At 37.2% G+C, this 286888-nt stretch overlaps 3 protein-coding genes across 16 annotated transcripts; all 3 read left to right on the top strand.

Moving 5' to 3' along the window:
- Positions 1–30776: 30776 nt before the first annotated feature.
- PSMD14 (proteasome 26S subunit, non-ATPase 14) lies at positions 30777–77646 on the top strand. The gene is made up of 13 exons (XM_032693166.1): positions 30777–30896; positions 34068–34118; positions 35725–35811; positions 38707–38758; positions 53556–53627; positions 53960–54079; positions 55182–55252; positions 56225–56375; positions 68199–68306; positions 71439–71513; positions 73873–73998; positions 74991–75053; positions 77226–77646. The coding sequence occupies exons 4-13, from the start codon at positions 38711–38713 to the stop codon at positions 77322–77324; spliced, it is 933 nt and encodes a 310-aa protein (XP_032549057.1). The 5' UTR covers positions 30777–30896; positions 34068–34118; positions 35725–35811; positions 38707–38710; the 3' UTR covers positions 77325–77646.
- Positions 77647–81811: 4165 nt separating this feature from the next.
- Positions 81812–88097, top strand: TBR1 (T-box brain transcription factor 1). Of its 2 annotated transcripts, XM_032693886.1 has the most exons (7): positions 81812–82608; positions 83000–83154; positions 83502–83623; positions 83980–84138; positions 84987–85048; positions 87115–87232; positions 87338–88097. In XM_032693886.1, the coding sequence occupies exons 1-7, from the start codon at positions 81917–81919 to the stop codon at positions 87956–87958; spliced, it is 1929 nt and encodes a 642-aa protein (XP_032549777.1). In that variant the 5' UTR covers positions 81812–81916; the 3' UTR covers positions 87959–88097. The 2 variants fall into 2 exon arrangements, with proteins under 2 accessions (XP_032549777.1, XP_032549776.1); XM_032693885.1 differs by having other exon boundaries at positions 87115–88097.
- A 39224-nt stretch (positions 88098–127321) lies between these two features.
- On the top strand, positions 127322–279726 carry SLC4A10 (solute carrier family 4 member 10). 13 transcript variants are annotated; one of them, XR_004358114.1, is made up of 27 exons: positions 161430–161795; positions 183645–183726; positions 194267–194413; positions 203980–204118; positions 210308–210468; positions 223658–223846; positions 234196–234287; positions 238730–238887; positions 240614–240701; positions 241199–241345; positions 241926–242026; positions 243387–243561; positions 243739–243872; positions 244930–245175; positions 256441–256546; positions 259301–259462; positions 259698–259811; positions 260297–260458; positions 263183–263434; positions 264721–264789; positions 266863–267036; positions 267657–267779; positions 271087–271154; positions 272815–272931; positions 273608–273646; positions 276494–276519; positions 277463–279726. XR_004358114.1 is itself a non-coding variant. In XM_032693757.1 (27 exons), exons 2-26 carry the CDS (start codon positions 180887–180889, stop codon positions 276495–276497), a joined length of 3234 nt encoding a protein of 1077 aa, XP_032549648.1. In that variant the 5' UTR covers positions 161502–161795; positions 180724–180886; the 3' UTR covers positions 276498–276519; positions 277463–279689. The 13 variants fall into 13 exon arrangements, 10 of the variants coding, with proteins under 10 accessions (XP_032549643.1, XP_032549641.1, XP_032549649.1 ...); XM_032693757.1 differs by lacking the exon at positions 273608–273646 and adding an exon at positions 180724–180913 and having other exon boundaries at positions 161502–161795; positions 234199–234287; positions 277463–279689; XM_032693756.1 differs by lacking the exon at positions 273608–273646 and adding an exon at positions 180724–180913 and having other exon boundaries at positions 161680–161795; positions 277463–279689.
- Positions 279727–286888: the final 7162 nt, after the last annotated feature.

Below are 286888 nucleotides of genomic sequence, written 5' to 3'. Positions count from 1 at the left end.
GTTGCTGGAGGCAACCTGGGGTCCCCTGCAGCCCGGGACAGAGCGGAGAGGGCGGGAGGAAGTGGGGAGAACACGGTTGACCAAAGTCTCGACAACCAGCAGAACCCAATCCATCTCCCACTGTGAGAGCTCCTGCCTGGTGCGGCGTCTTAGGAAGCTGTTTAATCCTGCGTGCGTAAAACTGTTGCTGCCTGAGGCCATCCAGATAGGCTCACCGATCAGACCACTGCGAGGGCACCAGTCTAGTTTTTAAATAAATAAATAAATAAATCTCCACGCTAAGCAGTTGTGAGCGACTCAAAGTGGGAGACAAGTGCCGTCCCTGAGTGGGCCCCATTTATACAGCTTTCCTGGAGGAGGCTGTTGCTGCCAGCACGGACATCTGCTTTATTACGCTCACCAGAGGAGGCTCAGTATTCCTCTCCTCCGCTCCCTCTTCCACACAAGAGGAGGTTGAATCCAAAGGGGAAGTAGAATTTCATTAAAAATATTAAATATGGTGGAAGGAGCTTGAGAGGAAAGGAAGAGCAGGAAACTCATGCCAAGGTGTACTACCGAATGCCTCCTCTCTCGGGACCAGCGGAGCCCCTATCGGGGCAGCCCCGGGGCTGGAGCAGTTTCAGGGCTCCCGTACGAGTTGACTTCTCACCCCGCCCCGCGCTGACGGTGCGCGACACGTGAACCCCCCCTGCTTACAGCCAGCGTTCGCGCGAGCGCTGGCGAGGAGAAACCGCTCCCGTTTCCTTTCGGGAAGTCTCTGAGGGATGCTGCGGCGGTACGGCTGCCTCAGCCTGCTGCGAGGGCTCGGTGCCGGCGGCCGGGTAGAACACATGTAGCTCCTCTGTCTCTCCGGCTAACTCGACAGCTGCTCGTAGCTCCAGTAATTAGACTGTCAGTGCTTGTTAGAGGAGAGGAAAACGCTCCTATGACAGATTCCACGAGTCCTCTGTTTTGTAAGATCTCGCAGAAATCACCAGAGCATTAATTTGAGATCTCTCATTCTCTAGAATCAAAAGGGAAGAAGTTCCCTCTACCATCTCACACTCCAATCAGATCTCTCTTCCAACTCCCATGAAACAGTGAATTCACTCTAAGAGGCTTAAGAAGTTACCTTCCTTCCCTGCCTAACCGGGAGGAAGAGGGAACTTCCTGGCCTGTGAACCTACTTTTAAAATCTCTTCCTCATATGGCTGTATTTAACCAGATAACAGAAATGCAGTCTTTTCTCCAGCCTGAGTGGAGGAGTCGCTCAACACACGGTCTTTCCCCATCCGAGATAATATTAATTCAGAGGATGCTCAGGAGAGGCTATTCCCCCTTACGAACAAAAGCACTGGAGGATCAGCCGAGATGCTTCTCCCCCCACCCATGGTTCACTCAGCAGATGAGACTCAGAGGAGGCGATTTCTTTCCCTCCCTACCGTACATTCCCCTTTCCCCGCAATCATACAAGGTTAACTCAACAGAGGAGTCTCAATCCAAATGGCAACTGGGATTGCATTTAAAAAAAAAAAAAAAAAAAAAAAAAAAGGAAGGGGGAGAAAAAATCAGAAATAGGGAAAGAAAAGAGAAAAAGCAGCAGGCTGATTACGAGGTGTCAAAACTGCCAGGAGCAAGAAGGTGATAGCAATCAGGGGTGAGAAGAGTGCGCCATTCGTGCGGGGCAGCTAATTATCCGTCTCATTTGAGAAGAGCAGCATTCGAGGCAGCAGCGTTCGCCTGCTGAACGGTGACAGATTGGCGCGGAGGAGAGGGGAGGTGTTAAAACAATGGAGCCGGGCTTGCGAGCGCTGCTGCATGCTAATCAGCCCGGCCTCCTTCCTTCCTTCCCTCCGCCTGCCTGCCTGCCGCGATCCCTCCTTCTCGCTGGCCGCGTGGCAAGCCCTACGCGATCCGGCCCCTCCGCAGCAGGCGGCACCGCACCCGGCATGGGTGGTAACCCAGAGAGAGTTCCAGCGGGACCGCTCAGCGGGGCTGGCGGCACCCGGGGGACCTGGCAGGCTGCTGGGTATCAGTGGCAGATTTCCGACCTCGCCCTCGGCGCCCAGGCTGCCAGGAGCCCGTCAGTATGAGTCCCCGCAACGGGCAGATGCGAGGAGCATTTTGTACAAGTCTTGCGGGTTCTTTGGGCTGCCCTCCTGGCGCCCTGATCCCCGCCAGAGGACAGACGATAGCCGGCAGCGCAGCAGGTTGCCCGGTAAGAGATAATCTATTGCCGCACCCCAGACCAGGCTCACAAAGGTGAGGGAAAGGCAGAGCTGTGCCAGCTGCTGATGGAGTCCAGGCGCTCCGTTGCCATCTTAGCTCTGCACAGGCACATGAGTCCGAAATGCTAAACACGTAGTAAGCAAGTGCTACGGCCTCTCTTCCGCCACTGCCTTTTGCCTCTTGTATTGCTTGACCTTGCAAGCCCGAATGTCTTCACGTACACAGCGTGCACCTTGTGAGGAAGTACAAAAAGGGCTAGCCTTCCCTCAGACCAGGAAAAATCATTCCCTTTCACAAACAGTGCAACAAGGTCTGCAGAGACAGTGGAAATGCTTTGTGTGGGATCATTTTGGCCCTAGTTTCCCAGAAAGTCTATGCTTCGCAGGACTCACAGGGCAACCCTAGGGCTGGAGCATTAGCAGCCCAGCTACAGCAAGTGTTCCACTCTACCAAGAGAAGCAGAGGAATGAGCGTTGGAATGTTTACTCTCCAATATTTCTCAGTTTCCATTCCATCCTGCCCTGAAAGATTTTGATTACTATACACTTCAAAATAGTATTTATTACAGATTTACATAATCTGTATGTTTTATGTTAAGGCAATAACACATTGATGCTGTACTACTGAAAGGAGTTAATCTAAACTATGTAGTGTCTGCTATAACAGAGTTCCAACTGAAACATATCCTTGTTTCCTGGCACTGACAAGTAACACATATCCAGAAGGACATTGCCCAGCACATTAGGTAAGGTGCCAGGTGAAGCCATTGCTCAGCTCTTGAACCTTCACTGGGTTGTGGATCAGCACTGGGCCAAATTAAATTATATGCATCTGTGTGTAACCCCACATTTAATTTAACAAATGTTATTTCAAATAGCATGTGCCTGGTTTATAGCAGGATCACAGGATGAGCAACTGAAAGGAAATAAACTGATTGAGGCCTGAGGTAGGCAGCATGATAACTCAGGTTGAATGTTATTTAAAATAGATTTGAGTGCATGTACGGCTAGGCGGTAGTAATAGCATTTAAATTTTGTTATTCTAAGTCTGTCGTTGAGTGTACTTGATGAGATTGTCCATGAGCATACAGATGGTGAGATTTTCATGCTTCTGTGGCATACTGACATCTCAGGCTGTAAAAATAAATTCCCAGATCGCTGCAATACCTAAGAAATAGAAAAATGTAGTCCACCTTAATGCTTGAAATTTGAGTGCTTTATGTTAAAGAGATTTTATATACTAGATACACAAGTTGGTGCATATCAGGAAGACTGATTTAATGGATTTACAGTATAAAGCAAAATTCGAGAAAAACTCTGTGCCCTTTTTTATGTGCTTCTGAATTAGAGATATGGGGAATGGAGATAAAACTTGCATTTGCTATTAGTCTCTATTTTTTTTAACTGTACATAAGGATGAAAGGAGGAAGTGAGTTTTCATTAGGTCATGTTTACTTTTCATTAAAAGATTCGTGGATTATTTCTTGTTTTCACATCATTTTCCAAACTGACCACAAAGTATTGTATCTATTTTGACGATTTATGCTGCACACTGCAAAGGTATTTGCATCAAAGATGAATGCCGAGATATCTTCTCGCATATAATAACTTTCTTCCTCCCAAGAAGCCCTTGTGTGGACTGATCTGTGCATCAGCCTTTCAGCCTGGAAACCACACTGATATTGCTCATAAATAGCCGGGGTAGGTAGGCCACCACTATTGGTTACTGCCCGGGCCACAGAAAAGGTGCTGTGCTTATAGAGGTCTCTGAGCCGACCAGGATTAAACATTTTAAATAGACACATATAGCAAGGTGATATGGTGAAAACAAGCTAAAAGAAAAACGTTTTGCAGAGACAAGTATATAGTTTAGAAAGGTTTAAAATATTCAATTGGTGAAAAAATAACTACTTGTAAAACGTGTGTATTTCATTATGCTTAATTTGCCATTCAAACAAGTTTTCTTAATAAGCTCTATTGTTTCTATCTGTTTTGTGAAATGTAATACGTGTGAGACAGAAGCGACTCGGAATGTGAATGAGGTCTTGTTTCCTCTTTCTCTCTTTCTTTCTTTTTAAAATACAACTTTATTCATATTCACAGGGATCTTTAAGTTGAGAAAAGGATTAATGGAAGGGGCATGACATTCGTGAGGTTACGAGCTGAAAAGATGAAACATGAAATCTTATCTGCTAGTCTTTTCCTATATCTTATTTCTGTGCAATATAAGAATGTCCATAAGCAAAACACTCTATAGTTAAGTTATGTTTTCACTTTCAGCAATGACATAAGCTTTGTTAGGTTTTCGCTGTTTGTATAGTTCATTAAAATACTTTAATAAATGGCTCGTTGTTTTAAAAAATCGCCATACTATCGCCCGAGTAAAAGCATCTATATCCTCCCAATTCTGCGGTGTCAGAAGTACAGTCTCTCAGGGCAAAAGGTTACGGAGCCTCATAAAGGTTTCCCATCTTCATCAAGCACGACATCAAGCCCTCTAGGTGCGGTGAAAATGATTTTCTCCGGAATTTCTCCAGCCCAAAGATGCCATCCTCTTAATTACGAGCACTTGAGATAAGGAACGCCACTGAATTCCCTGGAGATTCACAGAAGATATGCAAAAATATCTCTTCTCTTGCTTGCCTGCCAGTGCTTCTGTACCTGCCCACAAGCTAGTCGGCTCATTTGCTAGGTAATGACGGATGAAACAAGGCAGCCCGTACAGCTGCACTGCCGCCCCTCCTGACATCGCTGACATGCAGTCATTCAAAATTCCTTTTATAATTGACCACCAGCAAAGGAGTGACAAATAGGGTTGGGGTTGATGTTTTGGGGTTTTTTTTCTGTTTGGGGAGGGGGGGGGGTTGTTGGGTTTTTGTTGCTTGTTGTTTTAATTGATCAACTGCCCTTCTCGCCATCACAAGCCTCCTGTGCACGGGTTACTCCACGCACACGGGATAATGGAACGAAACAAGTCCTTGAGACTGCGGACTGTGAGACTGTTAGAACATCTGCTTATTACAGTTGCCCTGAAAAAACACAGCAACTGCTCCTGGGGTCGGTGCGCATGCAAAAGTGTATACGGACAGACGGAGTGTGGAGTCGAGCCATTGTGTGACAAGCCCGTGCCTGCACAGCAGAAACTGAGCCTCTGGTCGGGTGACAATCCAATCTACAAATGTCCATTAGCACTTTTTCCAGCGGTGACAACCAGGTGAAAGGCCATCCGACCTACCAATTTATCAACAGTTGAGTGCTGGAGGTTTCTATGGGGTTAAAGGGATTACAGTAATTGTAGGAGGAGGTACAGAATGCGAAGTGAGCAGGAAAAAAAATCACTGTAGACTTATGCAAGTTCTCTGCCAGCACGGAACCAGCCCAGTGGAACCAGCTGGTTGGAATGATACCGTTCAGAGTTCGCATAAACCTGGTGATGGATACCTCTGAAAAGGCTTTGATAGTGTTGTAAATCCGAGCAGTGTAGACTACATTTTTAATATGTGGAAACATGTACATAACTCTGGACATAAGGGTGGGGGCGTAGTAAAAGCCACGTCCAAGCTCAATAGGATCACTGGAGAGAAACCTCGGGCTCCATGCCATCAGAGATGTGAAAGCCCACGGAGGCTCAGCAGCCAAAATCACATACACTGATTTTTTAATAGAGTTCTCATCCATGTGTCCATTTAACTGCAGTTAATACAGATCAAATAAGCTTGTTACTTATAGATTCCCAGTTGCCTCAAGTGATACAAGACAGTAGCAACAGGAATATCCCTAATTAGAACAGATTCATCTGATTTCTTTATTCAGGGAGTTTAGTGTCCCTAAGTATTCAAAGAATGATAGAAGTCTTCCAGCATAAAGCCACCAGGTTTAGCCTCCCTTTTGCCCAGGGAAGAGGAACAGCTGGTTTACTTCCACCATTCTTATATATGACTTCCGAAATCTCCTTGACCATACTACTCCCTGAATTTCTCCAAAGTTTTTATTCCATATAATTTTGTGTACACACACATGCATTTCAGGCAAGAAAATCTGCAAAGAATACATAGTTGGAAAGTAATATGAAATGTTATATCAGTTCATTATGAAATATCTTCCTACACCTTAGCAAGGTATTAAGAGTTGTCATTTTGAAATTTACTTTCTGTAGTGATAACTTGGCATTATATGTCATGATTGCAAGTGCAACTCTTTGAAGATGTGTAGTAACCTGTGAATGCCTCTTCTAAGAGAAGAAAATGCTGTATGCTTTACAAATTCTTATAAAGTTAGTTTAGTTTTACTTTTGAAATTATTACTACTTAATTGTGTGCTTGTTCCTTCTTCCGTGTAGAATAGCGGAGATGCCAAGAAATGCCCGCTGACATTCCAAACACAGAAAGAAAAGGCAGTCCCTTCAGTGTTTTTTCAACCTTGCCATCCAGTGGAAAATGGATGCAAGACCTGGAAGGTGATGCAATTCTCAGACTTGTCAGATCTCTTAGGGGATTCAAGGGAATCATATGGCCACCAAATCCAGCTTCACTTTGACTTAGTCACAGCCTATCACAGAGATCACCAGAAAAAGGTATCATCAGAATAGCAGAAGAGCAATTACCTAGCCATTTGCGTGAGGGTAGCAAGATTATATGGATTACAAGACTCTCACAGCATTTCAGAAGATCTGTATTTCCCACTGGGCCTAAGTGACTTTTCATTAAGAGTGAAGAAAATGGTTATCATACGAAAATGCTGGTGAAGAAAATGTTACTATGTAACAGGCTGGTTGTGTCTTTTGCTAAAGACTTTGTAAGAAATAACAGAGTGGACTTGCTAGCTGGCTGTCCTCAAAACCAGTACCTTTGTTTTTGTGACATTTCTGAGACGAAGATAAGAGGGCATTAGCTTTCTTTTAAACTAAGTGTTCGTGGATTGCGTGGGTGTGTTTGTGCTGGGAGGGAAAGTTTCTTTCTTTAAAAATAAAACTGTTCCTTGGATTTTTTTTAACGTAAGGCTAAGGGACACGTCCCCTTTTTTGTATTCAGGAAGAAGTGGCAGAAAGTTCAAATCTTCTCGTTTTCTCTTCACAAAAGAAACACCTTATTAAGATCACATGTGTGATGCCCTGAAAAAATGAGCAACAGCTTCCAGGTCCAAGAATGCACATACACGAAAAAAACCCATTCAAAATATATTTAAGAAACAGACTAATCTCAACCTTTACATTTGCAGTTGCAAAGCTGCAGTAAATACCGTTAAACTGCGGTCTTAAAGTTTATTTCGGTGGCATTTCCTTAGGTTAACTGTTACCAATGATGAGATGCTGTGAGCAATAATGCAACTTCCCATGGGGACCCATGCCTGAGAGCGCTGGTGGCGTAGTTGAACTGCATGTCTGCTATATCAAGGCTGGGATGTACCTGGACTGACTTTACCATCTTATTTAAATGTGATGGTTTTCTCATTTGTTGCATTGTTTGTATAATACGAATATCTTGTTATGTTTGTTTTGTCTCCTGGGAGCCAATAAAGCTGTGAAGTTTTTCTTTACACCAATGCAGCTCTACGGGCGATCAATCAATGGGTAGTTTTTTGGATAATCTGCGAGAGTGAGAAATCTAATAAAGCACGCAACTAAAAAAGGAAAACAAAGTCTATTTTCTGTTAGGTTAGCTACGTCAGGAGTCAGGCTTTCCACCATGCCTTTTTAAGATATTTAAGCAGCTACATTTAACTATCAGGGCAGCATCTCGCTAAATTAACTTTCTGACATATAAGGGAAAAAGTTTAGACATTGTGACCTCGGCAGCAATGTGGGTGACTTACTTGTACAATTAATTTACTTTGACACTTGCATTTCTCCCCACCTCCTCCTCCGCAGTGGTGTATCAAAACACACTAATGGCAAAATAAGGACCAATCATGAGTGAGAAAACAAATAAGTGATATTTTAAAATTGCTATTGCTTTGCTACACCAGGTATAAAGTTGTAGACGAAGACGATATAGTTAGCTTCTAGGTCGCAACAAGGTCCATAGGAAATCATGCCATTTAATTTCAAGGCAGCAGTTCTCTTATCACAACAAAATGAGTTATCAACAGATCAAAATAACAATCTGAATTATCTAGCATTAGTGGCTGAACTGAACAGCCCCAGATTATGTGATGAATTGTTAAATTGCAGTAGCATTGTTTTGGAATTGCTAATTAAAAATAAGTAAACCCCCATGACTCTGGATATGACAACTGAAAATATCCCAAAATTATTAATAAATGAAGCGTCTAACAAACTCTAACACTTCCTGCTCGCCGTTGTTAATAATGTAATTTGAGGTAGTTTTAAAAATCTCCCATCTAAACAGTGAATTCATTACGCGACGTTCAGATCTCCAGATGCCTATGGACTCCTCGGAATTAGGTGTTAAATAGACAAAAGTGAACCAAACTGCCTTTAAAAGCACAGCATGACCATGTAATTCTTTTTGCCAGTTTTGTGGTAAAAAATGATGAAACTTCTTTCCAAGTAGCTATCACCCAGATTTAGTGTGAAAAGTAGTGTAATTGTAATTCACGCCATCAGGGTCTATCACTGATAGACTATCAGCTGTTCTGTAGTTAGGAAGGCTTTCTTTTCAAATAGGAAAGCTGCCAAGTGCTCTGTGATACCTCCAGCAAGCTTATCGGATGGAAGATCGGAGCCAAAACAGCAGCTGCACACATATGCAAATTGGCAATTAATAGTATAACATTCTGGGGAGGGTTTTTTTGGTTTTTGTTTGTTTTTTGGGTTTTTTGGTGGTTTTTTTTTCCCCTTGGTTTGGGTTTTGTTTGGGGTTTTTTTGTGTGTTTTGGTTTTTTGTTTGTTTGTTTGTTTTGTTTGGTGGGTTTTTTGGTGGTTTTTTGGTGTTTTTTTTTTTTTTTTTCCCTTGGTTTGGGTTTGTTTTGGTTTTTTTGTTTGTTTGGTTGGTTTGGTTTTGGTTTTGGTTTTAATATGGGAAAGTATAGCAGATCTACCTTAATGTTAACTTCAACAGTGACAGGGAACTTCTTGCCTGAGCGGCCAAAGAATAATTACCCTCTGGAGAGACTTTCACTCTATTACTACCTTCCTTCACACAAAGATCAAAGCTTTGTTTTCCTGCCGAGTTTGCCTCCATCATGAAAGTTAACTTCAGGGGATTTAAAAAAAAAGGGGGATGCCTTGTAGCTGCAACTCTCGAAAGCAAGGAATCATGGCAATTCGCGCTTCCCTCCACCCCCCACAAAATGTAAAAAAAAAAAAAAAAGTAAAAAGAATTAGGTCATTTTGGGTTTTGTTTAGGACGCTTGTTCTGTTCCTTGAAAAGATGTTCCGTGCTAAATAGGACTCTTAGGACCGCGCATTTGTTATGGATACTCTAATCACCGACAAAGTAATTGAAAGGATTAGGTTTATATATTTTCCCCAGCCTGCCGCAGCAAACCAGCTTGCTTTATTTAGCCCAGCATGTATGAATACAAGAATCCCAATTAATGCAGTTGCTTGCTTTAGTCAGAACATTGCCTTTCAAAGGATCCTCACATGATCCTTTTCTTTAATAGGAGGCTGGAGCTGGAAAGGCTTTGGCAAGGCTGCTGCATTCACACCAGCCCGTCCCCAGCGCTTTCCCCAGTGTCTGTCTGTCTCTTCTAGGGCAGGCGTGGGGTGATTAACTAATGTTTTCGATAATCTGTGAATTCTTAATAGTCTGATTTTCACAATTAAATATCTAATCGTTTTTAGGATTAGGATTCTCCACGAAGGCAGGCCAGAAAGTTTGGTCCTCTCCAGAGGCAGGCGCCTCAGGAAAGGATTTGCGTGGCACGGCTTGTGCTGCGCCTGCCGTGCGGCCGGACCTGTCTCCGACCACCGCCACTTCTGCCGTCTTTTTCCGCGGCCACGTACACTCCGGTACAAATCCCCCTCCATTTTCTGACTCGGTAATTGCGCTCTCAATTGGAACACCGTCGTGTTCCCGCCTGGCCGCTCCACTCCGGCGGCACCAGGCGCTGTTTCCGCGGGCGCTGCGGGCGGACCCGCTCCCGGCGCCGCTCCAGCCCGGAGCGCGGACACGCGACAGCCCCGCGCCCGGCCGGCCCCTCCCTCCCCTCCTCCCCATCCAGTCCAACGGCGGCTTTCCAAACAGCACTCGGGAATTCCGACAAGCAAGGAATGTACGTTTAGATTCAGAGGCTAATTCTGCTCTGTTCTGTTCCATTATCAAATCAATATCGCACACAACTTAGGGGAAAGCGGAGATATAAACATCCATACGTTCTGGTTTTCAGTCGGAACTGGAATATATACACGTTTATTTTCACAGATTCTTAAAAAGTCTTTGAGAGGGACAATTTTTCTTGAAATACCAGGATCCCAAAGGCAGAATGATACAAATCCTCACCTGAAGCTGACTACAGCAAAAGGAAGACTAGTTTGACCAAAGTATCAATTCAACTGGACGCAGACAGGAAAATCTGTTTGTAGGATATTCAACAAGCATATCTACATTCAGATGGGTTTCCATCTCAGTGCTTCTCTGGATTATCATTTGTGATGCCTTTTTCCAGATTGCAACACCTTTGTTGATCCACTCTTTTATTTTCTCCAGTGCCTCACAAACACGTAGAACACAGCCATTATTTAAAAGTGCTGCAGTTCAAGTTTGTTTTAAAGCTTTGTACTTTTGACCCACATCAATATCCCAAAATTTATATAAAATATCATAGGATCTGATCATTTCTCCCATGAAATCATTTGCTTTTCAAGTTTTAGTTTGGACAAAGAATGGCCTCCAAGCCTTCTCATGAATATACATGTGTATATATAAATAAAATATTTTGCATTCATACAACTCGTTTGCTTCTTCTGTTTTAATGATGACATAATTCTCCTTAATCAGCTAAATGTAAAGAACAGGGTTAGATAATATTGAAAATATAATTTCAAATCATGAAAGGCATAACCTAATAAAAATAATTCTGATGTTTACAATTTCATGTAAATCAACTGTATCCACAAAATTCAGAACAAAAATAATGGGATTATTTTCTTCATTAAGGACAACGTGGTTTGGGCCTTCATCCTGAGCTCACTTGATTAAAACTGTGTACTGGAAAGCATGTGGTGCCATACAACTGCATGCACTGCTTGGAGAGTTCAGTGACATCTGGACTTGTAGAACACAACCTCTCTCAACTTTGGGTATGGTTTCCACATAATCGTTATCTGGGAACATTTGCATTAGATATAAGTACACATAGAACTGTGCAAACAGTTTTATTTTCTAAGTACTCTTCTCTTAGACATTTTTATGTGTTCATTTATCTCCCTTTAGGAGATAATGTCATAGTGTTTTTTTTAAATTCTGGTCTGCAGATAAAATAAAGAAAAAGTGGGGTTTATCGCGTATCTCCTCATAATTTTTAAATCTGTTGGCAAAGTTCAATCGATTTGACTGCAAAATACACATTAAGGTACTAACTTCCCCCCCCATTTTTATAAATAAGAATAAGCCTACTAATATTATGTGAAAGGCACAAAGAAGTCAACCATTATTTGCTCTATTTGGCAACAGTTGGTTGATCAAAAAACCTACATGAGCTCCTGGACCAGTCTCACTATGTGATATCTCTTACCTAGCTGGCCAGAATTCAAAACTAAAGGTCAGGGGAAAAGCCAAAAACATCCTGGGGATGTCCCATTAGAGGAACAGAGGATGTCCTGGAGGTTTTAAGATATAGTGGTAACCTCAGATCACTTGGGATACTGAGAAGATGGGAGTAGGTAGGAGGATACAGGAAGGAGAGCTATAACAAATCAATTTTACTGTTGATTGAACTGCTTTTCACTTTGAGTATTCTAATATTTCATTATTGGACTCTTTGCCATAGTCCTGAGACAACAGGTAAGAAAGACAAATCATTCACAGTGAATTTCAGAGTTTTGTCCATCAAACCAGTACCAGATTTGTGTTGCTTTGCAGAAATCAATCCTTCAACTTTTACAGCAGTTCACTGGGGCAGAAGGTAATTGAATGTACTTTTACAAGTACATTCTCCATGCATTACTAAAGAGAAGCTGTGAACAGCAAAGGTTAAAGAAGAAAAGAAATTAGTTAAATGTGATGGTAAAAGAAGATTCACAGTGCCAGTAGGCTCCCTATGTTGGCTATTTCCATTTGATTTGAGAGACCAATGCAAAATACTGTTTTCTTACTTCTGTTTCCTTAAAATGTTTAAGCATTTTAGTAATATAGTGTATCCCAATGTTAAAAGGTGATACTATATTCTTGCATTTGAAGGATGTGATTTGACCACTGTAGACCAAACTACCTATCAAATTTAAAATGAAAATGAAAACCAAAACCAACAACAACAACAACAAAGGGGAATTCCATAAAAGAAGAGCCACAGGAATATTCTTTAGAATATTGACTCCTTGGAGAACAGAATTGCTGCTCAGTGAGAGAGAGTCAACTTTCAAAACTGGATTTTGAGAGAAAGAGGGAGAGAGAGAGAGAAAGAGAGGAAGGAAAAAAGGAAAGAAAAGAAGGAAAGAAAAGAAAAACGGAAAAAGAAAGAAAGAAAGATCAAGAAGGAAAGAAAGAAAGAAAGATCAAGAAAAGAAAGAACGAAAAAGAAAGAAAGGGAGAAAGAAAAGAAAAGAAAGAAAGAGAAAGAAAGAAAGAGAAATTGAGGTGGGACAGAACCAACATTTCTAGATAATATTTGCAAAATATGGCTTAACCTTGGCTATTCCAGCAACTGTAGCCATTTCACTGAAGATGTTTTTGCAGACAGTAAAGAGATCACAGTGGAGATTGATAACTTCCATATTTGAAAGACAAATAAATCACTACAGAATAGTAAACAGATAATATTAAAACATTAAAATTAATTCACTTGGTTTAGATAAGCAATTTACAATATTATTCAATTACACAGAACATTTTCAGGAATAGTTCTAAGAAAATTTTGAGTGTACAATTCAACATATAAAGCCACATCATCCATACAGAACTGGCAATTAATCATCTCTTGAAGAGTAAGTAATGGGAAATTAGGTAAATACAGCATACAGTACTTACTAACTGAAAGGCAAGAACAATACTGTATTAGTTGTAGGACTGCTACTGTATGTCTCTGTCAGATTTAAAGGGGCAGTTCCCTAGATGGTATGAGAAAAAAAGAGTATTATAAACATTTCACCTCAGAGAGACCTGAACTGATTGGGAAAGGTCACAGTAGAAAATATCACGCTTTTGTATGATCTGCAATACTGGAGCTGGTCAGATGTTCACAATATATTGCTCACCAAGAAACTGAGCCCAAGAATTATTAAGTTTTTGGTGAATAACTTTGAATAATTAATCCTTCTGAGAAAATCACAATCTGTTCACCAAGAGTTCATGAAAAAAACAAGGTGAATAATTCATTATGAATTATTTGACCAGTTTTAGCAATGAGATTCTAAATCTGTCTTCTTATGGATATTAACCTCATTAATACTATTTAGATACAATGTTTCAGGATAATTAAAATGATGCAATACTGCACATCTAATATGATACAAATTCAGCTACTGAGCTTCTTTTTGTAAATACTTTGGAAGTAAGTCTTTATATGTTAATTTTTTTAAAGGTTCTGTGTACCACTTTAGAAGTACTGCTCATCTTGGAACAATTGGTGCAATAACAGAACATTTCTAAATAAGAATAAAGTCTGATGGAAGACAGATCTAAATGTTTAAAATCTGCTGGGCTCTCTTACTATAACACATAGCTAAGGGACCAATTTTATAGTAAGACGTCATTGCTCATGAGTTTTAGGGCATTTGTGAGTATGTCTAATACTGCACTGAGAAACAGAACTGTCATGGATGTGAAAGAAATCAAGTTCAGATTCCAATTCTTAAATATTTTTAAAACATTATTAATAATAATTATCAACAGTTATTGTACAATAATTTTAAAAAGTTACAAGATTAATTTTAAATTGTTCTAATGTGCCATCCTAAATTACACCTTTAACCATTACTACACTATTTCTGTTTAATTATAAACATGACATTGTTTTTAATTAAAGGCTAACATATTCTGACAATTCCCAAGCAACATGTAGCCAACTATCCAATTTCATTAAAGCTGCAGTTTCATAACACTTTGAACTGCTCTACATCAGAGCTGCCAGTATGCTTTGTGCTAAATATTTCTGCTTTCACTCTTGCATCAGTAGCAGTGTTTGGACACCACTGTCGCCCCATCACCTTACCACAGAGTTGAGCTGTTCCATGGCAGAATACTGTTCAGGAGGCAGCCTGACAATACAACCGGACTGGTCTAAAATCAAACTCCTGTCAAATGAAATTATCCAGCTTCTGTTTTGTTCCCAAACCTGGTTGCATGCTTCCCTGGCATAGGTATTGATCCCATGGAGGAGACAAAGAGACAGAAAAAAAATCCTATAAAATATACTTCTCTGGACTAGTAATAGGCCATTGAGCCACAAGACATTCAGTTTAAAGTCAGATGAATGAAGGTGCCAGTGAAAATGCTGGAGAAGAGCACAGTAAAGAGAGCTCAAGGAAAAGCAGTGGTAACATATGGCCAAAAGTAGGGTTTGCAGCAATCAACATTTAGATTGGCTTCAGCTTCAGTGGAACCACAGGCTTGGATTTACTGTAAATAAGATCTAATTCTGAAGGAACTTCCTCAAAACAAACATAAGGCAAGTCAATCCATACTCCTCCTCCAAGAAAAAGAAACCCAAGCACATCAGTTACAGTGATAGTAATAGTAATAATAACTTACTTTATCTACTGTATTTTCAGCCACTTGGCATACCTCATGTGAGCCTACCAGCTGATTATACTTGATGCTGAACCGAGTTTTACCTACGCAAGACTTAATCTGATCTTTCAAAGAATAGTTTTAAAACATTAAATTGTAAATGCAAAGCTATGAATTTTAAAAATGCTTTACTGTTTTCTATGTGCAAATATGCATCACATTACCTTGAAATGTCAGTAAAAGCCTTTTAGAAGAATAGCTCTTTTGGAATAAATTTTCCATTTAAATAGTTCTGAAAGTAATCTTCTATTGGGTGTTATGATGTTAAAATCAGTTTATACAGTACAAAAATGTTTACTATATACTATTTATATACTTTGTGAATATTTTCAGTACTGCTGCTAAATTTGAATGTAAAATCTGAAATTATGTAAAGAGATAAAACTTCAAAAGAGTTTTCTTCTTTATATTGCATTAAAACATATGCAACATATACATAGCAAATATGAAAGACAATCCACAGTCTGACAGTTAAAAATTATGTTAATAATTATTTTTTATTAATAAATAGAGCAAAACTGTCATAGCAGCATGTTGGCAGAAGGCAAAAGTTTGTACAGGTGGGATTTGGCTTCGTGATTCCTATTTACACAAATCATTCAATTGCATATCAGATCTAGGAATTTTCTCCCTATTAGTTTAGCATTAGGCTTTGGTGCATCTGAAATTGGAATTAAAGAGTGACTGATCTCTGCCAATTCCCTCAGGTGTGGCGTTCATAAATAGACTCTTCCCAATTTATTTTTTTTCTGCTCTGTGTTAAAGAAGGAATTTATATTAAAAAACAGGACTGCAGCTGTATAATACTAATGATGATACAGTTATAGCTACTACTGTAGCTTTATTATTTTAGTAGTCTAATGTTTTAGTCTAATGTTCACTTATATGACACCATAATAATTGAAGAATTTTGTAAGTAAAATTTATGAAGCCATAAATCAAAATACTATGGATTGGATGGAAAAGATTTCACAGTAATAAAATTTAGAGAAAAATGTAGTAAAAAACCTACTACTGTAAAACATGTGTATGGGAGAAACATTAGCAGTATTTGCAGTCATCACTTCTTGCTAACTAATTTTCTCATAATTTCTGGGAAAAACGCTGAGCAGATTTCTCACAGCTACATCTCCTTGCAGTACTGATGGGTTGCCTGGTGCACCTCTATTGCTCTGCCCTACCTAAGAAGAAACCTCTTTCCCTAGAGGCTAGGTCACTTTTTTCAAAGGTGAGTTCTTTCTTGCTGTCGGATGGGTTCCCTGGCCAGGAATAGAGAGGTCAGAGAGAGATTAAAGGTCCACAGAAATAAGTAGAGAGTCTAGATGCATGGAAGTCACTCCTAAAATGGGGCATACCTTGTTGCCTTCCAGCATGAAAGAGAGGAGATCTAAACTTAAAAAAAAATGACAGAAAAGAAACTTGCTTAAACAAAAAATTATCAACCATTTATTTAGACAAGAGTGTGAGATGAGACCTCCTACAAACTACCAAGTCATTCTAGTACAGCTTTAACTCACTAAGCTTTCATTTGTTTGCTAATTCTCATGATTCTACTGAAAATTTCTCAATATTGTGTGATGGATTTCACTGAGAATCTCAGCTTCTATTAAATCAAATCAAAACATAATTTTTCAAACAAATAACTTAAAACTTACCTGTAAAAAATATCAGTGATTTAATATCGTAAATGTGACAGCCTTAAGAAGGAAAATGTATCCCTTTTTGGCTCTTTCTCTAATACCTCTCTAATGTTCTATGAACTATCTAACGGTGCAGATGAAAATATCTCAGTTTCAGACTTACTTAATTGCATTAAACAGCTTGATATTTTACTTTTTTCAAAGCTTTGTAGTATCTTTTCAGATCTTGTGGTTGAATTACAGTCTTCTGAATATTATTGTTCCAAAAGCATCACATTAATTATAAGGATAAGCAATTATTTTATTTTGTCCCCTCTAGTTAGTAATTTCAAATGCTCAAAATATATACATATCAAATTTCACAAATTTTTAAGTGCAGGTAAACAGTCTTCTTCCACTCTGTTTAACTAGACTTGTACTAAGAACTAAGATGTTTTGTAATTTCTATAAAGTGTAGACAGTTCACAACAAAGCCTATGGTTTGGGTTTTTTTCAGTACTGTGCTCCCCCTAACATACAAAATTCTTTTTAAGGATAGATGAATAGGAACACTGTGTGCTAAGTAATCCAACTTGCAACTAAAAAAATGGATTTATGGCTCTTGAGAAAAAAATATTACATCTGCATTTTATTATTTTAAAGGTTTAAATTTCCAATTAATTTGTAAAAAGGCTATTTTAGTATCTGTGATTGTTATTTATTTAGTAGTGCTTTAAAATGTCTACTAAGTCAGAAAGAACAGCATATAGCGCCTAAAGGAGTGAGCTCAGAAATACTGTTGTAACACAACGTGCTAATATGATAGCAGGACTGAAAACTAAGACATGCTGTTCTCACCGTAGGAAAAGCTATCGGACTAGTTTGATTTTAGAGGGAGACTGTTTTCCTTCTGAAGACGTCAGTCTCCCTTTTGTTCTTATCTCTCTGCCATTCCTTTGGGCCATGGTTTGATCATGCATTCTGGTGTCCTGTTTTCCAAAACAGCAATATAATTTCCCTCTCAGCAATACTCTTCTTCTTGGAGGAGGTGGCAGGATGAAATGGCTACAAAGGGCCAGTCAGGAAGACTTATCAACTTCACATAGTCAAAAATATGAGATTTCCATAAAGCATAATGGCAACAGCTGATCTGCAAGCAGCAAAACCAAGTCTCCTCCAGATAAAAGCTTCGTTCAGGCACTCCAGCTTTAGTTAAATAACACCACTTCATTGACAAAAAAAAGTATAGGGACTTGCAGGCATATTTAAATTAAGCAACATATAGCAGAAAGAAGTTCTTAGAGATGTCTAATTAAACACATTTCATCTCTATACTCCACTCATCAAGTGCTCTATATTTTAAGAGTTTATATTCAAATGTGTATCTTAGATTCTGCAAATTTAAAGGTAGTCACTTTTGTCTCATCATATTATTTTTAACAATGTCTTTAGTGTTTAGCTTAATATTAAGCAAGATGATTCACTAGATAGTTCAGCAAAGAATTCCATAAATGGTAATAACTGTGAGATCATTTTTGCCCACCCTCCACTCATGCAAGCAGAACTCCCTATAATATAGTCTATAATTCATTGTCCACTTTAAGTCTGTCAAGCACTAGTGCTTTCATCCATTATCTTTTGAGTCTGAATGCATAGTTTAAAATTAATGAAACTAGGCCCTAGGCTTACAAAACAACCGAACATTTCATTTTGAAAAGCAGCTACTGTGCAAGCAGCCTGACTTAAAAATACAAGGAAATTCTGGATCCATAATTCACCCTCCACCTTCTGACCCCACCAACCGCCATATTAGTGTGCCCTCACCAAAATACCAGCTTGTGTTTACAGTTTCGTTTCTCCTGATGGTGGATGGGCGCGTGTACACGCACTCGCTCTATGTGCACTCAATAGGATCATGATCTGGAGAGCTGAAAATGTAAACACAAGCTGGTATTGTGGTGTGACTAGCGGTTTGTGGTTTCTTTGTTTGAATATCTCAAAAATGGCACACTGGCCAGAACTAAAGAGGAGAAAAGCAGAGCTGCTACTTATACAAAAATTTGATGGTTCCAATACTCACACTTCAGACAGATAAAAAGGGCTGCACAGCTGGAGGCTATTTTTCAATCCTTATTTTTTACATAGTTGACTACGCTTGAGGGCAGGAATTTTGTTTTCAGGGATAGATAAAATATACTTTTGCCCTTAATTTCACATAATGAGGAATACCTTGCTTGTTTTGATACCCATCAAGCAATTTTTTTCACATTAGGAATGCTCTATATCACATTTTAGGTGACTACAGCTCGTTCTCTTTTCATAAAGAATTTACTGGATTATGGAGCTGGTCATTTTCCATTATTCAGGCTTGAACACAGATTCATATGTGGACCACATACCTCAAGGAGATATGACATATCTTTACAGTTACAAGAGCACATATTTAAATTGGTGTAATTTCAGGGGTTTTTTCCTTTTTGCTTCTTTGGAAGTAAATTAAGCAGAATGATCTTATGAAAAGGCCATGAGTCAAAAAACTCACCTGTTTCTTTCTAAGTATATCAGCCATCCTCAATAAAACCTCATAACATAAACATAGTTTTGCTATGGTTCTGAACGTGGTGGGGAGGAGAAGACTGAAATTCAGCTTATAAAGCACTGGATTATATTCAGCTATACTATATTATTATACTTTTTTTTTAAAAAAATATGCTTATCAGATGTAGATATTTGAAGTAAAATTTTGGGGGGGTTTGTTGGTTTTTTTCCCCCAAATAATTTATTTTCATCAGTTGTAGACTGGTTCTAACACCTATTACACATACTATACAAGCTCATCACTGAAAATGTAAACAATTTCAGTACAATTTTAGAAAAGCTTGAAACAAGCAGTGGTCTTCTCAAAATAGTGAAAAAAGTCCAGAAATTCTACTAGTATTAATGCAACAACTCTTTATTCAAGATAGGAGCAGTTCTGCAACTAGTACCAGTGTTCTCTATAAGAATAGTGGTGTTATTGTTATAGTAACTCACAATTCATGAAAAGAGCATCTAGATTATAAATACTTATCAGTTCATTTGATTGAAAAATATCTGTCACAAAAAAAGCAGGAAATTTCTTCTTAAAGTACATAGTATTACCATACACACAAAACCATACAACAATACTAATCAAATTTCCTCTTCAAATACTTTTCATGTCTTTTTTAGAAATATTTGATTACTTTACACAAACTGCACAACTGCAATGCCATCATAAGGTAGAACATCTTGCTTCTTTTTAATACATTACTCTATATAAGCACCCTCACAAAGACAGCTTGTGAGCATTTCACAAATTATAATAATGGAACCACCTACATGTATATCAGTGCTGACAGATCTGGATCATCTTATTTTCACCTGCAGTAAGTTCAGACTCAGCTAAAAACTAAATTATACAATGAACAGCTTTGTTGTAGGAATATGCATGGCCTTATTTTCCACCAACGTTTGCAGAACAAACACATGCAGCTAGCATAGATATTTAATATAAATGGTAATAAATACTAATGAATTTGCAATCTAACTTTTTTTCATCTGAACCAAAAATAAAGTCCATTGCTTTGGTTTTTTTACATACTGCACTATAGATGGATGATTTTGCTTATTCTGATGCACACCTGTTCAATAGCCATTATCTGCAATAGTCTGATGCACAAAAAGGAAAATGTATCAAAAAAAGACCTTCTTGCTGTTAGTTCATATGAATTATAACATCCCCAATATAATCAACTAGATGAAGAATTAACTAAAGCAGAATTTAGCATTTGGCTATTAACACAAAGTATCATAGAATTGTGATGCCCATTTGTGGCCAAGACCTTTACTATGTGCTGTGCTGAAATGCAGTGGCAGTTCTGGCCTAAAATAAGAGGACTGCCAAATGAGCTGATCATGCCAGTCTGGGTTGTCTATACAGACCAATAAGACCAAACAGTTGTCTCATGATATGCCAGGGGAGGTTTGGATTCAATATTAGGAAAATATTAGGAAAAATGTCTTCACTGAAAGTGTGGTCTAGCATTGAAATAGGATGCCTGAGGTAGTGGTGGAACCACTGTTCAAAAAGTGTGTTGAGGTAGCACTTGAGGACATGGTTTAGTGGTGAAGGTGTTAGGTTAACAGCTGGACTTGATCTTAGGGGTCTTCTCCAACTTAAATGATTCTATGATTCTTGTTCCTTGGGCATCGTAGAACGGTTTACACAACCATGGCTTGAGTCACATTGAACACGTTCGTAACTCAGAAGGGAAAGACAGCATTATTCACAGTGTTTCCTTGTGTTTGAAGAGCTATCTGAATCATTTTTTTCTAAAGAAATATAACTATATACTCCAAGCAAACATGAAATAAGTTTGTGTGCAATACTACATAATAATACATACCTTCCCCTCCTACTGGCATCAGTCAATGTAAAATAAAATAAAACCATTGCTCTTTAGTAAGCTTTATGAAAGAGCATATTTAGCACTCTTAGCTTCTGAAAAAAAAAAGCACCCTGTTTCTTCAACTACTAAAATGACAAAGACCTCAAGAAGCAATATATCCGTATGTTCAAATCTAGGTAGAGTGTATTCTTCCTCCTTAAAAACATAAAAAACATAAGGGATTGCTGCTTTTACTGTCATAAGAAAGACTTGATATTAAGAATTTTTTCTATTTGTATAGTAAAGCGTAATGCTAGAAGCAATAAGGAACAAAACAATTACATTACAACAGCACGTAATTATAGCATCACAGAAGCAGAGTAATATATATATAAACTTTATTGTTTATATTGTTTATATGAATATAATCCATATCAGCCTAGTATATCTGAAATCAAGTTTAAAGTACAACAGAAGTATCAAAAGTAGCTAGAACTTTAATGGTAAGCGGTGAAGAAAGTTTAACAAATGCTCAAGAAATGAAAAAGAGCTGAAAGAAGTATCACAAAATTAAAAGTCCTACACCATGTGAATAATGTAAATAGCTTGCCAACTTAAATGGCTGTTTGAAAACTAACTGCAATATCAAAAGTATTGTCAAAGAATTAGAAGCATGATAGCTTTTCACACACTGAGCAGCCTATTCTTATGCTTCAAGATAGAGTGGTTTGCATTTACAAAATTGTTACTAGAGTATTTCTGTGTATAACAATATCAACCGCATAAAAATACAGATCTAAAATGGACAACTTCTGTAATGTCAGCAAGATAAAAATTACAATAGCTTCAAATTGTTTTCTCAAAAATTAAAACCAGGAAAAATTTCCTTAAAATTTGTGTCCCACGCAGACAAAAAGATGTGGTTTAAAAGTCTTGGGCTTTATATCCAGTTTTTACCTTATTTGAACACATTAACTGGTAGTCTACATGAGATGATTATTATTGATATTTATTTTTCTCTTACATAACTTGAAAAATAAAAACATAAAAGACTGTATGGAGAAAATCTGAATGAACTGGTTTTGAATGTGTTTCAGAGGGATGGAGATCCTTAAGGTTACGGCTTATGTACACAGTTATGAATACATTTTGCTGTCTTCCAACACAAAAGAACAGAGCTAATTTACCAATCACTCATTTAAAGAATATTAACTTTTTATGTATTATTACCACTACAAAATCTCAGCTCCATTGCCAAGAACAAAGTCAATGGGTAGAGTGCAGCACAAAATTTGACCTTTAAAAATATTTGTAAAGTTTTCATCTTTTTTAGAGGGAGAGAGATATTTTACTGAGTGGTTAATGAATTCAGATACTGACCATTTGACCTGGGTTTTTGAAAGTAATTAGCAGCTCCAGTTACCTAAAAGATGGAGCTAAGATGAGCAGGCAGTTTTAAATCAGCACATTTCTAATTAAAAATGATGTTATTTACAGTCACTCAATAGACGTTGTAAGCATCTGTGCTCATAAAGAAATATGCAACAAAGGATTGATTTTTTAGAGGCTATCCACAGTTCCTGAAAATAACAAGTGAAGGATGTTGAATATAAAAGGCAATTGTTAGCTAAAGGATATTATCGCTCTTGCTTAAACATATTTTTCAGGTAAATTGGAAATATGTATTTTAATTAACTTTCATATCCAAGTTTTGTGAAGAAGGGAAATGTTCTCAATACTGAGCATAAAACTAAGCTGAAAGGAGGAAAAAAATGTATTAGCTTGTTGGACAAATACTGAGAAGGGGAATACTGTTTAAGTATATAAACACTAGTCAAAAACTTCAAGCTATTAAAATACACAAAAATACTATTATAAGGCTCTGGTGCCTCTGGTGAGGTAGTTTCTAGGGAGTATAATTGGTGTAAGAAAAAGACTCTTGAGATCAACAATTGCATTTATTCCACCCAAAATTTCCTATTGCCTGTATGTCATATGAATCATCATATTATATTTCAGATATATTAAACTTATATATGAAAACTACTCAATTACTCCAAAGCATTTTTAAAGCATTGATGTTAACTTTGTGACCTGTGGACTGATTCTTTGTCCTTAAACTATGTTTCTAATGCAATTCCTAGTCCACTGAAATTTTTTATGACTTCACAGCTCAAAAGAGATTGAAAACTACTGCCATATACTGCCACAAATAGTTGGAAATAAAACAAGAGCCAAAGTAAACTTTATGGTTTGGGCTAGTATCGAGTTCGAATATGATCAAAAGTAGGTAGCAGACTCTGAAGTATTTTCTTGGACTTCAATAACTGGTCATTTAGATCTGTGCATTAAGTTATCTAGGGTATTAAAACAGTTACATTGGTTTAATCAGGTAGCTAGAAAAATCTGTAGTCTCAAGACAATTTAAGATGTTTCTCTACTATAATAATTCAAATCCATTTTCTTCAAAAGGCTCCAAACCAGAATTAAAGAACGTGTATTGTATCACATTTTAACCACCCAGGAAGTTAAATACCAGCAACACAACAATTTATAAAACCTAATGAATATCCATTTTCCATTATCTGGTTTCTATTTTTTGGTTAATTACAACAAGCTTTGGTATTTATTTTTGCCTTGAATATTCTTCTTACCCGGATTTAGACTCATTTTTATCAGCAAAACAAAATATGATTATTACATGATGCTGTGGAGAATAACACTTAAACAACAAGAATAGACAAGGGAGTAATATTTACTCTTCTTATCAAAATAACTAAATATGAAATAAAATAATAAAGTTTAAATTTAATTAAAATCAATTTAATTGAAAGTCATCATAAACTATTCAAAGAACAGATCAATGATGCCTTAAGTACCTGCTACTGAGGGTTGCCTCATTAGTTCCCAGGAACTCCAAAAAAAAAAAACAAACGCAAATCATTTTATAAAACAATAGCATGTGTAAGTGTAACATTTGCATCTACCTTCTCTGCAAGGATAAAACACCTTAGTGTTTCATTATCTTAGCAAAAAAACCCTGAAATGTATCCCAATTTCTACATCCTACCTTTGCAGAGAAAAGGCTTATGTTCGATTGGTGCTTGTACTGAACTCTGGACATGTAATAAGATAGGAAAAGAAAAAAATGTTTAATAGTCAAGCTAAAAGAATCACAGCTCTGTAAATGAAGAAAAAAAATCTGGAGGTATATGAATTAAAAAAAAAAAAAAGTTGAAATTAGAAATCTGGGCACTACGAAGAGCTTCTTCAGATCCATTCTACAATGGAGACTCAAACTGCTGCCACATGGACCCAAATATTTAGGTCTCCAAACACCAACTGTTACAACATATAATTAAAGTCACTTTATAGCCTTTAATCAACTGAATCAAGATAGCTAGTGAGATAAATTGCTACTGTATTTATTTATGGCACATAGCCAATATAGCTAAAATAAGGATCTTGCTTTACCTGAATAGTTTATCGCCAATTGCAAGTACCCTGCCTACCCAAATCACATTTCTCTCAATGTTTGTAAGAAGCTTGCCTATTCAGGGTAATAACATCCTGAAAAATTATATTTCTGACAATTCAGGTACTACAAGAATGAAACTAACCTTTTCTATGTACTTCTAGTATATTTTCTGTGATCAACACAGAACAAGGTATGATCAAAACTGTAAAGACTGTGTACAGTCAAGAAACTATTATGCTATATTTTAGCTTCCTTTTCCTTCTACCAGTGTCTCACGTTACAAATTGAGCTGACTGAAGCATGATTTACATGTTTAATCGACAAAATAGCTATTGTTCTAAACCAACCATAGAGGATAAATGTCCAGGTTCACCTTTGCTAGCTATTTATAATTTGTATTACCTCAGAAAATTTCCAAACACAACAAGGACATCATGCTTTAATGTTTATAAGTATAGCAGAGACTTCTACAAAAGATGACATGGAAGAAAGAGTCAGGGTAATGAAGAGGAAAAATTGCCATGGAGTGTATCTTGATGGGCCTCAAGAACTGAGACCATCATAAAGAGATGAATCAACATGATCTGATCAATAGCTTGCATAAGTCTGAAGACTATGTGGAAGTCACAAATTTAATGTATGATTTGGATACATTATTTTGTATTCAGCTCCAGCTTCTATTTAATTAGAAACTACAGGTTCTTTCACGTTCTGAGTAACAGGGTAAATCACAAACGATGAACAGAAAGTTGTTTTCTAGAGGCACCAAGAGTGCAAATACTTTATTCACTGCTATATCTCTGTGATTATTAGAGTAATATAATCTCTACAGATTTATTTCATTTATATAGAGCTCCATAGAATGAAGCTATTTAGGAATTTTTCATTACTTCTGTGTCATCAGAGAATTTCCAGAATCTAAAAATTGCATCCCTGTTTGTGAGGTAATTTCAAAGGAAAATGTTCAGGTTGAGCAGAAAATCTGATTTTATAGAATGGTATCATCCCTACCATCCTAAGTCACTGTAGTCGCTGCTGTCATCATCACTATGTCCTCCAGCAGCATATAGTCATGGATAGCTTTTCTTAGGCATATCTTTACAAGTTGAATTGAAAGCAATCTATTTTCTGCAAAATGGCTGCTTTCATTGTATACAGGACACCGATCCTCTTGTGTAGGACCTTTTCACCATGTTGTGATTGATTTTACATCTATTGAAAACAAGTCTGGTCTCTGCCATTTGTTTACCCTAGTATTCTCTCTTTATGCTTTGGTATGCATTTTTAATTAGATACACTCCAGTTCTTTCACCACTAGCTAACACTTTTATTTGGGAAGCAGTCTTTACTAGCCCTGCAAATATCCGCTGTTCTTTGCAATGTCAAGTCCTTTTCTCACCTTGCTTTGACTTGGTTATCACTTATATCACAAGTAATTCATCCATCTGTTAACTGCTCCAATTCACATTACTTGGCTTTATTTTAAAGATCTTAACAATGGTCAATGGTCTCATCTGGCAGCTGGTTTCTTGTAAAAAATGTGTCTTTCCCAAGTGACACTCTTGTGAGGATCAAAATATTCACTGAATGGGTTTTTATCTAGCAGTTTACAGGTCCCTCAGGCCCTCCATAGAACATATTGTATATACCCAGTGCTTTGGGCATGCCATGTGTAGCAGTATGGACAACTTCACCTTCTTCAGTTTCATTTCACTCTTCTCCAGCTTTCTGCCATCTTGTCTTTACGTACTGTTGGTTAATTCCTGTCACAAAAAAAAAATGATGATACATATCACGCATCTACATGATTGTTTAAGTTAGGATCCAGAGTGTGCCTTAAAGGGAAACCATCAAAGCATTTTGGTGTTTTGATTTGCCATTTGTGAGTGCTGGAAGTGTATTCTCTCATATGAAAAATGGCAAACCAGAAACATGCTCAATACAGTTTGGTTGCAAATGGGCATTCACTCTATGAGACTCAATTACAGCTATCCAAAGTAAAAAATGCTGAAATAAATACAGAAAGGTTTCCTGTTTAGCCCTACACATTTGTTCCTACTAGTCTGTACTACTCCCTAACACAGACAAAGCCACAGGAGTAAATTGTCTTTATTTCTTCCCCTTCACTACCCAAAATTGGTGAAAAGCATTATACTGGTTACACAGTGCTTTTAAAAGCAATGTTTCAGTCCAATATCAGAAATATCTTAAGTATTAAAGGAAGTCTAAAATTATTTTTATTGTGTCACAAATAAGGGGAAAATCTCTCACTGAATAAAGAAAAAAAGAAATTAGGTGTAGTAATTAGGCGTTCCATCCCACAGTAATCCAGAAAAAAACCACAGTACGTCCACTTTGCATACCACCTTTCTCTTAATTTACAGTCTTCAATTTACAGTCTTCTACACAGTTATTTAAATAAACTGTCTCTCACAGAGTAGCACCTTTGCAATTGCCAGGGACACAAACCCACTTCTGTTTCCTCATAAAAATTTTCCACAGACACCCCCAACACAAGCATTTCCAGCGAGACTGATTTTTTTTCTTGGCCTTATCTTTTCCAGATGGTTTGTAGATAGTTCTCACAACTCAGACATTACTTTAAATAGAAATAAAAAGACAAAAGTCCGGTTTCCTTTAGGACTGTATGTGAAACTTGTATTGGCTGGTGAATACTGAAACTTCCAATATAAACAAGATCTTTTGGCACCAAGTGGAGGTGGGGTGGGGCTGGGTTTATGGCTCATTGTAGGGAATGTTTGCTTCCTTAATATCCTCTCCCTTCTAAAATGGGATAGATTATATCCAAATATATTGTTACCATTCTTCTCACTCAAATTAAGATGAGTTTTTACTTGTCATACTTTAATGGGCAGGTCTGTGCTCTGGAAGAGATGCAAATAGTTTTGTTTGCAGGTTTTCAATAATCATATGTTTCATGATTAATGAAGCCTCTCTCAAGCCTCTAACAGCCTTCTGCAGCTGATTTGTAGAACTGTTGAGAAGACTAAAAAAAGTAATCTCACTCTTATATACTATCTTTAACTAATCTTGTAAAATTTTATTCATTGTTTGTGACAAGACCTGTTACTACTCTATATGCAGCAAGGAGTTGATCAAGCATTGTACAAGCTGTTGGGAATGTCACAGAGGTTACCATCAGCACTTCTAACTGTGTGAGTGCTTGCCAAGTATAACAGAAGAAAACACTTCCCTATATACAGGTTTGCCAAGACAGAGCTCCAGTCCATTTCTGCAGTGAAAGGCTGCAGTTCAAGAAACTACTAATCCTCCATTACTTTTTCAGTAATAGTTCTAAGCCAAACATAGTTCTAAGCAAAAAAAAAAAAAAAAAACAAAAAACAAAAAAGTGTGCTTCTGACTATTATCCTCTCACAAGAATGACATCAGATCTTGTATTCCCCGATGTATATTCATTCCCTATACTCTGTTCTACATGTTGAAACATAGAAATAAAACTATCTACAACTCTAATATTTTGTCCAATCCACAGTGCATCCTAATACCAGGCTTTCTAAAACTGTATCTTCTGTTGGGTTTGTTGGGGGTTTGGGGTTTTTTCCTTCTTTTTTTTTTTTTAATATATATTTTATCTCAGTCCTGGAGATTTCATCCTGTCCTAGCACAAAGTAGGACTATATTTGTTGATATATATGATTTGCAAGAAAATTGTGGCGAACCTCTCCAGTGATTCTTCTCATTCTATACACAACTCTTAAATTTTGTCACTCAGCTTTGTAAAATTAAATTATTTAATTATGGAGCTTCAGCAATATTGCTGCTTTAATCCAATCACAAACAGAGGGGAAATTATATACCAGGAGTTAGGAAAAAATGGTGTGATCTCTTATCAAGTCTGATCCCTGTTGATCACTTCACTACAAGCAAGGATAGGTTAGCATGGGGAAAACAGAAAGAACGTAAGCGTCCAGCCGAAGGAAGTTTTTATCACTTATGACAGCCATCCAAGTAATAAAAAAGGGAACAGACCTTGAGCATTTTCATTTAGCACTACATTACTGCAAAACAATAAATAAAATCTTCTATCGATTAATGCTGGTTAGACCAAAACAATACGGGATTCAGTAGCATGTGAGCGAGTCAGTGCCCTTCAGATTAAATGACAATTTGGAAGTGTTTAACAACATATGGTCTCTTTCCTTTGACATATACAATTAAGAATATATCTTTTTTATATAAAAATATAAAATACCATCTGTCATAAGTACCAAGCATGATACTGACTTTATATATCCAATTAATTCACTATACTTTCTAATGTAAATATTTCTCCTATTTTCTCCTTTTTTTCCTTCTTCTGTAACTATACTTATTTATAAAATTTCAATAAATGTATATATTAAAAAAGTCAATACTATGATTTGAAACGTAATTAGGAATAACAATGAAAGTCTGTTACACTTTGTATTTCAAAGGAGAAGGGCTAAATTTTCAAATGGGTTGAAATGACATTGCTCATTTAAGTCAGTGGGTATAGGCATAATGCAAAGATGTAACTATGTTGTTTTTCTTTCTTATACATATTAACCCAGAGGAATGCTCACTTTTCATAAATATTTGTGTTTCTTTTTTCAGAAGTGCAGAGTTCCTTAAAGACACATGACTGCAGAGTGAGAACTGAAATATAATGAGTATTTCTCATTAAGGAGTTAGAATTCCAGTGAACATGGAGGAATAATAGGATTGCTCTTAAAATCATGGTACAAACCAGCAAAATATATAAAGCATTTCAGTTCACTAAATTAATTCTTTACCTCAATAATTTAATCTAAAACAAAAATCTTTGACCACATAATTATTATAATGACTTCTGAGAACATTAAGACATGTACAAGTCTCAAAATACAGCCTCAAGACAGGAGCTAAGTTTTGTCAGGTTAAAACAGGAAAGAACTGTTTGAAGCAGGATGCAAGTTTTCTTCTGTTTGAGGCAGACATACATAGATAGACATACACACAGACACACACAGATTTTTTTTTTTACTCTTTGTTTCTGAGTAATTTGGCTGTGGGTGCAGCAATAAACTCCACTAATAGGTTTTGCATTAGTAACGAAAAAGAAATTACTGACCCAAAACATAAACTACATTTTAACCCTTTAGCTTTTTAAGAATCTTTTGGAAACTTTAACTCTTGTGATTCCCTCAGTCCAGTAAAGCAGAAAAGGGATGGAAGAGACCATTATAAGAATATTGCTTTTCAAAAAGGTTGCCCCTCTTAAAAAACAGAATAGCATGTATCGTGGTAATTCCCTTTCTTTTGATTAATTTTATACTTCCTGATATAAAACCATAAAACTTCCACGTCTGCTAAAGTGTCATGGGAATGGTGACTGTATCTGTTTCTGATGTTATTTCTGTATAATTTATAACATAGTGTCTTTTCACCTGCTTCCATATAGCTAGTCTGTGAGCAGAAAATGCTGATCATCTTCTAATATTACATTGTCAGTTCTTAAAGGAGCTGTCAAAAAAACCACAAGGCTCTTCATGGTCATTCATGGCAGAAACTCCATTATAGAGTCCTAATAAATTGCTTTTATAGGTTAAGTTGTTCCAATACTTCCTAAAATATTTGCAATATTTCAGTAACTGGATATCAATCAACTTTTTAAAAAAATTATCGTTTTAGCCTTAAGTTCATAAGAGGCATTGAGATTCACGACTTGCTCACATACTGTCTAGAAATGTATTTCCTTGGCCTTGTATTTTCCTCTTTTAACTTACAAAACACTTTTTGTTCCTCTCTTAACATGAGGATAACAAAAATTCCATTTTGCTTCTCTGTTTGCATCAGAGAAATTTGCATCATTCATCAGCATGCTTTTGTCTATCTCCCAATTGTCTTAGTTTGGCAAAACCTCTCACTCTTTCCCATTTCTGCTTCTGCTAGTTTTATGCATATGGTCACTCTCATTGCTCTTCTCTAAATCCTCCTATTTTCTGTAACACTGTTTTTGAGAGAGTACATGCACTGTTCCCATCCTTTTATTGACTCGATGACACATTCGTTGGTTCTTCTGCCAGCCTATTGTCTCGTTGTTTGAGCACTAGTGACATTCGGCTGCAGCGTGACCCTGAGCTGTGGACGAAGTGACACCCCAGCATCCTAAGCACAGCAGTTCTGGCCGCTTCTGTTCAGCCTGCGCCTCTCCGAGGTCTCCGCTCTCGGAAGCTCCTCCCCGCGGGCCGCGGGGCCGGAAGCCGCCGCCGGGTGCCCTGTGAACCGGGAAGGGCTCGGTTTGAATGAGATCCGGCTGATTCACCGCGGCCCGGGCGGCTCCGGCCCAGGTGAGGGCCCGGCCCGCCGGGGCGGCCGCCCCCGCTCTGCCGTGTTCGGGGAGCCCGCGGCCTGGGCGGGGGGCGGCCCGGGCGCCGGGTGGGGACGCGGGCTGTGCTGAGGGAGCGAGACGGGGCGGGTCTGGCGAGCGGCACCGGCTCGGGGGGGTCGGCGGGGCCCGGTCGTGTTGGTGGGGGCTGAGCCCCGGGGAGGTCCGGGCGCTTTGGGGTAGCGGCGGCCCCAGGGCGGCTGCGAACGGGCGGGGAAGGCGGCGGGAGGGGCCGAGGAGCGGCTCAGGGGGGCCCCGCTGCTGGTCTCGGCCGGGCCTCGGCGGCGCACGGGCCCCGCGGCCGGGCCGCCTCCGCCCCGGCCTGTCGTGGTTCGGCAGCGCCGAGAGCGGTGTTGCTGTGCGCTCTGGGCCCCGACACACACACATCGCGGGCGGCAGCGCTGCTGCTCCCGGAGCGAAGCAGTGCCGCGATCCCCGGCAGTGCTGCAGCTGGAGCCGGAGAGGGAGGGGAAGTTAGGGCAAAGCACTGGTTGGGATACGCGAAGGAGAAAGAAGCAGAATTAAGTAGAAAAGGAGCGATAAACAAAATTTAACAGCGCTGTTTCTAGGATGCAGCCGACTTAAGTATCGGATTTGGAACAACTTTATGTAATATAGTTGGATACTTGTAAAGAGTTGGGCAAATCTGCGTATATGCTGGTGTCATCTCTTGCAGTTGCACTTGTTTTAGGTGTGCTGTGGAAAAACAGAAAACCACAGGGCTTGAGATTTACTTTTTAGAGAGAAGTTTTATTTAAATGTATTTGAAAGCTGTATATAACTGAAATGGTACTAGGCAGGCTGAAAAGTCTGACAGCTTAAAGTCTTAAAGCTTTCAACCTGTGAGTCTGAGGTGTACTGTCTGCCTCTGTTTGTGACCTTAATGAAACAGGGAAAAATATCTGTGTTTGTGAAGAAATTCAGAAACTGGCTTGCATATGAATTGCTTCCGAATCACTTTGTGTGACTTTGAGCAACTGGGTTTAGCCTGTAGCTTGATGGAAAAATCACCTGTTAAAACTTACCATGTCAGTGATATTCATTTGATATCTGTGGTTTAGAAAATTATAAACTAGGGAACGCTTTAAAATTAGCATTAAATAACACCAACATATAAATTAGTTTGTAAGCTTTCTTGGAAGTGATTCACTCCTGACAAGCATTATGGGGTATATACTAATAGTATCTACAACTGTCTTATAACATCTAGGATGATGGAAGAGAATGATTTAGGAAAGGACAGATATTGAGAATACCTTGAATAATAGAGAACTGGTATGATGAGTATTTGTTGGAGTTGGTGATGGGATGGTTCCACAATAGTTGTGTGTTTACTTACCTTTCTGCAGATTTCAGAGAAGTCTGTTACTTTATATGTAGCATAAAATTAAGATTAATTTTGTGGGTTTCTGTCGTGATGCAACTTGTTAATGAATCTTTGCTTACCTGTAAGTTTGGTGTGAATATGCTTTAGTAGCTTTAGAGTAGTTTGTTTCAGTCTGTGTTACTTCAGTAACTCCAGCTCAGCAGTGAACATAGTAGAATTACGTTTGCTGTACTTCTAGAAGTCAGAAAGCAGAGTCCAAAACCTGCAGACCTTCTAGTCCAGTTCGTGTCTACTGAGATTCAGGTCTATGTGATCTTGAAATAGGATCTGGATTTATAGAACTGAGCACATTATAGAAACAAAATAGTTGTGTAATCCTGGACTTGCACTACTGAGACTACACTCATTCATGAAATTAATCTTTAGCTTTAATGAACAGGTGACTGACAGTTGGTAGTAACATCAATATTGTTTTTTCTCTTTTCATACAGAATGTATAGGAAGATAGACTAGCCCCGCCCCCTCTCTACCTTTGCATATGTGAAGTATCTGTTCTGGTTTGATGACTTTACCTGTTCTTTTCTTGGTGAAATGATGTTTTTCTGCAATATGTAATTTCTCAACTGATTTGCCCTTGTAGCTGTTTATCATCCCAAGTGAATCTGAAATGGTTACAGTTGCAGCAAAAACCTTAAACCACTTTTTTAGTTGCTGTTAATAAAATTGTTGATCATCTGCTATGTATAACTTCTCAACAGGAGACCTGGAAGTGCTTGTACAAAGATTATTATGTAGTCTCAGGTGGAGAAACTGAGTTTTCGAAGATGAAATGATTTGCATCAAGTCCCTCAGTGTACAAATTGTGAAGTAAATTGCTGTCACCTGAGACAAGCCTGATACTCTCTCCACTAATACAGCAGTTTAGTAGCCAGTGTTTTCTTTTCTGTGTATGTTGAAGCTGATTTTGATAGTTGTTTTTTTTACTAACTCAAAAGTTGCCAACCCAGGAGAACTGTCTTTCATTGAGGGATCACATCATGGAGTGTTAATGCTAGATAAAAATAGTGCACTGTAGTGTGAAACTCATGTAGCTCATGCAAAGAGATACAGTAATTTAAGATCGTGTTTCAAGTTGATTTCAAAATACATGCTGAAACATGCCAAGTATAAACACAGTAGCTGTTGGTTTATACCTACATGTGTATATACATTTGTGCATAATCCTTTTATATAACTTCATCCCTATGTTACCTAAGGAAAAATGTTTTCATTATCAAGTCACCATTTAAGTAACTTGAAAGTACCAATGAACAACTGACTGATGAACCAGAGTTCTCCAAATGGGCAGCTCTTTCCAATTATTACAGTTACCTAGCAGTAGTATTATGAGCAAATATTAGGCATGGGGTTTAAAATTTCTGTTTTCAGGTCAGTTTTGAGATGCTCTGTGTATACTTTCACTGCATTATTAATACCCACAGACTTTTCCCTTTTGAAGCCAGGGCAGTTAAAACTACAACAAGGGAAGCATGGATTTTTTAAATACTATCCTATGACCAAGATTTTTTAGTGAAGGTGTTTCAATCATAGACATTCATAAGCAGAGAAGCTACTTAACTCGTTTTTTAAAGCCACTAGTTAACATGATAATCTCAGTGATGAGTGTATGTCTGGTTGCACCAAAATGCAAGTTTGTTATAATTATAACTGTCCTTTTGCATTTTCCTGATACGGAACTATTTTGATACGTTTACTCACTTCCTTAAAGCCTTACTTTAAACAGAGACTATTAACTCTTCCTTGCAGATTGAAGGAAACATTATCAAAATACCTTTGCTGACTTTGGAAGGAAAGGAGGTGAGGTTTACTGTAAACTGTTTGTTTACTTTTCTGTCTTTTATTTATATGTGTGTGTATGTGTGTGCAAATGTAGGGGAAAAACAATAGGTAAGTTGCATAATCAAAACTAGCTTTTTGCACTTTGTAGGAGAGAGAGGAAAAATTCTCAGGTATAGGTGACCATGCTGTGTGCTTCTCGGGGGAACAGACCAAGCTCAGAGAGATCTGTTTCTTTAATACCCTTGTAGTAAATGGGGAAGGGAAAGCAAGTCGTCTGGGTGGTCAGCCTGTTAAAAGTGAATTGGGTTATAACTGAAGCCCAATTGAAGAACTGGATCCAGTTCTGTTGTAGCCTCTTCTACTGGCTGTTGTAGTCCTGGCTCATGTGATCTCTCCTGCAAAGGATCATTTCCTTCTGCAAAGCTGTCAGAAGTATATAGTAACTTTTCATTTGAATTGTTAGTGGAATTCCACCCCAGCCTGTCAGCACTGAGAAACTCTGATTTGTTCTTTCTCCTCTAACTTTCCAGGAAGGTGAACACATCTTTCTTTGCTCTTGTACAACTTTGAGATAAGGTTCAGAAGGGTCTCTGTTAAATTACCTCAATTACTAATAAACAAAGCAAAACAGAAAACCCCACCCAAACAAAAACCTCAAAACCAACCCCGAAACCCACATATTTTTCGGGCAGCTTTAGCTTAAAGAATGATTTGACATAAATGTCTTCTGGAGTCTGGATTAGTGTTAGAAGCAATCAGCTCTTCGAAGACCTCTTTTTCTGTTACACCAAGACAACTGTTTCTGGGATGCAGTGTGAATCGTCTCAGAGAAGTGAACAGGGTTAAAACCAACGTTTTTGTTAGCCTATCAGTTTACTGCGAGGCTGCACAAATGGCTGTCCTGGCAGTACTGAGAAAGCAGCATCAAGTTGGTAAGCAGCAGCAGCTTCCCCACTGCTCCTTATGTTAACACTGACATTGAAAAAAATGTCTATCAAATCATGGCCACAGATCATTTCACAGATCTGTTTTAAAACACTGCTCTACAAATGATTGAGTGGATGCAATTAGTGGGCAGTGTTCTCTGAGAGGAGGATAACATGAATTTTAATTCCTAAATTGAGTGTGAAGCAGCCTTTCTCAACCTGAATTCAGGCAAACCCAAAGGACTCTGTGACTTTTCCAGTCACACAAACTGCTCCTGCAGAAATAAACAAAACTATCTGTACCTGCAGACTGCTCTTAACCTTGGTGCTTAGGTCATCTTAGCTAGACAAGGTCTTCTAAATAGTGAAAAAGGACCATGGTTTCACTTTCTAACAACATTTTAAACAATCAATTAGCTTTAAATTGCATAAATGGATTATTATAATACTCTTACATGTCATTTTGAGAGTCTTGGAACTTTCCTTCAGTGTTACGGATACTTGAGCAAGATGTGGCATATACCACTTCAAGGGATTATATGGTAAAAGGAAAAAGAAAACCCAGCAAACATTCTTTGGGCTATTCTTCAATGATGCTTTGTCCTTTTGGGGGTCATCCATGTAACATTTCTTTTTACGTGGGCTACTGTTTCTGAATTTTACTGGTTTTCTCCCCTTCTTTCTATTTCCTTGTGTAGGAAAGAGACTTACTGGTGTCATCTTTACAGTCAAAAAGTGGGAGCTGCTGCCACATTTGATCTGTGATCGCTCCTGCTAAGCACCAGGTTAGAAATGCATATTTGCTTTATTCGTAAAGGCTAAAGTTATCTTAATTAAGGTCTAAAAATTTTGCTTAAACTGTTTTAAGGTTTACAAAAACATTGTTTCGTAAATGGAATTTATGGCTGAAATAATATTTAGATACAGTGGATTGACAAAAATTAAAAGTAGTTTTGATTTGGTTCGCTAACCGAAGTTGTTCAGATATTTATACAGAGTAAACAAATATGTTTAGGTCCAGATACGCTATAACCTACTAAAACATATTCAATTACAAATAGGCAATACAGTGGTGGTTGCCACAACTCTAACCAGAGTCAACTCATGGAGCTAGTGAAACAATTTGCAGTGCATCTAGAACTGTTTTTTGGAGACTTTCTGTTTGTGCCGCTGTCTTAAAAATCTGAATATCTCAGTTCAGTGATTAGTCAGTGATAGTTAGGTGGGATATGTTGCAGCTCTCCAATTGTATAAAGCAATGAGATTTTTTGGTAAGGTTTTGCTGATAAATAATCAGCTTGTTTAACACATTAGTCTAATCCAACTTTAATATGGCAAAATGTGCTTCTATAAATGATGTACTATTCTGTTGAGTTAGAAACTGAAATAAACTGTGTAAATAAAATATTAACTAGTTAGTACTAACTATTGCTTTTCACTTGCATTAAAAGATTTGTTATTCAATCTTATTTCTCGAATGTACATAGGTAATACACCTCATCAGTTTTTGGAAGTTGTGTAGTTGTAGGAACGCCCAGTTTTATGGTTATCAGTTGTAGAGACCAAGAGTTTCTTAAAATAAGTGTACAACCATGATGGATTAAAATAATAATTTTAGTAGTTTAAATTTACTTCTCAGTTACTCTTCAGCCCTCATTAGTGTCACAGAAGATGAATCATTGTGTGTTTCAATGGAGGAGTATCTACCACACGGGGTAAAATGAAATGTAGTTGGCGTTAATTTATGGTAACATTGTGACTGTTTCATTGAAGCCATTTAACATATGCTTACATAATAGCTTTAAACAGCAATTTAACCTTTCCCAGGAAATCCTACAACTTGATTTGGAATTTATTGTAGTTCAGGATAGAAAAGTACATGCACTGTGTGGAGCTTTTGCCTCTAATCAAGAAGCTTGGTTTCAGTGACTGTGAAAAAGAGAAGGATAACCATTGACCCTTTAATAAACTCCTTTTTAATTCATACAGTGCCAGTGGAGCTTTAAGAAAGCACTTACTGTTAGTTGAGGCTGCAGTTGTTGGGTTCACGTGTACCTACAAAATTAAGGGAGTGAATCAAATTAAACTAATAGCTTGGTAATGCATTGGACTGGGAAAGTGAAATTAACAAATAGACCAAGTATTATTGATCCATGTATCTTTGATATTGTTATGAAATTATTAAAGTAGGAATTAAAATGCTACTTCTTTGTGTGCTTAGAAACTTAGATTATTTGTTTTAAACTTATACTGAAATAAAGCCTATTAGTCTTTAGCCAGTAAAAATATTAGCAAATTTCAGAAGAAATAATGAGATTATATTCACCTTTAACATGAAGACTTTTATTTTTAATACACAAAGCAAATTTATTTTTCACGTTCTTTTGCATAATTACTTTTTAAAAGAGGGCTGTTGAATTAGTATTGCTAATGTAGTCTGAAATCATGTATATAATCCTCTTATTTGTAAGGTAACATCCATTTGGAGGATGGATGTATTTCAGAAATCATACTTCCTCTTATCACCTAAACAGGCTTTGTTGTGTTGTATTAAATCTTGTCCAATTAAGATCATAATTTCTGATGCTTTACTTTGTATCTTCTATTTCACGAATAAAATAAACCAGTAACATTTTCTGATTTCTATACGCCTTGGAAATGGCTTGATTTGCTGAAGACAGCTGTTTAAAAAGTAATATTTGGGGTTTGTTTTTTTTTTCATCTCTGAGTTTTGTTGTTGAAACAAAGCTAGGAAGTTGAAAAAGACAAGAAAGCAGGATAAAGTTCTGTGAAAACTGGGACAGAACCTGTACTTAGGTATCCACAATGAAATAGTTGTTGTCGTTTCAACAATAGAAAGTGAAAAAACTGCAGAGAAAGAAGCATCACTGTAATATTTTTAGCTGGGGGACCTTAACAGCTCTTATTCCTGGAGATCACTCCTTTGAAACTTGCAAGACACAAAAACTGCGTTTTCTTTTTTTAAGTAACAAGTTGCATTGATTGGAATAATCTTGTGCTAAAACAATGGCACATGCAACACTGGAAATGTATTAAGTGACTGTACTGTCACTAGTCTTCTAACTATATACACATTAAATGTTTACTTTACAGTATTTCTTTTAGTATAATGAGTTCATTAAAAAAAGCTTTTGATGCTAATTCAGAGATCCATAATCTGCTTAGTGTCTTTCACATGTAGTTTTGATGATAACTGACAAGCTGTAAGTTAATTAGCACAGAACTTACTAATGAGGATGCTAAAATCCTTACTTTAACATTTTTATTCATGATTTTTGAACAAATTGAAGTAAATTTGTTTTAGGAAATTTTAGGAATAAAGTTTTAGGAACTTTTTGGCTGTAGGTGCTGATCATAACCAACAAAAATCCCCCAATTAATTGAATGATAGGAAAGTTTTCAGAAGTTTGACAAGAGTGCTTGTCCTCAGAACTGGGGATAACCCAAAACCAAAGCAATAAAACAAAGTCTGTTAATTAGCATGGAAGACAGCTTCTTGAATTAATATGTGGTGTTAATTAACAGGAAGTCTGATGTTGTGTTGTAATTACCACCAATATTTTTGACATACTCAGTGACTGAAGGTGAATTATATAGATAGCAATTTAGTAAACATTTCAGAGCTTGGGAACATTTTTCCTTTGTTTCTGTTTTTCTAGAAATATGGATAGACTTCTGCGGCTGGGAGGAGGTATGCCTGGGCTCGGACAGGTGAGTATATAGCTTGTCAATCTTTAATATTAATCGATTCTGGAATATTTCTTATATTTAAAAGCAGCATAAAAAAAAAAATGATCTTTGACTCTAGGAATTGTTTATGTATATGCAAATCATTGTTATAGCCTGACATTTTTTTTTTTGTCAGTATGAATTCTTGTTTTGGCACTGAGTTTACATAACATTTATAAACCTTTCATTTGGTGTCTGAACATTTTAAAGTTTGAATTGAAAAGCATTGGAAACACATAAAAATTTTTTAAAAATCAATTTACAATAATACGGAATTTCAGAACATGAAGAGTGTTCTAAATGGCAGAACGTATCCACTGCTCCTTCATAAATTATATAATTCAGTCCTTGGATCACTTTGTGATGGGGCATTATAAGATACTGAAGTATACGTAAATTTCAAGAGGTAATTTGAGCTGAATTTATCACTTGTAGGTACTTGTAGCCACCTGTATATGTGTTTTATTGTGTCGTCTCTTGTTGACTGTTGTCCTCACTGCTGTAACATTACTCACAGGAAAAAAGCTTCCCTGCCAGCTGTCCTGTTTCAGTGAGAGACCTATTCACATTATATGGCTTCTCCTGCCACTACAGCAAGTCCTAGTGCCTATTTTGCCTTGGTCAAGTGGTATGGCCAGCAGTCTTCAAAAATAAAACCAAGCTGATCTTATTCCATTGTGCTGATCACTGCGGATACAGGGGAAAAAAATAATTAGGAACTTCTTTGTTTGAGGTTTGTAGGAAGAGTTATTTCCCTAAGGAACGGGCTCCAGCGTTATTTTCTTTGAGGTCTTGGCTGGCTGCAGTAGCTGGCCTTTCTCTGCCTTCCTCATCTGCCTCCAGGGCTGTTGTAAATCAAGAATTCAGACTCTTGTTCTTCTGGAGAAATCAGTTCTGTGTGTCTTGGACTTCAGGCTGTGTGTGCCAGGTTGCTTCTGGGATGACTGAAATTGCTAAACCCATAGTTTCTTTGTGTGTAGAGCCTTTGTGTCCAGTGTAACTACAAAGAGTGTTTAATACTGAAGCATTTGGTGAAATGTTCTAAGCTGATTTACAAACTCTAGGTGTTTTGCCAAATAAACTGTAACTTTTGGTGCATAATTTTTTTTCCTTTTTATAGCTAAAATTCTATTCACGCTCTCTTAGTGAATCTTCAAACCGCCCTCAGTTATTTTTAGTTTAATTTTCTTAAACAGTTATTTCTCTTGTTCCTCTGAGCTGCCAGCCTGCTTCATGACTCTTCATTTTTTTAACATCTGTGCAGTCTAATCTCTCAAGCTTTCACTTCTTAGTCCTCTCTGAACTTGACGCATATCAAAGCTGTTTTTCAAATTTACAGTTAACTCTCTGCTGTTTTCTGAATTTTTCATCTTTAACTTAAAGTTTGCTAGAAAATTGTGGCAGACAGTAGAATATAACATCCAGAAGAAGCTTTGAACTCCTCTGGTAGCTTTGGCCTGCAAAGCTGCTCTGTGTTTGTTTAAATATGGAATTGTCTCTTAAATGAGTTGATGAGTGTGTTGGATTAAAAAAAAAAAAGGCAGAAAACTGAATTGCTCTTTATACAAGTTGCTACTTGCACTGGATGTCTTGACTACTTTTATAGTCTTTTGGTTTATTGAATCAGTAGGAAAGCTTTTTAAAAAAAATATTTTTATGTCCTTAAAGTACTGTGTTTCAATGGACCTTCAAAGGTCACTTCTGTTCTGAGTATCAATTGATTAGTAATTGAGATTGAGAGATAGTCCAGAGAGAATCAGGTGTCTTTGAATTACAAGAGAGAAGGCGGATACTTCTTGAATAAACTTTGTAGTGCTAGAAAGTAAACAGTTATTACTGTTTGTTTTCACTGAAGTGTTTTAAACGACTGTACAAAGCTTTTTGTTTTTCTTATTGCTGTGTCACAGTTGTTCTGAGCTCTTGCTTTAAAGGTTGAACATAGTAAAAACATCTGAGTGAGTCATTCTTGCTGGCATAAGAATCATCTGTGTGTATAGTCTGGTAGAAGAAGAGGCATTTTCAAAGTAGTTTTATCACATAATTTGGGCATTATTTTTTGCTTGTAGCTAGGGGTCTGCATAGCAAGAGGACTGCATCACATAAGGTATGCTGTCAGTCTGTTTGATTTCTCTGTAACTGATGTTAAAGTAACAGCAGATGCTTGGTCAGCACAGTTCTTTCTTGGTCTCTGCCAAGGCATTCTTTCTCATTGACTTGCTTTAGCTTCTTCAGCAGTACTTTCTCGGCTCTTTCCTCTTGGTAAAAGTACCTCTTCCGATTATTGTATTGTTTCGGGTTTTTTGGTTTTTTTTCTTCATCTCCAAACTCAAAAATATTGTCCCAAATGCTCTTTGAATTAACGTTTTTGCAATATTCTATTCAAGTTTTTTGGTGTACTGTATTCTACTTCAGAACTACTTTCACTGCACTTGTGTTTCTCTTTTCTTACTACTTGCTCCTGCGGATGCTACTGAGTGGCTGATTGGCCTTCACTTGTCCAGAGGTGGTCAGTTCTAAATTGCATCTGTTCTAAGCCTGTCATCATATGGTTAATAAGCAAATCTTTAAGGAAGTAATCTTCAAGTGATATTTCAACAATAAGCTTTCCCTCCAGTGACTTGTGGCTTAGAAATCTTGAGCCATTTCTTCTCTTTTAGTCATAGATGGACTGTCTTTGTGGGGCAGCAGGTGGACAAGAGAGGAAGGGGGAAGAGAACCTTATAGCTTTTGGCATTACATAAGCCATTCATAGTATTTTCTGACAGTGCACTTGGTCATTAACTATATGTTCTTTTTATGGGAAGGTACCTGTATTTAGTTTTGAACTTGATGCCAAAAATATGCCCTTCTTTGGAACACTTTCTTATGCAGAAATTGTTTGTCTTACATGACTGGTGTTGTACACCTGGGAAATAACCTCTTATTGTCTTGAATTTCTGCTCTTGTGGTAAATGCATAAGATGAACCAATCATGGAAGCTTTTTCAAAAAGATGTAGAGGAACTGTAAAAGATTGAAAGTGTTGTGATGTCCTAAAGGAAATGCTTATTACTTCCCTCCCTATAGTTAATGGAAATTAAGATTTTGGCAATGCCTTGTTTTTCTTTGCTTGTATGGTTGTCTCTCTTTCTTCTCCTTCCCCTTATCATGTTGAGGGTTTTTCGAGTTATCTTCTTTTCCTGATTCATTTCCATCTCTCCCTGTTCATCCCCCTGGAATACTGCCTACCAGAGAATTTCACTAGTGATTTAGTACTTTACTTTGCATTGTACATTTGCTGCAGACAAATTAACAGGCTTTGTGGGGTACGTAAAAGCATTCTACTGATGTAGCAGGCAGGAATTTGGAGCAACACTCCTCTTCATTTTGTATGCTGAACTATTGTTTGCTAGTGAAATCAGTTCCACATATGCCTCTATTAGGCAATCCTACTGAGTATTGTTAAAGGGTGTGAGCAAATTAAGTGCATTTTTAGCCGAGCTTTCTCTCCCCAACACTTTCAGAACAATAGTCCAAGCAATACGAGTTCTTGTCCGTGCTAGCACATGTTGAATCCAGATGTGATAGGAAGCAGTGAAACAATGACGCTTCTTAAAAATGCTGTTGAAGTAATTTTTCATTACTTGATGGATTTTTGAAAATATTTATTTACACTGCTCTGTTCATGCAGACAACTGTTCTAGTACAATAAATGAAAAATAAAACTCGTTCTGTATTTTTGAATTAACATATTTGATGACAGAGGGGAAGGGAAAAAGTCCAAATGGGAAGGGAGGGGGAGACAGAGAACTGACCTGTATCTTATAAGGAGTGTTTACACCTTGACTTGGAATATAGAAAATAGAAGTGCAGATAGCTATTTTATTTGAATCATGGACTTGCCAATTAGCCATCAAGTGCTTCCATCTGTGAAATAGTTGATCAGATGGGTTAGCTGGGATGTTTCCAGATTAGGGCATTGTAAATGGCACTTGAAAACTGTCACTTTGATTATGAGGTTTCAAGCATTGCACTGTTTGATGCTGTGGAACCTTTTTCCCCTTGTACGATCATGAGTTTTTTAGAACATGCTTATCCTATTTAGTAAATCTGTGGCACCATAGGAACTTGGGAGACCTGCTGCTAATCTAAAGTTCTGTTTCATCTGCTGATCTAGGCAGGATGGTTATTAAAGAAGAACACAGTGCAGTCTTCTGCAGGACTTCTGCATAGGAATTGGTGCTCTGGCAGACAGAGAAGGGTCAGGCTCAGTGTAAATCATTCCCAATTAAGAATTACATGCAAGTTTCCTTGGATTACTTCATTAAGCTTGATGTGTCTCTTGAAGTACATGACTTGTTCTTGCGTCTTACATCTTCCTTATGTAAACAAAAACCCACCAACAATAAAAAAAACTCAAATCCAAAACAAACCCAGACACCTCCATCCCTCCTCTCCAAAAAAAACCCACACCAAAAACTCAACCAGGAAAAAAAGCATACATCTTATTGAAGATTGTTTTAGTTTATTGATTCTTGAAACAGGTTGCATGTTAATTTGTAGGATGCAAATGTGTTGTCTTTAATGAAGTGCTTTTTTCCTTGAAAAGCTGTAGAGTGCTCTTGTATCTCCGTATCTCTTGCACCTCTACTACTTTCTCCTTTCTGTGTCTCTTGGGTATATATGCTTTGTGTGGTTTGAATTGTAGTGATGCACTATTGTCTGCTTCTCACATGTATTTGACGCTTCAGATACACCTTTTGACACTACTCTGCCAGGGTAATAAATCTGAATTAGAGCTCTTAAAATTGTGCATCATTTCTGTGCCATTGCTTCTGAGACATTTTCCAGCGAAGTTCTCAAGTATGAAGGATGTTACTATTTCTGGAATTCCAATGTAACTCCCAGTAGGTGAGATGGTGTACAATTTGGGCAGTTTATTCCAGTTCTACTTTTTTTCCCTGGAAGCTATCAACCCATTTAAAGAACAAAAAAATGTTCTCAATGACTAACATTTTTCATCCATTAAAAACATCCAACATCAACTTCCATAAGAAGTTAAGAAGACTTAATCGATTGCCTACCTTATCTTCTGTAGAAAGTCTTAGCATCAGTTTATATATCCAAAATATATGATTTTGTTTTAAGGAGATAATAACCACCTTAGATATAGTGAATATGCTGTTTTTCTTTCATAGTCCGGGATGAGTATTTTACTGCATTGATTAGTGTTTTAGTGAAGGGCTGTGCAGTGAAAGCTTCATAGGAACTTTAGGGTACAGGTGTGGCCTGTTTACAGGGTCTGCTTACACTGGAGGCAATAACTCCATGGGTCTAGTTAGGCTTATTTGAAAGTTGTTCGGGACTGCTAAAGGCAGAGTATATTTTGCCTACCTTTGAGCAGAGTTGATTCACTGTAACGTGATCTATATCCTAAAGGGCTCATGGGAGAGGGAGATAGAAATATCATAGAATTGGTTTAGGAGCAGTCATATCATTGTACTTAAACTCTGTGTGTATTTTACGTTATAAAGGCTGTCTTCCAGTAAGATGGCTACACTACATTCACACCTCACATTTTAATCACAAACAAACATAAAACTAAAAAAGCTAGTGGGTTGCATCTGAGCATTATCAATTTCCTCTGTCTACTGTTTTACTCTAGATACCATTTTTAGCTGCCTCCTCTTGCCTTAAGATCTTCAACTTCCGTATTTCTAATAATTAGGCAATTAGCTTCTCTCTCTCCTCGATTTAATTGCCAGTGTAGTTCAACTGACTTTCCCCAGAAGAGGCAAAGGAGCTTGGACAAGGAAATGAGTGTAGCCATAATGAGAAAGAACATGAGTTAAAAAAGACTAAACAAGAAGAGACATCCTTGTGCCTTTTGCATTACACCTGTTCATTTGTAATATTCCTTTCTGTAAGCTGCCTTACAGTGATTGATTTAATTTCTTTCTCTTAGAAGTTGTATCTTCTTTCTGAAATCCCATGCTAAGTTGCAATACTACTATCCAACACCTTTGAACAAGGGCTTCTGTTTCCTTCCTGCCATGTAGAAGAGTCATCTTTAGGCTTTCCCTGGAAGTTTGAAGTGTTCTTGTGTTAATAGTGGTGTGGTTTTGGGCAGGGTTGGTTGGTTGTTTTTCAAGTGCTGCAACCAACCTTCCTATATATTGCTGCTGAATGAGCTCACCTGCTCATATCCACAGGACCAGGTCTTCACAACAGAGAATCTGTAGGCATATAGAACCCAGTGCATTTTTCTACATATTGAGTAAACTGCTTTTCTGCTCAACGTGTACTTTAGGGTGATCTCAGGTAACACCTGCTGATGGGTACTTGCCTTCTTGACAGAACTGTGTCTAGAATAAGGTAATTAAAAATCTGCGTTAGACACTTCTGGAGGCAGACAAAAATCTACAAATGCTGACTCATCATGTACATTGAGGCTTTTGATTCTAAATCCCACTACCTTCTGTAATGCTGATAGGAATAGATAACAGGTTAGTCCTGGTTTTGTTCTGGAGTGAAACTGAGCTCTCGATTTTCTTTTTATTTTCAGTAGATTGAGGTTGTGAAAAATAGTAGTTCTTTTCAAAAGGATGTACAGTGTTACTGAGGATTTTTTGCGTCCCTGATCTTATGGCTTTTTGCTAATTATAACGTTGTCGTACAATCACAGAATGGTTTGGGTTGGAAGGGACCTTTAAAGGTCATCTAGTCCAAATTGTGCTTGTGCTTGATAATAAGGAATATTAACTGCAGTGATGCAGCATACCTTCCCTTGCTGTGATATGTGTCTCAATGAATTTGTAGCTTATATGGGATAAAGACAAAGGAAACACTGAACCAGGAAAGATTACACTTAAGTGGCCATTTCTTGCACCAGTTGTGTTGGGAAAATTGCAGAAAGTCTGACTACTGCAAATTGCATCAAGGTGATATATGTAAATAGTTTTATGTTGTGAATACTTGTTAATATTGGGTAATAATTTTTTTTTTCTAATAAAAATTAGACTAAATAGAATGTCTGTAAAGTAAACTGTAGTAAAATTAAACTTAATGGACCTCAAAATAACTTCAATTAGCATCATTTGATACCAAATCTGGTAAATATTTTTTTTCTTAGTAAGTTTTAAGCCTCTGTCTTTGACAATATTTTCAAAAGGTAGTGCGGGAAAACAGAAGTACTGTCTTTTTTGTAGAAGACCTTTTAAAATTTTGACAATTTTGGGCAATTAGATGAGCGAAACACATTACGTTCTATGAGCACGTGGGAAATCCTGCATATGCTCACACTGGTGAATTACTATACCTCTTCCATTAAACTGTCAGTAGTGCAGTAGAGACTACTAATAGATGGATAGGATAGAAACATAAGATAAACTTTCATGACTTCCTTCTGTTAACTGAAATTCTGACCAGGTTCTCCTAGTGTCCCAGTAAACTGGAAACTATTTATGTTTGAAGTTCTGCTTAATTAAAAGCAATCAAATAATAAAAACAAACAAAAGCACCACAAAAAACTCCAACAACAACAAAACCCCACAACCAAAAAACAAACCAAAAACCACCACACACACACACACACACACACACAAAAGAAAACCTCAAAACCCCACAGAAGCTAAAACCGCAAACAAGCAGAAAAGCTAAGCAGTAACGTCTTGGCTCTGCACCAAAGAGGTGTTGGCAAACTTATGATCCCAACCCGTTAAACCAACTGCTCAAAGCTATACAAAGTTCTGTGTTCTGTAATTTTGGTTTTTGAAGATACAGGGAGATTGGAAATGTTACATATTTCAAGTCCATCTATATTGCTGTTTATGGAGTTCTGTTGTAAATGTGAACCTGGATAAACTTTTTTTAGGAGGCAGAAATCTGTAAAACATACTGATAGAGTTTTTATCTGGCCTGTTAAGGTGGGGTTTTTTTCAGAGGTTTTCAATTTAAAGTAGCAGTTGATGCCACAGTACTTCCCCTAGTATCCCTACTCCATTTTGGAGTCTATGAGACTAAACATGTTACTACAATTTTTATTTCATCTGACATATGGTGTAAGAAGACAATGTGATCCTTTGAGAAATCTAGGCTGTTTGTTGAGGCTTATGGTATTTTGTGGTCTGTTATGTATGCTTGATTATAATTGGTATAAAAATGGACCTAAACATACAAACTGTTTAGGCATAATGCTAGTTTCAAAGTCTAATCCTGTTGATGTGGATATAACTTCAAAATTGCATGTGTACTAGCTTGAAAATAGCAATAAGTTTTCAAATTACTACTAATTAGTGTGTGATTCACAGTGCAAAGTAATGTATTTTTCCTTTTTTATGAACTCTGATTTTTTAATTTTTTTATGACCTCAGTAATTTTCTCTGTCATGACTGATCATGTTAACTTCCTGTACTGCAGAAAATGCAATACGTGGCTTCTGGTGCTTGTCATGGCAAAGTTGCTAGAACCATTGAGATCCAGGAGTATGGTTTACTCCTTTTGCTGCTTCTACTGATGGAACATGAGTTGGTAATTTCTATAAGTGTGTTGTCTCAGTACAGGAAAAAATTATTCCACAATCCAAATTCTGTTTAGATTTTTAGGCTTAGCAATGTGTAAAAAGCACTATGCTGATCTAAGACATCTTTTATTATTTATATCAAAATATAACCAGGTTGTACCATTTAGTGACAAAGGGCAAGTAGAGAAGAGCAGTGGTACTCTGGTGAACTTCTAAGGTCTTATTATCACTAATACCTCTGCACTCATGCTCGTGCTTGTGTCCTCTCTGCAGGTAGTATTCTGGAATGGGGTTTTTTCCCTCATACCAAACTATACACACACAGTTGAATTTACCTCCATAAAATTGTAGTTTTAAGCTTTCTTTGTGTTCTGATCCTTCCATGTATCCTTTAATGAGATAAATTACTATTTTACAATGATTGTCATTGCATTTATACCTCAGTTGCCTTTATCCTCCTTACCTACATAATAAAATGTCATCTTTACCTGAAACACTTGTTCTGGAGGAGGTAGCGAAGGGAAATGAAGAAAAGGTGTGGGATGAATGCTTATTTAAATTCAAAAGTAATGCAAGGGGTTTTTTTTCTTGGTTTTTTTTTTTTTTAGTTAATCTTTCTCAATTGTATTTGGATATAACAGCTGAAAATACGTATTGAAAGGGTTAAGTCGGCATGAAAGAATTCATTTCCACTTTAATGACCTAGCCTTGCTGGGTTAGGACGATGGGGAACATGATTCTGACTTGTACTCCTATTGCCAATTAACACCTCCTATAACAGGTTGCCTCAGCTAGTCATTGAAGCAGAGGCAGTAGAAATAGTTTACATGCAGCTTGTTTTTCACACTAGTTGTTTAATACTCACAAAATTAAAGTATTAAAAGGTTCTTTCTTACCTTACTGGGAAAGAAAGAAAACACTATAGCAGTCGTAGCTTGCTTTTGTGTCCTATGTTCATGTTTAAATTGTTCTGACTGCAAAAATAAATTGGAAAAAAAGTCGTAAAGATTGTGGCAGTTCTTATATTTTACACAGTAATATGTTTTTTGGTGCATTAAAGCTAAGATGTGCTCTACGGTACTTTAGTTCGCTGCCTTTGGGTTTTTATTACAGTTGCCTCTGCAAAACTGAGTTTCTTTGAAACAGCAGTGATGTATTTCAAAATCATCTTTTGTGCTGTTAGCATGACACCAGAGCAGTGTTTAAGATCCATTTAAACAATGGAAAGTGTATCCATTTGTGGACTATTTCTCAGTTGCTTGTGTAATTAATCAAGTCCACCTTCTATACCTATTTGAATAAATGTAAAATAGTACAAATAAAGAGCAGTGCTCTAAAGTGACACTTTAGTTCACATTTAATAATAAAATTGGCTAAATAATTGATATCGGTTCACACTAAGAGAAAGGTGAAGTAATATACCTAAAAGTGTTAACAAATTTGCTAAAAGGCCTGAGTAGATAACACTTCAAGGCGTTAGTTTTTATCCTGTTAGAATGGCAAATGCCTTTAACACTTAGTCAACAAGGGCTGCCCAAGTAAAGGGCTGCTTTTTATATTGGATCATTTCTTTAACTGTTTGAAGCAAAAATAGTATCATGCATAATTTATATTACAGTTTAATTTTCTGCTCATAACTTGCATGTAATTCTTCTTCCATTACAAGTTGTACTGAAAAAAAAAGTAAAAATATATTTGAATAGTGCTAACTTAATTTTATCAATTATTATTGAACTTGGGATTCTGCCATTCTAAACAAAAACAAACCCAGAGTTTGGTTGGGTTTTATGAGATGGCTGGCCATCAGGCAGCTCATTTCACTGGCTGACAGCATGTATAGTTGATTCAGAATAAACATCCATTTTCAGTAAGTAGCACATAACAGTATTTTCTAAGAGCAGTTTTTTAATTTTAATAATTACTGTATCCAGCTTATACAGGCATGCTTGGGAAAAAGAATGTTCAATATTCCTTGCAGTTTCCAAATCTGATTTTTCTCCAGTTCCCCGAGAAATAATCCAATAAACCTGCATTTGCTGTTTTGCAGTGAGATGGACAGTCTTCCAAAACTGTGCTAGTGGGGTAACTTGTCTGTCCTTTGAATACCATAATGTAACCAAAAATACCAGCAGATCTTTTGCATTGTAGATACAAATGCTTTCTTGTTTGGGTTCTTGACACCAGTTAATTTAATTTGGTACTCTGCTTCATAAGGATGGTGCTTCTTTGTTAAAGTTGGCAGGCAGTGAAGTTTATGAACAGTGGTAGTAGCACATGCTGTGGAGGGTCAGTGTAAAATACTTGCCTCCATGTAGAGATTAGCTAATAAAGTCTTTCTTCCTCTTTTCTTGATGAAAGAAATGCATAAACTTCTGTGAAAGACTAGCAGAAACAGGCCAAAGAAGTCTCAAAGCATATAACTCACAGCTAGCTCCCACATACTGTGTAACTAACATGCAGAAGCTTGGGCTGTCACTCCAGGGCTATGTTAGATTATCAGCCATTTGTGGAAAGGAAGGTGAACCGAAATGGAAGTAAATTGGTTCCAGTTTCCAAATATCTGTTTTTTCAAATGGTATCATCTAAAGTAAAGTAAACTACCTGGAAGACCCAAGATCTATTCTGTTGGTTTTATTTATTGAATCTCTAATGTATGTTAAAAATTTGATGAACTTTGCCTTTATCATTTTCTGTAGAAGTACAAATGTGTAATTATAGTATTTTATGTGGCAGTTTATCTTTGGTAGAAAAATAATGTGAAACTTGACATATGGATCATTTCTTCCTCAAAATTCCTGAATTTCAGTATTCTTTTGAGCAGTTCATTCTAATCTGTATTCAAAACAAAGGAAGGAATATTAACATGAAAATTAATACACATAATTGGTGTGGTGCAATGATGAGTTTCCTTTTCCCATAATTTAGCTAGTAATTAAAATCTATAAGGAGAACAGAGCAGACGGAAAGGAGATAGTGAGGTCACACAAAAGAAACATCAGTGACCAAGGACATACTGAGTATGTGCTGTATTTTTATAAGATGACTGAGAATTAATAAACCTGCATTGTATACCACCATTAGCTAATTTTTATAAGTTCAGGTAAAGTGGTTGAACTGCATGATAAGAGTGAAAGCTGATCTTTAATATTTTTACTGTCTCATGGCACATGCTTAAAGTGGAGCAGTGAAGTTTGCAATTGGTACCTCCTAACATGGTCGTTTATATATATATATTTAAACACATTTAGTGTGCAAAATCATTCTCAGTGAATACTGTGGCTTAAAAAACAACCAAAACAACCTAGCAAAAGCTAAGCAAGTTGATTTACACCAATGAAACATTCCTTTATGAATTAGCAACACTTCCTATGCTGAAAATAAATAGTTGACTATCAGTGCTGGCAACTGGCAAGAGGACTTCTAACATAAATTTTGAATACAGAAATTGATGAAGTCCCTCTTCTGGACCATCACCAAGATAAATGAGCATTTGGAATCTCCAAGGAATATAGAAATCATAAGGAAATATTAGGAATTAATACAATAGGGTTATACCCTGCTTTAGTTCCTACCTTCACTTAAACTAAAGGTGATTTATTTGCCATGTTACAGAAACAAAATGCATTAATGTTTGTCTTTGTTTCCTCCCCATAAGTGGTGAATCTCCTGACCGATTTTAAAATCAGAAAAGTTATGAAGAATAAGCTCTTACAGGTTGTGACATGGGCATCTGTACAGGGGACAGAGACGTGATTAATGCCTCAGCTGCTAGGTGGGTGTCAGTGTGATCTTAACACACACTAGAGATTCCATGGAGGAGAACCTATTCAAGAACCATAGTCTGTAGAGTAAACTTCAGTTCAACGTCCTGATTTTTGAGAAGCTAGTCTCAATGAAACAGCAACATTAGCCTTCCAGGAATCATAAAATTACTTATACTAGTTTGGGGGATTTTTTCTATTATGCTATTCTCTATTTAAAAAAATACTGAATGGTGTAATGGGATAGTTGCTTACAGTGAAATGTTAAACAAAATCTGGAACAAATGTAGAATGTGTGTGGTGATCACAGCATGGGTATTATTGTTCTTCCTAAAGCAGAAGGTTACTGAGTTTGTATTTTTACTCTCACTTCAGACCATCTCTGGTCTAGAACTGGTAGAAAATTTGGAGAGCTTTATGTATGAAAAAAGGAGTTGTTAACAAACTGGAAAGTTACTTTTAAAATTAAAACTCAGTTTATCTGGGCTTTATTCTTAGCAGCGATTGTGGAAACTTGAGTCTTCGTGCTTTCCAAATTCTAAGTGAACGTTTCAAAGTGAATCATTAGAATAGACTTAAAGCAGGAGAGAGATCGTTAAAAAAGTAATCTGACATTCTTATGGAGGAAAAAACATAGGAACAGCATCAGAAAATGGTTGGGCATTTGAAGCTTTGCCAGTCAAACAATTTAATTGTAGAAAGTTTGGTATAAGTGATTCAGATGCTCTGTGCATCTGGTTCTGTGAAATGTTCTGAGGAACTGCTCGTAGAGTTTTTCAGCATGAGTGCTAGAGGAGCACTTCTCCACTGGAGCATCTCACTGTTGGCCTAGGGCTATACCAGGCCTTTGATGAAGGGGTGGGGTTGATGCAAAATAGACCTTTGGTGAGAATACTAAAGAAGGTGAAAAGTTAAAATTGCTGGAAGATTGCTGAAAAGGCCAAAATGACAGAGGAATTAGCAATGAGTAGTAAGAAGTGAGGAAGAGCACATATCAAGAGGTGATGATCAGCAATATCCAAGTTGGAAATAAAGGTTTGAAGCTATTATGAAGCAGTTACGGTTGACACAGATCCATGCATGTATGTAAGTTTCAAAATACAAAGACTAGATTCAAAATATAAAAGTTGGATCTGGAATTAATAGAGAAGGTATTCGTTGACGTTGGGGGGGGGGGAAACCCCAAACTGAATTTTCTTATTGTCTGTATTCTGAAGACTAGATGTCGTTTTTCTGTGTGTGAAAAAATGAAAGTATGCAGAAAAGGCAGTTACTGTACAAATGTAATGTTTTGATTACTTAAGTACCTGGTTTTATCTTCAGAAGGTAATGGCATGCGTTGATTGCTTTCTTCTATTTGATGTCATGTGGATGCACATTGTACTGAATTTCCTCTTACAGGGAAAAATCTAGAATTTATTTGAAACTTTTCCTTTTTTTCCCCAATTTTGCTTATAACTCTGGAATCAAAGTTCTAAATCTGTAAAATGTTTGTGTAAAAGCACCAGTTTTCCTCTTTTAGCTTAATGTGGAGTATCTTTTTTATTTACCGTACTCCTTAGTGTTGTTTTGTTGCCTTTCTAAGTTTACATCACTTCATCCAGGAGTAACCTGTGTCTTTTCAGCAGAAATTTGTTGTACACAATTTCATAATAAATTAATGAATGTGCTCTTAATTGACTGTAATGAGGTATGCTGATATGGAATTCTGTATATAAGAGCAGCAGCATTTCTTTTGCTCCTTGAGAAAGGGACATTTAAACTGCTGCCTCCTGTGTTTTTCATTTTCAGCAGTACACAGAACCTGTTTCAACCAATCATTCACACCTGGGACAGTTGTGCTAATTTTTGAATAACTACTCATAAGGCAAAGAGCAAAGTATTTTGTTCACAGCTTTTCCACCTAGGGATCAGAGGTCCATTTTTTCTCTCACTGTACCGGTGTATCTGCAAAGTACTCCCATAGCCTTTATCTGCAAGTCCTCTTTAGCTGAAAGCTGATGAAGCAAAGGGAAATTGCTGTTTGTGTTGCTGCCAGTTAATCATGCTAGCCCAGCAGCATTTACATTCACACCACTGTAAGAAACACATAGTTAATTGGAGAAGTGGCCATATTTTACAGCTGACGAAGGTTTGCATTGCAGCAAGGCTGACTAATGGAAACTTATCTGACTCAACCTGAATGGCTTGTAACAGGTTTGTACCCACTGCAATACTTGCCAGTTTTATATTTGACTGATTGTGATAAGATTGCTCTTTAGAAGTACTTTGGGGTGGGGGAGATGAGATGATGGCTAGGTGACCTTTTACAAAATATGTTAGTGAAGAAAGGTGCTGTAAAGAAGTGTTTGGGGTTTGGGTGTGCTTTTTTTTTTGTTTGTAACAACTGCATCTAACCCACAAAGTCACAATTATACGTGCATTTTTCTGTAAGTTTTGTAATATGGAGGACAAAAGAAAATGTTTTGAAACTGCAGAATAACAATGGTGGAGAAAATAATTATTTATTCTTTTCATAGGGGCCACCAACAGATGCTCCTGCAGTTGATACAGCAGAACAGGTTTATATCTCTTCCCTTGCACTGCTGAAAGTAAGTGTTCTGTGCATACCGTGCATACTGTGTCTGAGTATAGTGCTGGAGATAGAGCACCTGGCAGCTGTCCAAAGTTTATGGACTTGTGTTCCCTAGATGCTGGTCAGACTAATTTTAAAAATAAATTAATGCTGATTGGAACACTCAGAAACTTACTTTAATTAGTTCTGCTTTATTGGCTTTGCTTTTAGTATTTTATAGTTCATTACAGTTTCCAAATGCGCTACAAGTTGTGGATTAACTATAGATCAACAAAGGCTGAAAGAACTACCTCAAATCAAACTTGAATCTCCTGTTAAACATATAGTGTCGTTTGGTCTTGATTCCAGATGTTGAAGCATGGTCGTGCTGGTGTCCCTATGGAAGTCATGGGTCTGATGCTTGGAGAATTTGTTGATGATTATACTGTGAGAGTGATTGATGTTTTTGCAATGCCACAGTCTGGAACGGTGAGTTATTTGCATCTAGACCTTGATAGTTTTGTTTGCTTGTTTAGTTTTTTCCTTATGGTAAATTTATTTTTGGAAAGCTTCTTGTGCTTTACCTCTGATGTAATCTGAAGGTATAATCTGTGAGTTATAGTTCAAACAAGTCAAATGGATTTAAAGGTTTGGGTAAACGAAAAAAAATTAGTAGAAACTATTTTTTAGCAAAGTCTAGTACTTAAGTGGGTATATCAATATATGCAGACGTTATGTTCTTATGTAGTATAAATATATTGGTATTACATGACTTACAAGATTTATAAATTGATAACTTTCAGAACTCATATACTGTGAGCCGGGGGGAAGGATTCAAAATTTAAAATGTTTGATTAGAAGCATATCATGCGCTTAATTGTGATGGTGCTGTAGATACACTTCAAACTAGATATGCTTCAAACTTGCTCTCTTTGACAGATCTTAGTGGCATGTCTCTTAAATGATATTTTTGTGATGTGAAAAAATTATGTATTTTAATTTTGAGTAGGAATATCCATTTTATAAAGAGATTAAAGAGGTGAGTCAAGGGCATAACTGGGGTTTATGATGCTTTATTTTGTGTAACTAGAATGAAATGTTCTTAAAAGAAACAATGGCATCCCTTTGTAACTCAGAGCTGCACATCAATTAAATTTTCAAATTCTTTTGTCCTGAGTTAATTCTATACCTGTGCATAATATAAAAATCTGCATAAAGCCAATATGTAATATTAATCTTGAATAAAACCTGTAGAGCTGAACTTGTGAGAAACAACAGGCCACTGTTTGCAGAGCAAACAGGGGAGGAAAAGATAAATTCCTGTGCCTGTTTAATCATGTTTACTCATTGTAGAGATTACTTACATAGCAATTAAAAATCTTCTTTCAGTATTTTAAAAATCACACTGAAATACATTTCTAAAAATTGTATTTTGCATTTAAGGGAGTTCTGTCACGTAGTACTGGAATATTCAGGTTGCCTTTTAAAAAAGATACTTATAAATATTTGTTTTTGTGTGGAAAGTAACAAGTCAAAAGATAATATTGCTTTATGTACAACTGCTGTGATTTTTGTCTGTCTTTTGAATCAGGGTGTCAGTGTGGAAGCAGTGGATCCTGTATTTCAAGCAAAAATGTTGGATATGCTGAAACAGACAGGAAGGTAAGTCAGTGTAAAGAGGGCTGTTGGTAACAAATACTCCCTGCATGGTTTTTAGAAGAAACAGCTGGCTTTCTGCAAAACTAGTAGTCTAGGGGCTATTAATAATGTTTAAAAATAAATAATTGGCCCAGAAATTAGGTGAGTAGCATGTAATTCAGTTCCCTTCTTGCATTTCAATTGTCAGGAGACTGTGACTCCTGTTAAACCTACAGCTTTGATTATCACACAGAAAGATTAGAATGCTGCTCAGTTTAGTGTAGGTGATTACTACACAGTACCTGCTTAAAAGATTGATTTTTTTTTTTTTGTTTAACCCTTTAAATAAGATTTTAAAAAATTAGGAAGATGTAGCATTTCATGAGCAATTTTAATGAAAAGAAAGGGAAAATAATTTTGTAAGAGATCCTAGTATTTAAACAAATTTTTATTTTACTCCTACCTCTCAACAGTTGTCGTCTGCTTGCTCAAATTCTTTTACTGTGGGAAAAACTTCAAAATTAATGTTAGCAAAAGGCTCAGCAGCTGAACAGAACAGTGCAAATTGCTTTTTGACTGAGTTCCTAGTTCTACTGCTGGTTTAATTGATATTTAATCCTTTCCCACCGTTGGTTCCCGTTGTCCATGTCTGAAATGGACTTTCTGCCGTGAAAATTCAACCTTCGATGCCAAGGAGTTAAAGAGTAGATATTTACTCAAGTGCTGAAAGGGTAAAAACTGGTTCAGGGAAGGTGTGGTAACAGGGTGAAAAACTGAAAGCATGATCTACCACTGCTAATATGTATCCCTTAATGATAGCCCTCTTTTGTCGCATTTATTCATGACCATGTTTTCACCATACTATGGTGAGTAATTTAAATATTACCAATGGTGTTTTATTCACAGCTCATTGTAATTTATGCCACGATATGTTCCTATTTCTTCTTGTGATACATGTTTATATTTTAAAGAATCTCAATGTCCTCTTTGTTTCAGACCTGAGATGGTAGTTGGTTGGTATCATAGTCATCCTGGCTTTGGCTGTTGGTTGTCTGGTGTAGATATCAATACCCAGCAGAGCTTTGAGGCCTTATCAGAAAGAGCTGTTGCTGTGGTGGTGGATCCCATTCAGAGTGTAAAAGGAAAGGTATAGTAGGCTTGCTTTTTATTTTTAAGGCACTTCAGTAAGATCTAATATAGAAGCACTGTAAATATGTGTAAGTTCTTGATTTTTGGAGGCCTATACTATATTAAAAAAATTAAAATTTAAAAATCCCACCTCATTGTAAATGAAAAGATCATTTCTAGTTTATTCCTCATCTTACATCAGTAGTCCTTAAACAGGCTGGAAGTCTTTGATATTGTTAGTACGCATAACCAATCATAATCTCCTCTTAATATTTTGCTATTCAGGTGTCACTCAACAGGTTTGCAGCTAATAATCCAAGTATACGTTGTTTTATATGTTACATTTTAGCTACAAAATCTAAGATCAGTTACTAACAGATTGGAAAAGGTTCAGCCCCTTAACATGAGTACTAAGAAGGCATTTATTTACAGGCGTTGCATACGATGGTTTTTAGTATAATTTCTATTCCAAATGTTTTGGGCAATAAAACTTCACAGCGTAGCTGATATCAAGCATTTGAGTGTGCAGATAAATTATTAAGTATGTTAAATTATTATGAAAAGAGATTAACTTGCAAAGCATATTGGGTTATAGTTGTCCTTTGTTGAAATCTCTTTTGTTCTTGTTTAGTTCTCTTTTTATTTCTTTCTAGCCCCATATGCCATTTTCCTATTTCCTGCCTCATGACAGCAGGGAGCAGCTCTATTATCACCTTCACAGAGCTGTCTGCAAATGTGAGAGGCAATTCGATTTTGCTCAACCACAGGGAGAGTGGATTAGAAAAACTACAGAACGTACAGAAATTGGCTAGGTGGTTTACTGCTTTAAAATACTGCTGAGGTGTTTTGTTTGAGCATGCACTCCTATTGTATTGCAGAATAATTATTGAAATGCATCATGGTATATATGGATGATTTTCATGTAAATTTATAAATATTTTAAAAGTGTTCATCTTCTATAAAGCCGTAGTATCATGTTTCGTGTGAGGCAGATCCTATTAAAGCTACTAAACACTATGGGTTCCCTTAATTTCGTAATAGAATGTTCTGAAGCTACAGTTGCATTTTCAGTTGGTTTTTTTTTTAATTCTGATTTTTATAGCAAATATGTTTATGTAACAGGCAATTGAAAAGTTAATAGCTTCTTTTTTTTTGGAAGCTATTAGACATCTGAATCAATTTTGTTCCTTTTTAAATTGCATAAAGAGTAGAAGAAAATACAGGTACTCTGGGGAAAAAAAAAGATGCAGTAGAATGTTTAATTATTCCTGACTTATTTTTCCTACAACTTTTTCCCTTTGCTTTTTCCTATTTTCCCACTCCAATAGAAATATTGAAATAAGATTCTTTTTATTTTGTCAAAATATAATAGTCAGGACTATTACTAGTGATTAATTTAGACCTCATTAGCTATTAAATCCATTAAGAAGAAAAGCCTCCTAGTAAGTCACAAACTTGCTCACTAAGTGCTTCTTTTTTAAATAATTTTGTTGCCACTGTTGCTTGACTTAGATGTCTATCTTTGAGATCTTTGATCACTTCAAGAAAGTAATCTTTAGCATATTTATTTTGAATGTGAATAAATTTTTGTCCATCTAAACTTTTCTCAGTTACAGCTGCTGTTAGGGCATTGCTGCCAGTACTTGAGATTACTGGAAGTCTTTTAATGTTTGTTTTTCATGCACGTTTTTTAGTTGCTACAGTCAGATTAAATTACATTCTCAGGTTTTGCATTACAAAAAATTAACATCTGTCATGTTCCTGGCAAGTGCATCCTTTAAAGCTTAGAAATAGAAAGAATCCCCCAAATTATGATTACCACTTTTAAATAACTTCTTGATTTGGAAGACTGTGGAATATGTATGACTTTTATGATCCTGATTGGCAAGATCACTTACATTAAACTATGTTCGGATTTTAGATGAACCGAGAGAAGAACAGCTACATTATTAAAGTTAAAGGGGTTTTCTTAGGCCAGGTTTGAGTGTTTCGTGTGCATGTCTAAGTTATTATGGTAGCATCCAGTGCCTCTTTGTATGTTAGACAGCTCAAGCTAAGCCTATTCCAGGGAATTATCTATGTTTGTTAGTGCCAGCAAAAGAAGAACCATTTGCAGAGGTAATTTTGCTGGTATAGTAGCCACCATACTGGTGGCTTTAGCCGCATGAGTCCAGGTTCATTATTCATTATACCTTATGCTGGCATGTCTATCTGGCAAAAAATTAGAGTGAATGTGTGGCATAGAGAATTTGAATATATTTTTTTAGTGAGATTAGGTGTATTTGAAAGCAAAATCCAAAATAACACATTTGCTAATTTTAAACCTGCCTCGGGGCAGGTCCATGCCCATGTAAATTGGTGTGGCTTATGGTCACTGAAGCTGTCATGGTTGCACTAGTGAAGAATAACTGGGTTATTGTCATGTGTCAGGAAGTTACAGTGAATTCGGATGAGGAACCTCAGGTTCACCTTGACTAGCTAAAACATTAAAAAGCAGTTTGCCCTGTTACTGGTAAAAAATGAAAACTTGTTAAGTTCTTTGTTAACTGCCTCATCTGCATACATGTGTTCCAGATACCTCGTAGGACAGGGATGTATGATTGCAGTTTCAAGATAAGAATACCTGTAATTCTCATCAGTTAAAAAAAAAAAAAAGTCATTTTATGTCTTAAAGCCAATGAGCAAAAATAAAAAGTCACAGAAAATCCTTGTATAAAAATAAAATCTCTTCTAGAGATCTGTAGATTAAATGCAAACTGCTTTAATGACCAATTTAGGACTCGGATATTTCTACATTAATATAGTGAGACACGTGAAGGACAAGTAATTTTAAATACTGATCTTACTATTCTACATACTCTTGCACACAAAGTATGTTTTTTCATGACTGTGTACCATATATTGCAATATTTAGGCTAATAATGTTCTAGTTGTCTGTAAAATAAATTCACAACAGATCAGTGGTTTTAACTGAAGGTCAATGTTATCAGAACCCAGAGAGGAAAGGCTTTATTTTGACTTTTTTTAAAAAATTGATTTCTATGAACGAAGTCAAAGTAAACATGCTGGAATATGGCCAGTGGGGCAACCTGGCTAGTTGTTGCTTCATCTTATACTTACTAGTAAACCTTTCTTTTATCCCCTCCAGTTTTCCAGTCTGTGCAATGGAAGTTGTCATACATATTTAGAGTATTCCACAGAAGTAATAATTTCATTAAAGATCTGGAATAATGCTAAATATTGACATTTCATATTTATTTCCAACATACATTTTGAAATGTCTGTATGGAGAACCATATACCTTTGCCAAATGTTAAAAATAAATGTGTTTTTTTGGACCTTAACTTAGCAGCTGTTCTTCACCTCTTAAGGAAAATATAACTAAACTAAACCTACTGTAACATTGTATCTTTAACTCCAAAAACATTAACTTACTGTGTTGCATTTGTCTTATTAAATTTTTAAAAAAATGTTTTCTGTTTTGAACTGTTTTAAACTTTGGATCTTTATTATAAGAAAGTCACCATTTAAAATGATTTTTTGAGGCAGTTCATTGGTTTCCCTTGATTAATAATTGTTGGCATAATGATCAGTCAAATATCCAAAATTGTCAGAAGTCCATTTTGTATATCTGAGAAGCTTGTTGGCACTTGTGGTGTTTAGTAGGATATGTAGCAAAATCTCTTATTCATACAACAAACTTTCATTTCTGTTAAAGCATAATTTTTCCTAACAAGACACTATCAGAAATATTTGTAGGAAGGTCTGTTGGTTTATGGCAAAATTCTTTTTTTTAATTGTTTGCTGAGGAGAATATTTGTCTTTGCAATAACTTTTTGTAAATTCTACTTCAGTCACCTTCTGACAGATAAACCCAAATATTCTATGCATCTTAATCTTGTGCTTAAACCAGATGCTGCCACTTTGATGAAAGAGTTTTGCTATGGTACTTTATCCTTACCTTAATCTCAGTCCCAAAGTAAAAGGAGAAAAACCAGGTACATTTGGGTAGCCCAGTAAATCAAAATAATTGCAGTTGAGAATGATCTCTGTAGATCATCTAGTCCAACCTTGTGCTGTGCACAGTGTCAACGTTCAGTTCAGACTGGCTCCCTTAGGATTTTATCCACTTGAGTCTTGAGATTCAACAACCTCATAGCAATACCTGTTCCAATACTTTATTATTCTTGCAGTTGTTTTTTTCCCCTTGTGTGCATACAGTCAGCAACTCCCCTTTTCGATTTATTACTGCTGTCTCCTGCCACATACATCATTGAAGAACCTTGCTCTGGGGTTCTGTAATCTAAAACCCTTTTGTGCATGCAGTTTCTTTTCATTGGAAGTTGAAAATTGCTTTCTTTTGTTCAGTTTATGAGATCTTTAGAATTTTATCCTAAAAGGGATAACAAATGTGCTGAACTTTGTAATTTGTTCTTTTACTAATTTTTAAAGTGTGGAAAAAAAATTACCATGCTCTTAGAAGCCCCAAAAAGTGACAATTATACCTTGTGTTAAAAAAAAAAAAAGCATTATTTGTCCTAAAATAGCTATTATCTGAAGAGAAAGAAAGATAAATGCTGGTTTTATCCTTACAAACAAATGAGACCTGAGGAGAACTGGATGACTTGTTTTGGCGACCTCTTCCCTTTTTCTGTCCATTGGTACTTGTAAATCTGTGTGACAACCTGTGTGTTGTCATGTGCATGAACATTACGGTTTTGTTAATACCTGATTTCAGTTTTTAACTCTTCAAAGTAATAGATGATCATTTTGTTGAGTGCTGATCATAAGAATAGTGATTTGCAAGTAGTTTTAATCTCTTCTGCTACTTTTACTTTCCAGTTTAGATTAAATTGTCTGTACCTTACAGTGTCTCATATTGGTGACTTCCTTGGAGATAGGCAGCTGAACTCCTTTTCTGAGACAGTTTAGTGCTGCAAATTCTCCCAGTTTATCAAGACAAATATGTATGTCAATGGTTTCATAACTTGGTAATTACTTGCTACTTGTCTAAAACAGTAAAACCAATAGTGATTTAACAATTACTTTTCTGACCGTTGGAATTACCATCTAGCTTCAAGATTTTCTTCAGCTGAACATAAGTCTTACACTAGTTTTCTGAAAGATTGTGTGTTTTCAGACCTCAATTCTTTTATCAGACTGCTATTATTTTTCTTTTGAACTTGTCGTTTTCCCTTTGTTGTTTGAATTGACCACAGGATTGAAAGAGACTTTGTTTTTTAAGAAGGCAGAAAAAAAAGCAATCCTTAAAATGAGATGTGTGCAGACACTAGTGTAATGCCTGAAATTCAAAATAGCTCATTAAGAATTAAGTTTGTGAGAACTTTAAATATACCCAACTCCCCCTTCCCTCTTCTTGCATTTTTCTTGATCTTTACTGTAATAAATCTTCACTAGACACAAGTGAATTCAACAGTCTTTAGGGTACAGATTGAAATTATTCATTAAAACAACCAAACAAAACAGTAAATTGTCTGTTTGTCACTACTGCTTTGGAGATGTCTGTTTATTGTGGATTATTATGCAGATATCATTTTACAAGAAAATGTATTTTAAAACGTGATACCTACAATTTTGTGTCAGAATCTTTTATACTTGGAACAACTTTCATTATTAGGCCTGGATTTGCTAATACTTTTCTATTGTAAAGTGAAAAATTCTAAAATAGATGACATAAATATGTAATTTTGATTGAAATATTGAGAGTACACTGAACATTTTTCACAGTGTATAGTACATTTAGATACTGTCACAGTACTGTGCTATTTCTTACCATTGACTGGACAGAAACATTTTAGTTTGATCTAGAAAGGAACCAAATTTCGATAGGAGTCTGATTTGGAAAGTAAGAAAACTGTATGTTTGTCCTGGGTTTGATCACTGTTGACTCAGTAAAGATTGACGTTTGTTTTCCTGGAGAATTACATTTGTAAGAGATGAATTACTACAGTAATCTACACTACAGTACATCTACGCTTGGTGTTTTGAGTTCAGGGTGTGTTTTTCTAAACCTCAGTATAAACTAAAGTTTTATTACTGCCAGTGTACCACTGTTTTGTTACTGTTTTGTTTGAAAACCAGCATTTTTTAATAGTTGTACATATTCAGAATAACATATTTTGCATATTTTATTTTCTAATTTTTTAATAGAATGCCAGGATTGTTAATATCAATGCTAGTGTTCTAAAAATTTTTATGCAATGTCCTTTGGACTTGCTATGATGTAATTAACTAATGTATGTTTACCTACTAAAGCATTTACATAGGTTACTTCAGTTCATACCCTTCCTTAAAACAGAAAGTTCCAAGAAGACTTTGTTGAAAAGTATTAAATGTTTAATTTCCTTTTGCGGTGGTGGATGTGGAATAGTCCATTTATCTTCATTAAGGCTTATAGCTTTAAAACTTGTGGCTCTGCTACTTGGGAGTTATGGATGCATGCCCTCACTTGTCAAGATAAATGTATTATACTGAGTTCTCTTCCCCTTCCAGTATGGATATTGAAGTTGTACTGCAGATTTGACCACAAGTAAACGATTCTCTAAGGATAGAGAAGGAAAATGCACATACTCTCAGGAATATGTTTTCCAGAGCTAAAATTGACATTTTATAAATAATTTCCATGTTGCAAACTTCAAACTCACAATCACAGCAATTCAGTGATATGCATTTGGCATGAGTCAGTTTCAGTTCTTAGTGCTTTTCATTGGAAATGGCATAAAAAGTAAGATTTCTTTGAATTTTTTATGTTGTGGGCTTGCAGGGGACAGAAGATGTTCTTCACTTGTAGTTGTCTAACAGTGCATGGCAGCATAAATAACGAAATGGTCATAAACCCGAGCTGCACTTCTCAGGTCACATGTTCCATTTCATTTTTAAAGAATCCAGAAACAAACTAAACAGTTGATAACAGGTCAGTTGCAGGTGATAAAAGAGATTTTAGATGGGACATTACTTCTTCTTCCACACCTGGCATAACCACATTATATCCTTTGCAGTTGTCTTTAAGCGCTGGTATGTTTGTTCATAAACATATGGCATAAACAATACATCGCTATCTGAATTCAAGGACACAATGCATTTTTAAAGATAGTCACCATATGCCATAGATTCCTCACTGGAAAAATATTGATGTTAGATTTTTTTTTTTTAAATTTAAACAATAAAGGCTGACTTATTCCTAACTGAAGTTTACCATTAAAATATAGTGGGTCTTGAAAAACAGGACTATTTCATTCAGTATTGTTCAGAGATTTGATATTGGAGGGATTTAAGAATCAAGTGTGTAAAATACTCTTGAATTTATCTTATTTTTCTTTTAAATACCCCATGAAATTATGAAGACTGTTTTAGAAAAAGTGGTAATATATATATATCACATTCACACTTTCAGAATAAGCTAAAAGAAGTCTGGCACTAAACATCTTAAATTTTAATCAAGCCATTATTTTTAATAACTGTGCAGACTATAAGAGGCCAGATTTTTATCTAGTTAGCAGTTGAGGAGTCCAGTGCTTGTCTTAGACTGTGAGTAACTTTGAATCATATTAATTATAGCTGTGCTGAAATTTACACTCAAGATAATTGTAAATTTTGTTTCTAAAAATACATTATATGGACTGTTGATCCCAGGCGAATGCTAAAAAAATGCTGTATAGTTATTGTTTTTTAGATTATTATGCATTTTGAAGCTAAGACAGATGTACAAAAAGATGCAGTTTTTATTTTGTATTGGCAGCTTCCAAATATTTAGTATCTATTTCCAAGAGCTGCAATTAGTAAAGCATCCATGGTACTGAAATCCACACATCCCACAAGCTAATTATATTTGCAAGGTCAGATTGAATACATATTTTCAGAAAAATAAAGGGTTATATAAATGTGTCTTCTACTTGGCTGTTATATCACAGTTTGTTGATCTGGAGTATAATGTGTACAATTCACAAATTTGTCTGATAACAGAAAGTGGTGTGTGATTGTGTTTATTTTACTAACCAGTATATTCACAGCAATCACTTCCAAATATCTCTCCAGTAAAGATGTGTTAATTACAAAACAGACAAGGTCTTCTATTATATTAAAGCTACTAACAAGAAGACAGCAGGAATCACACATGTAAATAGCATCATCAACCCCTATTTTAGTCCTCTGTTTTGATCTGTGAGTTGCGCATAGACCAAAGGTGCTATTAAAGACTCAGTATATGAAATAGGCAGCATTATATGAACAAAATTTATTCAACAAGAAAACAGACCTTTAACATGAATTTAACAAGCCTGAGAAATTATAAACTCTCATATGCTGCAGATTCATGCAGTGATAATAAACAAAAAAGGAAAGTAAGAGGTTTCCTTAAGCTAGCCAAACTGCTAATGGTTTTGTTATAAGCTGTCTGCTGTTGAAATGACCTCTGAAAAGTCTGAAGACACTTACACAAGGAAAAATTAAATGGTCAGAGTGGTGAAAGAGTTGCACAATGGAAGTGCATTAAAAAAACCAGAATCTACCTTCATATTTCTGGAAAACATCCCAGTGGCATAGACTTTTGTTCAACTTTTCAATGTCTTTTCAGAAAGGGAATTTAGCATGAAGCTTGGAAACTGGAGTTTTTACTAAAAGGTACATACTGCATTAGGTAATTCAAGTACAATGAAAGCTTAAAATTTTTGGTTGGGAAATAATGACTTCTTACTAACAAAAATCTAAGAAACTGAGTTGGGGGTTATACTGTTTTTAATTAATCCTTAGAATTTCTTTGTTCAAAATACTGTGTCAAAGTTTCCGTTGTAGAATATGGGGTGACCGTGTTTCTGTCATCTGATTGCATCATGCTGTACTTTGAAATACACAAATGTAGAGATGAGACTTCAGCTTGTACACACCTCCAAGTGCTCACTGGGGCTTTTTTCTTGAATCTTACTGTGGCATAATTAACACCTACTTCACCCATTGCTCATTAGTACACTGGACATTAATGAGTCTATTTTTTTTTATGTAATCCTCTAAAGACGAGACTGATTTATGCTCACTGTGAAAAAAGCAATTGCATTTCATAGAAATAAATATGTAGGATTTATTGTTGTATTTATGTTTTTATTGCGTATTAGGTCTAAATTTAGCCTTCAGGTTGCTGAGCATGTTAGTTTCTTTAAGATGGTTGCTATAGTGATAGCAGCAAATTCCTTTAATCTTAGTGTAGTTAAAGTATTTAGTTCCCATTGGTCATTACAGTGCAACTGAGATGAAAAATATCATTTGCTCACATACTTTTTGTACCCCTCTGAGATTGTAGGAATTGCAGTTTTATCCCCTTTAAAATCATAACATTTGCGATTTGTGGTTTTAATTTTTCATACCACATTCTGTTAGATTTCTGTTTGTTCTACTTTGGAAATACTTTCATGTCATTCCTTCAGGAGGACGGATAGAGAGTGCAGTATTTTTCCAAACAGATAGTACCTGAAACATATCGGAAGTTACTTCAGGTCAGGATTATGATGCTAGAGGAAAATTCAGTATCGCTCAGAAATGTTCTAGCAACTCATTCTCATATTTTAATGTGAAATTTGACTAATCTTGAGAACACTAACTGAAATGTTGAATTTTCTTATTGAAACAAAATTAAATAATTTTTTTTTTATTTTGGATTCTCCTTCTGTTTTACATGACTCAAGTCCCAAAAGAAATCCGTGCTGGATGATGCCATTCTTTTTGGATAAGCTCAACATTGTCTAGTGTAGCTCTTCATTAAACTGAGATCTAAAAGTGTGGCCATTAGTTATAAAGCAGCTCCTTGTCATTCTAGTATACTGCCAAGTTCATATTCTTGCTCCTCAGGGTAAATTTTTGCTTTCTTGGGTTTTTTTCCCCTTATGTAACTAGTCTTGGGAGAACCTGTGTGGATTTCTTTGTTGCTTTGCTTGACTTTTTAATTTATACTGCCTGTTTGTTATGGTTGGGCATTTCCAGGTGTTCATAAATTAGAGCATCTGGTTAAAATGGAATACAGAGATATATACAAAAGCTTATACACAAGTGTTTTGAGATAGAGAAAAATCTGATAGTGCTAAAAAAGGAAAAAAACCCCAGAGTTATTTTGTACGTTACGAGAAAGAGTGTATAGATATGTAGAAACTGTTTCAGATATTTTTGAGAATTAAATTCTTTTAAATGTAATTCTTTTTTTTTAGCATTGGTGTCAGATAGCATGCTTCTGCTGCATATTAAATCTGAATTGTGAGGGTTTTTGTCCAGAAAAAAAATATCACTGTCAACTCACTTTAATTGGGTCACAACATTTTTAATAAGATCATTTTTGGAAGGTTTTCTGCATGCAATTTTTAGACATGACACATGCAGATGGATCTGGCCAGCAGCTGAGAGTCCAGGCAACAGCTCATAGTGGCACCCAGTCACTCAACACCACTGTCTCAGCTGGGTCTCAGAAGTAAATACAACAGGTGATAAGTTGGTGGGCTCTTTCAGTTTACACCTGATAATTTATTTTATTATAAATACTTGCTGGTTCACTTTATTTCCACATTAATGACCTCAATATTTATCTTGTAATCTTAAAACCTGCATATGTAGTTATTATTATTTGTATAAATGGAGAGGAAAATACTGGAACAAGGTAGGAGACTCGATGTCACTTTCTCTGAAGACTTTTAGTGACAGTGGTTTCTTGTTTGCACAACATAAAAGATTTGGTTCAAATCTAATTCCTCGAAATACCAAACCAGCCATATAAATGAATCTGTTGTTTCCCAACTCATAGTATAAAGATGAAGAGAATAAAATTATAGAAAAGCTGTTAAAAGGAGATTTAAATTATTTAATTTATTGAACTAGAGTAGCTCTTCAAACATATGCAGACAAGATGCCTGCAAAGTCTGTCTGGTACTGTTTTGTGGAGGTAGAAGGCTGTACGTGCAGTGGTACAGTAAAAGTCTGGAACCTAAACAAGAATTCTTATCTTGCAGTTATAACCTGTAATGGTGAGGATCCAGTAAGAGTGGGTTTGTAGGTCTGTTTCACCTCATATAGGTGTTGGATAGGGGTGTGGTGATTATTGTATGGGACCGGGAAATTCTGTTTCAAAAAATTTTTGCAGACAAATTCAGCACAGGACAGAGTAAGAATCAGTGATGGGTTTACTTTATTTGTAACGAAATAGCACTGAATGCTACCTACTGTGTACCTTTAAATCATAAATGACCTTGATTTTCTTTTAGTCTGTTTTTCACTCGTGAGCATGACACTGACAAGGACTTTTTAATCCATCAGACAGTTTATAGACCCTTTCGTAGTCACAAGAAGCAAAAAGCATCTGACTAGAAGGGAATACATGGGGCAAGTTCCTTGCTGGCTATAATTTTGTTGTCATTTCAAGTATTGTGGTAGTATAATTGATGTGACAGGACTGGGCTTTAGACTTGGTCCCTTAGCTTGTGCTCACTTTCAGTTTTAGTCTCTCTCTGTCATTCATTTTGATTGGATAAGATTTAGGTGACAAACATATGCATAGCTTTGAAGCTTAGAGTAAATGTACACAAAATTCAATGTTATATGATGATATAATGTATATAAAACTTGCAGTTCCATGGAAAAGGTAATAATTGGTGTCACCTTACAAAACAAGGTAGTGTAGTGTGCTGATCACATAGCCAGCAGGAGGTTCTTTTTTATTAATATTATAATTAAATGATTTTCTGGATAAAGGCCAAAAACAGATGAGAGTTGATTGTGCCTTGTCCACTGTTGCTTGGCTCTATTAGTTGCATTTTATAAAAAGAATTGACTTGACATCTTGTTTTTACAGGTTGTTATTGATGCCTTCAGATTGATCAATGCTAATATGATGGTCTTAGGACATGAACCAAGACAAACAACTTCAAATCTGGGTCACTTAAACAAGCCATCTATCCAGGTAAACCCAATGCTGATAGTCCTGTAAATTTCAAGATTTATTAATTAATTTTGGGGAAAGGTACCTAAAAACCATAGGTTACAAATTATTTATTGTTCTCTATAGCATTTTTCCATGCTTATATAGTTGATGGGATTCATCATTGGAGATATATATGTGAGGGGTTTAAAATTCAGCCCTAAATTAGCTACCTCAGTGGGAATGAATGTATTAAATGTGTACAGCAAAGATTCAAGTACAGATTTATGGAAATGCAAACTTTTAAAAGTGACAATTGATGACATAACATGTGATGCAAGATAGTTACTCTTTTCAGTCCTGCAATTTAAAAACTGCTGCTTATTAACATCTCAGCTTTAAGATAAGTAACTTTAAGTTACTCTCAAGTAAATTGTGGAAGAAGTTCCCTCTTCATCTTGTCTTTTTACTGTATGTTTTTGGAGATTCTTGCTTATTATGTAATCTAGACTAAACCTTGTATTGTGTCTTAAATAATTAACTTCTGATTTTTATATAATGCAGTAATTTGTTGGAAAAATGGTGGAGGAGGATATTCCGTGGATAAAATGAGTGCGATTGGCTTCTACTGTAATGTTTCTTTTGAATACACATTTGTGAAACTTAAATATTCAAAGTTTGATTTCTAAACTTGACTTCCACTAGTAAGACAAAAGTTTTGGTCTTCATCAAAGCAAACCTTTATTTTGAGAAGTAGCTCCTGTCCTGAAACAAGTGTTCTCTGGAGTAGTTAATGCTTGTATCCCTGTCATTCTTCTGCCTCAATGTTTTTTCCTTTAAAAACTTGCCTCCCTTACTGTGTATTCTAAAAGGCATGTGTACTTGGAACCGTGAAGCCCAATCCCTGCTTTTTTGTTCCGTTACTTGAACAATAGAAGTAATATTTGCTGAATAAAAGTCCAAGAAAAAGACCATGCACTAGTCACAGCAGAACTGAAATAAAGGCTGAACTGCTGTAAGAGCGCCGTCCTTTATGAGGTACTAGACTGCCATACCCCTGTCTTCCAAAAGAGCAGGTTTTTTGTTATTAATGTGTTGAAACCCTTTATTTATAAAAAATGCTAGCAAAAAAAAAGTCTTTAAATTAAAGTGTCTGCTTCAGGAGGCTCTTTTACTTTTTATTTTTTAATTGATTAAAACTGCAAATAGTCATGAGTATGAAATAAGGAGCTAGTACTCTTGATTGGATGAAGGCAAGCCCATGCTTGCACGTTTCAGGGCTTTTCTAACTGGGCTTTCCTAGACCATGTGTAATGCTTTCCCTTGGAAACCCCTGTAGTATTGTTCAGCTTCATTATTTTAAGATCACTGTCACTACAGCATGGCATATTTTGGCCATGGGAGTTTGGGGTTTCTGTTGTTGAAGTGGGTATTTTTTGTTTGTGTTCATTTTTTGCAAGGTGGCAGTGAGCTGTTGCAAGTGTCACTGTTAAGCTAAAAATCATAGTTTTAAATGACTCTGTTCTTAAAACTGCAAGGGCTCTTGCAGTTTTATTTTAGGACCATGAATAGAATTCTGACCCAGTTGAGGACAGAAGCAAACTAAATATTTATTTCAGCTAGGCCAGAAGCAGGAATTTCCTTAAAATCTCAGCAATAAGAATAGTAGAATAGTACATGCCTTGACTTTGTTCCTTCCTTTGTGTGTGTCTCTGTGTGTTTTTCTTGTGTTCCCTTATCAACAGCTCTTTTTACAGTTGTTTATTTTTTACATTTGTCCACTCTTTTCAAGAATGGGTTTTGAAAAGGGAGAGGAAAGGAAAGGATAGTGGGAGAAGGCAAAGATATTTGTCAAATTTTAAGAACTTGAGAAAACTTCCTAAGTATCTCTAATGCACCTGAGTGTAAACACAAACACCAAAATCTCACATGCAATCATTTTGAGTGGGATAAGAAGATGGTAGTGGAAACTACTTACTGCTAATAGTTTCAACTATAAATTACTTGATTGATGGTAAGACCTGTATTTTACAATTTTAATTAGAATAAGTGGACAAGTAATGGTTATCTCTAACTGCTGTTCTCATAAACGTAACTGTTCAAGTAGTTTTCTATCTTTGTATATGTGTTTGCAAAAGAAATGTGTTTAAAATGCATGTGAGAACATTTTCAGCTTTCATACAGGTAATATTGGAACGCTGAAATGTTAAGTTGCATAAGATGCAAATGCACATTCATTTTGTATAGCTCTAAAACATATTTAAATATAAATAGGTGGAATGCCTGAAACATAAGAAATACTTACCACTAATTCTGCATATTGTATGTATGATTTATCAGATCTCATTTGTAAATGTATACTTCATTTATAAAATTTTATTTGACAATTAGACAATATTAATTGTGATGAGGATTATCATAGAATTTTTAACCCCCCCAAATATTAATCCAAATCACCCTTAGGTCATAAATTAAAAAAAAAAATAACGCACATAAACAAAATAGAAGATAGGTGCATACAGCTATCACTTATCCTAATCTCAGTAGCTGAGGCTGTGATGTACCAGTTTAACAAATTCACAAAGGGCATAGTTATAATAAAAAAGTGGTCTTTTTTTTAATTTAAAGTTAAAAATTGGCTGTAATATCCAAGGTTGATTTGATGCACATAGTCTAACTGATAACTGAGGTCTTTACTCAGTACTTCAGGTATTCTCTCTTTGTGTTGTACCTTTGAGAATGAACTGGGAATGTTGACAGTGGTTTTAAATAAATAGATAGCTAATAGTCTTTTGTTTGTAACAGAGTCCAATATTTTAATAGAAGTGATAATCAAATTTATTGAGAGAGGAAGGATTTGAGAGAAATATGTTTGTGCATATGTATCGGTCAAATGTTTGCAGGCAGTTACCATTTTTTCTTATTATAGTTGTTACTGTGTGAAGAAAATCTGTGGTTTAGAAATAGAAAGCATAACTGTCAGTAAATGAACACTAAAAGAGAAATAGGTCCAGGTATATTTACTTGATACCTACTTGTTATCTCTGTGTATTTGTTTGTTTGTTTTTTCTTTTATTTGAGTCATGTTTGAAGGTGGTTGTATTTCAATGAGCTTTTCCCTTCTAATATTTCTTCATTTCAGTGGAGGTTAAATTTTTCTCCTGAATTTTACAGGCACTAATTCATGGACTAAACAGACATTACTACTCCATCACCATCAACTACAGGAAGAATGAACTAGAACAGAAGGTAATTGTTTTGGGTTTTATTCAGAGGACAAAGAACATTATTCAAACTGTTTAAGATTTTTGGCAATATTCTGATTTCAACTGCTGTTACTTTTCAGTAGTTGTTTTAACTGTCTTGGAGTAGATGGCTTCTCTTCCAGAAAGCACTTAGATATGTAGTCATGATGATGAAACTTTCCAAAACCACATTCTAGTAACCATATAAATACTTTGATAACACTTTTGTCCACGTATCATGGAGAGTCCTTACACTGTTCTCTGCACTTAACTGGTTTGTGCAAAGTTTCATGTTTTCAGTGATGAAGCTGAGAGACCTACTAGCTGCCTTAGTTTTTCACAGGCTAGAATTCCTGAAGCTAGGAGCTCATGTTTTCCAAAATGGAATTGTATAACCAAGGGATGTTGGGGTTTTATTGGCTATAGTCACTTCGACAGAAGGTACTTCAAATTGATATGAATGGAGCTCCCCAAGACTTTGCTGAATATGAGGAAGTAGTCATGTCCTGCATTTACAGAAGAAATATTATTAAATGACTTGCAACAAATGTTGTCTGTTCCTTTTGCATCAAACTGCCTCAAGCGAAATCTAGCCTGGCCATCAGAACCAGGAAAAGAAACCAGGGGCTGGGGATGGGGGGAAAGAAAGAAAGATAAAGGTTTATTTATCATCTACAGAAGTTAATTCTTGAAAAGCCAGATTCTGTCCTCAATTATACCTGTGTATGCTTATAGCCTTGTTAGGATTATAAACTGATCTCGTAACTGAAGTTTATGATAAGATGGTCAGAATAGTTTTTGCATTTAATTTGGACTTTTAGAGAGTTACAAGTAATAATAAGAAAAAAAAATTAATAATGGAAGAATATGTGTGCAAATCAGGGAGTTAGAGAGAATTTGTGAGATGCACAACTGTTTTTAGGGCAGTATCAGACATTCAAGACCTCACTGTTACTGAAAAGAATAATGGATTCAACAAAACCAGCTCTCTCAGGAAATATCTGTGAAGCTTCCAGGGGTTATTGTTTCCATTCAAATGCAACAATATGGCAAATCCAATCTTCTCTGAAGTTCCAAGTGTGTATTTTCTTCATTGGCTTTACATAAGTAAGTTATTACCTTTGCAAGTGGGAGAATAATCTTGACCGAGTTAGGAAGACTTTAATCTGTGAGGCAACAACTCTCTCTCACATCTTTCATAAGGCAGCTTCGTACATATCTCAAACCCCCCTCATGGCGGTGGTGATCTGTTGTCTCCATCTGTGGTAAGAAGAGTACATGCTTCATGTATTAGATTAGGAGCTCATCACACCAAACCATAATTTTAAAATCAAGATAGCCTAGCTAAACTGTCCATATGCAGTTTGCCTACGACTCCTTCTGTTAGTAGCTAAGATCTTGCTAATACAAATTATGACACAAACTTTCAACTCAGTTCACGTGTTTCAAAGCCAGGTTTCTTTGAAAGCTCTACATAGGATGAAACAGGTACTTTTATTCAGCTGATAGCAGTTACAGGTTTTACCAGTTCTCAAAGATGTCTAGTAAATGTTTGCAAATGGAAGGTAAACTGAAACTTCTTGCTGAAAAGGTTCTCGCTACAGTCCTCAAGCATGCAGGAGATCCATAAAATATGCTTTCTTTATTCATGAAAATATAGAAATTGCCTTTGTAGCTATTCCTTCACTCTTTCAAGAACGACATCCATGTCAAGTAAGGCATTTCAAATATTTCTAATAGTGCCTGCGTTTACCACCGTCAAAACTCTACAACACTTTATCATGTTATTAGGGCTGTTTATTTTGTAGGAGGACAAAGACCCAAGAAGTCATGCTTTGCTTGCTTAGAAAGTTCACTTCATCATAACTCTGTCAGTTGCATGCACACAGATCAGATAAGTAGTGAATGAATTATTGATTATGAATTTAATCCAAACATTAAAATATTTTTCAGTTTTGTCAGGGGGCAGAAGCTTTAACTATTCCTTGTTTGGCAGCTAAAGTATTCACCTTTCTGTTAGCTCTTTTACAAGGCTGTTGTGCATTCTCAACCTTCAGCAAAAATACAAAATCCCAGAAAGCAAACCTTCATATTCCTATCAAAGTAAATGTGGCCCAGGTCTCCATGCCTCATTTTCATATTTAGAGTTCAAGAAGTTTGATCTTGAAAAATGTATGCAAAATCTATCATCTGCTCTAGCAGAATAGTTGATGATTGTACTTCTTCTATTTAAACATTGACATTGTAAGATCTTTTTTTAAATTATATTCTTATTATTATAAATTGGGTTTCTGTCAAAGAGATCTTCATCGTATTCTGAAAGTATTTTCTGATGAATGCTCTAAAGCGGTTTTCTTTTGCAGATGTTGCTAAATTTGCATAAGAAGAGTTGGATGGAAGGTTTGACACTTCAGGACTACAGTGACCACTGCAAACTCAATGAAACAGTAGTGAAGGAGATGTTAGAATTAGCTAAGAATTACAACAAGGTATTCATATCTTATAATGATAGTATAACTGCAGCTGTGTTTATGAAGTGAAAAAACTATTTACTTCATTTCATAAGGAGTTGATCATCGCAAATTTTATTCAGAATGACTGTGGTTCTTAGTAATCAACTACATATCATTTCTGTCTGAAGCTACCTATATTAGCTTTGCCACCCGACTTTTTGCCCTAAGCTGTCAAAGTGTTTAAGTACATATTTTGCTTTGAAATATGAGTAATCACATCAATTTTGTATTTTTACTTACTGAAGAGAATATAAGATTCCTGTAGATCAAAATAATCAGTTAATCATATTTTTCAATCCTTCAGTCAAGGACTGTTTGATCACTATAGCACAGTAAAGGTTATCTATCTGTATCAGTCCAGTAAATAGATAAATAATAAATATTTAGAACACATTCCAGAGCCCAATTCAATGTTCTTGTTAGATAAGAAATTTGTTATTGGTGTTGTAAGGAAGAGGAATCACAGCTACTTTTACTGTTTTAATACTGGCACTTAGACTTAGAAATATTTCTTAGAAATACTTGATCTCAACGAGCACTCTAGGAGCAGTAAGCATGTTAGTCAGTCTTGATGAGTGCTGGGTTTTTTAACTTCTTAGAAGTCCTTAAAACCAAAATTCATTATTACGTTCACTTTTGGTTCTGCTTTACTGGTTTAACTATGTTCAACTATCTTTAACTTTTGATACTACTCATTTCAGATTTTTGCTCAGTAACAGTTTTGTGAATATCTGACAATAAAACCATTCATGAATATTTGCCTTGATCTTTTGCACTAACACTTGGTAATTAAAACCACGTCTGCTGAAAAGCTGAAGTACTTTTCCTTTTGACTTTCTGAAATGTGTTGCTGTTTGATTTTTTTTTTTTTTTTTTTTGAGAAAGAGAATTGTATTTTGAGAATCTGTGGCTTGGGGAGAAAGTAAATGAAATCTGAAACACTGACCTTTTCTGTGTTTCTTTCACAGGCTGTTGAGGAAGAAGATAAGATGACACCTGAACAGCTGGCAATAAAAAATGTTGGCAAGCAGGTGAGGTGTGATGAATTAGAGTGAGGTGGAATGATATGCTTCGTTCATTCTAAATACTAATTTTTTTACATGTGCGTAGGTGATTTTAATTCTACGTGCATGATATTCTCAACACTTTAAGTAATAAATTTATTTTTGTTGAAGGTTGGGTAAGGAACTGGGCTTTTGACTATAGGTAACCGGCAGAATATCTGCAAGCCACGTTCTACATGTGTTTGTATTACATGCTGAGGAGCAGTGTTGAGATTTGGTTTTTCTTTTTATTTCTTCTTTTGTTTTAACTTCTTCTAAGAGGCATAAAGACATCCAAGTCTGTGTCAGGGAAGCCCAAACTGTGGAGGCTTTTAAAAAGTAGTAATCATGGAAACAAAGGTGGGAGTGTTATTTATACATTATCGTGGCTAAAGAGCCAGCTTACCCCAGTCCTCAGTTCACGAACATACTGTCAGTGCTGTGCTCCGATCCACACACAGGCAAGTAAACTGTGTTCCTTTGTGTTGGTGCTTGAGGAAAACACTTCAGGGCCATAGCTGAAACTGAAAACACCCACTCGATTCATTCCATCCCTTTGCAATGTCAGGATATAATGTCTTTATAGATAAAGACTCAACAGAAAACTATTTCTGTATTTGATTTCAACATAAAGATTGAGGAAATATGCTTTTGTGACCAAGAGGGGAGCAAAGCAAATTTGTAAGAGCTTGTGTTCAAATTTAAGAAGGACAATGGAAACAAGAAATAGCTTTTAAAATATCTAGTGTGTCCTTAAAGAACCAGTATTTATTGTATTGCTAGTAGCAGTAGAAGAATTTAAAGGATTCTGGATTGCTCTTATGTGTCAGCTTCTAGCAGCAATGTCATAACACATCTGCACTATTGTTCAGTCACTCGTGTATTTCTGTAGCATTCAGAACAATGGAGTTTATGCACACCTACACATACATAAATATATACATATAAAATATGTAAGAAGGGTTGTATTTTAAGGGTTATGAAGTCATCTCAAACAGAACTTGAGCTTCACTAGCTGTTACGCATACATGAAAAAAAATCTGTCTTGATACAGTTCTTCAAAAAGCAAAGAAATTTTTTCCTGTTAAAATTTTGAAGTTTTCTTTAAATTAAAAAATTGTTCAGTGAAGTAATTTTCAAGTGGGTTTTTGATGGAACTTACATAAAAAACCCTTGTAAACAAAGAACCTCTCACAATAGGACTATAATGTTATTAGGTGCTTGATTTATTAGGAACAGAAAGAATATTGGTGTGATCTTTGAAAATGAGGTACTTGAGAAGGAAAGCTCACACAGATTTCCTAGCACACTTCTATGTAAACTTAGATGGGTTCATTACATTTTGACAGTAATTCTTTTTTAAAAAAACTTCTAATTCCCATGCATGATTGTCTTCTATATTTTAATTTCTTTACACAAAAGAATGCTACAATAATACTATAATGAATTTTAGAGATTTTTTTAAATGTGCCTGATATTTTTGCAGTATTTGGAGATTAATTACTCAATATCAATTGTGAAATTGAAGAAGTGCATGAGTATGATTTTCAACCAGAATAATCTCATTGTTCTATGCAGATGCCCACAAATGCCCACATCAATTGAGTAATGGTGTGTGGGGATGTGTATTTTCAGAAAACTGCTCAGGCTTAACATTCAGTTTCTCAGAACATTTGAGCAGAGCATTGTACATGTTTTGTGGGTATAGATATGCTAATTTTCTTGCAGTCAACACAACTATTCAAAGACTGTGTTAGATGATGCTTGAGGCTTTACAGGATTAGAACACACATTTGTGCAAAGATCTGAAAACAAATTGCAATGTACCAGAACTAAGATTAAAATATTGGCCTTAGTGAGATGTATAGTAAATTTCACATATTGTGTGTTGTCCTTAAAACTCACAGCTGTCATGGTTACTCTTCAGATGCTGGATAGAAATTTACTTCCTAAACCTATCCTCAACTTAACTGCTAGTATGGACAAATAAAATCTTCACGGAAATTCAGTCATTTGGTAGGTCTTGCTAGAATGGAAAATGTAGGAGCATTACTGGCCTGTGTTCACTAACTCATGGACATCTTAAGTAGTCCTGAAATACATGAAATTCTTCAGAGATGTGTTTCAGTCATTCCTCTCATGGCATCCTTTGTGTTTCAGGACCCCAAACGTCATTTAGAAGAGCATGTGGATGTGCTGATGACCTCAAACATTGTCCAGTGTTTAGCTGCTATGTTGGATACAGTTGTATTTAAATAACCAATTTACCATTTGTGATGCTTTCTGTGTATATTTGTTTATTGTTTCTAATACTCACAAAACAGAGACTGTTGAGGCTCTATTTGATTAAACAGAGACATCTGACTTTTGCAATGTAAGCGCATCACTATAACACCTTTCAGTCTCTAATTGTGCATTTGCTTCAATTTCTTTATGTCAGGGTCCTCACAGATTACAAAGTATTCAAGAACACCACGTGGGCAAAAATGTATTACATTTTCATTTAATATTTGGGGGGAAAATCAGTAATACATATATATTTTGATTGTTGCAACTTAATAAAAATACATTTACAAACCTGTTTTAAGTTCTGGGCAATCTTTTTTGAAAAAGGACAGCAGGAAATAAGAGAGTAGAAAAAGTATTATTAAAGACTTGTTTCTACCCACTGTAAAACTACTGAGATATTAATTACTAGGACAGCAAAAATTCTCTAATGGAATTTGGCTCCCATTGATTACCAGATACTCTCATGAAGATTTAAAAAAAAAGAAAATAAACCACAAAAATTGTAGTAGTGCTTAATTCTGAGGATGTACAAAACCCAAAATGCTGAAAATTCCCATCAGCTCCCTTTGAATATTATTCAAACCCTAATATCTACAGAAGACAACTGACCTTAAAAAAATTAATTCAGTTGCTGATAACTGAATCACACAACTCTCACAAGTGGTGTCATAAATAGCAGTATTCTGAGAATAAACATTAAAGTGATAGAGGCTGTTTTAGGTTACATGAACTCCCGTGAAAGAGAACATACACGAGATGTCCATATATATAAATATATGGAAAGAGTCCCAACTAGAATATGACATTTAAAACCATTTCCACTGACTGGGGAGGGAAACACAGGAAGGCAGGTGGGTTGGCTGCTTGGTTTGAAGCAGGCAAAGCCAAATAACTGGGTTTAGGGAGAGGCTCTAGGTTTTGGGCAGGGGGCTGGTTGGAATTTTTTGTTGGGGGGGGGTGTTTCAACTAGTGGATGGTACTTAGACTGATTTGATTCTGTGTCTGGGCAGAATTTTTATTTTTCCGTTTACTGGTTGTTGGTTTTTTTTGAAATAAATGACAATAATAGTGGCAAGCAAATATTTTAAAACTAGATACATCTCTTGTTGAAGATGATTTTTTAAAAAAATTTGACTTCTTGTTTGCATACTAAAGGAATAACCCATAAAATTGTCTTATTTTCTGGTTTATGCCCATTATTTTTCTATTTACTTATTCCTTACCATTCAAAGATTTTTCTTTTGTTTGGAATTTCTTATTTAGGCCTTTTAATTTACTATTTTAGAATAACTCTCTCTCAAAGTATATTTAGCATGCACTTACTTCAGAGGGAAACATGCAGATTTTTGCAGCTGCCCTCCTTATGGCCTTCCCTCTGCCCCCACAGTAGGCAGTGGAATATCAGGCTGGGAAAATGGAGACATACCAAACCACATTTGCCTGAGTGTAGTTAAATTGAAGTACTTTCTGGCGATTTACACTGAAAACCTGCGTCTGCGTGTCCTTGAGGAAGGCTGTATTTGGGCCTTGCTGTTGTGGGATATGGGCACCCCAGGGTGAGATGGGGCAGGAGCTGATTGGGGACCTGCCCTGGGGCTCGTCTGCCAGTGGGGCTCTGCATCCTTGCCGCTCTCTACTCCCACGCGCACGTGTAACACCACGAGGGAGACAGAGTTTGGCAGGTCGTGGGTAACATGGCACTGCAGAGCAGAAGAGAAGCTAGCGCAGTGCTGCAGTGTATACATGCGTGAGAGGCTGGTGTAAGCAGGGAGACAAACCAGTGAGTCTTGCATATTCTAAATTAATTTTGACAAATGTACATCTTGCAGAGGGTAGCTGAAGGGAGTCTGTTGGAGATGCAGATCTGTAGTAAAAGCTTGTGCTGTGGTACCCTGCTTTCTGTTCACTCCTCAGTTTGACTTGGAGGCACAATTTTCCATTTACCAAGATGTTTCATGAATAATAAAAAGGTAGTTTTTTGGGGCATCTTTCCTTATATTTGTCCAGTGCTTTAGAGCTACACAAAGGATTTGGAAGAGTGTGTGTATGCGATAACCTGAAAAGCAGCAGCCCATATACCATCTTGGAGGAAGAAAGAGGTTTTCAAGCAGACTCCTTCTGAGCCTCCAGCCGCAACGGAGCAGACCTTCATTAGCAGCTTGACCCCTTGTCACCTGTCAACGCGAAGGACGGGGCATATTGTATTAGCAAACCTCTCTACATTCTATGACGATTCTGTAACACCACCTGCCATTGCATATCCCCCTATTATACCAGTTTAGGAGTTGTGCTCTGAAGATTTTTGGCATATATTAGCACTTCCATGTGATTGGCAGCATACCACTGAATTCATTGCAGCTCTGCATCTATATGGGTGTAGCTCTGTAATTCAGGGCAGCATTTCCGAGGGTTTATCTGCGTTTTGATCCATCTCCTACCTGTATAAGTCCATTACCTTTCCGTTGGTTCAAGCAGGGAAAGGGAAGGGTGAGCACGATGGTGAAACAAGTGTCAGAAACATTAGTTAGAACTGATAATAATAAAACTATTTTCTTAGCACTGAAAGGAGAAGGTAGTGTATGGAAAGTTGCATGCACTGTACCACCCGACTGTGACTGGAACAGTGAACTGCTTGCGTTTTGCTTCATAATTTATCTTATTAGAATCATTTCCTTGCAGAAAGAGTGTGTATGTTGGCATTTATGAAACACTAAATAACTGAAGTTGCTCACGGTTAAGCAAAGAAAAGTAAATGACCACGGGATGAGAGCATTGAAATACACATTCTGAGAAGTCATCCTGGTTCTAGTCTTCTCTGGATTTGAGTTTGCAAAAGTTTCAGCCTGGCTTCAGGCAACTGTATGATTGTTTGGTCTTATTTTGTGATGGTTCAGACCGCATTAGTTGTCAGTTGAATTTGAAGCCGGTTGCTGATGTCACTTGGGAAGAGATGTGGTCTGTAAAATACCTGAAGTCCAAACCGCTAAGGGGACAATACTGAGAAAAATGGGAGAGGAGAGGAGAGGAGAGGAGAGCTCCTCCCTGGGTAAAAATAAAACCCAAAATCCAACCCCCCCCCCCCAAAAAAAAAATCAACAAAACAAGAAAAACCAAAACTTGTGCTTTTAAAACCTCTCAAGCTTCTCTAGGAAGAGAAATCGAGACTGGTGCTTGGCAGAGGAGGGGTGGCGAGCGGGTCCCCTGAACTCAGGCGCATCTTCACGCCTTGGATGGTCGCGCTTTCATTAGCCCGACGCTCTACCGGGAACACCGCGGGACCCGCGGGCCGGTCCCTCCGCTAACTGGGGGTCTCCGCAGCCCCCCGAAGGTGCGCGGGCCTCGCCCCCCCGCCCGGGTGTCACCGGGGCCGGGGCCGCCGCTCTCCCCTGGGCTCGGCCGCGACCGCCGCTCTGCCGAGACACCCCTGGGCAGAGGGTGCCGGCGGCTCCTTCCGCAGCACCCCCGTGGTTTGGGCTTCTCCGCTACGCCCGAACCTGCCGACCGAGCCGGGCAGGGGCCGCGGCTCATGGCAAGGGTACTACCAAAAATCGAGGGCTGTCCGTGGGACCGAGCACGGAGAGGAAAGCAGGCACCGGGTGGAAAGAAATCCGGAGCAGGATGGGAAGTGGACGCCTTCCACGCTGTTTTGCTGATAATCTCCGGCATTACGGCTCCCAGATAAAATATTTATTTACTAAAGAACCCGTAAACATCGCAGCAAATACATTAGGGCACTTCGGCTGCGGGGCTTATGATTATTTCAGAAGTTAAAAGAGATGATACGCGGCCGCTGTCAGCGGGGATGGAGGGTGTATTTTCCCCCGCAAAGCAGGCACGGGTGGGAAGGGTGGGGGCGTTGTGCCGGGGGTCGCTCGGAAGAGGTGGGGGAGAGAGGCTGCGCCCCACTGGGGACAAACCGCGGGAGTGAGCTGAGGGCAGCGGCTGCCCGGCCCGGCGCTCCCCTCGTAACCGGTCCCCGAAGCCCCCAGGACCCGCTCTCCATCCTGACGCAAAAAGGTAGAGGACACGCGCGCAATATTTGGGGAATCGTAGGGTTTGGATTTATTTTCCAGCCGTAGTCAAAAAAAAAAAAAAGCTGGAAAGGTCACATAATAATGAGCTCTCACAGCAAACACACTCTTCCCTTCCCCCTTTCCCTTCCTTCTATCTCACAATAAAATCATCTCCTTCAATTTGCCATGATCATCGCGACCAGGAGCCAGGTGATTATCCTAATTAATGTCTATCTAATTAAATTACTGTCAGCGGTTAACCAATGGCAGAAGCCGTTTCATCCTCTCCACAAGCAGCAAGATCAAAAGTGAGTCTTTCCTGATTGCTGCATAGTGTCAATTGGCCAATCTCTTCTCCCTGGGATGGGTGGATGTTGAAAAAAAAAAAAAAAAAAAAAAAAAAAAAAAAAAAGTAAATCAAACGTTTGGGAAGCATTTGGTGGATGAAGTGCTTTCCGCCTAGTGAGGGTCCCAGGATGTCTAGCTTCTGATACTAAGGAGCCCTTTCAGATCCAGGGACTGAAGGGTTATTACTGTGGTGCTAGAGCTATGCAGCTGGAGCATTGTCTTTCTCCCTCTATCATGCTCTCCAAGAAATTTCTCAATGTGAGCAGCAGTTACCCACATGCAGGCGGATCTGAGCTTGCCTTGCATGATCATCCCATTATCTCGACCACTGACAACCTGGAGAGAAGTTCACCTTTGAAAAAAATTACCAGGGGGATGACGAATCAGTCAGATACAGACAATTTTCCTGACTCCAAGGACACACCAGGGGACGTCCAGAGAAATAAACTCTCTCCCGTCTTGGACGGGGTCTCTGAGCTTCGTCACAGTTTCGATGGATCTGCTGCAGATCGCTATCTGCTCTCTCAGTCCAGCCAGCCCCAGTCTGCTGCCTCTGCTCCTAGTACCATGTTCCCTTATCCCAGCCAGCATGGACCTGCTCACCCAGCCTTCTCCATCGCCAGCCCCAGCCGCTACATGGCTCACCATCCTGTGATCACCAACGGAGCTTATAACAGCCTCCTGTCCAACTCTTCTCCGCAAGGCTACCCCACGGCGGGCTACCCGTACCCCCAGCAGTATGGCCATTCCTACCAAGGGGCACCTTTCTACCAGTTCTCCTCCACCCAGCCGGGGCTGGTTCCTGGCAAGGCTCAGGTCTACCTGTGCAACAGGCCACTCTGGCTGAAATTTCACCGGCACCAGACGGAGATGATCATCACGAAGCAGGGAAGGTAAGCCACCGCGCGGACCCTCGCTGGGTGTCGGGGCTGAGCCGCGGGCTCCGCAGCGGGAGCCGCCCGGAGCCTCCACCGCCCCGGCGGAGCCGCCCGCCCGTCACCGGGGTCCCTGCCCTGGTCGTCGGGAGCGTCGGTGCCGGTCCCCACCGGAGCACCCTTCCCTGCCTCCGTCCAAGTTCCCGCGCCCGCTGCCCTCGTCCCTTCCCCGCGGAAAGCTCGACTCTCCGGGGAGGGGATTTCTTTTGATTTTTATTTCCCAGTCAATACCGGCAGCCGTGAGGATAAAGCACAACGGCTGGTTCCTTCGCGTGTGCCTGTCGCTGGCTTGCTTTCCTTCTTCCCTTTCGTTTTTCTTTTCCTTCTTTTTTTTTTTTTTTTCTTATAGGCGCATGTTCCCTTTCCTAAGCTTTAATATTTCTGGTCTCGACCCCACGGCTCACTACAATATTTTTGTGGATGTAATTTTGGCGGATCCCAACCACTGGAGATTTCAGGGAGGCAAATGGGTTCCTTGCGGCAAGGCGGACACCAATGTACAAGGCAAGTTTCTCCAATTAACACTTTTTCCGACACATAGTAGGTGAGAATGATTAATTAATGCCTTCGTGGACTGGCTCTGGCGAATTCTTAAACGCGAATGAGCCAACGATGCCTTTTTCTTTTTTGTTTTTCTTTTTTTTTTTTTTTTTATACGGAGGGTGGAGGAGAAAGTAAAATGTGTTCGGAAAGAGCTGTTTTAATCCTTTTTGGTTAAAATGAAGGCAGTTTTGGCAGTAAAATATTGGTAACATAACGGGGTCCTTCGCCCTCGTGTGCTGCCTCAGGGGCAGAACCCGAGGTATACGCGAGAACTGTGATGTGGTTGTGTTTCTGGCTGTTTTGCTTAGGAAACCGGGTTTACATGCACCCCGACTCCCCCAACACGGGAGCTCACTGGATGCGCCAGGAAATCTCCTTTGGGAAACTAAAACTTACAAACAATAAAGGAGCATCAAACAACAACGGACAGGTCAGTGGGGGAACGCAGGCGCTCTGCTAGAATTATTTTTATTGCTTCAGGCAAAATCCTGCCGTTTCGGAAAGGACGTGTATTTTTTTTAGATTGTGTCATTAGGTGAAAATAAAAGAGGGGGGGTGATGAGAAAGTCCTCCCGTCTTTTTGCCATGGGCCTCGACGCCCCCGAGCTCGTTGCCCAAGGTGGCACCGCTGCCCGGTGCGGCCGGAGGAGCCCGCAGCCGTCCCAGGGAGGCGGCGGCCAGCGGACATCGTTCTCCTCCTCGTTCTCTCTCTAATTTCTTCTTCCCTTTTTCTTTTTTCTTTTTTCTTTCCCGCGGCCCCCTCCCTCCTTTTGCCATGCCTGACAGATGGTGGTTTTGCAGTCCCTCCACAAGTACCAGCCCCGCTTGCATGTGGTGGAGGTGAACGAAGATGGGACAGAGGATACCAACCAGCCGGGCAGAGTGCAGACCTTCACCTTCCCTGAGACCCAGTTCATAGCAGTCACCGCCTACCAAAACACCGATGTAAAGAGCTCCCTGGTTTATTCCACTCGCGGTCGCCGCGCTCCCCGCAGGACACCCCGCCAGGGCCGGCCCGGCGGCTGCGCGCTCTCCCCCGGGTCTCCGGCGCCGCGAGATGAGCCTCCCTGTCTCTCCCTTTGTGCCATTCCGCCCTGACCAGTTCCAAGCACGGCCATAGCCGCTCGCGCCGTCTTCAACCCGGGAACCCCCTCCCGCAGCGGCATCGCCCTCCCCTCCAGGCCGGGCGCGATCCTGCCCCTCCGCCCGGGGCTGGGCGCTGCTTCGCGTTTATCTCCCAGTCGGAAACAGCTCAGTTAGCTGTTAAGCTGTTAGCTTAAGCTTTAAGTCTGCAAGGATCAATTAACATCCTCATTGATTGCGCCGGGGGTGAGAGAGAAACTTCCTCAAATTAAAAGCTCGTTAATGCCTTGGATGTGTTTCGGAGTGGTCTGTCTTTGCTACAGACTGGTGCCCCCTTTTCAAATGACATATGTTCAGTCCACATTCGCGCCTTAATTATTTTTCTCCATGCAAATGCAAACTCTTAGATACCGTTCTGTCGTACGTTTTGCCTCATTTCTGGATTTCAATATCTTCATACGCCTGCAGTAGGAATTCTGACACGTCTCAAAACATGGGGTTAAATATTAAATTTTATAGTACTTTTTACAATAAGGCAAATCTTAAAATTAGACTGTGATGTCTATAAGCACGCCAGATCTTTATTTTTCACGGTTTAAAAGCAATTTGATTGATTAGAGTAAACCTTAGTCCTTTAAAAACGTTTTGGCTGCAGCGGGGTATATTTTTCAGGCTTTCACAACGTCAGTTCTGTTCCTCTCTTTCCCTAGATCACACAGCTGAAAATAGATCACAACCCTTTCGCAAAAGGATTCCGAGACAATTATGACACGTAAGTAAACCTGATTTTTATTACCCTTCTACCGGCTGCTCACACATGTCAAAGGGGGAAGCTTTAGGATGCGGGCTGGCTTAATTTCACACCGAGATGTGTAATGTCAGGCTTTTCCAGAGCCCTCCGGGAGCAAGGCACCCGCCCGCTCCCGCGCAGGGGCTGTCCCTGCGGCGGGGCCCCACTCAGCCCTGCGACCGCCTCCACGCCTGGGGCCGCGCTGCCCGCACCTGAGTCCGCATCTCGCTTTGGCACCTGCGGCGGTTTTGTTGTTGGTTTTTCCTGGCACGTATCTTGGCGCCTCTTTCCAAGTTTCCGTTTCACTTGCGCACAAGGGCTCCGAAAAAAGCACCCGAGCATCACGGGCTCAGTCCCCGGCAACCCGCCGGGTCTGCATCATCCCGGGGGCCGCAGAGCCGGTGTCCAGAGGGAAATGTCTTCATGTCGTTTTGTTCTTCTCCGGGGTTGGATTTTTTTTTCGCCCTCCTCTCCCTTCTGGGTGGAGCTAAAGCCTCAGAAGTTTTAATCGTTGTTTGTCCCTGTACTGCTTCTGCCCGTCCGCCTCCGAGGCGTTCCCACGGTTTGACCCACCAGCCGTGCCCTCTGCGGCAGATGAGGCGGGTGCCACTCCGAGTGAAGCTCCGGGAGGCCGTCAACCCCCGACCCTTGCCTCTGCCTTTCCTGGCTCTCGGGTCTCGAATGGGGATATCTCGGCCTAGCAGGCCTGCCAGAAGGCTTCCCCTGCCTCGGGGTGAGCGGGAGGTGGAGGGCGCAGGGCGGCTCACACGCCCGAGGGGGCGGGCGGCTTTGGAACTGACCTGCCCCGCTGCAAGCTCCAGGTCTGCGGGACAGGACCCCGGCTTTGAGAAGGGAAGCCTTTTTCCTCTCTAAACTGCAGCGGGGAGCAGCCTCCCTTGGAGCGCCTCAGCGCGTGTCTTCAGAGCCTTCTTTAGCCTCTCTCTGCTGGACCGTAGTCTAGCACCCACCAGCAGCAGGATTTCAGGACAAGCGTGGAAACGACGCCGAGGGCTGAACTAGTGAGAGAGGGGCCCAAGGCCGAGCTCTAACTCTCCTCAGGGGGCAGCTTGTGGTGCGGCCGCTGTCTTCCACGGGCGGGGGTCGCGGCGGCTGTGGAGGGGAGCCGGCCTGTCCCTGGTACCACGGAGGGCGGCAGCCGGGCCTGCCCGCTCTCTGGGACCTCTGCGAGGGGTATGTGCGGCCTTTGGAAAGGCTGCGCGGCCTTCGCCCCCAGCCACAAGTGCTTTTCTCTTTTTAATAGGAAAAAACTTTATAGGGCGTCACTTGAAAGGAGACGGGGGGAGGGGGAAGCTTCAATGTTGTCTAGCACGTTGAATTTGTTTAAGGGCCAAGTTTATTTTGGATAAGAAATTCCAGGAGGCGTGGAGGGTTAATTAAAGCACAGTTTTAGCCTGAAGTAAATACAGATAGTAGTTATTCATCCATTAAAGTTTTTATAATCGCAAATTGCAGCCCAGCATGGGAGAATTATATATAGGCCATGCAGGGAACACTGTAAGTGTCTGGCTTTACATTTCCTACAGTAGGTGTTTAAAGATTAGCTTAATTTAAACTCGGTAAAATCTTGATGGTTCGTCTGTGACTCCCAATAATAAGTGTTAAACAGCCGATAGAATTCCGTAGTCTGCCACTCATGCTGTTCGCGGCAAATGACCGGGCTGCCTGTTGCGCATGTGGCGGGACCGGTCAATGTGTCACCGCGCGGGATTTCACGCCGTTGGGATGCGGGTTCGGACCCGAGAGAGGGATCTCGGCCCCGTCAAGAAATGGCCAACAGGTTACGAATGATTTGCTCTTCGTGCTTCCCCCCGTCTTTCTTTCCTCTTCCCCGTTAAAGGCCATTGGCGCTACTGGTGCCAGAGGCAAAGCCCAGAGAGGAGCGCAGGCTCCCGGGTCGGGCAGGAGCGCGCTGGGACGGCGCCGTCCCTTCCCGTCCGTCCCCCGAGGGCCGCGGCCGGCCGGGTGCCACGCCGAGGAGGGCGCCGGGCTGCGGCGGACACCCAGCTCTCTCCCCTTCTCTTGGGCAGGATCTACACGGGCTGCGACATGGACCGGCTGACGCCTTCCCCCAACGACTCGCCCCGCTCGCAGATCGTGCCCGGGGCCCGCTACGCCATGGCCGGCTCCTTCCTCCAGGACCAGTTCGTGAGTAACTACGCCAAGTCCCGCTTCCACCCCGGGGCAGGAGCCGGCCCGGGGCCCGGCGCCGACCGCAGCGTGCCCCACACCAACGGGCTGCTCTCCCCACAGCAAGCCGAGGACCCGGGGGCCCCCTCGCCGCAGCGCTGGTTCGTCGCCCCCGCCAACAACCGCCTCGACTTCGCCGCCTCCGCCTACGACACGGCCACCGACTTCGCCGGCAACGCGGCCACGCTGCTGTCCTACGCGGCCGCAGGAGTCAAGGCGCTGCCGCTGCAGGCGGCCGGCTGCGCCGGGCGGCCGCTGGGCTACTATGCCGACCCCTCGGGCTGGGGGGCCCGCAGCCCCCCGCAGTACTGCAGCAAGTCGGGCTCCGTGCTCTCCTGCTGGCCCAACAGCGCGGCGGCGGCGCGCATGGCCGCCGGCAATCCCTACCTGGGGGAGGAGGCGGAGAGCCTGGCCCCCGAGCGGTCCCCTTTGCCGGGCGCCGAGGACTCCAAGCCCAAAGATTTGTCCGACTCCAGCTGGATCGAGACGCCGTCGTCCATTAAATCCATCGACTCCTCTGATTCTGGGATTTACGAGCAGGCCAAAAGGAGGCGGATCTCCCCCTCGGACACCCCGGTGTCCGAGAGCTCCTCGCCCCTCAAGAGCGAGGTGCTTACCCAGCGGGACTGCGAAAAGACCTGCGCCAAGGACATCGGCTACTACGGCTTCTACTCGCACAGCTAGGCGCGGCCGCTGGCCCGCCGTCCTTTTGCACAATAACTCCTCCGCGTTAGCGCACTGACCCCCGCCCCTGATGCCCCATCCGTGCCCCGGCCCGGCCCGGCCCGGCCCGGCCCGGCAGGGAGGCAGGCAGGCAGGCTGAGCCGCGGCCGCCGCCGCCCCCCCCGCCCCGCTCCCCGCCCGGCCCGGCCCGGCCCGGCGGCGCCCCGGGGGCGTGGGGGGCACTGCCGATCCGAAACCCACTGATCAGTAGGATGCTTAGACTCTCAAACCGTACAGCGCTTCCTTCCTTTTACCACGGATGGATTCTAGGGGAAACAGTAATAGTGGGGAAAAGAGCCTGTGAAATGCCTGTACATAGTATTTAATTTATTGTAACAGACTACTTTTCTTTGGTTCTGTTTATTTATTATTTGTTTGGATTTTTTTGTTTTGTTTTCATTGTTAAGTCACAAAACTTAAATCCTGTTTAAATTTCTTTACCCCCTTGCCCGCACTTTGCTCCCTCTTCCTCATGCCCCTCCCCAGGTACACACTCTTCCTAAATGCCTCTGGAAATATAAGTGGTCCATAGCTGTAGTAGAGAGTAATGGGTTTCTCACTTTCTCTCCAATTCCTCGCATGAAATAATTACGCGGTGCCCTGGGCTAACACAGCTAAGGAATAGCTCAGTTTTCCCTTCAAAAGAACAGAAATACATCTCGTAGGAAAGTCGATTAAAGTAGCATGACGCCTTCCAAAAGCAAAATTAACTGCCTCTTATTTTTCTTTAAAAGGAATAGCTCGAGATCAGCAATATTATTTTCTGTGGTATCCCCCCCCCCCCCGCCCCCAAGTGCCAAATCCATTACTGGTCCCCGCAGGTGCCAAATATGCTGACAAACTATTTTCAAATTTCTTTGCAGTTTCCCCCTCTTTCTTTATATTGCTGTAAATCTTTGTAATGAATAATCTAAAAAAAAAAAAAAGGAAAAAAAGAAAAAAAGAAAAAAAGGAAAAAAAAGAAAAAAGAAGAAAAAAGATATAGACGACTGAATTGTTGGTAACCATAGTGTAGTCCAGTGAAGATGAGTTGTGAGTTGTATATTTTACTGCATTTAGTTTTGGAATTGACTTTTTCATAAAGTAGCTGACCGAGATCTGACTTCCTGGGGAATCAAATGCACATCGAAAGTAAGAGTGATCTTTCCTGTAAGCCTCTTATTACATTATTGAAGGAGAAATAATATCCCTCCAGGACTCCCCCCCGGTGAAGCAGAATAAGTCTTCGAATTTTGAGTAGCAAATCTATACAATTAACACATTTTTATATGGAAAAAACACCAATTACAAACTGAAATATGCATCAGGCTAAATATTCAGTCTAGATTACACTCGATGGGGAAATTTCCTAATAGAAATTCAGGGTCATAAACGTGTGTATATTTTTGACTCTTCTGTAAATCGAATGTTGTGATTTTTATATTTGTTCTGTTACGTCTGTGGAACTGAATAATTTATACCAGTACATGCTCCATTGAGAAATGTTTCGGTTTTTGCCCGTTTGTATCGTCTGTGTATAACAAGTAAAATAAACCTGGCAAAACATTAACGTCGTGTTGGAAAAAGCACTTCGCCGTTTTGCAAGCAGGAGATCGGGTGAGGCTAAGGAGAAGAGGCTGGCGGAGCTCTCCGCGAGGCTCTGGGGCGGGAGTCCCGCCGCTGCCCTTCCTGATGGAGGTGGTCGGCTTGCCCCGCGTTTGTCCTTTTTTCTGGTGGGGGGGAAAAGCGTAGCGGAGAGTGCTTACACGACGTGGCCAAGCGTGGAGGTTTGCAGTCGGAGAAAGAGGCAGCTGAAACCCCTCAGGTTTGAGAGGTTTGTAACTATCCCCGTGTTCGACGCTTAAAACCCCTTACAGCACTTTGCAGGCGGGAGAGGTGCTTGGTGCGGGGCTTGGGGTGCCTTTGCTGACGGAGCAGAGGCGAGGGACGCAGTGCTGCCCGCCCGCAGCCTGCCCTCACCTCCCTGGGGCGAGAGCTGCGCTGGCGGAGCCCCGCGGTGCCCCCAAGGCGGGCGCCCTTTCGGGGGAGCAGCCTGCCCCGCTGCGCGGGAGCTGAGCCCCCACTCCTGCAGCACCACGTGCTGGCCGCCCCGGGACGCTGCCCCCTTGAGAGTCACCCACCTGTGGGCTTTAGGAGAGGCGTCAGCCCGGTACCCGCGAGGGCCGAGTCCTCGGGGGGTGGAGATAACAGGCCGGGTTTACTCTTGACTCCGCGGTGGGTAAGCGCGGGCGCGGAGTCGTCAGGGGCATTTCGTCCTGTCGCAGTATTGACGGGGGGCACCTGAGCAGCCCAATTGTTTTTCCCTTCCCCCGCCCCCCGAGGTGCGGAGTCCTTGCACCCCCAGCGCCTCCACCGCCCACATCGCCCGCTTGGGGCCCCGCGGCCACCAACCTGGGGCGGCGGCGCCTGTCCCGCAGTGCCGTCGGGCTCACGGTGCTGCCCCGGGACGCCCCTCGCTGAGAGGGGTCGCGGGGGTAGTGCCCCCTCGGGAGCGCCTCTAGGAGCAGCGCGGGTGGTGCGAGCCCTTCCTCGGCCGCCTTTCCCGAGCAGCAGAGGCCGGGGCGCCGCACGAGTTCCCCCGCGCACCGCCCGCACCTCTCTGCCTCCCGCGGGCTCCGGTTGCCCCTCAGTGGAGCTGTCCCGGTTCTTCCCGCACCCTAAATATATCATGGCATGTTCCTGGCTCTCCTTTCTCGCTCTCGGCTGGCAAAAGCGGCCCCCCTTCCCTCCCACCGCTGCCGGTTCCGATGCACTGCCCCCCGAGTGGACAAGGGGAGCGACCCGAGGCACCGCGGCGTTCCCCGCCCGCCTCCCCGCTGCGGCTGCTGCCCGCCGGGGAGTCACCCCGGGCACACCGCTCCTCGGGGAGGGGTCCGCCAGGTCTTGTTCAGCGGGGCTTATCCAGCGGGTCTGGAACAAATACGTAACGTGTGACACGTCCGAACAAAATTCTTTCCCGTGCGTGAGTGGTTGATGTTATTCCGTAACTTTTTCGACAGGATAATTCCACAACTCTTTCTGCGAGAGAGTGGAAGAGATAAGGGCTTCAGAAGTTAAAAAGGCTATTTCCTGTCGGTAGGTAATTTTATTGCTATTATAATTCTTTAGATTATTATTTTTAGAGGTGCACCTGTGTATCTGCTAAACATATGTATACTGACACGTTAGTGTTTGCATTCGCCAAGGACCGAACACAGGGGTTTTGACCCGGTGTGTATAAATTGCAGTACGCTCGGTTTAGTTGAAGCAAACCCCCATGTATGAATTTGTTAGAACAGCAACTAATTGCATGAACTTCATGTGAAGTGTAATTAGTATTATTATTCTAGGCATGCTGAACAGGCTTTAAATACAATTATTGTGTAAAATAATCTCTTCAATTGCCCTTTCGTTGCTTTATTTAATACAACACAAAATTCAGCTCTGATCTCTAGAAAGTATTTTAAAGTTCTTATTGGTAATACTTTCTACGATGTTTCACATTAATACTATAACAAATGTAATACAGTGATTTACGCTCTGCAGATTTTGCACGAGTACGCTATGCATATTTGATGACACATTGCATATTTTAACAAGGTTTTTAATGACTGATTGAAATGTTTGCTAAGATATTTTTTAAGAGCTGGAGGAGAAATGGTTGTGGAAAATGTGTGTAATAGAATAGTGATAAGGATGGGAGGGTTTTGATTGACAGTATGAGGAAGCAGATGGATGACTAGGTAGGTCAGAGGTAAAGATGCCTTTGACAGCTTTTTAAGTTCCTTTGGCCATTTTGGTCCAATGAATCATGCAAAACATGTGTACATTACCAAACTGATGTCTCTGCATCGTTTACTGTTGGAATCCTCATCTTTTCAAACCCACCCTAACCTTCTTTCATCACCACTTGACGTGCTATGTCTAAACTAGATTGCAAGATCCTAAGAAGGCAAGAATCTGTCTTGTATTACTTGTCAGAAGAAAAAAAAAAGGAAAAAGAAAAAAATTAGGAAAAAACCCCCACGTAAACCTATGGAGCTAGAAGAACAACCACGACAGATTGGCAGAATAGGCGTAAGGTGGGACACGTTCTTCTTAATTTTTGCTGTCTGGTCATCACTCCCCTCCCCTAGGTAGTGTTCAAGGGAGATATGGTGAACAATGATTTTTCTTTTTTTATTCCCCCAAATGGCATAAATCTGAATTTTCATAAGTCTGATAAGAGACCTAATTGCATAATTTTCCTTATAACATTATGCAGTGAGTGCTGTTGCTATAGTTAAAATGGTTTTCTACGCAGTGTGTTTTTTCAGGTGCTTTGCATGTCCCTCCCAAATTACTTTGTCAACTGGAAAGGCTCTGATTTATCCCTGTAAAAGGTTACTGTTTTTGGAAATCTTATTTAAATTGCATAGAACAATTTTAAAATTGCCATGACACAAAAAAAGAATGTGTGTATTGGAAAAAGCAGAAAAAAAAAAGGATTTTGCATGAATGTGTGCTTTCCAGGTACTGTTTCTGTGCAGAATGGACACAAGTTCTGATTTTAAGTATTAAAACTTGTCATGAATGTGGTTTCTAGTGGGGAATGTGTCACTTGCTAAGATACAGGGGCAAAGTCAAAGAAAAAAAATATTGAAACAGCAGAGTGATAAGTAGATGGAAGGCAGCAGACTGTTTGCGTTCAGTACCCAGTTCTTTCCAGATAGTATATTTGTGGTAGGTCTGGAGAGCCGCACAGCTTAGTGATAACATTTCATGCTTTTATCAGAATGCATATTAATCTGGAAATGCAAACAAAAGCACTGCTTATTTCAGAGTGTCGTCCGTTGAAAGCTGCCCATTTGTTCAAATATATATATCTGAAAAAAACCAGTTCTTGGTTGAAATACATATATATTTATATATAAATCTTGACTTTTTGAGCATATGTAACATTTTCCTTCTTAGATGTAGAATAATTATGAATCCATTAGGATCCAAGGCTGTCATTACTGATTAGATATAACTTTTTACCTTATAAAATATATTACACAATAAAATCTGCGATGTTTTATTCATGCTATCATTGCGATTTGTCATAGTTGGAGTGTTTCTAATGCGAAGGGGCTGATGTGGGTATGAATGATCTCGTTGGTTTTAAGTTGACTTTTTAGGTTAATTTTTTTTTTTTTGAACTGGAGGCAAAATGGACAAAAACTTCAGGTACCTTGCTTCTGTGTAAAACTATCTATACTATTAGATTGATATGAAGCTTTAAATAAGAAACAGCTGGTAATGATTTTGAATCTGTTTTAAGAGACATTTTAGGTAAAATGTTGATAGCTTGTAAATGTGTATTTCTGCCTTAGTCTCTGATCGTGCATACAAGTTCATATGTGTGAACAACGTAAAGTAAGAGGTCAGTCCTACAAAGACTATTCACTTGTCTAAAAATTCACAGACATAAATGTTTTCAGGATCAAGGCCTTTTTCAATAATTGTGATATTCCTGTACCTTGAAGTGACTGACTGATTTAGGATACACTTAATAATTTGATTTTTTTTCTTTAATATAGCAGAAACATTGCATTGATGAGTTACCAAAGCACATCATCCAAGCTCCTACTTCAATCATTTGAAGTATAATGTTTTGGCTTGCTTGGGTATTTTTTTTTGTAACTGACAGTATTGACACGTAATTTAAACTTTCTGAAAGTCACATCTTAATTTCTGTGGGCCATGCTAAGGAATTAATTTTTGTAAGTAAGTTTCTTTCTTCAATTATATTTAGTTACATATTGGCTGCTTTTGTTTATCCAGAAAGCAGATAATGGTCTGGGACTGAAGGGTGAGGGAGCAACACCGATATTTTGCGTTGAGAGAAATTTTATGCTGCTGAAAGATGTCCTAGTTTAGATGAAGACACCTACCCACCGAGAATTAAATTGAAATCATAAATGTAAGTTAACAAATGTTTTTAGTGATTGATCAACACCCTGATTACAGCTTATTGACCTTTGTGAAAATGTTCGCTGAAGGGGAGGCGTTTTTATGTGGAGTTGATTCCAACTAGACCGTCACATTTCCATTTTCCATAGACCTCCTACTGGAGACATTGTGGAAATATGGTGGCTGCTCTCTGGCCCTGGGCAAAGTTGGGGTTCACCTCACATTGTCTGAGAATTCCAGTTGAGGGCCTGGCAGGAGTACCTCCTCTCTTGCCTCTTGCCCTGTGATCAGTACCTACATGTTACTAAACGAGACCTGTGGTGCAGTAACACAGAGAAACAACCACTCCTCACACCACATCCCCTCTCAGCAAACCCTTCAGGTATCTCCCCTCTCCCCGCATTCCCCCATTGTATTTCTAAAATGTGAGGGTTTTGTACATAGGTATTATTTTAAGCTTGTGTAAGCTCCCTCCTGGTAGCTCAGTTTACTCTTGCATTAGGAGAAGGGAACATTGAATTATATGCAAGGTATTGAAGAAGAGGTAAAAGGTTTTGCATTCTGTGGTCAGTTCCTGACTTTCCTATGGAACCCACAGTGTATAAGTGATGAAGGGCAGGGGTATTTTTCAAAAATCTCCAAGTGGTTTAGTCACCCACGTCTAGAAAGAATGAAAATCTCACTGAAAAATCTCCAGTGGTTCTAAAATGCCTGTGGTTCTAAATGACTTTCTCAGTTTTTACAGTTTTATTCCTGGGCACGTTATCGAGCAGTTATTTCAGATATGCATTGAGGAGTGGCATTTGTTGCAGAGTTAGGGTCAGAATAGCATGGATTAAATTCTCAGATGGTTTATAGTTATGTCATTTCATGGGCTTCAGTGGTTCAATACTGCTTTGTATTGAAACAATCTGATTGTCTCCTCTTGTGGTTTAGATGCTATCCAAAGCAGGTGCTGTTTGATGAAATGAATAGGACCAAATAATAATTCAATATACATATTTGTTTCTCCTGCATTAAAATAATTATGAAAACATTAACTCATATCTTACTGTACTTACATTTTTGTTTCTCTCTGTTTAGATTATAAAATAATTGAAGCTTAATTTCTTCTTATTGTTGATTTCAATGATTAAATTGTCTTAATAATTGAATCAAAAGCAGTTTTCTTGGTGTATGTTATAAAAGAATTTGCCACTTTTTAATGACAATATTTAGGCCAGCTATATTCTTTCAACATAAAAAAAAATGTTCCAAAATTGAAAGGAAAGAAGTTAACCAGATATTTTCAGTTCTTCTTATAAGCGTCTGGTATTTTGTAATGCCCAAATCCTTTTTACCTTCTCTGAAGTCTTGTCTAACGTAGCTCTTTTTTTCTTTGTGTTAAATATCATAAAACCACTCTGGTGTTAACATGCAGTATTGTATTTTTATATATTTCAGTGTTTCAGTTATTGTATTTCCATATATTGTTCACTTATAACTTATCTCTGATCATTGATATAAATGAAAATTATTTTAAAACTGTGGGGTTTTTTTAAATAACAAACTGATTCATTTGTATAAGCAGATGTTAGTTAAAGTAATATGAAGTGTAATGGCAGAAATAAAATATGGGTCTATAAAAATTAACATAAAACTTATTTTTACAACATGTGGATGTAAGATTTCTTCAGGACTATATTGTCCCAAAGGCCATTTAGTCTGGAAGGCCAGACCCCACAGTAGTCCATTACCAGTGTATGCTTATTTTCCAAATACATTATAACTGACAAAACAACACAAATAATTGTCCTGTAGCAGTGTAATGTTTAGCATATATGTGCACATAAGTCATTGCCAGATCACTTTAGCAGTGCTTTCAGCTGTGCGTTTTGGGGTGGTTTTTTTCCTGTTGGTAATTAAAATGCAGTTGTGTCACTGCGGTCACGTTTTCCAGTTATAGAGGGAAAAGGGCAATGCTTGTGCTAAATACACGATGTGCTAAACAGTAACTATATTTAATTTTGACTTTGTTTTTATATTTACAGTTGCCTCAGGATAAGGATCTAGGAGATTTCAAGTGTAGTTCTGTGTACTCGACCCTTTTCACGAGGGTTGTTTTCCTGTTAGTTCAGCTTTTGGATCCATCACTTGGATGGTGATGGTGCTATTGCATGGGAAAGGCTGCCAGGCTGGTGGGTTCAAGGGCAGGGCAGCAGGAAGCTGGTGATCTCTTTCACAGACAGGTATGAGATGGGCTTATCTACAGCCCAAAACCTACCCTCCAAGTGTTTAGGATTATGCATGAAATTGCTGAATTCCGGGGTGATGAAGCAGCAGAGCTGATGAACATACACCAGTAGTCCCCAGGCAGCCTCTGATCTCTTCCCCTGGTAGATCTCCAAAGCTTTCCGTGAGTTCCAGCCCCTGCCTTTCTCTCCACCAACCTTTTCCTTACTGAGAGGCACTTCACTGGCTTTTCCATGGCTTGTTCTGTTTAGAGCTGGAGCATGCAGACAGGTGTTTTCTCCTTTAACTCCTTCTGTGCAGGATGCTAAACAAGGAAAGCCTTGCTCAGTATTAATGAAAAGGATGGGATCCATGGAAGGCTGCTTCCTTTTGTACCCAGACTTTTAAATTTGCATTTACTCAAAATTTCTTGTGATTGTAAATGGTTTAACTCACATAAAACATTTAATATGACACGTTTTATAAGAATCTACAATGTAAACATTTTTAGCATTTGGAGTTGTATAACCAGGGTGTCCGTTTCTGAGGTTTTTCTTCATCAGCATGTAACAGGTGAAGTCTTGGATTTATGGGTGTTGCATCATAATTTACAGAGCCTCTACTCATCTAACTTTGATTCTTCATAACCTTTTAAATTAAAGAAAAATTAGATTTTTAACACCATTTTCAAAAAGATTAAGGGCCAGAGGACATCTTAAAATAACCCACTTAAAATTTATTATTTTATAAAAATTTGATTCCAATCTGTAATTGCAAGAACAAGTGTGTCATGTCTAGCCAATACAGATTTAATCTATAGGATTAAATATTGTCTCAAAGAAAATTATTTCTCAGTAATAGGAGAACATTCTAGAACTAATATCCATATTTTCTGGGTTACATATACATATTGTTTTGTCTGAGAAATACTGAGTGTTATGCTTTTTTTTTTTCTTTCATTATTATTTTTGTCCCCACAGAAAAGTAGTCAGTATAATGCAGCTTTTATCTTCTGTATTTTCCCACATCTTGGTGTCCTTCTATTTTTCATCAGACATTTAGGAGCAACTCAGCTAGTGCTTTTAATCTATGCCATCACATTTTTCTTCCTTTTTATTTTGTTTAAGATGAGATCATTATTATATTTGCAATATCCTTTGCAAAGTTTCATCTTGTGTTACAATGCCTGCAATGACAAACCACAGCTAGTCTGAGACTGGGAATATTTTTCTTGAGCGTCTCCGCCATCAGTCTGTGGTGTGTGTATGTCAGTTTTACCAAAAGCTTGGATAGGGTATCAGCTGTCACTGAATCTTGTCTAGATTTATATTCTAGCTGTAAACCTCACAACTGTGTGAAGACTAGCCTCTGCAATCTAGGCGATGAATCTTCGAAATTCTTCCTCGCGGCTGTTAGTGGTGGCTTTGTTTCTGACAGCTTCTAATTTTCTGTACATAATAAAATCAATTATTTTGCATGTATATGCTAAAGCTAGAGGCTGTTTTTTGACTGTGCATGCTACAATTAGTTATGTAAATAGCAGCATATGCTACAAGTTTCCAGTGCTCACCCTGTCTTTACAGAAGTGTTGGCTCAGGCTCTGCTTCGAAGTTAGTTGGCAGAGGTGTTTGGTGCTCCATGGCTCAGGCTTTGAAGACATTTCTTTCTTCAGCAGCTCCCTCTCACGTTTAGTGCTTCAATCTATAGTACCCGTGTGTACACTAAAGGCAATACATGCTTTGAATGCACTAGGGATTTTGGTAGTCAGACTTTTAAGCGTCCCCATAATTTTTTTTTGATTCATAATAGAGGTAATTGTAGGTGTGCTATTGAACACCTCCTATCTGTGCACATCAGTCAATTTTCCCCATATCCCACTTAGGCTATTTCTTCAAGTTTAAACTTATATTTCTGCCTAATGGTTTCCAAACCATTGGAAAGACCAAGGTCTTCCAAAGGCAGACCTTTCCAGAGATTTCTGAGTATTTAATTAATTTACACTATCATTTATTCTCACATGAAACCCTTATTACTGTCAATCTCTTCAATATTATCAAATATTTCTAGGTATTTTTGCAAAATATTTCTGATGAAGAGTATAATCCACAAGGTAGGTTGCTCTCTACAACTACATGAAAGCAGGTTGTAGTAGCAAGGCTGGGGTTAGTTCCTTCTACCATGTCCCAGGTGAAAGGATGAGAGGAAATGGCCTTAAGTTGTGCTGGGGGAGATTCAGATTAGATATTAAAGAAAAAAAAAAATCACTGAAAGACTGGTTAGGCATTGAATAAGCTGCCCAGGGAGGTTGTTGGAGCTGTTTTTGGAAATGTCCAAGAGGAGTCTGGGTGTGGCACTTTGGGATATTGTTGAGGGGTGATTATGGTGCCGCTGCATGAATGGTTGGAGTAGATGATCTTGAAGGTCTCTTCCAACCCTGATGACTCTGTGATTCTATAAAGGAGAAAATTCCAGGTATTTTAAAAGTATTTTAAAAGTCCTCACATCCAATTGGTTTGTTTTTCATCTTTCCCTAGAAGATTCTGCTGGAGCCCTGATCAAGCACCCAGTGTGGAGCAGCTTTTGACACTTTGCTTTTCAGCAGGACTTCTGAATCTTAAATCACAGACTTTGATAGTCTGAGTCAGAGAAAGCATACAGGTTTGTTAAAGCTTATTATCTGTTGCTTTTCTGCTTGTTCCCTGTGTATGGACGATATCATCTAAAGATAATTTTGGTTAAGAGTTTTTTATGTTGTGGCACCTGCTAATAGAGGATATTTGTTGGATATGCAAGCTCCTTCAGAATTCATTAATAAAGTTAACTTATCTTTTAAGTTAGTTCTGTGCTAATGCCCTAGAGAATCATGTATTTTTTGTATTTATGTGATAACACCTTAGTGCTGAGGGCATATGATAGTAAAGCCACAGTGTAATAGTAAACAGAAGCTTAATGACTGGTGACAGACTGAATTTAGATACTGTGAAAAGCCTCTGAAAAAAATAAATTGGACAAAACCTATACGAGAAGCCAAGACCCCATTGTGTGCATTGACCAAAGAATTCCTTAGGTAACTTGAAGACTAGTTGATATGCTCATACCTAAGGAGTAAACAGTTCAGAGTCTGCTGGGAACCTAAGACTGAAAACATGCTGAGTCAATATATGTCCTCATAGATGAGGAAAGTTCCTAAATCTAAGACAGCAAAATAATAAAGTTATTTTTTTTTAAAAAAAGGAGCTGGCACAGTCTGAAAGGTGAGAAAGGAAATCCTATAGCACAGTGTAATTGATGTACTTGGTCGGTAGAAACAGAATTACAAAAGCAGAGATGAATCATAGGTAGTACAAGCAACAGTCTTCCATCAAAATCCTTCATCTGTTCTCTTCTACCAGGATAATTAACAAGTCATTACAAGCCTGTGACCTTTTATTTTAAGGAAGGACAAGGGTTACTCCTTGAGCTTGGAGATTTTAATTCCTGCATATGGCTAAACAGTGCATGCATTACTCTTTTCTTTGGATATAAGGGTTTGTTAGCACACACCTTCTGCTTCGTCATATATAGATTATCCACATTTTCATATTTCTGAATGTGTAGGGTGGCTCTTGAAAGAGTAAATTCCAGTGACAAACTGAGCTGTTGGTCTAACAGCAGCTACTTTAGAATCACAGGATCATAAAATATCCTCAGTTGGAGGGGACCCACAAATCCCAGACAACCCCAAAAATCACAGCATTTAACTAAGATGTTGGTAACTATACTTCTTAAAATTACTTTTTTAGCACTTTTTCAACTTAAATTTATCTTTTAAAACCTATACCATTAAACATGGGTAACACCCATACATATGTAAATACTTAGAAACCAACTATAATTATGCTAATCATATTATTGATAAGGTGAATGATAAATATAGAAGTCAGTACATTAATTTGGCCTGATTAATGGCTTAAAATGCTGCTTTTGTAAGTATTTTTTTTCTTTGAAAGTAAATCTATTCTCCAAATGTATTTAAAATGTTAATAAACTATTAAATGAACAAGTAACACTATATTCAACATTTTTACACCATTTCTACAGTGGGTAAAATTGTAGTATAAAGTTGGTGTATACTCGATAACAATTTACATGTTTATTTTACCATCTGGTAAATGTGTAAACGATATTTTGAGAAGCACATTTCAAATTCACTTTAACAACTTATCCCCGACAATATGTATCCTATCTCATGTACTGACTGGAAGGATTTTGAAAACCTCTCAGAGAGAAATACAGTAACAAAACATTTTATTTTTTTCAGTGATGAGTAAGATCGAGCTTAGCATCAAGTTGGAGGTCTTTCAATATTTAGGAAGGATTTTGGTGCATTACTGGTGTCAAAAAGAGATTTCAGACTATTTTACACACTACAATATAAAGATATCATATCATCTCCCCTAAAGAAACCATAGGGTGCATAGGTAGTAATAACAAAACAAATACAGTTTGCTATGTTGTTGTATAACTGTATTGTATTCTTTCCAGGGGGTTTGAATTTGCTATCTCTTGTGTCTAAATATGGGAAGCTCATTATTAGAAGTGTTACAGTGAACCCCAAGTGGATTGCTTTTCTCATGTACTTTAACAGCACTTTGACACTGCAGCCTTCTGCCTTTTTATTTTAGTCTTCTGTTTATTGGTCTCTCTGGATTAAATTGCAAGCACTTTCTTAAATACACCAAACTAGAGAATATTCTGTTGTAGCTCAGCTTTTATTCACCCTTTCCTAGCTGTTATTAATCTTAACTGAAAAAAACCCCAAACCACAACCAACAAAAAACCCCAAACACCATAAAACCCCACTAAAAACCTACAACCGAAAAAGACTTCCTTTTCTCCTTCCCCAACCCCCAAAAAACTTAAAAAAAACTGCCCTGAAAGCAAGTCTGCCTGGAGAACACCTCCACACTAATGACCATCTGGCCAATCTGCAAATGAGATTTGAGAGCAGATTTCAAATGTAGGCACCAGCTAGTCTGTGCCTTGCATTAGTCCATTAGTATTTAAGAGACTTGAACGCATTTAGGCAACTAGAGAGCAGGTAGGTACCTTAACTTTTGGAAATCCCATCAGAGATTGCTCCTTCCAGGGTCTAAATGCCCTTGACCTGGTACCTGATAAGCAATGCTCCTTTGAGTTTGTGGCAGCCAGCTTTGCTTGACTATATACTTTATAACGGGCAATAGTCTTCAAACACTTTTGAAAATGTGTTGTTGAAAAAACTTGTAGAGGATTATTTGTACAAATTCTAATTAACTTCTCTATCAAACTTAATGGATTACAACATTAATTTCTCTTTATTTATGTGCTACTGCATCATGTGGGGAGAAAACCCTGATCAGTACAGAGTCAAATCCAGTCCTAGTCTTAAGTAATCAGAGAAACCTTTGAGCTCCTTTGATTTTATGTACGCTTCTAAGATCAGTTTTTAGCCCAATAATAATAACAAACCCAGGCTATCATTAAACAGCAACTTTAAGCTTAAAAAGATATTTGTATTTTTGCAGGTTAATTAAGCCCACTGAATTTAACATTACTGTTTTGTTTCATTTGGTATTAAATATATTTAACTAATGAATTTCAAGTTTAGCAGTTACTTTTTCTTTTTGCTTACAGAGATTAGGCAGGACCTTTCCTATTTGTAAATGAGTACAGTCAAAGATAATATAACTCTTATTAGATTGTTAAAGAAATATTTTCACTTTTCACCTGTCTTCCTTTTGCTGGCTTCTTGTTTTGTCTCAGCTCTGTGAAAAGTGCTGTCAACCTTACGTAAACAATAATTTATTATTGTGTTTTCAACAATAAAAAAACAGACCCAGAAACTCTTTCGGCAAAAGAGCAGTGGTTGTTAAGGATGTCTGTTGTTACAAAAGATCTTCGTTCAGGACCTAATTAGTTTATAGGTAAAGTCCTGATTGAGAGCACCCGTGAACATGCAGAACTGGATCTGAGTTTTTTAAGACCAACAGCCATTTTAAATACGTACAATATGAATTTGTCCTTCCCCTTAGATTGGCTGCTGGTGTCTATATTGCAGAAGCTGATGTTTACAAAATCACTCAGAGGCTTAAAAATGGGATTTAACTGGAATCACCTGGAAAAAATGGGCAACACTTGGAAAATCTACTTGATAGAGACCTGGAGGGGCATCCTGAAATGATACAGGTTTGAAGGTATGCAGGAAATAGACAAAGCCTTGAATACTGGGTAACATTGCTTTTATTGTTTCGCATTAGAATTTTATTATAGCAATTTTGTAAATGGAAAACAGTTTACTCTGTAGCTATTTACTGTCAAACATGGTGCTTGCAATCAGGAGTGCCAATACCAGCAAGGAATCTGCCCCTTACCCCCTTATCACACTTATGCTGCATTTCAAGAATAAGGTTTCTTGCTTGCAAAATGTAAGCTGTTTCCCTTTAAGTGAAAAATATCCAAGCCCACTTAAGAAAGATTAATAAGAAATGACCTTTTAAAAAAGTGAGTTAAAATTATATATTTAGTTCTTGTATTGTTAATAACTGGTGTTCATTTGCCTCAGAAAATCCCCCCCTCCCATGCTATTCTGTGTGTCTGCTTATTTCCAAGAATTGCAAATATCAAACTATGTATTCAGTGTTCTAACTTTTTAAATTACAAACTTAAAATTAAATGCGACATTTTATAGATTTTGATATTGACTAAAATGGACCTTTTAAAGTGACATAAATACATAAATTGAGATTGATAAATTTATTTCAGACTACCATATGGGAAGGCTGATTACAAGGGCATGTGGAGCACAAAGCCAATTAAAGATATTCTTACTTCTTACTGTGGACCATTGCTGCCTTCCCCATGTTCCTTGGAAGCTAAACTGAATAGCATTTACAAAAAATATTAAGCTAAGGATATCATCATAAATTCTCCCTTTATGTAGTCTATTGACAGTCAGATTTGCATCAAAGAACATGACACCAGTGACTTGCTGGCAGCTTAAGTAATTGGGGAAAAAAGTGGTTATTCATATGGAAACAGGAGTTGGCTCATTACAGCCAATCACCTGAATAGCAAATGGTATGGTTGCCAATAGATGGAGAAAAAGGCAAGTCTAGTGGAAAATAGGAGCATTTAAAGGCCAAGAAAAGACATATGGTCTGTCTATGCTTGCCTTATACGCCTGGAAATTATAAATTAAGCTACAATATAGCCCACCACCTTAATGTGAAGATTTTCCATTTTTTCCCATCTTAATCTTGAGAAATTTAACAGACTTGGCTAGTAACATTGACTGGCTCTTGTGTCAGAATTTGAGTTCTATATAAAAATACTAGCTGAATTGATTGTCGTATAGTATTTAATTCTGTTATGGCCATAAAGGATGTACTTTTGAAATAAACTCTCTTTCATAGCATTGGAGATGTGAATCTTTTCTGTCCTTTACAGATGTCCATATTTCCATGAGAGTAGGAAAGAGAAAAAAGTGAACAGTTCTTGGCAGCTACTTTTTATAAGGTAACACTGTGAAGGTGACAGAAAATTTGTCTTCAGGAACCGTAAATACTTTAATGGCTATCTCTCTCATTTACTGTTAGTTGTAGTTATAATTTTAATTTATTGTTCTAATGCCCTTTAAGATACACTGTATTATTCCTATCATGAAATAGGAATCCAAGTCCAAGTTTAAATAACACTTGGCTTATTGAGGTGGCCACCTGACCACTTTTCTGGTAAAGCATTAGTAAAAGTTAAGAATACTAATTATTTTTAAATGTGCTAGTATAGACATATTTCACTGGAGACTTCTAGTTCTTGAACATCTGAGGGCAGTTTTAGTTTTAAAGATTTTATGGGGCTTTAAGACTGTGAATGCTTTTTTCTTTGGTTTCTGTTTTTGTTTGTTTGTTTTTTTAATAGATTTCTTATTCTAAACCACCCCACAACATATCATTATGCCGTGAACTGATGCTGAATTCTGCCCTTTTTAAATGCCATGCTCTGAAACTCTGATGGTTCCTGCTTTTCACTTAAAAATAGTGATAAAATAACAAGGACAGGACCCTGACACAAGCTTCCTGGCCCTTATTTCTCTACTTTATGTACTAGAAAGAATTACTAAAATTATTTCTGGTTTTCATTCTGAAAATACTGCATATTTTTACATATTCCAAAATTTCTCTGATTGTGGCTGAAAAAAATACAAACCTCTTTTTATCCTGTAGGTAATTTCTGCCTTCATTTTATGCTATAGGAACAATGAAGCTTAAAATTTTGTTTCGAACAAATTTTAGATTGAATTGAGGAACAGCGGATAACAAAACGGTGTATTATAACTAAAACATATTTAAAATTTGACATGTGATATATGTTGGGAAAACCATGGAATTTGGAGCTGCATAAAAATGTATATAAGCTTATCTGAAGTAATTGCATCTATAGAGTTTCTGACTGGGTCCAGTGACATAGTACACTTGCAGTTCTTAGCCTACCCTTGCCAGTGCTGAGTCCTTTCACGAGAACCCTTGTTCTCCTCTTTCCTCCTGTTTCTTCATGGGTGAGTGACCTGCTGGTTTCATTTCCCTCTTTCATTCCAGCACAGGCACAATCAAATCATCCCAACTGGTGACCCTCCTGACAAGCAACTGCAGAAATGAAGTTATTTTATCCACTTTGAATCTGACACATGTCCCACAGGGTTATTTTGGGATTTCTGAGGTGCAGGGCAGAATAAATTTTTGCACAGTTCTAAAATGCTGCTAAGAAAAGTTCTTAGGAAAATATTGCATTATTCTGGGATCATCCTGCACTTAAAGTAGTACAAATTTTTGTTTCAAGGAGTTCCATCTTCATGACCTTTTTCATTCAGATTAATAAATCACCCCACAACTCTTCAGTGAACCCTTATGAGGTAAGAACAGACGAGGTAACAAGAGCCTTTCCCCACTAGTGTACACTGACATCACTCTTTTACTGTAGCTCCAATTAATGGTAGTAGAAGTTACATTTGTAAATTCCCCCACGCATTAATGAGTGAACAGACCCCCTCTGTTTAGTTAACCATCTTCCAGTTACCTGGCACTTTCCCCATCCCTTGCGAGATCTCAAATATTTAATTAAAGCCTTTTCTTTTTTTTTTCCTTTTTCTTTTTTTTTCTCCCCCCACTCTCCTTCATTCAGTTTGTTGAGTTGTAATTCTTGTTGGCCTGATGCCTTGGCAACATTCAGCACTTCTAATTGCCTGTATAGTCTGGCCTAGTCATGGAGCCTTTTAACTTTCATTCAGGCTTCCAGCAGTATCAGCCTCACTGGTCACAAGCTTCCCACTCAGGTTCCTTTCACAGCCCTTTTGCTGATTACTTGTTATGTATTTAAAGAGCTCCATACTGTTTATTTCATTTCCTGTTTGAGATAGTCTGTTTGCTTAATTTTTTTTCTATGCTAATTTAATTTAAAACATATAAGGCTGTCTTCCTGGTCAAACAAGCCAGAATTTTGCATCCATATGTTACATTAAATAATAATAATACAACAAATAATAGTCAATGCTTTCTACTTCTATAATATCTACCATTCAATGATCTCAATAGCATTCTTATTTTACAAGTGGTAAAATAGTGTCAAGAGACATGAACTACTTGTTAAACAATATGTATGACATCTGCTACAGAGCCAGATATAGGACTGAATAGTTGGGTTTTCATTAATAGCAGTTAGTCTAATAATTGCAATATGCTATAGGAATTATTAGGTTAAAACATGCTTCAATGGAGTGGGCTTTACTCTGGTAAAGATATGTATTGTAGAGACTTTCTTCCTCAGAATATCACCTTTATTGTCACATAAGGCATAGAACGGACAGGGAAATCCAATGAATATTTGTGTGGACTCTGTAAAGGTTAGTAACCCATGTAATTATAATTAAGGTTGGTTTTAGAGACATTATTATTAATCACAAATATCCCAGTGCGTTTTTGTCTCATTTTTTTTTTCTGTGTGAAGACCTAGCATATCCTCTTCCCTAGATTTCAGCAAACCTCTGGTTTACTATGGCTACAATAACTTACGTCTTTGCAAAGATAATACGCTAATGCTTGTTCGTGTCTCTGCAGAGGTAGCATGCAGATGTTATGTCTTATGATAATATTATCTGAATGTGTCCTTTTTCAATGTAAAACAGCACACAAAGGTCAGTTGAAAATGACCACTATTATTTTCAGTTTTTAAGTTTGCTCGTGCCCAGCAGCTAATCATGGCTCTGTGCTGTGAGGGCTACCAGGAGTCAACAGATGATCTTTAATGCCTGTACTTGGCTTTCAGAGTGTGAATGCTTATATTCATTATTATTACATATTTAAAGGAAGATATTACATATGTGTGTTCTTCTTCCCAAGGTCAGACAACAGAATGCAAGGGTAAAGAAGAACCAACATGATTGTATCTGTAGCATGTGTGATGGAGGCCAAGCAAGAAAAGAGAAGGAACACTCCTTGCTGGCTGGGGAAGTTCCCTAACATGGTGGTAAGCATGGTGAAATGATCTTTTGTAGTTTTCAGGAGTGAAATTAGATTAATCTCTGTGGTGATACGAAGATTACTAGGGACTCCATAGAAATAACAAGGTGGACTGGAAAGCTAACAGCTGAGGTATGTGGAAGTAAAAATTGTTATAGAATATCCTTGAAAGAAAAATCTTAAAATGGAATCCCTCAAACTGTGATCATGTCTGAAAAGTAGCAATACAAAGCAAATACAGGATTTATTTTGTAAAACAAATGTATGCCCAACTATTTTTACATTTCTCCTTGTTTGACCAGTGTGTATTCTGAGCTCAGCATTAAGCATAACTTGATGCCCATAGCTGCGTTTGGGCTTCTTTTCGGTAAGGACTATGTGGGCTTTTGAACAACAGTCTGCCAAGCAATATATCATGAATCCTAATTGTTTTAGAAAACAGTTGTTCTTTTTCTTCAGCAAATACTGTTGTATCCACATTATTAACATAGATATGTATAGTCATTTTGAAAATCATTCTCAGTTTGAAGAATTCTAATGCTTCATACAGATTATGCAAAAGTCTCATGTATAAGCAATACCGATGTTACTGGAAGCGCCTCTAACAGAGTCCAAATATAGCAGATCAAATCAAAACTGTGCTACATCTTAAGCAACTGTTGACCCATTTCCATATCAAATTGGTTTCTGTCATAGAAGACTTTGCTTTTTCTTTTAGAGATATTTACTTGTGCTGTTCTAGCTCAAGTATAGTAACAGCAAATTTAATTCTAAGGTCATGACAATCAGTCAATTGTTTTTTTACTTAGTTTATTAACAACTTTCTATTTAAGAGACTGTCATAATGAAAGGCTTGTTTCTGCTCTCTGATATTTGAATGTATCACCGGCTCTTGTAAAATCAGTCGCCATGATTCAGCACATGCAGGGAGACGGTGCTAGGTGCTATGCCATGTGCAGGATGCCCACCAGTTGGCTTGATAAGCTCAGTCCTAAATATCTAACTTAAATAAACCGAGGTGAGGAAATTCTATTTTAAAAATTTCACTTTGTCCCTTGTTTATCCTGCTTTTTTGGGGGGGGAGTGGCAGGGGGAACAGCACAATTAATAGACTGTGGTATATCAGTAAAATTCGAGATATTGCTATAAATACCTAGAGTAGGAAGAAGGTGAGTTGTTAGAGGTGTAACTTGTTTGTGTTGCTTTGTTAGAACATTAGCAGTATCTTAATATAGATTTCTCTTCTGGCTTCTAATGGTCTATTCATTTCACCAGGGAGGGGATGGGGAGAAAGTGTTACTGCTGTTTTCCTGGCACGAACTGCCATTCCCTCTGGTGGCTCCTGGAGCCTTCCTGGGTGGTAGCAGTCCCTACAGTGGGGATTGCTGCCACAGCTGACCCTTCCTGCTCCTGTGTTTCCTACAGCTGTGTCATTGTGCGTGGACATCAATGTAGGTGACACTGCCAAATAGTAATCTCAGACCCATCTCACATTTTAAAGCAGAATTTATTTCTTGCACAAAAAGTGTATAGCTCAGGCAGAAGGCCAGCTGGGACTGCAGCAGGTTTGCCAGTGCCTGTTCTCCAAATAATCTGTTATGTTGTATTCGATCAAGCCATGCCTACAGAATTAATTACATAATATGAACAATATTTGAACGTTTTAATCACAAAATTACAAGTAAATTTCCGTTTTTTCCAGTGGTTGGTATTTTTTGATCTTTGTGTGCATAGAAGTCTAAGCATCTCAGACAACTAGATGCTTAACATATAAGCATCATTCACAACATAAATGTTATAGTAAATAGTATTATTTGAAGAATAAATTATATTTATTTTTATATTTATATTTTTTGATTGCTTAGGTGATTTTAATACCTTATCAGCAGTTCTCTGCTGAGGTCATAGATTTTTTTTGTCATCGATGACCATAAAAATGTACAAGAATATAATCTGTAAACTTAGTATATTTGTACTTTTGTGGTCTTTCCTTTGAAAAGTGGGTTCTAGTTACTTGGGAGAGCCATGCTAACATCAGAATTTTCACTAATAGCTAAACATCTTTTCTGAGGATATGGTTTTACATGCCACCTCCAAAAAGACATTTCTGATCTGTGTTAGCAGAAGCTACTGTTTCCTCCCCAAACTCAACATCGGCATGTTAAATATAGAAATGACAAACATGTGTGGTTTTATGTCTCATGTCAAAGATGATGTCTTCAGAAAGCACAGCCGTTTCCATTACAATGCCAGGGCAGGGTACAATATTAGCTGATAGGAATGAGAATCTTATCTTTTACAGGGTCTGTCTTGATGGCAGAACTAGCCTAATTGACTCCCTGTGAAGAGGTAGGTTTATAGCCCTGCTCCAGCTGCCCTGGCACTCCTGGTCCTCAGTGGTGCTGAGTTCTGTGTCCTCCACCTCTGTCTGTAGTGCACCTCCGGGAGCATAGGGCTGTTCAGCGACTGGTGACCCATGAGATAAGCTGCCTGTCCTGACAGTAATCTGTAATGGAACATTTTCATATCAGAGAATGCAGATTTTTTGGAAAGTAGTTTGTTGGAAGAAGCAAGAAATGTCAAGAAACTTAGCCGGTTCCCCAAGGATTCCTTTCTAGGATGGTATTCCAGCTTTCACCTTTATGCTGACCTGTGTGTCAGGTTGATCTCATAACTGGACAGTTTTAGATCTTCCCTGTCTTACTGATAAGCCTCTTAAGGCTGAAGGACACAAGCTTCTTGTTGACTTGTTCTTGTTAGAAACCCAAGAATCCTGATGGAAACTCAAAAACTATGAGGCTTTGAAGTTACTGTGGAAGCCCGGGCATATAATCTCCAAGTTTCTCAGAGTAAGTGGCCTGTTGTAATTCCCTTCACCTCTGATTATCAGACCCGTTTTACCCATGAATGGCTGTGATTACTTACATTATTGTAACTGTAATTTTGCAATGCCAGAGAAGCAAAACCTGCCTTTGTAATAGTGTTTTAGGTTATCTCTGGCTGCAGACCGTGAATGATGTACTTGGGAATTTTATGCCAAATACTGGCTAAGAGAAGCCTGAATCTAGGCTTACTTATCCAGCCTTTCATCTCTGTGCATTCCAAATCTATCTGAAAGTAGAGAAAGCAAAACAAACCCGTTCTTAAATCAAAGTGTTGTTCTCCAGCTGGAATCCTGTTACACATCGTCAGATACAAATACTGTTTTTAGTGAACTCCTCAGATTGATGGCTTTTTTGAAATGTTCCACTGCACTTGGCAAAATGAGGAAAAAACCCCCATGTAATTAAAAAATTCTTTGGAATAAATAAAACATAGCTACTATTTGCATTTAGCTTCGTATATGATAAAGACTATTTGTGTTCAGGTTTGGTGATGATGCCACTTGAGTCATTCTTAAATCGGAGATGTGGGTCTGAATCACAACTAAACAACTCACTTTTGTTTTCCTTCGGGGATCTTCAGCCTGGCTTTGTTCAATGAAACTGAATATGCCACATTAGAGCACAAGCAGATGATTACCAACAATGTTTATTGATGCTACCACTAAGAGAAAATGGCAGACTGATATAAAATAAAGAGACTTAGCAGATGGGATATTGGCATTTGAATTGGTTAAAATAGATTACTGATTTTACCCCCCAAACCTGGCCTTTTATGAACACTACAGTATTGTTGCTTGTTGAAGACCTGCAAATCATATTCATCCTTATAAAATTATTTCCCATTCCAACACAGAGTATTTATTATTACATATGCAAAGAAGATTTTATTATCAGGGAAATCTAAAGCAGTGGTTCCTTGTTAGAACTCCTGTCAGCACTGACTTCAGACATAAGCTGCCAGCATAGAAAGTTAGATTAAAAGAAACATTTACTGTTTCTAGGCATCCCCTTAATATAAAACCAGCAAAAACAGATCTGCAAACATAATTAGACACAAGGCTCTAATTGAAATCAATGGGAATTAGAAGCAACATCAAGGAGCCTGCCTTTCACTAAGCTCCTGTGCCCGAGCAATGCTGGGAACCACATGAGCCTGAAAACGGATTCAGAAAGCCCAGCTCTGGAGTAAAGCTGAGACCTGCCTCAAGTCTGCTAAAACCAAAATGCAGATGTAGAATAGCCCTAGGATAGGTGTAAGAACTTAGGAAGTTTAGACTATCTGAATCTGGCTCTAGGGACCTAAATAAGGCTGTAAGGTCTTGATCATGGTAACTCTTATGGACTCCAGGCTAGTGTGAAGATTGATTATTAGTTCTTTTAACATTGAGCATTTTGTGGATACTCAATGAGTATCCATCAAGCTCTGCAGGAGTTATCTTCATTACTGGCAACACTTTACTGTGGGTCAAGACATGTTCTTTACATGTAGGTCATCAAAACAGTCCAGACTCATCAATATTTGTTCTGGTGGCTTTTTGCACTGGATACAGTTCTTGATGTATTTGAATTAACAGTGACCCTTAGTATCCAGGATGATTCATCACAATTGCCAATGCATATTTATAGCAGCAAAAATTCATTCAGTGCTAGTCAAGGAAATCGTGTGTGAATTTAAGTCCAGTTGGCAAGGTAGTACAGTATCTGAAATGTTGGCTGTGCAGCAGCTGTCATTCTATGCCAATCTATTCTATCATACAGTAAGCAGGTGGCTCACACATATTGTTTTTACTACATATCATTTTAATTTTGCAATGTCTCACTGAAATGGGAAATGTGTGCTACTGATTTCAATAAGATTTTCTTTATTGAAGCCAGGAGACCATGCTAATAGCACGCAGCAATTTACAGTGTAGTTGAAGTAATATAGCAGCTGGTGAACCTGTTTATTCCCTATGGCAGTAGTTGTATATCAGCCTTAAATGTAGCTAATTAACTTCTATTCATTAGAGATTTTACATAAATTCAAGCAGAAAAGAGAATACAAGCCTCAAACAGTTTGTGTTCCTTCAGCACCCTTTTGTGATGCCATACTGCAACAACCCATCTCCTCTGCTAGACATGTGTTGTCCTCAGGCCAGCCGAGGGGGACTCTGTGGTCTTCTGTGTTTCTGAAATTGGTAATTTTTGGAGGGCTTAATCTGCTAAAGGAATTGTCTTTATTGTGATGTTGCATACTAGCTGTTGTGTGTGATAATGCTGTCTTTGCGTGTTATAAATGATAGTTTTCATAATACAGCCCTTGGGTGTTCCACCACTTGTCAGCATTAGTGTTTGTGTAGGCCAGGTATGGTAGTGTCCCACCGTGGACAATGTTAGCATCCCTGTGCAAAATGTGTTTTCTGTTTCTGGTATTTGATGATCATCTTGGCTTGCTTGATTCTCAATACATTTCTTAGCTTCATCTTATTCTGTTTGGACAAACAGTGTTTTTCCTTCACAAATTTAGTTTGTGTTTATAGTTTCAATTTTCTGATATTTATTAACCTGAGAGGATATCTTGCTTTGTCTGATTATAACTTCTATTTATGTTATGGAATGTGCTTGTAAGATATTTCTCTTTGTGGAAATCACCAATGATAGAACTGATAATTCTATCAGTTGTATTATTGTCCTCTGCAATTTGTTTGTTTGCTTTTCACTTAGAAATGACCTTGATAACAGAACCTTTATTTTGGCAAGGCATTTCAAAAGTGTGTTCTCTGAGGGGTTTTTTAGGTAAAAAAAAAAAAGACCCAACCCCAAATAACAAAAATAATTAATGTGAACCAGGAAGGAGAAAGAGGCAGAATAAAATAATATAGTATATGGGATTGCTTCTTATCCCTTAGGCTGAATTCAGGATTTGTATTTTGGTGAAGATGAGTTTTTGTCCTCTTGCTTGCATGTGTTTGCTGAATGTCTCTTCTTGTTTTCTCAGTCCCTTCTCACTTTCTTGGTCTCTTCTCCTTTGTCCTGAAAACTTTTTTCACTATCCCCTCCTCTCTGCTGGTGATTTATTTACTTTTTATGGCCACGACAGTTTACCTGTTCATGCTGAACATCGAGTTCCCCTGATAACCTCACTGTGGCTTTTATGCTTTTCCAAAACAGAAGTATTGAGGTTGAAGACAAGATCGAATGACGGATCAAGATCAGTCTCTCTTCTAAAATTCAATTATTTTCTACGAATTAGTAAAGTATCATTCCACCACATATCATGCTAGTGGGTGCCCTGGCACAGCAGCTTCCTGCAGTTGTGTCATTTGAACACTGAGTGGCACTAAAGCCCATGTCACTGGCAACACAAGGTATTCCAAAATAGGTCTTTAACTCAGGAGGATGCAAATAACTAGGTAACATGTAAGAGGGGTTTTTTGTATGGCTAAAAAGGGAGCTTTTATAGATGCAAACCTATAGATGTAACAGGCATTATTTATCTTAGATATGTTGCCTCTCCAGTTATTTTTGAGGAGGAATTTATCTGAAGCTTTGCTAAAGGGATCATTCTGAAACTGCTGAAGAATTTTTCTGACCATGATACTGACTTTTTAAATTTTTTAGTTGGTTGACCTTAATTCATAGCTTCAAGCAGGTTCAATATATTAAAAACAATCAGTTTTTCTAGAAGTTCTACATCAATGTGAAGTTCAAAAAAATTTCTCAGTTCTTTCAGCTCAGAGAAAGTGTGGAGAAATGCCCAATGCCCAATTTAACATCTATGATGTCATTTCTAAAAATTATTTGTGGTTAAAAATTAATATTTTGCAATACCCCACGGTTCTGGGGAAATTTTGTACAATTTAGTGTTATCTGAGACCCAGCTCCTACCTACTTGATAGGTACAGTTTGATCAAAGGCTTCCTTCAAAAAAAAGTAGCTACTACTTTTTTTGTAGGAATGCTGTTTTTGTGACTAGCCTGTGATATGAATGTTACATTTAGTTTTCTTGAGAGGTCAAGATCATCCACGCTTTACTTGAACAAAACACCTGGGACTTGTCTAGACAGCTGAACTTTGCGTTTGACAGTTTTTACTGGAACTCAAATCAGGGCCAGATTTGGCATATTGCTCTCGATCGCTGTGCTGAGGGCAAGACCGTACTCCCAGCTCTGACCTGAAATGCTGGAGGTGTAGTTGTAGCATGTGCTTGAAAGTGAAACTCTGGGGAAAGCTATCCATTTTAGGTATAAAGTGGTGGTCCTGTTTCAAGGGGTGACTTAGATGCAGCAGACATGAGGCAAATGAAGCTAACTACAGAAATTGCTTCTGTTCCTCTTCTTACATATTTTCCATCTTTCCCTATGATATTGCAACCATTCAAACTTATTTAATGTTATTTAATGTTAGTACACTAAATCAACTTTTGAGTTTCCTGTGGAATTGGCTTTGGCTTTTAATCCTGTCTGAAAAGTGACAGGACACATGGTAATATCAGTATCTTACTATTTTTCTTCCTTGATCAAACTTACTTCCGTCACTGATTTGTGTATACAAGTGGCATACCCTAATTATTTAGTCACGAATCAGACTGTGTATTACTAACTGGACTAGTACCTGTTTTCTTTTCACAGCTGGCAGATGGTTGTTAGGTACAGAAGGATTTTAAGTGTGTGGGGGGGAGTGGTTAGTGGCATGTATTACTTTTTGCTACCTTTCATCTGTGCACTGCTGTGCTGCCTTGCTTCTTCACACCACTTTGAGGCAGGTAAGAACTTCTTCCAGTTAAGAGAAACTAAGCCAGCTGGACAAGGTCTGGTATCATCTGGAAAACGTGACAGTTTCCATGATGATCTACCTACACTTAGAAGGAAAAAAACTTCACATTTAAGCACAGTTTGAGGTGGAATTGTAATTATAAAATGCTGCTGTGTGTTGGGTTGATTTTTATCAGGGAAGAGTAAATCATCTTCAATCTACTGAAGGGTCTTTCAACTCTGTGGTTTGCATTTACTTTTTCACTGGCTCTTTCTTAGAGGTATGGGAAGGTGAGATTTAAGAATTCTGCACCTTCTTCAGCAGTAAGGAATGGGCCTGCTGCAAATTGCCCACGTCCTTCATGGTATCTGGCCACTAACTAGCAAATGTCATAAGCACAACCAGTGACCAGTGTTTTCTGTTGAAAGCATTCCATACTAATGCCATGGAAGAATAACAGTTAATTTGATGCCTTGCATTTGTACACTGCAAAGATTGTATGTTTTTGTTGCATTTTTGCAGGGATGAAAGAGAAAACTGCATGTCTCTCTCTATACATATTTAAATAGCTATTAAAATAATCTCGACTGTATCAATGGCAGATGAGAGTTACTGCAAGGACCTCTTTGTCAAGTGTTCTGAACTCGTCAGGCCTCCATCTGTGGTTACACAACCAACATATTCTTGTAGCTCGCTTATTTCAGATAGATCACCAGTATATGGATTTTCAGACAAATGTGGAATTGCCTTTTGACATGTCTCTAAGGCTCTTTGCTCTAAGGCTTGTGGCTTTGCACAGTTACCAAAATCTGTGCAAAATACATTTTGCAAATCCATACAAGCTGTACTTGTGATGCAATCATGATTGTGTTACACGACCATAAATGGTGGCTGTATCCCTTGTGTCTTGGAGGTTCTTCATGCTCTTTCTACAAACAAAATTTAGATACTGGATTCTTTCTTTCCTGACAGCAAACTCATTAGTAGTTAGACAATCTTATTTAATATCCCCAAACAGGTATTTACTATTCTACAGTGTGAAAAGTTTTCTTATACTGAAGCAAGCCTGGTGATACATTGTCATTCATGAATAGTTTTGCCCAGAGTGGGCAATTTATTACAGACATTTCACAAGGAAAAGAAAAATGTCTTCCATTAAATTGTTTCTTACTACCTCTAGGCATTAAATTATATTCTTTTCTGATTGATGGTAGCCTTGTGATTTGGACAAACAGCAGCAATCAGCTAAGGTGAAAATGTACTCCTCACACCTAAGGGTTTGTGCGTGAACTAAAAGAAATGGTGGAACCTGTGACAGTTGTACTCACAAGGGTATCTTGGGCTAGATTTACCTTTGACATACAAGCTTTTTTCACTTTATTTATTAGAAAATCTGCTTAAATATTGTTATCGAAATGTAGTATTTAGTACAATATTAATCACATATTGTCACATCCTTATAATTTTTCTAATCGGGGGAAATGTCAAAGTTTCCATGTTGAATTTGTTAAAACCCCTTTCAGTAATGTTTGAAGTTTTTGAAGATGACCTGCAGAATCATATGGAAATAAATTGGTGTGATCTTCATTTTGTTTTCTCCTTTTGAATGATCTCAAAACATAAAGTATCCTGGAAGATCTTACAGGGAGTTGCTCCTTATTTATGGTCAGCATATTGTACATCTGTTAGGCTGTCACAGTAGTTATCAGGTAAATGGAAGTTAGAGTTACAATGCTACTAATTCCTCCAGAGAAGGATGGCTATTAAACATGCAGCGTGCTTGGTGTTACGGCAGTTCCACTGCCAGCATTATCATAGCTTAGTAATTTAGGCATGGCTCAGATGTGATTGTGTGTGCCGCAGTGATAGAAATGTAGCTACATTCTATGAAATAACATGAAGAAATATAGTAAAATATAAATTATCTCCAATGCTAGGAGCATTGGCATGCAAAAAAAGTGCTCTTCCCTCAAACTGATTAACTTTCTGCCAACTCCGAATACGATTTGAGTTACTTAACATATCCCACTTGTGTAGTTGTAGCTTGGTCTGAGGATGTGAAAGAAACTGAAGTCTGCATGGACAGAAAGCACCTTTGTGTGGTAGGTACAAATGGCTCTACTGCTGAACTTGTAGTCTTTTCACTAGGTATAGCAAAAGGCAGCAAACTGAAAGCAAAACGTAGGTTTTACAGAAGTGGTCCAGGAACAATACCAGACATTTGAGATGTGACTGTCCTGTAGCTGAGACCTGCAGAATTATCCTGATGACTGTTGGTTCTTGGGGTAGGGCAGAACAATTTGTTCTCCTGAGATGAATCTTGGCCTCTATGCACTTTACCCATCTCTGTTTTGAGTGCTTCTTGAGATACCTGGGACAAGTCCCGCGCTCTTGGTGTCCCTTTTCTCTTGCCTGCGGTGCACTACAGCTTCCCCATGACAGTTTCCTTTTCATATGAACCAGGACACTTGGGGAGAAATGGTACAATGGTATTGTTTTGATATGGATATGTCAGAGTGGGAACTGTGGGAGATTATAAACTGTCTTTGTTCCTTCAGCTGGTTCAGATATTAGTGTCCCACAGTCTGAGATGTTGATGACATAGTTTTGGTCAAAGTTTTAATCAGTCCATCCCTGTTTTCAAGACATGCAACCTGATGCCAAGGTCAAATTATGCAGCAGTGCCTCCAGGCACGTTTTCAGCGGAACAGTTCAGTCAGTGTGATATTTACGTTTGATGCTTCAGGTGATCCTGATAACTTCACACTTTCACTCTAATGTGTTTTCATGTGTGCAGTGGGAGTAATAGAGGAATTCTGGAAGCTTTGGCAACTTCTGGTCCTGCTGGCAGGTGGTAACATGTTTTACCTGTGCCAATGCGTTGGACATGATTTTTAAGAACAGGCAATGATTCCTCAGATTAGAGCACTAGTACCCAGCACATTGCTGGGTGTAATGCAATGGCAAGGGAGAAGATTTGCAGCTGTGTCCTTACAGTTACAAATCTACAAACAACATGGAATTTGCAGAAATAGTAAAGAGATTACATGCACTAAATGGCTTGTGCGTCTTTTTTTTAAAAAATCTCTTAATGGTCTTAAATAGATGAGATACAGAAACTCTACACTCACTGTCTTAGAAATCAATAGGCATGCAGATAAGATTTTTTAGAACTCTAATAAGAGTTCTCTACTGCCATGGTAAGAGTTCATGCAAATAATTTTATCTATGTAATTAATGTTAGAAAAATAATTCCTGAATATTGCTATGTTAGCACTCCTTAATTTTTTCTTTATAACTGGAATTTGAATACGTTTTTTCATCTCAAGGAGAAAAGTACAATTGTATTTGAGCTTAATATTTGCTTCTTATCCCAAGCATAAATTTTGAGATCAGCTCTGTGGTTGCTATGTTTACTTTTGTTCAAAACGGGATAACAAGTGGAGTTTAGACATTATGCTGCTATTTACCTTGTAAATAATCTCTCTTTTTTCAGGTATAATGCAAGACACCTTGGTGGAGACAGTGTTAGATGAGTCAAATGGGGCTATTTGTATCTGAGAAATTTGTATGAAATCCTTTTGAAGTCATTGGAGAGGAACAAGTACTCCTAGATCTTGATTCACCTTAAATGTTTACCTCAGGGTGATGTGAATTACAGTTTGAGAAATGCCTTTTTCTCTCTATAAAGTATAAATGAGTCTAGATTGCTCATGGAAATTTAGGTTGTCAATGCTGTAAGTATATAAGCTGAACAGACTCCAGTTTGTTGTGTACTGGGGGCCCAAACCCAGAGCCATGTTATTTCATATGTGGCTTTGTGAGTGCCAAGGGGAATAATCACATTCCTGTACCTGCTGGCTGTGATCTTGCTAATTCATCTCAGGTAGAGGACTCTGCACTTCTTGTTAAACTTCACAAGGTTTCTGTCAGCCCACTCCTCCAGTTTGTTGAGATTGTCATGAATGGCTGCCTGGTTGTATCAACTGCTTGCCCCAGCTGGGTGTCTCTCCATGAGCCTCAGGAGGGTTTTTTCTGTTCCATCATGTGGATCATCAATGTTAAACACTTGAAGCATTACATAGAACCAGTCCCAAAATTGACTGACTGAAGATGAGCACCACTTACAGCTATCTGCAGTTAGGTACAGAACCACTGATCACTTGCATTTGGGCCAAAAGTGTCTTCCTAATCAGGTGAAATTCTTAACAAAATCAAGGAATTGTTAAAACTGACTTCAGTGAGGCCAGTAATTCAATGAAGATTTCACTTTCTGTGCCCTAATTACCTTCCTATTGGAGAACAAGGATGAATTTGTTCTCTTTGCAGAATTTAAAAGCTCAACTGTAAAGTATTTCTCTTTAAATGAATGGTTACTTCTTAGTAACTATTTTTTTCAAATAGTTCTTTTTCAAGTATCTACTTTTGATTTGAATTGGCTACTTCAGTAAGGAATGCACTTTCATCTCATAAACCCTGTTTGACTCTATTGGAGCTCTGCCAGTTTATGCCAGCTGCTGGTCTTGTGAAAGTGCAAGCCAGTGCAAGAAAGTGCAAGATCCTGGTTTCTGGATTTCAGGTAAGATTTTTTTTCTGGAAATGTAGAATGTGGAAAAATAAAAAAGACATGTATTTCTATTTCCCTAGTAGGTCAGTATTAACACAGTAAATGTTTTTCCTGTATGTAGTGGTTAGAGCAGCAAAACTGACAAAGGTGATATTTTGAAACAAAAGAGACATTTTTATAGCCAACATTGTCATCTTTGTCAGTAATGTATTACTTGTGAATATAGTTTTTGTGAAAATCTAGTAGAGAGCTGCAAGATATGAAAGTAATAAAACGTTTACAATGAACACTTGTTCTGTGATATAATTTCGAACATGTTAAAAAAATCTTGTGTATAGCAAGAAGGCTATACACAAGAAGACTGTAAGGAATATGTGATTAGAAAGTACAGTAAGAGTTAGTGTTAATTCACTTTTATTTGATATTTCAGAGACTCTCCCAGAGGAAGAGAAAGTAGTCTTACCTGCTAAGTGAAGTCCCTGATTCTAGGATTAGGTTCCAAACAAAGGTGATGGGTAGAGAGGGAGCTGGATTGCCAGCTCCATAAATTACCTGTAGCACTGGTTTGACTTACTGAGAAACTTCAGTGTTATTTGCAATCTAGAGAGGGATTTTTGTTGAAATATTTGTAACTTTTGTAGCTTTGTTTTCAAAATTGTAATTAAGAAAATATTTTTGTGGATTTTTTTCTTTTTCTCTTTTAAGATTTGACCTCTGTTGAATTAATTTTGTATTCTGAAAACTTGAGGAGGATGTGGGTGCTTTTTCTGCCAGAAGTAGTCAGTTTAGCCTAAGTGGTGTTGCAAACAAGGCCCTCAGTTGCCTACACTTCAAGACACGGTTGAAAACCCCAGAAATTGGGAAAAGTTGTAATGAGGAAAATGGGTACAGCATTTCCATCTCTCCAGTGGGGACTGTACAATATCTGACAGGGGGAATATATGAGGAAGTTATTTAATGATTTGGGGAAATACCATATTAGTACATGAGGTTCTAAGCTCATCAGTGGCATAATCAGGAATAAAACAAAAGTTTCCTGAGTTTCAGTCTCATCTTCTACACCTGAGTGAAAAAGAACCTTCCTTGATATATGACCAGGCTACAAAAACTTCCTGCCAGCAGCCCTTTGATTAAATGTGAATTTTGTTGGTTATAAGTATTGCAAAGGTTTTACTTGTTTCTGTACCAAAGCACGTCATACTGTATTTTTTAAATGTGACAGGAAATATGTAATCATTACAAACTTATAAATTTTATAAAGTTAAAATTTATAAGTTCTGAGGTGAGCCACAGAAGTTGATAGCAGAATTACCATGGACTCCATATTCAAAACTTCATTATTTGTTTGATATTTTTAGGGTTGTCTGGGTTACATCAACGTAAGTGCATTTTACAGAAATATTTTCTTCCTTTGTTTTCTTGTTTCTGAAGCTTGGAAATGAATTTGAGGTTTTACTCCAAATACAAAATCATGGTTGCAAATAAACCATCTTTTAAAGGTTTTTCTTTATTAAAGGAATATTTTTCTGATAAATTTGCACTAATCCTAGTCTTCTTGTTGTCTAGTTTTGAATATTGTGTGAAATTGTTCACACTGCTGATAAAATCTGCTGGCAACCTTTTAATTTTTGAATTATGAAGGTGGAGAGGGTATCAGAGACATAAATGACTGAATTAGGTAGATTTTAAACATTTTATTGTAGGCACACTTTAAAATATGTAAGCAGTTTTTATATGCAGTTTTGTAACTAAGAAAGCTTAGCTTCGAATGTCTGATGAATTTCTGAGAACTGGATCTCAAGAACAAGAGTTAATTTGGGTACCTTTTTTGCTGAAACTGTGTAGAAAACTAGAGTATACTTTTGTGTGCAGAAGCTGTAATCCGTGCCTTTGGTGTGAATCTTATTGTTAACTCCATGCTAATCTGGTATTGGAGCAAACAGTGGAGACCCTGGCCTGGGACTATGCTAAGACAAAGGAAGCAAATCATCCTATAAGTGTATGTGCTAGAAAGGATGAGAAGACTCCATCCATGAGATTTCCTGAAGTGCTGATGACTATGACACTACATTAACTAAATCCTGTTCTGGTATTCCTTTCATATGTAAACTTAACTTCCTACCTGAGTGAGACAAAGCCAAATATCTGTGTAAATTCCCTGTTGAAATAAAACATCTCAGGCCTGGCACAATGCAAACTCTGCATTGCTGCAAGAACCCAGGGGCTCGCGTGCAGATTCCTCTTGTTTTCACAGCTTAGTGCTTCTGTTTCTGGGATTAACACAGATAGCTTCAGTGTTTTAGGTACATGTGCAAAATATTACTATTCATAAATTGTACACATCTCAAAGCAGAGTTATTTTTATAGTGACATGAATACCTATGGTAAAGCTTCTGTTTTGTGCCTTTTGCTCAGTTGCAGGCCATGTGATCATTGTGGTCTGTTATAGAGGCTGATGCAACCCCTGTTGAAGTGATTATAGTCTAAGGCAAGTGACAGACAAAGAATATAATTAGGATTTAAAAGATGAAAGTAGGTACATGCACTTCATAATATTTACTTCAGTATGTATTTGCAAATTTCAAGTATTGCAAACCAAGAAAACCACAGCCAGACTCATCCATCTCTCCCAATAAACATCATCTGACCCTGTAGATACCCTGGTTAGGAACTCTCCTCGTGGTGCAATGCTTAAGGGAACAATCATGTTTCATGATGTGGAAAACGGGATGATCCAGAGGTCAGAGGCATACAGTCTGGCTTTCTAATGCTACATTGTTAAGCCAAGTTTTAGAATACTGTGGTGTTCCCACGCAAATTGGAATACTTTAGATGAGCCGTAATAATGGTGCAAAGTCTACTCTTGCAGAGAAGAATTAGAAGCACTATAAAGAAGAGAAGTATTAACACAGTACCCACCTATATAAAGAAAACATTCCTGATGGTAGAGGACTTCTGGGCCTAGAAATAAGACACATTGCAAGATCCAAAGACTTGAAGCCCCATCTAGGTAAATGTTGTCTTACATCCGTAAGATACGTGTGAAGTTACAGTTTGCTGTTAAAATCACTGCACAAGAAACGGTATATTATCCCTTCCTTGCAGGTTTTAAATTGAGATTGCTTAATCTTTCTGAAGGATTATTTAGGTCAGTGACTAATCAGGGCCTGATTCAACATATTTTATTTACAAAGTAGGATTAAATGGATGATATGTCTGAGGAATTTCTTTCACTTGAAAAATAAGCCTAGAAAGGGTGGCTGTCTTAATAATTAGCAAACTAATGTATTGTTTAATTTTATGTATTATTTTAAGAGTCTTTAACACCACTTAATTTTATTTTAGATTTTAAAATAGTATTCTCTAATGTTGACTTTATAGCAGGAATCAAAGGCCGAGCTCAGAATCAGAATACCATAAAATTCATGACCTTTGGTAGAGGATACATTTTGGGGAAAATTAAGGAAGTAGCAAATACTTGGTGCTCTTTACCAACACAGATTGTCTCACTCCATCGCAGGAGTTGTAGGATTAGGCTGTGGACACAGACGTATTTCATTGGCATTACTTTTTTTGGCTGAATGATGTGAGAAGTTATATTAGTGAGACAATTATGAGAATACTTTTTTTCCAGTTCTGATGCCAGTAAGAAGAAAGAGATTATGTTGCAATTGAAGAATACATACAATCAGCACTGAACCTTTTTGGATCATATTTCAAATGAATTAACTTAGAGTCAAATAATTTTAGGCAGACTATATCAGCAAAGCAAGAGCTGTTAAAGAGCCATTACCACTTTCCAATCAAATGAGAAACATAACTGAGTACCACCTGTCACAAAGGCAGTACAATGATCCAGATGGTTATTTATCTTCAGATAGGGAGGCAGAATAGAGAGAGGAGACACTGCTGCCAGAATTTGTTTTTCTCCTCCCCCTTTTTACCTCTTGTCAGAATAGTTTCCCTAATTATAAGGAAAAAAATTTCTTAGGAATAGATTATACTGATGGGATGTTCCTTTTGATATATAAAGGTAGTTCACTTCTTTTTTTATTAGCATGAAATGCAATTTGAGAGGTTCACCCATTACTATTTCATGTTCTATGATCAACAAGACCAAAATAGAATGAAAAGGATTTTGGCTGCTTGGTAGTGATTTCTTTTCCTCTGAAGATAAAAATTAATTTACTGTTTTAGTTGAAAATAATCTGCAATTTCAAAAATGTTTCCCTTCATTAAAGAAATACGTTTATGATAGATATGCACAGTATGAGCATTCAAACTAATGTGTATTGTGTATGCATTTTATTTACCAGTGTATTTGAGGCTTCAGCTTAGGCAGGAATCAAGAGAGGGTAAACTGATCTAACCCCTAGTCCTTTCTGATTTTGAATATTGTGTGAAATTGTTCACTATGTTGCTAAAATCTACTGGCAACCATGTTAGGTCTGACAGAGTGCAGGTTCTATTTGGAATTAAGAACATGGTGAGAGTATTGGACATAGATGTAAATGAGTGAATTAGGTTTCAAGCATATTTTTACTATGGGGACATTTTAAAGTTCTCATGTTCAGTTTTGTAACTAACAGCTATGTGGTGTTCACTTTTGCTTAGTAGCAATTCCCGCCCCCCTCCATCCTGGTAGAGTGACATATTTTATGGCTAAACTGAGAGACAAGCCAATACTTCCAGGATGTCTTCCTAGAACAGGAATTGTATTCAGAGAAGTATTTTAAATAAAGCATTTCTTTTAAATTATAGCTATATATTGATCACAAAATGAAAACTGACAGAAAGGTACGACAGTTAAAATGTGAACGGTACTGGGCCAGTGATACTAGGACTTTGTAACAGCTTTTATGCATATATAAAAATATACATATAGCATCACTTATTATAGCAGAATACCTTCTTGGGACTTAGGTGGAGGAACTACCTGTCACTCTAAATAATTAGGAAGTACTCCTTAGTTAGAAAACCAGTATTTTTATTAAAAAGACTTAATAAAAGAAGTATTGCAAGACTTCTCATAAGCTTGAACTCTGATTTTTAGGAGAATTTTGGAGCTACTTCTTATCACATATCTATTTTTGTACATACAGAGCTATGTCAGTGATGTTCAGGACAGTGGGAATTATTTACACCCCTGGCCATTTTTATGTCAAACCCAGATAGACAGGTATATGCCATATGCCTCCAAAATCTATGTTATATGCTTCTAAAGTACTTTGAGTATGGTCTAAGCATTTTGAATGTAATTCAGCTTATATATAAAACATACCTCGTGAATAGATTTTGAGGAATGAAACCTCTGTTCAATGGGGTTTAAAACATTTACCATGACTGAAGGGAACATCTGAGTTCCTGGCTTGCTTCAGGTCAAGGGGTAAAAGAGAGTTTTAGGAAGGAGAAGAATAAAAGTCAACTTTTGCTATCTTCAATTTCTTGTGAAAGATGACACCAGGCAAGGATCAGGTCAGTTTCTGACATAAATTTAGAATGTTACTGAAGAAGAAAAATATTTCCCCTTTTTTCGCATTGACATTTGCTTTAGAAGATTTATCATTGTAAAAGTAAATGTAGAAACGCTCACTATTTCATTTATGTAGTGCACTAGAAATATATATAGGAAAAAATTACTCTGACAAATATGTCACAAAAGTATTTATTTCCACAGCATATCCTAGGTATTCTTAATATCTTAAAAACTTAAGTGTATCTGCATGTTGTGAAATCACAACACCTGCTCTTCTTGTGATGACGTTTCTCAAATTACTGCTCATTTGAGAACCTCTTCTTACTTTTTTTCATATCCTTCATGTACAAAAGCTTGAAAACAATACCTAGTTGTGTACCAGAAGTTTAAACTGGATATTAAAGCCTGCTCTATCTCATGATTTTAAAGCTAATTCTTCTGGGATGAGAAGTGGCACTATTACTGCAACAGAGAAATAACTACAAAATTGCTGGATGTGCCTGGAAGTATGGCTTATATTAGATGCAACATTGAAAGAAGCCAACTTGAAGAAGAGGAAACAGAATTCAAAATCAATTATAAAGTAATTAGATAATAAATATTATTTTCAATTCTCTTTTTGGTGTGATATACTGCTAGAATGCTACAAAAAAACCCAAAACACCTTAGGTTTCATGAAAAATAGAACTTTCAGCTATGTCATTTGTGTTACTCCACTTTTGTATGTGCAAAGCCCTTGGCTTTGGAGCTTTTGGATTCAATGTTTTGGATCTTTGTATAGAAGCATGTTTGTCACAGCTGTCAAAACCATGACTTGCACTTCGACTTTGGCTTATCAGTTTGCGGCTTTGTAGCTATGGAGGTCTGTGATATTTTTGTGTGTGCGGAGCAGGGCAATGCAGAACGATTTGGGGAGGTTTGTTATTTAACAGAGTTTTTCCATATTTCATCTATTATTCCACAGTGGTGAACTCCTGACTATAAAACACTCTGACAAAGAACCTTTGCAAAAACAATTACATAGCTGGTCCTAACTCTCTTTTGATTCAGTAATTCACTTGTAGATCCTGTGCATGGTACCTGTGGTCTTGATCCTGTTTCTCACTGTGAAATGTGGGGAAATAGTGTCATGTCCACAATATCTGAGTTATTTGTGGGCTTTACTTTTATTAGATGTGTCTGTGTGGATGAGTGTGTTTTGAGAGAATATATTGGGGAGTGAAAGATGTGTAAATGCCATTAAGCTTGAAGAATTGCAGTACCTACTAAAAAAAAAACTCGGACAAGCTTGAGATATTTAGGCAGAGAAGACCAAGGTGCTCATACTAAAATTCATTGAACTAACTGCCTGTAGACTGAAACAGTTTTTGGTCTTCCTGGTTTCACAAGTGGTATATTCATTTTAAATCTCTTTTCTTTAAAGAAGGAGAATCACTTTAAAAAACATTCTTTCCCAGCTTCATCATGACTTTTATAGCTTAATTATAAGCTCCTACAAATAGGGTTTTACTGTGCAAATGCTGACACAGCCTTACCTCTAGTGACCCGAATGCCCTCCAATGTTAATTACTGTAGATCTGTAATCGTGTTATGAAAATACACATCTGGCTTTTGTCCTGGAATCTAGACCATAGTGTTGCCTGTCTTTCTGTACAGGGTTACATGTATGTGTCACTTTGTACAAAGACCAAATTCTCAGTTTTGACTCAGAAAAATAGCCCCCTTCTTTTGTAAGAACACACTTTGACTTCCCTTTCCTTTGTATTGCTTCCCCAGCTCTGTGTCTCACTTGGCTGATGCACGAATAATCCAACCTGGAAGATCTCTGGGAGACTTGAAGAACATGTCCCACGGCGGAGGAAATTAAATCAGAATTAGCGAAGCTATTTTTGATCTACTTTTAGACTGCAAATGATATCCAAAATGTAGGGCATGGCCTGCTGCTTTGGCAAGGAGATCAGCGTTAACAGGGAGATAGAGGTTTACTTGCTAGCTTATTTTTCCTAGCCAGGCCCCTGTCCATTTTGATTCTTATGCACACAGGTTTGGATGGGCACGTTTTTTGGGGAGATGCACTGGAAAGTGATGAAAATGAGAACCTCTCTAGCTCAGCTGTCATGGTAGGCAGCACTGTGCTTGTGTTCTCAGCAATTTAAGTACCGTGGGGACTCAACGTATTCTCACTTGGATAGCAAATTTAGGCTTCAACAATCGTTTGTGTAGCCTGTTGGGGTTTTTGTACAGCAGAATGCAACTACTGAGTTGCAGAGCCAGATAGACTAGGAGAAGCTAAATGTGTATCAGGCTTGAATGATAAAATTGGGTGAATAAGAGGGTAAAACTCCTATTTACTGTATACAGAAGAATATGGTAGTCTGATATGTCTGTGATTTGCAGGTCAAAGAAGATGGTGGGGTTAACTTAGTGGGGAGTAGGACAGACCTCTATTTTGAAGGTGCTGTCTGTAACTAAGGGTCAAAGTCGGGCAGGACTGTGTGAAGTGTCACTGTTTTCCAGTGCTCTTTTGGTGCTGGCTACATCAAAATGAATCTTGGTCCAAGACTGCACTGAAGCAGCAGCCTTGGGGAGCCTGTGGCTGATGCCTGGTGTAAAGTGGTAAACTTCTGAGCCTTGTCTCGACGTTTGCGATAGTGTCACCCGGGGTTCAGTGGAGTCCGGTCCCTCCGCTACTCTCTCCTTCCTCTGCGGACACGCAGCCAGCTCCCCTTCTAGCGCCCCTGGAGGAGCTCACGGCACCGGCGCGCTCGGGCGCCTGTGTGCAGGGGCGAGGCCCGCTCGGCTTCAAAGCCCCGCCGGGGGCGGCAGGACGCGGCCGCATCCCGCATCCCGGCTCCCCGCATCCCGCAGGTGGATCCGGCTGCTGCCCCCCCGCGCTGGGGCCGGCGGTGCGCGCGGCCATGTGACTGGCGCGCGCTTCCTGCCTCCGCGCCGCCCGATCCCGATCCTGATCCTGATCTGCGGCGGGAGCGCGGCCGGAGCGCGGAGCCCGGCGCAGCCCAGCGGCTCCCGCAGCGCCCCGGGAGCGCGGCGGGCGGCGGGGAGGGGGCGCCGGCGCGGCCGCGCCGCCGCCGCATGGAGACACAGGACCAAGGGGCGCAGATGGAGCCGCTGCTGCCCACGGTACGGCTGCCGCAGCGCGGCCCCGGCCGGGGGGGAGCGACGCGCCCCGCGGGAAGGCAGCCGGGGAGGGGGGCGCAGGGGGCCGTCTGCCCGCCCGCCTGTGCCGGGCATCGCAGCCGATTTCTCGGTGCGTGGGGAAACAGGTTGGCTCGCTCCGGTGCCGGGCGATGCTGCGGCGGCGGGAGTGTCTGGACGCCAGGACGCTCGGGGATGGAACGGCGTGTGTTTGTGCGCGCGTGTCCCGCCGGGGCAAGCACCCTGCCATCCGGACCCCCGCCTCAGGCATCTCCTTTCCCTCGGTACCCGCTTTCTCCGCATCCCCCTGCCTCCGACATCTCCTTTCTCGGGTTGTCCTTGCCCCCCGGCGGTGGGGCGGCGCAGGGGAGCGAGCACCTGTGGGCTGCCCCGTGGAAATCTCGCTACGGGGCTGGGGCTGTATCTGAAGGTCCCTGCCCCTCCTCGTTTGCAGACCTCAGAGGAATCTGCTGAGGGCTGGCACTGACACGACAGGGTCTGCTTCCCGCCGGATCCCGGGCTCTGCTTCATGCTGCCGTGTCGCAGTTTCTGGTGCTCAGTCGTGGAGCTGGTGATCTGTGGGGTTATTGACGTCTGTGGAGTACGCGGTGCACCCTCGCCTCAGAGCACGGTGCGACTGCACATCTACGCCTGGGCAGCCTTTCCCTTGCAAGTAGGAAAGGGGTCAGTTGATGGGGGACTTTTTACACTGCTAGATCAGTAGGGACCCTCTTTCCTGCCAGGCCTCTCCCAAACAGAGGGTTGCAGACACACAGAAGGTTTTCAATGTGGGTGTTGATCTTGATCTCATCCTGAGATTCTGTTTGTGAATGGTGGTTCCTGCCTTACACAGGAAATCTGTCTGGGGCAGGGAAAAGTCTCTCATGTACATACACAAGTGCCTGACTGTGCGTACACATCCCTGTCAACACACTGCATAGGTCTGTAGAGGCTTTGCTGCTCCTGAAATGGCTGTGTGTTAGCGCAAGGAGCTGCACAACATTGATGAAGCTTGAAAGAGACAAGTCTCAGCTGCTGCAGATTGATGAGATGCACTCATGGCAAGCCCATTTTTCATAGGGTCTGTTTCCATCATCTGTTGACATGGTCCATTTTGCAATCCGGTGGCAGGTTGCTACACAGTGTGAGGTTATCTCTGGCATCTTCTTTTTCCTTGTGGCAGAGACAGTTTTCCCCATTGCTCTCTGGATCCCTTTTATGAATCCTAATTCCTAGTACTTGCTGCTCTCTCAGTTTCTGACACTGGAGTGTCCTTTTGCTTTCACTGACAGACTGGCTGCCGAGTTCCTTTCTTTAGAGAGACAATTAAATGTAAACCCAATTTCCATCTGTAGTTCATAATTGTGATTCCATGGAAGGCTTAGTCCTCAGTGTTTCACACCAGTGCAGTAGTTCGCAGTCAGTAGCAGTCTCACTCTTGCTCATACCTTGCTAGTCTATATGCTGTTCTTGCTTTGTCAGTGTGTGTTGTCTCTGTGCAATGGCCACTGTGCTGGGAGTCAGAAGAGTCAGCTGTTAGGAGGCACAACATACAGGATTGCCTTGTGCTGTCTGGCTTTAAGTTTTGTTTCTCCAGGGCTGTGCCCAATAAAAAAGGCTGTTGCTGTTGTTGAGAGAAGCAAAGAAGATGTGCCGATGAGGGGGGAATTGTCCCTTGTTCCCTCTGCAGCCCTGACTGGCAGAGCCCTGCCCTGATGCAGTACCTCTCTGCAGAGCTGCAGGTCCCTGTCAGTAGAGCTGCAGATCAGTGCTGTTGATTGTTAAGTTTGTGTCCTGGTTCCCACCTCCATTTACTACAGCTGACTAGTTCAGTTTTGTTTACTTCAAACAAAGGGAGACTTCTCCATCCAATATATGTTGTGGCATGTTCTCTTCCTCAGTTGTCTCTTACTCTTGCTGTGTCTGAGAGGGCCTGTGCGGCTCAAAAAAGCAACATTGTTTTCCTGCCGCAATGATGGTAAAGGCACAGCTCCTTTAGTCTTCAAGATTTCTTGGTCCTAGTGATGTTTTCTCTGTGCATCAGGCAATATAGCGTGTGTATGTGCTCTGGCAGAATCAGCCTTTCTGATGTCTAGTGCCTTGCATGTGGTAAGGCAGAAATGGCTTTTACATTATGGGAGTCTTTTACCTAGAGACAGGACAGAGTTTAAGGAACAGGAACTGGTGCTAACTTCAGCACTGTTAGTCTGGGAGGTAATGTTGTGACATACCTTTAGAGGACTTCTGTTTGGGGATCAATCCTCATCTTGACTGGAAACAAACACAACAGAAATGCAAGCTGTAAAACGAATACAGGTCTGTTCCCAGGTGTTGTCCTGGTTCAGTGAACTCTGGGTATGAAGAAAAAGGCTCCTAGCAGAGCTTGTTTCCTTCAAGGGTTAGTCTAAGGGCTTTGGTGTATGCAATATGCAAAGATAATTTTTATCTTTGGCGAAACTGTAACACATGATATGTTTTAATTGTTATTTGTAGTAAAAAGATAACGAATGTAGTCCTTGATTAATTTTATCTTCTAATGGTGCTCAGAGATTGTGAAGCCTCAATATAATTTCCCACCAAAATCCCATAGTCTGTACCAAGTGGAATCTATTTTTATTCTAGTGTTAATCACAAGTTGTTTCTGATTTATTGTGTTACCTTTTAATTAAAACCCCCAATCCCTAGCAGTTTGCAGACTAATAAAATACATTGTTGTTGGTGGTTTTGGGGAGTTAAATGATATACTTGTCAGTTTCCTGTCACTCCTTTTGAAAACAGGTCTTATGCAGCAACAGCACCTTTGTTAGCAGTTGTGCTAATTTTTTTTTTTTTTGCAATGTGGACAAATTTTGATGAAAATTTTTAGAAATCTATTGCAAGTTATCTATACGTGCAATATTGTGGAAAAAATGAAAAAGGAAATTGTTCACCTGGATACAATTTTTTTTAAACTGCTCTTGAAAATGCAAATAGAGTCTTAATTTGTACTGTTCAGGACATATACTAATTTGGTAACAAAATACAGACTTACATGCTTTCGGTATCATCTAATGATTTATTTATCAGTCATCAAGTATATTTTTTCAGTGATTATTCAGAGTGCTTTAAAATAGTTGTGAGTAATTGAAAGATTGCTCAGGAGTCATCATTTGTTTACAGAACAGGAGAAACAGTGTGCAGGTCTCTACAAAGATCTTCTATTGATTTCCTTTTAAAGAACCAGATATTGCTAGTTTGTTTGTGTACATGTATACCTGGATTGCATGTAAATTATTTTGCAAGTTGTCACTTTATTGTGACTTTATTCATAGCACAAGGTGTTTGTATTTGTTCTGTACATTCTGGATCTCTCGTAGGCAAGTCAAAATTGGATTTCTCAACAGGGTTGTTTTCTGACAGAGGTTTGATATTTCAGATATAAGGAAGATATATAGATAAAGTGTGAATATTTTTGATAACTATGTTTGTGTATGGTGTGTTGTTTTCCTGTGTTTTCTGAAGGCAACAGTAAACCTCACGTATGTAAAATGTAATTGACTTTTCCATATTCTCTCACCCTCCTCATTCAGTCTTAAAATTCAAAAGCTGTTTAATTGTATTTATTTGTTTATTTAATTTTCAAATCTGGTAGATAAAAGGCCTTAAAGCATGACATTGCTGAGCTATATATAGATACTGTATATGCTTGTGCTATAGTATGATATGGTACGTATGCTCTAGGTAAGGTCGGTTTGTATCAAGAGTACTCTTGCTGCTGCAAATGGCACACAGTTATTGCTACTTAGGAACTCCCTATGTGGGAGAATGGTGTAGCAAGATCTTGGGTAGTAACTATTTTTAATGTAGCAGGTGAGTGTGGGAAGCTGCTCACACTAACAGGCCAAATTCTTTTGCTTTTGTTAATGCTGAGTGGGACCTCTGATAAGACTTGAAGATGAAATGTATTGCTCATTGTCAGAAGAGATGGCATAGCCTGACCTCACAGTTTGTATAACAGTACTAATTCCTAGTTCACTTCACCAAAATGTAGCATTACAGCAACAGTTAAGGCAAGTTTATAGAGACTACAGGAATGTTGTGATTCTTTTGGAAAAACACAGAGGCAGTATTACGTTCTCAAGACAATGGCATCGTTGAAGATAAAACCCTAAAACCTAATTGTAGGTATAAATTTAGGATTGAACTGCTGCTTTGGGTATTTTCTACTGCCTGATTTCAAGTTGTGAGTGAAAAGAAAGAAAACTTTTTCCAGGAAAATGCTAGAATGAAATGAAGTAACAATCAGATAATAACAGCAATCAGATAGTAATAACAAAATATTTATTTAAGTTCCCCTTTCCCCCTCCTTATATTTGCCAGTGTCATAATTAAAAAATATAGTATGCCGTGGTGTTACTCTTTAAGAATAATTGGCAGCCTGATACATATTTGTGCAAAAATAAGAAAAAGTATGAATACTGTGTGGAAATCATCTCACTTCAATGCATCTATGTCTGGTTTGAGTTCTTCCTACAAATTCTACTTGTTAAATATATGCTTTCAATTTCCACTGCTAATAATAGCATCTTTCTACTTTTTCCTTTAGAAAAAATATAGAATCAATTCTAAAACAAAATACTTCCAGTGACATCTTTTAATGCTTCTGAAATAAGTAATGTTTACAGCTTCAGTGGATGAGAGAGCTTAAGCAGGTGAGGGAATACTTAATCCACTGTAAAGCATCTTGGACAATTAGTTATGTGTCAGATATGAGAAGAGAAAGCCACAGGCACTGCATGTTCCTTTCATATGTTCAGATCTGCCTTGAAAAAACAAACTATTGAAGATCATACCCATGTGACTCCCTTTGCAATAATAATGCCATTTTTATGTCGTACAAACTGATGGAGGACTGAATATGTTCAACATAATTTTCAATGTTGGTGAAGTTTAAAAGTTATTCTCATGAAATGAAAAATAAGTGTAGCGTATTTAAAGAGGATTAAAATGCACCCTGGTTCTACAAGGTTGTTTATTAGGGTAGGCAAGGTGAAAGTTGGAATAGATGACAAAAGCTATTCCTAAAAATAGAAGAAATGTCTTGGGGGACAAAAAGAAGTTGCAGAGTGAAATGAGGGTAAAACTGAGAGAGTTGAGATTTGTGCAGACTTGGAGAATCGAGGACATTATGGCTGACTGGTATGAAAGGAAAGGAGGAGCTGATTAAGTTTCATGGGTAGAGAATACAGGGACAGAAGCAGGAAATCCAGCTTATGCCCTTGTGCAGTTGGGGCAAAACAGTATCTTGAATCCTGAGTCTTCTGTGTGTTTACTGATTTCCCTGTTCACCTACTTAGAGCCTTTTCATTTTGTTTAATCAGCTATTTATAAGACATTGCAAAAGTTATTAATAAATAAATACTGAAATTCAGTAGAGATATGAAAGATAAGGCCAAGATTTGCAAATTCTCAATTTTGATCAAACTAGGAACTTGCTGCAAAAAATCTGGCACAGTAATGTGTTTAGGAGAAATGAAGTCTTCAAGGTACATGAACTAATATTTGGCATTTGAAAAGTATTAGCTGATTAGTACAGTACTATGTGTGTGTTTTGAGAAATGAGTAGCAAATGTAGAGCAATTCAAGAAGAACAACAAAGATCAGCGTGGACATAAAAATATGAAAGAAGATTTGAAGGAACTGGGATTCCTGAGGCTGAAGACACACACATTTGGTATGTAAAAGGCTGCTGCTGCAAAAAGGACTAGTTTCTTTCTTATATCTGTACTGAAACAAGGAAAATATTATGGGACAATATTAGAAGGAAGTTAAGAAAAGCTGTCTAGTGCTAGGCATAATGTAACAGTGGAACAAATTGTCTAATATATTTGTGTAATCTGTATTAACTGTCTGTAAGAATAAGTAAGACAATTATTGCTGCTTTAGAGCTGAGTGATGGGCTAGAAGACCTTATGAGATCTCCTCCAATCCTATCATTCTGTGAAAAAGAGTCGCTTTTGTCTTTTTGGAACAAGTATGTTATAGATGGATGATAGGTTATGTGCAATCTGAGGAGAAAGAAGCAGTTTATCTGGATTATAAATTTTGATACCCTCATTTAAATCCACCTGAATCCTGAATTTACTATAAATACTTACATTTACTATAAACACATTAAAAAGAGTATCTTAAAAAGATAGATGCCTACTGTTGATCCATTTTGTAACAAGCAGGTTTTAAAACCACACAAAAATATAAAATGCAACATTATTTATGAATTTGTATCTGTAAAATGCTAAATCTTAAATGTAGGTTTTTAAGCCTTTGTGGAATCCTCTTGACTTTTTAGGAGTCTGTGTGCATCAGTGGGGCTGCAAGAAGATCCAGGACAAGTTTCAATGGAAGCAATCTTTTTGTAGCTGTCACGCTCAAAAATGCCAGAAAGTATTGCACATTAATATTGCTTTTTGAAGAGAGATTGGGATAATTTTGCACCTTTTTCTGGAGACTTTTAATAAGAATAGTCAAAATGCTGTAAATTAAAAAAACCCACTGATCTGAAGCCACTGTTCTGTAGAGTAGTTCCAGATATCACTCACTAACAATTGCACTAGATTCTCTCTAGAGGCATTCTTGGTCACTGAAACTGTGTAAGGATGGAAAAAGGACCAAACTGTGCTATTAGATCCTGGCAAGAATAGAAAATAGATACTTAAACTGTAATTAGTCTGGTAAACTAAAGTCATGTCATTAAATAGAATAGTAAAATGCCATGTCTTTTCTGGAGAAGATGATAAGTACATGTAATCTTCCATTTCAACATATGAATGTGTATAGGGGTTTTACTTTAGAAGTGAGCATCCATAAGCAAGGAGGTGATTTCATGTCCAGTCTTTCCCACTGAAAGCTTTGTGGCGGTTATGTGATATTAAGGATGTTCATAGTATTGTAAACATGAATAGAAAATAAAGACACAACCACAGAGGTTGTGTGTAACTTTTAAGTGCTTTAGATTTTTTTTTTCATTGGTACTGCCTATTAATTTTCATTTTTTTCTTTATAAAATCAAAGAATAGCATCCACAGGGACGTAAAATCTTCAGGGTTGTTCTTTCCTCTTAAGCATTTTAATTTTGGGGTTCAGGAAAATGCCACTGGTAAATTTGAATAGTTGGATTTATGGTTACAGAATGCAAATTAGGAATCAAAAAGGGCTGCATAATACTGATATGCTCAGTGTTTATAAGAGTCAGTAGAATTATAAATTTTGTGTTGTGTTGGTGGACAACAAGCTTCTGAATAGTAAGTGAAACTGTTTAATTCTGTAAAGCTATATTTCTGCTGTAAAATGAAGCAGAAACCAAAATGTAATTCCCAGACAAGATCTCCTAGATCTGGTTGGACCAATGATGCAATTAGTAAATTTGAGCTAGAGTATCTTTCTAAAAAGAGGATTTTTAGAAAGATAAATAGATCTATCCATCTATTTATCCATATCTTTGGAGCCAAAAAGCAACCCTATCAGTCATGTTGTCAAATTTTCTCACAAAGTAAGATGGGGATTTTTTTTTTTTTTTTTTTTAATTTGGAAACGCAGACTGAAAACGTACAGAAAAGTATGAGAGTTTTCTATTTGGAATTAAGCAGCATAATGATGTCTAAAATCTGCTTAAGTAAGTTGTCAAAATTCCCGTATGACGATAAATAAAATCTAACAGCAGATCTAGAAATGTGAATCATTTTTCAAGGCCCAACTCTGTAGAATTGAAGACATCATTCTCAGTCTTGTTTAGTTATTTAGTTTGCTTGTCTCGTAAGACAAAGCCTGTTACAACAACTGTAAAATAAAAGAACCTTGAGCTTTTAGCTAAATCAATAGATTAGATGTTCTGTTAAAAGTAGGAAGTTGATATTTTTCATTTGGATTGCAGCTAAGTGATGATAATGATGAGAATTGGAATGGCATGTATTAGTCACTCATTTGCTCCGGAGATTTATCCTTTACCTTAGGATTCAAGGTTGAGCTTGTAGATATACAGTTCCCAAGGGCTGCTAAGTAGCCATGCCGAAGTGGTTGAACCACTACAGTCCTTATTAAGAAAAAATTTCTCACCTGTTCTACCCGAATGGGTAACAGATAAAGTTTGATGTCATCTACTAAGAATGCAGAAATGAGATTGCGCTACCAGCATCTCAGTTATATTAATGCAAAATTAAAAAGATTGCAAGTTTATGAACTGAAAATTCATAAGGAAGAGGATATATTCTCCTGGTATACTCTATAGCATGAAAATGTTAAAAAAATTATAATTTTATATTGCCAATGGAATAATGGGCATTTGTCTGCCTTTGAATTAGTGAAAATGGGAATAACCTGTATCCACTTTCAGAAAAATACTTTAGAAGTTTCTTTTAATCATTTTTGTGACCTATTTAAGTAGGTACCAAAATAGAACCAGTGTCCCAGAACAGTGCATTATCGTTCCAGCAGAAGGGATCTTATACATGTTAGTGTTTTAAAAGAATTCATAGAATAAAATTAGTGTTCCCTTCCACCCCCTCACTCCCAGATCTGTGCAGCAGCTGCTGCCAGCCATCTTAATGCTGTTCCTCAGAAACATCTTAGTTTTCAGTTCTTTTGAGACTACTGCTACCTCATTTAAGACTCATATATATTTCAAAAGTATCATCACCAATACAAATGTTCATGCAATGTCTGCAAGTCTGCTGTGTTCTGAGATCTTAACGTACCTTACTTTTTTTCAGAAAATTTTATAACTTAGATTGTAACCCATATTATGCATCTTCTTCAATTACTGCTATCCTTTTCCTTTATTTGAAGAGAAGATAGAAATGCTCAAACATATGACTTGACTGATTATATAATTATCTTTTAGAAAGCTTCCACTTTATTATGTTTTTCCTCTTAATGATTGTGTTATAGTGAAGTACTTAACTATGTCCACCTGTTTTTACAGCAGCCTTATAATAGCTTTTGAAATTAAATGTGGTAATGAGCTGTAAAAGCACTCATAAAGCTGTGTTTCATACTCATCCGAGAATCTTCTCATGTGAAAATTCTAATAATAGGTGAATTTCATGTCTTTTCTTGAGAGAAGTATCTGAATGATTCCAGATTAGGTGAACATGCTTTCAAAAATAGCATTAAGCAGTGCAGAAGCCTTTGTGCTTATCCTCCCCCGTTTCATAAAGAGGAGGTTTTTTTGTAGCTGCATGTTCACCTAATCTGGAATCATTCAGATACTTCTCTCAAAAAAAAGGCATAGGAGGAAAACGTTAAAGATTTTAAAGAAAACACCACATTCAGTTTTAGAGAAGATGAAAAGTTTTTCAGTGATCTATAGTTTGTGTAGTTTGTGTTCATTTCACTTGGTCTTGCCTAAAAGTTCAGGACTCTGTGTCTGCTGTGTCTGAATTGATTTACTTTGGCCAGCAAATACCTGAACGTTTTTTTCTATTTGCCCAGCCATAACTATGGGTAGGTGAGAGGTTTCTAAACGTTAGCCAGGATTGCGCAGGGCAACAGAACTTCAGGTACCTCTGGAGTGGAGAAGACCAGTTGAAAAGAAACTAGAAATATGCAAAAAATGAGTAACTCTCCACTGAATATTTGTGAACTGTAATTTTTTTTTCACTTTTCTGTCCAGTGCTTCTACATTGGCCAAATTTGGGCAAAAATAACAGAAGCAGCAGAATCGTTTTTGCTTTGAAAAATATCAAGTCACTGAAGACCGAGCATGCATTAACAAGGTGTGCTGTGGACAGAAGCAGGTTTGTGGAGGAAAAGAATTGTTTTGGAGAACTGGGTATCTCCACTGTACCACTGTTCCCATGGTGAGGTATTTGCCTTGGACTGACCCAGGAACTGTTCCCTTTAGCAGATACAATGAGACTGTACATAGTAACAGGATTATAGCTTGCAAACCCCGATACATTACAGCCAAACAACCCCAAATCCCAAAACTACCTTACCATGCCTTCTTCCCCCAAATTTCTCCATAAATATGAAACTTGTTAACGTATGTATGTCTATGAAAAAAGTTAAGCTAGAGGGAGCAAATGGAACTTCACTAAAGAGTATTTTGAAGAAAAATATGGAAATATTGAAGACATCTAATGAAAGTTATTATCGAAACATGTAAAAGTGCAAATGTATAAATCTTGACTAAAATTTTTTGTTTATTCTTCTGTGAGCAACTCAGACTTACACAATCCAATCTTATGCACATTCATGTCCCTTACATGTCTTAGGTAGTTCAACACAAAGAATGTAGGTTTCGATGAAGCACCCAATATAGGATCTGAGAAAGTCTGCTGGAAAAGTAGTGTTATTGCTCTGAAACAATTTTTTTTTGATCCTAAAGCATTGAAAACTTTCCAAAAGTGGTCTGATATTTAGACCAGCTCATCATATAAAAATTATGAGTAGTGTTTCAATGACAGTGTTAGAAATAGGAAATCTCTGCAAAACCAGTTCTTTGTGACTCTTAGGCTACTAAAATTCCTAACTATGACACTCATCAGAAGTCATTAATTATTTCATGTTTATTTCTTTATGTCTATCTGTTCTCCCTTAGATTACATACAAAGGATGGCTGTAAAAAAAAAACTGCTGCAAGGTAGTCAAGGTAGACAGAATCAGAGTCTTCTCTTCAAATACCTTAGTTGCGTGCACTGACCTTGCATAAATGCAAGGTAGGTTTACCCTTGATAAAATTAAGCTAATGTACTTCATACTTGGCATCACATAGGAATAAACACAGTCAGAATAAAGAATATGAAAGCATTGATAAGATACTGTAAATGAGCCACCAAGTTTAGGGGGTTGTATTTTCTGTTTGTTTATTTATTTAGGAAAAAAATCGTGTGAACGTTTTGGATGAGGACTGTGATTTCATTCTGGGTGGATGCAGGATCTGTCACACAGTGGGCCTGGTCCATGACTGGCCTATTCAGGAGCTAGGACAGTACACATATGAGTAATAAGTCTGTTTATTAGAATGATTGCAAACAAATAGATTTCTGGGAGTGCAGAAATCTACTTATTTTCTCGAAGTTACTCTTGTGACTGCTCGTGAAAATTACTGAGCTATTGCAGCATAACCCTTTTGACTGTAATCACATTAAGTGTCTGCTGTAAGAGTGCAAATAATGATAGTTATAAGTTGTGAATGGACAGAATTAAAAATACCTCTCAGTTTGTACTTTTTTTTGTTTAGAAGAAGAAAACTTCTAATTTTCATGACACAACAAATAGCAAATTTTATGGATTAGGGGAATTGCTTTTTTTATGGATATGAAATTTAAAAAATTCTAGAGGATTATGATTTATCTTGTTCAAATGCTGTAACCCAGAGACTTTTATTCTACTATCTGCTATGCTTTTGAGTCTCAAATTTTTCATTTCACAGTGATTGCAGAAATAACTGTTTATGTAGTACTTCCATTATGCGTATTTATTAAAAAGTAAAAAAGTAATTAAAATAAGTCTGGGAAGATTGTCTTGAGCAAAACCAAATGAATTGATAAATGGTCTCTGCAAGCTGTAATAGGGTATTGTTAATGCTTTACAGTTATAGTACAGGTTTTAATAACTCACTCCTAAGAGTGAGTTTAGTTCTGCTACTGATATATTTTTTATAGGAAAATAATATCAATTTAGAATTCTTATGACTGATTTAGTTTTTTTTCTTTTTTTTTTTAGATTGCTTTTTTTTTACAGTCCGTAATAAATTGTTTATTTTCCTGCTAACATTTAATATTTCTTCAGCAGGCTTTTCTTGTGTGTTTAGAAAGGGTGTGTTTTCTGTGTCTGCATATGCAAATATGAAAATACATTTAATTCTAATGGCAATAATTTTTAAAATTTCTTACTGGTGGCAAATATGCACTTCAATTTAATGGTTTCAGCTTTCAAGAAATACAAGACTAAGTAAATTTGCCTTAAAATTTGTTATTAGTACTGTGTTTTAGTACTAGTTGTACTCCATTTCATAGAATTGTAGAGTGGTTTGGGTTGGAAGGGACCTTAAAGATCATCTCGTTCCAACCCCCCCTGCCTTGTACTGGGACACCTGCCACTAGACCAGGTTGCTCAAAGCCCCATCCAGCCTGGCCCTGAACACTGCCAGGAATTGGGGCATCCACAGCTTCTCTGGGCAACCTGTTCCAGTTCCTCACATAGAATCATGGAATTATCTAAACCCAGGCTTTGTTTTGAGTTGACAGGTGCTCAGCATTTCCTGTTGACCAAACTTCTTCAAGACACTAAAATCATATTGAGATTTATTACAATATTCTAAGCCTTAAAAGAGCTTCCAACAAGTGTTAGAAATGGTTGTAATGTTAAGAAGAAAAAAAAAAGAAAAAAAAAAGATGTCTTTTTACTTTATTTGGAATGGGAAGAAGTCTCCATCCAGAGTCAGCAGCGTGATTCCTTTACAAAGTCTCAATTTTCAAGTGTTTCATTTTAGGTATCTTGATTGGTAGTGATATGAAAACAGTGATAGGAGAGTTTCTGTCATTTGGGAGTGCTAAATTGCATATGTGTTAGGAACATGAGCAGTGCAAGACATCCATATGAATTGTGAGTATAATGACAAAAGCAAGAAATTGTAAAGGAAATACAGTATCAAATCATTATTCTTAACTTTTATGTTTCTGCTATAATCTTGCAATCTTGTAGCTTCAACACCAAGAAAATGCCTATATTCTAGATCTTTATTTAAAAGTTAAAAAAAAAATAGGTAAGATTTGGTTCTCATGGTAGAGACGGAAAATGTGAAAACATCAGTCTTGATAATCCAGAAGACAAAAATCATCCTATGTGCGCTTCTTTCTATATCTCATTTTTTTCAGGCAGCATCTTGATTTTTAGGTACTACTGCTGGCTCTCAGTGGTTTTCTCTCCACTACCTAGGATGCTTGTTGTCCAGGTCGTGCTCCTTTTCAGTGCTGTGTTCTACTCGAGCGTTTTTTCCTACGCTTCTGTTTCTTGTGCTTCACACAACTGTTTGCCTGTGTTTAAGGGCTTGTGAGAGTTAAGTGGCTGCTGATGGGGAGAGAATATAAAAAGATGTTTCAGAGAGCCTTCAGCACATTATTTTTTTATTTCTTTGAGAAAAAATGAATTTGGAATACTGGATGTTATCTGACCTGTCCACAGGTCATGGGGTAGTGACAGCCATCATCTGGCATGGTCTCAGATATTGTCATTGATGCAGACCTGAGGACTGGCAACCTGAGGCTGGGCCTTCCCTGAGCTTTCAATTTCAGGACTGTAAAGTTAGATCATATCTTGCTACTACGTCATTCAGGATTTCTTGACTAGTGGGGAAATAGATTCTGTTCAAATTGAAGCTGTATAGATTAGGAGTTGTTCTGGAATTGAGGCAATTCAGGAGACAAAGGATGTGATACTGTGAAAATAAAGAAAAAATGAATACAGAATAAATCCCAACTATTTCATTATAGCAGAAATAGTGAATTTCAATAAAATTATTAATTACTAAGTTAAAAATGAGAGAAACTTTTCAGCTTCTCCCACAAAGTATAGAGTTCAAGTGCAAAAATTACAGCGATGTGGGGTATTGTGGAGGCCATAAGTGTAAATAGGTTAAAAAGGAATTAGGTAAGTAAGTACAATGATCCTAATTCAACAGGTGGAATCAGCGGCTTAGGAGAACTTTAAACTGCTGATCACCAGAAAGTGGGACTAAGTACCAGAGGAAAGACCATTTGATAGTTCCTTTTTTGTCTTGTTCTATCACAAACAAATAATGGGGCAGCTTTAGACATTGGATTTCAAAGATTTCTGCAGTCCTGCTTTTGCTTTCCTTCCTGGGGTCCATGAAATAGGGTTTGTTGTTGTTAACTTTGCAGGAATGGATTATGCCTCAGATGGCTCTGTGGAAAGAGAAATAGTTCTCTTTGGTCTAACCAAGGACTTGTTCACCTGTAGATGAGATAATTTAAAAATAGCAGGTGATCCAAAATGAGTCTTTACTTTCTTGTGCCAAAGAATTCACTTTCTTTCTGATCAGTTACATTTTTTCTTAGATTGGATATTTCAGGAGAAAGATGTTCCTGATCGAGAGGTCCCAAACCTAGGAAGATGCGCCGCTTGTCAAATGTTTGCTGTTTTAGCAGTGGGCAGAAGGGGCCTGGGAGAGGTCTGTCACACTATGTTCTTGCTGAATTCAGTAACAAAGGAAGAGGAACACCATTCTTCTCTGCTCATACATTCTCATTTTCATACAAGCAAAGGAGACATCTATATATGGATGTCTTCACAGGCTTGTGAGCTGCTGTCCTTCCCCAAAGCACTTCCTTTTGCTGAATTTTGGGAGTTTTATTAAAGTCATAGCTCTGCTTGTCATCACAGATCTAATTTTTTAAAATCTAGGTTGCTTTCAAGAAGGTTCGGTGATCATTGTGAGTGTGCTGCTCAGCAATTTATAGGCTACAGCTATGGCAGGACATGCCAAATACTTGCTTTTTACAATGGGCAAATAATTGTATATTCTTTTACAGATTCAATTATGATCCTCAAAGGAGGGCACAAGCCTGACACTGAACCAGGAAGACTCACTGAAGGTGGATGCCAAGAGCTTTCACTTTAATTGTATTAATGACAGGCTATGATACCGGATTTAGCTGTGACCAGCTGTGTGCAATTCAGCTGATAGGCCCTAGATGGTGTCTAGTTTGTCTGTGCTGCTGCCCTGTGCACTTTCCTTGCATCTTCATTGTGTGTTTTGCTTTGGCAAGTGAAGAGAGCGCATTGCCTGCATGGTGACAGCATGTGACTGTTGAGATGTGAAACCAACACTGTAGCTTTTCTGGGCATTAGAAAATTTGTTAGTTTTGAAGGTCCTCTCTAGTTTTGGTGCTTCAGTATTTTATTTAGGGAGGTGCAACACATTGTAACTTGATTGAAACTAATGGAGTTGCTTGAGATTAATAGTAAAAGCTAGAAATGGGATTTCTCAGGGTATTTCTGTAGTAGTTTTACAGTGTGCACAAACATATATTAGCATTTTCTTTTCATCTTCATTGTTTTCCTTTTGTTTTCTGTTTTTCTCCATTTGTTTGATTCTCTCTTTGTCCATTGTGCCCCACCATGAGGAGTAGGTTATAATACTGGTTTTCTAATCCTGGCAGCTGAGAGCTACAGTGGCAGCAACCTGAAATTAACTTAGAGACTCAGGATCCTAATAATTGGGTTTTGTGCTCCTTCAGCTGTCTGCACTTGCAGCCAGCTAAACTAAGTCTGTATTACTTGCAGATGTGTAAGTGTGATAGAGCAGATGGATGGGTCAATTCAGGATTCATTCAAAGCTGAGAACCCAGCTGGGAGTTGAAAAAGCAAGAAAGCCTTTCTTCCACATAGTATGTGGAATATACTGGAGAAGATGGGATCTAACTCTTGAAATTTAAAGGATATGTACAAAATTTCAAAGAAATTTAAACATCAGAAATACATGGAAGTTCCTACTGAGATTTCAAAAAAGATGTGTAACTAGGTTTGGTGTAGTATTTTCACTGAACTAGACTCTTGGACAACTTATTAAAAAACCCAAAACCAATGAAATACCCTCCAGTAGCAATTAAATGCTGTAATTTTCTGACGAAATAATGCAAAATTGATACTGATCAATATGTTGTGAATATACAGTCACCAGATGTAATATATCTTGTTTTCCACTTCAATATACTTGCAGTGTTATACTAACGAAAGACCATAGATCTCTTTTTTGAAATAATCTAAAAATCTAACTATAAACCAAGATTAATGTAGACTGTTTAATTAAAATGACCTACAAGCTCATTTAAATAATGTTTGTATCAATTTTGTTTTAAATTGATCTGCTTTGCTTAGGGCATGGTACAAAAGGGCAGAACCTGGAGAGAGAGAACTGCGCAAGAGAGATGCCGGTGGCAAAGTCTGCTGTACATTTGGTTAGTCAAATGCTTAAAGTTGTTTGTTTCTCTAGGTACCTTTTAGCTTTCATCCCCTTCAGCAATGATGAGGCTGTTCTCAAACTCTGTTTTCTTTGTGATTCCTCTAATGGGATGCTTTCTGATACTGGTTTTCTTTTGGAGGAGGAAAAAAAAAGATTGCTCCCTCATCTACTTCTTTGTATCTTAAAGATGAACATAGACTAAAATAGGATTGCACTCTCAGTGGTCCATTTATGGCTTGAGAACATCTTCTGGATCACTATAACATGAATAGACTAATATGATACACTTTAAACTATAGGTTATTAGCATCTATATTTCATAATTCTGATTCTTTACGGAGTGTATGGAATTTTCATACTGAAATATAATATCTGAATTGCTGCTATAATTTGTACTAGTTTCCAAAATGTCTTATTTTGGGGAATTATAGAACAAACAGGAAAAAAACAAAGGGACTTTTTTTTTTTTATATCACAGTATTCCCTTAAAGAATCTCCCAATTCAAGGTGAATAACCGATCCACCCCAGTGAATTGCAGCTGGACCTCCTAGTGGACCTATCAAGTACCATGCAGAAGATGGGGATTACTGTTGCATTGCAGAGGTTTCATGCTGTTGCATACTGTATTGAAAAATTGCATAATAGATTACATGAAGGTTGAGATTCTTTTCTTGTTAATTTACTTATTAGTTTCTTTTTAATTCATGGAACTTCATTCAGTTCCTATGACGTATTTGATGGAATCTTTTTTCACTGAAGTCTTACACCATAATCGAGTGCTTTATATATATATTTATCAATCTGTAAGGTTTGTTACGTGTTGTGATTTTTTTCCTTTTTGTTCCAAATAGTTTTCATAGTTTTTTGGTATTTTCTTGTGGGCAGGTTTTTATTACATGAGGGAATATGGTGTTATAACTATACTTTTTGAATAGAGAGTCTAGTTAAATAAGAGCACTCTGCAGAATTTCATAATAGTGCATGATTTGGCTGATCTACTGTAGGCTTCATTCTAGCACTAGATTTCTCTCTAGCCACAATTATTTTTATACTCCTTTCTCAAATACTTTGTACCCTGCATTAGGAGAGCACAGTGAAGCCTTCACGCTGTTCATAGACAACCGTTCCATCTTCATTGTACATGTACTTGATTTGATAAGGTTCACAGTCTTCAGTTAGAGTGGACTGTAAATATTTTGAAGAACTGGATCATGGGCTGGGCATGCTCAGGATGGCCTAAATGAGGATAACCAGAGATGGCTGGCAAAAAAGGGGTGTCGCACCCATGCATCACCAATTGCATTAAATTACAGTAGGCTACCTAGGTGGAGGAAATTTAATACTTTGACTCTAGTCAAATTTTGAAATGGAAGGGGCAGAATTTCCAAGTTATCAGTATACACTTTTTCCATGCTTAACATGTTCATAAGTTTATCTTTTTAACTGTTTTTTTTCTTGCTGTTCATAATTTGATACCAGTTTATTGACTGTTGTTTCAAAATAGGAATGAAACATTATCATTTACATAGGGAAAATATGGTCATTTTCCTAGCAGAAATACTAAGACTTTCAAGGAAAAAAATCTTCACATACTGAACATTATTGTGTTCACTTAAGGAGATAGAATTTTCTCCAACTAGTTATGATTGAAAAATGGATTTAATAGTCTTTTTCTCCCTCTGGAAAAGACTTGTTAAGGCTGAATGATATAAAGTTTCTGAAAATAGGGCAACTGTTATTAGAATAAATGACAAAAAATGTAGTGAAAGTCATTTATCATCTGAATAATGTATTTTTGCTTGGAGGCTTACTTATATTTAGTCTCCGTGTTATAAATATCACAGTTGTAATAATTTTTTGGTCGAAGAATCACAGCAGTAATAGTTCTGATACACTAGTAACAGCTTTGGGCATATTTCCCAACACCCCAGTATAAAATTTAGATGATTAAATATGAAGATGGAGCTTTCTCTAATGTTGCCTAAGTAATTTTGATGATCATTGGGGTTTATTGCCATCTGAAAAATCTCTTGAATATGTAACTTTATCCCTTTGTTTTTAAATGTTATTTATGTTCTTTCAAAAATACTTCCAAATTTAATTTTCTTCCTGAGTTATAAAGCCTCATATAAATCCTTGCAGCAATTCTTTACAATTTTCATTTTCTTGTCTTGCTGTCAAGATTAGGTTGGTTTTCTAAGTCATGTCACCTATCAAGAAGATTTTTCTCTCCTTATGTGCTAATCTGCTGCTAAGGAAAGAAACAAAAAACTGTGTGCTTGATTATTTGATTAAGTCTCTGTACCTGATTCCTTTAGGCCAGAAATGTTCTTACCCTTTACAATTAAAAGCTAATTCAGCTGTGAGCCATTACTGAGAACTGGAGAAGATTAGTAAAGATATTTATGTAGTGACAATGCAAAGAATTTCTTTATTATTTCTAGCAATTGTACTAGGAAAGAGTCAGCTCTTACCTTTTATTTTTTTTCAGTCTAGCACTTCTGGGTGTCTGGAAAGCTGGGGTTTTAATTTCATTTAAATTGTTTAAAACCAATTGTTTAAACCACAGTTTAAGTGGTACCTTGTTATCTTCTTAAACCATTTAAACTTTATGTTCTTCATCTCTTCTTTTTTAAATGAACAAATTTGTTGACCACTTTATTGTACGGATTTCATGAATCTTTTGGGAACATTTGAATACACCTCTCTTTACCTGGTTAGGCTCTTCAAGTCAAAATCAAAAGATGCATTTTAGGAAATTAAATCTTGGTGTACAGTCTAAATGATTCAGTTTTGTAAAATGCTCTTAGGACAGTTGGAAAGCAGTTAGCTGTCAAAGCACAGCTATTGGTAAAACATGAACAGAAATGAAATTGGGAATGATTCATCCGTTCCCTGAAAGATTATTTGCTATGTTTTTAATTTTTTAAGATGTATTGTGATGCTTATTGTCTAAGTGCCTGAGCTTCTAACACCCTAGGAAGGGTGATGTTACATCTCTCAAAAGCAGGACCAGCATTGTTCTTTCATCTATTTAACTTATTACAAAGAGAACTCTATGTGATGTGATAATGACGGACTCCTTGCTTTTTGTAAATCTATGGGGCTTCATTAAATTGTCATCTTTGTTTAGAAATAACTATATGCTATGCATAATTGCACTCACTTATAATAAATCCTTTGCAGGTAACTACGTGAAGCACAGAGAAGGAGGACTGGAAAGGATGCATGTGCTAAGGGAAATACTCAGCTAGTAGAGATACATGAACTCTTGCTAGAGCAGTTAGTTGCATTTGATGCCATTCATGTTTTGCAGGAAATGTTGCAACTTTCTCCTGACAAAAGCTCTGTGGTTCCAATGCTGTGAATTCTTCTGGAGGACAAACCATATAAAAAAAAAAAGCTATTTCTTTAGGCACCTCAGTTAATTTTTAGGGTAAGAAACTTTACACAATGGTTGTGGTTCTTGTGAATTTGGTTGCAACTTGTGTTAATATGGTCTGCCCTGCATACTTAGTGTGTTATCCCCTCTAAGTAGGTATTTGTTAGTGCTGGGCAGTGGCATTGTTTGTTCCTGAAGGAACTTTACTTGAGACCAAATTTTCTCACAGGGGTCATAACTAGGTAGAGGTGAAAGACCTTGCAACTGAGTGCTCAGAAGTTGTTGTTAATGAGCTTAGAGTTAAGCGGTGAGCATTAGGGATAATGATGTTTGTGAATCTTGTGGCTCACTGTGAGTTTGAGCTGGTTCCAGCAGTTCCCCTAAGGCCTGGCCTGAAGCACGGCTGCCATCTTGATGTGGAAAAATTTTCTGCACTATGGCAACATTTGCAAATTTAGTTCACATATTTTTGACCATGTTTGGATAAAATAAATCCAGAACTGGAGGCAGCTTTGCCACAACAGCATGGCACTGTGCCTCTGCTGGCTACATCTGTCCAGGACATACATGCTCCTTCTGAGCTGGCAGCTGATGCTGTACTGTGCCATTTGCACCAGCTCACCTGAAATCACCCAGGTGTCTGACGTTTGACAGGACTAAAGCTTCTAAGTTTCCTGGGCATTTATGAAGGGTTTGGCCTTATTTTCATTCGTTCTCATTTTCAAGTGGAGGCTCCTGAAGTTGGTGCTCAGTATGAGAGTCTAGGTTAGGTGCCTTGACAAGATGCCTGGGTGTTGACCTGCTACCACATCTCCCTGACTTTCTCTCTGGGGAAATGGTGGCCAGTGTGTCAGTCGTTCAGTGATTAATGTAATTATGCTGGACATGAGACACGGGTTCAACTCCTTTTGCTTTCTGTTTTCTGTTGTCCCTGAAGAGTGTTGCAACTGTGAAGCAACTCTTACTTGCTTTCCCAACAGGGCTATTTTCGAGAGGCGTGGGAAGACAGTGCCTGAATTCTTTCAGGGGGAGAGGAGGAGCAGACCTATATCTCCCATATTACAGTGGAACAAACAAGGGTGTATGGTGTTACACTATTGCTAGAAAATAAAGCAGTGGCCATCTCTGTGTTTTAGCTGGCGTTGGACATGTGTTTTTCAGAGAACAACAGAGAAAGTTGAGCGGACAGATGTGAGGTGAGAGCAGCACCCGAGCTCAGGCCCTGACTGGTGTTAGGTGCTGGTGAGGCATCGAGTTCTTTGGCTCTGAGGTGTCTCACAGCAGAGTTTTAGCCCTTAATGAAACTTTAATATTAAAAAAATCCAAACAGCGCAGCTTCTAAGCCAGGTGGCTGCTAATCTTTCTGGAAGGTTTGCTTCTGTTTGTAAGTTTGTGTGTGGTGTGCTTTTTGTTTAAGCTTAAGACTTGCTTTGAATTATCTAAATTCTATCCAAATTACATTGTGAGTAGGAGGTTCCTTTTCTTAATTTGTCTTGCTTAGTCTTTTATACTAAGATTCACTTTTTAATGACTTGAGTAATGATACCCAAAATGTATGCTGCTGAGTTTAAGAAAGAAATTAGGTATTTTGCTTTTATCCTGAGTAGTTTATGATCGTCATCTGTTCTCTTTGTTACTGTCATTATTCCAGTTGTCTTCTGAAGACAGTAAAGGCCTTTGTTTTACTGACAATACTAACTGGATTTTTTTTTTCTTTCTAATAGCGTGCATCAAAATGCTTCCTAGTTTTGGTCAAGCCTTTTCAAATCAGGTGGAAAGTGGGGAGATAAGATAGGGAATGAGAAAAAAACTGTTTTAACATAAGGCTGGAGTATGTTTTAATTGCATGTAGAGCGGTACATGGGCTTTATTTCCAGTGCCAGACATATGCACATGTATTTCCCACCAACATTTGCCTGGTGTGAGTAGGAGTTTAATTAATAAATTCTTAATTTTAATTTTTTTTCCTAATTAAATTGTTTGATATGGAAGCCTTAATCTGAATTGCCATAATGTAAATGGAAATATAAAAAAACCTAGGATAAATGTTTACATAGTATAGGGAGAACAGATAATTTGTGCAAATAAAATCAGATTTTTGCCATTTTATTGACATCAACAATTAAGTATTGCTTCCTAGAATCTGAATATGTAAAATTTCCAGTGACAGCATGTTGTTTCAGGGTTTTGAAATGATACTTTCTTTGTTAGAGTTCAGGTTCCTTTGGTATGTATTTCTTCTGTCACCTGAGGCTATTTTTCCGACACATAACACATGTGATTTTTTTTTCTGCTTTCTGAATAATCAGCTTTTTCTTTTGCTCATTAAGCATAAAATTACAGCCAAGGTATTAACGCAATACAATACACACTGTATTAACAGTGACCAGTCTCTACCAAATACTAAGTTCTTTTTGTCTATTACCCAATTAACATACTTTAGTTCACTACATTTAATGAATGTTATGTAAAACAACATTTTCTACCTTCAGGCTAACCATGACATTCAATATAACGTGTCAGATTGGACTGTATGAATAATTAATACAGTCTGTATTTATTATTTTAGTATACAGACTAGCTTGACAGACTGGGTAGAGGGGTGGTGCTGAATGGGGGGAGTCAAGAGCAGTCTGCTGGGAAAGGAGCAGGAGGAGCCTCCTATGAGGGTTCTGCCTGGGGATAAAACAAAGGATGAACCTGAACAGAAATCTGGACCTTGCTGATGCCAGGTGTCCCTGAGCCTGTCCAGGGTTCCCTGCTAGAACAAAGCAAAAGAAATCCTTGGCTCTGACTTCTGCTTTTTGTGCCTTTCACCTCCTTTCATGGCTTTGCTGGTAGCACTGGTTCAAATCAAAAGTTCTTAATATTACTACTACTGCTAATGTTGATGATGATAATTAGTATAAAGTGTAGTACATGTATTTCTTAAGAAAAACTTTGAACTTAAGCTATTAAAATGTAAGATAACTGTTGAATACTAATTTTTAAGCTGCTTGAAAAATTAATTTTACAAATAACCTGCTATTTTAATACTTGTGATAGCTGCCCTAACTTCGGTATGTCTTGGGTTATGAGAAATTAAATTATGTACCAGAAAAATTCTGAAACTCTAAAGAGTTTGAGCTGAGAGGGAATAAGTCATTCTCTTGTAATGTCAAAGTGTTTTCTGTGACTAGCATGGCCTGTTGTGCTTTGGTAGCATATGACAATTTTTAGCTTCTTGAACATCTGGGGGTCTGGTGGTCAGCCTTTGGCATTGCCTTGTGCACCGTCTGGGAGTGCCCAATTCTCCAAACTGTCCTCTGTGATTAAGACACACGAAGATAAGATGGAAATTGCCAAAAGCTTCTTTTTAGACGAACCAAAGTATTTGCTTACCTCACTAATACAAAAATGATAGAAAGTATAAGTTTCCAGGTGGGTATAATGCCGTCTAGCTATAAACCCCACTGGCTGTAATGCTTTGCACGAGGTCATACTGATGACCTGGAAAATAGGCTTAGACTTAGGAATGTCATGTTGGTAGAGGGGCTTGAGAGCGTAAGGGAGGGAGAGCAAAGCATTTTTCTTGAAATGGATTATGAAGGTGCTAGGAGTTAGAGATTCAGATTTTTACTTACAGTGTGTTTTTAGGCGTTGTGTGCTTGGGAGAAGTAATAGAGTGAGTATATGGAGCATCTGTTTGAATAGAGAATTCATTTATTTGAGTTAAAGTAATTCTGTTTTTCCTGATAGCAGAAGGCATTTTTTTGGTTTTCAAGGTGAGAAAGAGGCAACAGGCCCAGATACAATACTACCTTAAGTTCAAGCTCTGATTTGGTTTCCCTAGTCACCTTTCTGTCTTCCTTGGCAAGTGAGAAAGTTGTTTCTGAAGTTAGAATAGACTATCTATAAGCCTGTGGTCTATTGACTGCTGGAGGCTAGGTGAGGTAAGAAAGTAATTTAAAAGAAATGAAACATTTATGAGAATTTTCTTTTTATGATATGGGCTGAACTGCTTTTCTTGGCTTATAATGCTCAGTACTGTCTTTTACATTAGTATGAATTATTTCTATTGCATTTATTTTAAATACTTCTCTTACTATCAAGTGAATTTTGTAATCTTTTGTTGCTAATTAATTTCTTGAATGAGTTATTTATAGGGATTCATATTATAACTGTGGTATTTAAAATGATTTACGGTAAACTGGCTTTTGTATGAGTTGTATGAATAACAACTTTAATATTGGGAAGAATTTATGAAATAATAGATAGAAGTCTCTGGTCACCTTGCTACCAAGTGGGTGCTGACTGCTGTATGTTTTTTTTCAAAGTAAGTTTATTTTTTTTTTTAGAGTAGGGAGAAGGCTGCATTTGAGATTTACGTTGTCTCTGGGCAGCAATTGGAAAATACTGTAGGTAGTTGAAATATTCAAAACTTTTATTAGTAGTGTGTGTCTGGTGCCACATTTGAATGATTTTCATGTTTCTCCCTTTGCATACTATTCTCCTTTGAGTTTGCACACAACACAACATGTTAAAATGTAGAACCCATCCTTAAAGACAAAAATTGAGTTGGTGACTCAATGAAGAATCATTGTGTATAATGGTAGTACTATAAAAGATAAGTACTATATACGAATTTGAGAATAATCAGACTATTGAAATAACACAGGTGTTCTTGGATTATATCTGAGGTGGAATTTGTGGTTAAGGACATTTTGAAAACTTGCTGAAAAATAGATTTTGGGGGAACTAATAAAAATAATATAAAAATATTCCTTACGTGGACTTAATGAGATTATATTTTCGGTTATTTAAAACTAGCTCAAGTTTTCATGGTTTTTATTTCTTCTGCTTCACTTCTGAAAACCCTAACTTTTAATTATTTATCTGAAAATTCTTCAAATTAATGAACGTGTTCTTTAACATTTCATTACCTTTTGTTTTTACATAATAAAAGTAGAAGTGAATTGAAAACTTGGAGATCATCTGTTAGAATTCAAATTACTTAAATCAAGCTTGATAATTGCAATATTCAGTGCTACTGTGACTAATGTCTTCATGGTGTTATCTCATTACAAAATTGCAAACAGCCAGCAGTTACAATTTGCATTAGTTTGCTAAAAGTTTTTTATAGTAAGCAGCATTTATTATTTTTACCTAAAAAACTTTTCACCTTAAGCCAATCCAAGTACCAAAATAACTTTAGAAGTTATTTGGGTTGATGGAGTTAACAGAATATGCTGAGTTGGAAGGATGGGATCTCATATTCATATGAGGTATTAAGTTACGTGATATTTGAGACTTCAGTGTATGACATGGTACTGCTAAAGAAGCCATGAAGTGTGACACTAAGTAGATTTTTTTTAGGGCACTGATAACAAAAGATTACTTTGTGCAGGAGATTTACAGCATTTTATCCATCTGAGTTTTGAAATGGCCAGATAGCAAAGGTAGCACCATGTCTCATCTAAGACTGTTATACTGGTGACATAGTTCAAAGTCAGTTTTTAACCATGTACTTTTGTGAATGTTATGGTATTGAATCTCAATATTTTCTTCTAACAAAGAGAAAGTAGCATAACATTTTTGTATCAAATTTGGAAACATTTTTCTGGACAGTGAGAGTATGCAGTTATTAATGAATTTCTCTGACGGATTGATGTAATTTGTTTTTATCAATACAACTTCAGTGTTTCTGCAGACCTTCATTGAGTTCCTGAGTCTGATCAGAGAACCCAGCGATCAGTTTTTAGTTCAAGAATGTATGGTGATGTCTTTCAAAGCATTGGAGGTAGCACAGGCTGAAGCCATACACCCTCTGAGGAGTATCATGAGACTGCTAGACAACTGTTTTGTGATGAGAATGCTGTTGCTTTATAGTAACCCTTTTCTCTGAAATTTGTGTGGAAATAGCTCACAGCTCTAACCTAAGAGGAATTTTAAAAAAGGGTTTTGAGCAGAGGAGATTATGAGGGAATGTAATGACTGCTTGCTTGCAGATTCAGATTGACATCTTTTCTTTTTTTCTTGCCTAGCCTTGGATTTGCTTCCAGACTCATCTGGTTTTTTTTCTCACCAACTTCAAAAACAGTAAGCCTTTAAGAGAGCAGGAAGGCCTGAAAAAGGCCTGTGCTGGTGGTGGATGTGTGGTGGTTCCACTGATGGTCACTGGAGGGAGATGAGAGCAGGGAAGAAATTGTCTAATTCGGGAACCTTGTGTCTGCCATCGTTACTCTCTGGGGAGGTGCTCCCAGCACTGTTTTTCTCACTGTTGGAAGGAGAGGAAAAAGGTGAAATTAGCTGCTGCTGACTTTTAGTACAAATGGAGAGGTTTATTAGCCTGGGTATATTTACCCATGATAGTTCTGATCATTTAGGTTTTAGACTGTCAGACGATAGTTCTATTTTGTGTGTAATGCACAAAAAATCTGTTAGGCAGTCCAAGTTCAGGCAGTAGTATAGGATGACAAGTGATACACTTTCCTCACATCTATATGTGTGGTGTATGTATGTACACCTAAGAGCAAAAGCCTGTGAAGAATCATGGAAATAAAGATCTCTGCACTTTGGGGGGAAAAAAAACCCAAGCCCCCAACTTAACACTTACTCAACACAGCAATCAATATTTTTGTTTAAGGGTAGAGAGTCTTTACAGTGGGGCTAATCTAGAAGACCTGCTATTGCACTCTACATATTGTAATTTCACTCTGGTGTTTGCAATGTGCTCTTTACTTAAAGTGGGAAACAGTGTTTAATAAAACTAGTATTCACAAGAGTGGACCTTTTTGTTTTGTTTTAACTGTTGCTTATCATTATAATAGAAGCATGTATAAAACTATCAACACCAACAACTTCAAAACCAGGAAAGTCCCCAGGAATGTGTCTAAGTGTTAAATTTTCTTCATTTCAGTGTTCTTTTATCTTTCATTGTCCTTTACGCCTTTACTCTTTCACAAGTGTCTTCTACTAAAGTAAGTAGCTAAAAGGCAGTTTAAATATAAAAACAGGCAGTGTCTGACTTTTGAAGCTCCTATGGGAGACTCTGTATGTTCCAATGAGCATTTTGTCCCAGTTTTCTGTCTTTGAAGGTATCATTGGCTATTTCTTTCTTGAGATCTTAACATTTTTTATCTATGTCCTTGCATTATTGAATGCAAAATTCTGTTTTAAATATTTAAAAAAGTATGCAGGCAATTAGATTTTCAAAGCGTTTTGAATTATTCTGGGAAATTATACCTTTTCCCCCACTTTTATCTGTAAATATCTATGAAATTGTCTAGTTTATATCTCTGATTTTATAATTTAATCCAGAATATCCCAACATCATCTTTGTGGCCTGCTCCTAGTTTGGAGGGGGCTTTTCTTTCTTCTCCCTTCTTTATTTTTTCTACGTAAGCCTGAGGAGGGCTACCCCCAAACCAGTGCTTGTTTAGGCTATGGATGCCTCACCTTGCACAGTCATAAATAAGAAGTTTAGCTATTAGTGAAGTGTGTTCTGCTTGAAAATATTTTCTGTGTCCCCTGGCAGAGAAAAGATGGCAAGATAGAGCTGGTGCAGTTAATCTTAGCCTGTTTGCTTTCCATGTGGACTGTTTCGTTAACTTTGAAAGAAAGCAAATGTTTGTTTCAGGGCTCACGTTTTGAAATTGATTTTGGAATAAACTACTCAATAATTATATTTATTATTTATTTTTGTAGCTGTAGGGGTGATAAAATTAGATAGTAATCCATCTGATGTATTACATATTGATGTGATAAATTGCATTTATAAACCACTTCTTACTGTCTTGCATTCTTCCTGTCTTATGTTTTTTGTCAAGACTAACCTAATCCTGAATTACACTCTAGTAATAACTCTTTTCTCCCATTACCTCTCTTCAAAGCAGTGACTTTGCTCCTAACCTTTGCAATTCTCATCCCACATTACTGTCTTCTAAGACTCTAAAGGGTATTTTGCATAGGAGTAGTTTTATGTTTACGCTCTAATATTTAAGCTTAAAAATTCTCTTGTTTTCCATCCCTGAAATAAACAGTTAAAACAGCCTGGAAAATTTTGGGGCAACTGATCTGTCCAGCAGTTTTCTTTTTGGATGAGCTTTGACTGACAAATATTGTCTAAAATTGATCTTAATTTATTGTCATTCTTGTTTAGAATCAGCATGTTTTACAGCAGATGAGAAAATTTGAAGTGTATGTATTGGCAGATAGATTTTTAAAATGTCTGTATTTGTATCTATATTTTATTGATAAATTAAAACTTTCAAAGGACCGTGATGTACAAAGGATGTACAAATAATCTGGTATCTGGGGTTTTGCAAAGATATTCAGACATTTTGATTGTCTAGAAGTATAGGTGAACTAATGAGAAGTGCATAGCTGAGTTTGTATTCAAAGTATGCCAGTATTTTTATATACAGTGAAGAAACTTGCCTGAACCTGTCTTGTGCCTTTTTTTCCTCGTTTGAACTGAAGCAGAGTTTTTTCTGATTTAGAGCCAGTTCTGTATATGTTGTAATTGGACAAAACCTTTATAGAGTTCTTCGTTTAAGAAAAATGTCTGGATTCTCTGCTCACTATGGTGTCGAAGCTCAGCAGTGTGTCAGGGTAATTCTCCAAAGCTCTACACAGATCAAAAAGATTACTGAAGAATGCACAGGCACTTTTTTGTGCTAAGGCTGAAATAGAAGGGGCTAAATCCCCAGTGGATAGAAGTTATATAATTTGGTGATGCTATGCTGATTTATGCCTCTTGAGAGTTTGCCTGCAGCAGAAGCTGGAGGTGATGAGAAGAGATTGGATGAGAGAAAGACCATCCAGGAAAAATTCATCAAATTTGTCATTCTTGAAAGGACCATCGTAACATATGGTAAGGCATATCATTTACCTCAGGCTCAGAGGAAAATGATTTCTGCTAGGAGAATATTAATTTTATTTCTTAGAGGATCAGCTGACAGGGTAGGCTTTCTCCTGGCTGGTCTTCCCCTTCTGTTTTCTCTGAAGGGAAGGATGGAAGCTTGGAAATGTCTTATCTGTAGCAGACAAGCAAGTTGGCGTTTTGCCATCATTTTCTGCTAGCAGAGAGGATAATGGTAATTATATGTCAAAATTTAACATTTCTCTTCTTTGAAAGAGAACTTTTTTAATGCAAAATATTTAGAATAAAGTCAGATCTATTCTGAGGCATATAAGAAGCTAGGATTAGTGAGCTGACATTTTTCTTAAGAAAAAGGGGTTTTTCTTCCTCTTCAGGGACAAGGAAGAGATGAAAAAAGATCAAAGAAAGGAAGGTATGAGCCGTGCAATATATAACTAGGCTGAAGCTTCAGTATTGTTTAATATTTGGGAGACACCTAGAGCAACATCACCTATCCTGCTGCTCCTTCTGTGGAAAAGCTGTTAGAACTTGCTTTGCTAATGGGTTCCAGCCTTTTTGATTAAATTATCTCTTTGTTATCAGGAAAATAAATTTCTGTGGCTGCAAGTTAAACCCTTAGTCAGCTGTGTCCTTAGTCAGTTAATAAAAGCAGAAAGGTTTTCCCAGGCCACCCACAAGTTACTGCACTGTTGAGGTGCTTAAAAAGGTGAACAACTTTGCTTTCCTTTAAGTCAGAAAAAGACACATGGTTATTTTAAATAGAACCTATTCACTTTATAGATGCACATTTAAAATTTACCATTTCAATCTGATTTTACAAATACTTTTCTGGAATACGTGATTTATGTAAACATAATTTTGCTAAGAAAATAAATGCACGATTGCAAGCTTTGAGGAGCTTTTGTACTCTTTATTTTCTGTATTTTTCCAAGAACAAGTATGAGCAACCATCTGTTATATACGTTTTAAGTATAGGATTGCTCCTCAACAGTCTGAGAGAAAGGAGATGTCAACCTTCTCTTACATTATCTTCTGGGAAATGGGATACCAGATATTTTAAAATAGTTTTTGAAGGTAAAATACTGGAGAGAAATCTTGTTTTCAAACTGTTTATTATAAATTTATTCTAATTTGTCAGTAATATTTAATGTAGTGATCTGGATCATCAGGGACTGGCCTGAGATACAGGCTTAAATTTTAAAGTTAGGATACAGCAACACTACCAATGGGGTGTTTGGAAAGGCAGGTTTTGATACAACTGCATTATCTGCTAGGCAGGATTGGAACCAAGCAGTTAATTTGCAAATTTTGACTATGCATCTGTCTTTCAGGTCTGCCTCTGCTTGCTTCCTGGTTTGTTTTATAAATGTTTTGAGTTTCCTTTAACCACAGTTGTGGTTATCCACAGATGAACTGATTAGACTTACATAATGCCTGCTGAAATAATCCCAGGAGAACAGTATCTCATCTGAGAGAACACAGTAGGTCCATAAAATATAACAAGTTTTAACCGAATTAATAAATTTAAACTTCAGTTTCCTAATGACTTTCCTTTTTGCCTAAAGGATATTTACACTTTTTAACAAAAAAACCAAAACCAAACCAAAACCCAAATAAAACAGTAATATAATGGAGAATTGAATAAGAGACACATATGTAGACTAAGGAAAGGTAATAGATATAGTCCTGTCATCAGGATTAAAGGAGAATGAACTACCATTAATTACTTTTCAGCTTACTCCACTCAAGTACAAAGATATTTTTTAATCTGTGTTGAGCTGAGCAATCAGCTAAAACTTAGAATTATTGAGTTATTTTGGTTAAGAGAAATTACTGAGCCTTTTATATTGTCCATATCATTTTATGTATCAAGACGAAAATTTGGTGTCTTCAATACAGGAAAAAACAATTGTTATCAAGTCTTTTTCTTTGTTTACTTTTTTTTTAATTCAGGTTTCTAAACTAATCTCCAATCATTGTTGAGCCACATGGCAATCTGCTGATTTTCCTTAGGTCCTATTCTTGATACCAATTCTGCTGTACCCTAAGATTTTGCATTTTTCTTCATTTGTCACTGTTTTCATCTCTTGTAGAAACAGAGGAGTGCAAGATGTACTTTTGGGTTTTGATTTTGATTTCCTGCTCTTGCAGGCCTTCAACCCCTGATAGTTAACACCCCCCTCCCCAAATTAATGATAACTTAGTATGGATTTGTGCTTGTTCCAAATTTGTACTTGGGTATTTTTCTTTTTCCTTTTTCCTTGGCGCTTCTTTCTTGACACACCTACACAGATCTCCCTTAGTCTTTTGTTTATTAAGCTTAAGAAAGGTAATGTTTTCAGTTTCTTCTCAAAATTTCCCTGACCATTGTAGAATTCTTCTTCTCTTCCAGTTTCAATTCCATTTTTAGACAATAGATGATCAGAATCAAGAACAATACGATTTTAATAGTGTTTATTATTGCATTAATGTTGATGTCTGTGTACTAGGAATATATTACCTAATAATTTTAAAATTTCATTTCGTTTCCATAGGGACTTCAGGTTGGTAGCTCATAATTACTTTGTGATCAGCTTTGTCCCCACAGTTTCATTCACTGTAATTTTCAACTGCTGACCTCTCAATTTTCAGAAGAAACTTAATAATCTATGAGTTCACGTATTTTCATTTTGCACTGTTAAATTTTACCTCAGTTTTATTTTTGTGATCCTAGAGGTAGTCCATGTCTTCCTGGTAGTGTTCCATTCCTCATATAATAGCAGTGCTTTCCAATATCAGAAATTTTTGAACAATCCAGACTGATTTTTTGAGTATAATTTATACTACTTATGCTCTGGTCATTTATAAAAAACATATATGGTAAAATTAATCTCCGAAAATGCTGCTGAGGAATAAGCATTAGTATTCTTCTGTCTCTTTTGGTACAGCACTACGTGTCACCTTACTTTTACAGTCTGTAATACCTTACACTAATCTCAAATGTTCTCTTTCCTGGTGATTAGTACTAGCAAACATGACTTTAATTTAAAAAGCTGAGTGACAGAGCTTCAGGTGTTTGCTCCCTCACTGCTTAGGTCACTTCTATTTGATATGAAGCTGATTTGTGATAGATTCAAAGTGACCATTATTTCACCTTGCATAATTCACAGGAACTCTGAATTTGCTTTTATCTTTTTTTATTCTTCCTTTTTTTCCTGTGAATAAAAATTAAATAAAAGCAAACTGTAGGGAGCAATGCTTTTGTATGGCATAAAGTTATACTTGTTGATACTGTAAAGGTAACGGGTTACCAGATTTTTCCTTTAACATCTCAGAATAAATATCTATACTTTATAAAAATGGTACTGTATTTATACTCTGTCTCTTTTAACATTGCTAAAGAAATGTTGAAGTTTTCACTTCTGCAAAATAGTAATTGTATTGACATGAGGAAAAACATGGAATAACTTCAGTGAAAGTATTCCTAGCTGGGATAATATGCATGAAGAAATAGTAGTATATTTCCGAGTGCATTTACAATTTGTACTGAGATCTTAACCTAACTCAGGACAATAGTCTTCTGCCTTGTGTTTTGCTAGTTCTTGAATTCTTCAAATGTCCAGCTGGAGGAAAGATGAGGTACTCTTTGTGAGCAGAAATTCTTAAGTGATGTTTCTGACAGCTGTGGTTATAGCTCCTAGCTTTGTGTTTTTCACTCTTTGAGATCATCCTGTAGCATAAGATTTGCACAGGGAGAGCCTACATGGTATTTATGAAAGGTGGCTTGGCAACATATGTTTCTGATATATCACTTCTTACCATCTTATTGGCCTTCATATCCTAACTTGGTGGCTTTGGGGGACTTGGAAGTGGTTACCAGCAGCTTAGAGATGCGAGGTTGTATTCCCTTACTTCCCTTGTAAATTGCTACTGAGTAAGTAACTTAGTATTTAGGGCTGCTGTATTATTATTACTTTTGTAAATTACCTTTGGAAATAAAAATATTACCTTTGGAGATACTCATATTTCATACTGATGTGGGGAATGCTATTTTCTCTTTTATTTACTGCTGCAGCGCTCTTCTTTGATTTTTGAAGGGCCTTTTGTCTCCTTGTGCATATGTATTTATATTTGTGCCAGTAGATTAGTTATAGTTTCTAGGTTGAAAGTGAATTAATGAGTTAATCAGGAACTAGTTCAAAAGTGGCAGCTTTCAAGAACATTCAAAATGTTCGAAAGTGGCTCCCTGACTGCCACTGTCAGCAGCAGTAAAAAGACAGTGTCAAGTTGTTGGACATCAGGATTAAATCTCGTGGAAAATATAAAAAGCAGCATCAAATCAGGCCTGATCTAGTTCTCTGCTGCACTTTAAAGCCTCCTAGATTTCTCTGACTAGCTCTGCTACCGGACATTTGCTGGAAACTCTGTACCAGTGTGTGGCCGACAGAGTTCCCTTTCTCTGTAGATGTAACGTCCTTATGTTGAAGCAGCTACACACTGCTGACTCAGTGAACTCAGTTAAAATCTATTAGCAGGTAGTGTCTCCTTCTAAAGGGAAATATGTGGTATTCATGGATGAGACCAGTTTGCTTTTGCCAGTGCCATAATGTGAGTGACTATAAGCTAAATTTGATAAACTCTTCACTTACACAAAGGGACAGTTACTGCAACTGTGTAATAATAATAATTTTAAACTAACAGGATAGGATCTGGGTGAATTAATTTAGAATAATTTCCTTCTGCTTTCAGCTTCTGTGTATGTTTCTAAGTAAAGAGGGATATCCAAATTCATTTGAATAACACTTGGAGCAAGCTGAAGTTAAATTAGGGAAGAGATTTTTCCTCCAGGTTTTACCTATCAGTAAAATTCAATTGGTAGCAAGGTATTTCAATAGGTGTTGAGGTAAAGTTCCTGCATGTTTAAGGATATGGATTTCAACATTACTTTTTCACTATGTGAACACAAGTAATTTTTCTGTGGGTCTGGAATTTGGAGGAATTACTAAATGATGACTTTTACCGGTTTGGTGACACTGTTTCATCTTAGTTCTGTGAAGTGATTGTTTTGTTTGCCTAAGTTTTTTGCCATAATATTAGCAATGGTAAATACAAGTAATGATTTATAACAATAATTTTCACTTTTATCATATATGTTTTAATAAAAACTTCAGTTTTTAATTTTTAGTCTTAATTTAAATATTATTAAGGACTACACTGTACATTTGTTAGCTTGAAAGGTCTCTCATATCAGAAAAAATCCATGCATGATTGTTTTGTTTGATATCAAACCACATTTTTGCTGTCATAATACTGGCACGTTTTCAAGTCATGCTGTTTTCTGGCTGCTAGTAGGGAGTAATGGAAACAATGCAGTGATCATGCAATTTATTGAAAATAAACACTAAAAATACTTAGGCAAGCTATGTTTTTAATTTAATAGGGACTAGGATTCATGAAGCTGCATAAAATAGCTGTTTCAGTACTGCAGAGGTATTACAATACCTTGCTGCCTGCGAATTGTTTATAATTTATTTCTGTTGATTTTCCTTTGAATCAGATTGTGATACTTGTTCTGAATGGTGACAGTGCTTGCTGAGGAGTGGTCATGCAAGCAAAATTTGATAACCTCGATATGTCACTTCATCTGCCGTTTTTCTTTTGTTAATGCAAAGCTGGTTGCATAATATCTAATTTCTCCTTTAGCTGACCACAGACAAAAGCTAAATCTATAATGGCAGTGCTAGGTTTTATAAAAAACGCAAGTGAGGAGTTGAAGGATGTGGCTTGTTCTGTTTGGATGATGCAGGATTGCTTTAAGCAGTAAGCTTACTGTTTTCAGATGGCATTAGCAGCATCAGTGATATAGCTGTGTCAGCCTCCTTGACTACTGGATGTCTGTAATCGCACGGAGGAAACTATATTTAAGATCTGATATCTTGAGGGTAATGACTCCAGCACTTACTGACGGACAGAATGGCTGTTAAGGCTTTCTTCACTAGCCCAGAAGATTTTGAAAGATAGACGGGTCTGTGATGTACTTTTGTGAGACAGGAAATGCAATTTTTGGGGGTCTCTGGAAATAGAAAGGTCATGCAGCTTGGAACCGGTGAGACATTACAGTCCCTAAGCCATCAGGTATGACCTCATAGTTTATACTAATATTTCTAACACAGGCTTTGTTTTACAGTTTTAGGTCATTTGCAATCTCTTTGTCTGTGTAATTGCTTCATGTTGGATTTGCTGCAGGATTTATAGGGTAGACTGTTTACATAAGCAGAGCAATGTATATCTTGGAATTCTAATGTGTTAATTCCTATTTGAACAGTGTAAATTTATACCATATATATTTTCAACCTGTTTTTATTCTGAATATGTTTTCTTTTAACTGATTCATGTTAAAAGGTTATACCTTTGCTGTAAAGTAAAATGACAAGATTGTATTCCATTTTGATTTTGCTTTATCTTTACATGGCACACAAAAGCTATTGTGAATGTGTTTGTTTGTCATATGAAATGCAGTATAAGGCAAGTGTTTACCTACAGTATCAGGTTATTTAAAACAACGTATCACATTGTGTAACAGGACCGAGCTATTCTGCAGGCACAGATCTTGCTTCATTTTGCAGCAGTAGATTTTTTCTTTTTGCTTCATTTCAAATCAGTTTTAAAAATAGCTCACTGAACATAACAGTGAAACTTTGGCAAGATAACTCTCCTCTTTTTAATTATTACACTCAGTGACGCATACAAATACTAAAGGGTTGTAAAAGAGAAGATTAATAACTTAAAAATTTAGAATGTTGTTTAAACCTGAATTCATTTTACAGAAGCATGTCTCATCCTTTTTGTTTTTAACTGTTGCCAACTTCATTGCAAGGCTGATACTTGTGGATCTGCTAATGTATAATGGTGATGGATAGGAAAGTCAGAGTACATAAAAGAAAACACGTATATGGGTATTTCACATAGGAAGGTAGTGGCCTAATTTCATGTATACAACACAAAATGGATCTGGAGATACTGTTACCACTTTAGGTGTTATAAACATTAGATAGCGGATGTATTCAAGGGATATTAGATGGTATGATGTATTCAAGGGAATACATCATAGAACAATTCTATTTGAAATTGTAGGAGAATTTATTTTAAAAAAAGATATTCAACTCCATCTTAAGAAATTCTACATGTATTTGCAGAACATTTCCATGGCAACATGTTTGGCCATGTGTTTTAAAAGCTCAGCTGAAGCCTGGAAGTAGTGTGGAATTTTTCTGTCACTTGCTTTACCCTTATGGAGCAACAATTTTCACGTGTAACTGGACAGCAGATTGGCAGGGGTGAGCATTATTTTTTAACCCCAAAGCACAGGATTAGAGATCAAGATTTGAAAATATTTTCATATATCCACCTAGAAATATAAACATGTAATCATGGATTTGATTTTGCATTTAGAACTATATTCTGGTTTTCCCCCCATTTGATAACGTTTTGCTGGAACCATATGAGTGTGGGAGACCACAGGAGATGAAAATCAAGAATGTGCAGCAAATTTTTTCAGTAAAAATAGCTTTTAATTTTAATTGAAAACATATTTGTAAAAAATGTTGTATTACTTGTACTGGCCATAATTTACAGTTTCCCAGTCTACTTTATCTATCTTACATTTTTATTAATAATGGGTAAAGACTGCCCTGCTCTTAAGCTTGATTAAGTTTGGAATGATTTAACTATACCTTTCACTTGCTACAAGATCCTTTTAATCTCTTAGAATTTATTTTCAGTATTTTAATGTATTAGTCACAGTGAGTACATTCTGTTTCTTGGCATTGGAATTAAATTCCTGAAAGTATTGGTTTCATGGTATTTTGGTGCTTTGCAGGGTATTTCTGGACCTTTTAATAGGACCAACCCTCCCCCCAACTTATTTGTTTTCCTTATTCCATTTAAAATCTTGACTTAGCTGTATTTTGAAGTTGTTCCCTCTTTGTTTATTTAAATGATTAGATCTCTGTGGAATTTTACATCACAAAGCTACAGCAGTAGGTCGTGCTTATCCTGGGCTCTGTTTAACAGTTTATTTTAGTTCTGCAAACTGCATTCTGTGGATGGCTTTGAAATGTATCATTGATAATAATCTCCAGTAGTGTAGTAGACATCCATTGCAGCCTGTTGATGATAGAAGCTGTATCTACAGAGGAAAATGAATTGATAAAAAATGCTTGCTTGAGGAGATTTGTGTTTAAGTCATTCCATTTTGAAACAACACTGTTACTGACTATTGCAAGTGAGTTTGAATGTGTTTTTTCGTTCAAAGAACATAGTCCCATTATAGGCCCTTGTTCATTTGGATGGACTACCCCAAAGAATGTATTAAGGGAGTGAAGTTCTTTTGTAAGAAAAGAAATTGCAGCAAGATGGACACATGAGAGCAGGGAATTGGACTGAAGTGACCTGAAAATGTAAAACTACGAACTGTTTTGCTTGTTTAACTCTCACCTCCCACCCCCCAAAAAAGACATGTTTAAAAGATACTAACGGATACTTGGACATATTGCACAAATTTGGAGCCATTGAATGCAGTGGCAGTGTGTTAGTATCAACTTAACAGGAAGACTTTTTTGTGCCTTCTTTAAAACTGTATCATCCCTCTTCAAGTTGATTGCTACTGTCAGTATTTAAAGAATGCTGTGTAAGGAAGGATCTCTCTAACTAAAGAATTCTTTTCCCTTGACTGAGCGAAACGAATACACATCCATGAGCATGTGTTTCGCTATCTTTAAACATTGCTATTTACAGGACACTATGATAAAGATCTTACACAGAAACACTGTTTTAGGAAGAGTGTTAACTAACAAGTTGGGCAAGAAGCCAAATACTCGTGTCATTTACCAATTCTAAACATGAGTGCTCACACTCATGCACATACACAGCTGGGTAGTGCTTTTACTTGTTACTGATTGCCATTCTGATTCCACACTACTGACCTTTTTTGTAGGTTATAGTGCCAGTTATAGTGCCACTTTTTAAGGAAATGGCAACACTAGGACAAATGGGAGATCATGACCAAACATTAGCAAATGTCAAAACAATACTGGAAGAAAAAGTACTTTCAGAGTGAGTGAAAGGAATTCAAGACTTTTTGTCCTACATTAGTCTCCTTCCTAAGAGATGAGCCTCTTCTTTGGCCAAATTCTTCTTGTTTAGTACTTTAATTCATATACCTAGCCAGTGGGCCTAATGACCAGAATTAGAGAAGGCTTGTCAGAAAGGTTTAAAACATAAAGTAACAGCATAAATATGTAACAGCTAACTACATGGTCACAAAATACATAATTCCAAGAATGTTCCACTCTATTTGGTGTTCCAAGAATATCACCACGCAGTCATTCTGAGTGAAGATTTTTTAAAGAAGTTTTTCCAAGATGCAGTATGAAAATATGAACAAATCACAGCAATAATGCCACAGTAATCTGTTAAAAAAATTTAGAAGAGTCACAATTAGTCCAAATCAATTCCTGTGGAGGTGGAACCACGTAAGAGGAAGTAGTAGGGAAGTTGATGGTATTAATGCAGTGAAAGAGAATGATTATGCATTACTTAGAATACCCTTTTTGAGAGAAGAAACAATCTCAGCTGTGGCTCATTCTCTGTCTCTCCCCCCGCATCATTCTCTTCTCACTCCCCCAGCCTGTAATGAGCCTTATAAATAATTTGACTTGTTCATGTTGGGTTTTGTTTCCTTGGAAGCCATATTTATTTTGCTTTACTTAACTTTTCAAAAAATATTATTAATTAAAAAAACCCCATTAACATGAGTGCTGTTACACTATTGTGGTCAGTGGCTTGGCTGTCATTAGAATATCTTTAAGTAGAAGCTGAACCATAATTCTGGTAAATTCCAATAGATTGCTTCATTAGTAGAATCAATATAAACCACAGAGTAAACCACATCCTGCTTTTCATTGTGCCATACTGATTTCAGTGTGACCCTAAAACCGCTTTCCTGAATCATTTAAGCAATGTATATGCTAGCAAGAGATTACAAGATGTGACTGGTGATAAGGTGGGGAAATACAGCTATTCCCTTATTATTGAGGGGACCAAGTTTTTTCTTATGTTTAAGTTATACTTCTCATATTTTAATTTGTACCCATTTGGTCTTGCCCTGTCACTGGGAATCACTAAGAAAAGTTTGGCTAAGCCTTCTCTGCATTGTCTCCAGTGAAGTAGTTTGTATGTTCTGTTAAGACACTTCTGAGCCTTCTCTTTTCTAGGCTAGAACAGTCCCAGCACTCTCAGCCTCTCCTTCTGTGAGCTTTGTGGCCGTTTATTGGACTTACTCTGGTATGTCAGTGTTATTCATGTAAGAAGGGAATCCAGAACTGCACACAGCTCTCCAGTTATGTCACAACAGGGCTGAGTAGGGGGGCAGAATCACATTATCTGGTAAGGAAATTTGGATTGTCTATTAACTAGTCAGTTATTTATGGAAAAATTTGGACAGGAATCCTTGAAAAATGAGGACTGACTGTGCAGAAAATTATAAATACTAATGTTTGTTGGTAATCTTATGGAGAAGAAAAGCTTTGAAAATAGCTTGGCTTAATTCATAGCAGTTGTTTTAGTGATGAAACCTCATGTTATTTTGGAATGTCTTATATGGAATATACATCCTCCGATACCAATTGATATAAGCAGAGAATAAATCCTAAAGGGAAAGGTTAGACTAATATTTTGAGCTAAGCAAATTTTAAAGTAACTGAATAAAAGAAGATCATCTGGTATGATATAAATAATTGAAAAAAGAGTCAACTAAATCGAACAAGAACTCTAGTGATTCGAAGGTTGTGTTTTTAGTCAACTTGTGAAAAATGATTTGTTAATTTCTAGTGGAAATTTGGAACTCTCAGAGTTCTCAAGACTCAGAACTCTCAAATGTTCTCAAGTAATGCAGCAATGATCAAGTGATAAAAAATATTTAATTTGGTGCATTGAATTGAAAATGTAAACCAGACATTAAGCAACATGAGGGAGTGTTTGAGGTATTGTAAAAACTTGCTCATTTTTATAATAGCTTCCCTCTTTTCTCCAGGCTGCTTAAATGAAACAAAAATGTTTATAGGAGCCTGCAGTGATTTAAAATTCATCCGTTTCTCTCCTGATGGCATAATGAGTTCACTGGTTTAAATTCTCTTTATTAAAGATTTTATGCAGGCATGCAGAGTCATTAAAATACGTGCAAGGAATCATACCCATATGGTTTGTATCCACATTTAACGCAATTAAAAGTATTCTAACAAAAGCAGTATCAGTTTTGTATCACAATCCTGTGATTAAAATATTCCAGGAAAGGCAGTGTCACATTTGTCTGAATCCTGCAAGTGGAGCAATTGAGAAATACCTTGTCCTTGCGTTAGTAAGGGGAGCTGCAATTGAGCAAGTCCATTCAGGTGTGGAATCCGTTTGGAGATAGGAATTGGCATGGTGGAGACTTGATGTCAAGCTTATAATGTGAGGGGATGAGTTATACTCTAAGGGGGTTTCTGTCTGAGAGTTAGCCATGCAGGTCAGTTATACCACCTGATGTCACACTTCAGTTAATTTTTAAAATATATTTAAGTGTTTATTTCCTATTTTTCTGCTAAGGTTATCTGAAATACTTTAAACTTGGAAAATAACAATCAGGCTTCTCTTTCCCGTTTTTCCTTCCCATTGTTTCTCTAACTTTTGTAGTCCTGTTTCAGGAATAAATTTTGGTAAATATAGAATTCTAGACTTTGTTCATGTATGTGTGCCTTAAACAGCGATTGTGCACATCACAACCTGAAATTTAAGTTTAGACAACTGTTAGTATATAAGAAAGTTGAGGTTGGTTGGTGTTACCTCAGTGTTGCCTGCCATGTAATATTTTTAATGAAGTACATTGAATGATCAATAGAAAAATCTAGTACATATGAAAAATACAAAATGATAGTTTAATAACAGTGACAGTAATATAGTGATTTTTTACTGTGTTGCTGAAGATTATTCCTAGGTGCTTAGATTCCACGTGACAAGTATAGGCCTAGCTGTGAGTACTGATAACTGTGACTTGATCTTGTCTTTAGAATACACATTATGGTAGTTGTGCTAATACATGGCAAAAATACCATGTCTTAGATTACCAGGGCATAGGATTTAGTGGCAGTGTCTGGATATTGCCAGTAAAGTTTACCTAACGTATGAAATGTAAACCATGTGACAGTGAAAAGCTGTGCTGGCATTCTTTTCTTCCAGAAGGAAGTGAAGACCTCTTTCTCTGGGAATGTGGTTGCCTTGTTGCCTTGGGCAGACTTGATCCTCTGCTAGATCTCAGTGTACTGTCACCAGTCCTTCTGCACGTAGTCATCAGTGAATTTCTCATTGCTGTTAGTGAGTCTTGCAGTGACTCATTGGGCTTGGTTATTGCCCAGTCTGCCTTCTGCTCTCCTCCTCCTCTTTCCTGAGTGGTTTTCTATTTTGTAGGGTAAGGATGTGCTGAAATTTCTCAGCAATCTAACTTCTAATGCAAACACGCATATTTGCTGTGGAAGTCAGTGAAAGATGTAATTTGTGCTGTCAAAAGTAGTTACTAGCACTGCTTTGTGTCCTGAACATCTACAGTAACAGCAACCTTGGCACAGAAGTGAGACATGCTCTGTTTCTTGCCTGCTTCAGCAGATTAGAACTGTTAAAGTGTTTCCTTTTTAGTATCATTTGCAATTGCAGAGACAAGGATTAAATATACGTTTTAAGCAACATCTGTATCATCAGCTATAAACAAATTTCGCTGGTAATTGCTAAGACTTTATTTCCCTCATGGGCCTCCTTTTATGTTCATAAAAGTGTCATTATCAATTTCTAGTTTAATTTCCTTTTAATTTTCCTGTCTTTGCTTGGCCACACTGTACACACCTGTAAATCTCTAATTTAATAGAGGAATGTAAAGAATAGCACCTTTCTTTTCCAGGTAAACTGATGAATCTCTTATGCTGTTTATTCAAGTCACAGCAAACAAGATTCAAACTCTCTGGCTTTGGACGCTTATGGCAGCTGCTTCTGTACAGAGCTGGGCAGCAGGGGTCCTGTAAAGTAAATTAGTTAAGGGATATGTCTGGTTTAAAATACAATAGCTGGCCTCATTCTGTTTACAGTCCTTTACCTTCAGAAATCTACTTGAAAATAATTGTTGGTAAAGTTAAATATCACATGTACTGGCCTGTGGTGTTGGGCTTGGAAAAGAATAAGTAAGCTTAAAATAACAAAACGGGCTTCTTAAAAAAACCACTAACACTCCTCTGCAAGAACCCAGGCCTCTCTATATCCAAGGATGCATAAGAACACTTGACCACTGATGTTATTTACTCCCTTGTGTACGGTATCTTGGGAAGAATTAAGCAATCAGTATGCTATTCTGGCAAACGATCCATAAATATGATTAAAATTCCTGGGAGAATAGGACTCAGATTAGTCCAGTTCTACATTACAAAAGATTTATTAGTGTACGTTGGCGTGAACTTTTAGTATAGTTACAGAGTGTACAAATATAAAATATCTTGACCAGTACAGCTTATATGGACTTGGCATGCAGTATAAGCTTCGGGGGATTAAATCTTTCCTAGTATAACTATGTCAGACCAAATCATCCTTATCAATGTAGTTTGTTAATATATGTCAGAGAGAGTATATGTCTGACAGCTTCAGGTAACAGAAGTTTCAGGATATATGAATCTCTTGTGATTTTTGATTGCTTTATTGGTGCTTGTTTATCTCTCTTGTTTTCTGATGCTTTTTATGTTCTTATATCAACTTATGTCTGAATTACACTTTGGTGTAATGTCCTTTAATTCTTCCCTTAAATTACATCTGCCTTTGGTTCAATTTGTGTCATTCCTGTCACTTCTCTTTTTCCTTCAGGTGCAAAACTTCTCATCTCCTCCATTATTTGGTCTTCCTTTTATTTTCTTGATGTTCCTGGTTACCAGTCTCAAAGTACCTAGAGGTTGTCTTTTTACTTTCTGCTGTTCCCTCCACCCCACAGAGCTTCATTCCCTTGTTTATTAATGCTGCCTCATCTCTAGTCCTTTCTGTGGAGACTGTTACCTCCAACAATATCTGTTTTGAATTTGGGTCAAAGAATTTGGTGCTTCTGTGCTGTTGTGTTCTGTGTTCTTCCTGCTCCTATTTATTTATCTATTTATTTAATGAAAAAATTTCCTTCTGTCTGTCTTTCTAATGTTGTTATGGTCTGCATGCATACAACTCTACCTATTCCCATCTCTCTGTCTGCCTTTGACTTGCAACTTTCTTCCATTCATAACTTCTCACCTTTCAGTTTCCATATGGATAACCATCAAACTCTTAGCTACCGTGGTGCTGTTTCTCATTTGAACTGTATATCATGTGCCAGATCAGCTACACAACTGAATTGGTCTCTCTGTGCACTGTGTTATCGAAGTTCCTTTTCTGTGCTAAGTATTTGAACTTTTTAAACATTTTTGTTCTCTCTCTCTCTCTCTCTCTCTCAATCTCTCTCTCTCTCCAGGAGTAGGACTTTGTAAAACTTCTATTTTGTTAATCTTGGGGACTTTTTTTCTGCCCTTACTTCCTTTACTCCTTTCTACTTTCCTCTATCAGCTTATCAGTTCCCTTTAAGCGCTATTTTTTGTTCTTCTCATATAGTTCCAAACCTTTCTGACAATTCATGGTCCTGGCTGACTCCCAGTATCCATTTTCTCAGTTCCTGATGCCATTTGCAATGCCTTGGAGATACTGCTATCTCTGGTGAAAATCTTTTGATTCTGCTGACTCTCTGTATTTCTTAATCTCTGGGATTTCTGTCATCTGTTATGAGTATTTTTGCATGCAGTTTTGCCTGTTATGTATTTTTATTAGTCATATAGGCCTCCATTCAGCTTATCTATTCCCCCCTCTCTCCATATGAACTTCTTAAATCTAACCAACTAAGGTCAAAATTGAAGCTTCCTCCTTGTTTACTGAAACAGACTTTTTGTTTTGTAGTCTTTGAACCTGTACCAGTGAACTTTTTCCTGTCCCTATCCACCATCTGATCTTCTTTTTTTTTTTTAATTTTAAAATTTTTTATTTTTTTAAAATTTCTGTTTCTCTCCTTGAGTTCCTTCCCATATACAACAAATATGCCTGAATCTCTTCATAACAACACAAGCCAGCCCTCAACTTCAGAGGTTTGTATTCACCAGATTAATGTCCTATCCCTTGATGTCCTTCATCTCCTGCCCCTTTCCCCATTAGTATGCTTTGTACACTTGTCATAATTTCTTGTCTTCTAGTGCCTTTCTAGAACTGCTCACTTCTGGATTCTGTCGTTTGCACTGAAATTTATCTCACTAATGTTCCATTTGACTTCTTCCTGGAGGAATTCCAGGCTAGTCCTTTGTTCTCCTCCACTCCATCTGTCATCTCTTTGTGATGCTATGTTATAGTCTTCGCTAAATTTTGTTGTTCTTAGGCATTTGTTATTTTGTCCTTGTTGATTGTTTCTCTTTTCAAACTCAGTTTCTTATTTGGTGGGTCTCCTCTCCCCCTCCTCTTTCTGTATATAGGTATGTGTTTAGATCTCTCAGGAATCCATCCTCAGCTTTTTACATCCTCCTCCACGCCTTTCTTCAGATAATGTAGCCATAAGCATGACCTTTTTGAAGGTGCCACTGCTTTATTTTTAGTGGTCTTCCCCCACTCCAGTTAAACTCTACCTAGCTCAGAAAATTTACTTGGTCTTCAGTGGTTTCCTGAATACAATCATGTCAGAAACAATTATTGAGTTTTCTTTTCTTTCCTGATATATTCTTGCTCTATGTGGCTGTGGGACCTGACAGTTCCTGTTTGTTCCTGTAGCCATAAATCAGATTGAAGTCTTGCTCACCTCAGCACCATGGCTATTATGATCTCATCTGTCTGGCTGACGTTAATACTTACAGCTTTGCTTCACTTGAATACTGGTGTTAATATCATCTTCGCTTATCACTCTGCCTACATCACTTGCTATTTAAGGTCTATTTACTCATCTCCTCAAACAAAAACTTCTAGTCTTTCTTTTAGAAGCTTTACAGCTTGCCTTTTCCTTTTCCTCCAAGAGAGAGGTTCTAGCACAAGGTTGAACTTTGTGTTTGTTCTATTGGCAGTATCAGTTTTGATTTTCCAATTGCTGTCTTCCAGTTATGAGTGCACTTGGTGTTAGGCTGTGCAATCTTCGAAACTCCTCCACAAAACTCTTTCCGTAGTCTATAAGATGAAGTATAACCTGTTAATGACTGGGCAGAAGTACTAGTTGTGTTCATTTTATTATACTTAGGTTGCCAAGTATTCTTAACCCAAGGCTATTTACTGTGTGTCCTTTACATTATGTGACTAATGAAATAGTTATAAATCAATAATTTATTTGAATAGCTCATTGTGCATATATTTACAGCATGTATGTCAAAACACTATTTTTCTTTCTCTACATGTGCATGCACATACATGTTTATTAGCAATGCTAGTCAAAGAAAAGGTAGGCAGAATTTGCAGGCATGAGGTGGGATGCTTGTAGGACTAAATACAGATCAGCAGATTACTATTATTTGTTTAGTACCTACATGGAGATATTACCAGAAGAGAAGGAGCCTGTTGCACTAAACCCGAAAGAATGGTTAAGCACTGAAACAAACTCCTCAGGGAAGTGGTGGAGTCACCATCCTTGGAAGTGTTCAATAAATGAGTGGATGTTCAAAAAATGAGTGGGTATTCAAAAACTTCGTGATATAGTTTAGTGGACATGGTGGTGTTAAGTCAAAGGCTGGACTTGATGAACTTGGGAGATCTTTTCCAACCTTAATGATTCTAGGTGTAGTCTGGTACAAACTTGTAATAAATGAAAAACTAATCCAAGTAGCTTGTGGCATCATGTTTAAGATACAAGCATTTTCTTCTTTAAAGCAATCCATTCTTTAATAAAAGGAGATGGTGTTGTCTTGGCAAGGAAGAGTTGAAGGGCATCTGTTGGATATTATTTGTTGTCATTGTGCTTGTAATTGTTTTCACTTTAGAGCAGTATAATGAGATACAAGTAATGATACATAATTCAAAAATGGCATTACCTGTGATGTGCCAGTAAAACTTGATATCTAGTGAGTTCTACCATTTTCCTAAAAGACTGAACACTGGGAACATTTAGATTAATAGCCTTCAAAGCTGTGTCTGATGTCCTCCCTTTCTGTTCTCTACATTTGCACACGGGTCTATCAATTTAGTGGCATTGAGAGAAGCTTGTCAGTGAAAATAATAGCAGTCTGTTCTAACAATAAAATACTTTTGAATAGAACCTCTGATGAAACATGAAATGCCATGTTCACATTTATTTTCTACTCTATAGTAATCCTTGTCCCTTTTCCTTTCCAAAAGTTATGTTTTGTAATTTCAATATTAAACACACTGTTAAAGTCTTATCAGTTGTTTTTAATTTTTAGCTTGTTTTTATGTTTGAGTGTCTTAACTAGTCTAGAACAACAAGGTCACGGAAGTGATGATTGTAAAGCTTCCAGATTACAGCAGATGAGCAGTTTGTACAAGTCTAATTCTTAGATCTCTGAGAGGTAGGAAGACCAGTTGAACTGCTGTTTAATTCATATTTGATTCTTTGGCAGCACAGATTCCTGAATATGTGTCTTCTGTTTGTGCTGTGTAAAGTTTTAAGCCATACAAATCCCTGGTTATCTAATCCATTGTCATGATCATTTTCCCAATGTATTTTGAGCGAGTCTTCAATACAAAAATTTTCCTTCCAGTGCAGTGTTTCATTGCCTGGGCAGAAGTGATGCACAAGTGACTTCAAACTTGGCATCTGAAATTTGTTTATTTGCCCTGTTATTTCTCAGAATATATTATCAATTTCTTTATCTCACTTATTTCTCTTCTGCTTCCCCCCCCCCCGCTTCTGCATTTTTTACTGCTGTTCTTAATGCCTGTGTGAATTAACTAGACTACCTGAACTTTCAGATAGTAGATTATATTATAAGTGGCTTGGAGGATTTAATTATTTTTTTATGTTCTTTGTGAACAGAGTGGCTCCTAACTGTTTTCTCTGGCATTACTCACCCTGATCACCATGGTTTACTGATGACCTGAGACAGATGAAGAGTGAGAGCAAAGATAATCAGAATGTCATTGTCTAATTACAAGATGAAGAGTTTTTCTTTTCTGATACTCTGACTCTATAGACAATCAAAAGGTCTCTTCATTTCCATTATGGCAGCTGTTCATTTGCATGCAGCAGAACATTTCTGGGTGATACAAATCTGTGTTTTTCAGTCACATCAATTACAGTTGCGTTGATAAAAAATTCACCCATGACAACAAAATCACATAGACCAACCTAAATACTGGGTCATCAGTTCTGGATTGTCTGAAGTTTTCTGAAGTTACTCTCTGAAAATATAGATGGTTTGGGAACTCTTCAGACTAAACCCTGCATTTAAATTTATACTTTTTGGTCAAAAAGGGCGTGTCAGTTGTCTTCAAGGAAGTTGTATACAAGTTCCAGTTTTAAAAAAGCCAAACAAACCAAACACAGTCTTGTTTTCTCTTCTGGAGGCTAATAGATCATATAGAAGGCAACTCTGAAGGACCACAAGCAGTCCAATTTAATCTTTAGGCTTGTAACAGAAAATTACATGGTATTTGATGTTAATTTTGCCTGAAAATGGATGACTAAAGGGCAATACTATTTTTTAATACTTCAGTTAGATTTGGTTCAGTCAGGCTACCTTTCATTTCTAGAAAAGCAACAATATTTCTAGTGTTGGCAAACTGATTTGGAAGCTTAGCATGAGAATCATTCCTACTGCCTTGATTAATTCTTGTATTGTGCTTGTAGAAAGTGTTTGTCAAATATAATTGAAAATTGTCTGAGAAGCAGAAAAATTGCTGAACATTATATCAGTATTTCTGAGAGAGTGATTTAATTTATTATTGGTCATGCTGGCTTGGAATGTCAAAAAAAGGTGTTTTGAACTGTGGTTTGCATAGATTTGTGTCTAAAGGATGCAGTTGCCATACTACATAATTTTTGTGGCTGGTTGTAAAAGAAGACAAAAAGTTCTCTCTGTGGTGTTGTAGCTGTTGTTAAAACAGGTGCTACTAAGTTGGTTGTGACCCTTTCTCTTCTTTGCACTTGCTATTTCCACATGAGTAGCTGCTTCAAGAAGACTGCCTTCTATGATTCTTCTCCCTGACTCTATTTTGAGGTAAAGAAATCTGAAAACACGTAATTTTTTTCTGAGGCTGAAGGCAGATCCTTTGAAATGGGCAGTGTATCCAACGTAAAACCCAACGTATCTTACTCCTGATTAAGAAACTAGCAGTTAATACTCTTTTTTCCATTTGCTGCCCAGCAGCTAATGTCCTATTGTATAGTGGGCTAAACTGTGAATATTTAACTTCTAACTACACCTAAATAATGCTGTTATCCTGGATCTATCCTCACCTGGCACTGGGCCAAGAAACAGCCCAGACAAGCTAAAAGTAAATCTCATTTGGGCTTTGGATAAAATCTTTGCATACATCTTCTTCCTATTGGACTTTTCTCTAGTAGTTGACATAGCCATTGTTATGAAATGAGAAAAGAGGGTTTCAGCTGATGGGACTGCACTAGGATGACATAAGACTTTTGAATAATAACCAAAGAGGGGAAAATAACCATCTCTGCTGTTCTCACCTCTATAACTTCTAAGTACTTTATGTTATAGTAAAAAAAAAGGTAGTAAAGGCAATAAAATCTCAGTCATGCAGATATGACCCTACTTCTACATCTACATAGCAGCAAGTAATGCTGTCTTTTATTTTTTCAGACGTCTGGCTGCAACTAGCAATTGAATAAAGATTAGCTTGCAAATCTGGCAGATGTGATAGGATAGAAGGAAAGGGAGAAGTTATGAGGCTGAAAAAACCTGAAAATGTTCAAAGGAACACAAAAGTGTAAGGTGGTTGCGTCATTTAACAGTCCTGATAATTTTAGTCAAAGACATACAAAACATGGTAAACTCAGCTGCAATTAATGGCAGGTGCTTCAAACAGGTACCAGAATCCAGAAAGAATATAACAGTTCATTATTTCGTTATTGCTCTAATTATTTCATCCAATGCTCTAACAGGTTTATCAAGCCTTTTAGGTGGGAAGGTTTGTTGTTTGGTCTGTGTCCTATCCTGTCATTGTCTGCAACCCCACTGGCCCTGTTAGCCAGAGAAAGTGGGGCACCTAGCCATTGCTAGGTTAGTATTTTGCCTTAATATTCTGTTTTATTTTTTTTAAATAGAAATGTTGTCTTCAGTTGGATAGGTGTATGGAGAATAGATAAAGAGCTTATCATGTTTGCCTTGCAAATGTAAGGAATGTATTGTTTCTACCTAAAGTGGCATTTCTAAGATAGAAGATTCTTTATCAAATGTTAAGGAAATATTTTGGTGATTATGCATTCATTTATGCATCGGTTCATAGCTGCTGTATTGTGCATAATGATCTATGACCAGCACAGGATGCTTCAATGCAGATAAACACAGGAATTTACAAGTATTAGTGAGCATTTAATTCTCTGTAAAACTGCTTTGTTTTATTCACGTGTGTATGTTCTCATTGTGTTTTGTCTCATTAAATTTATAACAGTAGTATGTGCTTAGCGTTAATTTCTGCAATGATTATCTATGTTTATATGTTAAAAAAATTGTATTATTACATTAAAGATGTGTTCAGTCTCTGGTCAGTAGCAAAGCAGTTCTTTGGAGCCAGTGCTGATTAATGCATTTTTTAGCAGCATTGCAGAACTTGGTATTTTGTTATTGAGTCATGCTAAACATTATCTTGGCTTCTGCTATAAAAAGAGAAAAGAGAAAGAAAGAAGACACAGAAGGATGCTTTTATGCATCTGACATGGAGCCCTGGGGAAGATGCAAATGTGAAATGAAAAGTAATTGCTTTTTACTTTGTTGCATAGCCTGAACTATATAGAGCTGACCAAAAGGAATATGTGCTTTATGTTAACTAGTAGTGATTACTGCAAAAACAGTATCATTAAAAGAACACTTTTAAAAATAATTCTTCAGACCTTACAGAACAGACCTTATTGCATTATAAAAGTGTTTTGATGGGTCTTCCTTGATAGGTGGATAGAGGGGAAAAGGATGATATAATGTAGCTAGAGGAATGGAAAAGCAATTATATTTCATCAGAAAGATAAAATTCACTCTATTTTGCACCTCAGAAGATTGCTAAATATTGTTATATGTAATATAAGCAATTAAGCAGAATAACATTCAAAAAGGTTTTGTTTGTTTTTTTTTTTTACCCCTGTGCTTGTCTTCAGAAAGAGAAAAGAATCGTAGCATCTAAATTGTGGGTATACACATTTTGCATTAAATCAGTTTCGTGTGAGCATATCTGCTCAAGGACAATTTAAAGGACAAGGCTGAACATGGCAGTCACCAGTGATTTGCCTCCTACAACAGGGAGGCATCCGTCTACATACAACAGCTTTTTAGCCATTTAGGTTAATTGTCTTTGCAAGATATTCCAGTATGCACTTGGCAGCTCCTGAGTGTGAATAACTCAGTTTTCTGTATCTTTAGTAATGTCATCTTTATGCATTGTCAAGCTGAACTTGACCAAAATGACCTTTACAAATATTCTGTAATGGGTTTGTAAAATGAATACAACACAAAGCAGTAATGCTGAAATATCTTCAGATTGAAAAGGCAGTTGTGTGTGGTGTCTGGATGAATGTTCAGAAATTCATTATAGTCCATTTGAAAGGTGAATACCCGAGGTTTTTACCACTAACTTTATGATAATACATATAAACTGAAATGAATATATTAGAGTTCCATCTTTTAAGTATATGTAATTATTGGCAATATAAAATAACTAAATTATATATTTGTCGTGGTTTAACCGGAGCCAGCAACCCAACCCCACGCAGCCACTTGCTCATGCCCCCACCAGTGGCACTGGGGAGAGAATCAGAATGGTAAAGGCTTTAAAACTCGTGGGTTGAGATAAAGACAGTTTAATAGGGAAAGCAAAACCTGCACATACAAGCAAAGTAAAACAAGGAATTAATTCACTTCTTCCCATGGGCAGGTGTTCAGCCATCTCTAGGAGAGCAGGGCCCCATTATGGGTAGCAGTTACTGGGGAAGACAAATGCTGTCACTGCAAACGTCCCCCCCCTTCCTTCTTCTTCCCCCTGGTTTTGTATACTGAGCATGATGTCATATGGTCTGCAATATCCCCGTGGATAGTTGAGGTCACCTCCCATGCACCCCTGATTTCCAGGCCAGTACAAAAGGCAGAAAAGGCCTTGGCTCTGTGTAAGCTCTGCTCAGCAATAACAAAAACATCTCTATATTATCAGTCCTGTGTTCAGCCCAAATCCCAAACACAGCCCCATACCAGACACTGTAAAGAAAGTTAACTCTGCCCTAGTCAAGATCAGCACAATATTACAGCTTTATACTGTTTATAGGAAGGCAGTATTTAATATTTTATGCTGACAGCCATTGCTGAGTTCCAGATGGCATTTGAGAATTATGTAGGTTGTCTAATCATCAATAAGTGGCTTATACAGAAAAATAATTAATGCCATGATTATTTGCTGTATGAGTCAGCAGGTGTGTCATGCATAATTTCTAGTGCATAAAAAATCAAACTGGCTTCTACTCTGTTACATATTTTACAGAAAGGAAGATGCTGAAAAAAGAATCTTTTGGTTATGTTGTTATGATTTATGCTGTGGGTATATTACGAATGTAATTAAAAAGCAGAAGGATTTTATTTAAAGGCTTAAAAACTGTGAAAAAATTGCCTGGAATATTAATACTCTTTGTAGCTGGTTTTTGCATTGTATTTCAAAGGAAATAATCCAGTTTATTGAAAACACTGAACATATACAGGACAGTAAATAAAAGAAACCAAGTGTGAGGGAAATTAGATAAAAAGAAAGATCAAGAAAAGAAATAATTTGTAGTTTTCCATGTAACATGAAAATTTCTGTTATACATTTTGACTTGTCTATTCAAAATATATATCAAAAATATCATACTAGTGGAGCAGAGTACCTACCAAGGGAAAGACAATGAGACATACACATTGCAACCATTTAAAAATTTCCTGTTGTCCTAACAATTTCCCATTTCCTAATGTATATTTATTGTTATATTATTATTTCATTTACTGCCGTGATCAGCACAGATGATCTTCAGTAAATGTTTGTCCAGTATTCAGGTGGCTTTTATAATATATGGAACAGTGTCTTTTAAGATAAGGTATTGGTTTTCCTGTTTTAGTAAATGCGTATAAAAACTGTATAGATAACTTCGAATTTATGTATTTCACCTGGACTTCAATCTACCTGCTTGTCATACAGAACATGAGGAATATGTCCTAATTACATCATCTGGAAATGTACTGAAGTTCTACAAGTGTATGTGTCTATGTTAGCACATACATATTTAAAAATGTGTGTCATGTGCCTTTGTCCAGATCCACCTTTGAAAGCAGTTAATTTCCTTTTTCTTTCCACTCAGTCATCTCCAATGTGATAAAAGCATAGACAGTTTATAAGAGCTGTAACTAAAAACACAGCAAAACATCTGTCATAAAATAATGCTTCTCAGCTTTTCTAAAAGTGTAGTACCTTAATTAAATTGATCTGAGGTGTGGAAGGGCAGTGCACAGTTCTGGGAGGTGGCAGGTTAAGGATCAACCTCTTTGCAACATCTTGGGTTGTAGTTATGGCTGTATCACAGCTAAAGAGAGTCACTTTGAGAAGCTTTCCACGAGGTCATTTATATAGCTTTGGAATGTCTTGGGTAGTGAGCTTTATCAATACGTTGGTGGAAAGGGCACTTAAGGCATTTGTTTTTGGTTTCTAAGCCATGGGCCTTTTTATTTCTTCTAACCAATACGCTTAAAATTCTTGGCAATAGCTATAACCTCACTTTATACTCTCATAAGCAGGTTGTCGATCTAAGGATCAAAAATTCATACTCCAGGACTCCTGGTGACCTTCTTCCTTTAGGACAGCTCAGTAAGAAGTAAAAGCCAAATGTTTTTGAAGGTGGTTTATTTCTTTTTATTTTGTTCAACTTCAAATACATATTTCAGTGTAAGTACTGAAATATTTAAACATGGAATTGCACTGTGAAGGATGCAGATGACTCTACTGTCTGCTTTTCTGTACTCACCACTGTGTTTAAACTTCTAGTATGAAGAGACAAAAATAGAACTGTATTTATAAGTGTCTTTCATTAAAATAGATTTTTCCTGTGAAATATGTGCAGCTGATGCTGCTGCATGGTGAACGTCATTTTGGCATTCATTTGGAAAACGTAAGAGGTGAAATCATGAACTGAGTAGACTTGCTGAGCCCTAGTCTCTAAGGAGCTTGTGGTTTCCATGTAAAACCCTTGGCTTTTTCTTACCCTTTTATCCCAGACACATTATTTCTTCTACTGTGTGTTTGCTGGTATTTTATTGCTTTAGGGAAATAATTTTGTGTCTAAATTTTATATATAAATATTGTATGATGACTGTATAGAACCATAAATATTAACAAATATAATGAAAAGGGGAGTAGAATGTTAGATTGTTTATGACAAGTTTATTGCACTGTGATTATGGCTTTGCTGAAATGTAATTCCAGTGGCTCCTGTAGTATTGCTCTTGAATTAGGCCAACAGAAAATGAGCCCAGTATATTTATTCTCAATGTAAACTTTGTCAAAGATGCGCAACGTAAAATGATTAGAAGGTATTAATGTACATTTGTTTCATGTAAAAAAAAAATTATGCCTAAATGTTTTTTATGAATTTGTTGTTTCCCATCATTATTTCTTCACATGGGTAAACTTTCTTAAATTGAATGACTTGGCACTTCTGTAGTGCTTTACAGTTCTGAAATGCTGTGTGAATATTAATTATGGCACAGAGCAGCCCAGTGAGGAAGGTAGATGAGTAAGTATTATTATCCCTATTTTACAGATGGGGAAGCTGAGGCACAGAGATTAAGTGACTTTCCCAAGGCCACACAGCAAGTCAGTGGCAGATCCAGGATTAGCGCTCGGGGACTTCCTGGATCCCTCTCCCATGCTTTAAGCAGTAGACCACAGTGTTCACGGGACTCAGCAAGCAACTCATTGCAATAATGGACAGTTCCAAGGACTTGTACCTGGTCAGTGTGTCCACACATTTGTTTGCAGACTGCTGCAATATGACAGTATGATTTGAATACTCTGGTCCTTGCAGATTTGTGTCCTGTGTAAAACTTCTTACCTTCATCATCTTCAAATGGGGTGAAAGGAAGAAGTGGTAGAATTCTGACATAAACGTGGCATGGCAGTGAAAAGCATTTAGTTTTCATGCCTTATTCTGATCCTGCTGAAACTGATGGGCAAAACTGCACTGGATTCATGGTTTTGAGGATGTTGGTATGGAGTCTGGTTGGCATGAATTCTATCTTCCATGACTGTTTTACTGTTAGTCTTGCCTGTACTTTCAGTGTCAAACTGTCATTTATTGCAGCATTTAAAAATCACAAGTTCGTAGTTTTCCTGACATTCTAATAACAAGCAAAGCATTACCAACTGAAATTAAGTTTCCAGTCTCTAATCATCAGGAGAAAGTAGAGCAGATCTGCCGCTGTTTTTACTGGTATTGCAATAGTGCTTATTTTCCAATGAGGTTAAGACCTAATTGCAGTAAACTACAAGTGAACCTTTCCCTCATCTCTCTCCTCCTCTGCAGTCCAGGAATCACAGAAATTACCTCTAGAATAAATGCAGTGTAACTCTTGTACTGGTAGATGCAAGGTGGCTTTGATACTGCTCCCTGGGAAGCCAGTGTGTTCAGTGCAAGGCCTGTTTAATTGGACTTTGCTCAGAGTTTGACAAGTGAATTGGCAACAACACGATACTCCCAATTAAGCTGTTTTTCCTTGTAATATTAATGGAATAAACCCACTTCTGAGAATGAGACAAGGCTGAGACTTGCTGTGACATTACAGGAAAAGGAGGCAGGGAAGGGAAAGATTGCCAGAAGCTGAAAATTGAACACATGGGAAAGGAGAAGTCAAAGTGTATGAGCATATTTTGATAAATATTAATGAATTAATTTGTATTTAGTTTTCTTAGATAATCTGTAAAGGCTTTAAGCTGTCCAGCAATTTAGTATTTCCCCCATTGTAAATTTCCCCTAATATTGCTTCCAAAAGTCCTTTTAAGCATCAGTAAAATACTGATGCCGATGTCTTCTGCTAGAATAGCACTGCTTCTGATATGGCTGTGATACTTGGCCTTTGACATCCTGCCTAATTGTTTACCCAGGTGCATGGCATTGTGCCAGCATGACAAGCATGCTGAGTTATGTCTAACTGCTTTAAATTTCTTTTTACTAAGATGATCAAATGGTTGTTGCAAAGTTGCACTGCTGATACATCTTAATAGGTTATTAACTAATTATAAATTATTAGAAGACAAGACTTTTTCAATAGAAGGCCTTCTCTTATTGTCATGTTTTAGTTACATATTATGGTCTGTGGAAAGCTCCAATAAAGACATGGTAGCGCTTGGTCTTTCTTTCTTTCTTTAACAGCCCAGATGCTTGGTGCTGACACATTCATAGGATTTTTCTGTGTAAGATAGCTACAGCATGACAGCTGTTTTTAAAAAAGAGAGGAGCTTGAAACAAAAACTCATATCCAGAATATGCCATATGCAGCTGTAGATGTGAATCGTTTTGCCTGGGGCATCTGCTCTTTAAGGAGAGGTGCTCAGAGAGTTTAATTTCTTCTTATTGTATTCTATGTATAGATATATATTTATCACAAGCACTGTTATTCAAATCCCCTTGCTTCACGCTTCCATTAAGATACCAATTTTATATATTGAAATTAAGCCATAGTAGTTCTAATATCACTCACTAAAAACCCTCCACTAATGTCAAGTAAATATATATTCATGCTATATTAATTGATACTTTTGTATAATTCATCCTTTTTTTCTTAATAATAATTTAATGGAAACCACTCTAAATCATGTCGTGAAATACAGGCTGTATTTAGCAGCTAGATTTTTTTACAAGTGGTGATGTCAAACTCATAGTGAAGCAAATACTTTAGCACAGCATCCAGTGTCTTGTTGCTGAACTCCCAAAAAAGATTTCTCTATTTAGGGAAATGTGTTGCCTTTTTTTTTTTTCATGTCAGAAGTGCAAAATCACCAATTTTTGTAGCTTTTCTAGCCTGAGCACAATACACTAATGAATCACATAAGTGCTATGGGATAAAATCAAACATGAGATAGGAAGAAGAACTTTTCTGTTTTCTGCTATTACTGTATGTGCTACCTACCTTTAGAGTAAATTCAGCTTAGTGTTTGTAAAGAAAAGCAAGGGCTTTGCAATTTACTAGTAAGTGAAGCCAGTTGTTTTCATGGTGTTAATTTTATTAGTATTATTCTCTAGCTTTGCCAAAGTAAAAGGAGTGTTAGTGCTATAATTTGGGAATTCTGGATGTAGTTCAGAATCCTGGTCTAAAGACAAAAATATATGTGCAACCCCTTTCTTCAGGAGTACAAGAATAAAGCTGCCCAGATCAGACATGTCTTCTCTCATCTCTTTCATTGTCCTATTGACTCATGGCTTTTTTAGTTCTCAGTAACCAGTGCTTACTCATCATCTTGCAGTTTTAACAGAAGTTCTTCAGCTGTAATCATACCTCAGTAAAACTGATGCATAAGAAATAGATTTGAGTAATGAAAATGAAATTCTTAAAAACTTTTTATTTCCTTAGTTGGAAGAGTCAAACAATTAAATATTAAAAACATCTTTGTTTTATAGTACTGTACAATCTTGCCAATAGTTTCCAAATGAGAAGCAGCTTAACTGTCCTTTTTTCTGTTTTGCAGAGAAATGATGAAGAAGCTGTTGTGGATAGGGGTGGAACTCGCTCCATTTTAAAAACACATTTTGAAAAGGAAGATCTAGAAGGTGAGAGATGATTTTTCTGTGCTTTACACTATGTCTTTCTTCTAAAAGTACTGAAATGTAATTTGAATGTGTACATTTATTGATTTGAGCAGGAATGCAAAGAGATGAGAGTAATCTCTTAATCAGTCTCATAGTTTGTTTTAAAAAGAGAAATGTTACTTTCTTCTCAGAGTGGTATTCAGACACAGATTATGGTGGAAGGTGTTTGCTAGTTTTCAGTGATCTGTAATCAAGTCCTGTAAATATGCATGTGTGACTTTAGATAAGTCATTTTACCTTTAAGTTTCCAAGTGTAGATGCAAGCAGGACTGCTGATTTAGTACTTAAAATGGCTTCTACATTTGCATTACAGTCCTCATGTAGTCACCTAGCCACATCTTCAGCTGAAAAAAATCATTCTGGAGTGTCAGAGATTAGACAGATACTTGATAATATAAACTGCAGAAACCATCTAACTTGACTATATAGAAGAAAGTGAGAAGCTGTGAGAACTGTCTTACGATATTGGCCTAATGATTTAGTTGCATTTCAGTTTGTTTAGTGGATCCCAAACTTACTCTCGTTACTACTGTACTTACACTCTTGTATTGAGTTGTGTGACACCCCTCCTAGTCATAGTTATTGGGTGAGACTGAGTTTCTATTGTGCATGTGATATCCCTTTCCTGAGATCGGAACTTGCTAACTTTGTTAGCTTCTTGTAGTGGGACATGGAGGCTCTTGTCTTTGTCACACAGATCCACATGAACTAGCCAAAAACAAATGCTAAAATCTGGGGTGTATTTGAACATGCTACAACTGAAAAGTTACCTGCTTCAGGTCTAAAGAGAGGTGTCTCCATCTGTGCATAAACCTGAGCTTTCTAAATGCCTATCCTTGATTACTTCATCATTATCATCATCATCATCTTGGTTTTTTTTTCCTTTTCTCTCCGTCTGTATGAATTTTGTGTTTTCTGCTGCATGATGACTATATTGATGATTTCATGGAAATACCAACGTGTTACACAGCAACTCTCTTGTTACTGCTTCCTTAAGCAGTGCCTCAAAAAGCAAATGTAGCTACATTTTGAAAGGTTCCTGGCTGTGTCTGTATGAGGTAATCTCTCACAGAAGGATGTAAGATGTCATGCAGTGTATGACATGTATGAGGTAGGTACCTCTCTGCTCAGTTGGGGAAAGTCTGAGCATGTGCAAGGATAGATCTCGGGTAAGATGTTTCCAGGGTGGCGTTTGGAATTTTGGTGTCTCCAAAGGTTAAGTGTCTACTGGTCGGTCAGGCTGGCAATGACAGTTTTGGATTTAGGCAGACAAGCTCTCTTTTTGAATCTCACATTTAATCTTTAGTGGTCTTCAATCCCTTAATCACATCCTTGAACAAGGTGAAGCCATTGTGTCTGGTGTCCTTAGAGAAACACCCAGTAAGAGAATACGGGCTCCCTGTCTTCCTTTCTCCGTGAAACTGATGCACAGAGCTTTTTGTGCCTTGAGTCTACCCACAAAAACATCCTTTTGCTAAGTTGTTTTATTGATGATGGTAAGGTGGCATTTTAGAAATAGACAGCTTTCTGGGGAGTGGTGTGTTTAAGCTCAGTCACATGAGTAGACTCAAGCATTAAGGCAGTCAGAATTATAGTGATGTTCCACATGACTACATGGAACCTAATTTAACAACTGTATTTAATTACTATTTTTCCTCATCATCCTCCTGTGAAATATCAGTGAAAATATTATTTCAAAAATCTGCTTCTACGATGTTATCCATGGACCTTGGAACATGGCAGTGACACCCAACAATCTTTCCATCAATTTAAATTGTTTAGAACATTGAAAAATTCTGTAGTTAGCCAGTGAATCTGCTTTTATTAAAAATAAAATCAGCACTGCCTCATGTGTTCCAGGAAAACAATTTTTCAGTGTGGAATCAATCCTTCATAATGCAGTTAGCTTTCTCAGATAAATTTCGTGTCTGCTCTAAGTTCAGATCGGTAGGTCTTTAAATATATAATCACTACATTTAAAAATACCAATTGGCATAAAAAGTTTCGAAGAGATTGCAAATTTTAATATCTAGTTGCTGTTAATAGCATGTCCATTTGTTTTCCAGTACATCTAGGCCTTTCTCCATCTGGAAATGGTGACTTACAAATATCTGCCTTATTCACTGTACATCGTGTTGGGTTCTGATGAAAAACTTACCTTTTCCTAGTGACATAACAACTATAAAATATTAAATTAAATAACCAGGTGGCAATTGCATAGCTTAGAAAAATCATATAATTAGACTATTAATATGTATTATGTAATTAGCTTTTTGACAGACGTTTAATTTAGTTTATGTTTTAAAAATGTAAATAGCTAGTTACTGAATATTCTGGGAAAGACTAGTTTTGCCAGGGTTTAAGTTTCAATAGCAGCATGTAAGCAACATTAAAAAAATTGCAATTTATATGAAGAACTAAAGGTTGTTTAAATCTGAAAATCAGTATTCAATTTCTTCTTATTAAATCTTAAAATTGTAAGTATTTTGCTTTTTTTACATTTTACACTATCAACATTTAAATGTTAGAAGTACTGATTTAAATGTGTACTACTGAAATTTCTTGGCCCAGCAAATATTTGGATTTGCATATTTTGGGCAGCCATTTTGCAAGTATATTGCAAGTACATTTCTTGCTGAAAGCATGAAGATATCATGGTGATTAATGCTGTCTGCAAGAACAGCCACAAGAACAGAATTTTGCCTCAGTCTCCCTAGATCAGTGTTTTCCTTCCCTGAGCAGTATATAAAAATCTGGGGAGATAAGACAGCAACTGCAGAACTTATGGGAACAGAAGAGGTGTGGTGCTCATCTTAGCACCAGTAATGATCCTTGCAGTAAGTACTGCAAATAGTATCTTTTTACTTAAGCTTTGTAGTGCTTCAGAGGTAAATTGTTTGCAGAGCTTTGGCATTCAAATTTTCAGCATGAATGATTTTTCCACGTAATTAATTTTTCCTGAGTTGCAAGGTCAGGATCAGTCACTAATATTGAATAGGTCATTTGTCTGACTGTTGCGTTAATGGAGGGACAGGAAAGCATTTCTAACAGCAAAACAAGAAGCTTATCTCCCCTGGTTATAATCATGTATTTTGCATGTTATCTTTCGATGTGTATACAGACAAAATTCCTACTGAAATAAATATGCTCTTATTTTTATCAGTAGTGCAATTCCGAAATGAGAATTGGCCACTGATTCTGAATACTAAAGTACTTAATTGCAAAAGGACAGGTTGTACATGTACCTGTACTGTGAGCAGGTAGGCAAGTTTTCATGAACAGGTGTGCGTATCAACAGTTGCACTAAGCTTACTCTGTGTTGTTGTTTCTGGCTGTCTGCCATTGCTTCAATGTATGTTCAGTAAAAGCAGTTTTCTGTCAAAATGAATATATGTACTTTTTATCTCATAGATAAATAATATTTGGATTACTCTATATGTGTCTGGAGAGCTCAGATTCTGTCAGGTCACATGCTGAGACTTTTGGACTATATAGATATGCAAAGGGGTTGACACTAAATACGTTCTGAGGTCTTTTCCTTATGCCCACCATATTAGCCGAGTAGGAAAATGACTGTTCTATGGCTGTCCTTGATGGAGGTGGTCAACTGTAGATCATGGCTTTTTGAGGCAGGATTTCAGAGCTGCTGTGGTTATTACTGTGGCCTGATTTGAGAAGCAGCTTCAACAGTGAGATGGCTGGAGATGGGATTGTTAGATGGGGGTCCAAGCATGAATCAGGAGTGAATTCTGGCTCTGTTGGAGAAAATTGCAAAATGGTCATTGATTCGGTCAAGATTTTGCTTAAGCTTGTTATGTTTCATACATTTAATCTGCCTAAGTGGTGTGAGAAAAATTTGTCTCATGGGAAATCAAGTTTGCCGTCTTTCATGTCTCTCAGGACACCTAAAATCACTGTATCCAGTAGATGAATCACTGTACATCTGAATATGCATTCTGACACTTCTGACAAAATTCTGATTACATGGATTGCTTACTGAAAGTCAAAAAAACCTGCAAGCTAAATTAGAATATAAACATCACTAGTTCAACACAGAATATGGTACAGAAGCTGAGGCTTTAAACTTAATAAACAAAAAATTATTTTGAAACGTAGTGGAGATGTTTTGTATTTAACAACATGTATGAAGATTAATTCTGATAGTAGATGTCCTGCTGATCAAAAAAAGTTGAAATATTTAATAATTACTTATAAAGAATAATTAAATATTATCAATTAAATTAATAATTAAATTATTATTTAATAACAATTAAATAATATTTAATGAATAATATTTAATTTCCAAAGCTGTTATAGTAGTAATTATTTCTTTTAGATTTGTTCTAACTTGTGACAATAATTTGAAAATTATTTTCATGAAATTTTGATTAAATACAGTTAGGATTAATATGTAAAAAACTCATTGTGATTGAACTCTAATCTCCACATATTACTTAGCAAAAATCAGAGTGGCTGCAGATATCTAAGTAGGCTTTTATTCTCAGAGACCGGACATTTTTTATAGAAATAACGTCGTAGTAGATCTGTCTGCCACTGACATTATTTACCTGAAAATTAGTAGGACCTAGCAGCGCATAGGAGTGAAAGAACCAGGTATTAAATACTTGAGCTTGTGCAATTTGTGATTTCTAGGACACATCTTTCTGTAGTGCCTCTCATCTAGTTTTGTTTCCTTTTTTCCTATGTAGTTCAATATTCCTTGACATCTCACTTTTCTCCTGAGCTGTTCTTGCACTCTTGTCTTGGCAGTCACGTTGGTCCCTTTGAGTGGGTCTCTTGTCCCTTCCCAGGAGGTTCTGTGTTTGTGGGAAGGTGGTTCACCTTGAAGGTTATGTTCACAAAATCTATTTGAAAGTTCACATGAAGAGTAATGAAATAATGAAAGCAAACAGGTATCATGATGTTGGTTGAACACCACAGTCTTTTGTTGATCATAAGCTGTGCTTGTGAAGTTTGACTTTGCTCTGAGCTTCACAGACAGGAAGTGTTTTCCATATTTGTAGGGACTAATATTTCCAAGTATTTCACCTTGTGAAGTCCTGAGAGATGAAACTGACATAAACCAATTTGCCATTATTGGTGAAAGCTGCAAAATTGCAGCATCAGAGGACAGAAACATTCCATTTTTAACATATAGTTGTACTAGTACCAAGTTAGCTTTTTTTTTTTTTTTGCTTGTTGCTAATTTAGAAATATAGGTCAAATTTTTCCCTTCAATAACCACAGCTTCACTTTCCACTGGTGGAAAGAGCTTGTGTGTCTGAGCAGGTCCTTTTACATTCTGTGTCTGCTGACTTTTTTTCTTTTGTCTGGCAAGGTCTGAGACCTTATAGGACCATACGCACACCACGTCTGTACTCCTCTGGGGAAATGTAGGAAAATTGGTAGTGAACATAAGTGCTGTTATAAAGATTTTTTAGCCCAGCCACAACCTGGAAAAGTCTTCTTGTTAAAAGGCAATATTTGCTGGGAGAGAAGTGATTGATTGTGGCTCTTTAAAAGATCCTTAACTTAAATGACTTCAGTGAAATGCTCTTATCCTCAATATGTCCTTAATGCTGTCTTGGGCCAGGGATATTGTTTTATTTTTTTTCTATATAATTTCTGTTGTAATCTACCCTAGAACAAAATTGTGAAACTTTTCTTGTCAGTTCCTCCAAATTTTAGCGTGGCAAAAAGGTGAAAAATGTCTATTGGGCAAACCATAACTGCAAACAGCAATGTAAACTGTTGATTTAGGAAGGATTGCTTTTGTCCTTTCTGCTTTCTCTTCAGCTCTGCCTCCCTGCTGCACTACAATAATGAATCATGAGTCATGTACTCTCTACTCCTACACAATTCACCATAATCACTTTTTCTCCTATAAGGAAGAAAGCAATTTTTTTAACTCTACATGGACTGCTGGTTTTCTGTCTCTACCTCACTGTTCATTTTTGAGAGGATGGAAAATTGCATTTGGTTCAGCTCTAGCTGGTAATACATAAAAGAGGCTTCAAGGCACTGAGTCATTTTTTTATACAGTAGCTACCAACTTGACTGGTTCACCAAGGAGCTCCTAAAGGACCCACTTGAGTCCCACATGCCTGGTCTAACATGGAGGCCTGAAAGAATTTCCATGCTGAGAGAGGTTTACTCCTCTCCATGGTTTATGTTATGTTTAATTTATGTTACTATTTTAAAAATCAGAATTAATTTAGATACTTGAGCTGTAGGATTTATCTGGTCTTCCTGAGCTTTTTCAGCTAACCTTACACTAGCATCAGTAGTGTTTTGTCATAGAAAGGCTATGACTCTGTTCTGCAAAAACACACTCTGAACTAAAATGTTGATTTATTCCAGATGTGTTGCTTGGAAGGCTAAACATGAACACATGCATAAATATTTTCAGCATTAGAATTTAGGAGCAAATAATTTTTAAAAACAGAACATCTGAGAAAAGACAGTAATACACAAAGATTATTTACAGTCTGAAAGCTTATTAAAGAAATGCAATGCACTGAATTGATCTGCTCTACAATGTTGCCATTATACAATGCTACACATCTACTGTTAAATTGTATAAAGATTTTTTTAAAAAATGACCATTCTGAATCAAATTGCACATAGCTGGGTAACAGAATATAAATTTAGTTCAAATCTGTGCATTATTATTGTAGCATAAGAAGCTTGTGGTTTACCTTCAAATCATTAAAACACTCCTTGACTTTAAGTATTTTAAGGATTAAAGAAACAATGACCCTTGTTATAAAGTATTCTTTTTAATTTTTACAGGATTACATTAAATCCAAATTATATTATAAAATATTTAAAACGGATCCTGTTAATTATAATTAATTTTGAGACAGATGAAAGTACATATAACCATATGTAAAAATCAGGATTTCCCCAAAACTTTTGAAGAGAAAATATATTGTGCTGTATCTTCAGTTTGTGGAGGCATGAATTCATTGCCCTAGAAAAGACAGATTTGAAATATACATTATTAATATGAATACGTCTTGCAGAGACATTTCTCAGAATAAAATCTAAGTAGAAGAGTTGTTTGGGGTTACTGTGTCCCAAAGAAGAAATTATTCCTTACAGCTAAATTTATTTTAAGAACCCAATAGCAAATTAACCATCTAAAAAGGCAAGCTCAGAATAGCAAGCGTTTTCTGCATATCCCTTGAAAATGACAGAGGTAGCATCTAGAAATGGTTTTTAGAACCTGACATTCTGGGTCTTTATAAACAGCTTATCCTAGCCATCTATTTTATGCATTAAATAAATGGAAAGTAAAAAGAAATCTAGTGGGATCTCTAAAGCTCTGAAAGCACATATCCCATTATAACTCATGGTGCCTGATGACTTGACTTAGGTACTTCTGGAAATCCCATTACAATTATTTGAGTGGATGTGACATTTCAAGGAAAAATGGAGATGGATAGAAAGTATTTGTAAATGTTTCTCTTAATTTAGTGGAATTAAGATATTTTTAATGGAATGCTAGGAGTACAGATATTTTTGCCCCAGTGCCTCACATTCTTCCAAACACAATTTTAACACAGTAAATACACTCCTTTGGTAGGAAGAGCACCCTGTTATGCTCAGCTCTTAATTCATGTCTAAATTCTGTGTGAGAATGGTTGTTAGATTGTACCTGATGTCAATGGTATGTACCCTGATGTAATTTACTGTTGTTACTATTTGCCATACTTTAGTGTCTTCATAACCTTGCCAAAAGAATGAGAAATTATGATCTAATTGAGCTGGGCACTGTGGAAACGTATGGCAGAGCAGAATTATTTTACAATATTTAAGCAATATTCAGTAATTTTTAGTTGGCATCCTAATGAAGTAAATAATAAAACACACATAAAAGTTCTTAAAGATAAATGAAATAAGTGCCCTTATACAATTAGTTATAAACTATAAGGCTATCCTGGATAGTGGATATCCTGTTGGATATTGACTTCACCCAATTATAGATGCTCTTTTTTTTGGAAAATTTAGTCAGTTTTACTGAGATCTGCCCTGCTCTGATTTGGAGACTGCAGGGCAGCCTTGTGATTGGCACTCTGGTCTTCAGAAATGTACAGAGCTTGCTGGAAACTCTTATTTAATAATGGCATGGACACCTTGTACAAGAAGAGTGTACATTACATTCTGGGCTCTAGTTCATAATATCTATCATCGAAAGGTTACTCGAAGTAAGGTAATGAAATCATTGGATTTCTTTTATATTTCCTCTTTCCCCCCCTCCCATCATTCATTGCCGTTTTGTCAGCTATTTAGAATTCATTACTGTTTCTTTTGTTCCCAGCAGGTCTTTTTTTGCTCCACAGTTGTGCTCTTTTCATAAACCAGAACTTCTGATCTCTCAGATTTTTCACTTTTTGCTCTATCCCTGTTTTCTAGGAAACTATTGCTTTTCCCCTGTCAGTTTCTTTTTCTCTTATTTGACTGAACCTTGTTACAAGGACTTAAGATTCCTCCCTGCATTTATTGAAACTATGCCTTGGTAGGACTGTTGGTCTCAGAAGGTTCACACAGAGAGAGTGAAATTCATTTTGATTTTTCCTGGTTATCCATTTCAATTTCCAGGTTCCTGTTTTCTTTCCAGTGTGCACTGATTGTGAAAATAGTTGTGACATTCAGACAAGCACACACAAATGTTCTGGCACTGTTTCCCAGTTTACTGAATAAAAAACAATCTGGACTCAAGTCCTGGTTTCAGCCCTGGAAATTAATTGAAATGAGAGTCTCAATGTGCATTTCCTGATGCAGGTACAATCTGATCATTGAAGTGGCACAAAACCAGGATAAGCATGCCCGCTTCTATCACAAAGCAGCAGGAATTTTTTAAGTTACTAAATTAAAAAAGCAATCTATTTGTACTTCTGGAAGTTACTGAAGTCTTAGGAAGAGTAATCTCATGCCTTTAAAAATGTTTTTTTGGGTTTTTTCTCTTGAAGGAATGGGACAAGGAAGTGTCAAGTACTACATTACTGCTGTCCTTCCGTATCTTTTTAATGAATTCTTTTTACTTAATGCATTTTTCCTTTTTCATACCCCACTGATTGCAATGCATTTGAAATACACCAAAGGCAGCAGTTCTCTTTAAGTAGTTTCTTGGATTAAATGTAATAAGCAAGAAGAAAGAGGTATTTAATAAATAAATAAATACATAATTTTCAACTTGTGGCCATTGCTTTAGAAAAATCTCCCGACTCTACAAGAATAGTCTCTCAAAAATTGATGCCTCTACTTTCTAGTCTTCTCTACATGGATCAAAGTTGAGAAAGTAATTAGTGTGGTGTCCAGACTCTTTTCTCCAGATTTTTTAGCTCTGCCTCTGTGTAGAGTTTCTGTCAGCCTTGAATTTCTTTGATGTTTTGTGACACACGCTGCCTTGCTGTATTTTCTGTCCCCACTTGAGTCTCCATAGGATTAAAGATCATGTGCTACCTTAGCTTAATGTTCTTGAGCCTTTTCAGATGATTGACATTGCTGAATGATTACAGCAAAGCAGCAATTATCCATGAGCTGTGTTATGTTCATTTCAAGGAGAACATAAATGTTGTTTGAGATGAGTAATCTGGACTATGTCTTTTTGCTGAGTAAACATAGGAGACCTGCCTGTAGTGAGTCACGATTCGTTTCCCATTTATTCCATTTTGTGATTCTTTCTGCAGATTTGTGCTGTGCTCTCCCCCTTCTAAATGCTTTACTGTGCTCTGATCCTGTTAGCCCACATAGCTAAGAGAGCTAAATCTTTTAGGCTTGATAGCAACATAAAATTTCTCAGGCTTGAGGGCAGCAGGCATGCAATGTGTACCTTCTTATATATTAAAAAAAAAAAAAATAGAGGAAATGAAAGCACCCTAAGCTACCGGCAATGTATTTATGATGTGAGCACATAAAATCATATAGATGCAGTCTAGCTGCATATATAAGTGCAGTCGAGCTTGCATAGTGTTTTATTGGTTTTTTTTAGTCTCCCTCTTTTTTTTTTTTTTCATTTTCCCTTCAATGAATTTCCCACAAGAATTCTGTCAAGGTTTTGGCTCATAAATAGAAATGAGTTTGGTAAAGTTCTTGTACACACAAAGCAAACAGCAACTTTACCAAATGTTCAATCCAAAGGGATCCATGTGTCTCTTCATGTTACTGTTCTGAAAGACATTTTACAGAACACCTGTCTGGCTTTAATGAAAGTTCACACTCAGAGATGCAAATTTGAAGGAAAAATATATAAATCTGGCACTGCATCATAAGAACTTTGGTACTGAGATTTTATTTTGTGTCAGAGGGTTGTATATCTGTGATGCTCAGTCATCGGTATTGTAATCAATATTGTTCTGACTATTAATATTAGAATAATCCATATGATATAATTACAGAATTATAGTAATTATTATACCATTAATGCTATCACAGTTAGTAATATTGTTATGTTGCTATGGCCCCTTTTTAAATGGTACCTTTCTTTTACTTACAGGCCATCGAACATTGTTCATTGGAGTTCATGTGCCACTGGGTGGAAGAAAAAGTCACCGGCGCCATCGGCACCGTGGACATAAACACAGAAAGAGAGACAGAGAGCGAGATTCAGGATTAGAAGATGGGAGAGAATCTCCTTCTTTTGGTAAGACAAATTTTATTTTTGGATAGGTCTTTTAATAATAAACATCAGTATGATTATGCATATGTCCTGATACCAGTTGGATATGATTAGAAGTGGGGTTTTGGGGAATCCACCAGAGCCTCTCAGTCTCTGCCCCCACTGAAGGGCAGCAGCTGGTGGCTGTCAATACATGAGAAATCTCAGTAATTTCTAGCACTAAAGGAGCACTATAGGAGACTGTCTGTAAGTGACCGTGGAAAGGTTGATGGCCACCACCACTGAAAGGGGTAAGCACTTCATGGCACCAGCTGCTCTCAGTGAAGGCTCTGGAGTATTTGACCCTAAAACATAACATAGAGGAGTTGTGGTTCTTTACAATTAGTTTTGTAATAATATTAATGTTACTGAGCCTACAGCATTTTATCAGATTCAAACTGTGATCTAGATTGTGTTTGCCTTTTTCCTTACATGACACTGTAAATGTGCCATTGTGAGATATGTCTTCTAACTGAGGACTTGAGAGGAAACAGGAAAAATACCCTTCAATAAACAAACCTAATATTAAACTCTTAAAATTCTCAAAATTTTAAATCAAAAAACATTACAGAGAACAGAAAAAGGTAGTCCTTAATAAATGAGTCAAGCTTTGTCTCGAAACACATGAGAATATTATTTGCTGCTCAAAAATAAAAAGTGCATGTGCTGAAATGTCCAGGGCTATAGTAAGTGTTGAAAATATAATGGAAACATGTATAAAAACAGTTTGCTAGTGTGTTTTTAAATCATTAGGGAAATGTGCCAATGAAATTCCAGGTTACAGACTAGTAATTAAAAGAGTTTCTTTAAACCAGAAATTTGTATTACATATGTCAAAAGCTTTCAAGCAAATATAAGTGCTGATGGTTAGAGCATGAAATACTCAAATCTTGCACAATGGTTTATTATCTTGAGAATAAAAGTCAAGACTTTTTCAAACTTAGCAGATATGAGTATGTTTTGAAGACTAAATAGTGAAGAAAAAATTGGCTGTGGGGGTCCTGTCTGGAATGGATTTCAAATGTACAAAGACCCAATACTACTTTGAAACCAGTTTCTTGGAAAACAACAAAGTTCATAAATTATTAAAATAGTTTTCAAAAAGAATATGCATATATACCTATAAAGTCAGATTAAAAAGAAACAATTGAAAGTTACATTAGCCAAGAAGTGAGATATCTTGAACTATGAAGCAGTGTCTTCTGTTGAGTCATCTGGTTTTATTTAAGTGCCAGTATATGACACATTTTGGCTGAGAATTTAGCTCTGTTCTTTCAACTTCTGGAGACCTAGGCTTATGTCCTTCTTAATGTCAAAAGTAAAAACGAAAAAAAAAAAAAAGAAATTAACTGTCTGAATCTGTCCTTAATAGGAGTTGTGCATACAATAAAATGCAGTGTTCAGCACTATTCTGTGTTAAGTGTATATCAGCCTATGTTCAAAGGATCTCTGAAGTGGAGCATCAGTAATATGAAAAAAGACAGTTTTGAAGCACATCTGTAACTTCATGTTCGGTGCACTTGTCCTGAGGTGAACTTCATGAAAACAACTACAGGTCTGCAGTTTTATAAGTCACATTTTCACTTGTAAAGGTATTATAATTACCAGTTAAGGGATGTGTGTAAGTTATGTCACCTGACAGATAAGTTATAGTCTAGAAACATGCAAGTCTTTTCTGGATTCAGAATGCTGAAGATACTCTTCAAAGTGCTTGGTTGATAACAATTGAAAGAATCCAAAGACAGAACTACAAGTCTGGAATTATCCAAAATTTTCATCCTGAATCAATATCTAAATAGTAAAATTTGAGGAGTTTTCCCCTAGTCTATATGACTCCTGGAACTTTGGCCAGTGAACTAGACTTTGACCGAGCCTTGGCGTCTGTCCACCCGGGCAGAAATGTGACATTATATAGACAAGAGTGAAAGGGATTTGCTTAATGAAGGCAAATCCTAAAATTCTGCAGGGATGGTGGGGTTATATACAGAGCTGGCAGACAAAATAATACAGAGATTAATCTTAGTGTATGTTCACATCCTTGCTTTTGCTATGATTTTTCCTTATAGGAGTTTCAGGCAGGTGGTTGTGCTGCCTGAGGAGAAGCTTTGCCTTTAGAGAGAATATAAACATAGGGTTTTTTATCCTTTATTTGCATAGAGAGAGAAACAGATACTTCCCACACTAAATCTGAATCCACTAAACCTCAGTAATGCTTCTTAGCTCTCGTTCCCCATGACCACAAGGTTATAACAGTAACCAGAGGCTGAAGGAAGTTGGAAGAAAGACATATGCACTTCCTTCTCTTGAAGCATAACTCAATATGAGGGACTGTATTACCTGAGAGAGTAGATCCAAACTAGTCCCTTAATTTATGAAGCATTTGGATTTGATTGAGACCTAGAATTGCTTAGCTCCATCTCTCTGTAGGCACCTTTTAATGCATCTCTGCTGAATAGGAGAAGGCTGTATGCTGGGGAACTGGAAGGGAGGAGGGGAAAGAAGAAAACGTTTTGATGAGCAGGTGCAAGAAGAAAGATAGAGAAAATAAGCACTGTGAGACCAACTGATAGAAAGCAGTGCTTTGAAGTAAGTCAGAAAAATACACAAGGATTTTTATGATACAAGAGAATAAATTAGCAGTGTTTTGAAGCATGGAAGTATGAAGGGAGTATAATAAAGGCAAAAGATGCAACAACTGAATAACAGAGATTCTGGAACAAGTAAAGACCTGAAATATTCAGATATGAAGCGCTCCAGACTGCTCCATTAACCAAGCATGGGATAAAGCATTACTTTTTGTCACAATTTTTAACTGTGCAATTTATAACTTAATCTGTTTAGTACCATCAGGTGCAGATCTTGCTCTGCTCTCACTGCTTCAGGGAGCTGTACAGTGCACGATGTGCTGTGGGGCTGTGCAGGCCCCATGCAGAGTGGACAGGTGCCACAGGGTTCATATCCAGTAAAAAACAATTTCTTAAACTGTTTTCTTTGTATCAACATGTCTAGAAAACACCTGTAGTCAATGTAATGCCAATAGCTGTAAGCTTTCTCATAATTCCTTTGAATCCTGGCTGGGAAATCCATAGCAGCTACTTTTCGAGGGAAGGTTTCTGAAGAATAGATTTTTTACAACATTCTGACATCAGCTCATAAGCTTTTTTTTTAATCTCCTACTATTACTTTTCAAAAATAACCCAAATGTTCTCAGTGTGCAGATTCAGAGATAACACCAGAGTAGACAAATAATATGCAGAATATGTAGTTAGTGAAATAAAAAAAGAGTCCTTTCATTTGGAGGCGCAGATCACTTATCAGGTATGGGTTTTGTTTTCCCTATACCTGATTCTCACTATCTATCTGTTGTATCTTGGTGACATGAGGTTCTAAAAGGTGTTTCTGTTTTGCCATAATGAGGTGCTTGTGAATTGCACAATTTACAGATTAAATGGCTTGCTTGTGTAGAGGCTTTTTTTGGGTAGTAAAAATTGTAAGCTAAGTGATTTCAAGGTCTGGATTTTTACCATCTTGCTTCTTAATTTTTTTGAAGGAGGCATTCATTGAAATTATCCACTCTAGTTAAAAATGCAGTAGTGCTATTTGCTTTATTGGAGAGGTTTACTGTTCCCAGCTGAAATGCTGCTGTTGTAATTAAGGCCCCAGTTTCATGCCAGCTTTAAGCTCTCCTCGTCCACAGCTTTTCTTGTGGGGCAAGTATCATGGCTGCTCTGTGAATTACATTAGGGAATTGATGCAAATTAGAACTAATTTGTCAAAAAAAGCTGCTTATGCTTGGAGCATCTCCTTGATGCTGCTTGCTGGGAGAGTGATGGGTACTGGCACCTGCAAGCTGCAGGGCCAAAAGTTCCATCAGCTCTGTGGGTTGTGGTGGCACTGAAACCTGGTGCAGATTTCCCTTTGGCTGATAGAGTTGTGCTTACTTGGTATGCATGTGGATTTTAGTGGCAGTATCCAGTGGCTTTTTTGATGTCTGTTGTTTGCCTGTAACCAGCAAAACAGCTCTTTTGTACTCATGAGTTAAAGATATTTATGTTGCTGTTTTAAAACGTGGTGAAATATGAAGATTTTAGCTCTGGAAAGGGTATCTTTAAGGACAGGTTTTGTTGAGGGTTAAAGTGAGGACTGGAGTTTGATTGCAGCCTCATGTGTCTTGTAGAACTGGACACTATTAGGACTTGTGGAAGGTTTGGTTTGTTCTTTTAAGAAATCTGGCTTTAGTAATCCCTAGTTTTAAAGAGGCTTAAATTTGTAATGCATGATATTGGATGTGGAGAGACCACAGGAGCAGCCCTGGAGGTGAGCCTGACAGAGGACTGCATGCGCGGTTCAGGAAAGACTCCCTGAAGGTAATGCAAGCAAAAAAATGGATTGCGAAGAAGAACTTCTCTTGATGAGTAGAAGGGCTTGAAGAAAGTATGATGAAAGGACTCAGCTGTCTATATTTGGTACCTAATCTCAAATGTTGACGGGTTATTAGTGGGGTACATTTAATTATTTGTAAAGAGTATGGCTGTTAAGAGAATTCACCTACCCTTAACTATAGGCTTTGTATGCTGAGGGATGAACTTGGAAATTTAAATCTCTGCATAGCTGTGGAACAGATTGCTGCAAATCTGGATTAAAATAATGTATCATAACTGCAGTTTTAAGAGTCTAGCAAAAAGAAGAGAATTGAAGCTTGGGAATTGTCCATATTGTCAGATCCAAAAGATGTAATTATTTGTCATAGTCCTGGATTGATGGAAACAATTCCTGTAAAGGAAATGTAGGGATGACTTCCTGAAGCAAGATAAGTGCCGGAAGAGCAAGCAAGGGAATACTTTCTCCCAGCCTAACACATGATTTCTAAGGTCTGTGAAGAGATTTCCAGAAATATCCTGTTTGCTATTTTATGTGGACTTCAGTAATGCAAATTTTGTTTTAATTTTTACCATATTTTCTAATTAAAAAAAAGAATTTGTGGTCCCTACCTTTACTGATTGCTGAGCTAAGTGTCCAATCTGCAGAGGAAGGAAGTGGGGAGAGAGTCCCCATCTACCACTTCTGTGGTGAGTGCAAGCAGGAGGAATGTGTTTGAATGATCCTTTCTTTTCTCTGATCCTGTGACTTTTTCACACCATTTCTCCTTGGCTTGTAAGAGATGGTTATGGATGTCAGCTAACACCTGTTAGCTCCCTGTCTGCAGTCTGTCCTATTCAGTGAGAAATTACAAAAAAAAAAAAAAGTTTGTATATTTAATATTACTGTAATGTGAATGTACAAGAACATGAGGCATGGATTAAATCTTGTATATGATGTTCACTATCTTACATGAACTTCTACAATGAAAGTTTTATTTTAACATTTAGCATGTTTTCTAATGTTGAAAAAGTATTCTTTCACTCCTATATCTACTAACCCCAGTAAGAAGTACTTGCCTGCTAATACTGCCCTTAAACACAGGTTCAACAGGCTTGGAAGTACCGAAACCTGTTCTGAAAAGTGAGCTAAGAGTGTTACTGGAAATACATTTTTGCACCCTTTCTAAGTTTATCAAGAGCAGAAGACAGAGTTTAGATACATTTTATATGTACTCAGCGCTGTATTTCTGCATGTGAAATCACCTGGGTGAATTGTGTGCATTTCTGGCTGATGGCAGGGCAGTTTATCCCAAAAGAAATCCTTGCACTGTCTGAGGAGGAGATGTGTATTATTCTGACTGGTGTAGTGGAGCAGAATGTTCACTGGGCTGAACTTATGTGGAGGGACTGAGAGTGGTCCTCCTTTGTGACCCCAGCCAAGTTCTTTATTTTACCATGTTCCCTTATGCAAGAGGGAGGAGTCCTGAACTGGTTACCCCTGGTTACACTTGGGGGTGTTTTAAATGGGGGAAATGCCAGTTATGATTCTTTCCTGCATGTGTTTTGCAAGGTGGGATGGTGATGTTGACCACTGTTTGCTACTACCTGCACTCAGTGCTATTCCAGGGAGCAGCTCTTTGTATTGTCCTCTGGGAATTGCATTATTAGCAGTTCTGGCTTTCAGATCTGATGTTTTGGCATGTCTATACCCACATCTTGTGTTTGTTTTAGGGTTGTTGATGACTTTACAAAGAGTTATAATAGTTATAGTTATGTCAGGTTTCTGCTGGGTCACTCCCTTTCTGCAGCACTGAGTTCCACTCTGAGTTTGTGCTTTCAACAGTAACTTATCCACCAGGTCATAATTTTTACCCTTTTAATAGTGCACTGGAGTTAGCCATATTTTTAAACCTGGTGTACTCAGGACTTCCATACATACAATGAATTTGAGGTATCAGAGGTAGTTTGGAAGTCTCTGTGAGGGCTGCACAGATGATGTAAGCACAAGCCCAGAGAAACCCATGTACAACATGGACTCTGGCTGGAGGCTCCCCTGGGTCGGTGAAGCCACAGCAAACAGAAAGGTGCTTCAGCTTTTCCTGACTGACATGGCTTATTAGCCAAGCAGGAGCGGTTGTTTATAGTACTTCTGCTCCTGTTGTGTACCAGACTTTCTGCCCAGTCCCAGTCCCAGCTGGTCCTGGAGGGTTTCCTAAACTGGTGATGAACTTGTTACTTGGGAGACTCATCACCTGCTTATTGTGGAACTTTAAATTCATGCTGCTTCTGATAAATCTGATATAAAACAACTGTAGTGATAAAAATACTAATGTAACAAATTAGTCCCACTCATTTAATTTTTAAAAGATTAATATAGATTGCTTTCATTACTTTTTAGGAATAGCAATAATAATATGAAGGATTTTTTTTTTTTATGCTGGCTGTACTAATTGAAGTAGGAATAGACAAAAATAATATTCAAGCCAATTTCTGTTTTCCTAGACTACAGAATACATTGAGTGTCCTAGTTTGCAAATATTATGCCTCTAGACTGAGGATTAAGTTATCACAGTTTGACAGCAATTGAAGTATACTTCCATACTATTTTTGAATCACATATTACTAATTTTCTATATAACATATTAATGACATATTTGGTATTTATTACTCTTATGAATAGGAGCCAAATCCATCTGGCATTGCTCACATGAGTAGTCCTGTTAACTCAGTTTTATAAGTAGAACGAACAAATTTGTTATTTTTGTTATTATTTTCATATTGTTTAATTCTCTTAGGGTTTTGTCCTTGAAATAAAATTATTATACTATAAAGCAAGTGATAACTTTTTTTTTTTGGCTTCCAGCTTGGTGTCTCAAAATGAAGCTGTGACTTGCAGGTTTCAAACACTGATAGAAATTACAGCAGTAAAGAAATGTAGTCAGATAGCTAGTGGCCTTCTTTACTGGTTTGTTAATAAGTAAGAAGATAATTTAGTGCGTATTGTGTCATTTCTGTAGATGTGGTGTTTAGGGGCATGGTTTAGTGGTGAACTTAACAAAGCTTGTTTAGTGGTTGGACTCGATGATTTTAGATATCTTTTCAACCTAAAAGATTCTGTGATTCACTGTTATCTGTCATGTAGCTTGTTACACAGAAAACCCAGTAAGAGCAAATTGCTGCAGTAAGGTTGTTCCTTGTTACTACTCACCTGACTTCAAGAGATTTCTGATCCTCTGCTTTCTTTCCCATGCTGAAAGTGTGTATTTGCTTGAGTATCATAACTGTCATGAAACTTCAGCTCTGCTGTACAACACTGCTCATTTATTACCTAACAATAACAGTTGCTGTAAATCAGTTCTAGTGCTGATTTTATCAAGAGGATGTTCCTGGCAATGCTTATTCTCAGATTATCACTGCAGTCCAGCTCTCTACCAAAGTAGCTTGTTTTTCATGTTCTGTTACTAATCATGTGCACTTGTCCTTTGTAAGTTCACATCTCATTAAATTTTGCCCTTTTGGAAAATAGTCCTGAAAAGTTGCACACTTCTGAGACTTTCTAGTCTCAGATTAAAAAAAAAGATAGAATGGTTTTAAAGAAAAAAGAGAACTGAACACTGAGAGAGAAGAGAAAGCAAAGAAGAGGTGAAGTGGAGGAGTTTGTTGCTGTTCTTTAATGATTCACCAAAAGTAATTTTTGTCTCCTTAGCTGTCCCCCTGCAGTTCCATTCTCTAGAGCTTGGTAGTGCCCAAGCCCATGTCTCTCTCCTTCCTCTGCCTTTTTTCTTCTTGGTTTTAGTTTCCTTGCTTTGTGAAGGAGTAAATAGGCTAGACTGTACTATATTGTTACACTGTGTTTAGGCAAATAGACCTCAGGTGAAAACTGTCATGTATTATTTGTGTTTCATTGCTATAGCTAGTTTAGTACTACAACCAAAAAAGATGTCTTTAATGCTGAATTTAATTTTCTGTGTCAGTGACCTGTTTAATTTGTTTTGGTCAGTGCTGTATTTGCTCTTTAATTAGCATTCATTGGGTGCTATCATCTTAGCTTTTCCAAAATTTGAAGAGCTTGAGGATCCTATGCAGTGATACTCTTCACTGTTAGACGGAACGCTCTAGGTTGTCTTACAAATATGGTTATAGAACAGAACTTCATTTAGACAATGTTCAAGGAATTGCTGAGCTGTGCTGCTCGATGATCAGTTTTTCATTTCACTGGCAGCCTGGCCCCTATCACTCTCACAAAGGACTTTTGGTTCCTTTCAGAAATCTAAAATACATTAACAGAAAAAGCAGCTATATATTTCTAGAGAGACTGGGTTTCATCAGAGTTCATTCATTTGAGATTTGCATTTAAATAAGCAAATAGGATTTTTGGTTTTTAAGACAACATTTGAGCTAAGAACATTGAATGTTTAAGATGCTATGTGAGCTTTGGAAATTTTTTGAGTGATATGAGAAAAGAATAGTATGTCTCCAAAATCTATTTAGTGCACTGTGCTGAAAGCTTATGAAGAAGAATAACCAGCAACAGTATTGTAAGGGAAAACAGAGACAGGAAGGATAAAATGCGGAAGTTGGGACAGATTATTGACTTGTTCCTCTCAAGCAGCCTAACCGTGTAGAAACAGTTAACAAAGGGGCATGGGATGGCAGATAAAGTCATGTATTCCTTTTTATGTTTGCAGTTGTATACTCGCATTAGACAGATTTTGTTTGTCTTTTTTTCTCCTACTAGGTGCAGCAAAGATTTCTCATTTAGTATACAAGCTTTGTGAGCTGAGGTAGATCTGTAGATTTAGACCTATGAAGTTGCAAAGTAGTTTTTTAACACTGGAGTAGAAGGCTTTTATCAGTTATATCTATGCTGCTCTCTGCGCGGCCTTTTTTTTTTTTTTTTTCTGGGAGATACCATTCCAACTTCCAATAGACCCTACTTTTGTACATCACATTCTATCATTGGATGAGATTTTGAAACAGCAGAGTAGACAATTACAGTAAATGAAGAGGTCTCAATCTGAACGTATTAGTGTATAAATGAATGTTCTAACAGCATAAATATAATATTTTTTGTGTGGCAATAAGTGATATAGGCAAAAGAATCTGGATAATCTCATGAAATGTTAAGTATTTATTTACTCAGGGCAAAAAAATTGGTGTTTTGGGCTTGATATTTTTATTTTTCTCCAGATACCCCATCACAAAGGGTGCAGTTTATTCTTGGAACAGAAGATGATGATGAGGAACACATTCCTCATGATCTCTTCACTGAACTTGATGAAATTTGTTGGCGTGAAGGAGAGGATGCAGAGTGGAGGGAGACAGCAAGGTGAGTGTTTTCATGACTTCTTACAAATTATCTTAAAGTATTGGTTGCTGGTGTATTGAGGAATGATTTCAAAGCTGTAGCAAGCTCAGGAACAGATTTTGGATATAAAGCTTAATAAAACCATAATTTTAATCCTTAGACTGCTAGTATTACAACAGCATTTGTCATTTCTCAGAGCCAAATGTTTTCATCTGGATTTATGAAATATAGGTCAGAGTGAATATCAAGGGAAAAAATTCAGCATACCATTTATGAGAGTTAAAAATCATTGGGTTTATTCATATTTTAGCTTACCATTTTAAAACTTCACATTTTGTTTGAATCCTCAAGAAACTGATAAAGCTAGCATCATAAAAAGATTAAACCAAGGAATGAGATTACTTTTGGAGCAATAAAACTTTTACATATTCTAACTATCAGTGAACAGTTTATTTTGAGAATGAGTATTCGATGTTGGATTACTTTATTTCTGGAAAATTAGTGTGAAAGGCTGTTTAAATTGCGTTTCTGATTAAAAAATAATACTGGAACAGAACTTTTTTTATTGAGTGTTTTTTCATTGAGCTCTGAAATGGGAGATGATTTGCTTAGTTTCATTAAGAGTTTACATTTCTCAGCAATTCTTGGTTAATTTTTCTTCTTAGAACCTTAATTCTTTCTCTCCCTGCCAGTTGTTGATAGTGCTCTTGAATGGTGCCCAGAAGTCTGTGGACCACATATGTGGTGTCAGTAGGATAAAAATTGCAGAATTTCTGGAAGGATTTTGTGGGGAACCATGTATGTGGGCTGTCTGACATGAATGTGGCTGTTAGTTTTCCCTTTAATTTTACTGCAAATTCCTGCTTTCCCAGAGGGCCAATGTATTTTCTATGACTTTCCCTTCCCTTATCTGTCCATATGAGGCATAGACAGCTGCTAAATATAGATCTTTATGTGTAGAAAATTCTCATATGGGGATTGTGCTGCAAAAGGAATGTAGTAGTCTTCCTTAATAGTCTATTATTACTCAGAGAGAGAAAATCTAATCAAGGTAATCATCTGCAGTGTTCTCATGCTGATTAGGAATACATAGAACATACCCCCCTAGGAGGGATATCAGCTTCTATTGTGATTAAAAATTAAAACCCACTGTCTTACACTATTTTTAAGCAGGGAAACAGCAACTTCTTTAGTTCAGCTGAAAAAAACCCCAACCCTTTGCAAATCGTCAAAGAATTGTGTTGCTGAAAAATTAGAACAATTTTTATTTAAAAATGGTTCTGATCAAGATAGAATTAGAAAGGAATAGTTGACATATATTTCTGTTTAGGTTGATCTGTCTATATGTACTTCCCAATTGTCATTTAGGAAATAAAGAATCAAAAATATTTAATAGAAGCAAGATGAAATATTTAAAAAGGACAGGAAAAAAACAACCAAGAAGACTATACGTTTGGACCTCAGAAAATACAAGAGTGAAGCATAGTAGCTAATAGTAAAAATTTCTTTAGCTTTAGAAGTAAGATGGAAACAAAGAAAGAGTGGGTCTGCCATGCAGAAAGAACTGATCAAGATAAATGATCTTTTTCAATTCGGATCCAAAAATTTCAGACTGCATTTGTGATGGGGTAGCTGACTGTTAGAAAAGGAGGAGATGGCAGGGAAATAACCAAATTCAAAATGAAGACAAGAATCAAAGTGCTTTATGTGTGCAAATAAGAGGGTGCAATAATTTCCATCTTAGAAAGCTGAAAGAACATGTATTTTAAGGGTGGGGTAATTCCTGTCATTCTGTGAGTCTGTCAGGTATACTGTTGTACTATAGCAAACACATCAGTGCTATTCAAGAAAGGATAAAAATGATCAGGACAAACAGAGACCTTATAGTCTAATTTCAGAGCCATACAAGACTTAGAACAATACTTGAAGGAAAGAAAAATTGTGGACTTGAAACTAAGTGGAAAATTGGATAAAATGCAATATTGTGGTATATCATGTCAGACTAAGTTAATAATGCTCTCTAATTATCTAATTGATTTTTGGTTTTCTGACAAAAAATGGATCTAATTTTTTTTTCTAAGTAAAACATTTGATATGATACAGCAGTGGAAATTTATTACTTAAACTGCATTCTAGTGTAAAAATTCTATTAGCAGGTCAGGAACTGAAGAGGTGAATCAGGTCATGCTGAAAGATTATGCTATTAGTGTGAAAGGTAGTGACAGCTAATTTCTGAAGAATTAGTCTTAGTAAATATCTTTACTATTGAATGAAAAAATAGGATTACAGTAATGAAACTTGCTGATGGTAAGAAATTAGGAGGTATTATTTCTCTAGAAATAGATAAAGATATACAAAGAACAAGGTGGCTTTGAGTAGAGTAATAGAAATAGGATAGTGTTTAATATGAAAGATCATGTGCTTACAAACTAATACAGTGGATCAACCTGTGCTTGATTCAGGACTTCAAAATTATTGATTTGATTAAAAGCATGGTAAGGGGAATATACACCCTGAATTTGTTGCTGTTCCAGCTTTATTATGTTTTCCATCTGCGTGGAATGTCACTTGGAAGTATTTGTAAATCTTATTGTCTGGCTTTGGATGTAGTTCCAGGTAGATTAATTGCATTTAATGAGAGGGATAGCACTAAGTGGTTTTGTATTCATTTCACCAAGCTCTGCATGGATCGAAGTGTTGGGTTGACTGATGAAGTACATCTGTATCTTTGTAATTTCAGTTTGACTGAAATGAGACACACTTTTGAGCCTTAGAAGTTTTAAAAAATACCACAAGCTCATGGAAATTTATGCAGATTGTAAGATTACATTAATACCATTAACTGTTGAGTGTGTTGTGAGTACAAACTCCATTTCTCTGCTGCAGACATACCAGACTATAAAATGGAAGTTCAACTCACCACTTCATATTGTGCAGAAAATGTTGTAACTGAGTCAGCAATGAAGCATGTGCACCCTTTTATTGATGCCTAAAAAACTGATGAAGATGGCTTTAGAAAAGATGTAACATATGCACCTGGTGTATGTGCACACACATGCCTGAACAATATTTTTCCTACAGGAACTCACCTTGCCAAAACTCTTGTTGGCAAGTTTTTTTCCAGCAAGTATTCTGTCAGAGGATCTAAACAGCGTGATGGATGGACCTATGCTAATCTTCACCAGTATAAGAAAGCCATTAGAATGAAGGTGCTCTTCTATGCAATCAGACATAACTAAGATAGCTCTAAATATATTCCAAGCACGTGGGGTATGTGTGACACAAGCTCAATATACAAATGGTTGGTGGTGTTTCCCAGGAAATTATGGAAGGCTTTTATCTATCAATCATACCAATTTAAGGGCTTAAACTGCAAAAGTAAATGTATTGAAATTTGTCTTTGAGAAACTAAAAGGAGTAGAAAATTGGCAAACTTGTGGTCTACATCTGAATTTGGATTTTAAAGCCATTTCTGTAATTTAATTTTGTACATGAATTGAGAGGATTGATAAAATGGTATTATGATTTTTAAAACCACTTGAACACGTAGAATTGAAAAACTATGAATAAGATTAGATTTATGTTTTCTGCTACTGTTTCTCATTTGATGTGTTAAATAAGGATTATCTGACATAACAGGAATGTTTCTGAGAAGACAAAAGGTGATAATAATGATGTTCCCTTGATGAGATATGTAAACTCATGTTATGCTTATTAAAATCAAAATAGAAGTTTATTCCACATGTAGCATCCTTTCAGCTGGGTCTGATTTAGTTTCATGTACTCACCTGTTGGCTCATTAAGTAACAATGTATGATAATGTGCTTAAACTTGTAAGTTTCGGTGGCAGTAGGAAACGGGATGCAACCCATAGAATTATATTTTTCCAATTCATTGAAACCCAGATGGAGATGATCAAAATGGCAAGTAAAATTATTTGAGCAGTAGCAGTAGTTTCCTATGGATTTTTATGTTGTGTGTAACCTTTGATGTCTGATACCATAAACTCTAATTAAAGCTGTTTTCATAATCTAGACTTCCCTTGTCCTTGTGTCTCTAGTAAGTTACAAGCCCTGGTAATGACCTTGCCTCTGTCCAGTCACCCTTCTTCAACTTTTAAGAACATGTTTGTCTTGTACAGCTCATTTAAAATCTGTTTACAAATGGTCAGTGTATTTAAAATAGAAAGTATCAAGGACAGACTGCAGCAGTGTAATCAGATAAGCAATGTTGAAGACTTCCATGAACAGAAGGTAATGACAATATGAGGTTTCTGATGATAGTCTGTAAGAATCTGTGCTTGGATCATTATTTTTAGAATATAGGTAGGATGATTTTTTTTTTCCTGAATCAGCATGAAACAAGATGATGGTACATCAGAAATAATTATTCCAAATAATTTGGAATACCTAAGCGTAAAGATGTTACTCTTATAAATCTCCTGAAGAGACTGGAAATGTGCACAAAACTAGAGGTATGAGAAGAGGAAAATGTAGGTATTTTGCAGAGTCTTGGGAGATAATAGTTTAAATAGTTTAAATAGTTTAAACAGAACAATAAATACACCATTTGTGATATTATGACCACAAATAGGTCTACCACATTTCTTAGCTTGGAAACATGAGTGTGATGAGTAGACCAGGAACAGCCTCTTCTTAGGGAATTCAAGTGCAACTGCAAAAGGGAAAAAAAAAATAAAATTAAGAACTTTTTTTCCTTCTCATGTGCTTCCTTTTAACTTTCCTAAGTTATAGCTCATCCTTTTCAAACCACGGCTTTGAATTTGTGGGGGAGGAGTGTGTTCATTTGTGTTTGATGTCCATTTGGACATGGTTTTTTAATATCTATTTGGAAAACCTCATTTGCATACGCAAACTCAGTTTCATGGCTCAGCTCTGTGGAAGCAAAGTTTGGTGTGTGCAGTGTCCTTGTTGCTTCTCTGGAAGAATGAAAAGGTAAAGGAGATAGCCTGGCTAGGCTGGAAAGAGAAGAGAGAGTGCAACGAAGGGAGTGGAGAACAGAAGTCTGGTGGAGAGGGAGGAGTTCTTGTGGGCAGAGGTGAGATACAGAAGTTAGCCAGTTTCTGAGGAAATGAAGGGAAAATGTCTAAATACAGAGAGAGGGCTAGACACAGGAGATCAGAAATTTTGAAGGACCCAAGGAGTTGGGGCAAATTGTCTATTTCTATAGAAAATAATGAGAGAATGATTAGAAGGCAGCTGGGACAGTTCGAAGAAGTGGAATACATCAGGAAGGGAGCAGATATCCTGATTATGAGTGGGTCACTGAAGTGGTGGCTGCTCACAGGATGGCAGTAGAAGTTGAAGAATTTGGTACACAGGGACTGAAAGGGGGACAGTATCTAAAATAGGAATACACATGCATATTTTACAAGTAGGAGCAGAGCTAGACAGGTGGCCCAGGAACAGAAAAGGACAGCTGTGCTTGCTTTGTTGCTGGGCTGTGAGGTCTGGTAAAACTGGAAATTCCTCAGCTTTAAAGTTCTTAAGGCTTTACACTTCCCTGCTGTCTGGAAATAAGTGTGAAGATGCTGTCAAGGTGTGAGGCTCTGCTTGACTTCTCTGATACCAAGTCCATATAAAATAACTGAGTGCTGCTGAGTCAAGTGATGTAGCTGCAGCTGTTCAAGCCTTGCCAAGCTGGAAGAGCTGCATGGCTCCATGCAGCAACATCTGTGTGTGGTTGGACAACTTCTGTATATGTCAGCAGACTTGTCAGATTTTTCTTGTTTGTTTTAACATTTTAAGTGTAATATTTATCAGTAAAACAATTCAGTCACACAAGACAGTTCATCTGGCTGGCTAGTAACATAAGACTTGATCCTTCCATGCCAATTTCATATATCTTTTTACTTTACTGAAGTCTTTCCAGATTCCTTTTCATACTACTTGTTATTCTATCACAGAAATACCATTGCATGCCAAAGAATTAGTCAAAGTCCTTGTAAAGTACAATGATGCTTAATACGTTTCTCTTTTCATCTCTGTGGTCAGAACTTATCTTCAAAAAAGGTATAATACAGCATTATATGCAAAGAAACAAGCGGGGAAAGTTTCTATATATTACCTACAAAGGAAGAATAAAGTGAAATCCAAAGACATTTTTAACAGTGATCTGTCCATATCCATAGAAGGAATTTATTTTTAATTTCTTATGCATAATGAGTTATAAAATTGGTTGTTTGTATAGGTGGTTGAAGTTTGAAGAAGATGTAGAGGATGGTGGAGAGAGGTGGAGCAAACCATATGTTGCCACACTGTCACTTCATAGCTTGTTTGAGCTGAGAAGTTGTATCCTGAATGGCACAGTTCTTTTGGACATGAGAGCTAACTCCATAGAAGAAATTGCAGGTATGTATTGATGTTTCATGTATTGGTTATGAAAATTAATCATAAAAATTAAATGCTTACAAGAAAGCTATTGTGTAAGAATCAGTCCAGTTTAGAAACTCTTGGGAAATATTTTACTTGGTAAATATTTTATTTCTGTTTTTTAGATGGACTTTGCTATTTTAAGAATCAATTTCTTTTATAAAGGAGAAAAGTTAAAATGGAGGCGAGAGGACAGTTTGGTTATATTTAATTAGAACTGGAATGTTCTCTGCTCCTGCCATGCTGCCTCATGTTATGAATGATGAGTGTGCTAACTTTCACAAACTTAATCTCCTGCTATGCTAATTGCAGGCAATCTAGTTTAAAAAGCCAGAAAAATATAGGGAATTATTTATCATAATTAAGTTACGTGAAGACAGACATGTCTCTGAGTTGAGAAGGGAATCAAGTAATAATACTAAGTGTAAATTTTAAAATAAATTTGTAGGTACATTAACTTCTCAAGCGAAAGATGAGTGCATTTTTTCCAATAAAGGTGTATTTGGCATTTGTGATTCTAGGGCTTTTGAGAACAGCAGAAGCAGAAAGCGAGAACATAATGGATGAGTCTTCTCTTCCAAAAGTATAAGTGAGATTGACACTGAATGCCATTTTCTGCATTCCTGGTGTTTCCCGTAAAGACTGTAACTAGTTTTGCTAGTGATACAAAAGACAAAGCAATGGAATTTTCTAACACTCAAGATTACTGGGAAAACTGCTTTATGGATGATACATAAATCTATGTAAGGGCCAGAAAAAATTTACTTTACTTATTTAAATTATCAGATAAGGGAGATATTGTTTGGTGGGATATATTTAACAGTGGAATTAAAATTGGCTCAGATAATAGTAGCTGCTTTTTGTATTTATTTTTCCCAAATTGTTTATGTCAAACTGACGCAATACCAATCTGCAGAAACTTGTGTGGGTTTCGACTCTGTGCCGAGATCTGATTCTCCTATGACTCATGGTCTGAATCAGAGCTTCAAAATTTGTCTTGATAATGATAAAAGATAAACATGAAGAATAAAAAGCAGCTGATTTGAAAGAACAAAGATGTCTGTCAGTATGCTGCTTTATTATTTATTTATAAATAAATAAGAATTTCTTAGATCAGCTTGATGTTCTTGTATTACTTTTTTCCTTAAATAAAAGTACCCTATTATTTTCAAGCTTGGGCTTTTCGTTCTTAATCCAGAAATCATTCAACTTCGTCTGTAGTGAGCTAAGAGATCCCTTCCAGAATTGTTTTTACTTAAGTAGGTAAAAAAGTAAGAATTAAAGCAATAAAAATAACTTCAGTGAACATCCTTTTCCTGGTTTTGGAAGATATTGTATATCTTCCAATATAGTGAGGCCACAATTAATTAATGTTTATAATCTCTCAATTATTAGTTAGTTGTAGGTTTTTTGTTTGTTTAGTTAATATGAGCATTCATAATACTAATGTTTTTGGAAACTCATCACAGATGTAAGCTGTCCTTCAGCAGAGAATTTGGTGAATTACTGTCTCACTATTTTAAATCAGTCCTACTTGTGGATTATGTTGGTTTGTTGATTAGGGAAACTGCTTTCTTCTGAGAAGAGGCTTTAGCATGACTTTCATTAATTGGTTTGTACCATTTTCACTTTAAAAGTGAAAATGTTGTTGTGGCAGGTTTGGGTGCATTTTGTTTGTTATATTATTTGCTTGAGCTGATAGGTATTCCTTTCTGATAAGGTGATCTGACATATGATAAGATTTGCATGGGTCATGCTTTGTCTTTGAGAGAGGATTTTATTTTTCCTCCTGCTGATTCAATAAGCAATGAGGTATGTTGGTTTGTTTTTTTTTAAACAGCTTTGAAGCAGGTGCTTCTGGCAAGCACCTGCCAGAAAATTACCCACGTTCTGTCAGATTGCTTTGAAGAGGTATATTGATTTTTTTTATTTCCCCTAGAAATAAAGTTGGCATTCCAGTTGCTTTTCTCTGTTAATATTATTTGTGCTGTAGCAATGCTGTTTTCCTTTTCCTCAATCAAATTCCTTTGTAATTTGTTACTCTAATACTATATATGTAGGTAATTCCCGCTCTCCAGTGCTCACAAAATGTTACAAAGAGTGGCACACATTAGGCAGCACTGCAAGGAAGAATGACTAATAGTAGTGGTAACAGGCACACTACCGAGATGTGTGTGCTAGGTATCTCAGAAATGTGGTAATTCCAAATAATATGACAGCAGTTCTTTTTACATAAAAGTGACTGCTGGACCTGAAGATTAGATAGAACTGGTATCTCTTAGGAAATCTTTTATTGTCTGTTCCAGTCAGTTGCTATTCACTGTCATCAGTAGTTATCATCCTGCCTATCTTGTGCTATACAATGCAAACACTTTTCGCCCTGGAATTGGTATGTATACTGGTTTTATCTGATAGTCCTGACACTTTAGAATTTAAAGAAATGGTTGCTCTCACCTGTTGGCTTCAATTTTTTTCAATATTTAACACTCTTCTTATTTTGCTTGTGAGCTAGCCTCATGTTAGGCTTGTCCAGCAATCCTGATGGTTGCTTTTGGTTTCGTTTCAGTGTTACTGTGTATACCACCTGTAGGAGAATTTGTGAAAACGGATTATATCCTATGGCTTTGAGTGGTACTCCTAATTAACTTTGATTCTTGTGTCCTTCTGATTCATAATTTAGGGTTTGTGGTTTTTTGGTTTGTTTTTTTTTTTTTTTAGTGCAATCTTTTGATAATGTTACTATATTGCTATAGTGCATCATCTTTTGAGAACAAATACATTATTTGTGCATGTGTAGTTTTTTAGTTGCCTTAATGCTTTGTTAGTTAGAAATGTGTGCTGTGTATTTGTTGGTAATGTATTTCTATCTGGGCTATATTCCAATATTGAATTATATTTCTGTTAATGCAGTGCCAGTCTTGTATCCTTGAAAGAGATACACTTAATCTTCATTGCTAAATTGAGACGAAGAATTTCTATTTGTTTTAGTCAAGGCTTTTAATCTATAAACAATTATTCACTAAGGCGCTAAACTCTCAGCGCTTAGCTCTTGAAAATGTTGATTATTAAAGTCTGTGTTTTAAAACCTTAATTGGCTTGTGGTAAAATCTACAGATGAAACCCACCATTTAATATGTTTGCAAGGCTTTCAGAACACTTTGTATTTTATCCCTGGAAACTTTGATAGTTCTGCATAAAAATACTTTGGTACCAGTGATGTGGTGAGAATTTTTAAATCATCCTGTGTTCCAGCATGTCCATTCTCTATTAGGCTCTTTTTCATTCCAACTGTCTTACTAAAAAATTACTTGATTTACAAGACTGTATATTTCTTAGGGCAGGTACCCAGTTTTCTTTATGCAAAAGAGCTTATTCATACCTATGACCTCAATTCACAGGCAGTATCTTATTATAACAGAGACTACCGAGATGAATTTCTAATGCTGTTATGCATTAGAACAGCATGTTTGTTCCTGAAGTTTCTCATATAGTTCTTAAATTTTGTAAGATGGATTTTACTTTTCTTTTGAAAAGAGCTCAGTTCCTCTGCTGAACTTTATCCTGTTTAAAAACGTGTTTCTATGACACATATATTAGGGGGGCTTATAACTATTTTTAATATGTGACGTTATTTTTTCGTATGTCTTTGCAGTGACTCCTATATCAGTAAGTTAGCACTCCATGCACAAGGAATTCCTTTGAACATTTGATGTAGTAATATTTTATCGATCACTTCTGTATAGAACATATGCTAAGAGGAAGTCTGAAAAATCTATGTAATCAAAACAATTTATTTTGGAACTTAGCTCTTGACGAGGTATTTGCCAGAATCTGGCTACACCATTAGAGAGCAGCTTCGCTGTGTTGTTCAAGTTGGCAGATGAAAATGTTCTCTTTTGATATTTTCATTTAGTTCCTTTGAAACCATGTAGATTCTCAGATTACCATCTGGTTTTTTGATTATAACTACTGAATGAACCCAAAAGGTTCTTCTATTTAACATATGATGCCATTTTCTGTTGTTTGGTTCAAAAACTAGTCAGTCCAGCCTTTAATGGCAATACGTTCTTTACACATGCACCACAGATCTTGCATTTTCTTTTAGTTGTGCAGAGCGTTCTGTGAACAAACGTCAAACCTTGTCAAATACAAACTGTGGCCTCAGTGTTGCACAGTGGGGCTTTGGCGACTTGCACGTTTGAAATATCAAATAGTCCCATTTATTTTAAATAGCTTAATTTTAATAATGGTTTCTTTTTAAAGTTAGATTTTAAATCTTCTCTTGCTTTCCAATCCCAAGATCTGACTGGTTTTTCCTAGTTTTTTCTATGTTCCTCACGATCGAATTTTCAATCTGTGTAACAGCTTAATCTTGTGATTGAGGTCACTGGACTCCGTGCTCAGCAACTCAGAGCATTACATCCCAAGTGTGCAATTTCATTGATTTCATTAATATCATGTTAAGCTTTCAATCTGGACAAGTCTTCTTTTGCCTTTGTTTGCTTTAAGCTATATTACTCCATAATAATGACATATTTTAACTGGCTCAAGTAAAGATTTTATTTCACTAGAGCCTTTTGTTTCGTCTGCGACATGTTGTGATATGTTTCTGTCAGTGCTTTTATGGTAAATTTAACTTTTATTACAAACACTGTAATAAAGCATGGGATTGTCTGGGAGCAGTCTGCTTGTCTGTTTGACCCTACACCTGTCTTTTGTTCAGCTTTCACCTTCTCACTTACCCTTATTTTTGTATTTATTTGCTTTGTTTTCAGCTTACCATGTGGTAATAACCTCTACAGAGAAACCTCCATCAGGTTTCATTCCTTTGTCTGTGGGTAAATTGTAAATCTCATACCAACTTCTGAGTAGAATGGGAGTTTTTGTGGTTGTTTTGTGTTTTCCCATGTTAACCACAAATCTGGAAATTTTTTTAGATTGCACAAGTCAACCTCAGCTTGCAAAATATATTGTTTTGGTAGCATCCACTGTGGCTGCAATTCTGAACTGCAAGCTGGAAATTGTGGCCTCATCTCTACTATTTACAGTTTTGTGAAGTACTCGCTCTTCTTCCTCAGTAAAATTACATACTGCTATTTTAGAAAGCGGACATTTTTCTCTCTCTATCTTTGCTTTTCAAGTGTTTCAACTGAGAAGTTGAACAAAATAATTTCAGGTAGAACTGGAAATAGAGTCTGTCTCTCAGTGCACTGGAACACTGTGGCCTCTTGGGTGAGCAGCTAAATCTGCTGGCTTAGATAGCTTGTTTATAATCACCACTGTAAATGCTTTTGCTAGTGTCAGCTGGGATAGAGTTAATTTTCTTCCTGGTGGCTAGTATGGAGCTATGTTTTAGGTTTGTGCTGAACGCAGGGTTGATAATATAGAGATGTTCTTGTTATTGCTGAGCAGTGCTCACACAGAGCACTCTTCTACTTTTCATGATGCCATGCTGGTGAGGGGGCCGGGAGTGCTTGGAAGGCTGGGAAGAGACATAGCCAAGACAGGTGACCCAAACTGACCACAGGGATATTCCATACCATATGACATCGTGCTTAGTATGTAAAATTGGGGAGAAGAAGGAGGAAGGAGGGAGGTGTTTAAAGTGATAGTGTTTGTCTTCCCAAGTAACGGTTAAATGTGATGGGGCCTTGCTTTCCTGGGGATGGCTGCCACCATGAATCCAGAACATAGCCCCATACTGGCCACTGTGAAGAAAATTAACTCTATACCAGTTGAAGCCAGCACATTGCTGTAAATGGGTCTTGGTTCAAAAGTGCAGGCCAGGAATCCTAATTGTTGGATTTTTATTGCTCCTAGTGTCTGACTCATTAGGGAAGTATATATTTGGGTTCCTATTAGAGATGGGTTAAGATATAGGACAGTATTTCAACTCATTGTCTTCCATAAAACAATGCTTTAGGGTTGCTTGTGTTTTCTTCTTCACTGTTTTTAAGGGAAATGACCACAAACCAGACAAACCTTGGCTTTTAAATTATAGTCAGCTATGACTGCAATTGTGATGCACACAAAGCCTATGTCTTTAATTTTTTGTCATTAGTCTCTCATTTTGTCCTACGATTGCACAGTTATAAAATTGGGAGGATTGAGAGGTGTGAATACCAGCAACTTTGCTGGTATGTGCTGAATTCAGTTTCTTTTGCTGTAAACTGTCAGTGCCAACCTCTGTCAGGAGAATATGAGCCCAGCAATTTCTTTCTGGACTTCAGAAGTATTTCTGTGCAAATGCAGTATGCCTTCTATACATTTATTCTATGTTTCACCAGAATGTTCTCTGTAGTATTGTATGTGAGGTGATGAGCACACTGTGAACCTGGTGCAGTGGCAAATGAGCTGTGGCCACACTTGAGTGACTCCTTATTGTTCATTTGCTTGGACCTGTGATGACTCCACAAGGGTCTGGCCACATGTCTCTGTACAAAGCTGCAGTGTGTAACAGACATCTCCAGAGTGAGTGGAAGCAGCCAGCCTGCTTTTGCATCCTTGCTGACCCTAGAGGTGGAACAGATGGAATTTTCTTTGCTGGGCCACATGTGAGCTGTGCTGCATTTGAACTGATAGGAATTGCCTACACCCAGATGCTATAATTCGTAGTCTGGGTAAATTGTTCACAGGTGGTCGTGAGTTGTATTTGAGTTACTATGATAGCTTGTTTAAGTACTCACATTGCTCACATTTACTCACAAAATTAATTTTATGTAGATGATATATTGTAACTGAGTCGGAATGGAGAAAGCATTCTTGAAATTATATGAAACCCAAGTATTCTTTGAATTCTTTTGAATTACCAAGGCAGGGAGAATGTCTGTCTTTAATAGCTTGAAAAAATGATTTCATGGTTCCAGCATGAATCAAGATTCCTTACTGAAGAAATGTCCTACTTCAGTGTACTTGATGTCAGAAGAAATGTCATGATGTAAACGATTAATAGAATGTGTAATACTATGCTTGCTGGTGGGTATTCCACATCTTACATCCTTCTGAAAACTTCATATAGTTGTGAAGGGTCCTTGAAAAATGTAGTGATAAACTGTGTCTCTGGCTAGAAGGGGGCTGTGCAGAATTTAAAAGGTCCTTCAAGAGGAAAATTCTTTAAAGCAAACAAAGAAATCCCTCAAACTTTGTTGCTAAGCATAGAAACCTTGGAGAGTCTCTGTTGTTACACAGGACTGTAGCTGAGATAGAGTGCTGTGAGGTTTTGTGTCTTTATTCTTTACTCCATTTTGTCATAGGGACTGTGGAGAAATGGCCATCTGTTCTAGATACAAAAGTGAAGACCAGGGCTTTGAAAAGTATGTACAACTTCAACTGATGTGAGCGTGTAGGATCTTCTCACAGGATTAAGGAATTACAGTCTGTTTTGAAAATTACATGTTTAAAATCTTCTGTTGGCCATTTACTCTTGGATGTTAGCCATGGTGCTCTTGTTTTCAAGCTTATCTCTGCAATCAAGTGTGTTTTTACTGATATTGCTTGGACTTTTAAAGGTATGTTGAAAAACTTTGGATGAAGCTGAAATGGAATCCCATAACAATAGGGGCTGATGGACATAGTCCTTCTTACTCCTGTTCAGGGCATGAAAAAGGGGTCAAAATACAGCAATCTGGCAGTAATTTGACTGCATTTAAACTCCTACTGCTGCTACTGCAGCTGCTACTGCAACTGGGTCTATGTTAAAGGAGTGACAACTGGAGGGAAATATCAAAGCAAGAAAACACATCTTCACTCTTTCCAAAGCTGAATGCATTCTTTCCTTTCTACATGTGGTAAAGGGGCTACAGTAAAGGGGAAGTTGTAAAAAACCAGAAAACTCAAGTAATTTTCTTCTTTCTGGAGGGAAATAAAAATTGTTAGTCACCACACTGGCACCAACTCTGTGGCTTGTATGGCTGTTAATGAGTCTAGCAGAGCATCTAGGCAAGGAAGAGGATAGGGATGTGATTATCTTCTTCCTGTAATTTTCTCTTCTCAAATGGATAATCTTAAATATAGACATTGTCCTCGGCAGTGTATATATTTTAATATTTAATGTGTAAAATACTGTAATTCCAGGAATGACACCATACAAGTGGAGTATGTGTCTAAGCAAGGCGATGACCACAACCATAAATTTGCCTGTTCTAGAGGAGTCCTTTTTTTCAGCTCTTCCTTTTGATTTCTGTTTTATACCAACGCAAAGAAGGCAGTCTTTGGTTTTGCATCTTCTGCAGTTTGTGTTTTGATCAGCAGATTAAAAAGGAGAGAGGAGAGGATAATTCCAATTGTGCTTTAGCACAGATGTCCTGAGTTATAAATTTATTATTTGTTTTTTAACTTTAAAGATCTCCTGTCATGTTACATAAAGTACTGGCCTGTTTTGGGAACTGTAACATGCAAATTCATGTACTAAGGTGTCTAAAGAGAAGATAGTCTTATCCTTAGGGCAGAGGCAGTTCCTCAGAAGGCAGTAGAGTTGAGGGGAAAAATGCGTATTTTTCTTGGAGCTGGAGCTTTCTTTCCATTTTCTCATGTATTACAAATTCTCGTCTCCTTCTGAAAATATTCTGCTGAAGACTTTCTCTGAAACTTGTGTTACCTTCTCCTTTGCCTTTCTGTCAATTATCTTCCATTATAGTCTAGAGTGATAAAAAAACTCTGTCTACACTGGGAGCTCAGAGATAACTGACCTGATAATGTTTCAGTTAACCCTGGAGATAAAAGTTCCCTTCAGACTCAGGTTTTATTAGTTTGGGCACTACACTGGGCAACATTACCCTTCAATATGAGCATTTGGTCAGAACTGTTGTTAATACTGCACAGAATGTAATTGCTGGAGGGGGTCTAACACAACATTGAAAACTGCGGGCTTGATTCTTCCTTGCGAGCTGTGGATACATCGCTCATGTTCACATCTGTTGTCAGCTGCATTTATCTGTGGACCTGTCTTAGTCTTTTTGTATGTGTGTCGTCATAGAGATGTAAATTTGTTGGCAGCCTCTTCATAGTAAGTGAAACATGCAGGTTATTTGTTGTTCAGCTCTCAAAGCAGGTATGTGATACATTGGCTTATTATGTCAATATTGAGAACTTCAGAAAAACTTGTATTTTTTAAATGTCTGTACAGTGCACAGGTGACTGCTAGCAATTAAACTCTACTTTTAACCAGCATAGTTATGTAATGCCTTTTATTATCTCTCGCTCTTGGCAGTTATCAAAGGCATGACAAATTATGTGTCTGTGATGATGCATCTACTTTTTATTTTTTTTGCTCTGCTTGCTTTTCCGCTGGCTCTTCTGATAGATATGAATCTGACTCCAGCACAGAATCATGAGCTGTCTGGATTTTTAGTACAAGGAGTTTTTGACTCAGCTTATTATATCACTATTTTTGTGCAGTACAGTTTCTTCCAATTGATGTACAAGGGCAGCATGTACTTAAATGCTGTTATATGTGCTTTGATACAGAATTTTTTCCTTTATTTTTCTGTTAATCATCATTACTGTTGGTAGAAGTATTTCCTCAAATAATAATTAAAAAAAAAATCCAGCAAAATTCTCAACAGTTCTTTCCCATTTGAATCACATAATGCATGTCATAAAATCATAGGTTCTTAGAATTGTTTGTGTTGGAAGGGGATCTTGAAGATCATCTAGTTCCAACTCCCCTTGTGTGGACAGGGACTCCTTTAACTAGACAAGGTTGCTCAGAGTGCCATCTAACCTGGCCTTGAACGTCTTCAGGAATGGAGCATCCACAATTTCCCTGGACAACCTGTTCCAGTGCCTCACCACCCTTACAGTAAAGGATTTTTTTCCTAGTATCTAAGCTAAACCTACCCTGTTTCCATTTAAACCCATTCTCCCTTGTCCTGTCACTGCATGCTCATGTAAATAGTCTTGCCCCATCTTTCCTGTAAGTTCCCTTCAAGTAAAGGAGGGCTGCAATTAGGTCACCCCAAAGCTTTCTCTTTTCCAGGCTGAACAATCTCAGTCCTCTCAGCCTTTCCCCACAGGAGAGGTGCTCCATTCCTCTGATCAATTTGATGTCCTATGGACTTGCTCCAACAGGTAGATGTCCCTCCCTTACTGGGAACCTGAGAGCTGGATGCAGTGCTCCAGATGGGGTCTCACCAGAGCAGAGCAGAGGGGCAGAATCACTTCCCTTGACCTGCTGGATACATGTCTAGTCTTTACTCCACCAGCACCCCCAAAGTCCATCTTGGCAGGGCTGCTCTTAATCTGTTCATCCCCCAACCTGGATTGATACTGCGGGTTGCTCCAAGCCAGGTGCAGCACCTTCCATTTGGTCTTAAAGCTCATGAGATTCCCATGCACCTACTTCTCAAGCCTGTCTAGGTCCCTCTGATGGCATCCTGTCCTTCAGGTGTGTCAACAGCACCACTGAGCTTGGTGTCATCTGCAAATTTGCTAAGGGTGCACTTGATCCCTCTTGTCTATATCATTAATGAAGATATTTGATCCCCTTATGGGCCATTCATTTAACAGTTGGACTCGATCCTTGTGGGTCCCTTCCAATTCAGAATATTCTGTGATTCTGATTCTATGATATTAAATAACACAGGTCCAAATATGGACCCTTGAGGGACACCACTCATCACTGATGCCCATTTGGACTCTGAGCCATGGACCACTACCCTCTGGATGCTTCCATCCAACCAATTCCTAATCCATCTAACAGTCCACCCATTGAATCCATCACTCTCCAATTTAGAGAGAAGAATGTTGTGAAGGACCATGTCAAACACTTTACAGGAGTCCAGATAAATGATATCTTGTAGCCCTTTCTTTCTCCACTGATGTAATTACTCCATTATAGAAAGCCACTAGATTGATCAGACAGGATTTTCCCCTGGTGAAGCCATGCTGGCTGTGTCGAATCACCCCCCTGTCCTCCATGTCCCTTAGCAGAGCTTCTGGGAAGATCCATTCTGTGATCTTAAGAAGCACAGAGGTGAGACTGATAGGTCAGTAGTTCCCAGGGTCATCCTTTCTGCCCTTCTTAAAGATGGGTACTATGTTTCCCTTTTTCTGGTCACCCAGAACTTCCCCTGACTGCCATGACTTTTCAAATGTCGCGGAGAGCGGCTTGGCAGCTACATCAGCAAATTCCTTCAGGACTCTGGGATGTGTATCGTGAGATCCCATCGACTTGTGCATATTCAGGTTCCTCAGGTGGTCATGAACCAGATCTTCGCCTACAGAGGGAAGGACTTTGCTCTCCCAGTCCTCATCCTGTCGTCCATCCGCTCAAGAAGTGTGGGAAGAGAGGTTGCCATTGAAGACTGAAGCAAAAAGTTGTTAAGCTTTTTCCTTGTCTGTAGTTACCTGTTTGCCAGTGCTGTTTATCAGAGGGGTATACCTTCTTTGACCTTCCTTTTCTGAGTAATGTACCTGTAGAAGCCCTTCGTGTTATTCTTTGCATCGCTTGCCAAGTTCAGTTCCAGTTTTGCTCTGGTCTCCCTGAGCCCCTCCTTACACAATTGTACTTCTTCTCTATACTCTTCCCAGGTTCCCTGTCCTAGTTTCCACTGCCTCTGCATTTGCTGCTTGCCCTTTAGTTTGACCAGCAGTTACCTACTCAGCTGTGCTGGTCTTTTGCTTTCCTTGCCTTATTTCTTGCTCCTGGGAATCTCTAACTCTTGCATTCCATGGAAGACTTCTTTAAACATCTGCCATCTCTCTTCTGCTCCATTGTCCCCGAGCATGGTCTCCCAGGAGATGCCACTGAAAATCTCCCTGAAGAACTGTCTTCCTAAAGTTCAAGAGCCTGAGTTTACTCCTTATCTGACCTATATTTCTCAGGACTGCAAACTCCACCAGTGCATGATTGCTGTAACCTAGGCACCTCCAACACTGGTGACTATCAAGTCTGGTATCACCTTCCCTCTGCTAGGGCTGTCTATCACCTGGCTGAAGAATTTATCCCCTATGCATTCCAGGAGTCTCCTGGGTTGCCTACAGCCTGCCATGCTGCTTTTCCAGCAGATGTCAGGGTGGTTGAAGTTCCCCAGCAGGACAAGAGCCCACAAGCACGATGCCTGCTGTAGCTGGAGCAGGATGGCTTCATCCACAGGTTTCCCTTGATCAAGCGGCCTGTAGTAGACCCCAACTACAAAGTTCCCTTTGTTGCCTTGGTCTCTGATTTTTACGCCTAGGCTTTCTACCTGCTCATGGCTGTTCTTCAGAGGCAGATCTTTACACTTTGTCCCCATCTCAATGTAGAGGGCAACTCTTCCTTGTCTCCTTCCCCCCCTATCATTATGAGCAGCCCATAACCATCGATAGCCAAACTCCAATCTTGGGACTCATCCCACCGAATTTCAGTAATGTCAACAAGGTCATAACTTGCTAGCATCACAGTAGTTTCCAACTTCTGTTTGTTGCCCATGCTGTGTGCATTGGTGTAAAGGCATGTCAGCTGGGCTGTTGGCCATGTCACCTTCCTAGAGGAATGTATATACAAATAATGTTGAATATGAATATTTAAAAATACTTTCTGCTAGTGGACTGCAAAACCAGTTGTGAATTCTTAGCATGGGGATCAGTTTCACTGACACCTCCTTGAAGTGATTCTGTAGCAGCAACATGTACATCTGGCAGCAGAAACAGATCCTATTGGGTAATGACAAATAATGCTGCAAATTTTTCTGTGTTGTCTTACCTGAAATTCCTTTATATTGCACTGAAAGTATTGTAATTATAGTTATAAGAAATAAAGAATTAGACTGTGATCTTCTGTAAGTACAAAGGGAATAAAAAAGTTACATTCTCGCAGCATGCCAGTCCTTTGTAGGAAATAGGATAGGGATTATTTGAGAAAAAAATCCACCTTATACACATTGTAATCCTGGGTTTAAATGTGTTATGTATGAGTGTACTTAAGGACCAACTTCAGAGTTACATAGGTGACCTTAATTTGTGAACTGCATCATTTTTGGAGGATTTGAATTTTTTATATTCATTAATAGCATCATATTTTTCTTTGCCGAGTGGAAGACTTCTAGATAAAACTTACCATTTCATTGTGTTGCATTAAAGCAACAGATACTTTTTATTTGTAATCCTGTAGGATACTTATTATTGCAATTTAAAAGATAAAATATTTCCTCTTTCCCCTCTTTTATTTTATTTATGTATATATTTTCAGATATGATTCTGGACCAGCAGGTGAGTTCTGGGCAGCTCAGTGAGGATGTTCGTCACAGGGTGCATGAGGCATTACTGAAACAGCATCACCATCAGAACCAGAAGAAGCTGAGCAACAGGATCCCAATTGTAAGATCCTTTGCTGATATTGGAAAGAAGCAGTCTGAGCCCCATTCCATGGATAAAAATGGTAATGCATTGCTTTATTTTGCATTTTTAGCTTTCAGTAACATCTACGTGTTCAGTATTGCATTGTGCTTTGTACCCACAGCTTGACAGTGTGATTCTGATCTGAATAGCTACCCTGTAAAAGCAGTACTTTTTACATGAGAGTGGCTCCTCTTTTTCAGTAGTATACCTGCTTAAATTTGAAATTCGGGTATCCTGCACAGTTCAAGGCTGGGCAGAGATATTCAAGGGAACTAGCTCAAGTGTTGGAAGCCAACTGTGTTAGTGTGCCATTGTGTCCTGAGGAACTGGCATGGCACATGATTTCCAGTGCAGCTGAGTTTAAGGACACTTGTGCTGCTTTAGGTACTCTGTGCAATCCTTCAGACTAAGCTTGAGCATCTTTGCACAGTGTTACTCTGAACTGTGGGCATGCTCCTTTAGTGCCAGGAATGTGGTAGGACTATTTTTGACTTCTGTTGTTTCCAGGACCTATTTATTTAAAATGTTTGTTGAAATAGTTTTTAAGTCTACAACAGTGTGTGTATCAGAGTTGAACTACTGCTTCAGATTTCATAGGTGAGTTTGAAGAGTTGAAAAATGAGGAAAACATTTTCAAGATGACACTATCAGAGAGATGTCATATGAACTGTACCTCGTTCTTTCAGAAAATTTCTTTTGGGAAAATCAGGTTAATGCAAATGAGAAATGTTTGCAGAGTGGTTCTACAGTATTATTGGCATAACTTTTTTTGTTCTTCTTGCTTTTACAGAAAACTTTATAAGCTGTACTGTTGTTGCAGGTTATCATAATGAAAGATCATTTCTTATTGCCCCTTGCTTATTTACATAAACACAGGTCTGTGTTATGAAACTTGCAGCCAAATTTTGCAAATATTTACAATTAATTCACTAGATTTATACATTGCAGAATTACTGAGTCTCTGTATCCAATGTCATCACATTACCTGCAACATTGTTGTCTGAATTCTGTTGGACCATAGTGACTCTTATTCCAGAAATCACCTTAACTTCAGTTAAATCTCAGTCCCCTCTGTTTCAGAGCCCTACTGAGATCCCCTCTTACCCTGGGAAGTGGGGAATGAGGAAACAGCTGTAGCACAGGGAAGGTGCAGGTTGGAGGAGGAAACTGTGTGCTGTGAGGCATAGGACAGAAGGGCACAGAGGAGTAGTGTGGCTGATCTGGAAAGATGGGGCTGTTGGCATAAAGATTAACTGTGGTTTCAAGGAAGAACCTTTGTTTCAATCATTGCCATATAAAGTTTTATTAGTTCTATTTGCTTCCCTGGGGAAGATTCTCAGATCTAAAAGGAAACATAATTTCATTGATGAGGGTATGAAATAGATACATTAATTATGCCAAAATGTCATTTTAAGAGTAAGGAAAAAAATAATATTTACTAAGATGTGTGTAATTCTGCATATGTTTGCACAAGAGTAAAAGTAAGTAGGATGATTGTCCATCCATTTTCAGGCAACTTTTTTATTGATTTGCACAGGTCTTGCTAGTGAGTTTAAAGAAATATTCAGGAGACACTAAAGAAAGCTAATATAACATTCCTATTCCTCAGTTTCCACAGGATGTAAGGTGGCAGCTTGCATTCCATAAGCTTTTTGCACTAGATCTTATATAAGAAATAAGCATTAGGTTTCCTTAAAAGGACCCCTCAGAGCAAGCTGTGTAAGTATCATGAATTCAATTTCAGTAACTTTCTGTGTTTGTTAGTGGAACTGATGCAGTAATTCACTCCAGAAACATCTTGCTTTTGCCCAAGTTTCTTCTAGGAACTTTCCTATCTGTCTCTAAGTTCTCAAAAAATCGATTCTCATCAGGACAGCATCTAAGTCTGTATTAAACACCCTAATTTTATACACTCAGTGGTTAAGTGATTCTCTAAGTAGGAAGACGTATTCTTACATGTTTTTATTTGTCTGACCTTATTTTGCAAGAAAAAATCGCTGAATTCCAGTTCATGTGCTTATGTAGAAATGTCTCAAACTATTCTGATTCTTGTTAAAAAAAGAACTTAGTCACTTTGACTGTGTTAATTTAAATTAAGTTAAACGTACCATGAACAATAGAAATTCAGTAGTTTTAAGAATATTTATTTGAAAGTAGATCAACTTTTTATCTAAATTACAGTGAAAAATTCCAAATACGATCTTTTTGGACACAGGTGTCTTTTAATCAGTTTGAAGCATTGCTCTTCTACTTGTGTCCTTTAAGTGCTAATGCACATTTGGCAGTCTCCTGCATTTACCTCTTCAAAATCTATGATGATCCCGTGATAAAACAAGGAGGATTTATTTATTCTAAATTTCTCTCTTATCATCCCTTATTCTGTTAAATTAAAACCTTGGAATCTTATTGCCTGAATGGTACTGAAATTAGTATTAGCTTTAGAAGGAAAATTTAGTTTTAAGTTTTTTGTTTTAAAAGGAACCACAGTTTTTTCCCTTTTCAAGAGAACAGCAAAGAAGCAGTAAATTATGCAGGAATCTACACTGAAATGCTCAGCTTTCAGGAACTCTGCTGTTCTTAGAAGCTTGACTAGCAGCAAAGTTTCTGATCATTTTCTTCTGCCATTGCCTCATGATCCAAGTGCTGGAGTTCAGCTACAGTGCAGTTCAGCTCACTGCAGCTGTATATTTCTTTTTAGATTGCTATGGAGTGTCTGTACAAGCTTCTCATAATAATACAAAAATGAGTTTTTAAAATATGTCTTTGAATCGTGTGAAAGCAAAAGAAAACAACTAAGTATGTATAAAAGAAAGCAAAATTAAGACGTATAAATAATTTATATTATTGTCAAGAATGTGGTGTAAGACACATCTTGTTTTGTGAGGTCAAACTGGTAAAAATGCATTCAAGGCATCATTTAGTCTGCTTATTCCCATTGGTGTACAAACATTGTGTAGAATTTATGAATGTAAAATGATCCATATATTGCCATCAGTAGCAGTATTGTTCTCTCCTTTTAATAAAAAAACAGGAATCAAAATATTGTTGCTTTTACTTTCCGGTTGATAAGCTTAATTCCTAGAAGACTGCAGGGAGAGAAATAGATCATCTCTAGTACTACTAGTGAGCTTCCAGCTCAGTTCACCCCTATTCAAGCTGAGAGTTTTCATAAAGAGCAGGTGCCAGGAGCTTTAGAAGGGCCACTTATTTGTTCCTGTTGAAATGAGACTGGGGAACTTAGACACATTTTCTGCACAAAAGGAAATTCTTGGTTTGGTTAAATTTGGGGTTAGTGTAGACAGTTGAACTGATAACAATGCTTAGCAGTCTGTTGATTGTAAAATAGGTGATCCAGAGCCATAAGTCCCTGGCATCTGGGAAACATGGTACATCTGAGGATGTAAACCCCCTTCTTTGTCCAAGTTCTTGACAAGGGTAGCTTATCCATGGGTTACTTTTCAGATATTCAAGAGCAAAGTCTGAAAATGAAGACATAAACTTTAATTCAATATACAGCAGTACCATTGGATAGACTATTGTGATATCTTTGTTGGAAGATAGTCGTACATATGTTCTCCCTCCATTTTTCTTTGTTTAAGAGTCTGTCAGACCATCTAATTAATTTGCTTTGTATTTAGTAGTATTATCTTTTGTTTACAATGGGTTTTCTTCACATCCTCTGCAGGGCTAAGATGTCAGAGTGCTATGGATTTACCATGCATTTTTAATGCTGCCATGCTGTGTTTAACTTTCACTTTTCATTAAGCATCAAAACTGTGAGAATTAAAAGCCTGCTTTTGATGTTCCAATAAAAAACGACAGTCAAATTTGGCATAAGAGCAGGAAAAATTATTTTTTTTTTGTTATAGGTTAATTTGACACCAACTACCCAAAATAGAGAGTGGCAAGTAATTTTAGCATAAATACTGTAAAAGATAGATAAAAATAAGAATGTTTTCCCTTAGTAAATTGTCTTTAGAAAGTTTGTTTTATAAAGCAATTCAACCTATTTTTATAGAGATCGGTAGGTTTGTCACTCAGATATCTCAGAGCTGAGTTTATAAATTCTCGTGACATGATATAAAAAGCAAAAGACAGTTGTGAATATATAACACCTTTGTATTGTGAAAGGAATGCTAAAATAATTTCACAAGCCTCTCCCTTTTTATAGGAGGCATTCTGAAATTCAGAATTTAAGCATTGTTTGGCATGAAAAAGTTACTGATTCTATGGAAATGTAGTTAGGAAAAGAAGTTTTCAGCATGTGAACATTTAGGGGTTTCGACTGGCTATTTCACTTTTAATCTAGGGATGGGTGTGTGTTTTTTATGTATATATATATATATATATAAAATGAGATATAATAGGCCTTACATTGATTAAAGGAAGCAACTTGGGGAGAGGAGCACGGCAGAATAAGTTATTTGTATTTCCATGCACTTTGCTGAAGTGTTTTTTACCCACAATAACATGATCTTGAGTATGTTTTATGTTCCATACATATGCCATTTGTAACAGCTTCTTCTCCCTTGATGTCAGAGCAGACACATTATTAGTGTAAAAATTGCATTACACCACACATCATGCCTGATTCTGAGAAATTCTGAAATTCCAAGGAGAGGTTTACTGATATGCCAGAGCTTAAAGAAAGCAGTGGCATATTAAATTTGGGATCTTCAGAATTAACAGCATGAGTTGCTGGAGCAGTTTGTTTTGACAGGTTCTTTTTCAAGCCTTTTTCCAGTTATTTCAATTAGTATGATGGGCTGGTTTGGACTTCTTTGTTTTGTGTCAGTATGAGCACAAGTGGAGGTGTTGGAGCCTGTGCTTATGTATCTAATTTAGGACAGCATTTTTTAGTAGCACAGAAAGTCAGAATTACCAGTTATGTGATGGTGTTAGTTACTTTCTTCAGTTTCCCAAACTCTCCTAAGCATCAGTTCAAGGATTTATGCCATAACTCAGAGCTAGTTTACAGCATGAAAACTCCAATGTCAATTGTACCATGTGGAGAAAGATGGGCATTACTTGGAGCCATATGAAAAGGGTAGGGAGGCATTTCTAAAAACATGACCATGTTCCTTCATTTTGGGAATAAGTCACAATGAATGACATGTATAGACACCTAAGCTTTCTGGCAGTATTGGATCTGGATCAGGTGGATTGCTTCAGGTTTCCTTAAGGTAGTTAATTCTAGCTTAAATGAGCTAATACCCTCTTTCTTGGTTTAGATTCTTCTCAAATGTATATATTTTATCCAGCTTGTATTATCCACGGGTTTTTATACTCCTAAAACATAATTTGTATTTATGAACATTTTCATCTGATGTGTATTCTTTCTCCACATTTCCTCGTATCCATGATAAAATATGTAATCTGTATGTATAAACTGTGTCATTCATCTTTGTATTTCTTTATTTTGCTCTGTCTTTGTTGTGTCTGTCTCTAACAGGCTCATCTCATCTCTGTATCTTCCTCATCTCCTATCCTTTGGGTTCTGTAAACTCCCTGAAGGTTCAGAGGTAGTATAAATACATATTCTTGCTTGGGCTTCAGATCATTTCAAATGTACACCCATGTCTTCATCTAGATTTCTTGTCAGCATGCAACTTCTTGCTATAGTGATTAAAAAAATACTTCAGGCCTTTGTAAGCGGCTGTGGCACACTTAAGAGAAGCTTGTGTGGAATGATGTTTTGGGGGGGAGGAAAGTGCTATTTCTTTATAAGTTAATTTTCTTACATCAATTTGTGAAGCTGCAAATCATAGCATTTTAGTTTAAACTGCATGACTTCATGTGAACTATGCTTGAGATTCAGTCCTTGCATTAGAAAAACAGCTAAAGTGACCTGTTCCTCATCCTCTTAAATTGTGTATCATTAAGTGAGCACCAAATCTCCTTGCAGTTACACAGGTACAATGGGAATGACATGGTTCTCCACTGGTTTAAAATGTTATTCATTAAGAGGCCTAAAGGCACATACACAGTTCAGCCTGCAAAGATGCTGTCAGTGCTCTGTTATATTAGAATTTCATCATATACTTAAGAAAACTTACTGCTTTTCAATCCTTGATTTTTTTATCTGGACAGTGTTGTCAATTTAGATTTTGAAAATCGGTGACTAGTTGCAGTGAAAAGTCTGAAGATTGCTGTAGCTGCTTTGCATATCAGATTTTTTTTTTCTGAATGGGAAGAAATCTGTATGGTCTAGAAAAGTAAGCTGCTTCTTTTCTGATTCAGTTTCATGTGTCAGTTGCATCAAGTTTGTTTCCATTAACGGTGATTTATATACATTTATATACATTTATATACATTTATATACATTTATATACATTTATATACATTTATATACACTTATATACATTTATATACATTGTTCTAGACGCATCTTGGATTTTGATTAACAAACACAATGCACATAGTTAAATGTCTTTGAGTTTTACATTTTAGGGAGGAAGAGTATGTTACATGTGACATTAATTTACTGGGATTAATTTTTTCTTTTAATTTGGGAGGACTAACTGTCTCAAAATACCAAACTATCTGCAAATGCAAACTTCTATTACTGTTACTATTACTGTAACAAATGTGGACCTTACTTTGATGGATTTTGATTTTCAAGTGGCTTGACTTTGCATGACAGAATATTTTTTGTGTGAATTCTTGCTCTATTCAAAGCTCTGGCAATTTCACGTTATCTGAAAAAGACACTTCTTTAATATACACTGAATTTTTTTTTAAATATAATTTTTTAAACGATGTTGTTATTTGCTTTGTAATGCATAGATAAGCCTTAACACCCATTTTAGCATGGTTTTATCTAGTATGTATTAAGTTCCTTTGTATGTAGTCTGGATATTTCAGTTTTACCACACTCTGAATTTGATACATAAAAATATCTGAATGGTTCTTTGATGAATTCTCAAAGAATCCAGCTCTTCGTGTGCTTTATGTAGGTGGACTTCAGGATAAATCAAATATTTTAAACTTCAAATTTATAATGACTCAAAGTACTACATTGCACTCTTGAAAAATAAAACACTGTATTTATCTCGTATAATATGTAAATTACCATTTTACTTGGGAGTGCTGAAATGGAACTGGCAAGGACAGGGCATAAAGGAGTTGAATGACAAGGCCATTCCTGCTTTTACTCCCCTTATAGAGAGTCGATGATTTATGCCCTCAACATTCTTACCAGCCTAAACCCCATATTTCCAATTCAAAGAAAAGAAGTAATAAACTATCACAAATGTTTTTCTCAGAGCAGTTGTTTAAAATTGGGCTACAGTTTGGGGTTAGTTTGGTGGGTTTTTTTGTGAAAAGAGATTACCTGTTGTCTCTACCTTGTATCTTTGTTACTCAGTACAGTAAAAAACCCAAACTTGTTGTTCTGTGATCCAGAGAGCTGTCTTAAGTTGTAGAGTTATTTAAACACATCTTACTGCCTCAAGGTAAAACTTGTGTTCTTTCAGATTATTCCAGCATATGGGTAAATCAAAGTTTGAGGTCTTCTGTTGGCACAGAAAAAGAACATATGCTATTCTTATAAACTTCACATACTTACTGGTTGTGGCTTTTAGTTCCTTCTATGTATATTTTTACATATTTTTCTCTTAAAAGAAAAGTGGACACAATGTTTAAAAGTCCTTTGGACTCTTATGCTAATTGCTTTTGACACCTCCAATTATGATGTTAAAACTTCAGTATTTATAACCGGTGATCCGTGCTTTGACTCCTTTGTTGGTCAATATTTTTCTTTCTCTGGCAGATATCCCTGTTTTCATTTTCTTGAATTTTTGGGTCCAGGAAAAAAAAAAAGTGTAAGTGCCTAATTAGCAATGGAAAGATAACGAACTACTATTTCTGTTGCTTTCCTCTAACATCTTTATAATGTAGAATGTATATTATTTGAGAAATTATTAAATTATTACAACTATTTACCTTTATATAGATCCCAGAATATAGAGGAATGTCTGAAAGGAAAAAATTAAGAATTAAAAGATCTTCTATTATTAGATTTAAAGTTTTCTGGGAGTAAATTAAGACAGAAGCTTTCCCAGAGCATTTTATGGCTTGTCTATTTGAATAAATGACAGGATTTTTTTTGTCACATTATTAGGATCCCCAATATAGTACCGAAGCAAAATTTATATAATTTATATATTTTTAATAGCTATAATACCACAGAGTGATTCCTGTAAAAATAATTTGAAGACTGCTAAATAAACAAAAAAATTACCGTATGAAGTAGTGCATTGGAATACATAGTTTAGAGATGATGGTGTAACGGCGATGGAACTCTGTTTTTCTTTAAGTTCTAATCAAAGCAGACAAATTGAATGACTGTTTGTAAATATCTTGCATATGTAATAATTTCTGGCTTCTGAATTTGCAAAAGTTGTCTCTTGTGACATTTAGGAATTAATAGTCTCTTTTTACGTGAATTCCTTTAAGTTACATTGATACGTGGCTTTCTAAAATAAATCCTATATTCTTGTCATATGTAAATTCTAATTGTGACTTTATTTTTATCTACTTGGTTAAGTTAACATGTCACATCTGTTTTTTTTGCCATTCTCTGTTTATTTCACTGTAGTGTTGAACAAAACCCCTGATTGCTATTCTTATTTTGATCTGTCCTTGCCCTGAATCAGAGAGAAAATGAAAATATTTGCATTTTAAAGGTGGATACATTTAATAATAAGATTTGTAGTGCTTCATTTTAAAACATTCTGTTCCTGTACTTCCTAATCAAAGTACAGTATCTCTGTGCTGCCAGGATGCAGCACAAGCATCTAAAAACTGTTTTGTGCCATGGGAGATTTGTCTAATGGAAAAAAAGATGTCGGTATGAAAACCAACCTTTTCCTTGAGAAAGTGTTTCACCTGGGAATTCATGACCAAACTTAGTCAGGAATGCTGTAGTGCTCAGCTGTGACAGAAGTTGTGGATACTTCAGCATTTTGGCAGTGGTTGAGGTACTCCTGCAAGTCTCTGGTCCTGTTCAGACTGGATCCTGCAAACCACTCTGTTTCCTGGCTGTGGCTGAGGACATGCAAATGTGTGTAACAGCGGTGTGAGGGGCCACACTGTGGCTTTTTGAGTTGCCCAGACAATGTGCCTAGCTTAGGGCTTTCTGACTGCCGTCGTCTTCAAATATCGTGAACATATGGTCTTTGTTACTGTGCAAGTTTAGGTTGATTTTCACGAGAACCAATGTTTTCACATCATAATCTCAGTCATATGAGAGACTTTATTTGCTATGGAAACAAATATATGCTGGGCACGAGATGCTGACTCTGGGCCAGTTGGACTCTGTAGTTATTCCTGGGTATGTGTTAGGACAGTAAGAGATAGTTGGCTCATATATTTGGTACTTTCTCTTGTACTTCATGGTGGTGTTCAGAGCTGTGTGTGGCTTCTGCCATGCCAGGGAGGGAGAAAGTGAAGGCGAGCAGGGCATGGCCTGGCACCCTGTGGGGTTTGTGTGCTCCCACACCCTCTGGCCATGCACAGGGGCAATGTTGGCATTAAGTAAAAATATGCTTTATGTGTCGTATACTTGTCACTTAATCTTGTTTTTCTTTTTGAGCTTTTGCTAGCAGAATTTTGCTGGTTGCAAGGCTTATGCTTTGCTTACACTAGACTGAGGTGCATTTAAACGCTTCCCATTGTGTGATATTTTAACTTTTAATATATTAACTTTAAAATTTAAAAAAATTAAAATATAAAAACTTAAAATACTTTACTAAATCTGCACTGAAATTTTTTACTGAATCTGCACTGAAATTTTTTAAAAATGTAATTGCTGGAACATTTGGTTTGCATAATTTGGTGTCCGTAATCATGTTGTTTAATACTGAGTTTATAAATTAGCTTAATTTCCAATTTGTTTATTTTTATACCAGCCCCTTTTTGTGTTGTTTTTTGTAGTTGTTGTTTTAATCAGGACATTCTTATACACGAGTAACTTTATGAAAATTAGTAATTCTGCTTTATTCAATGAGGAGTACTTTTGTAGACAGATATTGCCCCAAATTGGCAGGTCCTCAAATTACTTACAAAAGCTATATGAAGGCAGGACTCTCCCCAGATATAATATCTTAAAAATCAAAAGCTTTAATTGGTATAAAAAGTTTGTCTTCTAATATCCAGGAGTATTTTTTACATTTTCTAAATTGTATTCTCCCATTCCCAACTGCACATGATGAATGTTCTGTCTTTTGAGAATGTGCTATTCTTAGTAAGTTTTTAATTAAAATGCTGTGTTTAGATGCATTACATACATATGATATGAAATGTATGCAGATTTCTTACAATTGTATCATTAGATGTTGCTTTATTTATAGAATTGTTAGTATTCTGTAATAATGATACTTCCTTTAGCAGGTCAGATTGTTTCCCCACAAGCTCCTCCAGCCTGTGTTGAAAACAAAAATGATGTGAGCAGAGAAAACAGCACTGTTGACTTTAGCAAGGTAAGTGTTCACTAATGGTGAAGAGAGCTTCCTGACTACCAAACAGATTTTTCAATCAAATAAAATGAATCCATGTGAGTCAGAAAAAGCTGTAAAGTGCAGATTTTGCTTCAGCATTGAAGTTTTGTGTGCACTGCAACACAGTTTGTGTGTGATAAAAAAGAATATTACATTTTCTTGCTAAATTATAGGTAACAGGAAATCACAGTTTGGGAACACAGTTAAATTTATTATGACAATATCATAGGTGTATATTTGTAAGGGCAATTTTTACAAATTATCAGAAAATTATCTAAGTAATAAAAGTGATTCAGAATGCCTATAATTCATGCTTATCTCCAGTTTTTCCTCCTTGTAGAAGTGATGCATGAATGCAAACCATGCTTTTTATAACCTGAACTTGTGGATTCCAGATGTCTCAAACAGAATGTGTTTCTATAAACCTATAAATTAATTCTTCTGGCAAGCCAAGATATTTCAATGCACTTTACAAAAGATGTTAACTGTTCGGTAGGGGAGATTGCAATGACAGTTCAATGCTAGATAGCAAAGAAAAGCAAACAGCTTCTCAGCTTTAATGTAAAGGAGAATCATAATTTGTCTAAGAAGTCTATATGTACCTAAACTATTCATGTTGGGTGCAGATGATAGACCTGACAGGGATAGATGACTTCAGCTGACGGATTAATACAACAAAAGTTGAGAACGTGAAGAAAGGTGATTTAAACCAAAATTCTGAAGAACAGCACTTTGAGTCTGTGAAATCTTAATGTTAGTGCAGCTGAGCTAAAAGTAGAGTTATGTGATTGCTCCATCTGGTGCCAGACTTATTTCCTAGCAGCACTGTTTGCACCATTTGAATTTTTGACTGAACATGCCAGACTAGAAATGGTATATGGCTGAAATGAAGATGGGAAACAGATCTTTTTGTCAATGACAATGAGAAGAAAGGAGGCTGGCTGGGGATGTAATATGGATGACATTTCTACAGAGGTAGCAAGGACATCTATAAATAGTGACAGGTTGTTAAATATGTAATGTTAATCCTTTAAAAATATTTCAAAATAAGATTATAATGCTTTAAAAAGTCAAATGTGACATTCGTTTCCTGATATTTATATTAAAAGTGTTAAGTAAAACTAATTGTTTTGGGAAGCGTTCTAATATCAAGTTGGAAATCTTTGTAAAGGATATAAAATATAAATAAAGCTGTCTATTCAAAATTAAGCTATGTGGGAGTGAAGGGAATGACATTAGTTTCAGTAGTGCTTTTCTTGAACATTTCCCTAGTTGCTTTGAGTGTTTTAGGATTCAAATCCCAGTCAGTTATCTAACTCTGCATGATCTTTGTATTAAACAAGAATGAGAGCTGCATCATTTGATCCTTCACTCATTATTTTTGTAGTGCTGCAGCGTTGCTTATCAAAAGTGCTCTTCCTATTTAAACTAGCCTGAGAAGAGATCAACATTTCATCTTTCACTAGCCTCAACAGTAATAGATACCAACAAGGATGTCAGGAATATGAAAGGAACAACTTTTGTTAGCAGAAATGAAATAATAGTAAAGGTCTGTAATCCAATACCTTTTTTTGACTGCCTTTAAATAGATCCATTTATTCTTTCGAAGATACATAAGTAAAGTACAGTTTCCTCTTGAAATGTGCTATTGCAATAACTCCCAATGGTTCTAATTGGAATTATATGCACAGATTGAGAGGAAAGTAGAGCAGTACACTAATTTTCTCTTGAGTATTGTGATTTCTTGCTCTAATTTTGTTCCACATATTAATTTCATTTATCTTCTACAAAAAAAGGACCTTTGACTACCTCACGTATTCTCTCCCTGCTAATCCATCTCCTTTGGGCTACTTCTAATATTCTAAATTTGGAGTTGATTCAAAAAGCTGACTTCATCTGGATACTGTAGTGAGACTGCTGATTGTATTGGTATCTATCTATGAAGAATGTCAGGCAGGTACTGAAAACTGTCTTGAGTGTTCCTTCAGTAGCATGGAGAGGGAGATGTAGTTTGTAATGAGCCTGTAAATGTGTCACTCCTCTTTCTTTGCTGCCACCCCTAGGACTTTGTATTCTCGGTGGTGATCTGTCACAGCACCACTTTACCCTGAGCAGAATGGGGGTGATGGTTTAAGAACAGCATCTGGTTTGTTTATACTTTTTATGCCAGAGACTGAAGGGAACCCTAGTCCTGAAATACAGAATGCGTGAAGAAACTGCACCCACCCTTCTCATAGCAACATTCCTGTGCTCCACATGGAAACACTATTTCTGAATCAACCCTTCATCCCATACTGACAGAGTTTGGTCTTTTAAATACCACATGAAGCAACTGACTTGTTTTGAATGCTAGTTGACCCTTCTTATAAATAAATTCGATTAATATGTGTCACAGTTTTAGTAAGAATGGATGTTGTGTATTTTCTGTTTGTCTTCATGTCAGTTTATGTTTGGTTTCAGGACAGGCCTCCAGCGCTCTTTTCAGTCCTTGAGTTGCTCTGGAGGGGCGTGGCCTCCCCATTAGTTGCTTGATTTTGTCTTTAACTGGAGCTTGCTGGGATTATTTAGTATCAGGTCATGAGTGTGACTCAGGTTAGGGTGCAGATCATGATGCACATCAGGCTCTCCAGCTAAAGACCTCCTAGGATAAGAGATGTATAATGGAAAGGTTAGATGAAGCATTCAAAATATGTAGCTTCCGCCATTGCCCTAAATTCCCTGCAGGGCCATCTCTGCTGTTGTAGTGAAAGCAACACCCAGGGGTTGCATGTGTTTGCTCAGTTTGCTGCTCCTCTGCCAGCTACTTTCCTTTCAACTGGGGCTCTCTTCACTACCTAAATGGTATTAGAGTCTCAAGTTGATAAATAGTACGAGAAACATCTGAAAACGCTTTCTGGTACACAGGAGATAGAATGTTTCTTTCAGCTTTGAATCTTGTAATTTCTATGTTAGAGTGACCTCAAGGTGACAATTGTGGCATGTTTTACATGAGACATTAAATGTTAAATGTATTTAAATGTTAAATCCGTCCATTCGCATGTTAAAATCAGTACAGAATGCACATTGCTATGTGCCTGAAAGATTGCTTTCTTTCTCTCAGCTGTAAATGACCTATGACACTAAAATTAGGTACAAAGTGAACCTTAGTATTGTATTTAATCCTGAAGAGTTAATTTGTGATTTGAGTGAAGAACAGAATTTACCTCACTGATACTTTACCTCAAAAAAGTACTTGGTTTCGAGCCTTACAGGTTGATTTCATGCTTGTTTAACTTTGTGAGGTGTTCAGTCTTCTTTGTAGCTTAGGGAAGCATTAGATATCTCTTTGTGATCTCAACAAACTAAGATTTCATTACACAGGCAACTGTGTTATATCTGAATTCTGATTTAGTGCCAGAGCCATTTGCAAGAAAACAATTTTCTAAATATTACCAAAAACTATGCAAACTAGTACTGACAGATGGCTGTAAGATAGACATTAAAATGGTCCACTTTAACAGTTTATATTGGATTTGGTTGCTGTTGTTGTGTTTAGATTAATAAAAGGAAAGCAAATGACAAAATTCATGCATTTTGAAATGTAGACAATACTGGTGCATAATTAAATCAGACATACATTTTATACTCTATTCCTCCGTGTCGTTTTTGTTACAGAGACTTTGTTACAATCTAGACTTTAGTCTAGATCGATACATTCCTAGGCAAATACCTCGAGCTGATACAGCAGTGTCATGATGAAGCTGTGTCTCTCTGTTTTCCTATCATCCTGCAAAAGTCAATATCACTGACTAAAACTCCAAAGTTGTTCTTCCGCTTTGTTCTTCAATTTGCTCTTGAGACAGTCATGGTCATCATAGCTTATTTTCTGTTATTTTCAGCAGAAGGGCAGTACTCTTCTGTTAAATCTGAAACCAAAATACATCTCGGAGTAGAAAAAGGAAAATTATGTCTAGTGGAACGTGTTGTTTTTCTCAGTGAGATTGCAATACAGCACCTGTGAACTAGGAATTAATGATTTCCAGAATTGTTAGTTATGGAAAAATAAGACATCTTAATTTCTTCTGCTGTTTTGACTTATTGATTCAGTTATTGATGCTGTTATGATTATTGATAAAAAGCTTTACTAGGAACTTAATCCTGTATTCCTAACAATGTTTTTGATTAATTTTGTTCTCTTTATAAATTAATTCTGCAGTACTCTGTTTTCAAGAAAAATTAATCCAATAATTAAAGTCAAATTGTTTGGTTTTGAAAAACATTTTTATTTAAAAAGATATTATTCAAATGACAAGAACAGGGGACACTGTGTAATTGAAATAACTATGGTTAATGTTGCAGTGACCACAAAGTCTCTGTCAACAAATCAGGGAAAAAAAAATCCCTGTGAATAGCTTTCAGGTTTTAATTTAATATACTTTTCCCAGGTTGACCTACACTTTATGAAGAAGATACCACCTGGAGCTGAAGCATCAAACATCTTAGTTGGTGAACTAGAGTTCCTGGACCGTGCAGTTGTTGCTTTTGTTAGGTTGTCTCCTGCAGTGCTGCTCACAGGACTAGCTGAAGTTCCCATTCCAACAAGGTACAGTTGGATTTATTTAACTTCATGTTTTTCTGAGTGAAGACAGGGTGATGTAACCTTCAGCTCTGTCATTTACCGAGTTTCGAGTTTGATTCATTCTTTAACAGAGACAGCCCTCAGATCCTCTAAATGATGTATGGGTGTATTCAGAAACATGCTGTTTTGTGTGTACTTTGCAGAAGTAGAAATGATGGCTTGTTAGATTACAACACACAGTTTATCCTACACAAACTAGTATTACTGCAGATGAAATACTAAGGTGAAATATTCAGCTTCTTAGAATATTTTATCTGGAACTGAAACTACTTGTGTAATTATGTCCAGAACTAAAAAATGAAAAAAGGAATGGAGAAAAGGCAAAAAACCAAACTGTGTGATCTGATTGACTAGGGATAATAAGTGAATGGATGGAGAACAGGCAGTAAATATGTTCTTCAAAAAGTTACTTTTGTAGATAGTTGCATGGTAGAGAATGTGACTTGTAACCATAAATTTTTATTAGATTAATTTTTTCTAATTTGAGACTTCTTCTGATGAAGTACTTTGATTCTGAAAACAAATTATGAGGAATTTAAAAATAAAAGTCGATTCAGATGAAAACTCTGAAGAGATTCTCCCATTTCTGAGTTCATTGACTTAATTATGATTGCAATCTCCCACTTTTTTTTTTGTGTATATGTCTGTATACATATTCTGTCTCTTTCCCCCCTTCCCTCTTTTAGTTTCTGTGAAAGCAGACTTCTGACAGAAGGCAGTAGTGCATTCCAGTTGTTCGTGACACTCAGGAAGGAGCATAATGCTATGAAATGCAAGGCTGAGACTCAGATCCTTGCTCCTAGCCAGATAAACAGTATAAAATTTTCTTTAAGTTGTAGTTACTTTGTAGTTACTTTGGATATGACTTCTAAAATGCTTTCTAATTTTTGCTTGTGTATAAGGAACATTGAGGAACTGAGCTGGCCTTGAAAAAAACCCTCTGTAGCCTTTCCTGGTAACCTCCCCCAAATTCCCACAGGAAAAAAACCCCACACACACCAACAGGAAAAGAACAGATTTCTTGATTATTTCTTTTTTTTTTGGCTGAAAGAAAAATAAATAATTACAAATTAGGATAATTAAGAATTTTTGCAAAACTGTGTATTTAAAAAAATTTTAGTAATGTAAGTCAATATAAGCTTTGTGCATTTTAGCAAAACAGAATTTCAGTTGTTTCATTTGAACCAATGTTCTGCATTTTATAGAACCTTACTTGCCTACAGCCTCACATATAGGCTGTCTAGAGCCTTAATGGGAGTAAAAACAATTTAAAAATTATTTTATTTGGGGTAATTTAACTTCCCCAATATTGCAATAATTTATGCAACCATAAAATAGTTAATTCTGTTGAATTAACAGAATTAAATAATTTAATGTTAATATGCTCTGTACTTAGATTATAGTTGCATTTATTATGTAAGATAAGGTTTGTTATGTAAGGAGGTTTTGATACTTTCAATCAAGACTGACTGTTAAGCTTATGATATATTTTTGGAAGTTATTTTCACATTTTTTTCTAAGCAGAGCTTCATGTTTAAATGCATGTGTGAGGATCTTGAGGGAGATTATATATTATGTTTGTCTTAGAGATTCTTCTAGTCCACTTTTTAGATAAGTATTTCTGTAGTATTTATAGTTACTTTGAACCATCTATCCTTTAGAATTTTTAAAATTTAACTTTTATTTGCAGATTTTTGTTTATTCTTCTTGGACCACTGGGTAAAGGGCAACAGTACCATGAAATTGGAAGATCAATTGCAACACTAATGACAGATGAGGTATTTTTATTCATGGTTTGGTTTTAGTCTTTTTGTACTAACTGAAAAGGTATAATAGGTAATTTCCAATCATCCAGATGAAATGTGGCTAATCGTTCTGCTGATACACAAAGAGCATTCTAGTTCATTTCATGATCCTCTAACAGATTATGTTGCCATAAGGAGATAGCAAAATGAGAAACAAGATTCACAAGAGAAGATATCTTCACTGAGAAGATTCCATTTTACACAGTTACTTTTCAGTGGATTTAATGGTGTTTAAGCTGTAAAATCTCTAGAATATTTATCAACCTTAAGGATATTTTTCTACAGCAGCTGGAACTTCTCTGAGAACTATATACCAGAAACTTTAGTCAATTGAAGCTGGAATTGTTTGTTTAATGGGAAGTGTATGAAGTGCCTTCTATTTCAGAGAAAAGGGGTCATTGTGAAAAACATTAGAGAGAGCTTCTTTTTCCATCTCTTTTTCTTCCCACATCCTTCTCGATTTTTCACAGGTATTCCATGATGTTGCTTACAAAGCAAAAGACCGGAATGACTTGGTGTCTGGAATTGATGAGTTTCTTGATCAGGTTACTGTTCTCCCTCCTGGAGAGTGGGACCCAACAATTCGAATAGAACCACCAAAAAATGTTCCCTCCCAGGTCTGTACAGTGTAAAATTCAGACACTGTTAAATGTTATGATGAATTTTTGCTATGTAGTTTTAAGTCTCATTAGTTTAGCATTTAGCAGAGTCACTATGTAAACATTTTGTATCCTCTTTTTGTTTTAGGTTAATTTGCTTTAAGAGAGCCCTTGACTTAGAAGCAAACAGGAAAGTGATGACATTTCCTGCAGTTCAAAACTAGTTCTCTCCTGAAAAAAGACAGACAGTTGTATCTAAAGATCTTAAATTTAGGGATAATTGGCCATAAGCATCTTTGATTATTCCAAATAGTCATGGTTTGCTTTTGTTCTTACTTATTGCAAGAATTGATCAAAGCTTGCTATTCTTTAAAATGTTTTCTGATACAAGAATTTTTGTCATCAATTTTTTAAATTTCACAGAATCACAATTCCTTCTACTATTAACTGTCTGTTAAATAAAGCTCCTCTACAGCTTATGTTGATGAATCTTAAAATTTTTATGTTTAAGCTTTTAACTCTCAGAGCCTTTTTTTTTTTTGACTATAATTATATTTTGGTGCTAAGACCCATGAGAAGTATCTTTTCCTTCTGGCAGGAGAAGCGTAAGATCCCGGGAGTGCCAAATGGTACTGCAGCCCATGGGGAAGCAGAACATCCTGGGGGACACTCTGGACCAGAACTGCAACGCACTGGAAGGTTAGTGAAAACATACGCAAAATCTTAAGCTTTCTGAGTGATGCACTTCCAAAGGAATCACAGTGTTCTCTCTCAAAGGACTGTTTTGGCACATGATTTCTTTCAGTCATTTTTCCTGATTTGCTTACCACATAGTTGAAAAGGAAAACATGCTAGTTTGTAGAGAGGGGGGCAGGGCAAGAGGGATTTGAGTTTTCACAGTTTATTTATTGCAGGCTCCTTTCTCTGTCAGTTACAAAGGTCAGACCTCTGTTAAACTTTATTACTCTTCTTGTTTCTGTACAGCATGAAGGAAAAATTGGAAATAGTTATGTGTCATATATTATGAATACTTACAGTTATTTTGTAGTTGAAGTTTCTGGGTTGTGCAGCTCTAGCATTTCTTTCTTACCTCAGTAAGCCATGGTACATGAGGCTATGGTTATCACGCTGGCTGCAATATACACACATCAGAATGAAGAATTTGACCCAAGGAATACTTATTTTCTCTCATCCAGTATGGTGTGGTGTAAGTGTCTCAGCTGTCAGCAATTGCCTTAGTGCAGTGTAGTTGGACGATGGACTTTCCTTTTACCTTGCTACCTCTTGATATTTAAATATTGTGCTTACTTGCCTGAAACTAAAGGTTCAGCTGCAGTGCTGGTGTACACAGCGAGGCAGGGGAGGTGATGGCCAGTGATGGCTGTAAGCTGTTCTCTCACCAGTGAAACCTGCTAATTGACAGCTTGAAGGATTGTTTTAATATTTAGGAGGTAGTGGCGCTGCATCTTCCTCTTTACTTCAGCAGCATCTGATACACTGTGTGCCTATAAGAAAAAGAGAATTTAACTGTATGGTACACTGTAAGGGAGTGTCTGTTCCTAAATATTTTTTGGCATAGTGTATATGACAAAAGATGACACTTGTCCTTGAAAAATGGTAGCGTACATTCAATTCTATAATCCACTGTATTTAGGAACAGATTCTCAAGTAAAGAATGTGAAGCTCTATATATAGATGTTTGGGAAAATGGGTACTGTGATAGCTCTCTGATTATACAAATGTAAGGAATTACTTCACATAATAAACCATAGGGTTTAATGCATGGGAGCAAGCAACTGTTGAGAACTTTTAGGTCTGGATGATTAGATGACTTTATAGAAGAAACATGCAAATTAATTTTTTTTAAAAAACAAAATTTCCTGATTGAAGTTACCAAGACAGGCTTCTCAGAAACCTTTTTTTCTGGGAAGGATGTGTAAGAGTATGTATCATTTGATCAAGGAACAGTAGCTTCTCTGCATTATGTTTGAAGCAATACTATAGAAGAAAGTTTGGTATGCCTCCTTAATTAATTTGAGTTCTTCTGTGTTTTTTTTAGATTTTTTGGAGGATTGATTTTAGATATCAAAAGAAAAGCTCCCTTCTTCTGGAGTGACTTCAGGGATGCTCTCAGTCTGCAGTGTCTGGCATCATTTTTGTTTCTCTACTGTGCTTGCATGTCTCCTGTCATCACATTTGGTGGTCTGCTGGGAGAAGCAACTGAAGGTCGTATAGTATGTGTTAAATCTGAACTTTTAAAACAAACTTGCATTCCTAGGTTTGTGGTTAGTATTTTCTTATTGTTGCATGAATCACCTTTAAATATTGGTGTTTGAAAGGCTACAGACTAAGACATTGCAAAAAGAACCTGTTTGAAAATTTATGGACACTTCTCTTTGTATCATATTCAGAGTGCAATAGAATCGCTGTTTGGAGCATCCATGACTGGAATTGCCTACTCCCTTTTTGGTGGACAGCCTCTCACCATACTTGGCAGCACAGGACCAGTTTTAGTGTTTGAGAAGATCTTATTCAAATTTTGCAAGTAAGTGAAGATCATGATATATATCATCCTTCACATGTTAGGTAACAGTAGAGGCACTGATCCCAAAGTTCCAACAGAATAGTCAACAATTTGTATTGCTTAGGCTTAGGCTGCTTAGGCTTTCAGAGTCTGAAAATTATGCAGTGACTGAGACAAGTGAATTGGTGGTAATGCAGAAAGGATGATTTTTTTAAAAATTTTTGGCTTTTTGTTTGTTTTGAAGGGAATATCAGCTTCAGGGTGTTGTTGTTGGGGTTTTTTTTGTTTGTTTGTTAGCTTGGTTTATCTCATCCCTAACTCAAAAGGTGTTACCTCTCACCAAGGAAGCCAAGGAAGTAAGTGCAGTGGAAGTGGTGCCATCTTTCAATAGTCACTAATACAGACCATGCCGGAGTGAAGTGTCATGCCAGAACAGCATATACTCACATTTATTTTAATGTGCTGTACATGACATATCTCTGCCACAGTGTGGGTAAAAATTACATCTCCATGTTGGAAGCCATCATGCTTCTCTGCTATCCTGTCTGCTTTTCTGCCTCATTGCTGTGATGGGGCTTCTACTCCAAGATCTCCTGAACAACATAGAATAAGAGACCCACTTAGCACCCCAATAAATTTTCTAGCACCTTCAGGTAGAGCTTTCAGTTCACTGTGCTAATGTCACCTGGTGTGTTTGGAGCTCTATTATCATATGCAATAAGCATACAGAATTTTGATGAAAGTTGTTATAGCTACTTTTTCACAGCTTAAAAAGAAATTGACAGGTGTTGGCTGTTCGCAAAGGAGGATATGGGATAAAAAGTGAGTCACACACACTTCATGTGTGTGACTACTCTCAAAGCTTCTGACTTGCTTTAGTAGAGATAGAGGTCTTTGTGTCCTGTTAATTTGGAGGAGAGCTGTGGTCAGGAGATGACTTGACAGTGTCTTCAGTTCACATAGGTATGTAGTTTCTGATTAAGACTGTCTCTAGAAAGGAAAATTTGGAGCTGCCTTGTCTCCATTTACTGTGGCTGGACAAAATATTAACTGTGTTTAATTTTTTCCTTATTTTTAGAGAGTATGGGTTGTCATACCTTTCTCTGAGAGCTAGCATTGGGCTGTGGACTGCAATCCTGTGCATCATCCTTGTTGCAACTGATGCAAGCTCCCTAGTCTGCTACATTACCCGGTTTACTGAAGAAGCTTTTGCTTCTCTTATCTGCATCATTTTCATTTATGAGGCCTTAGAGAAGCTGTTTCATCTCAGTGAGACATATCCAATCAACATGCATAATGATTTGGATCTGCTGACCAAGTACTCGTAAGTAAGATGTTTTCTATTAAACTGTTAGGTTTTGTAAATGGGTTGTTTTCTCCTTGAGGAGCACAGCAGGACAAGTTTGCAGTAGTTGCAGACTTAAGATGTTGAAGCTATTATTGCTGTCATTTGGAAGTGGTAGTTACTGGATTTATGTGTACAAGCAAGATACATTTACTTAAGATAAGTAAAAATACCTTGACTTAGAGTTTCAGAAAGCTTCCATGCATGCAATTTGGAAGTCCTAGAATTAAAAATAGGACTTGAAGGGACCTCAGTTTTAGGTCTCTATTCACATTTTTATTTAATGAGGTTTAGCTAAGTCATCTCTTCCTTTAACCTTATACTGATGGTTTATAATCTTCTACTGGCGACAGGCTGTTCAGGCAATGTTTGTATATCATATATTATCTGGTTTTGTTTGTTTGTTTTTTTCTCCAATTGAAATGTTCACCTATCTAAAAAGGATATAAATTGATGTACTTCCTTTATTTTAACTTCCTGGCATTTAAGGTACAAGCTCCAAGAACTGAAGTGGATTTGGAATTGTGAGGTGCTTCTCAGTGCTTATTGATTACGTCATAATCATTTTTTTTCTTATTAATAAGATTTTTTAACTAACTCCATTTAAGCAGCTTTACTTTATTGTGGAGTTTAGACATTGTACTTGGGGAATAAAAAAGCGAATTGCTTTTATCAATATAGTTGCATTTAGAAGAAAAACCTCACAGATTTGTTTCTGTGATATAAGAACAGAAATGTTTTTCTAGTAAAGAACAAAATCCTAGTCTTTCCTGAAGCCAATCAAGCTTGGTCACCTCAGCAACTAAAATGTCATTAAAAAGCATTTTCAATGAAAATCCCTCTCCAGAAATGTCTTTATTATTTCAGTGAACCCATTTGAACCCTCTGCAGGGTGGGGCCCTAACAGAACAATGCTTGAAGAGTGCCACATCTTCTGTTCACTGGAAAAATAGGAGTGTCTCAACCAAATGTCTCATTTGCATTTTAAGCTGGAAAAAACAGAACACATCAACAGAGAAAACATTTGAGCTTTGTGTATATCATCACTACAAGAATAGTTAGCAAATCCTGAATCTGAATGTACATTATATAGCTTAATTCACAGAACAAGTTAAATCAGAGAAACTGTAGTTCTGCTGTGACATACTCTCTCATCATGCTGAAAATAATTCTGTTCCTCTCTAATAGTTTAATCAGTAGACAAAGGAATAATAATTTGAAGAGAAAGCAATAAACATCAAGAATATAGACCAAGCATGCAGTTGAGGTTGTATTGTCTTATTTAACTTTACTTAACTTTTATGAAGTAGGTATTTTACTCTGAAGATCTTCATATAGCACAGTCTTTGTGGATTGTCATCCTAGTCATTCTGTTCACAAATAAATGTTGTTAGTTTTATTTAGAATTCCACTTATTAATCAGAATCCCAAACTGATTTTTGAGGAGTGGTGTTTACTTGCTGCCTGCCCTTGGTAACTCTCTTCATTGAGTGTAGAATGTGCAGAGCACACAGAATGGTGTAAGAGCAGCTGTTGTCATCTCCAGTTACACCTATTGACCTGTCCTGTCCTGCAGCACGACAGTTTTAGATTTTTCAAACACAATTCCTTAAGGACAAGTGTCTTCCAGATGTTTGGAAGAAAGATTTAACCACTGCCTAGTGATTTCAAACACATATATAGATACCAAAATTATTTGATATAGTATTTTTGTAGTTATTTATGAGTTTATTATTTCATACCCGTATTCTCTGTTATTCTTTCACTCTGTGTAGATAATACAATTAAGTTGACTTTTAAAGCCTTGCATTACATCTCACATTTGGCATTTATACTGTATCTTCTACTTGCAACAATATCCTGTTTATTATCAATCAGGTCCATAGCAACTGACCCTGCTAATACCAAAATGAGCAAGCATCAGAGCTCTTATGGGATGTTACTTACATTTTTTTTAACTTTAAAACTGCTCGTTGGAAATGCCAGTGTATGGATAATCAATGCATATTGATTATCTTGTAAGAGCATATCTACTGAATCCAAGGATCTGTGCTCTGAACAGCAAAATGGTAATTCCAGCCTCTTCTGTTCTCTCCCCTCCTTTCTCCTTCATCTGAGTTTTTCTTAGTTATTCAGAACTGGTCCCAAAAGATTGAGAGAACCTAAAGGTGTACTCTACTTCACAACAACAACTCTACTTCAGCTGCCCAAATGACCAGTACTTTCACAGCAGACTTGGTGCCACCTGAACTCCACGGGTTTGCTGTGCAAATACACACATATGACTGTCCAGATACAGTGGCCTTTTGCCCAGAAGATGAAGTGTCACAATTATGATCCCCATGGGATCATCACAAGACATTTCAAGTAACCCTCAGTCCATGCTCAGATATCTGAGTCTCAGTTCCAGAAAGATAAGAAACTAAAAGATGGATAAGCATAAAAGTTTACTTGAAAAAAAACTGTCACTTTTGTGTACTTGAGGATGGGGAATATTGATTTCAGAAGGAATTAGAAGCTTTTGCTGCAGCATCAGACTCCAGTCCTTCTACTTGTAGTTTAAATGGGTAACAAACTTGGGCTGAAACTGGTCCTGTCCTTAAAGGACCAGCATACTCTGTTACAGAAGCTAATTAGTATCTGCTGTTTTGCTAATTAAAACAGCTGTTTGCATTTTCCTCTTTGGGGATTTAAAGACAAGTTTTTAATTGTTAGTAAAGCCTTGGCAGTTCTTTAATTAGCCTTGGGTGAACTTCAAAAGGTTGAGTAACTCATTTCTCTTTGAATGCTCAGCCAAAACTTATGTAAAACTTTATCTTGGATCTCCATATCTATGCTAGAAAACTCAGATTATACTGTAAAATTTCTATGTGTTCTGTATCCTACCTGTTGCCCACTCAAAAAACTGATGATAAATATGTCGAAAGACTTGTATATATTGAAAGTTTTCAGTGTATGCTGTGGCCCAGCCCTCCTCTCCTCTCCCATGGGCTTTCCGAGAATGTTCTCATGTCCACAGGTAGTCTGTCTGCATACCAGTACTGTTCCTTTGCCCTGGTGAAGACATCAGTTTGACCCAGCAAAAGTCATTGGCATGCTGTTAGTGCTCTCCTGTGGAGTACTAGAAAGACAAAGAAAGTAGTAATTTAAAATGGTTGTTATTTCACCAGATTGAAACCATATTTCAAGTGAGAAAGAAAACCCTTTCTGTGTTTTTAGTGGGTTTGAATTCTGTCATAGACAGTCTCTGTTGCAGGAGTTTGATGTAAAAGACTGTACTGCATGCATCTCTTCTTATATTTGAGAGTACAGGAATAATTACTACTATCTGCCGTAACAAACCTTAGAAGACTATAGAAAGAACATTCAGAACGGTTGGGTTGGTTTTTGTATTTATTTTTAAATTTTTAATCAAGCAGAACCAAGTATTTGAAAATTGGCTGAAAATCCTCCTAAAAGATGTCTTAAAAATTGTATCTAGCATTTTGCCATTTTAAGTAGAAGATAGGTATATGAGTTACAGAATTCTATCTCAAGAAGACAGAAATGTATTTTGTTGCATGATCCAATTAATGTAAAACTAGACATAATGCACTTTTTACTCATTTTTTAAATTATATTTGTTACTCTGTGTTTAAGTATTGGTCCTGATCTTTAGGTGATCTGCTTGCATGCAAATCCATTCGGCATTTATATATGTAACTTCTTCTTAAAATACCATCTTTTTGATATGAATGATAAAGAATAAGAGCTAAATCAAAAGAAGGACAAAGACAACCTCATTTTCAGTGTGGTACTGTGTGCTACTTTTTATTTTTAAACTGCATTGTTTTGAAGGAATTTGAATAGAGTAACTGCATCGTTTATTAAATTAAATGCACATACTTTTTGATCAGGGCTTTTCTTTCTATTTTTTTTTTTATGTGACCTTTTTGTATTTGTCATGCCATTAGCATTTGTAGGTTGGCATAGCAACTCTCTTATTTCTGCACTCTCTTCCTCCTGTTTTTTCCTACCCCTGTAGCAAATATATTTCCAGTTAGTGAATCCTGTCTGGAACACTGATGCCCATCAGTTTTAATGTATATATTAAATATTAGAATGTTATTTTTGCTAGGAAAGGAGAACCCCAAACTGGAGCGAATAAAAAACACATTCTCAAAAGGAAAACAGAATAAGCATTGTGGATGAAAGGAATGTGATTTAGAAAGCAACCCAGTATTTAAAACACAAGCATTTTAAGATAGTTATCTTGGAATACAGAATATGAGTTATTTCTCAATGGGAGGTGCTTAGATCTTGGGACTTTATATACCTTTTCATTTTTTATTAATTCTTTTTTCATAGTGATGAATTCATGTTGTTTTTAATAAATCTTTACCAGAAGTTACTCAATTATTAACAGATTACATTGAATAATTTTAAAGTGATTTCTTGGCATAGTAATATGCATATTGCAATCTGTCTTGGTATTGACATGCACTTAAGCATTAGGAGTAGAAAATCCCACTCTGATGTAATTAGAGAGCCAAGATCATGTCAATCTCAGTATCGTTTGCAGGCTATAGAAACCATTACTTCTAGAAGGCATTGTGAAGATTATTTTTGTGCATACCACTGTTTGCACAAGGAAATTTTACATCTTTTATTATTTATATAACTTAATCTAAATACATCATTATTGGATGCAAATTAGATTGGTTTATACCCTGTATCCCTTAAGCTGCAGGTGGAATGAGAAGAATCAGTGGTGATAAGCACAGAAGTGTTCATTACGATCCCAGGCATGTAATTGAATTCCAATTCCTGTAATGATTTCTTTGAACTTAGATATGAATATAGAGTTTTCTTTTCCCCTTTATAGTTTTTTCCTACAGTTAAATAACTGTGCTATATCCTGTGTGTCTTTGGCTAAGAGTATCCCTCTTCTTCCCAGAACCATGCAACTGCTGTCATTGGGTTTAACTGCTGGTTCCCTTTTGCTTCTTGACAAACCTTGGAATCTAGACATTATTTTTCTTTATTCTGTTTATTCTAGGACTTCCCTATGCCTGCCCAACCCAATTGACTTGTTTGTCTCTTTCTCCTTCATGTGAAGCCAGAGAGTGGCTACCTTGCTTTATTCTTTCCTACTATTCATCCCCTCTACTTTCAAAACAGATCTCCTTGTTAAGCAGTTCTCCACAGCATTGAGTTTTTTGTTGGTAGCTGGTCTACACAATGCCTTCAAAATCTAGAAAGGCTTATAAAAAATTCTTGTGTGGTTTTGTTATAGTACATTTGTGTGTATTGATGCACCACAACTGGACAATTGAAACTTAAGCTGACCATATAGCATTATGATGTATGGCAATATGTTATTTCCATACCAGCATTATACTGAATCTTTTCTCCTCAGGTGTATGTTTTTTTAGCTTTGGAAGCAGGGGAAAGTGGCATCCTAGAAATATTTATCAGTGAAAGCTTTCAGATGAATTGTCAATACCCCACATAGTTACACTGCACGTGAACTTCTTTGTATGGCAGTTACACGCCATAATACTGCTAAGAATGCATGGACTTCATGCTGCATTAGGCAGCTAATAAAATCCAACCTTTGTGAGTTCAAATCAAAGCTACAAAAAAACTACAATGTGATTATAAATCTGTTTTCTAGACTTTCCCCTTGACAGAACGTTCTCTTCCTGATGTATGATCCGAAGAAACTGATTCTTTGAGATTTCTTCACTCTAACATCAGTTCCCTGCCTCAGTTTTCTCTCTCTCTCTCTCTCTCTCTGTGAAATTATTGTGCTGCTGAAGGCATTGTTTTGGTACTTTTTATAGGCTTTTCTATTTTCATCCTCAGCTTCACCAACTAAACTATATAGACTTCCAACCTTAGAGAATATATGTGGATGCCTACTGATGTTCGTGACTGTCAGAGATAGGCTACTTAACTTCATGGTCGTAATTCAGGATGGCAGATCTCATGAATAAATGAAGAAAAAATCTTGTCTTGCCATGACAGCTGTGCTGTGAAAGGATTTCGTGATACTGAGAATAGAACTTAACTGACAATTTCATTTTCCATCACTATTAATTATTTTGTTTCCAGTCTCTTCTGCACTGAGACTTTGATTTAGTTATGAATGTTGGCATGAGAAGGAATATGGTAAATATAGTACCAGGGATATACAGGTGTTGTAGGTACAAGATAGCAGAGAAGACATCATTTATGATGTTGTTGTCCCCTTCCCATAGCAATTGTTAGACAAACAGAAGGACTCTGTGAATGCCCATAATACACTTGAAAATGGTATATTTGGACACAACCTAAACATGCATAGCATTCTGCTATTGATATATTTCCTTCAACCTTGTAAATGCAACATAAAGAATACTTACACGTATATTCTAATATACCTTACTTTAAAACAAACTTAGTTATATTCCATTTCATACTGTCATCTTATTCTTTCTCTGTTTTGTGCACAGCATACTCGTAGAGCATCCTCTATGTTAGGGGAGAAACTTCCTACTCACATTACCAAATATGTGCTCTGATATTCAGTGAGACATGTTGTTTAAACAAGCACATTTTGCAACTTATTTGTCATACTTCCCTGTAGTTTTTAAAATATTATAAATATTCATATTGAGAAAATTTCATTCTCAAGATATCTTAAGTGAGCGAGAAAGACATTTTGCCCTTCTAGGAAGGGGAAATGGTATATTGATTAATCATGAAGAAGCTGCAGTTGCATCTTCTTTAAATCAGATCCTTAGTAAGTATAAATAGGTATAGCTTGCAATATGTAAATGCTGGAAAAATAGGAGATCCAAAGCAGTGCCTTGTGAGTTGGATAAAACCATCAATAGTAAGTGCCTCCTAGTCTTGAAAACAACATACTGAAAAATGGCAACTCCTTAGGGATGAATGGCCATGGGGCTTAAAAAGGAGCTGCACCATTTAAGTGTGTTTTATGTACTCACAAAACACTGTCTGAAGCTCTTGTTCAAAGCTGGACTGGCACCATGCTGCATATTTAAAATCTGTGTGGGGAACAGAGTGTATGTGACCAGGTAGAGAGAAGAAAATGGTGAAGAAGCAACCTGAAGAATCAGGGGTTAAAGGTGGATTTTGGAAGGATTGGAAGGACCAGACAGATGTTAATTTCAATGGAACAAATAGACGCAGGCAGTAATGCATTTCTTGTTTTGCATTAAACAGAAAGTTACAGTCAGGATGAAAGTGGATTTAGTACAGAACCTTTCAGCTGACTAGTTGTTGAGTAGCCACGATATTTATCTTTTATTACTGATCTACAAAGGAGGGGAGAAGTATTACCCAACTTTACGTATAAAATAACAGGTTTCTAATTTACTAACCGATATTCCCTTTCCCATTGTCCAAAGAAAGAGCAGTCCTGCAGTCTTTTTGGTGCTATTAAGTATAGTGGTAACTATTCCCTTTGTGGAACAAAGAAGACTGCTAGTTGTTTGAGATGTCCTGAAGTTGCTGTTGTCAAATCCTAGCTCTGTTCTCTGAAAACAGTACAAGTTGAAGGAGATGTTGCATGCAGTGAAATGATGATGGCTGCCTCAAGGCAATGAAATTAATGAAATTGAGACATAAGAAACAAGTGCCTATACTGCCTATACTGTTACAGTTAGATTGGTGCTGAATATTTAGCTGAAATTTTGATCCACCTGCAAAAGGGAGAGAGGAGAAGGCTCCAGAGGATATCAGTTTGACAGCCATCCTGATTTGCAAGAGATTTGCAAGAGATTTCTTGAGCACTTTGGAAGGCGTAAAGACTTAAAGCAAATAACCTTGCTCTGGTTATTTTTCCAGTTAGCGTGTTCAGGCTGTTACTCTTTGTTACTTTCTCCTTTTGTCAGTTCTAATCTTACAACAGCTCTGCAATTTTCTGAAGACTGTCTTGTCTGAAATGGTTTATTAATATACCTCAGACTTATAAGCCACTTTATAATAGGGTGTATTAGATTTTTAAATACCCTAGAAGAAAGCAAGCTCTGCTGATTTCTGCCTACCTGCAAATTATGGACATTTTAAATACAGAAGATAGTGAGTGACCTGTGACCGGGTACCTAGTGCCATTTTAGATCTCTCAGCCTCCAGCTGCCTTGAAAACAAAGGCACGAGTTGCCACAGACCCTCTCGTATGTGCCAACTCATCATGGATGTCAGATACCATGAAGTCTGCAGGCACCCATGTTTAAATGTCTAAATTGCCACCAGGAGATCAGAACGTCTTGCAGTAGCCAAAAGTGTAAAGATGCAAAAAGAATTGTTCTGTCATCAGTGTGATGAAATGAATGTGTTGAGATTGGCAGCAAAGACTTTTTTTTTCCCCTCTACAGTGATAACTATGCTTTTGCTACCATAGCCAATGTCAGATTCTTCCCTGCCTATATTTTAGCCATGAAAGAAACCAGTTTCTTCTTAGCCATGATGAAAGAGAATCAAATGAATCCTTCTGTATCTTTGTACCATTGCTGAATGGTACCGTATTTAGAGCTGAATATGTTGCTTAGAAAATATAGGTGTATGTATAGTCTCTTACTCTTTTGGTAATAGCATAAACTCCACATAGTACACAAGTGTTCAGCACTTTAAACAACTTTACAATAATTTAAGAGCATTTTGAACATCCAAGAAGAAATACATTTCTTATCAGGAAAATAGAAGGACGTATTAATATTAACAATTCAGTGTATTTTACTTTTTCTTCCAACAGCTCTCAAGTGAAAAATGGCAATGAAAGAGACTAAAATATTCAAACGATTAGACTAGAAAGCCTCATTTCACTAGTGTGAGTTTCTCCTTGCAGGTCAGTTGTGTTGGGAAATAGTTATTATTGAAGCAATTACATGTGTTATGAAATGACACAGTAGATAATGTTTTCATGTTCTGGCACTGAATGATACCTTCACTTGTGTTTTCTGGATTGGACAGGGAGTGTCTTACTATCTCACATTTCTCTAATGTTAAGCAATTAGTGTGACGCTGGAAGACAGTCATACCGTGGTACAATCTCACCAAAATGTCAGTGTTGCCAAAACACTTACAATACTGAAAGCAATATAATGTTGTATATATATTTCAGAAGACTGAAATCATTGTTTGAATGGTCTTCTCAGTAGAAAGCAGGATCTGATCTCTACAGTTAGGGCCCAGTTCTGCACCTGTTCAGTGACAAAAGCAGTGTGCAGGGTCATTTTGGTCTGTGTGGGTGGAGTTCGCAGAAGTCACTTAGTTGCTGGTGATCAGTCTGCCATCACTAAATGCCTGTGAAACTTGGTAAAGACCAAACTGGAATGCTGAGAAAAAGGAAAGTGATACTACTATAGAAATAAACAGATGATTTCATCTGAAGATGAATTACTTGAGCTGTGTTAAACTATAGCTTCATTTGTCATGTTTCTAAGGAAATAGAAATTTTGGCTCCTCTAACTTTTAAATGTAATTTTGCAGTTTGCAGCAAGTGTAGCTGTACCATGTAGTGCTGGCGACAGGCACAGTCTTCCCTTCTAGTGAGGAAGTGACTGATTGAGCAGCCCATGTCACCTTGGCCTACTGTAATCAAACCCTAATGGGCCATGGCCCAGCGTCTGCCCAGTCTGCGATCGGCGATGGACATCAGGGGCCAAGAAGCTCCTGTGCTCACAGAGAACAGCAGTAACCCGACATAGCCACCTCTGTATCGTTGCATGAACATCCAATACTCCTTGCAATAATGTAGCTGTACCGTTTGTTGCCTTTATAATGCTACTGTAGCTCACTAGTAGTGACCTGCTTCATTTAACTCATTTTGTAATATTTGAACTACGCATTGAACACGCATTCATTTTGCACTTAGGGCCTGATCCAAAGCCTATTCAATATATTTGAAAGATCCAGTCAAGGACTTTTGGCTCAGGCCCTCTATTTCTCTGAATGCAGTTGCTTTTTTATTTTGCTTTTTGTTCATGGGCTGTAAGGGTTTTCTCTTTCTTTGATAAATAGCTGCATTTAAAATAAAGCGAGGAATTGCTCAAAGACAACCTGCATCTTTACCTATCTATATATTAAATGCGGCTGTTGTCACATGTATAGTATTGTAAATGGAATAGAATGGCAGTGTTGTGTACTCATGATGTAGATGGTAGAATTTCTTATTTAGAAAATTGTACAAATCTGGATGAGTATTGTAATTTTGTGGAAAGTTAAACAGCCACAGGAAAATAGATGGTATATGTAAGTGAATAAACTGATATTCTGCTACAGCTAATGCAAATGCATGCTCAGTGATTCTGTACTCTATAGTTAGATGTTATCCTGTCCCCAGCTACTCCTGAAAACTTTATCAGAGAGAGTACATAATCTATTTAAAGCCATCATAAGCACATTAAAATACTAGCAGGCTGGATGGTACTATAGATTATTAAAGTAGGATTAATTTAAGGAGAACTGAAAAGCACACTTGTCATCTTGGAACCTACAAAGTATTCTGTGTATTTTGAAGGCTTTGTCAAAGAAAATGTCTCCCACAGTTGCTTCAGAGGCTTTAAAGGCTTAAGTTTGATTTTAAATTACCTATTTGCAGTATTGTCCTCCCACATTGCCTTGGCACCTTTTGTATGTTAAAATACACAATTTAAAATGAAGAACGTGCTTCTACAGCAGCTGTGGGGAAAGGAAAATCAATGGACATAGAGTTCACAGAGTTTTTGGTGCTGGTGATGCCAACACTCTTAGAGCCCTGTCAATTGACTGGGTAGTTTGACAGTTTTGTATGCAAAGGCATTTCTCTGGTAAAGAGGAAGAAAGAAGGTACAGACAGTTTGTTATTTGGGAAATGGATAAGCCTGGAACTGTACATAGCATGTAATGGCCATGTAGGGAAATCTTAGGTATAAGGGGGTGGAACAGAACTGGCACATACTCAGTATTACAAACTGCACTCAGAAGTATCAATAGAACAGGAGGAAAATGGGCGGTAAAACTTAATGTGAACAGTGGTTTAAATATGTCACTTTACGTACTATATATGCATACGCACCTCACGGCAAATTATACTCTAGTAATACACTAGCTACTGAACTACAAACTGCTTCAAAGCATGCATTTACAGAGTTCATTTAAACTAAAATTTTCTGTCAAAGTACAGCATAATTTCATTATGTTATAAAATTGATAATTTGGATTAATATCTGATATATATTTTATTATTAAGGAAAAAATGTTTTGTCTTTTCAGATGCAATTGTGTGGAGCCAGAACATCCTAGCAATAAAACCTTACAATACTGGCAGGACTACAATATATCTGCATCCGATGTGCCATGGGGGAACCTAACTGTGTCAGTAAGTGAAATATTGGAACTTAATAAATAAAGGCATAAGTACAAATAATTTTGTCTCTCCTACTGCAGCAAATATATTGAAAAAAATACCATGTTTTTGTGATCATATTGTTCAAATAAAGCATAAAATATACTTAATAAAAATTTACATGGACTTTATAGTGTTATCTCCTTTTGTGAGCATTTTGGACCTTTGATAATACATGTTAAAGCAAGTGTGTGCATTTTGTGCTCTGCTTTGGAACCTTCTTGACACACTAGCACAAGAGCTTGGCTGAGATTAAGTCTAAACATGACAATGGATTTGTCCTAAATTCTGCCAGATGGCAAACGCAAAGTTCCCTTGTGTAGAAAGACTCAGAAGCATTTATTTCCCCTAAAACATTCTAAAACATTCTTGCAACTGGTCAGGCTATAAAAGAGAGGAAGGGGAGAAATTTTGTAACATTTGCTGTTCAGTGCCTGTATTATTTGTTTTGTCCAGGGAGGTAGGGGAAAAAGCTACAGTTTGTGGGGCTTGTGTGGATGCGTAACTAGCTTCTAAGTGGTACACTTTTCTTAGTTTAAAGAATTTATTACTTCAAGTTTGCCTTCTTCAAAGTAACATTTACAACTTGATTAGTGTCATTTTGAGATTGGGCCATCACTTTTTCTCAAAAATGGGTCATTTCATTGCACAGACAAAGGGAATTGAGTCCAAAAGACACCAAACTAAACAGCTCTCTCAAAAAATAAAACTGAATTAACCAATCAACAGGCATAATCAAATTGAACACTTAAAAGCCGACCTAGTGGACTGTCTCCAGCAGATACTGTTTTTTCTTTCAAAGATGGGAATGCAGAAGAGCTCCTGTTCTCCTATTGTGAATTAATCAAGAGCTTTCTTCCATGGCTTGCTCTGAGCAAGAACTGCTCCTTAACTCTGTTGGTGTGGACACAGCAGAGAGAAAGTTGAGAACTGCTGGCCTAAGGGATTCCAGCAGTCCAGAATGAATATTCTCAAAATTGGAGCACACTCTAAGAGCATCTGTGCAGGGGCAGACTCCTCCTCTCACTTTCTCAGATCTCTGACAGTGTTTTTCAGAGTACATTTGCAGCTGAGGAGATTTAAAATAACAGATTTTGTTTTAACTATAAATGTAAAAGGCTGGCTGCATTATATAAAACCCTTTAAAACTTCTGTGAAAGTTTATTACCAAAATTTGAGTTTACCTAGGTAGCAGTATATCTGACCAACTTTTCTCATTAGTTCCTATAGTTGCCAAAGAAATAACTGAATTTTTTTTCATACTTTTGTGTCTTTATTTTCTGCAAGAAACTTCTGTTCAAGAGTACTGCAGTAAGAGATTAGACCTTGCTGTCTGTAAATATTTGGTCAGACTCACCCCACTGTCTGTTTTACGCCTCATATCTTCATGTAGTTTCTTGTGTCTGGTTGAAATGTTCCATGTTTCTGAAGATGTGGATTTTCATTCTCTCTAAGAAACAACAGTAGGAGTAACAATTCTTCTGCTATCAAGACAAAACAAGTATGAGTAAAATGCTTGTTCTGATGGTGACAAAATCATTTTCAGTAGATAATCAAGGTCTAGCTCAGGCTAGGACAAGTTTTCTACTTGATGTCCCAGAATCTTGAGAATTTCTTCCGGATTTCCTGATTATTTTTTTCCCCACCTGAAACCTTTATTTCATCAGTTGGAAGTGCATCATATTTACCCCTGGTTTACTCCTATACCAGTATAAAAGGTTTTGCACTCCTTTGTCTCACAGTCATCAAAGCTGTGTTTTTTTCCAAGTCAATCTTTGTTCAAAGCCAAAGTTTCTCATAACGTGTCAAGCCCACAGTATTGTGATGCCAGTCTGACGAGCCAGTGACCCACTTAATCTAACACTAAAGGATCCTGATCTGGTAGGATATTGCTGCTAGGAATCTCTGATTCTGGGTGCTGCATTTCATTTTTCTTAATAAGTGTGGAGGCACTGGGAAGGAGAGGGAAAGAATTGTGAGTCCAGAGCTGGTAGCTACTTTTTTAGAGGTACTTTCTATGATTTTAGACAACTAAGCATGGTAATGGAGAATTGCTGGATATGTTTTCTGCTGTATCTCCGTAATTGATCATAATTATATTGAATAGAATTAATATTACAGATTTGGGGTTTTCTGGTATTTTATCAGGTTGATTTTTTCTTTAAGAGAAAGACAATTTGTGGAATGTGCTGCCCCCATGTGGTAATAAATGTATTGGTCCCTTTTAGGCAATATTTAGTCTGATACTGCACATTCTAAATAGCTTTTTCTTCAGTTGCTTGGCCTGTGAAGTTAAAAAAAAAGCAGTTCTTCACAATGTACCAGGAGCAGCCTTTCTCTTGGTGGCTTTTGAACTTTGCTTTCCACTCTTGAAAAGAATTAGTAAGTCTAAATCTGTATTTGTAAACAGAAAATAAATAAGTGAACTTACTCAGTTTGAAATAAATTTGGTTTTATATTAATCATCTCTTTATTTATGGTATGTCTTAGTGACTTCATCATTTAATACTGATTAAAAAAGAGATTATTTTTGAGAGTTTGAGAGTTTTCTGTGCAGACTAAATACATACACAGTGAGTTTTAAGTTTTAAAAAAATAAATATATAAGAATTCTTGTACTATTCTAGTAATACAGTCTGCTTGCAATTTAGGAAAGAAATTGGACAGAAAATATTAGTGTAAGCACAGATACTTCTTAGAGCAATACTATTTTTCTCTCCCTAATAGGAATGTAAAAAATTTCATGGGGAGTTTGTTGGACGAGCCTGTGGTCATCATGGCCCTTATGTTCCAGATGTCCTCTTCTGGTCTGTCATCTTATTCTTTTCCACAGTAACGCTGTCATCCACACTGAAGCAGTTCAAAACTAGCCGATACTTCCCAACAAAGGTGTGTGCCATTATTTTAATTCAAAGGTTGTCATTAGTCGTGTGTAAATATGAATTCCATCTGCATTGCAAATTCAGTAAACTGCTGAAGCGGACACTGCATCTTTTCTCTATTACAAGCTTGTATCAGAGTAAACATTGTTTTAGCTGTAAGCACAAAATGTCTTAGTGAAGAAAAATCTTAAATAATACATGAATGTTTTAGTTAAAATAGTAATTTCTCTCAATAATTGTAGGTACGATCTGTTGTCAGCGATTTTGCTGTCTTTCTCACTATTCTGTCTATGGTTTTAATCGACTATGCCATTGGGATTCCATCGCCAAAACTTCAGGTTCCAAATGCTTTTAAGGTAAGTTGTTGATACATTGCACTGCCTTAGTATTTTACAAAATAATCTCTATAGTGGGTTTATTAGTTTTTTATTATCCTCAGGGAGTAGTGATACTATTCTAAAATTTTTGTGTTCTCAAAGTATTATGCAACCTCTTAGGTGTACAAATCATTTAAGTGAGCCTCTTCATGTTTTTTTCAGGCCCCTTCATGCTTTCTGATGTAATCTCTGCAAAGATTAATAAGGCTCAAATCACCCAAATCCTAGACTGCTGTAACGTTCTGGGGCTCCTTCCAAATTCTGGGTTCACTGAATCAAATACAACCAAGTCTGTAACATTCCAGATGGTTTCATTATGTGTAATTTCTTGTTTGGTTATCATAGGAAGTTTAGCATTTTGTAGTGCTCCTACATAGGTAGTAATGTTTTGTATGTAGTCTTGTGAAGCTGAAATGTAAATAATCCTTAAAGTTCTGACTGGTCATGCATGACTGTTTTTATAGCCCACCAGAGATGATCGTGGCTGGTTTATTACTCCTCTGGGGCCTAATCCTTGGTGGACAGTGATAGCTGCTGTAATTCCAGCCCTGCTTTGTACTATCCTTATCTTTATGGACCAGCAGATCACAGCTGTCATTATCAATAGAAAAGAACACAAACTAAAGGTATTCAGTCAAAATTTATGTTTTCACTGTTGTTTTCTTCTTCAGATTATGTAACATGAGATCATCTACTTGAGGATGCTAGTTTGTTAAATGTTATACAGCACCCCTTTAAATTGTTATGCTTTTTCTTTTTTGGTCTCTGTAGTACCTGTGTCCTGTGTCAGTGATTTATTGCCTTACAGAAGTCTTTATGAATGTAATCTGGAATACAGATTCTCAATTAAGAAAGTGCTATCATCTGTGCTTTATTTTTGCCCATTCACTTGAGGAAAAATATCTTCACGTTAATGATTTCCTTAAGTACCATCTTGATTGTCTTTTCAGGTATTGACAGTGTTGTTCTACTGGACTGGATTTTGAAAAACTACTCAGAGCTTATTTTGTAGTACAGGACTTTTTTAATCTCTTCATCTTTCTCTGTGATTCTACCCATCTTTTTTTTTTTTTAAACGCTTTTCTTATCTTAAAGAAGGGAGAAGAATAAAACTGAGCCTTAGAAGCACAATGGGTTCTTAAAACAACATAGGACAACTTCCTGCTCTGTTCTCTAACACTTTAGTTGCCTACAGATGGAGAGAGAAAAAGGGACATCACCCCTCTGAAAAACTGTTGGGCAAAATCTAGCAGCAGGTTTCTGTACATGTATATGCAGAAAGCTTAGGCTTTTTTTTGACATACTTTTAATAAGCAGCAATCCAATCCCAAGTTGCTTTAGCAAATGCATTTGCAACCTTCACTTTGCATTGCCTCTTCTTGGATGATTGTGACATTTGATATGTTCTTTTTTTGCCCTCTTTGTCAGCCTGGCTCTTCATGTCAATCCATAGCATTGCATGTGGTTAACTTGACAGATGCAGGAATTTGCTGCCAAGCTTTGGAATGTGTTTTTTCAGCACTGGCATCTGGGAGTCAGATGGTCCTCCTGGCTGCCCCCTTGTCTTGCTGCGTTTTAGTTTTGCTGGGGTCTGGTGTAGCATCACCTGTTGCTATGCTTCCTTTTCTTCCCATATGTCAGGTTCCTCAGATCATGTATGAATGTGAGGAAATGCTCTCGGATTCTGTATGCATTAGCAGATACATTCCTCATAAATGTGTCAGAAGGTAAAAAAAGGTGTCTCTGTTAGGATATAGAATTAAACTCTTTCTTTGAGTGCATTGTGCATGTAACTAATATCTGTGTTTGACACATCTCTGAGTTTGTCAAGATGTGTCTTGGAGTTAAGACTCATAAGCACTTTTGGGGAGTGAGGGAAGGTTGCTGGAGTTGATTCTCTTAATTTTCTTTACTTTTTCCCCTTTTTAAATAATGTAAGCAAATAAGATGGCATTTTCATTTTGATATATGGCTTACATTTTCATAAACCCAGACGCTTCCCATTTTAGAAGTAAAAGTTGTCTTCAGAAAGAAATGATTTGTTTGCTTCCAACTCATTTTCCCCTCTTTTTTTATACTTCCCATAGCAAATTCTGGATAGTGTACATTTCAGCTTTTGGCAGTCTCTGTAGCAAACCCTTCCAAGTTTAGTTTAGTTACTTTTTTTATGTCAAAAGGCATTTGCATGGGTTTACAGGCAAGATTATGGTTCAACATATTCACATTGTTTGCATGAACATCACTGTTTCATCAGACTGTGACACTGGATTTGTTGCCATATTGCAAAATTTTGTGGAGATAGCTAATTCCCTGATTTTTTAAAGGAAAATAGCTTGAGCTTCTGCTTGCATCTGTGAGGTGGTCCTGGATACCTACTAAAATTTAAATGAAAAATCCTGCTCAGTTGTGGTAACAGTTATCTATAGAACCAAGCTTGGTGCATTCATTATTTCTCCTTTTCAAGTGCAAGTTGTAATTTCAGGTTTTTAAATGTATCGAAGATTTGACCAAAGAATTTTATGCTCTACTGTAAAAGCAAAACACTATCCACCTGTTGATAAATTCATGTAGTATTTGAATACTACAGAGCTGAGCCAAACCAAAAGGTTTTGTACTTACTTTCCATATGGATGTTTATGATATTACTTTTGAGTAAGGAAATCAGTAAAATGGTACCTGATTTTATATTTTAATTTAATGTATAGTTTTATTTCTCTTAATTTCTCGCTATCTGCTCTTAGATACAATGGAAGTACATTAGTGAAAATGTATTACTATCATGTGCTTACCATCTTTAAAAACTTTAAAAGGATGACTGTGGTATCATGGCCCTTAATAGCATAAAATGATTTTGCAAATGTTAACTTAAGAGTTTTTGTGTAGGTAACAATAAAATACATACTTTCCTGCCTCCTGTATAAGAATGAATTGAGGGTCTATTAAGGTTAGTGCAGTGGAAAGTGTGCAGTGCAGCTGGATGTTCTGCTTACTGTTATCCACAAAAGAGATTTAGTTAAGATAGAAAATTTATGCATTTTCCAGTGTCTTGCTAGTATCTATTTTATAAGCAGGAGAGCTATTATGTGCCCACTGTAAAGTGGATTTATGATATGTACGTTTAACTGGAAAGAATCCAATAGTATCGAGCACTTCTTGTGAACTAGTGTGAATTCTCCTTGGATAACCAGTTTGCCATCAGCACTGACCCAACCTGGATAACACAGAGAAGAAACCAATTTTTTTTCTACAAGTCACGTCTCTAGCTGTTCATTAGGAATGCCTGCCAGGAGTGTTCTCCTTAATTCAGATGTCATTTTATATCTTCTTGCTGTCATTATTTTTTTTTACAGAAAGGATGTGGATACCATCTTGACCTACTCATGGTGGCAGTCATGCTTGGTGTGTGCTCTATTATGGGATTGCCATGGTTTGTTGCAGCCACTGTCCTCTCTATTTCCCATGTGAATAGCTTAAAACTGGAATCGGAGTGCTCCGCTCCAGGGGAGCAGCCGAAATTTCTTGGAATCCGGGAGCAAAGAGTCACAGGGCTCATGATTTTTGTCCTTATGGGCTCATCTGTCTTTTTGACAAGTATCCTGAAGGTAATTTGGGGAAGTAAGGAATAGTTAAAGAATACTGCACTGAACATTTCACTGTTGTCACTGTACTATTTAATGACTGCTCTTTTCAGGCCCATTACTAACTAGCATAACGTTTGTTACACAATGGTAGTCTAAGGTGGAATTCTAATTTAGCATAATAACATGCCTAGAGACTTCTAGCATTTTTTAAACAAAAACCTTGCAATGAAAATCTGGCCTAACTGAAGTCCAAGGGAATTCTGCCACCGACCTGTAGCAGATGAAGATTCGCACTTTGTCTATATTTTGGGCCCATGGCAAATTATCATGAAACAGTCTTGTTATACCAATTCCAAATTTATTTAGAAAATTTAAAAATATTTTGTGATTTCTGGGTAATTTAAAAATGTTTTCACAGTTGGAAGAGAAGTTCTGTGGTTTGTTTCTTGGAAATGAACATGGAGATTATCTCATGCTTCCTGCGTACTCAACAGAACTCACTCAAATGGGTGTCTGGTTATATGCATATATAATACCATGTATACACTTCATACTGTTTAAAGAATTATCTGGCCTCTGTGCAATCAGTAAGAGTTTTGCCACTGGATTCAGTAAAACCAGAATTTAGACTTGCATATTGTCACAGTGAAGGCAGTAAGCCCTTAGAACTTGTACTTCCCAGTAGTATTTTATTAAGTATATCATAAAATTCTCACTTTGAAAACACACAGAACATGCATTTTGTGTATTTAGTATTTAAAACAAATATTTATCTATGGAAATACTCGTTTACCTAAACACTATATGCTGAGAACCTGAACATTTAAAATAGTCTCTTACACAAAATCATTCCATAAAAATCATTCATCCATTTTATATGGTTACAGCACAAAATATTTCTTTTAGCAGTAAGAAGTATTTAGTGTCTCTTGAATATTTTTCAGAGGTTTATAGCTTTAGTCTTCAGATCTTCTCCGGAGCAGTCTTTTAAATAAAGAATTTAAGTATATATCTAACACTTTCATGGTTTTGTGTAGATCTGTTAATTTTATTAATAGTGAATAAAGTATATTGTAATGACTAGCCATGAGAGGAAAATAAAACTGTGGAGCCAGATTCTTCTTATGCTTTATACTCTGAGAAACATTATTAATTTGTAATTGAGTGACTCTGAATTTACAACTTGTCTGATTAATGCAGGCATATGGCTCTTTGTATTTCAACTGTTTCAGATGTCTTTCATGAAGCATTTAAAATTGTTAAGTAGTATTTAATATGCTCTTCCCTTTCTCTGCTTGTTTGTGCAGTTTATTCCTATGCCAGTACTTTATGGAGTATTTCTTTACATGGGTGCTTCATCTCTAAAGGGAATTCAGGTAAAATGGATTTATGATGAGTGTGTTATTGATGATGCTTTCTATAAAAAATGTAGCCGTTCTTATACATTATTGTGTTATCTTTTGTGTATAATCTTAAAAGAGTGCTGCCAACCTTAAATTTTTGAAAGTGACTGACTTAAAAAAGAAAATGGATTCTCTCTAAATAGAGTATTCCCTTTAGGTAACGTGCTCCATTTTTTTTTTTTATTTCATTTTTTAGGTGCTGACTTTTCTGTTCTCCCTTTTTGCCAAGGAAATTTTGTCTGGTCCTAAAAACTAAGTAATAACTATCAGGAGCTCTTCCCTCTTTCCTACCTCCCCATTCACCTGCTTGCCTGCTGCCTTTTTAGCTTCCAAGTTAGGGCCTTTGCAGGGCTACACTTGATCTTGAACTTTACCTTTATGAGACTTTTGGCTAACTTGCCCTAAAACTAACATAAGTGAAATTTTGAAGACCTTTCCTGTGCAAATAAATGCCTCAGGCAGGGAAGGGGAACTGTTGCAAGCCACAGTTCTTCAGGGATGAAGGGCAAGTCTAGTGGAAGGGCAGCATTCCTGTGGTGCCTTAAGTAGGACTACGTGGCAGAAGCCAGGCATTCCAGCATTCAGGTTGGGGCTGGGAGTGAGATCCTGTGTACCATTTCTCCTGCCTGACTGCAGCATTAAATGCCACATTGTCAAATCCTTCAGCCCACCTGACACAAACACATTTTCAAGTGTGCCTTTGTTTGTTACTGAAAGTTGAGGCATCGATACACCTTCCAAGACAATTGAGAAAGAACAATCACATGGTGAAAACACAAGTTGTACTGTGCAAAAGGTTGTGAAATACAAAAAGCAAAGGAAATTTCTGGTTGTTTCTTTCATTATATTTAAATTTTCGGTTGCAAGTTAAAAGCGTGTAGCTTTTATTTTTATCTCTATATTTATAGGCAAAGCTGGGAACACTTCTTTTTTTGACTGGTGGTCTCTATTCAGAGACTCTTCTTTTATATCTTTGCCTAGCTCTTCTCATTTGGGTTGATATTCTCAGAAGTGTAGTTTGGCTTTTACTGAAGTTTAAATAATTTCAATTTAATATGGTTAGCTGTTTCTCAGAACGGGGGTATGAGAAAGTACACTACTGAGGAGTGCTTTTAAAGCATACTAAAATCTGGCTGTCTTTACTTGGAAAAGTGATAGCATCCTCCTCTCTTTCTTCCTCCCCAAGCTGGGACAAGGAATTGAGATTTGATAAGACGGCTTTTGTGAGAGGATGTGCTTTTTGCTGTTTCTGTGAAAAAGAAATCTGCTCAAATCTGGTCAAATTATAAACCTTAAAAAAAATGGAGTTTGCACATGCTCAGTAAAAATTTCTGAAACTTGACACTCCTGAAGGCTATGTGAATATAGCATGGCTCATCCATGCGGGGAGCAATGGTGTATCACCATCATCAGTGTGCCTTGGCAGCTGACACAAAAGTCTCAGGTCATTATGGAGCTAAATAGGTCTGAAAAATAGGAGCCTCTTACATACGTTCCTAACAGCACAGCAGTCAGCTTTCTGGCATCCTTTTTTTTTTTTCTTTTCTGTTTCTGGTTTTGTGAGTAAAGTAGAACATGGAAAAGAAAAAAAAGTGTCTGGTGAAGTAAAAGAAAAAAAAGGTTGTTCCTTCACAGGAAATAAAAGACTGAAGAGATCCCTTCGTGGTCAGCTTTTTAGGTGCTAAAGGAGGCAGAGCTCGGTTGTTGAGAAACAAAAATTTAGAATGTGTTAGAAAGGTAGTGTGATAGTGCATATGCCCAACAGGATCCAGAGATCCCACCAGCTTCCATTCAGTTTGACTAACCAAGTAATTAAATAATATGATACTCATTCTTTCCTTTGCCGCTGTTGGACTACTATAGATTAATGGCTCATGATTGTAACTGAGATAGTCTCTTCTGTGCTCCTGAACTTCTGTAGTTTTGCCTTTAGAATCACAAGCCAGATTCTTTGGTTATTCAGCATCTCTTAGGCAGTGTGTGAATGCCAGCATAGATGATCCTACAGCTCATTTTGATCCATACTTTTAAAATTTTCTCTTTCAGCTTTTTGACAGGATAAAGTTATTCTGGATGCCTGCAAAACATCAGCCAGATTTCATTTATCTGAGGCATGTTCCTCTTAGAAAGGTCCATCTTTTCACTATAATTCAGCTGAGTTGTCTTGTGCTTCTCTGGATTATAAAGGTTTCAAGAGCTGCCATTGTCTTTCCTATGATGGTATGAAATTTTTTTATTTCCTCAAAAAATCCCTCTTCACTTGTGAATAATTATTGTTGAAGAAAAAAATTAATTGTGGGCAGATAATTACAATATTGCTTTGATTTGATGTTCAAAGACAATTCATAATTTATTAAGTAAGGAAAAATTAGACATGTAACCTCTGTTTTGAATCTGTGTGGATAGCCCAACTATATATTCTCTTAGGGAAAATTCTTCTCTTTAAGAAAAGTATTAAATTTATTTTATATTTTTTATTTAAGGATAGTACTCAATCCTGTTACAGAAAGAACATTCACTCATTAAGGAAGACTGTTGATTGCACTTTTCATTGAGGGGCTTTACAGTTCTGTGTCTTGCTAGAAATAAGTGTTCTGCTGCTTAAGAGATTTCTAATTATTTCACTAATAGAAAATAGAAGATATCTACTGACCTCAATGATTGATAAATGCTTCAAGCCATATTTCATTTGAACAAAGGAATACCGGCTGTTGGCTTATCCAAATTAAAGGATAAAATTGTAGCTGCAAACTGGGCACTTTTGAAAGTATTCCTCTACAAGTGTATTTGTCTGTTTTACTTGCTTAATTTCCTAATTCTTTGAATTGATATCTTTGCAGGTCCTAGCTTTAGTATTTGTCCGAAAACTCATGGATTTCTTTTTTACCAAGCGGGAGCTCAGTTGGTTAGATGATTTGATGCCCGAGAGCAAGAAAAAGAAACTGGAAGATGCGGAGAAAGAGGTGGGTCATGGTTTCAAGTTTTTTTGGTGTGTAGCATTTTATCAATTTCTCCTTCAGATATTTATAGAAAGTTCTGTAAGTACGGCACATTCCATGCAACAGGCAGACTTGTTAACAGTGTCTTAAGTATAATATTTTCATATTTTGCATAAGTGCTTTTAAGGTTACAAATCTGATAAGCTTAGGTGGGGATGTAGGTTCTTAAGCTGCCGTACTGTCATATAACGTATTATCCACAGTGCTCCTGGGGTTGCTTCCGAGACTCACTCAGATGATGTGCAGAGATGAACCTATGTCTGTTAGGAAAGCCCTCAGATGCCTGAGGCACTTTGATGCTGCACTGGGACTAGTCTTGTCCTCACTAGAGATGTTGAAGAGCCAACTGCAGAATTTAAGGGGTGTGGCATGTCCCAGCTGCCTCTGAGCCATACACAGGTCACACAGCATCACTTTGTGCCCTTTTTTTCTCAGCAATGTCATAATGCTGTGCAGTATCCCAGTTACACTCTAGGCCTGTGTTATCCTTCTGCTACTGTAGAAACAATTTACTTTTATGTGTAATGAGAAGGTTGGTGACACTGCTAACCCTCTTAACCAAATCCTCAGACTGACTTACAGCCTTTGGCATTACCACTCAGTTGGCTGTTTCAGATCTGGACTCCTCATCTTCTTTCAAAGAACATGCTTTTATAATTTCTTACTTGATACAGGACAGATTCTTACATATTTCCACTCAAAATGTTCCTGTATTTTGACAGTGAAACACTAATCTTTCTGATTTTAGCTTTCTAAACAATTTTGCATCTATTTTTCAGCACTTTTATCTAGCTGCTGCTTCATTACTTGCTTGTTTGAATGTCATATAAAACTGTAGAGGTATAAAGTAACTTTATGTGTGAGGGACAGAGGCCTTTGTCCTCTGTCCCTGGTATCAGCCACCTGGTTAGTGTCAACTGCTAGGAAACCTCAGTACTGGGCCAAAATAAGTGAGGGACAAGTCTCAATGGTGAAACACTTAACTGCAGGAGCAGTACGTAGAATATGTTGGTGCCAAGTTATTTTAAATGGGATTCATGTGTCCTGCATCAGCACTTTTGAATAGCAGCATAGTGTGAGGCTGTGGCAGTACTGGGAGGTGAATATGCAGGTTATGCCTTGTAGTCTTGGCAGTCAGTGGTCATTTCTAGGCTTTGGGGATAGATGTGCATATGACCTCTACGATGCTCTGAAAGCCTCTGCAAAAGCCCAGGACCCTTGAGGAATAAATTTTGGTGGTACAAGGGTACTGCAAAGATTAGACAATGTGAATGGATAAATCAGCAATTTATTCTTAGGGATGCCCTGAGATGTTGAGGCCAGTGAAATGTGTGTGTTAAGGATTCTCATTAGTAGGTCTATTTGAAGAAATAGGACATGGGCTAATAATTTGAACGTGTAACTATGAAAACTAGATTTCTCTGCCTTTAGGATTCTTCTGTGACATTTGACAACTCACTGCCTCATCTGTAACCTGGAGAACTATGACTTTGATTTCCTTGACACATTCAACATACTGTTATGGAGTATGTTTTGGGGAAAAGATTTTACCGAGGTGGAAAGCATCATGATGATTATTTACTATTTAGTATGTGCCTTTAAAACTACCAGGATGAAATTAAAATATGAGTCATTGTTTTCTCCCTTGAATCAAAGCAGATGAAGAGAGTTGTTTCATCACAGTATCTGTTGTCATCACAATTCATAGTAGAAGTAACCAAGGTAGCTCTCTTCATGTGGGTCTGATTATTTTAAAGAATTCTGTGTTATCCTTATGTTTTGGTTATATGTCACTTTCTTTCCCATGCTTGATTGCATGGCATCAGAAAACAAAACTGGGAAAATCTACTGGTGTTACTTTATTTCATTCACTGTCTATTTTGAGAGGTTATTTTTACATATTTTGGCATTTCTAAATATTTGGAGCTATTATTAAAACTGTTCAAGTGTCAAAAACTTCTGAAGCTGTGAAGCCTAGAAATGACAAAATTAACTAGTAATAAAAAACTTCTGACATGTAGCCTAAGGAATTAATTGGAGAGTTGCTATCACACAGCTTTTAAAAATAGAAGTATTCTACCCACAAGAATATTCAGAAGTATAGTTGACAGGATCTGAAACTTACTTGATTGGATCCTGATTTCATCACTTAAGTTGTTTTTATATTTTTAGGCCATGTTTTTCCAGGGCTTTGTACATTTACAGTGGATATGATACATTCCTTCTCCTCACACGTCCTCTGGAAGCCACTTTAATGTTAACCAGTTAAGTCTTTCTGAGTTAAGAATGAACAAAGAACTTGTCCCATTTGGAGAAAAAAAATATTGTGACTTTTATAATAGTTGTAATAGTGAAGCACAGAAGAAACAAATGTTTGAGTAGAGAGAACTGAAATTCTACTGGTTTGGAAAATTGTACTGGCTCTTCCAGCTAATAGCAACAATCAGTGTGTGGGGGTTTGATTTGGGAGAATCAAGTCATGCTTTCAGACAGGCACCAGCACAAACTGTTGCAAAGCCATCTAACAAAAGGAAGAAAGCTGTGGAGGTCTCTGGGTGCCTGTTGCACTCATAAACACACACCCCATAAAAATATAGAGCAGGATTTGATGGTTACAGTTGTGCAAAGGCATGTTAACCTCCTAGCTGTGGAGCCTTGAGTTGATATCTGAAGGACAGAAACTTGTTTTTCTTGGTTTGTGCAGGCAGGACATGGTGCTTGAGGGGTATTGTTTTTTTCTTCCATCCTGCTAAGACATATTTTCCAAATTTGTAATTATTTCACAAAAAGAATTTTGGTAGATATATCTCCTAGCTCTCTTCAAGTGCAAACTAATTTTGGGTATCTTGTTTCACTACCTTTCACTGAAATAAAACTTTATCAGTATTAAAACTGTGTGTTCAAACTTAAATCAACTTCCCTAATTTCTGCATGTAAACATCAACATATATATCCTGTTATTAATTTAAAATTCATTATTTAAAATTCACCATACAATTGCTCACTCAGTGTTACTATTTTTCCTCTTTCTTTATTGTTACAAAACATTGCTCTATTTGGCATTATAAAATAATATGAAGTGAAGATGCATCTTTTAAAATAGAAAGTTTAAAATGTCAAATATTTAAATTAAAACAGTTGAAAAGTACCTTACTTTAAGAATTTCGAATAAATACTTAATATTAAAGAAAATGGAAAGAGGATTAAAGTACATAAATTTCACTTTTTACATCGTCATATCCTGTCTCATGTCTAAATTCCTTTGTTCTAGGAAGAGCAAAGTATGTTAGCAATGGAAGAGGAAGGGACTGTTCAGTTACCACTAGAAGGACATTACAGGTAAAATATACCTTTCTTCTTTTAGGTGAGTTGCAATTAAACAAATAAAATCAACATGCCACAATGTTTATTCTTAATGCTTACTCAATGTCAGGAGGATGTTTGTCTGGTACAGATAGGTGAACTGAACTATATACTGCAGCATTTAACAAGCTCAGCCCTTTTCTAGTCTTTCCACATGATCTCACAGTCCCTAGGAAAAGGACACACTAATTGAAATTTTCCATAGGGCACGACTGCAGGATCAGACTGTTCACAATGAACTTTGGCTTCTGACACACAGAGTACAAAAGGAAGATGTAGAGCGTGTCAAACCGTTCCACCTGGTGCTAGCAGGGAGCTAGGAAAGGTTTTGAACACACTGCAGAAAAACTAGGTTCTTACAGTATTACATTTTAAAACATTCTAATTAATACTATCTGTATAAGATAATGAAGGAATCAAGAGCTGTCCAGGGTAGATAAGACATAATGCAGGGTTTACTCAGCTTAAAAAGCATGAAAATCTATGTTATAGATGGTAATAATACATGTGACCAGCCTATAAGGAATTAATATAATTTACAGTTTTGAGAAAGAAATTCTTAATAAAGATTTGAAATATCTGGTGACACATTAGTGAACTTTGAATTCATAGGAACACTGTCTCACAGTGGGCTTCTCTCTTATATTTTAACACAAAATTACTCTAATGTCTCCTAATGTAAATCAGTGTCTTGTGTCTGAAAAATCCCAGTCTATTCCTTTTGATTCATCATACTACTAATGGTCTGGTTTTTTTCTTCTTTTGTCCATACCTGTTTGTTCTAATTTATATTAGTAGTATGTAGCTTAATTTATCTTGTGGTGTGATCTATATTGATCTATAGCGTGTTTATGTTGGTAGAGCTACCTGGATAATATCTGACTCTCTGTACTGTAAGGTTTACAGTCTTATAGCTAAAAAGAAGAATCAAGACATTGGTTGATAAAAGTGATTCCCCAAAACACAACAGCACATTTACTGAGGGCTTAATGAATGTCACGCTCTATGTAAACCATGAAGTCAGGAATAATGTACCCTTAACACATTTAAGATTTTTTATTCTTCAGTGTATAAGTACTTATTTGGAGCAGACCAGGTAAAGCAGAGGGCATAATGGCTGGAAAGTGCTGCTGAAAGCTACTGATCAGTTTAACTGGGGCATTTTTATTAAATTTCTTAAATATTTTATTTTTGTCAGGGCTTTCGATTGCTTTTACAATTGTTTTAAGAGTGGGTGGAGTTTCAGATCATAAGTACTTCGAAAACTGTTAGAAGCTCTTGGGATTCATATTTAGTCCAACTATGCTGCTGGCATGCTGTGAGATCTTGGGCAATATTTAATTTACACTTCATTTTTCTCTTGTCCGTTAGTTGGGAGTGACACTATGTTTTATTGATGTTACTGTGATTAATTGCCATTGGAGGAAAAAAATACTAAAAAAGTGCTGAGATGTTCTAAGAAAATATATAAGTAATTGTTCAGGACTTTTGAAGTTTAACAAAATTCTTTAACTTACATTGCACTTAATTATTGTCATCACTATCAATTTTCAAGAACTTTTTATAGAGTTAATAAGTAGCAAAGATTGCTGATTACTGATTGTTTTATTGTGTATTTACTTTTGTTCTTGTCTAGAGATGACCCATCTGTGATAAACATTTCTGACGAAATGGCAAAAACTGCTGTTTGGAAGACATTGTTGATATCATCAGAGAATGCAAAAGATAAGGAGTCAAGCTTTCCTTCTAAAAGGTCTTAATTTTTTTACTTTATATATTATACTTGCATTATACTTTATATATTGGTGTCAAACCAATATTAGAATATTTTGCTAGGGATTAGAAAGATTTCTGGCATCTTGCAGTTTTATTTCTTATGTCCAATCATAATATTCTGAGCTCAAAATGCAAATTCCCTATTTATTAAAAAAAATAAATTACAGATATTTGCATGGTACTTAGTTATGCTCCAGTGGAAAATGAAGTTGAGCATGTTTGATGCTTGTGTAATGAACCACCGGCCTCCACCTGGATATTGCACAACAGCTGTTGTGTCTGTTCTGCTTGCTTTTGTTCTTTCCTCTTGACAAAGAAGTGATCATCACCACCCTGGAAATAGCTGTATGAAGAACCCATTACTCTGAATGCAATCTAATAATATTCGGAGTGAAAATAATTTTAAGATTGCATCACTTCATTTTTCTGCCTACTTCACTCGTACTCAAAACAGTTAAATAATTTTAAAGTTTAGTCCAGCCAAACGTAAAATGAAGCCACAATGTTTTATCTTTGCTGCAGAGTTACTACAGGAATGAGAAAATATTAAATTGAAGCACAGTGTGATTTTTAAGAGTTTTTCCTCTGACTCCATAAATTTAAAATTTAACTATTTTCTATTTAATTGTTTCGTATCACACTTCTGTCATAAGCTCCCCTTCCTAATCACTCTAGAAGCTGATTTCCCAAAGGTAAGATCCTGTCCCCAACCTTTTCCTTCTTTGTGTCTTCCAATTCAGAATGGTGTCACCCAGGAACCCAAATGACTTGACTTTGTGTAGTTTTTGGGGAGACAGAATGAAATTTCAAATGGGAATGTAAAATGTCTTCATTAAAAGCCCCAAATATTAAACCTTGAAATTTAATATATATTAAAAATAGTAACTTTAGATGTAGTGTATTTAAATGTTAAATTGAATTTATTCCTAGATAATCTTTTTTAAAATACAAAATTATATTCTGCCCATTTCTAAATGTACTTTTCAAAAGAAGCTCCATGTTTGAAACAGCTAGTAATTGTTTTATGGTGAAAAAATGCAGTAAGAAAAAAATTTGTAGTGATACACATTTTTTAATTTTGTCACCCCAAAACGGCATTTCAGTGTTGTTTATTTCCCTAAACAGCATAAACAAGACTGAACAGTTGATGACCAGAGAAGCTTCATTTCAGAAACCCATGGAGTGGCCCACTAATGTGATCATTTTGATGATATTTCACTTGACAGTAAAAATAGCAGTATAGTTCTGATTTGCCTTCTACCCTACACGTCACAGTGAAATCAGTGTGGTGCATGGAAGAAGGATGTACTGGAGGATTTTCTTACCTTAAGTGCCTCTGCTGTCCAGGCTATAATAGCCTGGAGAAAGTAAAGAACCTGATGGGGTACATTCACACCCCCTGGGTATGTAGGAGTTGTAATTTTTCTGGTGGATATTGCTTTCTTTGATGGTAGGATAGATTATGTAAACATGTACTGGTTTTACCTGAAATTTTCAAAAACTCTCTGAGCATCCAAATAGACTGTGGTTACAGACAACATTGGTAAGAGATGATATGGCCTTTCCAGTGCAGTACAATAGAAACTAATTCTCTAATGAGCTAGTTTTCAATCTGTTCTTGTATCTTTGCTCATGAAATCAGACTCAGGAGAAAAGCTTTTTATGATTTTAGGTATGAGCGTTCTCTTGTAAATGAACAGCCTTAAAAACTTCTGAAATCCTACATTTTCATGTGCTCTGCCTTGTCTCAGATTTGCACACAGGAGTAGATTCATAGAACTTTAAATCTGGAAGTCTTGCTTTCTGATAAGGAAAAACCATAGACAACTTTAACCTTAAATCATATTAGCAACAGAACTACAGAAACATTATAAACCATAATGCATGTATCATTACATGAATATATAATTAAATTCTAGGTAATTACTGAGAAGAAAGAAAGCTCGGAATGGTAGCAGTTGTAAGGATGATTTTTGCAAATGATCAAGATCAGCAGTATTAGATTACACAATTCCCTCAGTGAAGGGTATCTTACAATAGGGGGGAGAAAAATCATGTTTTGAAAAAAATTTTCCTGATGCCTTTCAAAGTTCAACAACGAAGTGTTTAGTACTCCCTTTCCTGCTGTCAGGTCTGCTTTCTTATACTAATATCCCAAAATATTTTTAAATGGGGATAATTAAATTATGATATTGTACTATGATTTCATGTAATGCCTTTTATGCACGGCATAGTCCAATTAACAACATAGGGTGATTTCTGGAATACTTAAAATCTAGAAGTTCTTCTAGTAATTAAATGCGGAGTTGACTTGGCCGATTATAAATTATGATCATCTACAAAGAGAGATTTTAGGCAGGAAGGATTTATACAAATTACTTCCCAGCCTGATACATGGATAATTTCTATCATAAGATCTGCCCCTAGCTCTGTGAAGTAGCATAGTGTGTCTGACAGTTTTTACATCCCAGGCTCCTAACAGTTTTTTAGTGTCTAAAGAGGGGACTTACATGAGATTCAGTCAACTCTTGCCTAACAATAGAGGCACATGGACTTTACAACTTTCCAACCTTAATTTTTCATTATTAAAATTCCTAGGGACCTAAAAGTCTGCCTTTGAGCCTGTCTTCGTAGAATTGAACAACAAGGCACCTTTCTGAAACACAGCCCTCTCTGATACATGTAATTAAATATTCCACTGTCTTTGGTTATAATATTAAGCCCTTCAGATAGCAATTTCAAAGGATATGCAGAAGATCTGACCACGTATAGAAGGCAGACTTAGTTGGTCTTTTAAAGTATTGGAGAAAGAGACATCTGTCACTTTGTAGATGGTATGAGTTCCCTTTTCTACTTGAAGATATGCAAATCCTACATCTTCTCAAACCTTCCTGCTGAGGCATGTTAGACTACTCCCTTGGTAGGAAGGAAGAGAGCTCTAACTCCCTTTCAGATCCACCAGTTACATATTTTACTGGTAAAAGACTGGTCTTGTCCCTTTTTTTTTTTCAAATTTCTCAAGGCATTAAAGCCCACATCTGCAGGAGATGCTCAGAGATGTGAATCCTAAATAGAAAGAAGACTTTCCTGGTATCACAGAGGCACCTAAAACGTGGAAATATTATACACTGTAAGGCACACAACACCTCAGTGTTTGCTTTTATTAAGCACAGGTAACTCCCTGCCTGCTGTACTGCTGCACCTTAAATTCACCCACCCCTGGAATTTGTTTGCATACCCTTTGTGTGCAGAAAGTGTAACATACCCAATTCTATCACTGCTCTACAGAAGGTGACAGATTTGGCAGTTGAAGTGGCAGAAGTTGGTATTCTTTAGCTATTTCCATTAACACCTCTGGAAGCTGCCATAGGCATAGAAGTAAGCTTTGGCTGAACTGAATTGTATCCTTAAAGCAATTTTTATGTGAAGAAAAATGTCAGATGATTGTAAAAATGTGCATGAATCGCCTTAAGAATTTGAGAATTGATCTTGCTTTCTTTAAGCCTTGTGTAACTCAGCCTATTTCTCATTCATTCTAGTTAAGGAATTATTCCCATGAAACCTGGTAGGTTATGTGCTTGCTACAGGTTTGTTCTCAAAAACATCTGGGGTTTTTTTTAGATACCCTGCCACTCTTTGTTGAAGGCTTGGTTTGCCTGTGTTGTGGAAGCCCCTTTGCATTTTCATAGTGTGACTGAGACTCATTGCAAGAACGTGACTTTTTATTTATTTACACTGTTGTAAATTAGAACCCTCTTCACCAAAAAAACTCAAACCCAAAACATTTGCTTTGTACATATATTGCTTTTTCTGTAGGCAAATCAACAGTGTTTTAACCAGGGAAAAAAAAAAAGCTGAATCCAAATTTGAACTCTGGTTTGGAGTTCTGAGCGATATGGCTTTTGTGTGATCTTCCAGGCTTTTTTTTTTTAAAGTTATTTCTTTATAATGTATACATGAAGAAGTATGTATTAAACTCCAGATGGGGAATACTCTCTTGCCTCACCCTCCCCAGCCTTCTGCTCTCCCCAATCAAGACCGAAAGCCAAATATTAGTTGGAAATTGGCTTGCACTGCTCTAGTTCAGAAACATTCCTTCTAAATGTACATTGAGCAACAGAATACATTTTAAAGACAAGAAATACTTATTGTGACCTCTTGTTTGTGCCATTCAAGAATGTGCTGGTATTGACTGAGAACTGTACCGTTACCATTATTTAGTAAATTAACAGTTGTATTTGCCAAAAAAGAAAAAAAAAGTGGCTATCTTTGCTTGCATGCTGGCTGACTTGTCTCTGTACATCTTAATTTCTCTACCTACCTTGTCACTAAAATGCTGGCTGATGTCTTCTGCACCATTTAGCACAGAAATTTTCACTTGCTTTCCCAGTTTGTGCCATGCAGCATGAAAAATAAAATATCTGTGTAATGTTGGTTTTTGGTTAGATCGTTAATATACATAAGATAGTGCTACTATAACTCTTTCCCCCCTCCCCTTCTTTTCCTAGTGCTGAAATCAGAAAAGAGAAGAAAGCTGACTCAGGGAAAGGTGTTGACCGGGAGACTTGTCTATGACTTGTTCTTCAAGTAATTTTTTTACAAACGAATGACAGGAGTGCCACAACCACTAAATAGAAATGATTTACCTTGTAACTTTTGTCTTTCATCTCAAACTAGCACAGGTAATGTAGTGCAATATTTGTCTCATTTCACCTTGTCTACCTTGTCTAGTATCTGTGTAAATGTCTGCAGTAGCCAATGCAAAAAATCTTTGTGTTCATTGCTGATATTGGCCATTTATCAGTATCCGTATCAGAACTGTAACAAGCAAATTTTCTTTTAAATCCAATTCCCTGTTAATAGGTTTGTACTGTATTTTGCTACTTTTTCTGTGTGAGAATACTTAATAATCTTCATTCAGGATGAACTTGAAAACCCTAGTTACAATTTTTTTAAAACATCACCTAACTCTAGTAAATAATTTCAGGAGACCCAAATTGACAAGCAAACATTAAGAAGTTTATAAAATAACAACTGATCTGACCTTATGAACAAACTAACAAGGACACTACTTTCCTCCTTAAACTGTCCTTTTGAAGTCATGGATTACTCTTGCAATGAGGACTGCGGGGTTCAGATTCTGTATTTGGGAAGTATTCCTTGATTTAATACAGTGTATTTAATATTAAAATTTGTATGTAACTGGAACATAGTCATATATATATATATATATATATAAAAATATATATTGAAACATTTTCTCACCTTAGTCGAAAAACACCCTTTGATGTGAAACATGGGTACAGTATTTCTTAAAATGCAATCTGTGATGACAGTATCTTGTATTGTATGAATGTTGCGGGGGTAGGGCCAAACAAATGCATTTTATCATTAATGAATCCATTATTTTATAATAGGAAAAATTTTGTACAAACTATACAAACTATACCCCACATGCAGTTATATCACCTGCCCAATAATCTTCCTCTTTATTGCCTAAAATTCAATCGCATAAAGGGCATATTTATACTGTCTTCTAACAACTGTAAACCTCTTAGTTTCAGAGATTGTGTATAATACTTAAATGGGTATCCTGCTGTTGTTTTGTTACAGCTCTTCATTATTCCATCAAGTACGTATTGATTAAAAGATAAAAACAACATTGCAAAGTAAAATGAGGCTTTAAAGCTATCACAAAGACATTTTTCGTAATGGAATTTGTTACTGCCTGATCCTTTAAGCTGTTCTTTTGTGTAAAAGACTGCAAGACTAGGTATTGAATGAATAGAGATGTGGAGCTAAAGTTTTATTGTGTTATTTGGAATTCAATGATTTTTAAATTTTTTAAGGTAAATTTTTAAATTATTAAAATGAAGGCTAAATCTCATTATTATGCTATTACTTTGAATTCTAAAAATAAGAACTGTATTATTGCAATCTTTGTAATAATTCATCCACAGGGCTCTAACATTCACCAGCTTTCCAAAATACTAATCTTTCTATACACCTCATGTGAGCAATTTTTCCCATCCACATTTAAAGTATTCTAATGTTTTTGTGTATGTGAGGGTGTATGTTTTACTATTTTAGCCATAAATAATTGCATTTTGCTGCAAACTTAATAGGGTCACTGTTCTAAATTTACCTTAACATTATTAAAGCCCGTTAAAAGCCATTTTTATGAAGAAAAAAAACCTCTAGTGGACACAAAGAAGGATTTACATTTAATTCAATGTTTGTATTTGTAAATTTAGGAAAAAATGCTGATGCATTAAGGTTAAATGCTTTGTTTTGTGTACTTGATGATAAATTGTAAGATTCCAGTTGTTTTAAGGTTAGTATAGGAGCTCAATACTGGTTTGTCCTGAAAGCAGCCTGATGGTGTTTTAACATGTTGCTGACTTTGTTACAGATAATGTGTACAATCAAAATGTATTAGCTTCACTTGACCAACTCTTAGAATATTAAGAAGTCAGTGTATTCAATGGCATTCTGTATTTCTGTTCAGTATTTCAGAGAGGTTTTATTTTAAAACACTCTGGTTTTGCGTGAATTTAAATGCTATTCCAATGTTAATCTTAACATTCTGACATCACACACAGTATAAAGCAGATGTAGTGCTATATTTACTTCTAATTTCATATTCCTGGTCAAAATTACTCAATTTCTTGGATGTAATTTATTACAAAAGCTTATGTGTACATGTGAATAGACTATTGTGTTTTTCACAATTAAGATATGTTATGTGATAATAAATATTTATCCTAACTAATTTTCAATTTTATTTTTACACTGCAAGACCCAGAACAGGTTTGCAATATCATATGGTATTCAAAATGTCTACCTGACATTTTGCTTCACAAATTAATGAATGCTAGAGCCCAGTATTGCTCCATTTCACTGAAACATGCAACACTGTCAGTGTTGGCTCACTGGGTATATTTGATGGTGACTTACTCTGACTCTAACAGTAAGTGTGATATCGGGGATAGCACACAGCTGCCCTGTTGGAGGAAAAGAATGGGAATTTACTAGTCATGAGTTGGTCCCCCTTGCTCCTGAGAGAGATGATGCAGACCACGCAGGAGTGGTTGGGTCTTTTTAGAGTTTAATAGGTAAGGTCATACAACTGAAAATTCCTCAGTGCTTCCGTTCTTCTCAGGACCCTAAACTTCTGCTACTGAAAAACTTTTAGGCCTTAAAGCCCAGTATTATTTACAGTATTGACTACATTTTACTTAAATCCCTTTGAGTTTCTTCACCAATTTTTAAACCAAAGACTATAAGCCTTCCAGCCTAAGAATGGTAACAGTCACACCTGAGGTTTCAGCTACTTCTGTTAGGATTTTACACAAAGTGTATTACAACAAACTTAAGTATCCCTTTCACATAGGAAAAAAATACAGAGCAAGAAGGAGATTGGTAGCTGCCTAACTAACTAGCATGTGGCACTTTTTTAGGCACAAGTGATTTCTGGATTTGTACCATAATGGAATGAGCTGACTTTGTTTTGCGGCCTCAGTTTTAGGTATTTATCCATGCTCATGCAGTTCCAGCAAATTCTCAGTTCCCTGAGGCAGCTCTATTATCCTAGTGCTTGCATAATTTTTGGAGCTGAGGGAGTTCTACCAGAGTGAAAAATTAGACACTGATGTTTATTAGGACACTTATTATAGCAATAAAACCTTTTTTTGTTCATTTTAAAAGTTGCATCATTCTCTATCAGCAGGATATAAATTGCTTTCCAGACAAAGAAATTTAAGATAATTAGCACTGTATTTTGTTATGGCTTGTAGATAAGACAGTTAAAAGAGGACTATGTAATAAGAGTACAGAAGAACTTCCCCGTGAGATGCTAGCATCATGAAGGTACGTCAGATGCAAAGAATTGCATCTTTACTTAGTGAAAGACTTACCCAGACCATATCATTTCTAGTTAGTTATTTTTGAAAATCCTTCTCTGATTACACTAATGATTTAATGAGAGCCTAGTTGAAGTAGTTTTTTGGATTACAGAAATACGTTTTTTGTCTTTATGACACTGTGAGTGATAATATTAAAATAAATCCCAACTATTACCCTTGCGTACACAAGCCATCTTTAAGTTCATAATGATAATCTTTTTTTATAACCTGTGTATTGCTGTGATCTACCTTATACTGATTTATGTTTCTTTCCCTTGAGTCAAAAGAATGAGAGATGTGATATTATAACCTCTTGGAGACAACTGACAGCCTGTACTCCTACAGAACTTTAATAGTGGTGCCAGTCTGTAATAGAACCACTCCTGCCTTGAAACCAAGATGGTATTTGTAAAACCCAGCTAGCTCCAACGTGTTTCAAAAAAAACCCCAACACCTTATTTTGTGGGTCGAGTGATTGGTGGTTCGTTTGTGAAAAAAAACCCCTTATTTTGTACCTCAGCCTCCTTTCTCTTTTATCATTTAAGGATAAGCTGCACAAAGTGTCTTAACATTCTCCCCCACACTTTAGCTGTCTGCATGATTACTTTTACGTTCACACCTAATGCCATTATTAACCCACAATACAGATATAATCACATGCTGGCATGTAATATCAAGAAATTAAGTGTTAGATAATCATGTCACACTCCATTACATGATACCATTACACAAAAGCAGAAGCTTCACTGTAAGTCTTCCTTAAAATTAATGGGGATTTTTGTAAAAACTCTATGAGGTTTTTTTTCTAAAGCAACATTTTCAATTATATGGACTACACCTTCTTTATGACTTAATGTCTTTATTATTTTAAAGCAGAACAGTTTTTAGTACAAGTGGGTTGCATCTTTTTTAGCTATGTGAAATTGAGAAAAGTAATCTTATCCTCAGATGAAGAAGCCTACCAGGAATGCTGAAGATAGTGCAGACATTTACTGGTAGGCTGTAAGGAAAAGCAGGTTTGCCAAAGAGCATGTTCACAGGAGAGTGATGGTCCAGCCCTTGCTTTAAGTGACTACTATTTTTCATTGTAATGTTTTATGTTTGAGTGTAAGGAACAGATCCTATTCATCAGTAAATAAGAAACTTCTACATTTAAAAAAAACCAGTGGTGGTCTTCTAGATTTCCCAGGGAAGATTCTACTAGAGGATATTCCCACAGTAGCAGCATTTTTTACTATAAAAATAAGAAAAAAATCACAGTTCTATATAATAATAGCAAACAAAGAAATGCAGTGACATTGGTTTGAGTAGGTATCATTCAAAATGTTTGATGAAAGCTGGATACATGCTTTCCTTGCAAGACTTCTACAATTGTAATACAAGAGATTGCAGAGAAGACAGTAATTTAAGGAACAGCAGTAAAAACAGCCTTTCATTCTGCACAGAAAATATTAACATCACAGTATTCCTGATGATGATTCTAAAATAATAATTATCAAGCCTTACAGAATTCCTTCAAAATTTTTTGTCAATGTTTTCACAGAAATGATCCCAGGGTACATTTCACTTTTGATGGAAACATCTTTACTTATATTCTGCAACTGATTTCCATGTTGGTTCCTCTGTGGCATTTTTATCATTCATTACCATAATACGCAAACTGCATGGTTCTCATTTAGACTGAAATGTCAAAAACTAATAAAAAACTCAAGGAAGTACCATGCTTCCTAGAAGTCTGCAACATCATTCTGGTGATGTTAAGACCTGATTAACCACAATCAATAAAAATGCAGTAGTTGCTTGGCAACAGAAATCATAAAGATATGCATTTCATTGTGTACACTGGTATCCCAAGAGCTAACTCTTATCTCATCTTGATTTATACTGGCTCAGAGTACATGATCTAGAGTTTTTTTCTGGAGAAGAACCATCGCTAACAAGCAAAATGCTGGTTCTAGGGCAGCAAGAAACACTGCTTTATGAAGTGGCTCATGTGGGTATAAATATGCTTATGTGCTTGACCGGAGATGGCATGGTCTTTGTCAGTATACCACTGTGTGAAAGAGAAATACAGAGAGTGTTAGTTGTAGCTACATCTAAATGATATAAATCAAACATGATAGACATAATAATGTGTGCAGCCATTTCAAATTATCCCAGCATGAGGACTTCAGCATGGAGGCAAAGACATGAAGGGGTAGGAAGCTGCTATGACACTTTTGTGCTGGCTTTGTGTGTGGGATATACACATATATAATACATATATGTATTTATGCTGAAGGCATAAAAGAACACGTGGCTTGTCCACATGGAGGGTAGATGCAGCTGTTCTGTTAAGAGGGGTGCCTCACCTCTTCCCCTGTCTGCCCTGCAAGTTTGGCTGAAGGACAATCATGCACTGGTCCACCTGGCTTCTTTCTATACTTCATCCTTCTTAGCACTGCTCACCAGTGGTTGGAAGAATGTAGGAAAGGAAGAGCTTGCACCTTAGTCTGAGATCTTCCATGGACAGTATAAGAAGGGGAAAATAACTGCTTGTCTTACAAGATCAATGAACCCCAAACATGATGGACAGGTTATTACGAACTTAGCTGAAGCTAACATTTCCTTCTATCTGTAAGGTAATATTCATTGCACTTGGGTATATGCAAAGATTTGGACTGGCTGTTTGTCTGAGAACACAAAAAGTTTAACAAAATGAAAGATTAGATAAACAGGGTCAAATATGAAAAAGAGTTGCTTAAGAGTTTTTCTTATGCAGAAAATACATAGGTGCTCTATGTACAGATTTCAGTTACTGAACGTGAAATGCAAGTACGTGAACTTTCATTTAAGATGGCAGTGAGTTTATACCTAACCACAGGGAGCTCATGCTATTATTCTCATAATACAAACTCATTTGTATAATGATAAATAAAACAGGACCATACCATTGCCTGAAAATCCACTTCGGCATCAACAAGAGCTTTGGAAATCTGTGCTGCTTGCTGAAAGTGAACATTATCTGAAAAGTGGAAGAGGAAAAAGGTAAACAAAAAATTGCTTCTGTAATACTCTGGGGGAAAAGCAAAGCAATGAACACTCCAGACTCCCCATCACTGCTGACTGAAACACAGATTAGTTGCAAAAAGCAGTATTATTTTATTGACATAAATGTAACAGCCTTGCCCCTTCATGCTTTTGTTTTGTCAGTAGTAGAATTGCGAACCTGTCTGTAATACTAGAATGTCTAATTAACTGCAACTCACCATCTGCTGTTCCATGAATAAGGAGATATTCAACTTCTTTGAATTTTTCAGCTCTGGCCATTACTGTTGAATTCTGAAATTAAAGAAAAAAAAAAAGATAAAAGATGCTATTTATTAGAAGATGACTTGCTACCAGCTGCCTTTGCTTCCTGCTGACACAGTCTGGGGTCCTTCAGATAAAGCCAACCACTCCTGCTTTCCCCTCTCCGAACCACCAAGTAGCATGGTCACACATCCAACAGCAGCGTGCTTACACTCAAATCATTCTACACCCATCTGCAATTATTACCAAGGGTTATGGCTGCAAAGTAACAGGCAGTTCCAGAGGGGAAGAGTTTTGCGAGCAAGGTACACATTTAATGCGTTGCTAACATGTTGTTAGCCTGCAGCACACCGCTTGCCATAGGTTTCCTGTGTGACTGCAGACAAGTTAAAAAAAATGTTGCCATGGCAACAGTGCACCCTATGATAGCAGGGAGTAGATCCTGCAGAGGCTACACACGTTATCTTCCCCACTGAAATGTATACTACTTTACCTGCAGGGAAGTCAACAGAGCAAATAGTTCCTCAGTCTCAAGTAAAATTGGGTTGTTTAAAGAAGTTTAAAATAATGCTCTCTCCAAATAAGAAATACCTGAAGGAAAAACACACTAACCAAATCTCCTAAATAGAACTCAAGCTACATTTTGGGAATGGAAGCATAACACAGTGATGAAAAGACGAAATAATCAGCAACTAAGATTAATGAAAGAATTTAAAACACAGTAACATGTTCCCTAGAACACACTAGCCCCAACTTGCTACTGTGACTAAAGAATGAAGACAGTAAAGATTGCAAATAAGATCTTTAATTTGGGCAAGGAAAGGAAATACAATAGTGCTCTGCCACAAGAAGGGAAAGAAGAAAAGGGACAAGAGGGACAAGACTTTTCAGGCTTGATAAAACAACCAGCTACTCTGGTAAGAAAAAAATATAGTAAAAGTCAGCAGCAGAAGAATGTAGTGGCTTGTTTTTTTCTTCCCCACCTTGTACCAAGGCTGTATCCTTGCACAAGGACTTGCATTTAATACCCGCAAAAAGTCAAATACATTATATTGCCAAGACACAGAAGTGTTCTAATTTCCTTATGTCTCTTGTACACTCATGAATCTTTAAAGCAAGTATAAATATTAAATTCCTTTTGTCATGGCAGAATAGTGTACCACAACCTTTTCATACATGAAAGGAATTCTTTGTATTTATTCAACTAAATCTAAATAACAAGTTCAGCAGAGAGAAAAAACCCCCACCCTCCAGTCTGTAACACTGCAGTTGCCCTCTTTTGATAGTCAAAGGTTGCAGAGCACCAGAAATCTCATCCAGTATATAAAAATCCACATGCAATGGAAGCATGATGCTATCCATGGAAATGATTTAGTATCATGGAACAAGAACAATTAGTTCCAAGCGCCAAGATCCACAGAGAGGACTTTGATGCACTGGTAAAGCAGTTGACCAAAAAATCAATTCAGAAAGAAATGGCCCTGTGATATTAAAGAAAAAAACAAAACAAAACAAAAAACCAAGCAGTATCCTTTGAGTGCATCATTTTCCACATGTGCAGAGGGAAACTTGATAGATCACTTTTCTAAGCTTTCTTCCAGCAAGTCAATGCTGTTTTAAGCAAACTTTCTGTGAGTGGAAGCCTGACTTCAGCTACACTTCTGAGAATGTGACTTTGCAAAAGCGGTTTTAGAAAAAGGATGTCACCATTTTTCCCCTCCAAGCTTTTAACAAAATAAAAGTTATTTGTAAAAATATTTCAGAAAGAAGAAGCACAAGAGATACCTTCTCTGCATTTTTATCACTTGTGATGCTTCACTTGCTGTACTCATACTCAACATGAACATTCCCTTCCCTAAAACATGCTTTAAGGACAGAGGATATCTCTGTCCTTAAAGAAGGTTGCAAGACTGGGAGCAATCTCAAGTTAGGCACAGTTAGAGGATAAAGCAACAGCGACATCAGCTGAAGAAACCTCAAGTGCACAGCAAATAAATACAACTTTATTTACCCTTCCATTTCATAGCTATACTGCTGGGACAGAGGCTTCAGAAAGGTAACATGCGCAAGTACTGAGAGTTGGGCCCTGCTGAGTGTAACTGGCTTTTCTAAAGATCACACAGCAGTCAACATTTTATCAGCACTCCACAAACAAGTTAAGGTTTGGCTGAAACTGAAGGTCTCTCTCCCTTTAGCATATTCTCAGATAATAGAACAAATGTCAAATCAGTACAAGATGGCATATTTACAAAATTGTACCCTGTTTTGCATAACCTAATGATGCAGCAGTTCTTAAGGACTGAACATTTCAAATCTGCTAGAAAAAGATTGCCAAATCTATGACTGTTTCAAACACTTGCCAAAAGCATATCAAATTCAGAGTGAACTGCAAAATAATGTTCTCACAAGTTGAACAGTCTCTTCGGTATGCTTTACATGGCTACTGCATCTGACCTCTAGAGCTCTGCCCTGATTTAGTCTCAAGTCTTATTCACCAGGTACTTTTCTTCTGGGTAGACAGCTTCTCTGCCATTCTGCCTAGGATCTCTACACAATTATATTGGGAGCTCCACTCATGCTTGCTCCTCTCTTACAAAGCTCTAATTTTTAATAGTTTACAACTACCTTAAAAGACACTGAGCACACCCAATTAGCCTGCTTAGGAGTCTGAGTCATCCCTCAGACTTGATTCTTGACAAAGAATATTTAACATCTCAGATTCTCTGCCTTCAATAAATG

This window comes from Chiroxiphia lanceolata, chromosome 7 (assembly GCF_009829145.1).
Source record: "Chiroxiphia lanceolata isolate bChiLan1 chromosome 7, bChiLan1.pri, whole genome shotgun sequence".
Classification (NCBI taxonomy): Eukaryota; Metazoa; Chordata; class Aves; order Passeriformes; family Pipridae; genus Chiroxiphia; species Chiroxiphia lanceolata.
This window is presented reverse-complemented; position numbering and strand designations above follow the sequence as displayed.

Excerpts from the sequence above, each read along its gene's own strand:
- SLC4A10 (XM_032693748.1), top strand. The coding sequence starts at position 161,715 with ATGCAATTTTTGGGGGTCTCTGGAAATAGAAAGGTCATGCAGCTTGGA. Across the intron at positions 242,027-243,386 it reads GAACTGCAACGCACTGGAAG|ATTTTTTGGAGGATTGATTT; the intron begins GTTAGTGAAAAC and ends TGTTTTTTTTAG. Across the intron at positions 267,037-267,656 it reads CCATTGTCTTTCCTATGATG|GTCCTAGCTTTAGTATTTGT; the intron begins GTATGAAATTTT and ends ATATCTTTGCAG.
- TBR1 (XM_032693885.1), top strand. The coding sequence starts at position 81,917 with ATGCAGCTGGAGCATTGTCTTTCTCCCTCTATCATGCTCTCCAAGAAA. Across the intron at positions 83,155-83,501 it reads GGCGGACACCAATGTACAAG|GAAACCGGGTTTACATGCAC; the intron begins GCAAGTTTCTCC and ends TGTTTTGCTTAG. Across the intron at positions 85,049-87,114 it reads TTCCGAGACAATTATGACAC|GATCTACACGGGCTGCGACA; the intron begins GTAAGTAAACCT and ends TCTCTTGGGCAG.
- PSMD14 (XM_032693166.1), top strand. The coding sequence starts at position 38,711 with ATGGATAGACTTCTGCGGCTGGGAGGAGGTATGCCTGGGCTCGGACAG. Across the intron at positions 55,253-56,224 it reads ATGCTGAAACAGACAGGAAG|ACCTGAGATGGTAGTTGGTT; the intron begins GTAAGTCAGTGT and ends TCTTTGTTTCAG. Across the intron at positions 71,514-73,872 it reads AGAATGAACTAGAACAGAAG|ATGTTGCTAAATTTGCATAA; the intron begins GTAATTGTTTTG and ends TTTCTTTTGCAG.